The sequence below is a fragment of the Myotis yumanensis genome, unplaced genomic scaffold (genome assembly GCF_028538775.1).
Source record: "Myotis yumanensis isolate MYYU_CA2020_CCGP unplaced genomic scaffold, mMyoYum1.0.hap1 SCAF_8, whole genome shotgun sequence".
Taxonomy (NCBI): domain Eukaryota; kingdom Metazoa; phylum Chordata; class Mammalia; order Chiroptera; family Vespertilionidae; genus Myotis; species Myotis yumanensis.
This window is the reverse complement of record NW_027223759.1, coordinates 2560842-2849199: the sequence shown is the minus strand read 5'-3', so window position 1 is coordinate 2849199 and position 288358 is coordinate 2560842. Positions and strand designations below refer to the sequence as shown.

Here is a 288358-nt window from a genome sequence, read left to right as displayed (position 1 = left end):
AATGAAGCTGGTCAGATGTACTGAAAGGGTTTGGTACCTGTTGCTGCTAGCAAAGGAGGGGCTGATATCCCCTTCTAGCGCCCTCCCTTGAAAAAGGCCTGGTTGCTGCTCTGCCACAAAGGGAACTGGTAGAAAGGCAAGAAAGCAGAGTGCTGTAACTAATAAACAGGGTTCACAAGTAACGCAGGTAGTAACCAGGGCTATTGGGGCAAATTGGAAATTACATTGTGCTTATAGGCCCCAGAGTTCAGGGCAGGTAGAAAAGAACCATGAAAACTGGCAGGGACTGGGTGGCTCTCCTATCATGTTTGGCAGGCCACCCCCTATCATTCCTAACCTTGAAGCTGACTTTCTTGCTGCAAGAACTATCTCTTTCCTTGAGAGGGCTCCAGAGGGCACACGAGGACATTTGGCCGCGCCTCCATGCCATCTACGAGACCGGCCGAACCCCAACTCATTATCAGCACAGACCAGGAGATTGGGTCTATGTCAGAAGGCACCACCGGGAGACCCTCGAGCCATGTTGGAAGGATCCCTACACTGTGGTGCTGATGACCCCCACCGCTGTCAAGGTAGATGGCGTCCCCTGACTCCTCCTACCCGAGATCCTCCCGTGCGTCCACTTAGATCTTATCAGGCACAGATTACAGAAGCGAGCTCACACAGAACAGAACAGACAACACACAGACACTTACCACGGTCAGTAGACTCTCCGGAGTGGGGTCCCTCGTGGGAATTGGGGATCCCGGACACGCCCCCAAATGTTATGCCCAGAGTTCGGGGTCCCCAATAATCCACCACCAGGGAGCCTTTTCCGATGCAAAAGCATAGAGTCTTTTATTCAAGCCTGGGACTTGGTCCCCCCCCCCCCCCCCCCGCCCGCCTCCATTACTGGATGCAAGAGAGAGCCCCGAGTCCCAAGGGAACAAAGAATTTATAGGGCTTGGGGTCGGGGGGGGTGGGGGCACACTCTGACCACTGATTTGGCCGATTCCGGTTGGTAGAGTGAGGGCTGGGGGCTAGTGACGCAAGGGCAGGGTGCAGCTAGTGTCTGATTACACAAAGACAGGGGGGTGGCTAGCATACTCTTGGCCTTGGGCTAGTTTTCCCCTGCTTTCCCATTGGTCGAGATAAGGGCAGGCTGAGTAACTGATACATTCTGCGGCTTTTTCTTGGAAGAGGGGTTAAGGACACAGCTATCAGCCCTGTTCTGTCCTTTCAAGATGTAGATGCCTCTTAAAAATCTGATGAAAACGCATGAACTTTTCAGGCTACTGAGCTGCATTTTAGTGCACTGCGGCAGGAAGTTAGTGGACAATGTGCAAAGGTGGTAGCAACCTAAAATTAATAAATATTTGATATGAACCATGGCACTCTCATGGGGGAAAAAAGTAACAGATTTGCTTTCTTAGGAGCCCGGAGCTTTTCCCAGAAGAGCAGGGCCGGGGGGGGCGGTGGGGACAGCTCTGCTTCTTGCTGGCGGGGCTGCTGGGCTCCTGGCCCTGACTCAGGGGGTGAGTGAGACCCCTGCAGGGGCCGCTCAGGTGAAGAGCACAGAGCCCCGCCTCTGCTCCCCGACCTCCCTCCCCGGCCCCACCCCCCCCACTCCCCGCAAGCCCCCCCAGGTGTCTGCCCTCTGGTCAAAATGAGAAATGGCAAAGGGGTGCAAACCCATCACAGTACTGGGGGGAACGGGTACCCTCTGACGGTGGAGCACTCCCCTTGTGTGCTCACAATATTCTGACATAATTTCTGGGGGACAGAGACCATTGTCTTGCTTTTACCACTGGCATCTGAGGTGGATGTAGTAGGTGCTACATTGCTTGTCAGAAAGTCCACTACTTTTTTATTCTAAGTTCAGGAATTTTCTACTGGCTCACAATATGCTCTTGGTAATAAACTATGAAGCAGTACATCTTCTGAGAGATATTAGTCTGTAATTTTAGAATAGGAAATAACAATAGTAAATAATAAAAAAAATGAGCACAATTTTTATATGAATAAAATATATTAAATTATTTAAAAATAATTCCATGTGCACTATAACATTATGAGAAGTATGATTTTCAACACGTGCTAAAAATGTAGTCAGGAAAATAGTTTCTCAAATTAGAGCTGAAAACCTTTTACTAGTATGACAACTGTGACTTTTCATCCAGGTCTTCCTAATTTAAATTTACATTTTCCTAATTCCCCAGGACTGAAAATAATGTAATACAACAAATAATTTTTTTTTACTTCAAATGCTTGCTTAAATGGAATACAATAATTTTTAATTCTTGAGGAAGTAACGTTTCAGCTTGTAAAACATGAAGTGTAAACGGAGACTTACTTGTTTCAATTATAACTGAAGAGTCCCACATGTACAGATGAATCAGAATGAAGTGCAGTTCATGTTATTGTTTACATACTTTCATTTCTCAACTGTCACCTCTCCGTCCCCTGATTTGTAGATTTATTTCTTTTATGAAGCACTCAGATGCACCGGCTCGCCCTGGCCTGTAACAGAACACGGCTTGGTGACTTGTGACAGACAGGGTTTAACCTCTGACAGCGAGACTCATTGTGGAGCAGGAGCCAATCACAGGTCCTGACGACACTGGTCCCATCCGAGTCGGAATATAAAAAGCCACTTGGAAGACAGCGTGCAAGATTCCCTGGGTGGCCCCTGGTGTCTCCGACTGTCCAGGCATTCCCCTTTGCTTGGCATTACTCAAAAGCAAAGGAGGAAAAGCAGCAGGAAAAGACCGCACAGTTTCTACATCATGCAAAAGCTGCAAGTCTACGTGTCCATTTACCTGTTCATGCTGATCATCGCCGGCCCCGTGGACCTGAGTGAGAACGGCGAGCAGAAAGGCGATGTGGAGAAAGAGGGGCCGTGCCACGCGTGCATCTGGAGGCAGAACACAAAGTCGTCCCGCATAGAAGCCATAAAGATCGAGATCCTCAGCAAACTGCGCCTGGAAACAGCGCCCAACATCAGCAAGGAAGCCATCCGGCAGCTCCTGCCCAGGGCCCCGCCGCTGCAGGAGCTCATCGACCAGGACGACGTGCAGTGGGACGGCGGCAGCGAGGGCTTCCTGGAGGAGGACGACTACCACGCCACCACGGAGAAGGTCATCACCATGCCCACAGCACGTGAGTAGCCGCCCGCACCGGCCCTGCCGGCTGCCCGCCCGGGTGTGTGAGACATGGTCTGTGCTCAGGCTCTTTAACAAGCCGGGGGTTTTATGTAATTAGGAGGGACCACAGCTTTGCGTTGTTTTCTCAGGATTTCATGAGACTCAGATCTGAAAGTGCTCGCCACGCATTCATGGTGCTTAGTGGGATGTGGCAGAGGTACCGTGCCAGGCTGCCACTGTCACCAGCACCAAGGCCACTAGGAGAGGAGCTACAAACCATGTTACAACTCACATACAACCCATGCTTGCATTTGCTTGCTTGAAACACGCATGTCTAGTGATGAGGCTTTTCACTGAGAACAGGGACTGGGGGGGGGGGGGGGGGGGGAGACACGGGTTTGTAGGTCTAAGCCCAGCTGAGCACTTGCCGGCCACCTGGAATGACTCCTGGAATTCAAAACCATTCCCCACAGGGTGTCTGTGTTCTTCGCAAGTTAAGCTATTTAATTTTAAAAGTGATTACACTGGAGAGTATGAGAAAGTATTTCTTAAATGCAGTGTATTAAAACGTGCAGTGACAAAGCAAACACAGCATAATGATGATCAAGAACTAATTATCGGAAAATGCCTAAGAAATAAACGCTTCAGCCGAGTAGGTTATGGCTCACCAAGCCCTGCTTAAAGCTGGACCACAGTGCTATGGCTGCAAGCCTCCGGCCTGCCATTTCCAGGCAGGCACGCTGCCTAAGAACTTCTAAAATATTGTCCAATTCTTCGGGGAGGGAGGACGACTACCTGTAGTATTTACCTTGCTCCTGAAAGAGAATATATGTCATACAATTCCTTCTGCAGTCAGTTCAAAACTACAGTCCTGTTCTCAGTGAAAAGGCTCATCACTAGACATGCGTGTTTCAAGCAAGCAAGGAAGGGAGCCAGGCACCTTCGCGGAAGCAAGACCAGAACGACTGGGTGCTGAGTGTCTGCGGGTCTTGCCTTATGCAGTGCTTTCTGCCCTTTACACCGGGCTCGAGACAGGTTCAAAATAGTGTTCTCCCTGTCCAGTCATCAGGTGATAATGCAGCTAAGGCTTTTCCTTGAAGACTGTTATCAGCTGGTCCCGGAGCAGATCTGCCTTATTTATAAACCATCTCAGGGAAACCAAGAGGAGAGACATTTCCAAGGGCTTCTGCTCACCCCGACAGCCCGGCACCGAAGACGCGCTTCCTAACTTTCCAAACAGCCCCAAGTTAACCTTGAACTAATTACCTGCCTGGGTTCGATCCTTTAAAACGCTATTCCAGAGCCCACATGCAGCCGATGTCCTGTATTTTCTGCTCAGTGCCCAGGCGTGGCTGCGGCTCAGTGTCTTGTCCCCAGGTAATTCAGGCCTGGGGGGAGGGTTCCTCCTCCAGACTGATTGGTATAGCTGCTCAGTAAGTGTAACTGCTCAGATTCCCAAAGAATTCTAAGTGGATGTTCCTCCACGGTATCTCTTGTTCTCTCTAATCATCATCATTTTAAAATCTCATCCGCTGTTCGTTCCTTCTCAGGGTTTCCCCGAGTCCACAGTTCTCTGGAAAGGGAGCAGATTCCTCATAAACAGCTGAAAAAACATCTAAAAAATTCTGAAGAACTAGAGTCATTCTTTTCTTGGGTATTTTTCCGAGTTATGAATGAAATTCTACAGTTTTTCATCTTAAAAGACTAAATATACATTCATTAATCCAATAGAAAAAATACTCACCAGTCAATATGAAAGGGTTTCTTCATTTTTTTAATGAGAAATAATTTCAGTAACTCTTTTCTGATTCATTTTTTTAGCTGATCTTCTGACGCAAGTGGAAGGAAAACCCAAATGCTGCTTCTTTAATTTCAACTCTAAAATACAATTCAATAAAGTGGTCCAGGCCCAGCTGTGGATCTATCTGAGACCCGTCATGACGCCCACGACGGTGTTTGTGCAAATCCTGAGGCTCGTCGAGCCCATGGAAGACGGGACGAGATACACGGGAATCCGATCCCTGAAACTCGACATGAGCCCAGGCGCTGGCATTTGGCAGAGCATCGATGTGAAGACCGTGTTGCAAAACTGGCTCAAACAACCCGAATCCAACTTGGGCATTGAAATCAAAGCTTTAGATGAGAATGGTCGTGATCTTGCGGTGACCTTCCCGGGACCGGGAGAGGATGGGCTGGTAAGTGATGAGGGGAAGCGGCATTCTCACAGCCTCGTTAGGTTTTCATCAGAATGGGAACAAGTCAGAGTGAAAAAGAAAGAGCCACCGATTCCTATGCTCACAAGTCAAGCACAGGTATCCTAGCCCTGTACCCAATAAAAGTGGGTCTCTAATTTCATGCCCTGTGGAAGAGGTTCTTGATACTTTTACTTTGCATCAGGAATTTTTTTTTTAAAAGGTACTTAACTTCTTAGGCAGTTCTTTTGAATTGAGACTGGATATGCTCTACATGATTATATGAATACAAGCATGAAATCTTCATAGTGGATTTGAGTACATATCCAAGAAATTTAAACTCCCCCTCCCCTACCCCAGCGTGCAATGTGTTGAATCTTTCTGCCTTAATAAAGCATTAAAAAAGAAGCTTTATAAGTTATAATTAAAATAAAATGCTTTTTATTTATAGCAATGAACTAAGTACAATATGTTTAGTCTTATACACTATATTAAAGGTCCCTCATAAATGTGTTCGTTATTTTGTAGGCTGTTGGTGCAAATGTATATGGAGATTACTTTGTGACTCATGCTAATAATATTTAATGCTCAAGCTAGTTACCCTGAGCTGCCTAGTTTATTTCTGAGCTGCCTTACCATTCAAGAGTAAATATTCAAGAGTTTACTTAGGGTATGCCAACTAATTTCATATCAGACCATGGAGATGAAAATGCCCTCTATATTATAAAAATTAATAAAAACAACTTTAAAACCTAGTGTAAATTTAGAGCTACTCAGTTTCTGTTTACTTATGCTTGTGTTTACAAAAATGGATTAATGTGACCGTATTTTCACTTCCATCTATTGACATAATTTACAACAAAAGATTATCCTTGCAAGCAATAAATGTTGCCTTTTTAATGTTCTTACTAAGTGGTATTAAGTCAGCTCTACTTTAATGAAAACATATTCTTAAAGAAATTATTCAGTTTTCCAAATGACCTATTTTTCCTTAAATATGCTACATAAAATGTTATTGACTCTCAAAATGATGTTACTGTTTTTATAATCTTAAATAACAATGACTGGTGGGTCTCAATTTTGGTATAGGATAAGAACCATTATTCATTATTTGAGAAAGTGTTCTTTTTAGAAGTAGCATTTTAATGATCAGAGTTGGTGATGTGATAGATGTTAGTTATTATTAAACAGGTGGTTAATATGACATATTCCTTAGAGTTTTTCATGTAGAAAGAAAAAGTCTCAAATGCATGAAAAGATTGGTGTGGGGAAGGGTTAGAAAATGATTGTTTAAATATCTGATTAGAAACATCTTTTAGTGAAAGAATGAAGGAAACGTTACTGGACCTTTTTCTGCATCTGTCCCTCCTTCTCATAGAGTTTCTCTTTCTAACCCACTAAAACCACCTCCTTCACCACTCCCTTCCCTTTCCCATTCCAATCCACACACAGTGCTGGGGGTGACTACTCGATTGTGCTTTCAGACCCACATATTCTATAAATATTTTCAGAGCATCCACTAAATGCACAGGGAACTCTGTATTGCTGTTGAATACTTTTGAGCCATAGGGAAGAATCAATCCTAGTGTAAATTAAAAATCCCCAATTCTGTGCCTTTTAAAAATAAACGTGTCATAAGCAAAAGGATTCGTTTTTCTTCCATAATGACTTCTCGAGAGAGCCAAGTGTCCCAGGACCTACGGATGGTACTGACTGTTCTTTCCCTTTTACCCAGAATCCCTTTCTGGAAGTCAAGGTAACAGACACACCAAAAAGATCCAGAAGAGCTGTTGGCCTTGACTGTGACGAGAACTCAAGGGAGACACGATGCTGCCGTTACCCTCTGACTGTGGATTTCGAAGCTTTCGGATGGGATTGGATCGTTGCCCCCAAAAGATATAAGGCCTATTATTGCTCTGGAGAGTGTGAATTTGTACTTTTACAAAAACAACCTTATACTCATCTGGTACACCAAGCGAGCCCCAGCGGCTCAGTAGGCCCCTGCTGTAATCCGGCAAAGATGGCTTCCATTAATATTCTGTATTTTAATAGCAAAAATCAAATGATATATGGGAAAATTCCATCCATGGTAGTAGATCGCTGTGGGTGCTCATGAAATTGATATTTGGTTCGTACCTTTCTAAAGCATGGAAGGCCTTCCCCTCAGCAATTTTGAAATTGTGAAATCATGTGCCACAGGCTCTACGCCTACAGTATGCGACAGTCACATAAGCACACACCACAGGACATGAACTAAAAGCGAGAATATATGCAATGATTGGCATTTAACCATCGAAATAAATCGCACACTAGAAGTTCTATGATTCTTAGAGTTTTGAACTAGGAGGTAAATTACACTTACGTTCGTATATACAGCATGACACACGCGGGTCGATGCGAGCAGCTCTCCTTGCACCTAGTGAACGAAAGGAGTGCTGAAAAGTTCATTCTCTAGATTTTCATTTAGTAGCCACACAAAGCCCATATGTAGTGTTGGTGAAATGCAGCGCTGTTGTGTCTATCGTTTAAATCATCCTTACACACTTGAGTTTATATTGTCTGCTAGAATACTTGGTAAGATGAAATCCACAGAACTAGGGGTGGGACACAGTATGCAAGCTCCCGTTCCTGTGTTCATCGGTTCAGTCCAGTCGCAATCCACGCCGATGGTGCTAATGCAACAGACTGAACGGCTGATGTTATTAGGTGATCAAGTAAAAACATTGAGCAAGATAAAGAGTTATTCCTTTCTTCAGGCACACTTTCATAGACCTCCAAATGGGAATGCGTTTTCTTTAGTACAAGAAGAATCATTTTTGTAGTATACTTGGAGAAACTGATTTATCTTAAAAGGTAGCCAAAAAGTATTCATGTCTATCAAAATTTCCAAATTACAAAAATTTAAAAATGACAGCCTGCCTTTGCAACACTGCAGTTTTTATGATAAAATAATAAAAATGACAGATTCTATCAATATTGTATAAAAGACTTTGAAACAACTGCATTTATATGTGTATACAATATTTTTTTGTAAATAAGTGTCTCCTTTTTTATTTACTTTGGTATATTTTTACAGTGAGGACATTTCAAATTAAGTATTAAGGCACCAAGACATGTCTCATATGACAGAAAAGCAACTCCTTATACTTCAGAGAAATTAGCAAATAAAATAGTGGTCTTAAAACTCCATTCGCTAATGGTTAGATGGTTATATTACAATCATTTTCTATTTTTTTACATTATAAACATTCACTTATGGATTGATGATGGCTGTATAATGTGAATGTGAAATTTCCATGGTTTACTGTCATTGTACTCAAATCTCAACGTTCCATTATTTTAATACTTATATTACTAAGCATACCAAAATGACTGCATTCTATTACCTGAAATACAGACTAATAAGCTGATGATATCTTAACAAGAACTGTTAACTTTATAATTCAATAATGAATACATTTCTGCATATATTGACTTCTGTTTTGTAAATTAGAATTTTGTTAAATCAAATTCATTGTACTTATGATTAAGTGAAATTATTTCTTACATGTAATGTGTAGAAACAATATAAATTATATTAAAGTGTTTTCACCTTTTCTGCAAGACACAACAGTTTTATGTGATGAGGATTCATTCTAGATTTCTGGTTTTTACTTTATTATCAAAGTCAAATGGTTCAGCACAAAAGTTTGCTTTGGGACTGTTAGGTCTGCTCCTCTGGCTCTCATGAGTGAAATTTCTATTAATTTGGTCCTAGTCAGGTTGCTTGACACACACAAAAGCAAGAACTAGCTTTATCTGTTTCATTTCTCTCTATCGTGACCTGAAAACTATTTATATGTTTTCATAGGTTCAATTTCCAAACGATGGCAGTTGGCAGGGTGCGTGGTCCTAGAGTTACAGTCCTGCTGCAGCCACGGGACACGGGAGGCGGCCTCGCTCCCTCGCACTCAGTGACCCCGGCACATTCCTCCGGGCCCGTGTGGCACCCACTTCCCAGTGGACTGAAGAACAATGATGAGGTGCCTGGCCATCCGAGGGCAGCCGTGCGCCCGTCTTCCCGACCTGAATCCCTCTCCACCCCCGCAGTGTAGTGACGTGGCTGTCAAGCAGTCGCAGGTGGCTAACATGCCATCTAGTGCCATGGTTCCTAAATGCTAATTCGTCATTCACATGAAGGTAATTTTTAACCATCAGTGATGTTACAGCCATTTCCACTCCTTTGGCTAATGTCACACTGGGAAGGGGGTGAGGCCACTGGCAGGTGCACACACTGGGACCTACCTCTTCAGGACCTGAATATTCATGACCCATAATCTAGGTCCGTGGCCGGCAAACCACGGCTCACGAGCCACATGCGGCTCTTTGGCCCCTTGAGTGTGGCTCTTCCATAAAACACCACGTGCGGGCGCCCACGTACAGTGTGATTGAAACTTCGTGGCCCATGCGCAGAAGTCGGTATCTTTTGGAAGAGCAACACTCAAGGGGCCAAAGAGCCGCATGTGGCTCGCGAGCCACGGTTTGCTGAGCTGCACTTTGCCGACCACTGGCTCTAGGTCATAGGCCCATGAATGTGCCTTAGGCTGGAATACAGATAGCTGGAGACCTTGACCTCCGTGGGGGGGTGTGAGGAAGGAGCACCCGCCGTTTCCTAGGAGTCACTCCCAACCCTTAGAGTCACTTCACCTGGGCCCAGGGTCCCATCACCAACTGTCCCGGGGTGGCCCTCTCTCCAAGCTGACAGGACGTGAGAGGAGGCGTCGGGACACTGTCTGTGACGGGCCTGCACACTCTGTTTGCGAGGTCTTGGGGGGGCAGGGCATTCTGCCTGGCTTCCGGGGCTCGGCATTTTCATTTCAGCACCCAAGGGTACACATTTGTATAACATAATCCTAATCCCTGAGGTTTTAAGGAAACATTATGTAAAGCTCAATGCAGTGTATCTGGTTTAATATTCTGAATTTTTTTTGTAATACTTCCCACAAACCTATATGAATTAAAAATAATAAAAATAAAGAAAAAACCTTTCTAAACTCTATAGTTCTTTTGTATTCAAGTTGGTTTTTGCAGTTCTGTATAGAACTTTATTAAAATAAAGAAGGCAATAATTTGACATTGGCAGTAACTAAATTAAAACTCACTTATTCTCTAAATTAAACCCCCCTCCTAAAAATCTAATTTATTTCACTTTAAACCATGATTCACAAACATTAGAATGTCAATGGCCCTTTTAAATCTGTTGAAGCCTAGGAACTCTCACAAGAAAAAACACACAAATTTGAACATAATATCAGGAATTTAGGCCCTTCCTACAGCTCATTCATCAAACCTAGTTTACAAACCCTTAGGAGGGATACTGAATTTTCCTTCTTAAGATAAAAGTTATTATTTATGAACTAATAAAGTGTATTTATAAAGATGTGCTTTCTAATTAATTAGTTTTGTCATTAAATAATGTGAGTATTAGAAAAGGAAAAGGAATATCAAATCACTGGATGCCTTTTTTTATAATATACTAGAGGCCTGGTGCATGGATTCATGCACTGGTGGGGTCCCTCGGCCTGGCCTGCGGGCATTGGGCCAAAACCGGCTTTCCAACATCCCCCGAGGGGTCCTGGATTACAAGAGGGCAGTTCTCGGGTTACACACCCTGGAATCAGGCTCTCTCCTCTCTGGTTCTGGGTGCGTCACCAGAGAATCACAGCGGCCAAGTCACCACAGCTTGGCAGCTCTGGCGTTGAGCATCTGGCCCCTGGTGGTCATTGCACATCATAGCTACTGGATGGTTGGCTGGTCAGCTGGTCACTTAGGCTTTTATATATATGGGTTTTTATTGATTTCAGAGAGGAAAAGAGAGAGAGAGAGAGAGAGAGAGAAACAACTATGATCAGAGAGAATCGTTGATGGGCTGCCTCCTGCACACTCCCCACTGGGGTTTGAGTCCACAACCCCGGCATGTGCCCTGAGCTGGAATCAAGCCTGACCTCCTGGTTCATAGGTCGTGATCAACCACTGAGCCACACCGGCCGGGAAAGTCACTGGATGTCTTAACTTATTTACTAAGACATTCTATGCTTCTCAAGGATCATATAATCACCAACTGGCAACTTTGTGATAGATTAAACTGGACAAATGAGTTCAAATGATAAACACATGCTCTTCTTATGTGTCAAAAACAAAATCAAGAAACAATCATGGTTTCTATAGTCTGGGTGTCAGAATCAGTAGGGTGTGAAGTGATAATATTTCTTCAGTACCAGGTTTGTGCCAGGAACTTTTCCAACATGCTCAGTGTGGGATACATTAGTGTCCCCGATTTACAGATGAAACCTCGGAGTAATCGAGATAATAGGAGGTATGTCAGCGGCAGGGTCTGGATTTGAACTAAGAGCAATAATGATTCATTGTGCTGGTTACAACAGCTCTTCACAAGCCCTAATGGAAGAGTGAAACTCTGCTTTTTCATGTCTGTGTTTTGTAAGATAGCCTTATCTGGACTCAGCACTGGTTTTTGCAAAAGGTTGTGTGGCTGCATTTTAGTGAAGGAGTAAGAGTTGGTGTGAATGAGAAGGTGGATAAAGAGCAAGTGATCAGCACAGTAGATATATACATACATGGGCTCAGAAATGAGTTGGTGTCGGATATGGAAGGCCTTAGAGTCATCTAATTCACAGGTGACAGGACAGAAGCCTAGAGAGGACAGTCTAAGCGCATGCTGTGATTGGCTCAGCAAACAAGATGCTGGAGCAGAAGGGATGCCGGGTCAGCATGTAGGGAATGAGCCCAAAGGCAAAGTGCGGAAGAGCTGAAACCAAAACGCTCTCAGCCGTGAACTATCAGCTGGGAAAGGCAATGCTGGACACTAAGTCAATGCCCACAGGATTATAATAATTTACATGTGTTCACGCAAATCTCCTGTCAGCCTGGACATCTTCCTGGACAAGTGGACTCTAGTGGGAAATGTACGGGAGTGTGTGATTAAACCACTGCCTCACTGGGTAGAGGAATAAAAATCAAAATAATTAAATAGTTTTCAAAGTGCTTTCACATTAATGATGTAATGTTACCTCTATAATGCTGAAAGTTAAGTATTATTACTATACGATGTCATAGAGGAATTGAGGCTAAAAGAAAGTAATCAACTTGCCCAAGGAAACATAGCATTTAATATCTGTATATTAACTATACAAGAAATAGAAATCTACCAACTATACTTCAATTAAAAAGTAGAAATATAAATCAGTGGTACACTTGTTTGATCATTCAATCATGTTAAAAATGTAGCATGATTTTTAAAAATCCATTAAAAATAACAAATAACTTAAAAAAATAAAACAAATACTACTCCCAAATATACTAGTATTTAATAAATTAAAACATATACTAAAATGTGCTATAAAGTCATGACTTGCCTGGCATGTGACATGTGGTGTTGAAATTTCATTTCCATGGTCATTCAGTTCCAGCTTACACACTGCAAAACACATCAAACATTACTAATTTTGGTCATCCTGAGTAAGACGTCAAGCAATGCAGAATGGCACTAAATTTAGTTCATTGACGTCCGGGTGGAATTTTGGGAAATGAACGCATTTTCAGTAGATAGCATGCAGGGTTACTAGCAAGATGATCTTTGTTGCCATTTAAAATGCAAGATAGAGGGAATGTTTACATGTATTTTATTAGATTACATATCAAAACAGCTCAATGAATATCACATCCTGTCAAAACCACAGGATGCCCAAGAATGTAAGATTTTCCACATGGGGCTGCTCATTTTATCTGACAGACATAACTGTCTGTGTCATAGCAGCGGGCATCTCTCTCTAAAAATCTATTCTAAAGGTTGAGTATTTCACTTCAGCTATGGTTAACGTTATGCAAAATGTTCCCGACATAGAAGTACATACTCTGGTAATGAATCAAAGACATGTGACCTTAGCATTAGTTTATTCCAGTGTTGGATTACTGTAAGGCAGGAAAAAATGTCATAGTGTACTGCTACTATTCCTGCTCCATAATAAAGGTGAAGTTTTTAAAAAATATATATTTTGATTGATTTCAGAGAGGAAGGGAGAGGGACAGAGAGATGGAAACATCAATGATGAGAATCATTGACTGGCTGCCTCCTGCATGCCCCCTACTGGGGATCAAGCCTGCAACCCAGGCATTGGCCCTTGACCAGAATTGAACCAGGGACCTTTCAGTCCACAGGCTGACACTCTATCTACTGAGCCAAACCAGCTAGGGCTAAAGGTGATTTTTTTTATTAAACACACATATATTGACTTTCTTTAAAAATTGACTTTGATGAAATTCTTTTACTTTAGAATTAGCTTACAGAGATCTACAACATATTCTCTGATTCAGCTCCCAAGGAGATCTGTTGGAAAGTTCTGAGAGGGCGACAGCGAAAGTTGACTCAATTAAATCTTAAAGGTTCCTTTAACCCTCAAATGTAGAAGCATTAACCTGCTAACTTACCTCTTTGGCTTTTGAACCACTCAAACTCATTCTAATAAGAAAATGTTTTCTCTCTGAGGCTCATGTTCTCTTTTCCTAACATCTCATGAAGGACACTATTCAGAACAGAATGTGATTATGCGGTTTTGGCCATGGCTCCTCCACTAGACTTTCCCATATCCGCTCCCACGGACAGGAGCTCCGACTGGGAAGCCAAGCATCTCGTGGCTCTCTTCCCACAGACCTCAGAGTTCTGGCATGAGCCACAGCCAGGCAAAAATGCAACCTGTCCTTGCAGGCTGCCCCCATCACGACCTCGGATCCTTGTGACACTGGGAGAGGATTCTGAAAGTGATAATGTAGCATCGCACACCAATTAGCTGAGCGCACAGGGTGAGTGTGCGAGAGCAGCCAAGCTGTTGAATGGAAACAATTGGGCAGCCACTGAGGCGACGGCTTGGCCTCCAGCTCCAAGAATGTCTTCCTGAAAAGCTGCTCCTTCTCAGAGACGGGGGGACACGTGACTGATGTGCCGTGCCTGCGTGGAGGGTCTGCAGGAGCCCAGGGCCCTGGGAGCGCGGACCGGCCAGGTGCCAGGACAGAAATCACAGCAGAAAGGAGCAAGGAGGGTGGCCCTTCCACTTGCAGATACACCTGCAGTCAGTACAACTGCCCCAAGGTCTAGACCAGGCCCTGTGGCTGACAGGGAACTTGGGATCCTTAGAGCTGGGATCAGACAGACTTCAAGTGCGTTGCTGGTCCCCATCTATCACAGGGCAAGATCCATCCCTGTGACCAAAACAAGTTGCACAGGTGTGGTCTCCCGGGAGAAACAGCACTGCCCCTGTAGTGCCTGCAGAGGACTCCTTTGCTGATGGAGGTGAGCAGACGGTGAGCAGTGAGCCCAGCTTGCCTGGCCAGGTATTTGACCGATTCCTGGTTCTGGCCACAGAGAGCAGGGCCAATTCAGGATAGGGCCTGTGCCAGAGGCTGAGATATGGTTGTGTATTTGCTGAGACAACATACACTATATTGACTCAATATCTCTGTTGGTCAGGTATATTATTACCTGATAGTGTGTGGGTCCTTGCATATTTTATTCAGTTTGGCAAAGAATAAACCACCCATAGGATCTTGGACAAGAAGCACAAATATTTACTTATAAGAAACACACATTATATAGATACTAGAGGCCCGGTGCACAAAATTCATACACAGTACGGTCCATAGGCCTGGCTGGTGATCAGGGCCGATTGAGGCCTTCCGGCTGCTGGTAAGGCCTTCCTTCGTTCCACGCCACCCCCTGGTGGTCAGCGCACATCATAGGGAGTGATCGAACTCCTGGTCTCCCAGTCGAACTCCTGAGGGGACACTTTGCATATTAGCCTTTTATATATATAGACTATAGGCCTGGTGAACAAACTTTGAGCACTGGGGTGGGGGGAGGGGTCCCTTAGCCCGGCCTGTGTCCTTTTGCAGTCTGGGACCCCTCGCTCCTTACTGCCCATCTGCTCACTGCTCCTTACTGCTCAGCTTGTTGCTCCTTAGTGCTGCTGTGGAGGCGGGAGAGGCTCCTGCCACCACCACTGCGCAAGCCAGTGTGAGCCCCGGCTTCTGGCTGAGCGGCGCTCCCCCTGTGGGAGCGCACTGACTACCAGGGGGCGTCTGGTGGTCAGTGTGTATCATAGCAACTGGTGGTCAGTGTGCATCATAGCAACTGGTCATTCTGCCATTTGGTCGATTTGCATATTAGGCTTTTATTATATAGGACTAGAGGTCCGGAGCACAAAATTCATGCATGGTGGGGGGGGTTGTGTCCCTCAGCCCAGCCTGCACCCTCTCCAATCTGGGACATCCCTCTCACAATCCAGGACTGCTGGCTCCCAACTGCTTGCCTGCCTCCCTGCCTGATTGCCCCTAACCGCTTCTGACTGCCAGCCTGATCACCCCTTAACCACTCCCCTGCCAGCCTGATTGTTGCCTAACTTCTCCCCTGCTGGCCCAATTGCCCCTAACTGCCCTCCCCTGCCAGCCTGGTCCCCCCCAACTGCCCTCCCCTGCAGGCCTGGTCCCTCCCAACTGCCCTCCCCTGCTGGCCTGATCGCCCACAACTGCCCTTCCCTGCTGGCCATTTTGTGTCCACATGGGGGCGGCCATCTTTGACCACATGGGGGTGGCCATCTTGTGTGTTGGAGTGATGGTCAATTTGCATATTACCTCTTTATTATATAGGATTATCTCCATTTTAAAATGAGGAAGTTGAGGTTCAGAGATGTTCATGACTAGTAAGTGACTAAGACAGGTGCTCACATATGATGGGAGAAACAAATACAAATGTAGTGGCATGATTTTTCAGTCATTAGCTCAGATGTGAAAAAACTTTTTTCCCTTTTTATCTCCTTTAATCATCACCCAAGGATATGTTTTAAGACAGGAAGAGAGAGAAAGAGAGAGAGAGTGCACGTGAGGAACAACAATGTGAGAGAAACATCGACCGGTTGCCTCCCATAGGGGCCTCGACTAGGGATTGAACCTGCAACCTAGGTATGTCCCCTGACCAGGAATCAAACCCATAACTTTTTGGTGCATGGGAGATGCAACAACCAACTGAGCCAAGCCACCAGGGTGAAAAATAAAACAATTTTTGCAAACTGGCATCTGCTAAGGGCTGTCATCTGTATCACTATTTCTCCTTTAGAGATGACACCATGGCGTCAGTGGAACTGCTCTAATGATGCTTGCTCCCCTGGATTCCCCAGAACAATGCACAGTGTCCCTGCCTCTCAAGTCTCTATCTCCTTAAATCCAGCTTAGCCTACAAGGTAGGGCACTGAAAACCACTAATGTCTGAAGCTTTTCTCTTCCCATCAAATTCACTCCCAAAATTAGCTCAGAAGGTCTTTATGTGAGAAGATACAAGAACAGGTTTTGACTGACTGAATCTGTTTATGAATTCTTTATATTTCATACCTGAACCCTAGACTCTTGAACTTCAAAGCTAAGTAGTTTCTATTTATCTTTATCTGATTATGATCTAATAGACACTGTTGGAAAACTATGTAATCGTTTAGTAAATCACAGTGTTACTTCTCACTAATAATAAATTAAAGTACATGTTATTCTTTCACCTGCAATTGCGTTACATTTTTATATTAATACCTAGTATTATTAGTAAGGGTGCAGAAAAGGATACTCTATTCATTGCCTGCAGAAGGGCCCTGACTAGCTAGCTGCCTTCCAACATTTAACAAGTTCCTTAAAATTTATATAAAATGATTTTACTTTTAAAATTTTATCCAAAGAAAACATTTGTATAAAATGATGTTGTTTATTAATTTTTAAAATGGCAAGTAACATATAGTTCAACGACAGGGAATGGTTACATTGATTATGATAGATTTAGTAGTAGCATATTCAAATGTAAAGATATATGTGTGTATTGATATATACATAATTTATGTATGCACACACTGGCTCTACATGTTTATTTATTTAGAGTACTTTCCAGCTGTAAATAACAGAAACCCCAATTCACAGGTGGCTTGGACAGGGGGAAACGCATTCTCTCCTGCAGTGCAGGTGTAAGGCAGCTCCAGGAGAGTGCAGCGGCTGCATACTCTCAGTGGACAGTTCCTTCTGCCTCCCCCCGTCACCGAACTGTGTCTGCATGGTTCTCAGGCTGTCTCCCTTTATGATGACAAGATGCTGCCGTAGTTTAAATGGTAGTGTCTATGTGAACGGAAGGGAGCCATACTGTGTGCGTGTGTGTGTGTAACCCCCTTTGCAGAATCAAGGGATATGATTACCTATATTTTCACAGATATCATCAACTTGTACTTTGTAGAGGTTGTACCAATTTATATTTCTATTTCCATTAACGACACATTACCTATTTTCGCACACCCTCATCATTCTTATTTCTAGCCTGATAAGTGAAAAGTGGTATTTTATCATAAATTTTACTGCATTTCTCTTACTTTGAAAGAGGTTATTCATCTTTTCATGTTTAAGGATCTACTGTACTTCCATTTCTATTACCTGTTTGCTTTTATCCTTAGCTCATTTTTTTCTATTAGGTTGTTGGGGGCAGCCAATCAATGTTTCTCTCTCTCTGTTTTTCTCCCTCCCTTTCACTCTCTCTAAAAAAATATCCTCAGGTAAGGATTAACAAAAGAAGGAGGAGGAGGAAGAGAAGAAGGAAGAGGAGGAGGAGGAGGAGGAGGAGGAGGAGGAGGAGGAGGAGGAGAAGGACAACGACAACGCACAAAGATATTTCATGCAAATGGAAATGAAAAATAAAAAGCTGGGGTAGGAAAATTATGTCTGACAAAATAGACTTCACAACAAAGGCTATAGTAAGAGACAAAAGAGGACATTACATAATGATAAAGAACCAATCCAACAAGAGGCTATTACTCTAGTAAGCATTTATGCGCCTAACATGGGAGCACTTAAATATGTAAAGCAAATCTTTATGGGCATGAATAGAGAGATTGACAGTAATGGGATTTTAATACCCCATTGACATCAGTGGATAGATCTTCCAGACAGAAAATCAACTCCTTAAATGACATACTAGATCACATTGACTTAACTGATATTTTCAGAGCATTTCACCCCAAAGCAGCAGAATATACATTCTTTTCAAGCAAATAGGGAGCATTTTCTAGGATAGACCACATGCTAAGACACAAAACAAGTCTCAAGAAGTTGAAGAAGATTGGAATCATATCAAGCATCTTCTCTGACCATTATGGTATGAAACTAGAAACCAACCACAAGAAAAACTGAAACACACAAAGACATGGGGGTTAAATAACATGCTACTAAACAATGAACAGGGTTGACATGATATCAAGGAATAAATAAAAAGATAACTTGAGACAAATGAAACTGAGAACAAAACAACCCAAAATCTCTGGGACACAGTGAGAGCAGCCCTAAGAGGGAAGTTCATAACATGACAGGCTTACCTCAGGACACAGACAACAAACAAAGCCCAAAGTGAGTAGAAGGAAGGAAATAATAAAGATCAGAGCAGAAAGAAACAAAATAAAGTCTAAGAAAACAATACAAAAGATCAGTGGAACCAAGAGCTGGTTCTCTGAAAAGATACACAAGACTGACAAGCCTTTAACCAAACTCATTAAGAAAAAAAGGGGACAGCTTGGTAAATGGGCTGCTGGATAGGCTGCTGGATTTGGGGGAGGAAAGTACAGGAACCTCCTAACTCAGCGGTTCTCAACCTGTGGGTCGCGACCCCTTTGGCGGTCGAACGACCCTTTCACAGGGGTCGTCTAAGACCATCCTGCATATCAGATATTTACATGATGATTCATCCCAGTAGCAACATTACAGTTATGAAGTAGGAACAAAAATAATTTTATGATTGGGTCACAACATGAGGAACTGTATTTAAAGGGCCAGAAGGTTGAGAACCACTGTCCTAACTGAAGGCAAGAGTGTAGTCATTGGTAGCAGTGCCAGCACAGTGCCCCCAAAGCCAGGGGGCCAGCAATCTCTCAGTGGCTACCAGCCCAGGACACTCAGTTACCAGGGAGCCCAATGGAGTCAAAGCGGCTACATGGAGAGGAAAGGGTGCTGCCTGAGACCAAGCAAAACAAGCCACCCCAACAAGAGCCCTGAGGGAGGACAGAACACCTGGCTCCAGATTCATCCAGAAAAGCAGGGCGGTGGGAGGGGGAGAACCTTTCTGGAGTGAGAAATGCTGAACAAGAGTAATAACCCAATTTAAATGATTCCTAATGAGGTCCAATTTATTTATTTATTTTTCTAATTTTGGTAAAAATAACAAAATATACCATCTTAACAATTTACATGTACATATCAGCAATGCTAACATTTCCCCATTGCTGTGCAACACGTCTTTAGAACGTGTCCATCCTGTAACACGGAAACTCGGGGTGGTGAACTCTCTATCACACGCCCCTCGGCCACCAGCACTGCCTGCAGCCCCTGGCCAACCGCATCTCACTTCCTGTTTCTACGAGTTTGGTTACTTCAGATACCTCCTATGAGTGAAATTATTTAGTATTTGTTTGTCTTTAAAAAAACCCTACATTTTAAACTGGAAAACAGGTAACTGATTGACAAGCTGGAGCATTTTCCATCGTGGAGGAGGAAGGTTTAAACCAAGATGAGGTCAGTTAAAGACAGTGAAGTGAGTTACCTCTCTTCAATCCCGGCTTGTGACTATGACAACCCAGTCCCACGCGTGTGGGATTCCACCAGGGATTCGAAGGAAGAGAGAGAATCTCTGAAGCTGGAGCTGGACTCTCGGCTGAAGAGCCACCTGGGTCTCCACTGAGCCAACCGAGCGCCTGAGTCCCCGGTGGTTCCCCGGGGCTCTCAGAGCGGCCTTAGCTCCCACGTTACCAGCTGCAGGCGCTCCTTCTCCCCGGCCTGGAGGCCAGGTTCTGATGGGGCCCCACCCACTAAATTTAGGACCTGAGCTGCCTATGCCTTTCCCCTCCACAAAGTCTCAGTCCTTTGGGAATTCAGAGTTCAAGCAAAGGGACCTCCCCTTTCAAGCTCGGTAGCATTTCTTTCACAAGTTCCTGGCCCTGGCCTCGGGCTGACTCAGAGCCCCACGATAAGGTTTACCCACGCTCTCTGATGCAGGTGTTGGCGGGTCTAAGACCCTGGGCGTCCCAAACGGGTCCTGAATGCCTGCAGCATTTGGGGAGAATGAATATCACTGTGGGACCGCGCCCAGCTACCATTCTGGGGAGCTGCAGCAAAGAATCAGGCCAACTCTTGGGAGGCTGAAGGAAATCAGTCCGATTACTCTGCGGGTAGACGTAAGGGCATCCCATCTCTCAGAATTCAGTCATTTCAGTCACTGAACGTTCTCCCAGTTCAAGGGGCATCAACAGCATCATTACCAAGCAGGTCTGTGGCCTTCTCTGAAATCAAATGAGACCTCAGACCTTGGATGACAATTTATCTGCTGTGTTGTGTTGTAAATTTCAGACAGTTATTATAAATGTTTTCTTCTAGAACTTGCCAAAACTTGTTTCCTAGCCTAGGATAATTCCTGTCATTCATAGAACAGATCGGACTATGCCTGCACTGTGCTAGAGCAGGTGGTGTACTTGGTCTTCTCGGGAGCGACCCAGCAGTTTTAACATCATCGGTTCTTCTTAAAAGGCACATGAGCTCGAGATCTAGGTTAGGCCTCATTGTCTGTGGCACGCCATTAATGGGAGTTGAAAATGAAATGCTGATAATAATAAGAATATATCTGAATCTATTCTAGACCTTTCCAAAGCAAGAACTAAAATAAACTGCCTTTAATCTTCTAACAAACTAGAAAATATGTCATGGTCTTAAATCCAGGATCTTTCAAAACTCCGATGTCTAAAAAAAAAATTTAAAAGATACTGTCCAGAATCTGGAACTCTTGACATAATCAAATTATTTCATCAGATCAAAGGATAAAATACTGGCATGCCATTGTTTATATTTCTGTCTAAAATAATTAATAGCAATATACATTTTTTTTAATTTAAAAAAACCTGTTTAATAAAAGCCTATTTTAACTTTACATGTAAGGCTTATGTACTCAGGAGCAGTTTCATTTAATCAGAAAATGAATCTCCTGGAATCTGAAATCTTATCGGATGCTGGCTCGTTTAAGCCCTGACTCTCCTAAACCCGAACATGCTGCAGAGATCAAGTCAGCTGCACCGAGCGTGGCCCGAGGCCATGGTGATCGGGGAGCACATAGTTGGCAGGCTGCGCCGAGTCTGTCTAAGAGACGCGCCAGGATCTTGCCAGGAGCAAGTAACAAGATGTCTTGATAGTTGCCTCAGTGAGTCTCGCTGCTTTGAGTAATAAAAATAGCCAAGAACTTCAGATCAATGATTTATTAGTAACAGAAACTCAAAACTCAAAAATTTGGAGTTTTCACAGTTAAAAAATTTGCACTGAATTTTTCACTGAAATGCACTGAATTTTTCACTGAAATGGTACGTTCACGTTGAAAAAACAGTTGGGCCATTTTATGTAAAAGGAAACATACTCATCATGTGACCTAGCAATTCCACACCCAGATATTTACCCAAGAGAAATAAATACCTATATCCATTTTTTAAAAGCCTGTATGTGAATGTCCAGTCCCAAGCAGGAAACCTAATGTCCATTGCCTGCTGATGGGTAAACAAATTGTGTCACATCCATATCACGGAGAACTGACTGCACGGTCACTGGTGAGAGCAACGACATGGTGACTTTCCAAGGACGGGGGGTGAGTGGGAAGCTCCAGGCACAAAGGCCCATCTGCTTGCATCCATTTGTCTGACCTCCAGACACAGGTCAGCCTCTGGGAGCAGAAACACCTCAGTCGCTGTCAGGACTGGGGGTGGCAAAGGGACTGAGGACAAAGCGATGGGAGGCGATGTGTGGGGCAGTGGAGGTGTTCTCACCTTGAACACACAAGCAACTGCATATGCTCATGCCAGCACGACACCTTTATACATAAAGAGGGCACATCATCTCTCTATATAAAAGGCTAACATGCAAAGTGTCCCCGCAGGAGTTTGACGGGGAGACCGGGAGTTCGATTGCTCACTATGATGTGTGCTGACCAGGGGGCAGCATGGAATGAAGGAAGGCCCTGGCGGCACGGGGGAAGGGAGGCCCCGGCCGGCAGCCGGAAGGCCCCAATCAGCCCTGATCGCCAGCCAGGCCTAGGGACCCTACCCATGCACGAATTTCATGCTGTCCTGGTCAGAGAAATGATTGGTCCATTGCTCAAATTACTAGAAACAGCAAGATATTTGTAAATTATCTTGCAGCAAACAACTTTCAGGAGGAAAAAATAAGGAAAAAGGAGCATATTGATGCTTCTGGATTCAGGTCCAAGCAGAGAGTACCTTAGAGGGGTGGGTCTGCTCCTTATCCCCGTGGTGCCAAGTAGCAGCGACTGAATGCTTCACATTATTTGAGGGCTTTTCAAGGGGCAGGGGCGGGGAAGAGAACTCGTCCTTTTGTAAATAAAGGAACTACCGGGAAGAAACAGACGGTGGCTGTTGGGAGTGCAGGCCCGGGCGCTGCCTCCGGAGCGAGCACTGTGGAGCCTGTTTAAAGCACGCATGAGTGGGGTGGAGAGAGTCCAGGCAGGTTAGTCCTCGGCCCGCCGTGGAGACCGCCACGCAGTTATCAATCAGTGTGGCAGGGGGCAGCGATGCGCACACGTGACAGGAAGGACCGACACCGAGTCGGCCCTGCGTTTGCCACGCAACCCGGAGCACCTGTCAGGCCCTGATGGTTTCAGTCCCTCCTGACCCAGGATAAATCTTAACAGGTGACAGGCTTTGGGTCAAATTACCAATTCCCTGAGGCATCCAGGCCTCCCGATCCTAAGTATTTTTGGCATGATTTATATGTTCTTTAGCTTCCTTTATAATGTAACTGAGAGCTATGTCCATTCTAGTACGACTCCTGAAATAGGAGGAAATGCTTAGCGTTCTGTTTTCAAGATCTCCTTAACAGAAAACTATAAACGATGGAACATACAAGAAAAATAGCAGTTAATGTTGCAAAAGAAGAAGAGAATATTTGGATAATTCAGACCACTGTCTTTGCATTCAACATGATTGTCCATGAGGGGAGTATAGAAGGAAAATTTAAATTGTGCAAAAAAGATATTAAGAAAATTTCTTAACCATGATCTATACTGAAGACCCATCTTTTGAAATGGGCATTTAAAATTCTGAATTGCATCACCTAAAAGAGCCACGAACATGAGTCCCTTCCTAACACCTCTTCAGAATATAGAAGAAAAGCAGTCCCAGCATTCGTCCTCTTTCCTGAGCATAAATCATTGTTCCCTATGACACTGGAAGTCCAGCCGTGTGCCAAGCCTTGTAAGCATGTTACCATATGGTCAGGCTCAGCAATGCTGTCCCTATTCTTCTTCATTGCTCAAGTTCTCCACTTGACTGGTGATTTGTGGCTGTTTTTCTAAGGTGTTGAAGCTAAGCAAATAGCTTCTGAGTTCCTCTCTTCACACAGAAGCGTAGAGTTTATTCATTTCCAGCAATTCTTCAGTGGCTACTAGATAAAGTTCTACAACAATGATACTAATTTCCATATGGACTCTAGGACTTATCTTGTCACCACTGTCAGATTAAAAATAAATTATATATTCAGAGGTCTCAGACTTCCAGTCAAACAGTGGCTTTATTCTTGCTGCAATGGTGGAAATAGAAGCAGGCAGTTCCACGCTGCTCTCATGAGTTGGCGACGAATGTTTAGCAGTCATGAGTCTAAACCGCTGGGGACAGCTGATGCAGAGGGGTCGGCAAACACGAGTTCGCATGGGACTCAGGGCCCTGGGCACCTGGGCTGCAGCTTGCAGACCTCCCTGCTACACGACGTGCACTACTGAACGCGCAGTGACCTGCAGTGTCCACAAAGCAATGGCTATTCCCGCGCCTTCAAGCCTTTGCTAACATTGTTTCTTCTGCCGAAAATACCCCTCCACCCTGGCCGGGCAAAATCCCCCAACTCCCAGCCCTTCACTTCTCCTCAGGAGATGAGGGCAGCCACGGCCCCGGGTCCCCAGCAGAAGCTGCGGCTGTCTCCCGAGGACCCTCCCCGCCCCTCTCCGCAGCTAGTCCACCACGCAATGCTGTTAGTGCCACTGACACCCCAGAACCCACTACTTCTTTCATTGTCACTGCAGCATATGAGACTAACTCGTTTCTCTGCTTCTACTCTTCTCTGTCTCTGGATACCTATCCAGAAGGTGCCAGCATGCCTCTCATCCGAGGCTGATAATAAAGTCTAGGTTCCCAATCGAGGTACATGCAGAGAGCCAGATGGGAAATCTGAGTAAATCTGAACTTGGCAAATGTATAGGAGAAGTTTGATGGAAAGCGAAAAGCTACAGGAGGAGGTGGACGTAGTTATGGGTAACCGGTTACTGTGAGTAGGTGTGGGTTTAAATAAATACCCAGGACCCAACTGGCTACCAGGCGCCGCCCTCCACGAATGTCCTGATTGCCCTCCCCACGAGGGTGCCAGAGGAAACCATGTTGGGAGAGACGAGAACAAGGACAGACAAGGACAGAGCCTCGGGCTCCGTGTTGGGGGTGGGAAGAGAAACCAGGACACTGGCATTGTCCCAAGGAGGGGAGCCAAGACTGCAGTGAGTGTGTTTATTACAAAACTGGAAGACTTAGGGTAGATTCTAGAAGACCTACCGGCAGATAGCAGAATCCTAGATTTAAAAATACACTTAGGTGACACTGGCAATTGTGTGTGTAACAGGAAGATGAAGGACTATAAAACCCAGGAAGAAGATTGCTGTTAAAGAAACCAGGACAATAATGCAGGTGTGAGGTGATTTTGCACCAGATAACACAGTGAACTATTTTTAAATACAGTGGGGCCTTGACTTACAAGTGTCCCGACTAACGAGTTTTTTGAGATACCAGCTGTCTCTCCACCGATTTTTTGCATTGAGTTGATAGAGTAATTTGAGTTAACGAGCTCGGTCTCGGAACGAATTAAACTTGTAAGTCAAGGCCCCACTGTATTACTGTATTTACTATATGCACATGTAACATGAGAGGTCTTAGAAGCAGAGCTCTCAGGCATATTACCCCATAAACCTGTTTTTCCGAAGGGTAAACAGACTTTATTTATGAATTGACAAATAATAGTAATGCCTATAAAAACCAAACAACACAGAAAAATAAAGTAGCAAGTAAAAACTATCCAGGATATCCCCACAGGGCCATACTATTAACTTCTGGGTGAACATTCTTTTGTAAATATATAGTCTTTCTCTCTCCCTCCCATTCCCATTCCCACCCCCACCCCCACACTTTTACATGCTTCGCAGGGTCAGGGAGCTAATGCAGAGGCCTGTTTCTGAAAATAAAGATTTGCCGGAATATAGCCACGCTCACTTGTCTATACATTGTCCACAGCTACTTTCACGCAACCACAGGAGAGCTGAGCGGTGACAGGGCCTGTATGACTGGCAAACGTAAAAAATGTACTACCTGGACCTGGCCAGTGTGCTCAGTGGTTGAACATCAAACTATGAACCAGGAGGTCAGTGTTTGATTCCTGGTCAGGGCACATACCCGGGTTGCAGGCTTCATCCCCAGTAGTGTGTGTGTGTGTGTGGGGGGGGGGGGGGGGGGGCGGGGGGAGTGGGGGTGCAGGAGGCAGCCGATCAATGATTCTCTCTTATCATTGATGTTTCTATCTCTCTTTCCCTCTTCCTTCCTCTCTGAAAAAAAAAAAAAAAAGTACTACCTGGCCTTTTATAGCAGAGGTTATGCAGTATCATAGTACACATGCTATATTATAAACTTTTTTCATTCAACAATATATTATTAATATATTTACAGATCAATGAATGTAGATCATCATTTTAATGGCTGCATAAAATTTCATTATATACAGGAGCATAGTTTATTTAGTAAATCTCTATTGATGGATATAGAGTTCGAACTCTTCTATATAATAATCAATGCTGCCACAAACATCCTTACAAAGAAATCTTACCACATTTGATTATCACCTTAAGATAAATTCTTAAAGCTAGAATTCTGGGATCAAATGCTCCATAAATATTACATTTGAAACATTTCCAAACTGCTTCCCAGAATGAATTGAGTAATTTTCACTTTTTCAAAACAGAAGAGAAAGTGCATTTTTCTCTACTCATTTGCCAATGCTGAGCATAAGCCTGTGTTTTGAATCATTGAAAATAAGATATACCATTTGTTTCCATTTGTATTGTTTGCTTTATGATTATTGGCCATTTGAACTTCTTTCTTTGTGAAATAATGTACTGCATTACATTATTCTTATACAAAAGTGTATGTCATGTACTTTGCCAATTTTCTGTTGGAGAACTTCATAAACTGATTGTAAGTGTGCTATATTTTAAATCATTCAACAAATATCTACTGACGATAAAAGACAGGAAATACGGTTACATGCCATCTAAAGAAGGAAACGGATATGGCTGCTAAATTCACAGTGACCATCTAGTAAAGAAAGGAGTTATCGTTTTGTTTGATGTATGAAATGTAAGGAGCTTCCTAAAATTCAGTGAATTATTTCAAAAACATGTCCTGGAAAGAGCAACAACATGAACAAGTCAAATCAATTCATTTAAAAATTAATATAATCACAGAAATACTGGCTTGTCTCTAAAGCCTGTACATTAATTAACAACCTCACCAATCAAATTCTTAAAGTTTCCAGAATGTTAATGCTAGTTTTTTTGCAAGCAGAATACCCACCCCCCCATTTTTCTAATGCTTATAAACCTTAAACAATACAGAAAACATAAAGGAGAAAGTAAAATCTAACTGAATCCATCACACCAACATGCTTTTGTGTTTATTTTTACTTCTCCCCACTGATTATTACATAGATCTGAGCAAACGGTAGGGGATGAGGATAATAAAAGAGTGACATAAAGAAAGGGAAAGTTAAGAGAGACTGGAAAAGAAGGAAATCTGTCCAGAGAGCAGAATATAATAAAACCATCACCTCTGCTCCTGGCATTTTTTCTGGGGTTACAAAAACAGGCAGTTAGGAATTGAATTTCATACATAGAGTTACATTTTGAAATTCCACAATGCCTAGCCTGATCATTTGCTACAACTTTGCAAAACAAAAAAACAACAAAAACAAATAAAAAAGCATCTTCATATTTAAATTTATGGATCTTGGAAAAAATACTATTGCACATGAAAACATTTTTTTTAACTCTAAACATTCTTTCATTACCTGTTACAAAAACCTAATAGGTTACCATAAGCTTATAGTGCTGACAAAATGTACAAGGGAAATCAATAATAAAAAACCACTGATGACAGATATTTATATCAAATTCACATAACTATTCCTAATTATAAATATAGATAGACATTCCAGGATTGCCCACAAATGTGTACTCCTATTAATACTTATCGCAGTTACATGTGCACATTGAAAGGAGATCCGCCCTTTCACCTTTTATGTACTACTCAGAAATATTCAGTATCACCAGCTGCCATAGAGGTCACACTGAATTTTGGGTGCTAATTGTGGCAGACTCCTGTACATCACTTAATTTAAAAATAAGGATGTCATTTTAAATCTGCATTCTCATCTAATTCCTCCTGCTTACATGAAAACTAAAACAAAGTTTAGTACGAGGCCATGGCTCTATAGTGACTGGTATAGGCAGCATGTGAAACTTGATAGAGAAGTGAGTTAGCTTGAGCTGTCGCACGGAGCTGCCCCAGAATTCCCACTGACTCGATCAAGAATAGAGCCTTGTGCATGCATGTCCCGGGCTTGGGTTTGGAACATAATGTGGCATGTGGGGTGAGGTCAATGTGGGGTTAGGGGGCAAGAAATATTACTCTTTTAGCAAATGGTGTTGAGTATAAAGTTCATGCTAAGGTACACGATCTTTCCAAGAGCCACTTTAAGTGCTTGTACTTTAGTGCATGCAATAAAATGGCTCTCAAATTCCAGTCGTGGAATTTTGGACCTGCGTTACATTGAATTTCACACGTAAGTAAATTGTTTTTATAACATAATAATATTTATAACTTTTAAAAACTTCGGTGCTTTAACAAAACTTCACTGAGTACAGCTACACAGTACTAAGTCCCCTAAATGCCATTGCTTTCACATCGGGGTGTTGTGGCTCCTTTTTCCTTGAAGTAAACTTTCCTCCAATCCTCTCTTGGTTTCAAAAGCCTTCCAATGCCTAAAGTCTATCCCTCCAAGAGGCCCTCCCTCCACCCCATGCTCCAGGCTGAGTTGTTTTTTCTCTGCCTGCTTTCTGCACTCTCCATGGGCTCTCTCTTCGCCATCTGTCACATTGTACCTGGAGGAGTGGCTAGCAGCTCACACGGCAGCCCCTTGCTAGACCAGCTTACAGGTAGTAGATTGTAACTTACTTGAAGGCAAGAAATGGTTTCATTAACTTAGGCATCCAATGAAGTGCCCACCCACTAAAGGTTCAAAGGTTCATTCAATTCAATTCAATAAACCTTCTCTCAGAACTACTGTGTGCAAGACGTCATGCCAGCGAGCCAGGTATTTGTCATCTACACATTCACACCGTTTGTTCTCCCTTGAACCACTGGGACTAATACCTTGAAAACAACATTTTCCAGAGTCCATTGCCAAAGCGATTCTGGCTAGACCCTGCCATTGGAAGGCACTCACACGAGATGAGAAGGTAGGAATCAGGTGCCATTCTTTTTTTGTTTCTGGAAGCTGCAAAACCTCCCAGGTCTTATAAGGCCACTAGGAGTGTTGGTTCCTCATCTCTGGTTAATAAAATCTTTCCTCTCTACTCTTCTCACTCTTCTAACCATCCCCACTTCCCCGCCAAAAAAAAGCCTGTGTTGACAAACCCAACTTGGTTTCTTTCTGAACTCTAACTGATGTAGCTAGATGCTGGGGATGTAAAGATTTCACAGCCAAATAGGCTTGGTGGGCTACATTTTGTTGTCACATATTCTCTTCCTCCCTCCCTTTTTCTCTTTCTTAAAAATGTAAAGCCAATAAGATAATAATTACCCATATCATAGCTTTCTTATAAAGCTTTAATGTGATTAAGAATAGAAGTGGAGAGATTAAAAATGGCAGCAGTGTAGGAGGATGCTGCACAGACATGCTCCCAGGAAGAAGCTGGAATTACAACTGAAATACGGAAAGGCTTCCTGAATAATCAATGGAAAACTCACAGGAGAGAACCCTGATACCTAAGGACCGAAGGTAAAGACCACATAGAGACTGGTAGGAGGGGCGGAGGTGCAAAAGGGCAGGCTGGGCACCCACATACAGGTAACTGAAGTCCCGGAGAGATATCTCAGCTTGGGGGTGGGGAGGGCACTGAGAACTCTGGGACCTAATCCCAAAGCTGGGATCCCCAGCAGAGAGCACCAAACTGGGGAGGGTACCCACGTAACATCTAGCTGTGAAAAGCAGTGGGGTGCTGTCCGCCAGGGAGTGGCAGCTGAAAGTTCAGGCACCCTCTTGAAGGACCAACACAAAAATTCCCTGTGGAGCCACTCACCTTGTGCTCTGGTAGAGGGAGGGTGAAGTGGACTGGAGCTGTGAGACCAGAACCCAGGACTGGGGACTAGGGGGATAGAGCTCAGAAGGCAGACACCCCAAGTGTCCTGGGCAAAGTCATTCCCTCACACAGTGGAGGACATCTTTCCCACATAGACAGCTGCCTTGCCTAAGGGGAAGACAGTTGACGCATCCTATTAGAAAACACCTTGCCTTGAGGCCACTGAAGAGACTAAAAGTAACAATTAGCCTCCAGGCAGAAGCAACTGCCCCACACTATTGAAAAAACTCTCACCACACCTGAGGATGATTGCCTGGGGCAATTCAAGTCGGAATCCTATCAGTCTGTAGACAGAGGCGTCTCTGGAGGCTTTGAGCCTTTGCCTGATCCAATTAGTCAGAAACAGCCTTTAACACTGTCCTGCATTAGAGACTGAGAGGTGTAGAGGATCTACCTAAAACATAGTCACAAACCCAAACAGACAACCAAAATGAGGAAACAAAGAAACAACCCCCAAATGAAAGAACTAGCGAATTCTCCAGAAGAAGAGAAAAATGAAGCAGAGATAAGAAATTTATCTGAAACAGAGTTCAGAGTAATGATGTTAAAAATGCTCAACAGTATGAAAAAAGAACAGTCTGAGATAAAGAATTACATAACACAAAGAACACATTGAAAGGAATACACAGCATATTAGGGAAAGCTGAGGATTCAATCAGTGAATTAGAAGACAGAGTTGAAAATATCACTCAATTAGAGAATATAAAAAAAATTAAGAAACTGGAGGACAGCTTAAGGGAGCTGTGGGACAATGTGAAACATAACAATATTAGAATAGTAGGTGTGCCAGAAGAGGCAGAAAGGGAGAAAGGAATAGAGAAGGTGTTTGAAGAAATAATGGTAGAAAACTTTCCTAACCTGGTAAAGGAAAAAGTCACACAAATTCAGGAGGCACAGAGAACCCCAAACAAAAAGAACCCAAACAGGCCCACACCCAGACACATCATAATTAAAATGCCAAAAATTAAAGACAAAAAGAGAATCTTAAGGGCTGCAAGAGAAAAGAAAACTGTTGCCTACAAAGAAGTTCCCATAAGGCTGACACCTGATTTCTCATCAGAAATTCTACAGGCCAGAAGGGAATGGCATGAAGTACTCAAGGTAATAGAAAGCAAGGATCTGAGACCAAGATTACTATATCCAGCAAGGCTATCATTCAAAATAGACAGTCAAATAAAGAGCTTCCCAGACAAAAAAGGGGCTAAAGGAGTTCATCACCACCAAGTCAGCATTACAAGAAATGCTAAAGGGATTGCTGTAAGGGATTGCTGAGAAGAAGAAACAGAGAGAGAAACCTAGCCATACGGAATTAAAATGGCTCTAAGTACCTCTCGATAATAACCCTAAATGAAAATGGATTAAATGCTCCAATCAAAAGACATAGGGTAGCTGAAGGGATACAAAAACATGACCCAACTATATGCTGTCTACAAGAGACCCACCTCAAAACAAAACACACAGGATGAAAGTGAAGGGATGGAAAATAGTTTTCCATGCAAATAGAAAAGAAAAAAAAGCTGGAGTAACAATACTCATATCTGACAAAATAGACTTTAAAAGCATCATGCTAAGCGAAATAAGCCAGTTGGAGAAAGATAAATATCATATGATCTCACTCATTTGTGGAATACAATGAACAACATAAACTGATGAACAAAAATAGAGCCAGAGGGGGGAAAATAAACTAGAATATAATAGAATTAATCCTGTTATTTGCAAATGTTTAATATTTCTTACAACTTTTGTGATATCATACTATGTTAGTACAGATTTGGTAATATTACTATACTTAAAATCCTTTTATTCTTGAAATATTAATGTTTATTGCATGTAATATTATTATATGTAAGATCATTTTTCTTGAATAATTGGTGTTTATTGCATGTAACATTATCATATTTAAAATCATTTTTCTTGAGATATTAATGTTTATTGCATGTAACATTATGTTTAAGATCATTTTTCTTGAAATATTAAAAAAGTAAAGCCAATATATATATATATATATATATATTTATTTTCATTTTTATTTTTTTGAAAATAATTTGTAAAGCCATTCTTAGTTCCAGGTGTTCAAGCACAAGGAGGCAGGGGTTGCAGGAGTGGCTGTTGGATGCAGCCTACAGCCATAGTTTGCATATTGCAATGCACTATAGTAAGTATTATAGAAAAGAGGGTGCCTAACTTTGCCTAGAATGGTCATGTCGTGTTGAGAAAGAAGTCAAAAATGAGTAGATGTCCAGTAGACTAATAAGGCATTCCAGAAATAAAGAATGCCCAGTCAGGAGGACCTGAGTGGTTACAGACAGAGATGTCTTGCTGAGCGTAAATATGAATGGTTCAAAACTAGTCATATACGCAACAGCATGAGTGGGTTTAAATCCATGAGGTTAAGTGAAAGAAACCAGACTCGAAAGGCGACATGCTATGCATCTATTCCCATGCCATCGGGGAAAGGCGGAGCTGTGGGGACGAGACTCGGGTCAGAGGTCCCCAAAGGCTGGGATGGGGATGGGGAGAGAGGTCGACAGCAAAGAGACAGCAGGAGGTGATCTTTGGCGGTGATGAAACTTTCTGTGGCTCTTTTAGTCAGATAGTTTACTAGTACTTTGAGGCTAGGGTAGATCTAGCTTAGAAAATATATATTTCTCAGTTATGTCTAGAAATGTTGTCAAGGAATGCTTCCTTCATAACTGCAATTGTTTAATATTCTCCAGTTCTAGTGCTCATTTGCACCTCCACTGGACGATCGTAAAAGCTCTTACGTACTGAGCACCAATATAGTACACCAGATATTGCAAAGAAAGAGGCTAAAGGGACACAAATTCAGATTAGAAACAGTTTCTGCTTCCCTTCTTCCCAACACCAACTAAATTGACCAAGGAAAATGTAAAAATAAGGAAAAGTTAAGCTGTGCTTCAAGGTAAGGGAAGAATGGCTGGCGTTGCTGTTACCATTGCAATGACCTAGTTATTACTCATGGGAAAAAACAAAGAGAAGGCCAGACATGGTAAGCGTGGTCATCTGGGCAGTTTCCTGCAAATCACCTGGGGAAGGGACTGGACATGGGGAAGACGGAGCATGCTCAGTAAAGTCAGGTGACATGAGAAGGTGCTTGCCTATCTGTCCAGCCTGGTCTGAGGTACAAGAACAAAAGGTAGTTGTAATGAATCATCAGTGGTTTGGCGACTGATACCTTGGAAATAACAAAAAGGACGTCCCAAGACGATATCCTGTTCCTAATCTCGCCACAGGTGTCCTGGTTCCTAGAGTGCTAGAAGTCTAGCTACTTAACTCTTACTCTGATTCTGTGGACAAATCAGTATATATTCATAAATTTTTTTTTAAAAAATTCAAATTGATTTTTAGAGAGAGAGGAAAGAAGAGAGAGACAGAGAGAAACATCGATTTGTTGTTCCACTTATTGATGTGTTCATTGATTACTGGATGTGCCCTGACTGGAGATCTAACCCACAACCTTGGCATATCAGGGTGATGCTCTAACCACCAGGGCTCCATACATTTTCCTTAATTGTCTATGTTAAGAACAACTTCTGTTGCGTGCATGCCCAAACTCTACAGCTGAACTAGTTTCAGAGGCTCTCATAAGAGTCCATGTTACTTCAAATGTCCAAGAAAATTAGGTTTTTGTCAAAATTCATGCCTTACCCTGAACATTAATAAACCAAGACTGTCATGGAAGGAGGACTCTGAGAGTTCATGGTCCCAAAATGCACAGCTGCCTGACTGGACACCTACAGCTTCTTAGATACCTGTTCTCTAGAGTGTCAGAAAGGAAAGTCAACCAGCCAGAGGCAGGGCAGATCAAATCAAGTCACATCACCCCAGATAAGTGAGTCTGAGAGAATCACTGCTGGCATGCCCGCCCCACAAAGGCAGTGGGGAAAGCCTCCGGCTGAAAGGAAGGGCACCACACCACAACTCAATCCAGAGAGAATCAAGAGCAGCAAAATGGGAATTGTGTGCTGATATAAAAGACTCTAAAAATCTATTTTTCCCACAGGCAGTTATGTTTCTGACAACAAAGGAATTAAATTCAAAATTGGTGAGTTTAGTTCATTACATTTATTGAGAGTATTTACATTTCTGGACTTGTTTCTATAATCTTACCTTGTGCTATTTGTCCAGCCTTTCCTTTGCTTCTACTACTTTCTTGTCCTTTTTGGCAAAATAGGAGGACTGAGATTTTTATACCAGAAATTGTGCACTCTATTCTTTTAGTGGTTACCCTTGAGATGTATCATGTGTGCATAACAACGTCTAAACTAAGACACTCTTAGCGTTCTGAATTAGGGGAAAGGCTCAGATGCTCAAAGATACAGCGGCTCGAGGAGAGGTCCCTTCTTTTTCACGTAACAGTCTGCAGCGAGCAGCCCAGGTGAGCACGTGGCTCTGCTCCGTGTGACCACTCGGGCCTGCGCTACCTGCACGCCACTGTATTGCCCCCTCAGGATGTGTCCTCTGCAGGGGCGACGGCAGACTGCCGCCACGGTGACATCCAAGCAAAGGGGAAGGGAGAATCCCGTGCAAGCAATTTTCTTCTACGCCACAGAGGCCGAAGCGGCACACAGCACTTCTGTCCAATATCAAGAAGTGAGTAACATGACAATATATTGCTGCAACTCTGACTGGGAAATACAGTCCCTTGCGGGTAATACCAACTACCTAGAAAGAAGGGAGAAGAGTTTTGGGGGGACACTAGAAGTCTGGCCATCAAAACACCTATGTCTACTTTCTTCCCATACATAGAAAAAGACTTGAATGCCTCTCTTTGGAGCATAATTCAAGATCCCATCTAGTCCAGGGTCCAAATTCTCCACATTTCATATGACTGCTCATAGTCCTGGGAGCAATCTATTAATAGTCAAGTTATATAAACCTGAACCCTAGCATATGATGATGGAAGACGTGTTAGATAAAGAAAGGAAGGATAAAAGATAAAGGAAGAATGGAAGATACAGAGCAGTCCTGGACCCACAGACAGGAAGCACACCATGCCACACAGGAATGATAACAAACCCTTTGGCCTGGTATTAAAAGAGGGCTCCTTGTTTACACATGGGTTCTGATATCTTACAAAAGTTCCTTTATCATCTGCAGTCTCTTTGCCTTCTAAGGTTCTTCACTGTCCAGAATCTGTGGTCACGTCTGGTTTTGGAGAGAATGTAGGTATGGTAGAGTGGAAATGGCGGGGGGGAGGTGTACTGTCTTAATAGCCCCTTCTTCACTATAGTAGGCTCGGAAGCCTGAAGGTTGCTCTAAGGTTTAAACAACCAAAACCCTTCATAAGGTCTGACTTACAGACTCGTTGGCAATGTAATTCTCAAAGCCCCTTACTAGGCTTTGGTTCTTTTTATTTCCTATTTGTTTATATGTCAGTTACCACATCAAATATTTTTGTTTTGTTTTTCTGAACAAGGTTTTGAAGCTAGCCTTTCTCTGATTTCCTGGCTCCCTCTCCCCCCCCCCCCCCCCCCTCTCCTTTCAATGACAGCAATATTGAGGCTATCTGAACAATATGTTTAGGTTGGAGGCAGCATTCTTAATTTGCTATTTGTCAAAGGATCTCTTTCTTTGAGGAAGCTTTAGGGAAAGTGTTTGAGTCAGAGTTTACTCCATGCTGTTTCCTCTAATGGGTTTCTGAAAGCATCAGGGAGTGTGTGTTGGCAGCTCTTGCTGCGTTTAGCAAGGTATTATAAGAAAAAGATGAGCTCAGGCAAGAATATGCCAGTTTGCAAGCAGAGAAGGAAGAGGATAGAGAATCCAGAAATTTGAGCCTCACAGGCTGGAAAAGCCAACTACTTCTGTCCCCCAAACAGCATAAGATCTACTGCCTCACTGCTAAGCCCTAGCGTTTGCTACGCCAAATGCCCCGTATTTTAGGTTTCTGCGATGGTTGCCCATCAGTTCCAGGGACTGATTTAGTTAAGGTCAAGCTACTCTAGGAAAGACATCTACAAATACAAGGGTTAGTGCACATTTCTCCCTCGTGCAATGGCCCCAGATACAGTCAGGTTAGCAGTATGGCTCGGCTCTCCCGAGGCGTTCAGGGACCCAGATGATTCCATGTTGCTACACCGTCTCCTACAGTCTGAATGCGTATGGTCAAAGCAAAGTCTCTCCACTGTCCATGTTCCAAACATGAGAAGAGAGAATGAGAAGTCCAAGACAAGCAATTTCCTTTTAAGCAAATCATGTGACAGGTGACACGACTCCAGTTCACATCACATTGGTGATAACTCGATGCATGGCCATACCTCGCTGTATGGGACGCAGGGACGTGTGGTCTCTGGCTGAATGGACATTTGCCTAAGCAGGAGGGGGATCAGGGTTTAGGAAGGACACCATATCTACAAATCCCTGTCCCCCAAAACAAAGACCCTAGAATACTTTAACTATGGTCAGCTTTCTTTCAACTTACAGGCTTTTGCTCAGGATTGTATTTTTGTCTTTTGAAGACCGCCCCCCCCCCCCAAAGATAATATGGTTATTTTTACACAGATGTTTGTGTAAATTTACTTACATGTTTACCAATTTACATACACCTTTTTTGGTATTGTATTAGTTTTCTTTTGCTGCATAACAAATTACAGCAAGCTTAGCAGATTAAGACAACACTCACTCATTAGCAGGCAGTTCCGCAGGTCAGAAGTCTCGTGAAGCACGGAGGGTTCTAGAGCATCACAAGGCTGAGAGCAAGCTGTCAGCTACACTGAGTTCTCATCAGGACGCTCTGGGGAGAATCCTCTTCCAAACTCATTCTTTTGGTTGACAGAAGGCCGTTCCTCGGTTCCCCTTTCCTTGCTGACCATCACCATGGGCCACTCTCAGCTCCTTCCTACGTGGCCTCCTGGTCACAGCCTGGCATGTGCTTTGGAGGCTATGGCGTGTCTCTCTGACTTCCTCTTCTGTAACCAGATGAAAAAATACATCTATTTATATACATAACATGCAGACGTTAGTTTCTCAACTGCTCTTTGAATCAGTCATAACATCTTACTGAGTCAAATAAAATCTCTGATACTTGTTCATTTATATTTGTATGAAGCTGAAAGTTACACTTTAATAGTTGCATCCCATAAAAGCTAGCTTGCCACAGGTTGCCCTATAGTAGAACTGCTAGTCATCAAGGCCCATAGATACATAAGTGCCTACAATCAGCCTTTTGGTGCCTCGCCATTAAATCTGAATAAGTTTACATTTGGAGAAAGCCTCCAATATGAAAATATAGAAAAAAAAATCAAATCAAAAGGAAACTAAGAGAATACTAGGAGCAGAAGAAAAGTTTAAAGAAATGATTTTTAAATCCTTAGAGAAACTTCTAGTTCTTGATAAGATGGAGTAAGCATATTCAACCCCATCCTTGCTCAAGATTACAACAACCAAGCTGTGGGCAAAATACATACAGCAATTATCAGAAGACCCGGAAAGGTGGAGACCATGGGACCTGAGAAATGACCTGTGTGGGTGTGTGGGGTTTTGTTTTTCTTCTTTGTTTGCCTCCTATATACGTACTTGGCACAGACCCTCTAAATAAATAAATAAATAAATAAATAAGTGCGCCCCAATGAAAACCCATTTTCTCCATCCAAAGGACTAGCAAGGAGGCATCTCTGCAGAACAGTACCCCCAACGCCAGGCAAACCTCATGGAAGAAGTAGTGCCCCTTCTCCTCCACCAGTCACTGTGGCTACAGCCCTGCCAACCGTTCCTGCCCTGCACCAAAGAAAAGAGGAAAGAGCAGCTCCTACTCCCTTCCAAACTAGAGAGAGAGAGCGAGAGAGAGAGAGAAGAGAGCTGAAGAAAGGGATTCCTTACATTTGTTTGTGAAATCCTGGGCACACCCCCAAATGGCCCTGTATGAAGTCAATGAGAATCAACACAGGGAAAATTTTGAGAATTTAACTATGGTATAGACATTCCCAGGTTTCAAATTAACCTTTGGGTAGTGCACAAGTGAGGCATGCCAGATTTACACTGCAATTGCTCTGGAAACTAATTTGACATTCAAGCCATAGCCACCAAAAATGGGTCAGGATGCATATTCTGAACCTAAAAATATGACTGGCTGCTAGAAGATAAGACTTAAATAGAAAATATGGTACCGCCCGACCAGTGTGGCTCAGTGGTTGACCTATGAACAAGAAGGTCACGATTCAATTCTGGTCAAGGGCACCTGCCTGGGTTGCTGGCTCTATCCCCAGTGTGGGGTGTGCAGGAGGCAGCCAATCAATGATTTCTCTCATCACTGATGTTTCTATCTCTCTCTCCCTTCCTCTCTGAGATCAATAAAAATATATTTAAGAGAAAATATATTCTCATAGCATAATACTCAAAATATACATAATATTCAACAACCAAAAGTTATATTTCATATCAGGAAAATCATGAATGAGAAAAGACACTTGAATGAGAAAAGACAATCAATAGACACCATGACTGAGATAATATAGCTGTTGGAATGATCAAACAAGGATTTTAAAGAGTTAGCATACAAATGCTCCAAGAAGCAATTAGAAACACTCTTGAGATAAAGGGGTCAAGGACTATATACATATGTGGTTATATATGCATATAAACACAATAAAAAACACAATAAAAAAAAGAGTGGCACATTTTTTAAATGCGGAAGGGAAAAAAAACACCCTGTTATTCAGAATTCTATATCAAGGGAAAAGTACAAATGCAATTAAATAGAAAAAGAACAGTATTACAACAATACTTGGATGCCTAATAGGCATCATTGTCAATAACAGCATTCCATATTTGATACTGTAAGCTCCATTAGGTAAGGATGGTGATCTATCTTATTTACCATTATAAATTCAGTTTCTAGCACATGAAGGCACAACAAATATTTGCTATTTCAATAAATAAATTTGTGCTAGCATGAGTTTTCTTTTATTTAGCCTGCAGTAGGAGTTAATCGTTAGCCTGTAATGACTGATTTTAAAAAAGGCATCTCTATAAGCCCATTATAACTTTACAAAATGTATAGTAAATATCAAGGGAGCAGGTCACACAGAGGTGGGGACAAGGACCATATACTATCCTGATTTTAACACCCTCTGGCTAGTCACATGGTAAGTCTCACTAGAAAGCTGTCTATTATCAATGCATCCCTTTTAAAAATATATATATTTTTATTGATTTCAGAGAAGAAGGGGGAGAGAGAGAGAAACAATGATGAGAGAGATCATTGATCGGCTGCCTCCTGCACACCTCCTACTGGGGATTGAGCCCACACCCTGGCCAGGAATGGAACCATGACCCCCTGGTTCATAAGCCAACGCTCAAACACTGAGCCACACCGGCCGAGCCAATGTATTCCTTTTTTATAACATTGTGAGTCTCTGCCAGAGACTAACAAGCTTAATTAAATGTCCAGGAATCCTGCTAATTTATTCTATCTTCCAGAAGAAGCAGGAAAGAATCTGCTCTTCCAAGCATTAGAATCACTCTTTTGCTTTGCCCTGAGTGGATCATAGCAATCCATGGATCAACAGGTTAGAAATGAATGTGTGTGATGGGAGGGGCAGGGCAGAGAAGCCCTGAGCGCTCTCCTCTCTTTTCCAGGTCCCTCCACTCTGCTCTCCCTGAGTGTATGTACTTCCGGGGGTGGGGCTGCCACACCCTCTATCCACTCTAGTCCTGGATCTGAGGACTCTGGCTCTGAAATTGGTTTCAGATACAAGACAATCCTATATAATAAAAGGCTAATATGCAAATTGTCCCCTTGACCAGGAGTTCGACCGGGAGTTCAACCAGGAATTTGACCAGGGGGCGGCCCCTCCCCTTGGCTGGGCCCACCCCCAATTGGTCCGATTGGGGCGGGCTGGCCGGACCCCACCTATGCACGAATTCGTGCACTGGGCCTCTAGTCTAATAAGAAAAGTGATTTGGATTTTCTGCTTGCAGTTGTCTCACTGCTACCTTCTCCCTCAGGAACCTTGTGAGGATGGGTACATCAGCCATGGCAAGATTTAGAGACCTGGGTCTCTTGAGCTAACACCTAACAGACAGCTACTACTATTTCAATAAATAATAGTAACGATCAAACATCGGTGTGTGCTCAAGACAGAAGTTAATGTAAGCCCAGTCTGGAACTGGTTCTGCCAAGCTGAACTTCGACTGCACAAACATAACTTCATTCATTCTTCCCATCCTTTCAGATGCCTGTAGGCAGAAGTGGCTCAGTTGTCTTTTCCTGTGAAAAAAATATCTACATAAATGTTACATTAACATTCTTTGCATTTTTTGAAGAAGCCATTGAATATAATAAGTAATGACACCACTCACATTTCTGGGTATTTTTTTTTCTCATTTCAAATGAATATAGCATTATCTACTGCCTCCAATAAAAATTATAAATGGATTTTAAGCTAACAAATCATGAAATATTTTCGTTGAGTTACAAGTGAACCAAATGGTCATACTTATTTTAACACCTGGAAAAAGTCAGGCTTTGCACAGCTGGCTGCTAGCTTGTCACACATTCCTGCGTTTACAGTTACCACGCGTGTTCTCAGAGCGCACTGACAAGCAGGTGCAGGTGGCCGCGCTGTTTGTGCGGGGAACAGCTTTACTCAGCAAAACCCAATCACATATCAATAATAGCATTTCCTTTGGAAAATGTCAGTCTTTAAGAACAGAAATTTCTAAATATTTTCTCACAATTATTTAAAGCATGCTTAGGACTGCTAATGGGAAATTTATAAATATCACTCCAATTTTGAAAAAAAATTCAAGTGACATCGGCTCCATTATTTTATTTTATTTCCAAGAAAGAGTTGATCTGCTAAAAAGAGTCTAATTGCTTAGAAAATTTCTATGGTGAAAATAGCCACCGCCTTTTTAACGGACGCATTCTCCTGAACATTGTTTCTGGATGTAAGGCAGCTAGTCTCCCAAAGAAACACATCCTTTGATAAGAGAATCACTTTCAGGTTTTTAGATTATATAAAGAGCTAAATTTCTATATCAAATATCTATACTAATAAAAGGTAATATGCTAATTAGATCAGACGTCTTCTGGACGTCCTTCCGGACAAAGCCGCAGCAGCTCGGGTGGCTGCGAGGCCAAGGGCTCACGGCTCAGGTAGCTGTGAGTCCCGGTGGCTGCGAGGCCTAGGGCTCAGTGAGCCATGAGCCCCAGCGGCTGCGAGGCCCAGGGCTCAGGTCTTGCAGCCTCGGCAGCCGGCAGTGGCAGCAACAGTGGGGTGATGGGGGCAGCACCTTCCCCTGATCGGCCTGGTCGCCTCCCACAGAGGGAAGTCAGACTACAGCTTAGGCCCACTCCCCGCATTAGTAGGACATCCCTTGTGGGCTCCCGGAATGTGAGAGGGGGCAGGTTGGGCTGAGGGACCCCCCTCCAGTGCACGAATTTTTGTGCACCGGGCCTCTAGTTTTATATAATTATTTAGAACTTTAAAAGAAAATATTGATAGAAAACAATATGTACAAAGAACATAACATGTAAATGATAACAAGAATGTTTACACAGCCGCACCCAGGTCAAGAGCATGATGTCATCCTTCCGCTGTGTGTCCTCCTGAACCCACTGCCTTTCCCCTGTCCCTCAGAGGCCATCACTCCCCTGGATTTTGTGTTCTTCGTTTTCTTGCTTTTCCTCAGGGTTGAACTCCATAAGGCCTCATTCCTAATCAATTTATTGTTTACTTGTGAACATTTTAAACTTTATATAAATTAAGCAATTTTGTGAGTGTCCTTTTTTATTTTGTCCTTGGACACTGTATTCCTAAGATTCATTCAAATTATTACATGCAGCTGTAACTCGTGCATTTTCATTGCAGCATTGCACTATGTAAAAGTAACACTATATTTTTATCCATTCGATTGTTGATAGACATTAAGGCTTGTTTGCAGTTTCTCCTATTACCTAGTTTGCTAACGATTTTGCACAACTCACTTGGTGCACATATGCAAGAATTTCTATTGGGGATATAATGACATATATGTGTGTGTGTGTATATATATAAATATAAAATGTCAAAATTATATGTAATATGTAAATTACTATAATATTTATGTCAAATTATTTTCTAATGTGCTTTTTATCAATTTATGCTTTCACCAGTAGTACTCCCAATTGATCCATACTCTTGTCAATATTTGATGTTACCAGGCTTTAAATGTAAGCCAAGCTGGTAGGTGTACAGCAGTATCTAGCTGGGGTTTTAGTTTTCACTTCTCCCGTTAACAATGAGGTTGAGTACCTTTTTGTTTATCAGTCATATTGATAAACTCTTGTGAAGTGCTTGTTCAAGTCTCTTGTCTATTTACTATGGCATTGCTTGTCTTTTCTTAGCTGAGTGGGGAATGGTTCTTTATGTCTTTTGGAGATTAATCCTTTGTGAATTATATGGCACAAAAATATTTTCCATGGCTTGTCTTTTCACTCTTTTTATGTCTTTTGATGAACAGTTCTTAATTTTAATGTAATACTATTTAAGCATCTTTTCTTTGTTAAAAAGTATTTTTCATACTGTTATTAAATATGAAAAAATATTCTTAATACAAAAGCTACAGTATAATACTATACTATAGAAATTAGGGAAATGTTATTCTATTATATAATATACATTTTATTAAATAACAAGTTAATATAAAAATTGTGGCTCAAATGATTGTTTAAATGATTATTCTTCTCTGTTCTTGGTGGCAGCTGACTTACTAACAAACTAATTTGTTTGGCTGATAAATCTGTAGCTACAAATAGCACAGATTTCTGAAAAGTTTTGTATAACTTATCACTTAACTGCAAGAAAACACCAGTGAAGACTGGTTGCAAAGACACACTTGCAGCATGTGAGTGGATAATGGAGCTGAGGTCATCTGTTTATCAACAGGGATCTGTGTGCATAAGCACAGAAGCATCTATGTAATGGAGTGTGGGCGGGGAAAGAGGACATTTTTTACTTTTCACATCTTAACATCACACCACATGCATGGATACCTTTACAGTGAAAATCATGTCTGATATTCTTCAAGCAGAAGTGAAAATTATTATAAAAATGCTAAAATATTGTAACTGTATGTGGAATGAAAACTGCGATTTTACTAGAGGGCAGAAAAGACTAATTTTATGTTTTTATGTAAGGTTTGGGAGTCTTATAACTGCTCTTGAAAATATACTAAGCAAAATAAGTTTAAAGAGGCTAAAGCATTAAGTTGAAAATTCCCCATAATTCTTAAGAATTTTTGGAAGATCTTGAGATTGTGGATCTTGTTATTTCCAAAATGAAGATGACTTCAACATTAGCAGTCATCTGTGAAAATCTCTTAGACCCAAATTTAGAAGAACGAAAATTATAATTTTGGCAAGGAAAGGGAAAGAGCCAAGCAAATAGTAAACAATGATAGTCACTGTGACTTAGATCAAATATATCTGGTTTAAGCTAGTTCTGTGTTAATTGTCTGAGGTACATTAAGTTTTTTAAATATATTTTATTGATTTTTTTACGGGTTTGGCTCAGTGGTACATTAAGTTTTAAGGTATTTACGTTGGGTTCCGTTTTTTTTAAAGACCCTGCCTGCATGGAATGATGCAGCAAAGACATACAATCCGTTTTGACGCTTCTCTTCCTGCTTTGTCACATGATGGTGTTTATGAGAAATTTGGTGTTCTTAAATCACATCCTGATTAAAATGTGCTGGTTGGGTAGATAAACTTTGTATAGGTCAAAGATACCAGAATGTATGTAACAATTAAGGCAATTTAAACATCAGCAATGAACACACAAAAATGCATAACTAAATGGTCTAATTCTGAGCAAAGATGCAGAGATTATTTTTGCTGATAATGTTTGAATGCTAGAAAAGTCATTGAAGGTCATTAATAAAAGAACTTATACAATTCAACTCCAGGTAGCAAACAATCCAACTGAACACTGGGTAAAGGACCTGAATAGATGCTTCTCCAAAGAGGACATACTGATAGGCATGTGAAAAAATGCTCAATGTCACTAATCATCAGAAAGACAAAAATTAAAACCACAATGAGATATCACTCATACCTATCAGAATGGCTACCAACCAATGACAAGTGCTGGCGAGGATGTGGAGAAAAGGGGACACTTGTACACTGCTGGTGGGAATGCAGACTGGGGCAGTTACTGTCAAAAGCAGTATGGAGTTTCCTCAAAAAATTAAAACTGGAACTGCCTTATGACCCAGCGATCCCACTTCTGGGAATATATCCTAAGAATCCCAAAACAATATTTTGAAAGAATATATGCACCCCTATGTTCATAGCAGCACAATTTACAATAGCTAAGATCTGGAAACAGCCCAAGTGCCCATCAGTAGATGAGTGGATAAAAAAGTAGTGGTACATTTACACCAGGGAATACTATGCACAAAAGGAACTCTTACCTTTTGCAACAGCATGGGGGAGCCTGGTGATTATTATGCTAAGTGAAATAAGCCAGTCAGAGAAAGACAAACTCTATGATATCACTTATGTGTATAATCTAATGAACAAAAATAAACTGACAAACAAAATAGAACCAGTGGCATAGATACATGGAACAGACTGACAGTATTGGATTGGAGGGGGGTGGGAAGGACTGGATGAAAGAAGGTGAAGGGATTAGCCAAAGAACATATATGCATAACCCATAGACACAGACAACAGTGTGGTGATGGCCAGAGGGAAGGGGGTGGGGGCTGGTTGGAGATGGGCAAATGGCCGGGGGGGGGGGGGGAGGGTGGGAATGGGGACATCTGTAACAGTGTCAACAATAAAAATAAAGTTAAAAAACTTCAATATTCCAAATGGATTATTCTGAGATATGCCAACAGATGTCTGAAAAAAATAATAATTAAGTGAACTAAATTAGTCACTGATAAAAATGATGCAAACATGTGTTACTTGTAAGAGTTTTTTAAAAATCTGTTGAATATTCAAGCACAAAATGACTTAATGTTTATATATTTGTATGGTTTCTCATATAAACATATCAATAAACCAGAACAGAAATTTGGTCAAACCATGTACACTAATGATTTGCAAAATAAGTTACCATAGATTTAAGTAACTAGTGTGTGTGCATATGCAAATTTATCAGATTGTTACTTAGAATCAACTATATAAGGCTGTGACTTCATTAAGTAATTTTTTTATAAGAAAATAAAATTTGATGAAGTAGATGTACCTCTTAAAGTTTATACCAAGAGAGTTAGGAAGAAGGGACTTGAAGAATGGTTTTTGCTTCTAGAAATACCTGACTTGGATTATATCTCTTTTCTTCCCTTTCTCTTGCCTTCTCCCTAATATTGATCCTCAACTTGGATGTTCTTATACCTACCACAGTGGTCGGCAAACTGCGGCTCACGAGCCACATGCGGCTCTTTGGCCCCTCGAGTGTGGCCATGAAATTTCAATCGCACTGTATGTGCGCATCCGCACATGGTATTTTGTGGAAGAGCCACACTCAAGGGGCTGTAGTTTGCCGACCACTGACCTACCACATCGTCACCTAATCTCTTCTAACCCTCTGACTGTTTTCATTTTGGCAATGCAATTGAGGGATTCATTCATTCATTCAACATCACAAACAATAAACAAAATGGGTCGCCTAGTGGTTAAGACCTGGAACCTGAAGTCACATGACTTGCCTGCATCTTGGTTTTCACAATTATTTATTAGCCTTCAGACCCTGGAAAAGTGATTTATCTTCTGTGTGTGTTTCCTCATCTGTAAAAAGAGGGTACGAATGATGCCTATCTCAGGTTGTTGTGAGGAATGAACAAATCAATACATGTAAAAGTCTTATAACTGTGCCTAACATGAAGTAAAAATCATATAAATGTCAGTTGCTTGTATTATTATTATTGTTGTTGTTGTTTTTAGCATCTATGTGCCAAGCATTCTACTACATTTGTGGATTATATTGGTGAATTAGATAGGCAAGGCCTTTGGAAAGTCCTTTTAGATACAAACTGTCCCAAATTTACTATCTCAGATTCTTTCTCTTTTAATATGTTATTTACTGATTTGAGGAGAGAGATAGAAACATCAACGATGAGAGAGAATCAACAATGAGAGAGAATCATCCTATTGGGGATTGAGCCCGCAGCCGGGGCATGTGACCTGACCTAGAATCAAACTGGAAACCTTTTGGTGCATGGATGATGCTCAACCAACTGAGCCCCACCTGCCATGGCTCTATCTCAGATTCTTAAGTGGAGCCTTGACAAAAAGTCTAGGGATGCTCTCACATTTAACAGAAGACACCAAAAATGTTAAATTTAAAACATCAAGAAAGATACAGTTCCTAGGACTGGCACAGATAACAAACCCACCTGACCACTTATTTCTCATTTCTGTTGCTATCACCACATTTTTGTTCTTTGTTTTGACATTAATTCTAGCTTACACTTTCCCCCTTTCCATCATTCAACCTACAATTTTCAAATCCTAAACTATAAGTAACTCAATTATAGTGAAGACTGATCATTATTATAGTTACACAAGAATCAGCTTGTTAGATCGCCAAAAAATAACACGGGAACACCCTCTGACTGTATATTCAATAAATTGTAAGATGTGACGCTCCCCATCAAAAGATAAAAAGTTCTTAAAAAGATACATGGCTGTATCCTAAGTATGGTGGAAGTATTCTTCTTCAAAATTTTCATAAGAACTACAATGGGATGTTTTTAGATATTAAAAGGTTGCTCTTTCCACTCCTTGTTAACTTTCATTTACCTATTTCTCTTCATTTATAAATATTGCCTTCAGGGAAAAGAATGAATAAAACCTTAAAAGAGCTAAATCCTAGGCTTAGAATTCCAAAATAGACATTCATAGTATGAGCTTTCCTCGAGTCTCCCCCGCCCAAGACTGAGGAACTCACTGCAGGAGAAAATGGTTTTGCTTCAGTTCCACAAGGGCCTATTTGGAAGATCAGAAGCTCCAGCTCTGAGGCTGGATCACTGACCACCTTGGGGGCCAAGGGAAGACATCAGGACTACCCTCAGCCCTTCCGTGCTTCCAGCGAAGGCTGGACTGAAGGTGAGACAGGATGATCTGTAACCTCACAGACGCTCTAACTTGGAGGCCCGAGCAGGGTATCTGGGGAAATACATCAGGACAGTGAAATAAACGTTGGTAACCGATATCCAGTTTACCTACAGGTATACTTCCCTACCCTCCATATTTGGCTTTCATTTAACGAAAAATTGAAGAGTTCAATGTAAAGACAGAACCATAAAAGAACAGCAAAGATATAAACAAGTACATAAGCTGGGGATGGAAGGCTTTCTGAGCCCAGCACCGCAAGTCCACCCAAAGGAAAAAGCATGGATGCGCTTCCCACGGGCTGCGTGGGCTGGAGCGCGCTTCTGAGACGGGTCCCTCTCGCGGGCTTGGGCGCGGCCTCTGCTCTTGGCTGGTTTGGGCCGCAGCCCTGAGCTCCTAACCACCTGCCCTTCCCGCCGGGCTGCCCCGCCAAGGCCGTCCCCACACTCCCTGGGCCCTGAAAACACAGACACACCTCCGAGCACAGCCCGTCAGCATCCTCGCCTCTGGCCTCAGCAGTGGGTTTTTGTCTTGTGTTTTTTTTGTTTGTTTGTTTTTTTAAATGTTGCTCATGAAGCTGCTGGGGTCGTGCACACAGTTACAGGAACCGCGTGCCCTGGATGAGCTAGCAGACGTCCTCCTTTCTGCACTGGGGGTGGGGGTGGGGCTGAGGGTAGGGGGGCGGAAGCTCTGCCACGGGCAGGCAGTATGAGGAGTGAGGACGAAGCCTGAGTCCCCCACAAAGCCGCCCTCAGGGGCTGCTGAGAAAGGCGGCACCGCGTTGTTAAATGGCTGAGACGCGGGCCCTGCTCCAGTCTGGACACCGTCATCCCTGCGCGCGGCCTGGAGCTCCTGCTCCTGTGCGGGAGGCTGGTCCCGTCTGCTCCTCCCGCGGCTCCTGCCTCGGGGGCCTAGTGAGCTGGAGAGAGCCCTCCTCCTCCTCATGGCTGACAGCCCGCTCCTGCCCTTCTGCCCGGAGGAGCTGGGCTTCTGTCCCTGCTGGTGCTTGCACTTCCCAGAACTTCACAGAAATGGAGCCACGTCGTATGCAGCTTGTGTGGAAGGCCTCCTTCGCGTGGCCTGCTATCGAGGTTCAATCCTGTTGTGTCAGTAGATCATTTCTTCTTATTGCTGAATAGAGTTTCATTATATAGACAGACCTCAAAAACACTCCATTATTATTATACTTTGAATTTCATCAATAATATAGTTGTAGACATTTGTGCTTTTTTTCTTGCTATGTCAACAACTACATAATATCTTCATTTTGCTTCTCAGCCTGCAGACACTAAAATATTTCCTACCTAACCCTTAAAGAAAAAGTGTGCTGACCTGAGACTGACAGGAGGGTCTTTAGCTAGGAGCCCCACCCTAAAACTATTGAATCAAATCTGGATTTTAACAGGCTCCCAGGTAATTCATATGCACATCCAAGTCTAAGAAGCACTGGTGCTTCCCCACCCTCACAATTCCAGCAAGAAACAGTACATATTCTGTATGCAAAAGGGTACAAGCTTGTGTGTATGTTTATCGATAAGCGCAATAGAGTCATTCATATCTATGACTTTCAGAAAATTATTATCCAAAATAAACTCATAAAAACCCCACAAAATATATAGATATGTACAGGTTGGAAATTCTAATTCTTATTTTAAAATTATCTTTTTAGATATAAAATATTCCACAATCTTAAGAGTATAAAGTAGTTTTTACAAGTTCCTTGTTGAAGCATTTTCCAAAAGAGCAAATGCAGCACAAATAACTATTCTGTCTTCTATACAAGGAAGTGCCAGTGATTAGTAGAGATTAACAGGTGATCATCTTCATGCATGTGATCAACAAGACCAAAGGTCACCAGGGTTTTAGTTTACCATATGCTGCAAAATTCATGCAGCAAACCCACTTGGCATGAGCTTCCATTATACACACCTTTTAACCCACAAATTAAAGTTAAATATCAAACCATTTACTTGCATTCCTAGTAATATTTGCTCAAAAGGTATCTGGAACTGAAGCTTTTTCTCCTCTCTATGCAAAACTATTTTCAAAAACAGAGAAAACAAATTTATATGTACTAATTTTAAATGTACAGTAAGCAATAACAAACGGCAGTTTATTATTAAACTCAGATAGATGTTCAGTTGGTAATCATCTAACCAACAGCTGTAATCTTTCTGGATTTCCTAGATAACATTTGAAATTAAATGGTATTTATGTAACTACAATTTTAGATAGAGTTTCATGCTTTCACTGATTCAATTCTATCAATTTTAAGTTCCTATTTGAGGCTCTTCATAAAATCCTTCAAAGTAAATCTCGTTTCCTTATTTATTTCATTAATGCTAGCCAGAAAATAGAAATTTGTCCTTTTCAAACAATCTTTTCCAGAATTTCTTGATTCACTTTGTATCTTTTTGCACACGTTAGTTCTAAATATATATCTGAACTCTAAATGACTTCTGTTCATATTAATAGTCCATAACAAGCTATTAAATCTTCCTTACAACAGGCAACAATATGCCAGGACATTTGCTCTGTATTTTGGTACTTTTATGAAAGAACCTACAAACACCCCCAAAATAATTATAAAACTAGCACTTCTTCATTAATGAATATTGTGTTTTCTATTCATATCACAAATTTTAGCAATAGTCAGAAACTGTCATAGAAATTGTTCAAAAACAAAGACTTTTTGGATTTATTTAATCTTACTTGATAATGTATATGCATTATTCTTAGAGAGAGTATTTGGTCCCTTTAAGTCCCTCAGCTAGTCACCTAAGTTAGTCCTATTCTGGAAGATAAAGTTGTTTCCAGGTTATTGTTAAGATCTTAGCAGAATAAAATAATATGAGAGTACATCTTTTTGTTTCTGTTTGGGGTTCTACTAATATTTATTACTTACTCTTCAGAGAGCAAGTTGAATTTGTAAAAAACAAAGCAGATATATCATATTCTATAATATCTAGTTTTTTAAGTATTAATTTAAAAAATAGAAAAAATGTAATTAAAAGAGGGTTACAGTTAAAATGATGTGCTTCTCTGGGAAATACAAAGGGAAAATGAAGTCTATAAAACCCAAATTTGACAAAAATGTTGAAAAGGGCGCGCTAAAATAAAATTCTAGTTAAATAGAAGTGAACAGAAAATTTATGGTTCAGAATGCGATAAGCTCTAATTTTAAAAAGTCACCCAAAGTGCTTCATCTGACAGACAGCCTTTCAGATGTGCAAGGCAAGGATGGAGAGAAGCAAGAGTCATTAATGATGCCCGAGTCAGAACATCAGTTTAGAGGAAAAGCCAATTACAATTGTGGAATCTGCATCTGTTCGTTACAACGTTGTCCGTTTTCCAGAACATGAGACTAGGCAGTTTTCACAAATGACGTAAATGGAAATTGTTTAGAAACAGCTAAGCAATGTGTGCAACATGCAAAAAATGTGATGTTACAGCTGAAAAGGAATCCACTCTTCTTCACATTGCTATTTATATAGACTCCTCGTGGTTCTATTTCTATGGACCTTTTTCTTACTTGGTATAATTAAAAGACTGACTCAACATTCCTTGAATGTTTAAAATTTCTACTACTGTTAGGCTACAAAATATCTTCTACCAAGGTGTATGAAATGGCTTACAGAGAGCCTCAATGATTTTGAAAACTGCATTAAATTTGCCTGGTGAGTGTGTGACAAATGTTTAGATGAGTAATCTTCTTACGGTCATTTCCATTTCAAGGGCTCAGCTTTAGAGGAAATCAATAGACCTCTTAGGACATGTCATATTTGGGGGGTCACTGTCCTTCCCTAAGAGGTTCACAGTGTACAAAAACACACGAAAGGCTCTGTGAGCAAAGTGCAAAAAAATAACCAACCTCATTTGTTCTACAGGGAAGTCCTACCCCACTTTGAACATGTCAACCCCCTTCCCCCAAGAGAACACAGTTTGGGAATGCTTTAATAGATAGAGATATTTAGGCAGCAAAATGTTAAAATGGCCTGGATGTGAAAAACTATTAAGTTAAAAAATAATCTAAAGGAATTTAAGAGAAAAGAAGTTGTCGGGGAGCCCTTCCCCTTGCTACTATCCATTCATTCGACAGATATTGACTGAGCACAAGTAGGGCCCAACATATCACTAGGCACCGGGTATGCGGCTTAGACTTCCTGGAAGTTGCTCCCACTCCACCCTCATATTCTTGCCCTCCCCCCCAAGAATAGGAATCTTTTGGAGAAAGACTTCTGTACACGAATAAATGCCAATTTCAACTCTTATGTAGTGTCAACCTTGTTTCACAAGCACTAACATTAGTAAAGGCACTTAACAATCAAGAAAATAACTAAATGCTGATTATATGAAAGCTCTCTCAAAACTGAAAAGTGAACATGAAGCAGTGAACCTTTGCCCAAGTTAAGCATGACAAAGCAACGTCAGTGAAAATACCTTGTTCTCAACAATGGCCAAAAAAGGGAGGATAATCAAGAAATGCAGATAAGCACATGATGAATAATCTTTACTTTTTAGGAATATAATGATGATTCTGATATTTTAAATAGCTTTATGATTCAATAGATAAAAATGCCATAAACTATACGATTTTTAATTAATAAAATGGTAGCAATACTGCAAAACAACCCCATTTTTATAGGGGATATGTTTAATCAGAATATAAACCAGCCGAGAGGGCTCTCACTCTTCAAATCTGGGATAATTTGAGCACAAAATAAATGATAGTAATGAATTTTTAACGATAGAACGAAAGACTTCATGAGTACCTACCAATAAAAGTAAATAAATAAAGGAGAAAAAGTTTTTTCTTAAAATAGAATTTCAACTAATAAAAGTGGTAGAAATGATAGAATTAGAAAAAAAAATAATTTGTCATGAATACTCCATACTGGAGGAGACTAACAGAGATGTGACAACTGAATGAAATAGGGATCCTGGACCAAAATGAGGACAGTGGAATACTTAACAAAATTTGGAACAACTCTTTTTTCTTTTTCTAGAAAGGGCATTGGTGGGACAACTGGCACAGTTTGAATGTCTAGAGCAGTGGTTTCCAATGTGGGGCACAAGCCCCACAGGGGGGAAATTTGAATTTTAAGGGGGAGTAATTCGAGAATGAGTTATTAACAGTGAATTTTTGACATTTCTTATGGTTCTAGGGGCCTCATATACAGTATATATAGTGACATATTTATGCATTTCAGTTCTCTATTATATGTTTTGCAACTTTATTTGCTATTTTTTCATATCACTTCATATTATTATTATTTTTTAAACAAGTTCTCAGTGATTTCTTCCTCAGTACTTCAACTGTCCTTTCATTCTTTTATTTTTCTCTTTAATGGATGCCATGTTCTCTGGAAGCTTGTTTAGGCCAAGTTAATGGCCTTTTAGGCTTCCTCCCTGTGAATAGTTCTCTTTTTGAATAGTAAGAATGATATGTCACAGGGGGGGCATCAGGATTTTAGGGATGCTTAGGTGGGGCATGGCCAAAAAAGGTTGGGAACCACTGGTCTAGAACATTACTATGCAACAGAACTTTATGCAATGATGTGAGTGGTTTCTACATCTGTGTCTTCCAATACCACAGTCACTGGATGCTGAGTGCTTGAAATGTGACCAGTGTGATGGAGAAACTGAGTCTCTAACTTAATTGTAATTAATTTAAATGTAAACAACCACATTTACATTTGGCTAGTGACTATCATATTGGATGGCACAGGTTTATAGATTAGATAATAGTATTATGTCAATTTTCTGATTTTGATAATTGTATTGAGATAGTGAGACTCCTTATTTTTAGGGTGCACACAGAGAAGTTTTTAGAGGTTCAGGAGCATTTGTGTGTAACCTCAAGACTTTAAAAAGTTTCAGAGAAAAGAAAGAAGAGAAAATGCTAAAGCAAGTATGGTGAAGTGTTAATATCTGGAGGAAAAGGCATACAGAAATCAGTGTACTATTTTTGCAACTCTTGTTTAAGTCTAAGATTATTTCAAATTAAAAAAGAAAAGAATAAAAAAGCTGCATAAAATTAATATTGTTTTCACCAGAACTTATTTGTAAATATAAATTAACGAAATTCCTATTCATTACTATATTTTTAACTTAGTGGGTTTTTTTTGGTTTTTTTTTACTGATTTGAGCGAGAGAAGAAGGGAAAGAGAAAGAGAGAAGGAACACTGATCGGTTGCCTCCGTACATGCCTCTGACAGGGATAGAACCCACAACCTGGGTATGTGCCCTGGCTGGGAACTGAACCAGCCACCTTCTGGTGTACAGGACGATGCTCCAACCAACTGAGACACCCCAGCCCAGAGCTTTTCACTTAATTTTTGCAATGTGAGCATTCAACTATTAATTTAATTTTCATAAAAACTCCTCCATCACTCAAACAAGTATTCACTCCTTGACCAAAAGTGCGTAATATAAGTTATTCTAAACTTTTGCAGTTAGCAGAGAAGAAAAGATAACAGAGCTCATATTTCAGCTTGAGTACTAATATTTAAAGCAGCAAAGGTATTTAAAAGTTGGGGTCACTCAAGAAAACACAGATAACATGTTGGACATCTCCCTGAGAACATGGAACAAGTACAGTCATTCCCACAGAATGAAATGGGAAGTTCTGCGATGAGTGAGATTTAGTGGGTTCGACCTTAGGAAAATAAATTTTAAAATGCCTATACATTCCAGCCATACACGAACAATCAAATGTCAAAAATAAACACTGCAAAAGTTGTTAACTAGAAAACTGGGACAATAAGGAACAAAAAGTATCTAAATTAATTTCAAGTCAGATTTCTCTTTTCTACACACACATTAATCCAGTATAATCAGGTTTCTACTATCACTTCACTAAAATCACATTTTCAGCAAGATCATACGTTTACTTTTCACTAATTTTTTGTCCTTAATGTCTATATAATGTTTGATAATACAGACTATGCCTTCTTAAAACATTCTTTTCTCCTGGCTTTAATCATATATATTTTCTTATTTATTTATTTTTTTTTTGGCAATTAACAGAGTTCATTAAGGGAAATTTACATATGAGGCACATCTCGGGCAGCGGTAAGACAAAATGAATATCCTCTTCACTGGGTGGCAGGTACTGAAGACTCATAAAGAACAGGGGAAGGATGGAAAGGAGGACTAGTACGTGAGTCGTCCCAGGTCAGGGGAAATGCCTTACATGTTTGTCCAGGGCAGGACAAGGGCCGCTTTAGGAACCAGCATGATATGGGATAAAGGAAAGAGGCACTGGCATATGTCAGATGAAAAGTAGATTATGATCAGTCTCTGAGGGAATTTATGAGATGCAATCTCTGTTCTGGCCTGGGTCCACCTCACGGGTCTGTCAGCATCACATCATGGGACAGTCTCTCCTCCACATTTACTAGGAACTGGCAAGAGATAACAAGTCTTGCTCAAAACGGTGAATGGCATTATAGAGTGAAAGCTATACACCAAATCATTTGTATTGATGAACACATTGTTACTCTAGTATTTACAATCATCTTTGGTGTCAAAATAGTACACATTAGCATAAATAACCTAAGTCTCATTGATGCCAGGAGGCTCATAGTGGGGCCAGGGGAAGCCTCAACCCAGTGACAGTATCCAGGTTCTTGTCACCGCACAAGAAAGGATTTGAGAGTGAGACAGAGATTCAGCAAAGCACAGCAGATTTATTAAAGTGACAATACATACTCAAGAAGGAGGGGAGTGCAGGCAAACTCAGGAAGTGAGTCATCCTGAGGGGGTCTGGGTGGAAGTTTTTATCAAACTATGGGCAAGGGGAGGGAATGAGGGTGGTTCATGTTCCCTGATGTTGGGGTGGGAGGTTGTTGGTGCAGCTCATCTCAGTCCCTTCTCTCTGGGTGGTGGGTTTCTCTTAGAGGGCATAGTAGGCTCAAAATCATGATGTCGGTCAACATGGCTGTCCACTCTGGCTGAGACCAATTTTTTGTTTGTCTCAACTATTTCTTATGCCAGGACATTGGGAGGGGGCAGCGAGGGGACAGGTGTCTAGTCACAAGTTGTATCTGCAGTGCTCTGATCCAGTAGGTGAGCAGTGGGAAGCAGGTGTCTGACCACTTCCACAATGTCCTAACCTAGGAAGGGAGGGAAGGTGTAGAGACCAGGGCCTCTATTCCATAAGCTAACTTTTCTGCCTTCTCATGATTATCATTATTATACTCATCTATGTTTAAAAGGCCATAGTCTACCTTCTCAACAGTTGAGATCCTCTTTCCCTCAAGCATATCCTTTCATGCCCCCTACAAAACCCCAGGACTAAGGTTTCCACTGAATCCTGATATTGATGAGCAAGAGGCAACAGAAACTCTGGGTTATGAGACTGGCACCATGACCTTTATACTTGGAGAGAGGCACGAAGAACACACAAACTTGGAGGAGTGTGCTATTACCATCTAGACATCATTAGGTGGGGATGGAAGGACCAATGAAATAGACTCTGAAAGCTTAGAATCTGGATTTAAAGGAGTAGAGGAAAGGTTGGGGTAGGAGAGAGTAGGAAAGAATCAGCTCAAGTATTCTGCTGTTCTTACTGACTCCCACCTCTTGGGTACATAGAAGTAAGAACATTTCTAAACTAAACTAAAATCATACAAGCTTTCTTAAAAAATGGAAAGGCTTTCTGTCCTACCATTCCTGCTGGCTTGGATAACCTTCATCGCCTCCTATTTTCCTAAGCCACCCTTCCCCCATTATCCTATTTCCATTTTGATGATGATGATAATGATGTAGAAAAAGAAGAAGAAGGAGAAGGAGAAGGAGAAGGAAAAGGAGGAGGAGGAGGAGGAGGAGGAGGAGGAGGAGGAGGAGGAGGAGGAGGAGAAGGAGAAGGAGAAGGAGAAGGAGAAGAAGAAGAAGAAGAAGAAGAAGAAGAAGAAGAAGAATTGATTTAAAAATATGAACAATAAAATAACAATAATACATATCTATCAACACTTGAATCTAAAAAAAACAAATAAATGAACAAGCAGAATTTATAGATACTGAGAACATTTTGACAGTTCCCAGATGGAAAGGAGGTTGGAGAGGAATGAAAAAGGTGAAGAGATTAAGAAGTACAAATTAGTAGTAACAGAGTAGTAATGGGGATGTAAAGTATAGCATAAAAATAATTTTAAAATGAAAAAAAAAGAAGTTTGGGTTTCACCTAGTGGGCAATGAGATGTTACTACAAAGAAGAGTAGCATGGTTGCTGGAGGTCTTAATCCAGTATCTAGAAGCGTTCAGGAACCTGGAGAAGGCACTGTGCGTAAATTAAATAAGAATCCAGAGACAAAACATAATTTTGGAAGGCATTATGGGGAGTCAGATAAGACTTAGCTAAAGGAACTAAGTTCTCCTTGTCTCAGGAACCCTTGCTATTTATTAACACAATTTGTCCTAAGGCAAGGGTAGATATACATCAAAGGCCGGGGTTTGTACACAGAAGCATTGTAAGATTGGGGAATTACCCACAGCTGTTCAGGTGTTTGGCCAGTAGGAGGCAATAACATGTAGATTGAAATGCCCTGAGCTGCCTGGCAGCAAGCAATCATTTAATGCATCCTTCTCAGGTTTGGGGAAATGCCCTCAGCCATTTCCAGATGATTCAGCTCTGCAGACATGCTGGAATTGGCTTCCGGCACATGGTCATATGTAAGATGTTGAAAGAGCATTCCATCGGCAGCATAAAGAATGGTACAAGATCACAAACGGACAAAATTATCACAATAGTCTTGACATGTTAAATTTTTTTAAAAATCAAAAAGGGTGAGATGCCAGAAGCCAATTCCAGCATGCCCGGCTTGCGGACTCAATCCCCAGTTGGGGGCGTGCAGGAGGCAGCCAATTGATGATTCTCATCATTGATGTTTCTCTCTCTCTCCCTCTTCCTCTCTGAAATCAATAAAGAAATATATTTTTAAAAAATCAATAAAATATATTTTAAATAATAAAATATATGTATATAAGTAAAATATATTTATTAATTTTTATTTGATAAGGCTTTCCATGTGATTTCAAGTATATTAAATCAGCTAAATTTAAAATATTTTCTTTAAAAAAAGAGAACAAATTCTTTGAATCACTCTGGGCCCTTGGAGTTTTCCAAAAACCATTCATTGGTTAAAGCCTTGAAATTTAACTTGGAAAGGCTATCAAATATATATGATTTAAAGTTTATATACCTTTTATAATTATTTTAAAAGCTATTAATTAAATTTAAATTGGTTTTTGTATTAAAAATTTTGGTTGGGATCATAGAATTAATTCTCTTTTTTAATTAGACTAATAAGCAATATATTTTGAATTCCTAATTTTTTCAGAGAAAACACAAGATTTTATTTTCTCAAAAATAAATTTCTATACTTTAGGCATTTAGTTACCACAACTACATAATTTCTCCCAATTTAATTTGAGCCTTAAACTTTTAGAGCTGGCAAGTCAAATATTTAGCATTTCTCAGATTAATAGCACCTTTATATTTTTAAGAATAAATTTCAAAAAATATAAAAGATATAATCAATTAACAGCTTTAATTCTGTCCTCTAGATTTCATACGAGGCATACTTAGATTAATATTTTAGCATTTTGTCATTTCAAAATATTTAGATATAAGTTTTTATCATTTGATTTAGTAATCTTCAAAGTTTTAAGTTTCGAGCAGCTCTGGAAAACCAGGTTTGCGGCTGGCAAAACAGGTCTGGCCTAGCTTGGTCTATTTTTATGTAAATTGGCCACATTCTTTTCTTAGAGATTGCTGCCAGCAGGAAACCTTGGCCTACCTACTTGACTTCAAAATGACCAAATTTTTTTTCTTTAACAGGTCACTGGACCAGGAAAAACTGTTTTTGGCTGGCAAGGGCCTAGCTGCTTGACTTTAAAACGACCATATTTTTTTTTCTGCTGGGGAAAGGGTGACTAGCCCCTTCCTCCATTAGAGAGGCACAGCTAGCTTTCCCCCTGGGCTATTGGACCTTTATAATTAATATATTATTTATTTATGTTTCAACAATTTTTTGAGATTTAAATCTAATTATAATTATCTTAAGGCATTTTCTTTGGCAAATTTTTGTAACAGAGACAATTTACTGATTTTCTTGGAGGCTTTAATGTTAATTTTTGAACGTAGTCCATGATTATTATTTAAATAAAGTACCTTTTATTATGGAAATACCAATCTTGTTGCTAGAAGCAGCTTGTATTTTTCTTTTTGGTTCCTTTCCCCCATATTTTTGAGGAAAAAACAGTCTTTCAAAAGGATCATTTAATGCATCCTTTTCAAGTTTGAGGAAATGCCCTCTACATCATCTGTAAAGTTAAGTTTAGCTCAAAACATTTTTAAAATCCGAAATCGGACTGTGCGTGCATTTTGTCTTAAGCCAGCTTTCTCTCTCTACGAGTACAGAAATTCCAGATGCACTTCTAAATTTTGTAAAACTTTTATTTATTTTATTTTTTTATCTTTATTTTTATTTATTTATTTTTTATTTATTCATTTTTTAATTTTTTTTATTACTTAAAGTATTACAAAGGGTATTACATATGTGTCCTTTTTTTAGCCCACCTTTGACAATCCCCTGGCCTCCCCTACCTCCCAGTGTCTTATGTCCATTGGTTATGCTTATATGCATGCATACAAGTCCTTCGGTTGATCTCTTATCCTCCTCCCTCCTGCCCCCCAACCCTCTCTGGCCTTCCCGCTGCAGTTTGTCAATCTGTTTGAGGCAGCTCTGCCTCTGTATCTATTATTGTTCATAAGTTTATAATGGTCTTTATTATCCATGAATGAGTGAGATCATGTGGTATTTTTCCTTCATTGACTGGCTTGTTTCACTTAGCATAATGCTCTCCAGTTCCATCCATGCTGTTGCAAATGGTAAGAGTTCCTTCTTTTTTACAGCAGCATAGTATTCCATCATGTAGATGTACCACAGTTTTCTAATCCATTCATCTACTGATGGGCACTTAGGCTGTTTCCAGATCTTAGCTATGGTGAATTGTGCTGCTATGAACATATGGGTGCATATATCCTTTTTGATTGGTGTTTCTGGTTTCTTGGGATATATTCCTAGAAGAGGGATCACAGGGTCAAGTGGGAGTTCCATTTTTAGTTTTTTGAGGAAACTCCATACTGTCTTCCATAGTGGCTGCACCAGTCTGCATTCCCACCAGCAGTGCACGAGTGCTCCTTTTTCTCCACATCCTCTCCAGCACTTGTTGTTTGTTGATTTGTTGATGATAGCCAGTCTGACAGGTGTGAGATGGTACCTCATTGTTGTTTTGATTTGCATCTCTCGGATGATTAGTGACTTTGAGCATGTTTTCATATGTCTCTTGGCTTTCTGAATGTCCTCTTTTGAAAGGTGTCTATTTAGATCCTTTGCCCATTTTTTGATTGGATTGTTTATCTTCCTTTTGTTAAGCTGTATGAGTACCCTATAAATTTTTGGAGATTAGGCCCTTATCAGATATGACATTGGCAAATATGTTTTCCCACGCAGTGGGTTTTCTTATTGTTTTGTTGATGGTTTCTTTTGCTGTGCAGAAGCTTTTTATTTTGATGTAGTCCCATTTGTTCATTTTCTCTTTAGTTTCAAGTGCCCTAGGAGCTGTATCAGTGAAGAAATTGCTTCGGCATATGTCTGAGATTTTATTGCCTTTGGATTCTTCTAGAATTTTTATGATTTCCCGTCGTACATTTAAGTCCTTTATCCATTTTGAGTTTATTTTTGTGTATGGTGTAAGTTGGTGGTCTAGTTTCATTTTCTTGCATATATCTGTCCAATTTCCCCAACACCATTTATTGAAGAGACTATCTTGACTCCACTGTATGTTCTTGCCTCCTTTGTCAAATATTAATTGAGCATATTGGTTTGGGCCGATTTCTGGGCTCTCTATTCTATTCCATTGATCTATATGTCTGTTCTTGTGCCAGTACCAGGCAGTTTTGAGAACAGTGGCGTTGTAATACAGCTTGATATCTGGTATTGAGATCCCACCTACTTTGTTCTTTCTCAGGATTGCTGCAGCTATTCGGGGTCTTTTTTTATTCCAGATGAATTTTTGGAGAGTTCGTTCTAGATCTGTGAAGTATGCCATTGGTATTTTAATGGGAAGTGCGTTGAATTTATAAATTGCTTTGGGTAGTATGGACATTTTAATGATGTTGATTCTACCAATCCATGAACACGGTATGTTCCTCCATCTGTTTATGTCTTCCTCTATCTCTTTTTTCAACGTCCTGTAGTTTTCTGAGTAGAGGTCTTTTACCTCTTTAGTTAAACTTATTCCTAGGTAGCTTAATTTTTTTGGTGCGATGGTAAATGGGATTGTTTTTTTAGTCTCTTTTTCTGAAAGTTCACTATTGGTGTATAGAAATGCCTCAGATTTCTTGGGGTTAATTTTGTATCCTGCTACATTGCCAAATTCGTGTATTAAGTCCAGTAGTTTTTTGATGGAGTCTCTAGGGTTTTGTATGTATAATATCATGTCGTTTGCAAATAAGGACAGTTTTACTTCCTCTTTTCCAATTTGGATGCCTTTTATTTCTTCTTCTTGTCTAATTGCAATGGCTAATACTTCCAGTACTATGTTGAACAGGAGTGGTGAGAGTGGGCATCCCTGTCTTGTTCCTGTCCTTAGGGGAAATGGTGTTAGTTTTTGTCCATTGAGTATGATGTTGGCTGTGGGCCTGTCATATATGGCTTTTATTATGTTGAGGTATGATCCTTCTACTCCCACCTTGCTGAGAGTTTTTATCAAAAAATGGGTGTTGGATTTTGTCAAATGCTTTTTCTGCATCAATTGATATGACCATGTGGTTTTTTTCTTTTAATTTGTTTATGTGATGTATCACGTTTGTTGATTTGCGGATATTGTACCATCCTTGCATCCCTGGGATAAATCCTACTTGGTCATGGTGTATGATCCTTCTGATGTACTGCTGGATCCGATTTGCTAAGATTTTGTTGAGGATTTTGGCATCTATGTTCATGAGGGATATTGGCCTGTAATTCTCTTTCATTGTGTTGTCTTTACCTGGTTTTGGTATTAGGGTGATGCTGGCTTCATAGAATGAGCTTGGAAGTGTTCCTTCCTCTTGAATTTTTTGTAGTAGTCTGAGGAGGATAGGTTTTAGTTCTTCCTTGAATGTTTGGTAAAACTCCCCTGTGAAGCCGTCTGGTCCTGGGCTTTTGCTTGCTGGAAGCTTTTTGATGACTGCTTCAATTTCTTCCATAGTTATTAGTCTATTGAGATTTTTAGATTCTTCCTGATTGAGTGTTGGAATGTTGTATTTTTCTAGGAATTTGTCCATTTCCTCCAGGTTGTCTAGTTTGTTGGAGTAGAGCTGTCCATAGTATTTTTTAACAATCATTTGTATTTCTGTGGGGTCTGTTGTTATTTCGCCTCTATCATTTCTGATTTTGTTTATTTGGGTCCTCTCTCCCTGCTTCTTGGTGAGCCTGGCTAGAGGTTTGTCAATCTTGTTTATTTTTTCAAAGAGCAAGCTCTTGGTTTCATTGATTTTCTGTATTGTTTTTTTGGTCTCTATGTCATTTATTTCTTCTCTAATCTTTATTATCTCCTTCCTTCTGCTCACTCTGGGGTTTTCTTGTTGCTCTCTTTCTAATTCTTTGAGTTGTAGAGTTAGATGATTTACTACCATTTTTTCTTGTTTTTTGAGATAGGCCTGTAGAGCTATAAACTTCCCTCTCAGGACTGCTTTCATTGCATCCCATAGGTTTTGGATTGTTGTGTTTTCATTGTCATTAGTTTCCAGGATGTTTTTAATTTCTTCTTTGATCTCATTGGTAACCCAATCAATATTTAATAACATGCTATTCAGCTTTCAAGTGTTTGAGTATTTTGGGTTGTTTTTATTGTAGTTTATTTCTAATATTATGCTATCATGGTCTGAGATGATGCTTGGTATGATTTCAATCTTCTTGAATTTGGGGAAACTTTGTTTGTGACCCAATATGTGGTCTATTTTTGAATGTGTCTTATGAGCACTTGAGTGGAATGTATATTCCGTGGCTTTGGGGTGAAGTGTTCTGAAGATGTCAATTAAGTCCATCTTATCTAGTGAGTCATTTAGAATTGCTGTTTCTTTGCTGAGTGTTTGTCTAGAGGATTTATCCAGTGATGTCAGTGGTGTATTAAAGTCCCCTACTATGATTGTATTGTTGTCGATCTCTCCTTTGATATCTTCCAGGAGTTTTTTAATGTATTTGGGTGCTCCTGCATTGGGTGCATATATGTTTGCCAGGGTTATATCTTCTTGTTGTATTGATCCCTTTAGTATTATGAAGTGGCCTTCCTTATCTCTTGTTATGGCCTTCACTTTGAGGTCTATTTTGTCCGATATAAGTATTGCTACCCCAACTTTCTTTTCCTTTCCATTTGCCTAGAAGATATTTTTCCATCCCTTCACTTTCAGTCTATGTGAGTCCCTTCTAATGAGGTGGGTCTCTTGTAGACAGCAAATGTATGGGTCATGTTTTTTTATCTGTTCAGCCACTCGATGTCTTTTGGTTGGAGCATTTAGTCCGTTTACATTTAAAGTTATTATTGAAAGGTACTTGTTTGTAGCCATTTCTTTTTTGTGTGTGTGGCTGTTTTCTTTCTGAGCTTTTTATTTCTTCTTTTTACACCAGTCCCTTTAGCATTTATTGCATTGTTGGCTTGGTGGTGATAAACTCCCTTAGCCTTTTTTTGTCTGTGAAGCTTCTTATTTCCCCTTCAATTTTGAATGATAGCCTGGCTGGATAGAGTATTCTTGGATTCAGTCCTTTGCTTTGCATCACTTTCTAAATTTCCATCCATTCTTTTCTGGCCTGATGTGTTTCTGTTGAGAAATCATTTGATAATCTAATGGGAGATCCCTTGTATGTAACTTTCTGTCTCTCTCTTGCAGCATGTAAGATTCTCTCTTTGTCCTGAACATTTGCCATGGTAATTATGATGTGTCTTGGTGTGGGTCTTTTCGGGTTCACCTTGTTTGGGACTCTCTGTGCTTGTGTGACTTTTTTCTTCCCCACCTCAGGGAAGTTTTCTGATATCATTTCTTCGAATAGGTTTTCTAATCCTTGTTCCTCTTTCTGTTGTTCTGGCATCCCTATTATTCGTATGTTGTTTCGCTTCATGTTGTCCCAAAGCTCCCTTAGGCTCTCCTCCTGTCTTTTAATTTTTTTCTCCAATTGCAGTACAGTTTGGGTGTGTTTTGCTTCCTTGTCTTCTAATTCACTAATTCGGCCCTCCGCTTCTCCTAGTCTACTGTTGATACTTTCAATGGTGTTTTTTATTGCAGCTATATCGCTCTTCATTTCTTCTTGGGTCTTACTTAAGTTGTTAATTTTTTCATCTGTTTCTTCTTGCTTCTTGCATAAGTAGTTGACTTTTTCATCTGTTTCTTCTTGCTTCTTGTATATGTTGTTGATTTTTTCCTCCATCTGGTTTATGCACTCTAGGACCCTTATTCTGAATTCTTTTTCTGTCATGTTGCATGCCTCTGTATCACTTAGCTGTTTTTCTGGCGAGTCCTCCTTTTCTTTCCTTTGGGGGTTTCTTTGTCTACCCATGTTTGATCTCACTGACATATCTAGACGTTGAGTCATTCAGTGGCTGCTCCCTAGGTGGCAGTGGCTCCTTGGGCTGTGGTTGCTCCTCGGGCGGTTGCGGTAGCAGCTGCTCCTCAGTTGGCAGCAGCTCCTCTGGTGGGTGCTGTTCACAGCTTTGGTGGCTCTTCTGGCTGGTGGGGGGAGGCTTCACGTACAGCTGCTGTTCCTCAGAGGGTGTGGTGATCAGGACGCTGCTGTTGCTTGGATCTGCTGCGTTGATTTAAGGGCAGATAATACAACACAACAGGGCACAACGTACCAGGCACTGAACACAAATATATTCACGATATTAATAACCCCAAATAAAGGTGACCACCCGAATTAAGAGGATTAGGGGATAAGGAAGAAAGAAGAGAAAAAGATAAAAGGAAAAGAAAAGTAAGAAAAAAAAAGGAGTGCAAAAATGAAATTGGGAAAAAGGAGGGGGAACAAAAAATAAGAAAAAAGAGCGAAAAGAGAGAATGAAGTAGAAGAGGGGAAGAGACTATTTATATGAGGAGAAAACTCCGATAGAACCGCCACTAATCCCAACAAATTCCAGCAACAGATCCCTGGAGATGAATGCAAACTACAAATAACCAATAATATCAAGAGAGGCAAGGGAAAACAGAAGCACAAAATAACCAGGGGGGAGGGGGGAGTGGGAGGGGAAAAACCAGCAGAAAAAAATAAAAAGAAAAAGCAAAACAACCTCACAACCAGTCCTAAAAAAAAAAAAAAACCACACACACACACACACACACACACACACACAAAACAATATACTCAACAATCAAGCAAACAGCAACAAAACAATAGAAAGATAAAAGAAGAGAAAAAAAATTTTGGATAGTGAAGAAAGATAAGGGATAGGTGTATAAGGATTTAGAGCAGTGGAGTGGAAATAGGATATATAAGTAGGGTGAAATTTTGACAGGGGGAAAAAAGAAGGAATCGGGAAAATCTAAAAAAGGAATAGGGTAAGAGAAACAGGACATCAAAAGGGGAAAAGTGAGGAAGAGGGTTTTAGCATAGAGTTAAAATTGAGGTAGGGAAAATTGATGCTAAAGGAACGATGAAAATAGAATGGAGAACACTAATCCCAAAATAAAATAAAGAGAAAATAAAATGGCACTTTAAAAAATGGTAAAATGGTAGCAGTAATAATACTGGTTAAAAATAAAAATGTAGTAATTAAAAGGGTAAAATCAGGTGATGGAAAAAGAAGAAGAAAAAAATTGGTTTCTTAGTTAAAAGGTGAAAAAAGAAAAAAAAAATTTGCAGTAGTGAAGGTCCTTCGGTTCTTCTACTCTTCAGTCTGGCTCGCCTTGGTCTTGCCAGGTATTCAGGAGAGTGTTGAATTTCCCTGCGATACACTGTTCCTCCATGTTGTAAACCACAGTCCTGATTTTAAAGCAGGCCGTATTTGTGTCCCAGACTGCCTTAATTTGTGTTTAGCTAAGAGTCAGTTTGTGGCTCAGCCTCTGGGTGGCAGTGTTTTTGGGTTGGCCTCTGAGGCTATACGGCTTCTCTATCCAGTAGCAAGGGTTTATTTTCTCTATTGCACTTAAAACTGGTTTGGGGAGGTCAACTGCCCAGAGCTGGTTCTTTAATCATTACCCTGCTCTGTGTTATTGCTGGGACTGAAAGTCCCTCTATAGGCCAGACCCTGTTAACTCCCAGGGACTGATCAGATTATTTTCATCCTTCATCTCGTTCAGGGTGGAATCTGGGTGTGGCTGTGCTCCTTGCCTGGGGGCTAGGTGGAGGAGTCCCACCCTCCGGAGAGAATGGCTGCCCCAGTCCTGGGCCCAGGGGTGTCTCAGCACTCAATTCGCTGGCACCTCTCCCAGCCCCCCTTCTCTCCCCAGCCTCTCCCCAGATTCCACTCGTCTGCACCTTCTCCCTCTCTTCAGCACAGGTGAGTGTCTGTATCCGAAATGTCCTATGAACAGGGTTCAGTGAAAATAAACAAACGCCGACCGCGGAAACGGGGAAGGCTGAATTTCTGTAAGCTCTTCTCTTACCGGCACTGTATGGTCTGGTCAGCTCTTCAGGCTGCCCCCTCTAGGCTCAGTCCTACGTAATCACAGAACCCAGATCTCAAATCCCCCGGTGCCAGGAATCCCGCGGATCTCCTTTCCCCAGTCAGGAGCTGTGCCTGTCCCAAGAGACGCGGCTGTCTGCCACGCGGTCTCCCTCTGACCCTCTGGGCTCAGAGGTCTGGCAAACTTTCCTGCCCAGATCCCTGGTTCTTTTACCTTTCCAGGGGAGCTCTGCCCTTCCCGGCTGCAAACCGTCTCACCAGCTGAGTAATTTTGCCAATTCGGGGTGGGTGTTATTAGTTTCAGCTGCTTACTCCATCTGCTCCGGGACAAGACCTGGGACATGTCTGCCTATATCGCCGCCATCTTGTTGAATCTGGCCGTGTTTCTTTTCCCAATTAAAGGCATGCTTAATAGAAAAAGACCTATTTTCTTATCTTCCTCCTTTCTTTATTCTGCTTTCGTATCCTTTGCATGCTCCTCTTGCTTTACTCATTCCTCTTTTTTAAAATTGATTTTTTTTTCTTTCCTTTTTTTAAAAAAATATATTTTATTGATTTTTTACAGAGAGTAAGGGAGAGAGATAGAGAGTTAGAAACATCGATGAGAGAGAAACATCGATCAGCTGCCTCCTGCACATCTCCCACTGGGGATGTGCCCGCAACGAAGGTACATGCCCTTTACCGGAATCGAACCTGGGACCTTTCAGTCCGCAGGCCAACGCTCTATCCACTGAGCCAAACTGGTTTCGGCTCTTTCCTTTTTTTTTCTAAAGAGAGAGAGAGAGAGGAATGGAGAGGAAGAAAGAGAAACATCAATGTGAGAATCATCAATCGGCTGTCTCCTGCACGTTCCCTACTGGGGATTGAGCCCGTGACCCAGGTTTAGTTGTTATTTCTTAAGATTTGGTCCTAGGCTTACATAATCTCTTCTCATTACACACACTATCCCCGGGTGATTTTATCCCACAGTCCTGTCTTGCACATATGGGAATGTGTTGCACATATGGGAATGAATCCAAAAAACCTATCCTAAAACTATTCCTGAAGTCCATACCACTAATGGACTCGTGGGCATATCTAGTTAGATGTCTTTCAGAAACCTCTAACTCTGCATGCCAAACATTAAAATCATCCTCTCTGACCCTTATGCTTCCTGCCTCCCCTGAAACTGCTCTTCCTGCGTTCCCTCCTGAAAAATGGCATCACCATTTGCTCGAGATAGAAGCTGGGACTGGTCTTTGTTCCTCTCCATGACCTCTATTAAAAGGCTCATCAAGCTTTGTACATTCTACCATTTAGAGCAGATTCTCATTATTTGCAGTGGAGATGTCCTACCTGAAGTACAAAGTGAAGGTCACTACTGGCCTGGGCTCTTCCCCCGTCTCTAATGCAGGCATTCTCAGCTCCCAGTCGTTTCTTACACGTAAGAAAAGGAAAGCCCAGGCAGCAGCAAGCCATGGGCACAGGAATAAAGGCCTGTGTCCAGCCGCGATTTGGGGCCATGGTGACCCACACTTGCGACAAACTAGACTCAGTTGAATGGGATTTGAGAGGGTTTTTTACAGAAGTCACATTCCTTCCTTATAAAAGTGTCTATTTAACCACTAAAGTAAGCGATGGGCTACCAGAAATGCACCAGCAGGAAGGGGATCCCACTGAGAGCACATTCTTGAATTGCACTTGAAGTGTGGCCATGGACAAGAACCTCCAAACAGGAAATCCAGAGACCACAGCAGACAAAGGACAAGAGGGTTCCTCCCAGCAAGCCCACCGGGGGAAAGTGGGGCAGGAAGGCGAGGCCACTGTGTGCAGAAGTGGGAATGGATACTCAGGGAGCCTGCTCGCTGTCTACTGCAGTGTCTGAAACCATCATGAACCTAGCAGCTTGCAATATGCACATTTATCTCACAGTTTCTGTGAGCGCTGCAATTTATTTTATGAAGTTAGTGATACCCTGACACCAAACCACAAAGACAGTCCAAAAAAAGCAAACTACAGACCAATATCCCTCATGAATATAGACGCAAAAATTCTTAACAAAGTATTAGCAAATAGAACCCAGCAATACATAAAAAGATTTACTCACAATGACCAATTGAAGCTGATTCCAGGGACACAAGGCTGATTCACTATTTGAAAATCAATGTATTCCTGCATGTTAACAAGATAAAGAAATATCACAATGAATTGATGCATAAAGCATTTGACAAAATTCAATACCCATTTCATTTTAGAAAACTCAGAAAAATAGGAATAGAGGGAACTTCTTCAAGTTGATAGAGTATCTATAAAAACCCATAATTAATTGCAAAATGGAACACTTTGTTCCCTAAAACAGGGAACAAGGAAAGGATGTAACCACTACTCTAACATAGTGCTGGGAGGTACAGCCAGGGCAACCAGGTAGAAAAGGCAAATAAAATGCATAGGGACTGAAAAGAAAGGACCCGGTCCCTATTGGCAGATGACCCGGTTGTCCATATAGAAAATCCCATGCTTGAAATGACAATAGTCCAGGAGTGGAGCACAGATGAGCCGCTGTCATGGCCAAGGGACCGGGTGGAGTGGAAGCACACAGCTGTGAAAGGTGACACGAGGGATCCTCGTGGTGACGGAATTGTCTGTACCCTGACTGTTTCGTCATCAGTGTCCTGGCTGGGATATTGCGCTATGGAGTTTTACTGGGGTAAAGGGTACATGGGCTCTCTGTTTTATTATTTCTTAAAATTACAGGCAAATCTACAATGATCTCAAAATAAACTTTCACTTTTAAAAATTCTCCAAAAATGGCCTAGTTGACATGGCTCAGTGGTTGAGGTCACGGTTATGGAGGTCCTCATTATGGAGGTCATGGTTCAATTCCTGGTCCAGGGCATGTGCTTAGGTTGCAGGCTTAATCCCCAATGTGGGGTGTGCAGGAGGCAGCAGATCAATGATTCTCTCCCATCATTAATGTTTCTCTCTCTCTCTGTCTCTCTCTCTCCCTTTCTCTCTGAAATCAATAAAAATATATTTTAAAAAAAGTCTTCAGCCCGGCTGGCATGGCTCAGTGGTTGAGCGTTGATCTATGAACCAGGATGTCACAGTTTGATTCCAGGTCAGGGCACATGCCCGATTTTTGGGCTCGATCCCCAGTGTGGGGCGTGCAGGAGGCAGCCGATCAATGATTCTCTCTCATCATTGATGTTTCTATCTCTCTCTCCCTTCCTGTCTGAAATCAACAAAAAAGAATAAAATAAAAAAAGTCTTAAAAAATGTAAAGAAAAAAAACTACCAAATAATTCTGCCTGAGAAAACTCTGTACTGCATAAAATAACCATTTCATTGTTTAGCTCATATTCTTTGTGTTGAATAATTAGTTTTGATGAAGACACACAAAAAACAATTTGAATAAAGCTGTAATGCTGAATATAGGCTAACTAATTAAATTTAGTAAAATATGTAACATATTCATTAAAAGCTCTGATAATGTGGAATATTATTGCATGCAAAAAAGGTGCCTATACTTATGATATTTCAGACAGCTTGCATGCAAGAACATTTTTTTCTCTTAAGAACCACCTTACAATGGACTTCTAGATTATTCAATTTCTTCTAGCAATACCTTATGACATTGCTGATCTAGTTAATCTTATGAACAGTCTTATCACTGTGAAGAGAGAAACTACACTGATGTAACCATCTGTTACAGGTGGAAATCGCAAAACTTTCTACAAAAATAATTAGCTAAATACTTTTATATTTCTAGTTTTTTTTTTTAACAAATTCAATGCATACAAATATCATTTACTTACTGTGATCTTGGCCAATTTATTTAATTTTTTGAGTCTTAGTTTCTTCATAAATACAATGGGACACTTCCTATGACAAATGACAAAATAAGAGTACAGAAATAATTAATAATTTCTGAAAATAGTCATTTAGTAAAAATCAGCTCCAATCATAACTGATAGTTCTAGGTGAAGGCATTTTTAAAAATAATGTCACGTAGGTAGAAATTACATCATGCTGCTCTTTAAAATCTCTTGAATCAAAGAAAGGTTCTTTCTTGCCCAGCCAGAGCGGCTCAGTGGTGGAGCGTCAGCCCATGCACCAAGAGGTCACTGTTTCGATTCCTGGTCAGGGCACATGCCCGGGTATCGGGCTCAATCCCCAGTATGGGTCGTGCAGGAGGCAGCTGATCTGTGCTGATGTTCTCTCTCATGGATGTTTCTATCTCTCTCTCCCGCTTAAAAACATCATATCTTTTTAAAAAAAAAGAATTAATATCTCTCTCTCTCTCTCAAAAAAAAGGTTCTTTTTGGGAAAGGGAAGCGACTGTGGGAGTAGTTTCTGCAAAGTAGCACAACTGGATAGAGTCTGAAAGGTATGTGAGAGTCTTTCCCAGTGCAGACCGTGTCATCACACCTGAGAGCGAGACACTGCTGACGGCAAAGAGCATCGACATGGTCATTGTGGGTGAGGCGCCAGGATCGGGGCTCTCCACTCTCCGTAAGCCCACGCGTGTGGAAACGTGCTTGCTTTTTGGGCAAGAGGACTGAGTGATATCATCATCACTTTGGGATGCACACAGTGGCTTCAAACACAGGACACTGTCAGAGTTCACGTTGCACATCACTTCCACTCTGTGTAATGTCGATATGAGATGCTAACGGCAGGGAAAAGGCAAAGTTGTTAAGAACAAGAGGCTTGAGGCCTGGGTTTAATTAAATCCAGTCTCCGCCACTTCCCAGAGATAAGACCTGTCTGTTTACTTCATGTCCCTAAGGCTGAACTACCTCTTCTAGAAAGGGGGACAAGAGTATTATAATATGTATAAAGTTCTTTGCACAATATTTTTCATATATTGAATGCAATAAATATTAGCAATTAATGATAATAATAATCTTAGGTAAAAAACTGCTCTTAGAGCTTAAATATAAAAGTGTTAATTACTGAAGTGGTATCTAAAATATCTTCTTTAACAAGGGAGATGCAAGGATTAAGACATAATTAAACTGCAAAAGGCTACAAGTTGAAATTACTTGCAGGATGTTTTTGCTCAATATGGTCAATTTCCTAAGAAAGCATTATGTACTCTGTGCCATAAATATTTGATAAAAAAAATCATAATTTCCTATTTAGTTCATTGATGATAGTTTTAAGCATAAAACTAAACAAAATTATTATAATAAATAACAATCTTCATATTCATGAATAATTTACATTTTAAATACTTTAACAGTTGTTTATCCTACTTAGAATATTAGTCAATTCATGCAAACAATAAGAAATTTATAAACATATGAATCTGTATTCATAACAGTCAAATAATTTATCTTTAGAAATCAAATTATAATAAACTACATTATGAAACACTTTAAGATTAGAAAATAGATCTCTAAATATTAAAACGTTTGGGCCTGCGAAGGAGAAATTAACTAAGAAATTCCATCATTGTAAGTAACAGCTGCACAGTCAATATTTAATCACGATATTGTGGGACAGTTCAGGAGTGGAAGACGGGATTAACATATTGCTTTAAAACATTCCATTACTTTCTGCATCTGTTTACTGATAATAAAAGACACAGCTGTTCTAAGCGAAACACACTAACAGGTGGAAAGTGCCAATTTGGCATTTTACATAAAAGTTACTCTCTCATTTCCTTTTGGAATACTCTAAAATTATACTCCAAGCATAGCTACCAATAACTTAAAGAACTTTTTATACAAATTTGGATTATTCTAGTCATTGAGAAACAGATATGCTCCTTTCTCCGTGAACTCAAGATTATTTTTAAACAGTGCACATCCTGAACTAATTATAATTACCCCAGATGTTTTCCATAAAAATGGTCACACATTTAAACAGGGTTTCTTCAGCAACTGTTCTATATCAAATTTACTGCAAAGAGCATCAAAAGTATGAAGTAACACTGTCTCAGATTCACTGTGAAAATGACACATGACGATGAAGCTTGAGCTTATCATTTATTTTGACAAATACACAGCTACTCTGTAGCCATATGTGTGTAATCCAAGGCCATCATGAGGAAAGCTAATATTTTTATAATAAACTCTCAATCACTCACCTAAAGCATGTCAAAGGAACCAAAATTTGTCAACACCATAAATAATACCTTTATAGTTTTTGTTTTATTTTAAAGACATAATACACCACAATCAACTGAAAATGCCCTGAATTTAAAAAGCTGACCCTATTTTAGTAATTTAATAAACCTCAATAACTAATTTTTAAATTTTATAAATTAAACAGTGATATGCTAAGACTACTACATATGTCAGTGAAAATATTAGCATATTGTTGGTAAGGGAGAACACTGGAATATTTAATTTAATATATAAAACTTAGATAGGAAAAGTTAAGGGAGAATATCAAAGGAGTCCAAAGCATTCCAGTAACTTTCTTTTCTTTTTCTAAAGTAAAGGCATTTGTCATAGCTTTAGAAAAAAAGGTTCACTAACATGTACATTTAGAGTCCTTGACTACATCTATATTTTGAGATACACACTTAAGAAAAAAACATATAAAGTATGAACATTTTGCTTAAATTATACAAAGCATTCAAATCTTCGCCCAATAGTTCCTTTTCCTTGTGAGCTCAGGTATAGATGATTTTACATTTAAATTAAATACTCTACAGCTTTGCAGTAAAGTGTCCTGAGTCAGGTCCTTTTTTTACAATAGTTTTTCCAGTCCTTTTGGAAATGAATTATGATCAATGAAAATTCTATTAGTTTGATGTTTAAGTTTTTAAAAAATTCTTTATTGGATAAAGTATTACATAAGTCTCCTTTTCCCCCATTGACTTCTCCCCGGTTGCCCCTACCACCGCCTCCCCCAGCACATGCCCTCACCCCCCCCCCCCCCCCACCACCCCATCTATGTCCATTGGTTATGCTCATAGCATGCATACAAGTCCTTTGTTTGATCTCTTACCCCCCCCCCCCCCCGCCTTCCCTCATAGGTTGGACAGTCTATTCGATGCTTCTATGACTCTGATTCTATTTTTGTTCATCAGTTTATGTTATTCATTACATTCCACAAATGAGTGAGATCATGTGATATTTATCTTTCTCTGACTGGTTTATTTCACTTAGCATAATGCTCTCCAGTTCCATCCATGCTGCCTCAAAGAGTAAGAATTCCTTCTTTTTTGCCCTAACCGGTTTGACTCAGTGGATAGAACATCGGCCTGCGGACTGAAAGGTCCCAGGTTCAATTCCAGGCAAGGGCATGTACCTTGGTTGCGGGCACATCCCCAGTAGGGAGTGTGCAGGAGGCAGCTGGTAGATGTTTCTCTCTCATCGATGTTTCTAACTCTCTATCCCTCCCCCTTCCTCTCTGTAAAAAATCAATAAAATTTATTTTTTTTTAAAAAGAATTCCTTCTTTTTTACAGCAGCATAATATTCCATTGTGTAGATGTACCACAGTTTTCTAATCCACTTGTCTGCTGATGGGCACTTAGGCTGTTTCCAAATCTTAGCTATCGTAATTTGTGCTGCTATGAACATAGGGGTGCATATATCCTTTCTGATGGTGTTTCTAGTATCTTGGGATATATTACTAGAAGTAGGATTACTGAATCAAATGGGAGTTCCATTTTTAGTTTTTTGAGGAAACTCTATACTGTTCTCCACAGTGGCTGCACCCGTCTGCATTCCCACCAGCAGTGCACAAGGGTTCCTTTTTCTCCACAACCTCGCCAGCACTTGTTATTTGTTGATTTGTTGATGATAGCCATTCTGACAGGTGTGAGATGGCACCTCATTGTTGTTTTGATTTGCATCTCTCAGATGATTAGTGACTTTGAGTATGTTTTCATATGTCTCTCTGCCTTCTGTGTGTCTTCTTTTGAAAAGGTGTGTATTTAGGTCCTTTGCCCATTTTTTGATTGGATATTGTTTATCTTCCTTCTGTTAAGTTTATGAGTTCCCTATAAATTTTGGAGATTAAACCTTTATCGGAGATAACAATGGCAAATATGTTCTCCCATGCAGTGGGCTTTCTTGTTATTTTGTTGATGGTTTCTTTTGCTGTGCAGAAGATTTTTATTTTGATGTAGTCCCATTTGTTTATTTTCTCCTTAGTTTCCATTGCCCTAGGAGCTGTATCGGTAAAGATATTGCTACAACAAATGTCTGCTATTTTGCTACCTATGGCTTCTTCTAGAATTTTTATGGTTTCCCATCTTACGTTTAAGTCCTTTATCCATTTTGAGTTTATTTTTGTGTATGGTGTAAGTTGGTGGTCTAGTTTCATTTTTTGGTATGTATCTGTCCAATTTTCCCAACACCATTTATTGAAAAGACTGTCTTGACTCCATTGTATGCTCTTTCCTCCTTTGTCAAATATTAATTGAGCATAATGGCTTGGGTTGATCTCTGGGTTCTCTGTTCTGTTCCATTGGTCTATATGTCTGTTCTTGTGCCAGTACCAGGCAGTTTTGAGAACAGTGGCTTTGTAATATAGCTTGATATCTGGTATTGTGATTCCCTCCAACTTTGTTTTTCTTGCTCAAGATTGCTGCAGCTATTCGGGGTCTTTTTTTATTCCAGATTAATTTTTGGAGAGTTTTTCTAGGTCTTTGAAGTATGCCGCTGGTATTTTAATGGGAATTGCATTGAATCTATAGATTGCTGTGGATAGTATGGACATTTTAATGATGTTGATTCTACCAATTCATGAACACGGTATATTCTTCCATTTGTTTATGTATTCCTCTATCTCTTTTTTTCAGCATCCTGTAATTTTCTGAGTACAGGTCCTTTACCTCCTTGGTTAAGTTTATTCCTAGGTATCTTAATTTTTTTGTTGCAATGGTAAATGGGATTGTTTTTTCAGTTTCTTTTTCTGTGAGTTCATTATTGCTATATAAAAAAGCCATAGATTTCTGGGTGTTAATTTTGTATTCTGCTACATTGCTGAATTCATTTATTAGTTCTAATAGTTTTTTGAATGGAGTCTTTAGGGTTTTCTATGTACAATATCATGTCATCTGCAAATAATGACAATTTTTCTCCTTCTTTTCCAATTTGGATGCCTTTTATTTCCTCTTCTTGTCTGATAGCGATGGCTAGCACTTCCAGTACTATGTCGAACAGGAGTGGTTAAAGATGGCATCCCTGTCTTGTCCCTGTTCTTAGGGGAAATGGTTTTAGTTTTTGCCCATTGAGTATGATGTTGGCTATAGGTTTGTCATATAAGGCTTTTATTATGTTGAGGTATGATCCCTCTATTTCCACTTTGCTGAGAGTTTTTATCAGGAAAGGGTGTTGGATTTTGTTAAATGCCTTTTCTGTATCACTTGATATGATTGTGATTTTTGTCTCTCAATTTGTTTATGTGATGAATCACATTTATTGATTTGCGGATATTGTACCAGCCTTGCATCCCTGGAATAAATCCCACTCGGTCATGGTGTATAATCTTTCTAATGTAATGCTGGATCCAATTTGCTATAATTTTGTTGAGGATTTTAGCATCTATGTTCATGAGGGATATTGGCCTGTAATTCTCTTTCTTTGTAGTGTCTTTATCTGGTTTTGGGATTAGGGTAATGCTGGCTTCATAGAATGAGCTTGGAAGTGTGCCTTCCTCTTGAATTTTTGGGAATAGTTTGAGAAGGGTAGATTTTAGTTCTTGTTTGAATGTTTGCTAAAACCCTCCTGTGAAGCCATCTGGCCACGGGCTTTTGTTTACTAGAAGCTTTTTGATGACTGCTTCAATTTCCTCCTTAGTTATTGGCCTGTTGAGATTTTTTGGTTCTCTTGATTGAGTTTTGGAAGGTTATATTTTTCTAGGAATATGTCCATTTCCTCTAGATTGTTCAGTTTGTTGGAGCAGAGTTGTTCATAGTATTTTTTTTTTTTTATAATCTTTTGTATTTCTGTGGGGTCTGTTGTTATTTCGCCTCTTTCATTTCTGATTTTGTTTATTTGGGTCCTCTCTCTTTGCTTCTTGGTGAACCTGGCTAGAGGCTCATCAATCTTGTTTATCCTTTCAAAAAACCAGCTCTTGGTCATCTCTGAAAATGTCCCATGTGCACTTTAGAAGAACGTATATTCTGTAGCTTTGGGGTGAAATGTTTTGAAGATGTCAATTAATTCCAACTGATCTAGTGAGTCATTTAGGATTGCTGTTTCCTTGCTGATTTTTTGTCTAGAGTATTTATCCAGTGATGTCAATGGGGTATTGAAGTCCCCTACTATGATCGTACTGCTGTTGATCTCTCCAAGAAGGTTTTTTATGTATTTGGGTGCTCCTGCATTGGGTGCATATATGTTTACCAGAGTTATATTCTCTTGTTGTATCGACCCCTTTAGTATTATGAAGTGGCCTTCCTTATCTCTAGTTATGGCCTTCACTCTGAGGTCTATTTTGTCATATATAAGTATTGCTACCCCAGCTTTTTTTTCATTTCCATTTGCCTGAAAGATATTTTTCCATTCCTTCACTTTGTCTGTGTGAGTCTCTTGTTATGAAGTGGGTTTCTTGTAGATAGCATATGGGTCATGTTTTCTTATCCATTCGGCCACTTGATGTCTTTTGATTGGAGCATTTAGGCCATTTATGTTTAAAGTTATTATTAATAGGTACTTGTTTGTATCCATTTTTATTTTTTTGTGCCTGTGTTCCTTCTCCCCGGCCCCCTTTTTTTCCCTTCTTTTTACAACAGTCCCTTTAGCATTTCTTGCATTGCTGGCTTAGTAGTGATAAACTCCCTTAGTCTTTTTTTTTGTCTATGAAGCTCCTGATTTCCCCTTCAATTTTGAATGATAGCCTTGCTGGGTAGAGTATTCTCGGATTCTGTCCCTTGCTTTGCATCACTTTGTATACTTCCTTCCATTCCTTTCTGGCCTGATGTGTTTCTGTTGAGAAATCATTTGATAATCTAATGGGAGCTCCCTTGTAGGTAACTTTCTGTCTCTCTCTGGCAGCCTTTAAGTTCTCTCTTTGTCGTTAATGTTTGCTTTTGTAATTACGACATGTCTTGGTGTGGGTCTTTTTGGGTTCATCTTGATTGGGACCCTCTAGCTTGTGTGACTTTTCTTCCCCAAATCAGGGAAGTTTTCTGACATTTCTTCAAATAGGTTTTCTAAACCTTGCTCCTCTTCTTGTCGTCCTGGCACCCCTATTATATGTATGCTGCTTCGCTTCATGTTGTCCTAAAGCTCTCTCAAGCTCTCTTCTTTTGATTTTTTTTCTCCAATTGCAGTTCAGATTGGGTGTGTTTTGCTTTCCTGTCTTCTAATTTGCTAATTTGGTCCTCTGCTTCTCCTAGTCTACTGTTGAAAGCTTCCATATTGTTTTTTATTGTAGCTATATCACTCCTTATTTCCTCCCGATTCTTACATAGGTTGTTGATTTTCTCACCCATCCAGTTTATGAACTGTATGACCCTTCTACTGAATTCTTTTTCTGACATATTGCATGCCTCTGTTTCATTACTTTTCTGACGAGTCCTCCTATTCTTTCCTTTGGGGGTTGTTCTTCTGTCTCCCCATTTTTGCTCTCACCAAAGGATCTAGGTGTCGAGTTGTGTGGGGCCTGTGGCTGCAGTGGTGGGCTTGGTGGTGGGTTGCACGGTTGCAGGGTGGCAGCTGCTTGCAGGGCAGCTACTCCTTGCATGTTCGCGGGGCGATTGCTCCTCGCGTGGTTGCGGGACGTGGCTACTCCTTGGGCAGTTCCGAGGCTGCTGCTCCTCGGAGGGGGGTGTGCAGTCATGGGACAGCTGCTCCTCTGGCAGTCATGGGCAGTGGTTGCTTGCATGGCTGCTGGAGTAGTCATGGTGCCTGGGGCTGCTGCATAAGGCTTGGCTATTTGCATGCATGGTCACGATGCCTGGGGCTAAAGCATCTGGCTGACAGTAGGGGAGCACACTCCTGAACTCACAAGAGCCCTCAGCTGGGGAGGCTGGAGTCCCCGTGTCCTTGGGGTGGCAGCCGAGGCAGCAGGCCTTTGGCTGGAGTGGCTGTAAGATCCCGGGTGGTGTCTGAGAGCATCCTGGGTGGAGGTGAGACTGGGCTCCCAGTTTAGCAGGTCTTCCCTTCAAGATGGCGCAGCCTCTGCAGCAGAGCCGATGCTCCGGGAGAGATTACAGCAGTAGCAGAGGCTGTCCGGCTATGCAAGCTCGGTCTGCCAGCCCCCTAAAGTCCTGCGAGATCTAGCTGAACTTCACTCAGACACACACACACACCACATGTCCACACACTCCCCTTTCGCTCCCTCACTCTCTCCCTCACTCACTCACTCTCTTCCTCATTGCCGTTCTCCTGGTCACTATCTCGGAATTTCCACAGCTTAAGTTTTAAAAAGAAACATAGGGAGCAAATTTGTAGAGTAAATAAGGCCTTCAGTCCTCATAATTTAACTACCAAATGAAACCATTTACCAGAGGAATCTTAATCTTTATCATATTTAATTATTAAGAAAGGGTTTATTACTTGAAATCATGTACATGCTGTGGTGCACCAATTTACAAAAAGTACAATGCACCCTGCTGGGTGATAAAGATAAACAGAGGTAGGCCCTGCCCAGTGGGGCATAGTTGATTGGGTGTCATCCTCCTGAGCACCAAGAGGTTGCTGATCCCATTCCCTGTCAGGGCACACGCCTGGGTAGTGGGCTTGGTCCCGGTGGGGGCCATGCAGGAGGCAGCCAATGGATGTTCTGCTCTCACATCAATCTTTCTCTTTCTCTCTCCCTCTCCCTTTCTCTCTCTCTAAATATCAATATAAATATATTTTTAAAAAGTTAACAGAGGTAATAAAACTACACATAAGAAATGTAATACAAAGTCTACTAAGCATTGAATGAGTGGTAGACACGAGTGCTAGGGTATAGGAGTAGTTTATTGTCCTAAAAAACACAAAAAGTGAGTTTTTGGCCAGCTGAAGGGTGTCCAGGCAGTGGGGTTAATGATTAATGCAGAGTCCTATAAAGCATGAGTGAGTAGAAAGAAATAAAAATACACAGCTCTCGTGGTGATGGAACAGTGCAGGTCCCTCCAACCCTGAGTTCTCTTCCTATCGCCTCTGGGGCAGCGCTCCACTCACAGTGCTTTTTTGTCTTCTCTGTGTCTTTTCACTTTCTCTTTTCTTTAGTATTTAATTTGAATATTTTCTTTATGTTAATGGTTTTTAATCTCATATTTGGTCTTTAATTGTAACCCACTTTAAATCCTTTTTGGAAATAATGTACAAGTCATTTTTCTTTTTCATTCAAAGTCTCCCCCCTTTTACAAGTGTTGTTCTCTTAACTGATTCAGTAATGAGATATTTTTAATATTTAATATTAATACTATGTTACATTTAATTCTAAATTTTAATTGGTATTGTCACTCCATATCTGGTGCCTGAGCTACTATGGCTGCACAACGGGGAACCAAGTGGTCAAGCATCTCTTTCTCCACATGGCCCTTCATCTCACTATCGAATACTTTCATATAGACCGGCAGACACAGGGTAGACTGACTTCTTTTTTATTGATTTCAGAGAGGGAGAGAGAGAGGGAGAGAAAGAGACAGAGACAGAGAGAGAGAGAGAGAGAGAGAGAGAGAGAGAAAGAGAGAACGCGCAATGATGAGAGAGAATCATTGATCGGCTGCCTCCTGCATGCCCCCCACTGGGAATTGAGCCCGAAACCCAGGCATGTGCCCTGATCAGGAATTGAACTATGACCTCCTGGTTCACAGGTCGATGCTGAACAACTGAGCCACACTAGTCAGGCTAGATTGACTTATGAGGTAACTGACTTACCCAGAGAAACTGTTTTAATGTAGACAGAGGAAAGCTGCTACGCTTCTGTGACTTTGCCTTGGGAGGCAGGTAGACTTACTTCTGTTATAACCTAAAGGTCAAGGTAGTCATGAACTAGCCCAGATGGGAGACAGTGAATGGAGAGACTCCACCTCTTGATGCAGGAATGTGTGGACAGGACAGTAACTACTGATCATGCCATTTGGGAGCCAGCTACCTTAGCAACATTGTTGAGAATATATAAACCAAACTTCTTTAAAAAAAAAAGAATTATGTTCTATAAGAAAAACCTGTTTCTTCTTGTCATTCATTTTTATCTAAATTACAGAACATAATTAAAATGCCTGTGAGAAAAGCCAAGTCTAACTTTCCAAAGCGAATGGAGAACCATAAACAGACTCATATTCTAATTAAATTTTAGTATAAGTTTGAGTTAAAAAATGTATTTGTATTCTATCTCAAGAGCCTAGCACTTGGCCAAAGGATTATGTACGTCCTTGTTACCCCAAGTGTGGTTCCTAAACCAGTAGCATAAGCATCACCTGAGAACTTGCTAGAAATGCAAAATATCAGACCCTATCCCAGACCTACTGGATTACCCAGGTACTTTTACAAGATGCCCAGGAGATTCACATGCATGTTAATTTGAGAAGTACTGGCTTAGGCCATACCCATATACTAGTGTACACAGAATATCCTCAAAGTTGTCACCTGGAGAAACCCAGAAAACATGAAGTACTCCTCTTCCAACTTTGGGAACAGAGAAAGATTGCACACTTTACTTTGGTTTTAATTGTAAAAATAGCTAAAACTTGATGGCTCCTATAACATCTTTAACAAGTTAGAAACTGCATGTGTTGAGAGGAAATCTTGTTTTTATCTGGAACATCAAGGATCATCACTATGTATGTGGGAAAATGTTTGCTCTATAAGATTTTTATGTGATTCGGGAAGTTAAGGAGGAAAGACCAATAAAATTGCAAACTTCCAAGTAGATAATAAGTACCTTATATACATTTACCTATTTACATGTAAAAGCACATGGAAAATTTTTTTGCTATCATTATCAGTGAATTACTTATAATACATAGATGCTCCTCGACTTATATTAGGGTTACATCCTGATAAACCCATCACCAATTGAAAATATCCTAAGTCAAATATGCACTTAATACACCTAACTTCCCAAACATCATAGCTCGGCGTTATCTACTTTAAACGTTGTCAGAACACAAACTAAAAACCGCCGGTAACATAGTACACTGTAAAGTATCGGTTGTTTACCAGCATGATCATGTGCCTGAGAGGGAGCCGTGGCTCACTCTTGCTGCCCACATCATGAGAGTATCATACAACCTACCGCCTACCACTAGCCCAGGAAAAGATCAAAAGTCGAAGTTTCTACTGAATGTGTATTGCTTTTGCATCATGGATAGTCGAAAAATCCCAAGTTGAACCATTGTAAGTTAAGCACCTACTGTATTTTTGGGCAGAACAGCAACACTGTCTTGCAAGTTAATTTGCTATACTTAATCAATGTCTTTAGTAAAAGAAAATTTTTAAAAAAGATGCCTTTCTAAATTAAATAAACTTTTGAAAACATACCATTTTCTTCCAAAAATATGATCAATCCGTTCACAATTTCTTTCCTGTTTCTTCTTGTCATTCATTTTTTATGGTCTAAATTACAGAACATAATTAAAATGCCTGTGAGAAAGTTCTTAACAATCAAGTAAGTTCAACATTAAAGATAATTCTAAAATTTTCAGCCATTCCTTTGTCTTAAGCATCTAGACATAAATGCTACCTAAAAAATTATATTTGAATATATAAATCCTTTATAAATATAGACGTTTCATTTAAGGGACAACTAGAAACTTTAGGTTGGTTTCCAAAAGGCCTCAGATACAAGACTAGATTAAAATGTAAACACCAGATTTAATCATCTTTTAAAAAGATAACGAGTGGTTTTCGTAGTCTGTAAGGAACTCAGGACTGGCTGAAATCATACTGACTTCTTAGTACACAAAGGAATGGCAAATGACCTTCCATTCTTCCAGTAATCTGTTAACACCATAAATTAACAAAATAAGGAGATACCTTTTTTCCAGTTTGGTTCTATTATGGCACCATCCCAGAGAATCTAACGTGTACACTGTGAGGCAATGAGGCCCTCAGTAACTGTCAGACTTTGTTACCACAGAGCCTTTCACTCTGTGTGGATCACATGTTGTCTGAATTCTCAAATAGCCTACATACTTGCCCTGATCTAAATTTGGCTAAAGTATTCTGAACCTTATTGTGTACTTTCCTGATTAGAACTTTAATGGTTTTGCCAGCCGGTGTGGCTCAGTGGTTGAGTGTCGACCTATGAACCAGGAGGTCATGGTTCAATTCCTGGTCAGGGTACATGCCTGGGTTGTGGGAGTGATCCCCAGTGTGGGGTGTGCAGGAGGCAGCCAATCAGTGAATCTTTAACATTGATGTTTCTCTCTCTCCCTTTCTGAAACCAATAAAAATATAACACACACACACACACACACACACACTTTAATGGTTTTCACAACCCTTAGGATAAAATCTCCCCAATCCTTAGAGCTTATGAGAACCTCTATGATGAAGGCACTGCCTAGCCCTCTAATCCAGTCTTCATTACTCGGATCTAGTGACACAGAACTCCTTGGGCTCACAATGAGCTGGCACCTGCTGTTCCCTCTGCCTGAAAGACCTCCTTTCCTTTCTCCCAATTTCTCCCACAGATTTCTCCAAGTTGGGAGTGGGTATCCCTGTATGCTCCCACAATATATACACGTCCTCATAATATATCACACCACAAGTTTTCCTCCTCTGGAGGGCCAGGGATATCTGCTCTGTATTGTGTTCAGCACTGAGTGTGACATTCACTAAATGGCACTGACTAGGCAAAGGAATGAGTAGACCACTAAAGTGCAGAGGGCGGGTTTGTTATAGTGACTGCAAGTTCAATTTGCGTAGGGTAGAAGAAATCTACCTTTCCCCTAATTCATTTAAAAGATTTTATGGAAAAAGTGGGCTAGCTCAGGGGCATTTAAATATGGTCGATAAGTAATGTAGTGGTAATTAACTAAAAAGAGGTCATTCCATTCCTGCTAATATTCACAACAAAAAAGGAAGAAACTAAATTACAGAATCTTATGATTGTGTACATGGGGGTCAAATTCAACATCTTCATTTCAGAGATGAAGAATTAAATGTCTAAAAGTATGGTTAGGGTGAGGGCTTAAATTTTAGCTTTTTTTTTTTTTTGTTATAGAGATGGCAGATTTTAGTAAGAATCAATAAGAAAAACTAAACTGGCCTGGAACCCATCCACAGCTACTACCCCAGACCCCCCTGAGAAACAAACGTTGCAGCCCGAAGTTGATCTAACACCCCAAGAGTGGCATCAGGAGTCCTTTATACTTCCATTTCCCCACTTACGTTGACCCTAATGTCTCTTTAGGGCTTATTTTTCATTGCAGGTAGATAACAGTGGTAAAGAACTCGAGTTCTGGCATAAGTCTCAATAGTACCTACAATCCTAAATTTGTTGTGAAGATCAAACAAGATCATGCAAGGTAATGCACAATGTACTCAGCAAACAGGTGGCAAATATCTGCTCTCATTACTGCTAACCTGATTGGCAGAATCCAGACCTGGAAAAAGAAATGTGTTTATTTATTCATCCCAGAGGTTGTTGAAGGACATCTTAAACAATCACACACTGATTCAGCTAGAAAATGAGCCCAAAATTTCACTTAGAGCTGGTACAAATGTAATGATACGAATTTCATCATCCTCTATATCTCTCTGAGCTTCTTTTCTCAATTTACCCAGTAAATTAAAAAATATTTCTCCAAGAAAGGTTTCTCTGAGAAGGGCCCCCAATTTTTAAAGGGGTTAATGAGGAAAAAATAGTATTTAAGTTCTGGAAAACAAGGCAGTGTTGACAGGAGAAAGGCCTGGCTACGGGAAAAATTCCAGGAATCACTACTTGCACCTCTTATATAACTCAAGGGTCTTAGGAATTAAAAAATTCTCCTTGAGAAATATGGGAGGTGGTGTGAGTGTGGAGATACTATATCCTATAGTGTATTTTACTTACTACAACAAACATATTCATTGGAAATCATATTTCAATTTTTTATAAATTATTTTGATGCATTGTGGGACCTGTTTTTTGTTTTGTTTTAAAATATATTTTATTGATTTTTACAGAGAGGAAGGGAGAAGGATAGAGAGCCAGAAACATCGATGAGAAAGAAGCATCAATCAGGTGCCTCCTGCACACCCCCTACTGGGGATGTGCCCGCAACCAAGGTACACACCCTTGACTGGAATCGAACCTGGGACCCTTCAGTCCACAGGCCAACGCTCTATCCGCTCTATCCACTGAGCCAAACCGGTCAGGGCGGGGACCTGTTTTTTGAAAGGACACATGGGGAACGAATAATCTTAACTTAAACATTCTGTTAAAAATGTAGATCTTGCCCTAGCTGGTTTGGCTCATTGGATAGAGCGTTGGCCTGTGAACTGAGAGGTCCTGGTTCAATTCTGGTCAAGGGCACATGCCTGGGTTGTGGGCTCAATCCCCAGTGGGGGGTGTGCAAGAGGCAGTCAATCAGTGATTCTCTCTCATCATTGATATTTCTATCTATCCCTTTCACTTCCTCTCTAAAATCAATTAATATATATATTTTAAAATGTAGAACTTCCCATGCCCTCTGACAAATTTTAACCCCAAAGCCCAATAATGTCCATATAAGAGAGGTAAATGGCAGAATTTTTAAAGTTATCTTTTGTCTTCCTCTTCATTTTCTCATGTTGTTCCACTTACTGTCTCACCAGCCTTTGAGCAAGGACTGACAACTTGTCAGATATGCCAGCTGAGTCTGTAGGGTCTCTCCCTGCAGACTGCCTTAACAAATACTATAGACTAGTGACGAAAACTACAGATATTCTGAGTCCTAGAGGCTAAAAGTTCAAGATCAAGGTACAGTATGGTTGGTTTCTGATGAAGGCCACCTTCTCTCCATATCCTCACATTGGGGGCGGGGTGCTGAGAGGGAGAAAGGAGAACAAGCCAACTCTCTGGTGGCTCTTCTTATAAGGGTAATAATGCCATGGTGATGGCCCCACCCTCAGGACGTCATCTAAACCTAATTACCTCTTCAAACACCATCACATGGGGGTTAGGACTTCCATATATTAACTTTGGAGACACAGTTCATTGAATATATTGGGTAGAAAATTAACCACCCAAGAATACTGTGTGTTTTCAATTTTGTTGCTTACAACCAGTTATTATAAAGGCTGGCTTTTCAAAATAAAATGAATAGTCTATATTAGTTTATTTAAGTTTTCTACAGTTTAAAACAGTTTTCAATATACAAACAAGCCAGTAAATCTTCACTTAAGTGAACCAATGAACACTGTTCAGAGATAGTTCAAACACTGATTCATATTATTTATGACCAAATCAATTTCAACAGTAACTAATTTTCTTAAATATGTTTAATCATGTAGCTTCCGGAAGATGAGTTAAATGATGGAAAAACGGGCGACCATGAACACACCCTTTAATTTCATTTCCAAATTGGTGCTTCATTCTGTAGATGATGTCGTGGATGTCCTCCTTTGATAAGTACATGGGTAATTGTCTAGACAGACGCACCGCTTCTCCCTGTGAAGAGAGAGCCATAAATTTTTACTGTGAGATACCCGGAAGCAGAAATATGTTCTTCCTGGCAGGAAGAAGACAGAAAATTGATTATATATTTTTTATTATTCATTTGCTCAACAATATTTATTAAACACTAATTATGTGCTAGTCATTTTTGTAGGTTATAGGAATACAGCAGAGAACAAGACAAACAAGATCCCGGCTCTTGTGAAATTTACATTCTAGTTCAAAGAAACAGAAAACAGAGAAAAGACAAAGAAAACTGCAGTAATATGAACAGAATTAAACTGAGCAACATGAGAGAAAGTAATTGTGTGGTTAGGAAAAGCTTTCTTGAGGTGAGGTGACATTTAAGCTTCAATTTAAACAAGGAACCAGGATGCACGTATCGTGGGTAAAGAAAAGCATTTAGGCAGAGGGAACAACAGAATCAAGTGACCCGTGTAAGTGCAGCCTCCTACCTACAGAGGAGAGAGGAACAAGACAGGGAGGGAAGCAAGGGGCACCTCATCCTTGAAGACGGGTGAGCAATGTGGGTTTCATCTGAACGCACAGGGAAATAGCCAGAGGGCTTTCAAGCAAGAGCCTGGCATTGCTTTTACAATTCACATCTGGCTGCTGTCTGGAGGAAGCATGGTGTGAGGCAATCTCTGCAGTCCTAGTGACTGTAGTGGACATGGAGGGAGGCATAGAGACTCCTGGCACGAGTTGGAGGTAGTCAAGACTCACTGAGGTACTGGTTATGAGGGTGCAGAATTGAGGACCATGTCCTCATTTTTGATATGGTAATGCTGTTTTCTGAGATAGTGAAGACTGAGAGTTTGGGGATAAAATGGTATTAGTAAAGCTGGCTTCTTTTAAGATTAAAAAAAAAATTGTACTTTGAAGATTTTAAATCCTAACCTTATTCTAACCACACAGCCTCTCCTATTACACTCCCAACCATCCTACTCCTTTATTCCAACTAAACCTATTCTTTGTATTCACTTTGACCTTTAACCTCTACAATCCCTCCTTATTCTCCTGGTCTACTAGCAAGCACCCTTCTGTCATCTTCCCCTACATAAGGTATGACGAGTGAGTAAGAAATAAAGGACACTGTATCTAGCTTCCTGCATTCCCTTAAGACTCCTATTAAAATCTAAAGCAGATTCCCAGTAGAATATAATTAATCTTTATATCTGTCTCACACCTAAAATGGTCTCTTGTTTTATAGTGTGCTCAAATTCCTTCACATACCCTCTTGTTCTTCCACCAGCCATGCTGCTCCTCTCCACGTCTGGATAAATTCTGCCAAGCACTGCTGGACAATGACAAGACTGGCTGGATCCAATACCAATGTTAGCTCTTATGAGCCCTCAATGCCACCTGAAAATCGTATTCTTTTCTAATCAACCTTCTCATAGAGGGCTGACAGCTCTTATTTTCTTACCTTTTCTACTATTCCCAGAACCCCAGTGCCTCTCCAGCCCCTTCACTCGCAGCAGATAACTCTCCTAGTCCTTTACCACATGAATCATACATGACTTCTCTCAATTTACCTCAAAATATTTTACATTCACTTTCCCTCCCCTCTTCTGCTCCTGATTCAGAGGACTGTTTCTCCTTTCTAAAGTTTATATCATGCTGCATCTTCCTTCCTGCCTCTTTTGGAACATCTGTTCTCCAACCTTTCATAGTCAATGTTTTCTACCAATTCAATACAATCATGCTAACACCTCTTCTCTCTCTTTCACCGCCACGTGGCTTGCTGCCCAGTTTCCACCACTGACACACATCTGTCACCCTAGTTTCCACTGTGGCTCTCTTCAGGGTTATCACTTCCATTTAGCAGTCACACCTAATGGTCTTCCAGCAACTACTACCCTATGAAGGATGTAATACTAATATTTACATTTTTTTCTTCCCTTGAGCCCTCCTCTTGGTTCTCCTTTTACTATTCTATCTTTATCTATTTCACCTAATTCAACCTGACCTTAAATGAAGCATTCCTGTGGTTGTGGTTCTGATAGGCGTTCTCTTTTATCCTAGACTATCTTCCTTTAAGAATCACACCCACTATTACCTTAATATAATGGTAGGTATAATAGCAGTAAAAATATTTGTATCTAATCCCAAACACTTTCTTCCATTATTTCTGAAATCTGATTTCTTCCCAAATGGTTCTTCAATGCACAATCATGACCCACAGCTCCTTCACACACACACTCCTTTTCCATCCCTAGAAACTGGCCGTGTTGAATTGCTTGTGTGGGCTGGGAAATCCCACAAGACAAAGCTCCTGAAGGACTCAGAATGGTTTAATACAATCTTCAGAAAAGGTGAAAGTGGACTTCCCTGCTGAGGAAGCCTGGCCCTCAGAATGCAATGGGCAGACCAGGGTAATAGTCTAAAACAAAAACAGCTCCTTTTTTTTTTTAAGGGAGAAAATAAACTTTACTAAAGATAAGGTTCACTTTAAAAATAATACCAGTCAACCTTGAGGGATAAAGACTCAAATAGAGACAATTACTATTGTTTTCCCACCACTATTAAATTTGGACATTTAAAAGTTTATAATCTTCCTCCACCCTCTCTTACAACATATTTTTTATTGTTGATAGTATTGTAGATGTCTCCCATTCCCCACCCTTACCCTCTATTACTTTTGAGTTTATTTTTTAGCCCACTGCTGCACATCTCATTTGTGCTAGAAAACTACAATTTCCATTTACTTAATAATCTACCTCTTTCATTTTCTTTCTCCTCTTTTGCTCTTGAAAATCACATTACAGTTCTTTTTACACAGTATTTGGTATTTTGATGGAGCAATTTTGAATCCCTTCTAAAAAAACAAAAACAACAAAAAGAACTTCACTACAAAAAGTCTCATGCATAAGGCTCTTCCTCAATATGTACTCAAGGAATAATGTTATAGTAAGAATCCACAACAGTTTACTACAACCAGTTTATTTTAAAGGAGTTTTCTTTTTTTTAAATAGTATTTCCCTCTTGCCAACAATAATAAACCTTATAGAAACTTTACTATTTTGAAACCATGTATTATTTTATTAAGGAACAGTTAAGTATCTTAAAACCTTAGCCAACATAATTGAATAATGCATACCTCTAAATAACTTATCACTTTGCGAGGTCTACACTCATAAACTTCTTTTGCATTTTTGTTGACTATAGCATTAAGAATTTCTTTTAAATCCATCACACCATAGAACGGAAGACAGTTAGCCATTCCCTCTATTTCTAAGTAGTTTTCAGCAATGGAAACGCCTAGAAGAAAAAAAGAAGAACACCAAAAAAATACCATATTTATCATTAGTTTGGTTTTGTTTAAATTATATTCCAGAAAATATCTATTAAAAACAAAACCAGTTTGAGTATTTAGTGAACCTTCATAGAATGTAATATAGTCAGGACAAAGTTTTGTTCCTTAGTTGGGAGAACAAATGATAATTTCCCACAGGATTTCACATTCCCAGTAAATCATATGTGTTTGTAGAAACCACATGAGCTTTATATCATTTAATCTCAATGACTGCTGTTCTGTTCCCTGAATTTGTTTAGAAGATTTCTTTCTTTAGAGAGAAAATGGAGTCCCATGATATTTATTAAAATAAATACTGCTCTAAGTGTTTTAACAACTGCTGCTGTTCAAGTTCAAACCTACTGGCTTAATATCTAACTTAAAGACATGGATTATTTCAATGATTATTTTAACTTACAAATTATAAAAATACATAGGAATTTTTTTTCAGCTTTACTGAAATATAACGGACATAACATTATATAAGTGTAAGGTATATAAAGTATTGATTTGATAAACATATGTTGCAAAATGGTTACCACCATAGTGAGTAGCTTATTAATATACTAGAGGCCCGATGCACAAAATTCGTGCAAGAGTAGGCCTTCCTTCCCCCGGCCGTCGGCACCGGCTTCCCTCTGGCACCCAGGACCCAGGCTTACCCTCCGGTCGCCAGCAGTCACCTGGGACCTGGGCTTCCCTTGCAGCCCCGGCTTTGTCCAGAAGTACATCCAGTCTAATTAGCATATTATGCTTTTATTATTATAGATTAGTAATTTGAGGAAATGAAATGCTAATGTTTAGTCAATATATTTTACTAGGACAATGTGTAAAACTGACATGTTATCTATTACTTAAGCTATTCTAAATAATTTAATGATTAAAATAAAACTAAAAACTAGCTATATCATTGAATATAAAACTAGGTAAAATATTCATAATAGCATATATTTATTCCAAAGCATCAAATTTTGCATTAGAATGCATGTTATGGTTTTGGAAAATAGCAGACTTGTTTTCTTTGGCTATATCTGTGTAACAGTATTCTTAATATTGAAGTCCATAGAATGTTACTTTGAAAGAAAGAAAATGAGACAGTCCAAAGTTAGAAAGTGGTACAAATGAGCTGTAAATGGATGGACAAAAACAAAAAAGAGGAGTGGTGTAGCTTGAAGAGTTTCAGACCCTGATATGGCGATGATCCTATCCCTAGCCCGTTCTCAGTCAGACCAGGCCTTGACGTGGACGGCAGATGCAATGCAAGTGGCACACTAAGCAGAGCAGCACCCGAATGCTCTTCCTGGGAAACAACTGACGACTAGAATAAGCACATGTAAGATCAGCCAGGAAGTGATAAAATACGGACTTCAGTGAATGGAGACAAAATGAGAGTTTGAGCAACCAGGGGAACCTAAATGGGACTTGAATCAGGGGTTAGACAGGCAAAGAGGAGGTAGCAGAATATTCTAGTTCACATCTTCTTACATATATATCGATATGGAAATTTACAAAAATATCAGTCAAGAGACTTATTACTAATATGATTTGATTGAAAAGTCTAATGCCAACTATATTTGCTCTGAAAAACTACACATTTCAGAGAATTACTTGTGGACATGGATAAAAAACATTTGGCAACAGATGAGGAAACTGAGCAATATTTTAATCTCTGTGCTTGCAAAATTCAGATATAAAAAACTTAGATATCTGGGACCATGTAACTATAAACTTTCAAGACATTTCCATAAAATTCTGTGAAATGCTTCCCAATTTTCAGAGAAAATACTTCAAATTAATAAGTGGTTTGACAAGTTTTCACTTTCTAAAATATGGAATTCTTATTGATGCAGAACCAAAAACGATGCCATTGACCAAGATGGCGGCGTAGGTAAACACCGGAGACCGCTGCCGCAAACAACCATTTCAAAAATACAACTAAAAGACGGAACGGACATCACCCAGAACCACAGGAAGGCTGGCTGAAGAGAGACTCTACAACTAGAAGGAAAGAGAAGAGCAAATCGAGGCTCAGAGGCGGCGCAGTGTGAAAAATACAAAGGTACCGAGGTGCGCGCGCAAAGCGGGCTGGTGGCTGAGGGTGCGGTTGTCGTTTTCTGTCAGGAGTGAGTCTCAGACTCTGGGCTCCAGATCCGGGCGAGTCTCTAGGGACCCAGACTCAAACGGGAGAAGCGGGATTATCCAGCATCAGTTGGAACCTGAGGGCAGCTTTCTCTCCGAGGTTTGCAGCGGCTGCCGGGGTTCTGAGAAGCAGAGCCTCTGGGAACGGGACTGAGCGTGGCCATAACTGCTCCCTCCGCCCGCCCTGTTGATCCCGCCCCGCCCAAACCCTGCACAGCCATTTGCCGATCGCCTCAGGCAAAGGCTGGATTAGCGCCTCCCCAGAAGGCAGACGTTTTCCATACAGCTGATTCCTATAGCCAGTCAGCCTGGCGGTCAAATCCCCCTAGTGTTAACTACAACAATTAAGGGTTGGCTAGAACAAGACTGCGCACAGAGACCACAAGGGGGTGCACCAAGAAAGCATAAAAGATGCGGAGACAAAAAAACATGACAGAAATGGAGGATATGGAGCTAAGAATCGCAATTTTGAGGGCTTGCCATAAATTTGTGCAGAGCCTCACGAAAACTAATGAGACCCTCGATGCTACGATAAAGAAATTAGAAAGTAAGCATACACGGACTGAAATAAAGAATATTATACCCAATAGCAGACCAGAGGAGCACAAGAATCAAACCAAAGATTCAACAAAAAACATCCAATTGGAAAAGCAAAATGAAAAAAGAATCCGAAAGTGTGAAGATAGTGTAAGGAGCCTCTGGGACAGCTTTAAGCGGACTAATATCAGAATTATTGGAGTGCCAGAAGATGAGAGACAGCAAGATATTGAAAACCTATTTCAAGAAATAATGGCAGAAAACTTCCCCCATCTGGAGAAAGAAATGGACTTACAGGTCCAAGAAGCGCAGAGAACCCCAAACAAAAGGAATCCAAAGAGGACCACACCAAGACACATCATCATTAAAATGCCAAGAGCAAAAGACAAAGAGAAAATCTTAAAAGCAGCAAGAGAAAGAGGCTCAATTACCTACAAGGGAATACCCATACGACTGTCAGCTGATTTCTCAACAGAAACTTTGCAGGCCAGAAGGGAATGGCAAGAAATATTCAAAGTGCTGAATACCAAGAACATACAACCAAGATTACTTTATCCAGCAAAGCTATCATTCAGAATTGAAGGTCAGATAAAGAGCTTCACAGATAAGGAAAAGCTAAAGGAGTTCATCACCGCCAAACCAGTATTATATGAAATGCTGAAAGGTATCCTTTAAGAAGAGGAAGAAGAAGAAAAAGGTAAAGATACAAATTATGAACAACAAACATGCATCTATCAACAAATGAATCTAAGAATCAAGTGAATAAATAACCTGATGTACAGAATGAACTGGTGATTATAATAGAATCAGGGACATAGAAAGGGAATAGACTGACTATTCTTGGGGGAAAAAGGGGTGTGGGAGATGCGGGAAGTGACTGGACAAAAATCATGCACCTATGGATGAACACAGTGGGTGGGGAGTGAGGGTGGAGGGTGGGGTGGGAGCTGGAAGGAGGGGAGTTATGGGGGGAAAAAAGAGGAACAAATGTAATAATCTGAACAATAAAGATTTAATTAAAAAAACAAAACAAAAAAAAAACCAAAAAAAAAAACGATGCCATTAATAAGCAATGTTTTTAGGGTCACATTCAGAATCTTTTCCCTCAAAGTCAGATGTATTCTTCCTATCTTTCATTGCCTGTATCCAAAGATGTTTTGTAAAAACTGGCAAATTGTTGATCCAAAGTTAAGTCCAATACAACAAAACTCTCACTAAAAGAAAAAGAAATGGGCTTTAAGAAACATGGCACAAAAATTAATAAAGAAAAATAACCAAAAAATTAAGAAAGAAAACATGAAGGTTTTTAATTTGATCATTATTGACAAGATATGCTCATGATAATCTGTTAATTCCAAACAAATCAAGTCAGTTTGCAGATGACTGTCTTAGTAATTTTTACACCTTTGATGCCATGCAAAAAGTACTGGCATTCAGTCAGACTTAAAAAATACTATCTACAAGCTAAGAGCTGACAGCATCTGTCAGAAACTCACTGGGTAGCTCAAAAATAAACATGCTCTTGGAATAGATAGAGCAGTTACCCTAATTTAAAAAAAAAAAAAATTGCTGTGATGACATCTTTCAAGAAAAAAATGGCACCAGTCACCGACACCAAAGAGTTAATTAGGAAATTAGATTAAGTCAAGAAAAAATATCTTGTTACACACACACACACCTTGTTTCACACTGCAAATAAATTAAAAATGTGCCAAGGTCCTGAAGAAGAAAGATTTCTAGAAGGACTAAAAGAAATGATTCCAAAGGATGGGAAGAAAAGAGAGTATTTGAACACCTATCAATCCATTGCTATACACTATGCTAACTGATCATTCAAGTACTTTGTTTAGTTGCTCACTACTTCATGATGTAAATATCTCAATTTTAATAGGGAAGCAATATAAGAAATTCATTAAGAGCCAGGCTCTAAAAGATAGATTACATGGGTTCAAATCCTGGTTCTACCTCTGTGAACCGCTAAGCAAACTTCACTTCTCTGTGCTTTGATGTTACCACCTATAAAATGGGGACAGCAATAGAGCCTACTTCATAGGGCTATTAGAATAATAAATTAATACATTTAATATTAAGAATATTCAATAATTACTAGTTGTTATTGATGAGGAAATATCTAGGCTAACTCACTTTCCCATAAACAGTGTTTAAATGGCAGAGTTGGAATTTAGACACTCTACTCCAAATCGAACTATCCAAGACTGAGGCAGTGAGTAGGTAACAAGTTTAGGGTAGGTATCCTTAAAACTGAAAAAGCCAAGTAAAATTAAAGTTCAGAATACCAAAGTATTTTCAGCTTATACGCAATTTCATGGTTTTGTACATTGTTTTCACTTATTTTCTTCTGAGATCTTAGTAAAACATTCCTTTAAAAATCGTCAACACTGTTTTGGTTGAACTTGTTTTTCTACACTTTGGTCACAAGTTTAGGCGTGGGTGGAAGAAGGAACAGTATTATCACTCTTGGTGGTGCTTTTGTGACCCCTGCTGCCAATTTAGGAAGCTCGGGCAGAAGGCGGTGAAGTCCGGACACAATGAAAGAACAGAGAAAGGGCCAGCCAGGAAAAACTGAAGTCTCCCAGCCTGAAGGAGCCCCTTTTCCTCCCGACCAGTGAATTTCCATACCAACAAGTAGTGCTATCACACAGTCCCAGTAAAGCCAGGGGATCCAATCAGCCACTCTCCAAATAGTAAGAGGGCTGGTGTTACACATGTAACTGCAAAGAAAGCTCCAGAATGGTTTAAGAAAAAGCACGAGGCCCGTTTTTTTAGGTTACGCCAGGAGCTACATATTTACCTCTGCTTTACCATCTGTATGAGCATTTAATAACTAGTTAGACAGAGCAGGCATTTGAATACTGTGACAAAGGATGGCAAAAATGAGAACTACTTGATTAGTTATGCAAATGCAAATTCAAGCCAACAGAATGAAAGAGATACCAAACCTGCTTATTTCAGACAGATGTGACATGTCTGAAATATGGCTGTTTTTACGTGACTGACGTACTTTTAGTGAGACAAAAATACACCATGATATCTCTAAATTATGAAACCCAAATGTGTCTCCTGGAACAAGATTTATTTTTCCCAGAGAGGAAATATTAAACCACATCATCGTACCTGGTATCAATTTTATCTTGAAACCATTTGCTGTAAGACGAGGATCGGACAGGTAAGTTGATCCACTGTAGCTTTGGTCCCCTGCTGTCATTTTATATAAAATCTCTAAATAATGAGATCCATTAAAAAGACTGAAAAAGAAATAATGGTCCTTTAACTTATTAAATATGTAAAATAAAATTTAAAATTTTATGGAAAATAGTTAATCTAAGGGACTTTTAAAAAGTGTTATTAGTAACCAAAATACAAAGGCATGAATAACTCTGTAAGGAAGTTTACTTTTTTACATTTCTGTTAATATTTTATAGAAGACCTACCACATATAACGTACAGAAGGAGGAAGAATACACATAAAAGACAGTTCCTATCTTCTACTATGTTATAAATAAAATGTAAAATAAAAAAGTGTGCTCCCTCAATATAATACTAATGAAAACTATACCTATAAATGCCATTTATACCTTTAAACAGACACATAATATATTGCCAAGTTACTCAAGTGGTACAGCCTACATAATTTCCAATTGTTAGTCAATAATAAAAAGATAAGCATATATATCTTTCTTCCAGGAACTTATAAATTCAGTAATTCGGAGCCTGCGAGAGCTTCCTTCAGGCATGGCATGTTTGCCAGCGGTGGCATATGAGTGGTATAGGCTTTAAGCAAAATTCTGAGGTAGCCAAAGATTCTCTAGGGCACAAATTAGCCTTTAGCCTTTCCTGTTGGTTACAGGCTCAATCACAGTGCTCAAACATGTTATTACAATCAAGTGTCTGCTGGGGTTGACGTGTGAGAGGTTACCATTTTCCCATTCAGTCAATGAATACTTGAGTGCCTAGCAAGTGATAGATACTGTCTTAGGTGTGCAGGGCTCTGTTCCATGTTTCTGTATAAGATTTTAAGCTGCTATTTATTCATTACAACCCTGGACCCTTGAAAAAGTAAATGAATAGATGATTTTTTGCTTATCATCTCTGAAAGGCAAAGGACCCCACTGGCTATGACAGCAGATGTCACAGAGTGGAAAACTTTGGCTACATATCAGACGTGCTCTCTCTGGTCTAACCAACATTCAGAAAAACAATCTGAGAGCCAGTGGTGATGATACAGCACAGCAACAAATGGTGCAGGCTCTACAGTTACTGCCTAGATTGGACGCTTGGATCCAACTATTGATTTATTAGCCATGTGAGCCTGGGTAAGTTACTTAACAGTTCTATGTCTCAGTTTCCCCACCTATAAAATATGGATAATGACAGTGCCCATCTCTCATCAGGTATGAAGATCATGAAAGCAAAGGGCGTAGTAAAGCTCTTTCCTAAGTAAGTGCTCAATAAACATTAGCCATTGTCGAGCTCCCACTTTGTCTTACAGCTCTCTAAATTGCTCCCTTCAGAGAGAAGCTACACAACCCTCAGGAGAATTCTAGTGAGAAAACTGAGCCCAACCCCAAATTACCCTGTCCAGAGCTCAGTTTTGAAAAACTTACATTATTAACTGTAATGGGGACGTCACATTTCAGAAAACTCCAGATACACCCTAGCTCTTTTTAAGGAAATAAAGAGAAAAGTATCAGATATTTGAACTGTTTTAATTCAGCTTAAGGCTGCATTAATTCTTTTTCTGATTCTTCTTTTGACAGTCCTAAGCCAATCTATACTATGAGAGATGCTGGGTTTCAGTTAATGTGATAATTGTAGCCTTAATTATAAAAGATAGCTTACAAATGTTCGGCCCCATTTCTTTTTCCTTCTGGTACAGGGTCTTTAACACAGAGGTTTTAATATATTTTATAAGTAATTTTTTACTTATTCTTAGAGGTCTGAAAGAATTATCTGTGGATGTGTCCTAGAGAACAAATTCTAATTATCTTTCCATTTCAGGTTTTTATCTCCTTTGATGTACCTGTGATTCTCTTCTACCTGTGTCACACTAAAAAAGAAATATTAAGTATAAAAAAAGGGAAATATTAATGTGATTAGTTATTCATTTTTACAGAAAATAATGTGCTCATACAGGATGTAAAACAGGAACTCCATTTTAAAATCTATACTAGCCCTAGCTGGTTTGGCTCAGTGGATGGAGCGCTGGCCTGAGGACTGAAGGGTCCCAGGTTCGATTTCAGTCAAGGGCACATGCCTGGGTTGCAGGATCGATCCCTATTGGGGGGCGTGCATGAGGCAGCTGATCAATGATTCTCTTATCATTAATGTTTCTCTCTCTCTCTCTCTTCCTTCCTCTCTTGAAATCAATAAAAATATATTAAAAAATAAAATAGAATCTATAATAGAATTAGTTCCAAAAGAATAACCAATGGATGAAACATTAGATGGAAAGGTTGACAGGGAACTTAAGGTGGGAGATCAGGCTGTCTGACCTGCTGACCCAGGGATAAGTGCTTTGATGGGATTGAATACAAAGCACATGGCACTGTCTATGAGGCCATCTCACCAGAAAGTGGAATCTAAACCCATTCAGTCCTCCTGAGCTAGCTCCCACTGAAACACGGGAGAGGGAAAAACAAGCTGACCACCAGGAAAAACAAGCTGACCACCATCGCATGGGAACAAAGAGACAAATCGAGACGAGACATTCCAATGAGCAAGTGTCGGTATTAATAAAAAGTTAATGGTGTGGTATTCAGATAGTTTTGTGAGCATACCAAAATGTAACGGTTGGACTTTGACTAGATACAAATTAAAAATTTTAAAACTACAGGAAAGACAGTTTGAGACAACAAGGAACAATTCCAAGGAATTATTATTGTGTAAGTTATGACAAAGGCACTGTAATCAGCTAAGAAAATAGCCATTTTTGAGAGAGATATACTGAAAGACATATGGGTGGGAATTGTTCTAAAACACTTAAGCAAAGGAAAGAATATATGCATATATATACAGACACACACGCATACATGGGCAGAATAAATGTGGCAAAATCTTGAAAATTGTTGATAAAGGTATTCATTGTACAGATCTATTTTGGCATATTCTTTAAATGTTTAAGAGCACACAACAAAGAAGAATTATGGCAACTTTACTTCAAAATTACCCTAGGGAAGTCACTAATGTACAGGAGGAGAATTAAGCTTCATATTTATTAACTGCAGGACTATGTAGAATATTTTAAAATTATTTACTTAAAAACAATTACTTCCACTGAAGATCAGAAATGAAGTTTTTAAAAGATTTCTTTAAATAAACACCACTTTTCCCTATTAGGAAACACTTTCAACTTTTTACCTCCAATTTCTAATCTAGTATGGATTAATAAATGTTTTTAGAGTAAGAAATATATTACTTCACCATACCTCTCTGTTAATATAATTGGTTTTTCCAATGGTTCTGCAGGAAGTTTATGATTCTCAAGAAGTCTTTTAAATAGCAGAGCTTCTTCCACTCTATATGGATTTAACAACATTACCTCTGTTTTGGATGTAACTAGCCATCCATCAGGAAACTTGAGATTGTGGATTAAGCAAAGTTCGTCCTTTTCTTCTGGTTCAAATTTCTTGTGTTTCTCTACATTTTTTTTAAAGTTTTCCATAGAAAAGTGAATTTGAACTATTTTAATGGTTTGACTCTTTTTTTTTTCAACGTGGGACTGGAAAAGCTCATCAAGTTTTGGCTGATTAGCTAATGATGTTTTCAACTTGTGCTTCTGTGCCAAACTCCATGAGCTTGTGGGTTTTATCTTCTTTCTGCCATCTTGTAGTGAGGTTTGTGACTCCTGTTCAATGGCTCTCTTGATTTGCCTATTGTATCGTTCCAAGTCTTTAGTAGCCCTCTCTTCATATCTATGAATAGATAAAGAGAACTAATGAGTTCGTAATCAGAAATACATTAACCATCTGAAATAAATCTTATAAAAAAAGAGTGGCCCGATGTACGAATTTGTGCACATTGGAAGGAAATTAGAATATTTTAATATCACTATTTGCCCTTTCTCTATAATAGAAGCCTCAACCAAATTCACCATCAATAATGACAGATCGAAACCATGCATGCGATTGAGGCCAGCGAGAGCTTTATATGTATCGTGCATGCGCGAGTCAACTTGGCCTTTTATAGATAGAGAACAAACGTGCTTAATTAGACCTGCTTTCCGATGTAGCTAACCTTTTTCCAGCCCAGTGAAGCACCCCAACTTCTCGTTCAGGTAATTCTCAGCAACACAGCAGTAAATATCAATACAAAGCAGATTATTGTTATAGATCACGCAGGGAGAACAAAGGGTAAAATATTTAACAGTAGCCGTGTTTGACTATATTCTGTGCAGTGAGAAAACCTGAAGTCATTTTCAAGGTCCACCATTTCTTACTTCTTTTCAGTCAGGTCAAGTTTCTAAGCTTTCTAAATCTCCATTTTCCAGCTAATGAAAAAAAAATAGGATTCCACCGAGTCTCCTATCTACCTACTCCAGGACTTCTGTGAGGATCATGAGATGAGGCAGGGAAAACGCTTCACAGACATTTGGTTACAGTGTAAAATGTTCCCACCTGGTTATAAAGCAAGTCGTGTTCCTGGGCTGAAGAAACTGCAAGGAAGCTAGTTGCTACGTGACGTCATTACCCGGCACCCACAGTCACTGTTTCAAGGCTGGGCTAGGCTGTGGGCCGCATTTTGCACCATGGAACCTTGGCAGTGTTGGCTGCGATTTGGTGGGGTGTCACTCCAGGGTGGTGGCGGGGCCTGTGTTCCACTTGGGGGAAGCCAAGTGTTGCTTCGTGGGTGCCAGGTCCACAGTGCCGTTTCTCTGTAAATGGCCAGTGCACGTCACAGCAGCTCCTGCGTTGAGCATCAGCCCATGGTGGTCAGTGCGGGTCATAGCGACCGGTTGGACACGTAGCATTTTATATGTATAGATAAAGCTGGCATTCCAGGCCTGGTAATTGTGAAGGAGCTATATTGGACTATCCCTCCCATATATAAACAAAATAGATACCACCCATTTAACATCGGTACTGAAGAGCAGTAAAAGCAGGCAGAAACTGTAATGGGTCCAACCCTTGAATAAACAGAACCACATTTATACAGCCTTTACCCAGAGAGCAGTTCCCAGCATTAAGAGGAGTAGGAGTGGCAAGAACTCCCATCAGAAAGCTGCACTGCCATTAGCTTGAGTCACCAGAACACAAAGCTAGCTCCTTGCTTCCAAAACAACTGAAAACTGAGGGAGAAAACCCCATATGTGGGAACCCAGAGGATAACAATCACTAGAAGGCTAAATGAGCTAAACAGGTATTTCAGTGGCTACTTGTTGCAATTAAAGAGAGAGAGAGAGAGAGAGAGAGAGTGTGTGTGTGTGTGTGTGTGTGTGTTTGGAGTTTGAATTCCACAGAATTAGATGGCATAGTAAACACTTTGGGCTTTCAGTTAAAACTGAAGAAAGACCACGTTTTAGAGGTAATAAAAAACAACAACTGTCCTGTAACTGTGGAAGCTGCCCTAGGACTAAAGGCAAAATTTAGTCTCCCTACTGAAGTGTACACAAAGCTTCCATAAGCTCAAGGTTGTCTGTCAATAATTTAAATGCCTGGCAGAACAAAAACCAACACTTTTCAGAAGAAAACAGAATCCAGATTTTCTACAACATATGAGCCATAATGTCCACTATACAATCAGAAGCTATCACTCCACCAATAAAAAAACAGGAAAACATGATTCATGGTCAAGAAAAGAAGTGATCAGTAGAAACCAACCTCAAGATGACTCAGATGTTGGAATTTGCAAAATAAATAAAAACAGGTTTTTATAAGTATTTAAGGTCTTAAAGGAAAAGATTACCATAATGAGAGAATAGAAGGGGGTATCTCAACAGAGAAGGAAAATTATCAAAAGGATAAAATGGAAATGGAAATTCTAGAACTAAGAAACACAATATCTAAAACAAAAAATTTACTGGGTAGGTTTAACAGCAGGTCAGAGATGGCAAAGACAGGGTCAGTAAAACAGAATACAGCTCAACAGAAATTATCCAATCTGAACAACAGAGAAAAGTGATTGAAGGTTGAAAAACACCTTAGTTACTTATGGCATAAACAGCAACCCAAATGTAAGTAACATATAAACAATAAAAGTGAGGGGCGGAAAACATTTGAAGAAATGAAATTATGGCTGACACAACCAATCTGGAGACACACAACATTTTACATATCCAAGGTCAGTAAACCCCAAGCAGGATAAATCCAAAGAAATCCACAGCTAAGTATATTAGAATCCTAACTGCTGAAAACCAAAATAAAGATAAAGCAGTCAAAGGAGAAAAAAGGTATTACATAACTGCTAAAAAGCAAAGGTAATAATAATATCCTGAAAGGAGTTAGATAAAAAAGAGACATTACAAAACAAACAAACACCACCATAAAAATAGACACTTTCAGAAAAAAAAATGTTGAGAATCTATTTTCAGCATCATTGTACTATTGAGGAATGACACCAAATGGATATTCAGAAATAATGAACAGCAGAAATGGTAACTGTGTAGGTAAATAGAAAAAAAAAATCTTTAAAAAAAATTACTGTTGAAAGATAACTTTAAATTTAAAAATATAGTATTTTAAAGTGAGGTTTATGTTGTATGTAGATATAAAATATATGACACCAACTGCAGAAAGGACAAGAGTGGTAAATGGAATTATACTTGCCTAGTTTTTATACAGGGTGAGGCAAAAGTAGGTTTACAGTTGTTCATATGGAAAATAATAATAGTAATACAATAAACTCTCACGTACTCACAACTATAAACCTACTTTTGACCCACTCTGTATTTGTGTGAAATTATATTCTACTAACTCTTAAGTGATAAATTAAGGATGTATAAAATATTCCCCAAAGCAAAAACTAATGCAAAATTAATAAAGGAATTAAAGTTAACTATTAAATTATATTCCTTTAACCTGAAGGCTGCTTCCCCAAAAAAAGAGAAATAGAGGAAAAAAACTGATGAGATGAACAAAATAAGAAAATGGTAGACCTAAACCCAACCCTGTCAGTCATTACATTACATGGACTGAATATTCCAATTAAAAGGCAGGTTGTCAGGCTGAATTTAAAAAGCAAAATAAATTTAAAAAAAATATGTATGTCTACAAGAGTTACACTTTAAATATATAGACACAGACTGTTCAAAAATAAAAGACTTAGGTATTTGCTCTAGTATACTTTTTATTGTTATTTAAGAGTGTACTCCTACTTATTTTAAAAAGTTTGCTGTAAAACGATATGCTGGCAGCAGCCTCATATATCTTGTGTTTATTAAATCTCTTGCATCATTTTCTTTTGTGCTTGATTTAATCTCATGCTTATGTATGAGTACAGTGTTGTAAAATCTACAATAGTGTACAGTAATGTCTTAGGCCTTCACATTCACTCGTCACTCTCTGACGGACTTATTCAGAGCTCCACTCCTGGTAAGTGCCCTATATAGGCGTACTATTTTCATCTTTTATGCCATATTTACTGTCTCTTTTCTACATATCCCCATCTTTAGGCAATGCATGACTATGTATTTTACAATTGAATATAATCTATTAAAAATAAACTATACAGATACACTCAACAAATGTGATGAAAATCACTAAAATATTTTGTTGAGGGGATGATGCTAGGTATAAACGTACATATGATTACATATATATATATATATATATATATATATATATATATATATATATATAAAGTTTAAAAACTGGAAAAAGCAAGCTAGTGTGATGGAAATCAAAACAGGGCTGTGTATGGAGATTGGCTGGTCCAAGTGGCACAAAAGGACTTTCTAGGGTGATGGAAATGTTCTACATTTTGGGGTGGTGACCATGGGTCTACACATACGAAATGCATTAAGCTATATATATGGTTAAGATCTATGCATTTCACAGCAACTATATTTTACTCAATTTAAAAATCCATGTAAGAAAGCACTGAAGGCATAGGCACTAAAAAAACAACAACAAAAAGACAAAATAGTCAATCCCAACTCCAAAGAGTTCCTTATACTTTTGCTATCACATCAACACGGAATAAGCAATTCCCTGAGCACTGCAAAAGAAAATTTACAAACGTTAATATTCCATTTACTAAATAGATACTAGTAAAATTAAATTCAATATAACAAGCAAAATTACAGTGATTAAAATTATAATGGTTTCATAGCTAAACATTTATTTTTTCAGTTACTACTTATTTCTCATTTTAGTCATCAATGAAAAAAGGTACGAAATAATGAACATTTAAAAATTTTACTGGGTTTTGCATAATTGTTAGATCAACTCTTTTCTAAAAAATTGAAGTTTCTATTTCTCCAGGCCTAGGCTGAGGGCAGGCAGTACTGTTTTTTAAAGAGTTCTATGGGTGATCCTAATGCATATACAGAATTGAAAATGACTATTATTATGTTCAGCAAAGTGTAGTGGTAAAGAGCACAACCACCAAGACAGACTGCCTGGTTTGGCTCTGCCACTTAGTAGCTCTGTAAATCTCAGCAAGTTATTTAATTTTTCTGTGTCTCAGTACGGGTAATCTACAGCTGCTTCATAGTAGAGTAATACCTGGCACATTGTAAATGGTGATGTTTGATACTATTATTTTCTATCAAGATACATAATGAAAAGGGAACACAATTTGACTAATGGTTAATAATTATTTAAGCAACTTTGCTAATGTCTTTTTTAAATTCAGTTTTAAATTTGAGTCTAGAAAATGTTATCTCTTGTTTTAAGAAATGTAAGAAACAGGCTGAATTCCATTGTAGGTAATATGCATAAAACATTTTTAAGAAATATGAATAGATCTGTGTCAGAAAATAAAAATGCTATTAGTGGGAGAGCTGTATTAAATGTTAAAGTGAAATTAAGAGACAAGAGACGGTAGTATGTTGTTTAGATGGCACTTAGCACTTGTTTGTTAAATAAAGAAATGCTATCTGGATGAGAATGTAAAAAGACCTTGTTTCTCTGTAAACTAGGCAAAAAATGCCTCTTTTGGTTAGTCACCATGTCACATTCATAATTTTTTACGTTATTTTCTCTCATTTCTACTTAGAATCCGAACTTGTGGATTAGCTATATAAAACACATGATTAATTTACTTTCAATATTACTACAATTAAGTATTTTTAGCTCCTGGACATTCAAATTCAAGATTTCCTGTACGGTGGAAATGAGTTCAAGATGAAGGTCACCATTTGTAATTAATTATAAAGTGCACATATGGTACTAATCTTTTGATTTACTCAAGAAGTCAATTTCATGAGTTTCTTGGGAAATATAAAAAGTTATGTCCAAAGGAATATTAAGTGAATGTTAAGTAAAAACATCTGCTACTTTTGACTTAATGTCATTAAGGGATTATTAACTGGAATGGGAAAATTATAATTCTGATTTGACCAGTAATCAATTAAAATGATGTTTTAGTGACTAAAGATTACATGTAGTTACAAAGTTTATTTACCATTTTCAATAATGCCCCAATTACAATTTATTCTTAGCTATTTTAAGTAGAAGTATGTTCCTACCGACTGCAAGTCAAAGTTCGAGTTAACATCAATTGACTGAGAGCCCAGTGGCAGGTCACATGCCAAAATCTGGTTTCTAATCCACTGAAAGAGAGGCAATCAAGGGGGAGGGGGAGTGGGGGGTGGGGAGGGATACGAGAACCAGAAAGGAAGAACTGAAAGATGAAAGTACTCCTGCTCCAGTCTGTCCTAAGTTCTCAGCAGAAATCCCTGATTCTAGTTCTTTCTCAAGCTCTGCTATGGCTTACAGAACCCCTTCATGATCTGGCCAGCCTTTCTCCATCTTTCCTTATCACACTCCCATAAATTCAACTCCTATCAGAGAGGGCACCCTTCAGTTCCCAAATAACATCATTTTGCTTCTAGTTTCTGTACCTTCTTACATGCTGTTCCTTCTCTCTAGAAAATTCCCTACACCTTTCTGATTAATTTCTATTCAGGGAAGCGTTTCCTGTCCCACAGATGAGATTAAGACCAACTGCTAAGTGTTTTCATAATTCCCTATATTTTTTAAATTTGGGGGGGGGGGGGAGGTCAATGGGGGAAAAAAGGGGACATCTTTAATACTTTAAACAATAAAGATTTAAAAAACTCATCATATTCTATGATTATTATTGTAAAACTGCCTTCCGCCCTAGGCTACACCATTTGGAAGTAGAAAATGTTTACTTATGACTGTCTTTGAAGTGACTAGCTATGGTACATAGGGCCTGGTACACTGAATGCCTTCAACATATATTCCCTCATTTAAGGAAGGACAGAGGGAAGGGAAGGTGGGAGGAAAGGCTTAAGAGCGGGTCAGCCAGAGCAAAAGTTAAATTTTCTAACAAAAAAAGTGATGCCAAAAAAGGTACTCTAGCCAAGTCAAAAGGCATTTTCCACTCTGCTTTTCCATAAATAAGAAGTTAAAAAAATTTTTTGTAACCCAGTGGATTAAAATATTTGAACATTCAGGTCACATGCAAGCTCTGGAAACTTACTTCAGTTTTTCCTCTTCACTCAATGTCTTCCACAGCTCTTCAATCTGTATCGTTGCAGCCTCCAAACTGGTCTGAGGATTTTCTGTGAGAAACTGAACACGATGATCTTGAACAAAGAGGGCGCTTGCTGACATGGGCTTCTTGATGACGCGACGGCTGATTAAATCGTAAGCGGTCAGCTGTCCTGATTTGTGATCCACCACGTTTGACTTTTTGTTACAGGACCCGTCACTGAGATTCTTCTGTTCAGGGCTTGGAGTGCTCCTCTCACTTCCTTCACATGCTGAACTTCCTGGAGGCACTAGGATTTTCACAGGTTCAATGTTTTCTCCCATTGCATTTTTGAGTGCATTTCCCCTGCTCCAGTTATCTGCACAAATTTCCACAGACTTCTCAGGAACTGCTTCTTTCTCATTTCCCCCACTCTCATCGATAGGGCCTTGACTGCCATTTTCTGATTGGGCGTGCGTAACAGAATCTACAAAACAAGTTTCAGTATATTCCTTCTGGGTGTCCTCACTTGATAAATTATCCATTGGGATCTCCAGAAATGTATTTTTAGTGTTATCCGTGTTAGAATTTTCACTAATAAAATGGTCATCATAATGGTCATGAACGTGAATATGATTTAAACAACCGTTAATGTTTTCTCCAGATTCATCAGCATGCACATCATTTTGAAAAGAAATGCTCGCAGTATCAACATTTGGATAATTACTTCCAGATGATTCCGTCTTATTAAAAAGCACATCTGTTTCTGCTTTTTTACTAACAGCCATGTCAGCTGAGGAAACATCTGTTTTACTATTTTCATAAGAATTTGTACTAGGTAGTGATCCGTAACAAGTCGTCATCAGATTTTCAAGAGCAATTAAAACAGATTCCTACAAATACAAATTAACAAATGTTAGGAGAAATTATAGAAAAATTAAATAGACAAGATTTAAAATAATAGTTAAAAATAGGTATAAACAAGCAAATCTCCTTTGTCACACAAAAATGGTTAGGATAGTATAAGTTTGTAAATAACATAAATTCAAAAATTTATCTAAAAAAGTTTACCTTATTCTGTAATAATACTTGACTTTTATCCGGTGTTAAATTTACATCCACGTTAGCTGTAGGAACATCAATTTTCAGAAAGAAAATGGGATACAAACGAGTAGATTCCTTTAGGCACTTCAGATTGTAATAACGTCGGATTAGCTAGAAATATATGTAATGAATAAAAGACAAAAAAACCCATATAAATAAATATTGCCATCCATAAAATACCACCAAAAGAAGAATATTCAACTGAGTGGATGTATCTGCTTATCAGGAAAATCAGTATCTAAATAGTAACACTCATTTAGAGGCCTTGAACCTATGGGAATGAAGTACAAGCATTCATTAAGCAGTACAAACATCCAAGGCAACTGGCTTCATAGTTAAAGATCATCAACCTACGAACCAGGGGGTCACAGTTCAATTCCCAGTCAGGGCACATGTCCAGGTGGCAGGCTCCATCCCTAGTGTGATGTGTGCAAGAAGCAGCCGGTCAATGATTCTCTCTCATCATTGATGTTTCTATCTCTCTCTCCCTCTCCCTCCCTCTCTGAAATCAGCTAAAAAAATAGTAAATAAATAAATATATATATATATATATATATATATATATATATATATGTAGGTAGATCTATGTGTGTGTGTGTGTGTGTGTGTGTGTGTGTGTGTGTGTGTGTGTGTATCTCCACAGTGTCAAAGTCCAGAGTTCAAATCCAAACTCTGTTACTTCCTGGCTATGAAACCAAAAAAAGTGACTAACATTTCAATTTTTTTTCATCAAAAATTAAAAGAAAATAATACATCACATAGTTGTAAAGACTCAAACAGACATCATATGTAAGGTACCTAGAAAAATATTTAATAAATATTATTGTATATCTTTCTCCTTTTCCTTATCCTATATAATAAAACCCTACATGCAAATCGAGTGAACAACTGAACGTCTGGTTGCTATGATGCGCACTGACCACCAGGGGGCAGACGCTCAAAGTGGTGATGGGGAGGTGGGGCCGGCCAGCAGGCAGCGCCAGGCCACTAGCCAAGGCGGGTGCTGGGGGGGGGGGGGGGCGCGACTGCCCTACCCACTGGTCACCTCACAGATTGGCCCTGATCGCCAGCCAGACCTAGGGACTCTACCCTATATATTGGGAACTGTCTCTTAGATTTAAAAATTAAAACCTGGCAAGGTTACTCTAACACTGAAAAAACAGGATGATGCAACGATGACACGCATGGACTCTGGCTTGCACATTTTGTGGTCAGCCCTGATTCTGACACTTATAACTGTGTGACAAAGCCAATTACTTAACTTCTCTCTGCTTCAGTTTTTCCACCCAGAAGATGGGGAAAATGGTACTACTGCCTCAGAAGGATCATGTTATGTACTACTTTTTATAATCAGGGCAAAAAATGTAGCTGTCCATACAACAGCAAGATGCCTTTCACCTGTATGAAAAGTACGGTCACTGGTGCATGCAGCATCCCGGATTGCAAGAGGGATGTCCGACTGCTGGTTTAGGCCTGACGTCCCCTGCCTCCCGTATACGAATTTAGTGCCCTGGAACTCTAATTTCAGAATAAAGTATTAGCAGTAACCCTTGTAACAAGTTGACAAATGACGGAGCTAGTTTTCATTTCTGATAGAAGCAATGCTTTTTTTTCTTAAACAGATTACCTTTAATATGTCTTTTTGGTGTATTGGTCGACTGTTTATAAAGATGAAACTCCTTTCTGGGGTTGAAAGACTTGTGGAAGAGTGGTCTGCATCATGCTTTGGAAGAAATCCACTTAGATAAATCTATAATTGTAATTATAGAATTAATATGCAATGTAACAATAAGTGTGGTTCCATAGGTCTGGCTACATACTATACATTACAAGTTATCAAAACATAAATACATTTTCATCTTATGGTCTAGTAACCATGTCTTGAGCATTAACTTTAAATAAAATATTGGAAGCATGTTAAATTGGTGTTCTCTGCCTCTAACTCTTTCTGTAATTCTATGTTAAGGAAAAATTGGCATTCATAAAAGCTTCATGAATGGGCATATATTTTACTGCTACAGACATAAATACTGCTCTCTCTGCTCAACTTTAAATTCTCCTTTTCCTTATCCTATATAATAAAACCCTAATATGCACATTTAAAATTTTCTTTCCCCATATTGTGACTCTCCTCTGGCTGTTTGTCCTTTTCTTTCAGCCACCTCTTCCTATAAAGAAGTGGCTGTTTCTATATTTATTCAGAGTATGCTATAAAGCCAATCTGACTGGGTTTTATTTCTGAGTTAAAAATCTCTTGCTCTTTGGATTCCAAGATGGCTGCAGAATTCATGGAAGCTACACCAACCTGCTCCCGGCCCAAACTGGATTTACAGCTAAATTATAAAGCAATCAACCTGAATAACCAACTGAAGGCTGGCTAACCTGAAATGTAATAACCAAGACTTTCCAGAAGAAGCCATGCAGAGACTGGTGAGAAGGGCAGAGACCCACTCAGATGTGCTGGTGGCCGTAAAACTCCCTCTCCGAGGAGCGTGCTGACAGGTCCCCACCAAGAGCAACATCAGGAGGAGGGCCCACAGCATCTGGCGGTGAAAATGGGCGGGAATGCGGTCCGTCTGGGAGAGCCCGCTCCACCTTCCCAGGGAAGAGCACTCCCATTGTTACAGCACCGGCCTGGGGAGCGCAGGGACCAGACTCCAATTTCTGCCTCCGACTGCGGGCAAGGCCACACTGCCGTACTTGGTCCTAGAGGGTCGCTGGCTACACCTAGCAGTGACTTTAAGGGGCCCTCATATTTCTGGGGGGAGGGGAAGAAGGGAGGCTCGAAGCTGGGACACTCCAAGTGTTTGACTCTTGAAGGCTATTGTCTGGGACTTGGATGAAGTGCTTAGCTACCTCCTATGGGCTAGATGGGCTTGGTGAAGTTAGGCAAGGCAGGGGCTGGGGGGGAATGGGGCCACCTATAATAGTGTCAACAGTAAAAATAAAGTTTAAAAAATATCTTGCCCTTTGACATTGATTACAGTGTTGTATTTTATCTTATTTTTCATTTAGAGAACTCTTTTACAAACAAACCAATGACTTATTCATTATTTTTATGCATTCTTTCTCTATTTTACAAATATAAAGAGAAGGAAGAAAATGAAGAAAGATCCTAGAAACAATTACCACTGAGAAGAGAGACACTGAGGGAACAGGAGGCAAGGACAATGCTCCCACTTTTACCTTTAAAGATAATATAATCTTTAAGAATACAGTTTAGAGCCAGGCTGACATGATTTAAATTCCAGCTCCACTACTAGCTGTCATCTTGGTCAAGTTATTTAAAATAGAGGCCTATAATCTATCTGAAACAAGCAGAACCAAATGTGTTATTAACCTGTTAAATAATAGTAAAGTTTCAGTTTAGGTTTAGAAAAGTCAGAGAATCTGTGGGGTTGCTATTTTCAGTTACCCAGAAACCATGAGGCTCCTTAACAACATAGCCTGTAGGCCGCCACCTATGTCTATGGCTATTGCTGCCCTTGGAAATAAATGTTTAAGGAAGACACATTACCAATTTTAGAATGCTAAGTGCATTATTGTCACAGTGCCAAATTGTGCCAATCTTAAAAAGTAAATTAGTAAAGCTGGATAATCCATTACAAAATGATACTACTTAATTAACTGTAAAACTTCACAGCACTTAGCAATGGTTGTATAATTAAACAGGTAACATGAGACCCTTCTTAAAGCACCTGCTGAGCATCAGGGACAGCCTATTTAGTCTCTAAAAGACTTACTAAGCTTGTGGATTAAAAAAAAGTCTGCCCCAGATAGGTAATTATGAAGACTCAAATGAAAAAGAAATTGTTAATACTGCTAGTGTTTTCCTTTCATACCATCTTGATCGGCCACTGAATAATCACTCTTACTTCCAAAATACTGAGCTTTTAAAAATGGCTTAGGATAATCTTAAGAACTAACAAACTACATTTAAGTTATATAGAAAGAGAAAAATCAAACAGCAAAGTTTTATAAAATACTATAAAAAGTGAAAATCAAGCTAGTTCATGGAAAAATAATGTCTATACGAGACCAAATCAGTGCAACAAAATAAAACATTAGATAAAGAGCCCTGCTACCTACCCAATCTGTCAAACCCATCTCTTCTCTTCCACCCCAATTCTGTTGAAATAACAGTAACTGGTTTCCTAACACTTGTCCTTCTCCCATTTCAGTAAACTTCTAGAACACCATGGAGTTATGTTCCTAAAGTAATACTTTAAGTACTTTCTTTGGTCAGGAAAATGGGATAAGTCATGTAGAAACTTCCTGCTCCCTCATCCCAACTATAAATAGATGACACAGAGAGATAAAATTAGTTTTTACAATAATTTCAAAAGACCTAACCATTTTTTAAAATGACAAACATAAAGATGTTATGCGTGAAAAACATAACAGGGCGTAATGGCTGAAGTCAAGAGCCCTATGTGCTCTAGGATCAGAAACCAGCTATGTTAGCTGGAAATTAAATTCTGTATGGAAATAAGGAGAGAGAACATGCCCATAAAAACATGGAATTAAAACCAGTCTTTCCAACTTAAATGGGTGGCTGTGATATCCTCCCTCCAACCCAGCCCCCCAAAACGCTTAAAAAGACTGTGTGTGGCTGTTTGCGAGGGTCACAGAAAGAGCACACACAACTCCAAACCAAAAACAAAGCTAAGCCAAATCAGCCAGGAAAAGGTCCCTAAAATCGTGGCAGGATGAAAGGCAGTACCTACTAATTACAACACCTCATTCTGAATGGGGCTGGGAGGGGGGTAGTAGCTGCCAGAGTAGGAGGCGGGAGAGAAAAGGAAAAGAGGGAAAAAATCTGAACAACAAAAACAACAAATGTGCATTCAAGGTGATTTTGCAAATTAAAATTTCAAAGCATCTAAAACAGCAGAGAATGAGAAAATTCTCTCAGGAAAGTAGAAATGATAAAGCAATATGAAAAGGACTTTGACGTTACTATGTGTACCATGCTTTTAAAAGAGTAACAAAAAAAAATCCATTCTATAATAACCCAGAAGATAAAGAAATCAAAACTAATAGCTATAAATTAAGTTTAGAAGAGAATAGAAAAATGAATAAATTCTGAATTCTAAAAATAATATCAACTAGAAGACAGATGTCAAAAAACCCCAAAACAGAACTGGAGGAGCTCCACGAAGCCAAGAAAACCATACAGGGAAACACCTAACAAATGGTCCCACAGCAGTGGTGTAACTGGGGCCACCGCCGATAATTGGAGATTCTTCCCAAGTGGAGTTCTTGTGCAAAGAAAACCGACCTTTAACATTCAGGGAAGAGATACATAAAGATTCTCTACACCCAGGTCCCCAGTGGCCACCTACCAGCCAAGTCCAGGGGGGCATTGATGACTAAGTTTCACAATGTAAAGGTATGTGATGAGGACAAAAATGCAGTGAGGGGGCAACTACTAGCAGTTGGCAAACAAACTTAAGATTGCTTTTGGCCAGAAATGCAAAGGTGCCGAAGAAACTCTGATATAAAACAAGTCTCCTTACAAGCCCCAGAAAGCATGCAAGGGTGATGGGTGGCTGCTAGCAACGTAAGAGAATACCCGTCTCGACAGAAGATGGTATTTAGATTACTCTCACCAGAGACACACTCAAAAAGTTTATCATTCTGATAGCCCATGGGACTGGAGCCACTCAGCAACATGTTTCCCGAATTCTCCCATGCCTCAATGCCAACATACCCACATGAAGGTGCATCACAAGTTTTGGTATCTCTCATAGATTACCAACAGCCCTTATGAAATTCTATCTCAAGAAAAGATTTTTAAAAAAATCAATAGACAAGCATGGATCTGGCAATACATCTCGATATACATCAGAGGAAAAAACTCCCAACTGCAGAACTGGCTCATGAGACAGTCCCATAACACACGGAACCATACCTGGTCAAGGTCTATGTCAGCACTTTTCATACTTCAATGCGCACCTGGAGACCTCGTTCAAATTCAGACTCTAATTCAGTGTGTCTGGAATGAGGACTGATTCTTCGTTTCTAACAATTAGCTCCCAGGTGATGCCAATGCCGCTGGTCTTTAGACCAGCCTATGGCAGTTAGAATTTCTAGAGCACAATACCACAGACATCGAGCAAGGACCTCCTGTCACACGCTTCCCGAGTTACCAGTGTAGGCAATAAAGTCCCATGAAGCCCCAGGAGCCTACGGGAATTTAGACAATACCCTGACCATCCCAAGTCAGCCACCATGCCCAGTCTCAGGTGGCATTTGGGCGTGTCGAAACCAAGTGAGTTCTGAAAAACAGGATCCGTGTCAGATCATGGCCATTCTCCAGGCACTGCAGCTGGCCACTAAGGCTGGCCTGACTCCTTCCTGGGGCAGAGAGAACTCTTAAGGCATTAAGTGAGCACAAGTTCCCATCCAAGACTCTACTAAAAAGATAATAATTAAAAACTCAGCACTCAAACAGAATAAGAGGGGAACCAGTCGTAGAAAAGAGATTCCCACAAATTAAGAAAAGAGAGAAGAGCAGAACCCAGAAGCCAACTGTCTAGTAGAACAGAGAACCTTCAGACTTAGTCAGCAGACACACAAGAACAACAAAAGAGCTCTTCTTAAAGGAAATGAATAAGGACAATCTTCCATAAACCAATTACAATTTAATTTAGTGCTAAGAAAGGGGGGACAAAGGAGGAGGAAGAGGAGGGGGAGGGAGGAGGAAGGGATGGAGGGAGATAAACTGAATTTCCCAAGGCAGTGAGCATGGGTGCAGAGGAAGCCTCAACCCCTAATGGACTGTGATCCCTCCAGACTCCAGGAACAGGATCAGGATCAGGATCTTCATAACTTAACACTGAAGATCCTGACAGCCACAAACACCAAGTTCCCCATTAGACTTGCTATTCAGGGGAAAAGATAGCGAAAGAATGAGAGGCTTGGAAAAAAAGAACCTGATAAGCAAAATGAAACTGACCTCCTAAGAAAAAAGATTATTTAAGGAACAAATAATTAACAGACAAAAAGTTATAATCTTCAGAAAGATTCAAGATTTTGTATCCATAAAACAAGAATAAGTTACTAAGAAGCAACACAACTTTAAAATGCTCTTAGAAATTAAACATAGCACTTTCAGAATAAGAAAAAAAATCAGTAGATGGGGTAAAAGAATCAGAGAGATGTCCAAAAACTTACAGAAAAAAGGAAGATGAAAAACTTGAAAAAAACAAAACAAAAGAAAAAGAAAAATAAGAGGTCCTAATCAACAATAGGGAGCTTTCATTAAAAAAAAAAAAAGTCTTCAGATTCAGGTCTCACACCAACAGCTCAGCATATTAAGCAAATGTATAATAAAAGACACACACCTACACATATCCTCATAAAATTTAAGAAGAAAGATAACGGAAAGAGCCTAAAATTTTCAGGTAGAAAAACACATTGCCTCGCCCTAGAAAGAAAGAATTGTAATATATTAATCTTCAGCAACAATGGACGGTCAAAGATATTCAATGTCATCAAAGCTCTAAAGAAAAATTATTTAATCTAGAATTTTATGTCCACCAGAGTATCAACAAGAGAAAGTGAAAAATAAAGTCACTTAGACATGAAAGTTTACCTCTGCGAAAGATATTTAAAAATGTATATCAGATAAACAACAATGAATTCCAAAAAAGAGGAAGGCATGGGACACCAGAAATAGTTGAAATAGCGAGCACTCCTATGAAAAGAAAGCCCAGGATGAGAATGCCTGAAACAATCAATCCAAACATGAAATGAGTGAGTCTGAGAACAATGAGTGCAAAAAGAATGGAATGAAATGGGTGACCAGTAATAGCTACAAAACTGAAAGATTTTATTGCTGACATAATAAAGTAAGTTTCTTCACTAAAAAAAGAAAGAAAAATTTTGGAAAGCCCAGAAAAATAAAAAATAAGATAGTCCATATAGGAGGCAAAGAAAAACATGACAAATTTCATGTATTTGATGGGGAAAGAAACAAAGAGATGCCATTTAATTGGGACAATGGGAATATTCTCTATGCATGGCATAGGGAGACATAAAACTAGATCCCTACAGAGGGAATGTAATTCTAGCACATACTTGGGTTAGCAATGAAGATTATTTATATAGTGCTGTATACCTCATATATAGTTTCAACTTTTATAATCAATCTTCAAACAAACTATGGAAGACTTAAGAATCTATATTATAAAAGGCCTGTGGCCCTAACACCATAACGACCAAAGACCAGCGCGGGTGGGCGGAGCTGCGAGCGTGGCAAGGTGCGCGGGTAGGCGGCGCTGTGCGATTTTGGGTGCTGGGCTTCTAGTGGTTAGATAAGAAAATTGGTTATTAAACTTGGTAACATAAAAGTAGAGTTGACATGACTGAGAGGAAAGGGCAAGCAGAAATAAGAGTGGGGTGTTAATAACCACATCCAATATAATAGGAACTCCAGAAACACTGACTGAGGGTGACAGATCAAGGAAAGGAAGTTGGAGTCCTAACCGGTTTGGCTAAGTGGATAGAGCGTCGGCCTGCGGACTGAAAGGTCCTAGGTTTGATACCAGTTAAGGGCATGTACCTTGGCTATGGGCACATCCCCGGTAGGAGGTGTGCAGGAGGCAGCTGATGGATGTTTCTCTCTCATCGATGTTTCTAACTCTTTATCCCTCTCCCTTCCTCTCTGTAAAAAATTAATAAAATATATATTTTTTTAAAAAGAACAAAAAAGAAAACGAAGTTGGAGTATATATTTAGAACAAGAAAGGGAAAAAAAAGTAAGAGTTAAAAGTCTTTTTCTTTCATAGTGGAAAATAAATAGATGACATCCTAAATTTAAAAATTAATGTAAGTACAATAGTTAAAGGCTCCTGCCCCCTCAAACCTGCAATTGGGAAATAATGTCAGTCTCCTTGGCGATGAGACTTTGAAAGACCATTTCTGTGTGTACCTGAGCCTCCTCCGAGTGGTACTGAAAGGGCTCCATGTTGCCCATGACAGCAGTCCCCAGAACAGACAGGAGAGCCATCTTATGATCGGATGCTCTCGTTTTCTGCCAAACCACTGCCTGGGGAGAAAAGACACAGATAACTTTTAACCATTTAGATTGACTACATTCACTGCACCACTGGTTTCTATATTTAGCCTCCGTTTATATCTTCAGGATCGTTTAGAAGAGATGCATGGAAAGAACAGATGCATGAAAAGGCTGACAGAGCTCTGGTTCTGAATTTTAGTAGCTGGGTATGTTGCAGCATAAAACTGATTCCACTTCCCTTAACCTCGGTTTCCTCCTCTCTACACGATAACTAAGAATATTTACCTCCCAGAGTTGCTGGGAAATGAAAATATATAATGGAGGCAGACACAAAAGGCAGTGCCTGGCACAACACAGTTTCTTTATGTATTAATTTTCTCCCTCTTCTAAACTTCAGTGTATATACTTCAGCATATATTTAAATTAAATTGTTCCTCTAAATAAGGTATTATTTGATTAAGGATAGACAACCATTCTATAAGGTTTCTGTAAATAGTTGAACTGGAATAATAATTTGGAATAATGCATACTTTTTAAAATTACCTTCATAATTACCTGTTATATACAGAGAAAGTACAAAAAGCTACCTGAATCTCATAAACTCAAAAGCTGAATAATGAGCTTGCATTTTTTCACTGCAAATATGTAGCCGGGTGGTTTAAGAGAAACATGGACCACGATCAGGTGTGATATATTGCAATCTCTTCAGTTAACATCTGGCCCAATTATAGTCAAATCTCTTGAGAAACCGTCAACACAAGTACATTCGTTCATTCAACAAATATTCACTTAGCCCCTCGTCAATCCTGAGGAAAATGTGAAAAGCATCACCTCAACGTGCAAGGGGCAGGCAGAGGAAGGGGAGGGGCCTGCAAAGGTGTAGCCAGGGAGACAGGAAGAGCCACAGGACAGGCCGGTGCACAGAACAAAGAAGTTTCTAAGAAAGAAGACTTGGTCCTATGTGACTAGTGTCAAGAGATCAAGTTAAGAACAGAGATGTGGCGATCAGGAGGGACAGACTAAGGAATCTGGGATGGACTAGCTGTGACACGGTGGCTGAGAGCCCGAGAAGGTGAAGCACAGAAGAACCAGGAATGTGACTGAGTCCCCGGTACCAAGAACACTGTCAGGGCCCAATAAACACCAATTTGTTGAAGGAGTGAGGAAATGGGTACATTTTTTCCTACAGAAAAGTAACTCTAGTGGAGTTGAAAACTAGCTCTTTGTTTTGAAAGATTAAGACTGCTGGTTGCCATACCATATACACATTAGGAATCATGTCTTAGTAACTAAGTAATAATTTTGCTTTAGGAAATCCAAAGCAACCTTTGATTTTCTTTCTTTAAAAAAAAAAAAAGTAACAGTTTTGAGATATAACTCACACCATTACAATTCATTCATTTTATGTGTACAATTCAATGGTTTTTAGTACATTTACAGAGCTGTGCAATTATCAACATAATCTAATTTTAGAACAATTTTATCACTTCAGAAAGAAACCCTGTACCCATTATCAGTCACCCCCATTTCTTCCTACTAAGTAATCACTAAATTACTTTCTGTCTCTATACATTTGCATACTTTGGGTTTTTCATATAAATGGAATCATACAATACACAGCATTTGTGAGTGGCTTCTTTCACTTAGCACAGTGTTTTCCAGGTTTACCCATCAGTACTTCATTCCTTTCAATGGCTCCATGTGGCTCCACTGCATGGACATACATTAGAACGACCTTTCATCAGATGACGGCATTTGTGTGGTTTCCACTTTTTAGCTATTATGAATGATGCTGCTAGGAGAACTCATGTACCAGTTTCTATGTGCCGTGCTTTCATTTCCCCTGGGTACATACCAAGGAGTGGAACTGCTAGGTAAGGCAGTAACTTTATTTTTGGAGGAACGGCCAGACTGAAATCTGCACTGCCTGTGTGTTTGTAAATAGACAAAGAAGTGCTGCTTCTGCTATCAAGGCTGTTATTTTAAGCTAGCCAGGAGCTTGTGCTTTAAGGGACAATATTCAAAATAACAGCAAGTAGGTCAAGTTCTGAATAATCTGCAACTGTATTGGAGTGAAATGACCCCCTGCTCCTGCTCCATACTTTCTATATCACAAGTTACTTTTAACAAAAAGTTGTCAATTGCCAAGGCCGGTTTGGCTCAGTGGATAGAGCGTCGGCCTGCGGACTGAAGGGTCCCAGGTTCGATTCCGGTCAAGGGCATGTACCTGGGTTGCGGGCACATCCCTGGTGGGGGATGTGCAGGAGGCAGCTGATCGATGTTTCTCTCTCATCGATGTTTCTAGTTCTCTGTCCCTCTCCCTTCCTCTTTGTAAAAAATCAATAAAATATATTTTTTTTAAAAAGTTGTCAATAAAAACTTATTCACAAAATAATTTATCTCTTCAAAGCTATGCTAGCTGATACTGACATACACATATAGAAAATATGCTAAAAATGGAATGGAAAAAAAAAAAAAAGAAAAGAAAAGAAAATATGCTAAAAATAAAGTAGTCAAAGTATTTCAAGAAAACTTATGGTTCAAAATTCCTGCTTTAAAGCCTGTGATACTTGTAATGTAAACATCACATTATTTAGTTTGTATTAGAGTGATGCCTCAGGTGAGGCCTAAGATAGAAAGCTTTGTTGAATAATATATAAAGATGCTATTTCACTGCCTGATCTGCTGAATAGCTATACAGAATTATAAAAAGGTTACTTGAGGAAATGGGTTCTAAATAAGCTATGAAACATGAAAATCATTAAATGTGAAAAAAATGTTTAAGTAAACACTCCAGAACAGTAGTTCTGGAGTATTATTTCACAGCAGGCAACTATTGCACCAAAGAGGCTAATTTAGAAGCATTTTCTAAACTAGCCTTACAGTTGGGCTAGCAATAAATGATAAAGAGGTCTCCCAACAAATTCAATCTTCACTATTAGGCAAAATCCATTATTAAAGAAATAAACCAAAAAATGATAATTAAAAATGAAGGATCTAGAAGAAACTAAATTTTTAAATACTACATTTTCTATAGTAAATAGTTTTTAGTTTGCTTTCCTTACCATTTAATTAATCCTATATTATCTTCTAAAACAGATATTCTTCTCACTTCCTGAAGTTTTCATATATTTGCCATTAGGCCGAAAGCTTAACCTGTGCTAAAAATAAACACACAGGCCCCCATATGTTTCCTATTTAGGTCACACAGAGTTGGAGCATCTAGATGTGCCAACTAAGAATCTGACTCTAGTCAGTATGATGACAGTGCAAAAAACACCTCAATCAAAAATATATTATTACATGCACACCATGTAGTTGATTGAAGATATATAAATATATCTTGCCACTGTTCCTACTTAATTACATGTACTATTTGAAGGAAATAAAATTAGATGAGAATACTCAATATTTAATTAGTATACCTCAAATGTGAAGGCAATTTGTGATAATGGGGAAAAGGATGTTGCACATAGATGACACACACTCCTATATAATAAAGAGGTAATATGCAAATCAACCCTCATACCCTCACAAGATGGCTGCCTCTGTCCAGGCCGGCAGGGGGGTTAGTGAGGGACGACCAAACGACTGAACAAGCAGGCTGCGTGGGGTGACCTGGCCGGCGGGGGGACTGTGAGGGGCAACCAGGCTGGTGGGAGGGGGGGCAGTTAGGGGTGACCAGGACAGCAGCGGGGGGCAGTTTGGGGTGACCAGGCCAGCAGGCAGGTGAGTGATTAGGAGCCAGAGGTCCAGGATTGTGAGAGGGGTGTCCGACTGTTGGTTTAGGCCCTCTCCCGGATTGAAGAGGGTGCAGGCTGGGCTGAGGGGACCCCCCTCCCCTGCATGAATTTCATGCACTGGGCCTCTAGTTAACTAATAAAGGCAATGCCAATAAGACTGTCTGAGCAAAGGAGACTCCTTCATTAATATGAAATAAAAAGTATACATATTGGCCTAATTATGTGCTAATTATATGCACAGATGGTCTAAGATGTTTTAACTACTTCCAAGGTCTTATACTAGTAAGTTGATATAACTGATCAGTATATCTGCTCCTGCATATGTATTTGTACTGACTCTGGTTCAGAAAAGGACAGGGGGACAAAATATTATAGGGAAGATCAGTTTCTTCCACACTGGCAATCTGACAATGATTTTAGCTACAGAAGCTTATCACTAAGACAGTGTTAAATGTTTTGATTCAGTATAAAATTATGATTATCCCATCACAACATCAATACTAGTGTTAAGGAATATCACATTCTATTAACATAATAAGTTATGGTTTGATTCTTCTAAGTAGCCTGAGACTTTTTTAAAAAGAATTCTATCTTGATAAAATATATTCAGCATGACTCTGAACTTAAAATCTCTTATTCATACTTTTATTCTGCTTAAATGTTTTTTATTTTATATTAATTTTTTTAATAGAGTATGCATAATTACTTCCCCTGAAAGTTACAAAGAAATTGGTAACTTTACCTTTTTTCTTTTCTTTTTTTTGGCGGGGGGGGCGGGGGAGCTGTGGGGGGGGGGGGCGGGTTGCTTATAAGAGCCAGGCAGACAAGAGATAAAGATGAAAGTAATTTTTTTACTTTACTTTTTCATATTTTTTGGCTTTTGCACCATGTAAAGGTATGACTTATTTTTAAAAAGTAAATAAAAATTTAAAAACATAGTCAATCTTTGCATAACTTTCAAAGGGAGATGGTAGATACTCATTGTTTATGATCCTTAAAACAAGAAAGAGTATTTCCAATTGCTCATCAACTCTTGTCACATCTACATGAGATGTTCTTCTTGTCTAGACCCTCTTCCCTGTGCTCTGCACAACTACCCGGCACACTGAGCCAGCCTCCTCAGTCACACCACTGAACGCCATCCGACCCATCCTCCAACTGCCATGAGAATTACCTCATTTTGTTAGAAACTCCTTACTGTATTCCCTTTTAGCCATTTGCAAGAAATCCAAATTCCCATGTAAGGCAGACAAGGGCCGTTAGAATGTGGGCCCAGGCAACTTTCCCAGCCTTCCCTCCCACTTCCCCACACCATTTTGAGCTTTCTCTGACCTCTGATGACTCCTCAACCTTACATGTCCTTTGAATGCCTATGCCTCGTCTTTCTCAAGAACTCATTTGAAGGCCTTTCTGAACCTGACCAGAGTCTAATAACTGCCCCCAGATTACCCGTACTTCTTACTATTGTTTACAGGAGGTCTTCAGATCAGCTTTTCTAAACAACTCTTTAAACCTGGAACCCCGAGGTAATCATCACTCCCTCCCACATTTAATTTTATGGAAAGGGTTATTTGCAAATCAAGCTGCTATTGCTTTACAACAATATTTGATTTCAGCTTTTCCTCTTTTTTCTCACTGAATAGGGAACCTTATCTATTACATTTTGTTTTTCCTAAGACTTTGCTTCTCCAAACTTGCCTTTACTTCTCATTCTAAATGAAGCTACCTCAACCATCTCCTTTGCAATGCAACTCCATCCTCCACAGGGTTCTCTAGTTGTTGTCTTTTCAGATAAAGACCAATAATGGATAGAAAATCCAGATCAATGAGTAATCAGAGGACTTGAATAACACTACAGACCTAATAGACAAATGCCAATCACTCCTCCCCACAGCAGCAAAATACACATTCATTCCAAGCTCCTATTTCCCCAGGATAAGTCATGGTATGTCACAAAACAAATTTAAGTTTAAAACATACCAAGCATTTTTTCTGGCCACAATAGAATAAAACAAAAAATCAATAGCAGAAGAAAACTGGAAAATTCACAATATGTGGAAATTAAATAACACATTCTTTAAGATAAGTAAAAATGAAAACATACCAAAACTCTTGAGATGCAGAAAAAGCAGTAAAAACAGTGAAGTTCATTGTCTACCTTAGAAAAAGATGTCAAATAAACAACCTAACTATTCACCTTAAGGAACTAGAAAAAGAACATCAACCTAAGCCCAAAGCTACCAAAAGAAAGAAAATGACAATGATTATTACAGAGTAGAAATAAATACAATAGAAAACAGACAGGAAAAAAGTCCACAAAACTAAGAGTTGGTTTATTGAAAAGAAACAAAATTGACAAACCCTTAAACTAAAACAAGACTCAAATAAAATTAGAAATGAAAGAAGAGACATTACAGCTAATGCCACACATATAAAAAGAATCACGAGCCTACATGAATACTTATATACCAACAAACTGGATAGCCTAGAAGCAAAGGCTCAATTTCTAGAAACACAGAACCTAACTAGTATCATTGCTTATAGCCTCCTATAATTCTTTCCTGTAACCACTGCCAAACTAATGGCCAGAGGGTAACACATTGATCCAGCGGTTCTCAACCTGTGGGTCGCGACCCCTTTGGGGGTTGAACGGCCCTTTCACAGGGGTCACCTAAGACCATCCTGCATATCAGATATTTACATTATGATTCATAACAGTAGCAAAATTACAGTTATGAAGTAGCAATGAAAATAATTTTATGGTTGGGGGTCACAACATGAGGAACTGTATTTAAAGGGCTAGAAGGTTGAGAACCACTGGATTAAGTCATTTCCCTACTCCCAATTTTCCATTTAAAAAAAAAAAAAAGACAGCCACGCATTCAAGACCCTTTATAACCTAGCCTCAAATGATCTTTCAAGATTTATCTTCCTCTATTCCTTTATATAAAACTAGAGGTCCACTGCACGAATTTGTGCATGGGTGGGGTCCCTCAGCCTGGCCGGCAATCGGGACTGATTGGGGCCAGCTGGCCAGGGGGTGGGACCACGGGAGGTTGGCTGTGGGAGCGCACTGACCACCAAGGGGCAGCTCCTGCACTGAGCATCTGCCCCCTGGTGGTCAGTGCGCGTCATGGCAACTGGTTGTTCGGTTGACCGGTCGTAACAGTTGCTTAGGCTTTTATATAGATAGAAGATACCTACTCACCTAAATTGATTTATTCACTGATTCTAAATGGGCTCAGCATTGTTAATGTTCACAATATTTCTCTACTTAGAATGATCTTGATCCATTTATCTGTATTACCAAATTCTACTGTAGTAGAGTGCCCCTATGGTGCACCCACCTTGGGGGAGGAGGTCCTAGGTGAGATCACTTTTACATGTTGCTTCTACTATACTGAATCAATAACACCTGTCATGTGGCCCAAGTCAGCCTCCCTCTTCTGTAACTTTCTAGGAGTCCCCCAAAGGGGCGAATGAGCCAGCAGGAACTGCAGCACCTGGAGACGTGTTGGAAATGTAGACTCGCAAGCCCTCCCTGACCTACTGAATCAGAATCTGCATTTTTAAGAAGATTCTCAGGTAATCTGCATCCATGATAAAGTTTGTTTAAAGCACTGGTAGGAGACCAGGAGGGAAAATGGACTACAGAAACACAGTGTGAATACTTGGAAGCACTAAGATTTGTGATCATGATCTAAAGTGGTACTAGTCAGGAGATGTGTGTTCTTCCAGCTCCATCCAGCTGTACAGGCTTAGGCACCAAGAAGAGAAAGAGATGGATTTAACCAGGATTTGATTAGTCAAACAAGTACAGTTTAGTGAGAGAGGAGCAAGAATATCGAAGGAGCTTCCAAGGAATGCTAATTATGGACAACATTCTGTAGCAGGGAAAGGAGAGAACTGAGGGTAACAGGGACAAGAAACAGTTAAAAGGCAGCGGAGTCAAGGATCAGAGGTCCAATAGTGTAAGGACTGGCAGGGTTAGCTGGAGAGACGGAGGTGGCAGACAGAGGTAAACTACTTAACACTGAAATTAATGGATGTTCGTTTTGGACGATGGCTAGGCCTACAGTGTAGCTGCAGGAATTAGTGGCTGAGGCAGGGTGGAGAATAAAATTTACTGGAGAAGAGGAGTAAAAGACCTGAGGCTCTAGAAAAGACTACCTATGGGGCTATTGAATTCACTATAGTGATAATAATCTAAGAGTCTAAAGAGCAAGATTCAAAGCTGAATGATATGTCAAGGGGGGGAAAAAAGGAGACATATGTAATACTCTTTGTAATACTTTAAGAAATAAAAATTATTAAAATATTAAAAAAAAAAAAAGCTGAATGATATTTTAGTCATTTAGTCATCATTTAGATATTTAGTCATCATTTGAAAATGCTGCCAGGGATACAAGGTTCTCAGAAAAGCCAGATTTCAAGTAGAGCAACGTGAACGAAGAAAAGGCTAAGGACACAGGAGATTTTACTTGACTTACCATGAAATGGGGCACTACAGATGGCCAGGTGTGAGAGGCAGAGTTAGGAAAAGCAGTGATTTGTATGAGTAAGAGTCCAGGGTGATAAGGGATGATTTGAGAGACCCAGGCTTCTTGTGTTAACTGACGTCAACAGGAATAAAAACATGATGATATTAGGGCTGACAGTCCCAAAGCAGGTAACAGTTGCAAGATTCTGACTTTTAAGGTCTTGCCATGATTATGAGTTCTGGGAATCCCAGCTGACAACTGCAGATGGAGGCAGAGAAGAGAGAGAAGTGGTCTTATTCTGAGAGCGGAGGCCCTCAGAACACATCCACCAGGAAGTCTTCCCTGATTGTTCTAGCCCAAAGCAAAGGTTCCATCCTCTCAATGTCTATAGTATTGATCGATATCATTCAACAACCACTCAACAAGTTTTCATTATTTCCATCTATTAAATGTTCAGACACTTTTGCAATATTTTCTGACTTACACTGGAGGCTCTTTCCGAATGCAGGCCATCACATAACTGCTCCAGAGCACCTACTCAAAGCTCTGAATCTAGCAGCTGTGAAGAAGCCAAAGGAGAATGAATGATGCATTAAATTAACGGGGGGGGAGAGGGGGGGAGAGTTGGGCAAAGGGGAGCAGGAATGGGGACATCTGTAATAGTGTCAACAATAAAAATAAAGTTATAAAAACAAATAAATTAAAATCGCTCAGCTTCTCAAAAAATAAATAAATAAAATATATCTAAAGAGACATCTGTTCATTAACTAAAAAAGAAACAAAAACAAAACCCACCCAAACTTTCAACATTGGAACTGAAGGAATAATTTCTTCAAAAGGAAGCATTAAAGCACAGCCCTCACCTGAAATTTCTCTTTACCTACTCTGCCTCCACAGCCCTGGCCGGGATGGGGAGAAGGGTGTGCCCCTGTAGCACTGATCCATTGTGGGCAGAGGACTTTTCCTGGATTCCTCCTAGCACAGCTGACACAAAACTGGGACATTAAAACATGTTGGAGTAAAAGACTGAAAGATGCAAAGAAGGATAAAATGGTAAAGATGCAAAAAAAATCTTTGAATGTAAGGGACAGATTATAAATAACCACTTACTTATCTTTAATTTATAATCCAATAAACTAGCTCCTTTCTCATTCTTGGTCACCCCCACGCCCAAATCTTTGACCACCACCCCAGAAGAGCAGCCTCCTAGGAAACCCAAAAGCTTTGTCTAGTGGGAGCCACCAACTCTCCATGGCCAGTTTCCTGGGTTTCTGTTCCTGACTAAGGCCTTGCCTCCTCCCAGATTGACGGACACTAGAGAGTCAACTCTTCAAAGCTATCACCATTCTTCCAAACCTCAAAAATACATAAACTGATCCAAATAAACTTTAGCACTCATCACATGGAGGTGGGGGATGTGGGAAGTCATTCCTTCAATTACTTCTCCTTTGTACCAGTTAAAACCTTTTTATATCAATGAGATCCAATTTAGCTTTTGCAATATCAGTGGGCTTCTAATTATGAAGACAAATATTGAATTCCAAACAATTTTAAAAACTACAAACAATATTTTGGGCAAAAGAAATATTCACAGAATAACACCAAGCATGAAGTATGAAAGTATCTCTTATCTGAACTCATGCATTTAACATTATGTTCTGAACTAGTGATATATAGACTTACTCATGTACATATGAAACAGCTAAGAATAGTAAATTGGTCTCAGATATCACACTGAGAAAAACTTCTAATTATGGAAAATTACTTTATAAATGAAAATATATGCTGCGGGGCTTTACAGGAACTCAGTTACTACAACTAAAGCTGAAAATTGTGGTGCTCGTCCTAAGGAATGGTTCTAGCATTTCTCCAAGTTATAAACTCACTGAGTCCACTTGTAAATTACTTGAATAAACTCACTGAATCCACTTGTGAATTATTTCCCTTTAGCTGTCTTATTATTCAATACGCTTTCAAGGAACATGATGATGAAAGAAGAAAACACTTCTTTCTAACATAACCATACTGGCAAGAACATTGACATTATCAGTATTCAAAGAATGTCTTGGCAGGTTAAACCTTCATAAAAAGAAGAAACACTATCTAATCCAAGATGTCAAAATAGCAATAGTACTTCTCATATTATGTGTAATGTGATTGTTTGCTTCTACAGCAAAAATTTTTTTCAAAAAAGAAAAAGATGCCGACATGGTAATGTTTAAATTTTAAGCAAAGGCACAAACATTCTTCAGAAAAGCACATAAAATAGGGTAAGAGTAAGCATGTTTAAAAGGAAAAAGCCTGAGATCAGAACTGTACTCCATGTTCAAAAAGATTTAAGAAAATGTGGCGTCGAAACCGGTTTGGCTCAGTGGATAGAGCGTCGGCTTGCGGACTGAAGGGTCCCAGGTTCGATTCCGGTCAAAGGCATGTACCTGGGTTGCGGGCACATCCCCAGTAGGAGATGTGCAGGAGGCAGCTGATCGATGTTCCTCTCTCATCGATGTTTCTGACTCTCTATCTCTCTCCCTTCCTCTCTGTAAAAAATCAATAAAATATATATTTTTAAAAAAAAGAAAGAAAAAGAAAAGAAAATGTGGCAATGCTGTTTTTGGAAGTTTAACAATATAGTTTAAAATTCGAGGCACAACAGCACTATTAAGAAACAAAAAGTAGAAAAACAATTTGTACTAAGAGAAAAAGGCTTGCAGATAGACTGCTTATTGTGGCTTAGTCCGTGGTTCCTTTGTGTAATGGAGCTAATGCCTAGGTTCACGGGAAGACTTTTGATAGTTGGACATCCCGTCACTGCATCACACTCTCAGCACACTCTCCAGGACCTGACATCACTGAAGGCCATCGAGGGACTCGTGTTTGCTCAATATAAGTTCAGGTATGTTGCCCTCCAATAACAATAAGATGCAGTATATTATAAAGTCCTACTTTTCATTCTTAAAATACCTATACAGATGATCTTATAGTAGCTGAGAAAATATAAACTTATCCAAAGCTTATAAGGTGTGTGCATATATATACATATATATGAATATATATATTTGACTTTACTCATTTCCATTACATGAGGCAATAATCTTTTTCTTTGTTTTCTCTTACTTAACTTTCTTCTTTAGTTGTACTCACTTCTATATATAGTTCCTATCTTAATATTTTACCTTTTCCATCAGTTTTCTCTTCCTGATCACTATTTCTTCTGTCTTTGATCTTTTCTTAATTGGTTACATTCAACTTTTAATTAGTAAACATCCTTTGGATCAAGAGGTCCTCGTGTTATTTATATTAGCAGGACGAGCCTCCACCCATTGACATCCTGAGGAATCACAGCATGGTAGAGCTGGAAGAGATCTCACGGTATCATTTGGTTGAGCTCTATGCCAGCAGCAACAGGTGGCTGACTTATTCTTAATGTTTTTCTTTCTTTTTAATTTTTTTAATGACCAAAGGCTTTTATCATAAATATTCTACCATAGCTTGGTTTAATACAAAACCTTAACAAGTAAAAACATGTGGAGTAGAAAGAAAACTGGGTGAAAACAGTTCTGACCTAAGCACTATTACTTACTAGAAAATAAAATTTTTCTTTGATCACTGAAAAAGAAAAAAAAATCCTTTGATCACTCTGAGCTTCAAGTTCCCTATGCAAACAGAAATAATGCTGTCTGACTCACAAAGTTTTGTAAGTGGTCTGAAACCTGGAAAAGAACTATATAAATACTAGAGGCCCGATGCACGAAATGTGTGCAAGAGTAGGCCTTTGCAGCCGCCGCGGCAGCTGCCTAGATCTCTCCCTGGCTGCCTGGATCCCTCCCTCACAGCCCCGGTGGCTGCCTGGATCCCTCGCAGCAGGGCAGCTTCCTCAATCCCGAGGCTGCAGCCCCTGCTTTGTCTGGAAGGTCATCCGGAAGGACGTCCGATCTAACTGGCATATTACGCTTTCATTATTATAGATAAAGTACTATCACAATGGGAAGCAACAGAGGGTAAAGACCTGCACTCCGTAGGCATGTTCGTTTCAAATCCCATCACAGTTTACTAGCCATGCAACACGGAGTGAAGTACCGGACCTCCCCGAGTTCACTTCAGAGGACAATTGCAAAACTGGTATGTCTATCTCACTTGATTGTTTATGGGAGTTTAACGTACCTACACAGGTCCTGGCATTATGTGCGTTCTCAATAAATGTTAATTCCTTACTCCCCATCAGGATTCCACACTTCTGCTCTGTGGTTCTACTCTCCTTCCATGAACTATTTCAAGGTACATATGTGAAGTTTTATGAAAAACAAAATAATCAGAAATTATGTAAGCCTTTCTTTCCCCTAAGATTCATAAAGCAACAAGAGTTCCTATTCAGCCCTGCTTTGAAAAATGGGAGAAAATAAGGTAGAGTTTCTTTTAAATAATAAACTCTTCCAAAGAAGGAAGGGATTAGAATAGATGATGAAAAATGTCACTAAATTGTGAACTCCTTAAAGGAAAAGAACAAGTCTTTATTTATCTTCATATTTAGGAAGCACAGAAACATTGCTTGCGTGGAAGAGTCTGTAGGTGGGATCTCTGATCTTAGAAATTAAGAAATGAAAGGTTCCATCAGATTTTATATAGATATTAAGTAACAAAATTAAGACTCTTTATTTACTGAGATTAAATTAAACAAATGAGGAAGAATTTTAAGAAGACTCTTTACATGTTTGATTTAGATAAAATACATTGTTCCTTTAATATATCATATACCAAAAAGATCTTACAGAAATACAATAATGCATACCTTGTTATGTATAAAAAGAATCCTTAAGTCAGGTTTAAGTATTCCATAGCTTATGAGGAGATCTAGGACCTTTTTTATTTCATCTTTACATTTTTTAGTAGTTGAGTAAAATTGCTTTCTTACAGGTAGGTTCTTAAACAATCTTAAGGCAGTTACAGTTGTACCTGTTGGCAGATAAATGAAGAGCATATTTAGAAGTGGAAGGAACTTCAGATCTTTAAATCCATATACAATCAGTAATCAATCCGTTCTATCACTGAAGGCCAGTCCTCCTCCAACTTTGGCCCAAAGAAGATCAACTCTGCTATTCTGATTCTATGTTGCACTCTTCTATTGTAACAGGACTGACCTGCTAGGTGTGCTCTCTTCTATGTGGTAAAAGCAAGAATAATCTTATTTCTACCACTGCAAAGAAACATGGGCTTACTAGAATGTAGTATCTTAAGAATTCTGCTGGTATTCAAAACACCTCGGGATGGTGCTTATTCTACACTTAAAGTATAATATAGAGGTAGCTACACAGCATATATGATAACCTTAATTATTCCACTAAAAATTCTTATCTGAAATATGTAATTGCCTGGTTTGATTTACCCTCATCTTCTGAACAACAAATATTCAAAACAGGATATTTTTTAAAATTATGCATTTATTTAACTAAAAGTTGAATACAGGTATAAACATTTATACTGCTTAAATATCGGGTTATTAATTAGCTCTTGTTTTTAAAAAAATGAAATTAGGACCATTTTTCCTCCAAATTCTTCAGCATAACAGTTGTTTTAAAAGTTCTTATCTGCAAATTCAAATATCTGGGTCATCTGTGGGTTTGCTTATATCAACTATTTTTTCTCTTGATTACGGAGGATTCCATTTTCCTATCTTTGTGTCTCTCAATATTTTTATTTTCCCCAGACACTGTGCATAAAAGGACAATAGGTAATGAAGGTGGTAATACTTTCCCCCAGAGAAGGCACTTCATTTCCTCTGTCAAGCAGCTAGAGTAAAGAACGGATCTCTTCAATACAATCAGGAGTTTATCTGTGTTGGAGCCGAGTTGCCCCTTCAGTTAGTTCCGGTTCACTTCCAGTTTCTAATGTCTTGAGGATGGAAATATGTCTCTTCCTCTAGCAAGGCTCTGACACCTAAGCACAGCAAGACTTAAGATTTTTCTTTCTCTCTCTAGCTTAACCCCAACTTTCTTCATCACTTGTTACTCAGTAAAAGTCCTGATGAAATTTAGGCATGAGGTGAACAAGCTCCATATTAGAGGATCCCGTCTTCCAATCTGTCATGTAAACTCACATGTGGCTATTAAATGTTCAGCTGGTTTCTCAGAGGACCACAGTAGGTCTGCTCTTTTGCCTGCTAGGCCTCCTGTCTCAGTTAATGTTCCCAGGGATGCCAGTGGCCACTAGTTTTTTCTTGTCTAGGAAAGGGTCATCTTTCTCTTGAACTTGAAAATTTGTTTAAACTTCTTTGTGACACAGTTCTTCAATGGTTTTTAAATAATACAAATTTTAAAAATTATGTGCTTTTCTCTTCTTTGCTACATAGAAAGCAATGGTCTCTTGAAATCTTCTATATCCATCTTGCTGAAAAGTTATACTGCCATCCCTTCTGACCTACCATTTTCAAATTCAAATGTTCTTTTCTGAAAATTCTGTTAACTTTACTCTTGGCAGCTGGTGGCTACTTTGTATCGTCATTATTTATTTACTCATCTGTGTTCTCCACTAGTGAGTTCCTGTGACAAATATAAGGGGATATACTGTAGCTGTGAATAGATGGTGTGAAGGAAGAAGGCAGGGAGAAATCAGTAGGGCAAAATGTTTATGAAAGGAAAAAAATATGCTGATTTTTAAAATATGTTACATATCAGAGACCACAATATACCTAATACATATGTTAATCTGATAAATAATTGCTTTAGCAGCTAAAAATATTCTCTCAGAGTAAATTGAAAATTACCAATAAGCCAAGAATTATGTATTGGAATAAAACTTAATGATGGAAAACTTTGCTGATTCCAAATGAAATATATAGCCTTAAAAAAAAGTACCAAGTAATATTGGCCAATAGGGAGGAGGCCCTAGTATACTATCATATTTTACAAGAGAACTGTTCAGCGCTCTAACTTTAGCACATTCTACAAACACCAGGATGAAACTGCAGCCTGTGATATGCTCCCTGTTATATTTTTACATGATGCCTATGTTATGCCACTTATATAGGCAGTGATTTATGTTCCTAATGTAAAGAGGTATGATTGTTGCATATGTCAATTTCCTTAAACTACTTAATAAAATTCCATTCTCAAAATTAAAAAAATCTTTCAATATATGCACAATCACACACAGCAGGAATTTACAAAAAACATGATGCTCTACTCTCATAACAGGGTAGGGAAAGGAAATATCCTGATCAGAATACTTTAAATACACTATTTTTGACATGTGAGAAATTCCTAAGGCAGAAGAAGTATTAAAAGGTGTTAAAAGAACTTTTCTAGGAGGGTAAATAAATTTAGAAGCTTAATACTGATTATCTAAAGAGAATAGAAGTGATGACAAAAAAGATATGACTAAAACAAATAATTTAGTCAGAGTACTTGGTAAAAAGAATTTAAAAGCTGAAGATTTAATTTTACATTTCTTATTAATTTTTTAAATGTCTTATAAGGTAAGGGTAATCATAAATGACATACTGTTAAACACATAATTTTAAATGGCTAAATTAATCCATAAAACAAATACCTACACCAGAACTGCAATCTCCAGTAAATTATTTTTAAACATTTTAAAATATGTTTCTTAAAGGGGTAACGAATTTTCCAATGCTTAAAAAAGATTCAATTGTAATTTGTTCCTGCATCTACAGTTAGGCTATCTACAGGTGCCATCCTATTAGATGATATGAGGAGTAACTGCTAAGTAAGGCTGTTACACCACAGCAGAAATTAATCTATGAGAACCCTAAATGCACAGTTATTAATTAAGATGGCTGAACTGTAGTTTTATCTTACACAGAAAATATTTAAATGGAAGCTGAATGACAGCTGGTGAAATGTGAGTCCGTGATTCAATCACTCAAAAACTATCAGCACTAAGGCAATATAAATGTAAAATGCTTTTGAAAGTGTTTGTGGATTTCAATAAGCTTGATTTTTGTGCTGTTTTCCTAGCCAATAAACTGTAATTTGGAGAAAAAAGTGATCTGTGAAAGGCAATCACTACTAGTTTAGCAACTACTGACTTCCCAAGTATGTTGTTTCTTAAGGTGAAAGAAATATTGCAAAAGAACATCAGGTTCATTAATTGCCTGTAGAAATTCCTTAATATGCATACCTGAGCTCACTAAAAGTAGAAGATGTAGGTCAGCAAGAAAAGAAAAATCAGTCAGAAAACAGGCAAAGATCCGAAGGTTTCCATATTTAAGAACTGTTACTTCATAGTTCTCATGGAGATGAATATAGGAAAGCATGAGAAATGTGAGTGATGCAAAGTCACTGGCCATCCAGATTAGACTGGCTACTAGTAAGATAAAAATAAATACATTTAAGTTTTATAAGGTGACTAAATTACTTTAAAGTACTCTACTGGACAGCCACTCAAATAACTCCTAATGGTTTCCTAATTTGAACTTCTAAGAACTGGGGTCAGAGCATTTCTGGAGAGGAACCATATTTTAAAAGGCCTTCTCTTTGTCCTAATCTAAATACACCAGAAAAATGTTAGTGTGTTTTCTTAAGAGTTTCTATTTACTCCATGTATATACAAAAATGTTAATTTTTAATTGGCAAAACTAACAGTAACTAATTGGAGATTTATTAAAAAAAAAGAAAGAATGAGAGAATCTGGCATCAGTGTTAAGGTACAAGAAAATAAATTTCAATGAAGAAAGACATTTGAAAAAATAAATCCAATAATTTAACGTTAAAACTGGAGGGAAGAGCCCTAGCTGGTTTGGCTCAGTGGATAGAGCATCAGCTGAAGACTGGAGGGTCCTGGATTCGATTCTGATCAAGGGCACATGCCTGGGTTGTGGGCTCTATCCCCAGAAGCGGGCGTGCAAGAGGCAGACAATCAATGATTCTCTCTCATCATTGATGTTTCTATCTCTCTCTCCCTCTCCCTCTCTGAAATAAACAAACAAAAAACCTAGAAGGAAGAAATCGTAAAAAAAAAAAAAAGACTGATAAATTATAGGGAGGGACCACAAAATTAAAAGTGAATTTACATACAAATTGGAGAAGAAGGGCAAACAACAACAAAAACACAAGTCCCTCTTCAGATCTAACAATTCTTTTGGACATGACCCTAAAGAGGTCATACCTTTAACGTTCTCTCAACTTAACATCCTATTAGAAGTTAGCAGTATGAAAAAGATTAAAGGAAATATGTGAAACACAAGCCTAAAGAGATTATTTTCCCCTTAGAAGTAAATAGTAGAGGTACTTAGAAACACAAGATGTCAATTAAAAAACAATGAAATTATGTAAGTGTATAAAACACTAAAAAAATGAAACTAGACCACCAAATTACACCATACACAAAAATAAACTCAAAATGGATAAAGGACTTAAACGTAAGATGGGAAACCATAAAAATCTTAGAGGAATCCACACACAAGCAGCAAAATTTCAGACATATGCCGAAGCAATATCTTTACTGATATAGCTCCTAGGGCAATGGAAACTAAAGAGAAAATAAACAAATGAGACTACATCAAAATAAAAAGCTTCTGCACAGCAAAAGAAACCATCAACAAAACAACAAGAAAGCTCACTGCATGGGAGAACCTATTTGTCAATGTTATCTCCGATAAGGGTTTAATCTCCAAAATTTATAGGAACTCCTACAACTTAACAGAAGGAAGATAAACAACCCAATCAAAAAATGGGCAACGGACCTAAATAGATACTTTTCGAAAGAGGACATTCAGAAAGCCAAGAGACACATGAAAACATGCTCAAAGTCACTAATCATCCCAGAGATGCAAATCAAAACGACAATGTGGTACCATCTCACACCTGTCAGAATGGCTATCATCAACAAATCAACAAACGACAAGTGCTGGCGAGGATGGGGAGAAAAAGGAACCCTCGTGCACTGCTGGTGGGAATGCAGACTGGTGCAGCCACTGTGGAGAACAGTATGGAGTTTCCTCAAAAAAACTAAAAATGGAGCTCCCATTTGACCCAGTGATCCCACTTCTAGGAATAAATATATCCCAAGAAACCAGAAACACCAATCAGAAAGGATATATGCACCCCTATGTTCATAGCAGCACAATTCACCATAGCTAAGATCTGGAAACAGCCCAAGTGCCCATCAGCAGATGAATGGAATAGAAAACTGTGGTACATCTACACAATGGAATACTACGCTGCTATAAAAAGGAAGGAACACCTACCATTTGCAACAGCATGGATGGAGCTGGAGAGCATTATGCTAAGTGAAATAAGTCAGTTGGAGAAAGATAAATATCACATGATCTCACTCATTTGTGGAATATAATGAACAACATAAACTGATGAACAAAAGCAGATCCAGAGACAGAGAAGCATCAATCAGACCGTCAAACCCCACATGGAAGGCAGGGGAGGGTGGGGGGAAGGAGGAGAGATCAACCAAAGGACTTGCATGCATGCATATAAGCATAACCAATGGACACAGACACTAGGGGGGGGTGAGGGCATAAGCGGGAGGTGGGGGGTGGGGACAATGGGGGGATAAGGACACATATGTAATACCTTAATCATTAGAGAAAATAAAAAACCCAAAAAACAAAAAAACTAAATGACCAATAGCAACAATTAATATATTTACTTGATTTAAATGATACAAAAAGGGAGGCAGTGGGTGAGGTATTAGATGAAACATTAGTAATGAGTTGATAATTGAATCTGTGAGGGGAACACTGTTCTATCCACTGTGCACATTTTTTAAGATCTCTGTAAATAAATATATTTTAAATTATTGGTTTAATCATACCTTGAGGGTATGGTTTATTAGTTTGATTACTAAATCAATGTTTTAGGCATTTCAATAAAATATTATCCTTCATGTATAAAAGAGTCAACAGTAATCCAGCAAGAATAAAATAGCGCTCTGACAGTTTTTACAGAGGAGTAACTCATCCATGTTGTTGTCCAAGTCTTTCACATAGATCCTCTTGAGACCAATTCCAAGTATTTAGGAGGCTGGTGGCTAAAGCACAGGCTGAATGTTCACTTGGAAGTTAACTAGCTATTATCAGGACCAAACCCAAAGCAATCAATATATTTACATTTTAGGAGCAAGCATTTTTACTAACTAAACTATTAAGACAGAAAAGGCAAAGCATGTTACAAAGCTACTCTCTTACCTTGACCAAGATGTGAAGGTTTTTGAGAAATTATGTGGCCACTGCCATCTAAAACATACTGGGTGCTAAAATTATCAGCAGCTGTCCTAGTTGTAATTAAAACCTGGAATAAAAAAACAATCTAATAAAATTATGATTTTTGCAGAGGGCTCATTCTCAAGCCATATTTAAAATAATTATCATATATTCACTTAAGATTGAAAAGTTTTACTTAATAAATTCTTATAACCACTTCTTTTATAATATTCCTTAGAGTTGCACTACTAAGCAATAGGTCAGTTTATAAATTTTTATGTTTAATTATTCATTTTTTAATATTTTGCTCTACATAAAACAGTCATATATAAATCGGAATACCTGAAATGGCTATTTTTATTATATGTATTACTATGTGACTTACGCCTGTAAAATGAAATACTTCAAATGCATTAAGGAAATTTGTTTTTTAACAGACCACTCACATAAATTTGTTGGTAAATAATCCTTTTGTACAGTGATCATTTCCTGCACTTCTGTATTTCAAGTTAATGGTTCAAAAGAATAAAGACAGATCAACACACATATGTATGGCCAATTTTTTCTTAAACCCAAGCTTTGAACTCACTTTTTAAATGTAAAATTTTTATTAATTGAAAAATTTATCATTAAAACATCTAAGTATAAAAAAGGATTTAATTCAGTATGAAACATTTCCTAAGATGTTACAGTCATAGAAATATAAACTTAAGAAGGTCTGCACTCTCCCTCAGCTTTCTGTGTACCTATCTTGTGAGATTAGTAGGCGAGTATAACAACAGTGAACCATATCCCTGCCAGAAAATGCTATAGGTGGGGAGTGGGGATGCTGGCAAGTAAAGCAGGTGGATTCAGAAAAGGGTAGCCTCCTCACGCTTCTGGTGAACAATGCCAACCTAAAATTGGAAGCAATCTTTCTTGGCCATCCTTAGACTGAGTACAAAACTAGAGGCCCAGTGCACAGAATTTGTGCATGGGTAGGGTCCCTAGGCCTGGCCAGCAATCAGGGCTAATCGGGGCCTTCCTTCATTCCAAGCTGCCCCCTAGTGGTCAGCACACGTCATAGCGAGCAATCGAACTCCTGAGGGGACAATTTGCATAATAGGCTTTTATTTATATATATATATATACACACACACACACACACACACACACACACACACAGATAAATCTATATAATTAAGGAAAAAGCCACGAAGATCCAGGTCCGCTGCTAGAAGTCAACTAGGTCCAGCTGAGTCTACATCTGATGGTTGTCACCCTGCACTAGCCATGCACTGACTTACTGTAGGCTACATGGCTCTGTGGCACATGTGGGTATCCTGCAAGCAATTGCAAAGTCACAACGAAAACAGAACAACTTCTCTAGTGTCAGTACTAGTTCAGTCTACTAGACTGTCTCCGAGGGTGACATCTATAAAATCCTTATTAGGAGAATTGCTTCAAAGCTGCTACTTCTGTGATAACGCTTCTCTAATAATCTAAAACAATTATTTTACTTCTTCCAAAAATATATTCCATGGTTCAAAAGTTGTATAATTTAAAATTTTTCCTGATAACTAATCTTAATTTTCCTGCTATGTCACAACTCCACTGTGCCCAAAAGTGGTTTCTTCTAGTAAAGTCTGTCAAAATAAAGAAGACAGACTGCTAGAGATTTTCTTTGTCTCTAATTACTCTATGATTGTCCCTTTAAAAACAATTCTACATTTAACCAACCACTTCTCCAAGATGCCAAGGTCAACTGAATTCTATTTCTATTCTCCAAAGAGCTAGCCACCTGGCCTAAAGTTGGTGTCACTGAGCATAGGCAGCCCTGGAACTCTGAGTTCTAGCACTAACTCTGCCAGTGGCTTGCTCGATGGTCCTGAATAAATTACACTATCATCTTTAAGGGGAGGGTGATGATAAGATGAAGATGATGCTAATACTTTATAAGGTTACACGGGTTTTCGCTTCATCTACGTCAAAGTACTTCACAGATACTAGCTTGTTCATCTTCAAAACATTAATGAATAGTAAATATACTCCAGCCTCGATGAATAAATTGAAGTACTGAAAGGTAAAATAGGACCTAAGAGGTCATAAATGTAACATTTATGCTAAAGTAAAAAAACAGAACACAATATTATTTCCAACATTAACATTTAAAAAACTAGAATGTTCAGGGTACTATGAGAAATTATTTAGATAGGAAATACTCTGCAGTTCACTACTGAAGACAGTGAAGGATAAAACGCATAAGCATGTTTCACAAATTCATGAAATACAGTGTGTTCTTCAGAGGAAGGAATTGTATTTCAAGAGTTCATTTCATCATATGACCCTGTGTCCTGGGCAAGAGCCCTTTTCTTGGACCAGGCACAGGTTCAGAATGTGTTAGCAGTCCAGTAGCTAGCATTTGAACCCTCAGTAACTCCACCTCAGAAGCATCTCGAATATTACAAATTATTACTGGTGCCTCTTACTGGAGATACTGAGGAACTGTGGCAGTGAATGAATCTAGTGTTAATTAAAAAAATTTATTCAAATAATTTTAAAAGAAGTTTATTATAAAAGGAAAAGTTTTAGAAGTTCTTAGAGGACTTTAGCGGTTTATTACTTACCAGTTATTAAAAACTAATTCTGGTTCAGTTACTGAGTTTCAAGAAATTATAGTACTATTACAAAGCTAAAGTTACAAAAGAGCATTTACAGTTTAGATAAGCACAATTTTTCTCAATGTTTTAGATAAAATGTAAATTAAAAACTTAGAATATATCCTGGTAATTCATGCAAAGAAATCCTCCGTTGACAAAAATTCATTTAAGGTAATTATGTCATAAATTGTGTTTTTATTTTTTACTAACTTTTGGAAGAATGCCACACAGGAACATAGGTCTGAAAACTAAAGCAAATGGTCCTCGTGATTCAACTGAAATGCAGGCTTTGCCTGGATGACCGACATGCCTTCCTCCTACTGTGCGGGTGCCCGCCTGCCTTGCAGAGCTGGACACTGATAGAAGCACGCTGACGTCAGAACCCTCTCCCAGAGACTGCACTGTGGGAGGAAAGCAACAGGCAGATCTTGCCACTGACTTTTTCATTTTCAACAGGGTTCTCTTACCTGTGAGGAGGTTGTTTTTCGGAAGCAGAATCTTCAAAAATTCCTGTACCTATTCTAACTACAGCTCTCCCACCGCGCTCTAAAGGACATAGAAGGCACCTATTCTATGGAGCCGGAGGCAGGAATCGTCAGCATGACAGCAGGGGCTTCCTCTCACCTTTTACAGCTGAGTGGGCCCGCTAAAAGGGAGTCTCAACCTCCATCTTCAACACAGAACAAATTAGCTCCATTCTGTCCCCGTAAGCCATGGAAGGTTAATGTAACATAAAACTGTACCAAGTCTACAGATCCCGTATTAGCTCATCACAAAATTATGTTTGGTGAACTTGATAGATCAGAATAATACCCAGAACACTGTAACTTCTTTAAGAAATGTTGGCTGAATAAATCAATAAACAGGAGTATTATGCAGAGCATGGCTGGCAATTCTAATTCTTCTGAGGGAAAACCAAAAGGAAAAAACATGAATTTATGCAACAAAATAAAGGCTTTGGTGAAAATTAGAAGGAATTTTCCTAGGAATGGCTATAAAATTTTAGAAAGGATTTCCCCAAAATATTGAGGAGTTTACATAAACTTTGAAAGTTGATGTGAAGTGCTGCTTGCCAACAAGGGTTCAGAGTTTGTTCGGATTTTAAGAAAACAAATCTGTTCTGTAGTCTTCCTAAAACTGAGATATAATTTAGCCTCCATTTAAAATCCAGTTTAAAAAAAAAAACTTGTATGAGTTTCTTAAACATTTCTTTGGAGGGGAAAAAGATCATTTTTAATATAATGCCTGTAAAATATCTACTTATACAGAAATAAAATATTTTTATATTTTATTATGTTTCAGGAACAATATATACAGTCTTCATAAAAATTGTATGAACAGGTCAAAATAGGATTTTCACTCTCTAGCCCATTCTATTCTGTGTGCTTAGTAATTAGGACCAGGAATTTAACATTGAGAAATGACAAATATACCAAAATTACTACTCTACAAACAATAATGTATTTCAAGAGAAGTTATGCTTGATGATATCATTTAAAGAAAATCATTCTCAGTTAATTTGTGCCAGTCATCGATACATTAATGGTTATGTAATCAGTAATCCATTTGAAAATACCAATAGGATACTCTGTAGATATAAAGAGAATGTTTTACTCCTTTGGACTGTTTAATTCTATGATTGAAAGTCATTTTATTATTGACAAAGTAAAAAACTACCCATTCTTTTAACATGCATAAAGAATATAGGATTAGATGTATTTTAAATTTCTCCAGCCAATTTTGCTGCAAGTATACTTTTTTCTTTCTATAACTAAAATTAACATATTACTTTTATTTTTTATTCTTACCCGAGGATATGTTTATTGATTTTAGAGAGAGAGAGAAGAAGGGTGAGGGGAGGGGGAAGGGAGGGGGAGAGAGAGAGAGAGAAACATTGATGTAAAGGGAGAAACATCAATCGGTTGCCTCCCGTACATGCTCCAACCAGGAATTGAACTCACAACCTAGGTATGATTTCCTGACCGGGAATGGAACCAACAATCTTTTTGGTGTACAGGACAATGCTCCAACCAACTGAGCCACCGGGCCAGGGCTAAAATTATTAACATCTCTAAAATAATCTAACAAAAAATAATTTCAATAACTGGAGTTTTGGGAAATAGCTGTTTAATATTGTGCAAAACATTATCCTAATTACATACAGGATGGGGCAAAAGAAAGTATATAGTTGTTCATATGGAAAATAGCAGTAATTAATAAATAATAATACAAGAATAAACTCTCTTTCACATACAACTGTAAACCTACTTTTGCCCCACCCTGTATTATCAATCTAATGAGCCTGAGATCACTTACAACTGCATGACTTTAAAATTATCTGCATTAGTTAGTTTCGCAGATAAAATAACAAAGTCTACAATTTCTGCAATAATATAATAATATAGTAACTGCAATCTCTATCCAAAATTTTTCAAAATAAACTGGAGCCTCAAAATAAATAAGCAACTTCTATAAATGAAACTTCAATTCTGAGTGGTGAAGAATAGTCATTAAATTTAAGAAGTGATTTCAGCCCCCCCACTCCCAAAAGGCAATCATTAAGTCTTCCTGAATAACTTCATTTATTTTTTAATGCAATTGACCTTAACAAGCATCTATTGCTTTCTGTATTTCTGTTTGAAATACAAACTATTCAGAACCTTCCCATGTAAGTTTCAACTTGATTTCTCCTTGACAACCTATCTTTTGAGCTTACCACTGCAGGCCTGGGATATTTATTATTTAAATACTAAAGGCCCGAAATTCATGTGTGTGTGTGTGTGTGTGTGTGTGTGTGTGTGTGGCGGGGGCTCAGCCTGGCCTGCACCCTCTTGCAATCTGGGACCGCTGGCTCCTAACCACTGGCCTGCCTGCCGGCCTGCCTGATCACTCCTAACCACTCTGCCTGCCTGCCTGATCGCCCCTAACTGTTCGGCCTGCCTGCCTGATTGCCCCTAACCACCTCTGCCTCAGCCCTGCGACCGTGGCTTTGTCCAGAAGGACGTCTGGTCTATCTGATCTAATTAGCATATTACCCTTTTATTAGTATAGATGAGATACTTTTACACTTATAAATGCCTTTTTAACCACCTTAATAAGAAAGGCAGCATGACCTACTGTGGAATACTCAGAACTGGGAAGCATGATTTTGGAACTAAATTATTGGTTTCATCATTAACACATTATGTATCCCTACAGAGGCTATAATTTCCATGTTCCATTTACTTCTCTAGGCACAGTTCCTCTGAAGTAAACTTCTTCACACAGCACGCTGCATTCAGACAATGAAATCAGCTGACTGGTTATTAGACTGTTCTGAAGTTGGGGTGAGAACTGGCATTTGGTCTTCACAAGACCTCTTTCCTTGTCAGTATTACGAGATGGAGTCATGAACCCTCACTGTGGGGTGGCTGACACAGGAAGCAGACGGAGACGGAGACTAGTGAGAAGGACACTTATCAGGAGTGCTCCCAGGATGACCTTCTGTGGGGGCAGGGCAGAAAGAGAAGTGGGCTGTGCACAGTCACAGGCCTTGGGGGGCCCTCGGGGCACTCTGGAGCAGACAGCATGGCTGGTGGAGCTGTGAGTTGAAATAGGGCCTTTACAACCGCTTGTCAACCAATCACTGATGCAGGTGCCCTGCATGGTTTAGGTAACTCTCTTCAGCTGAGGCAAGGGCAGCCTCAGAGGGAGACTGCTGTGAGCACGCAGTCAGCAATGCTCTCGGGAGCGGGGAGAGTCAGTGCTCAGCCTGACAGGGGGATCTGGCAGTGACTAGCCCAGGGGTGGGCAAACTTTTTGACTCGAGGGCCACAATGGGTTCTTAAACTGGACCGGAGGGCCGGAACAAAAGCATGGATGGAGTGTTTGTGTGAACTAATATAAATTCAAAGTAAACATCATTACATAAAAGGGTACGGTCTTTTTTTTTTAGTTTTATTCATTTCAAACGGGCCGGATCCGGCCCGCGGGCCGTAGTTTGCCCACGGCTGGACTAGGGTCTATTACTACTACCACCAAAGTTCTGTATTTCCTTTGGCTTTCAGGCACAACAACAACAACAACAAAATCTGTGGCAAAAATAATACATATTGTAAGATTCCACTTAGATCAAGTTCAAAAATAGGTAGAAGAACTATGTTGATATAAGTCAGAATAGCGATTGCTTTGAGGAGTACAGCCTGGGAGGGGCATTAAAGGACCTTCAGGAGTGCTAACAATGGTCTAGATCTGCAGTTCACATATGTAAAAATTCACTGTGATGTGTGTGCATGTGTGCAAGTTTATAATGGTCTATTATTATGATACTTTGACAATTCTTTTACTCCTTTTGTAATTCTGATAAGCAAATTTATTTAAGTATTTATATTCAAGGCATTCAAATGCCTCAAAAACTGAAACAAAAGATAAAATGATAAACAGATATCAAGTAGGTTCAAGTAATCAAATAAAGAACAAAACAGAGAGTGCTACTGGATAAGAGCTTGCAAAACAGCCATCTAAAATCAGAACTGCAGTGTCGATGTGGATAAATCATATGGCCTATGTGTAAGTATAGTGCTGCCACCTAGCAGACAAAGCTAATAGTGACTGATTTCCGTTCTCAAAGGTTATATACATCTCAAAAAATAATGAAACACTAAATTATGTACTTTTCAACAATACTCTGCCAAAATAAAGCTTAAAGACTACCTGCCAAATTTGGACAACAGCTAAAAAAAAAATCAAATACTTATGTTATCACTTTATAATCATTAAGTAAAATTATATGACTTCTAAAATAACCACTGAGAACTTAACCAATAGTAGTAGTACCGGGAGCTTCAGAAGTTCTCTGGTACAAATCCCACCCCACTTTATAAGGTTTTCTGCAAGATCCTAGGGCTCTAGGTTCCCATATACACTCTGTGGGGAAAATGATGGGCAATGCCCAATTGTAAGTTACTCTTCCCTACTCTTTGGAGTCTCAGTGAACTTAAAGTAAGTGCTGAGAACAATCACAGAAGCACGGGCTGTGCTGGTTTGGGAAAGAAGTTTTAAGCAGCGTGCACTTAAGGAATGACAAGGTCTTCCCTCCGTTAGTGATGTTTGAACACCTGCCTTCTAAGCAAGGGCTCATAGTCCTCTATGCTGAGGAGCAATGCCAGCCACTCCAAACTCCACCTCAGTGCTTCCCAACCTTGTTTTGGCCACGCCCCTCCTAAGCATTTCTAAAATGGTGATGCCCCAACCGCCCGCCCGCCCCCCCCCCCCATATAATTCTTATTATTTAAAAAGTGAACTCCTATTCATGTGGAGAAAGCCTATAAGGCCATTAACTTGGTTTAAACAAGCTTTCAAAGAACATGGCACCATGAAAGAGAAAAATAAAAGAACGAAAGGACAGTTGAAGTACTGAGAAAGAAATCACGAAGGAATTGTTAAAAAAATAATAATAATATGAAGTGATATGAAAAAAATGGCATAAAATAAAGTTTTAAAAATAAAGTTTTAAAACATATAATAGAGAACTGAAATGCATATATATGTCACAATTGTCACAATATATATTTATATGAATCCCCTAGAACCATAGGAAATGCCAAAAATTCACTGTTAACTCCTTCTTGAATTGCCCTCCTTAAAATTCAAATTGCCCCCCGCCCCCCCCCCCCCCCCCCCCGCATGTGCCCCACATTGGGAACCACTGCTCCACCTCCACCACCCACAATTTTCTTTCTTAGGCATCACATTACAGAGAAAAAAGAATAAATGAATACCTAACTGGGGCCCTTTACTTACACACACACATGCACACGCACACGCACACACATAAATAATGCTGGCTTAGTTTTGTCTCACTTCTAATATTCTGTAATTATAAAATCACAAAAATAGTATAAATTACCTTACCTCAGCTACACAACAAATTGATCCCAAGGCTTCACCACGAAAACCGTAAGTTGTCAAATTTTCAAGATCTTCATGACTATTTATTTTTGAGGTGTAGTACTTCATTGCCATTACAGGTGCATCAGTGGCCTTGATACCTTCACCATTGTCTCTCACTTCAATTTTATCAAATCCATAATTCTCCTACACAAAGTTAAAAAATACTTTTAGTATCTAAAGACATTAAACTGTTACAACATTTAGAAACAGAAACACAAGTGAAATAACATTGTCATTTATGTACCTCTTATGGAAACTTAATCTTAAGGAAGAGTTTAATTCCTTAAGTCTACTAACTCCTAGTTATGGTACAATGGGCAAGTCCCTCATTTTCCCAGGACTCAGATTCAACTGTAAAATTAGAAAAATCAGTCTGATCTTTAAGGTTCCCTTGAATTGCCTCAGTATCATAGGTATTTATGTTTAAATTTATGTTTAAACTTGACTAAAGAAAGTTCTTCTAAATTACAAATACCTTTGTACATGTAATCTCTCAAAGTAACACCATAACCATCAAAAACAACACCCACCAAGAGTCTAGCAATTATCATTATTCAACCTGATTTTTAATACTTTATCCCTTTAACTACTTGTTCAATAAGAAGTTTAAATATTTACATTACAACTTTAAATTTCTTTCTGCATAGTTACCTAACAGGAAACTGCTGAGAAAATACACCTAATTTGGCAATCTCAGTGAGTTTTTAATTTGAAAAATCAAGGGAAAAAACCCTCAATTCATAGCTTAGCACTCTTAGCTAATACTAAAAATATGTATACATAACAAAAAAATCTAAATTCCTAAAGTGATCACAGTTTCTATGAATGCTACATTCTAAATTTGGTACTAAACTCCTATGATAAACTTGACTTCACAAAGTTTTATGTGTATGGCCATAGATGCAAATTTTAAAGGGAAAAAAAATCTTCCTACATTTATAAAGACTCTGGTATTTAAAATGGTATCATATCTTCTTAATAGTCTAAAATTATTTAATATTTTTATGCCAGTACTTTTTAGATAAAATATATATAAAAGGTATTGGGGGGAGACATCCAAATTTAGTTCCTCAGCTCTTACCAATTTAAAATTAAATTATCCTGGGAATAGCTGGTCTGTTTTTTATAGAAAATCATTAACTACAGAAATGCAAATCTTTAAATATAAATAAGAACTCTAGTCATCTGAGAAAAAGAACGCAAAGATCCACTTAAATGTTTCAAAAAATATTATCTGCTTAACTAATTAGGAAAACATTCCTAGCCAGTATAATTACTATTGCATGAAACCATAATAAAACAGGCCTTATTTCCTATAGCAACACTGTTATTTAAAAACTCTACAAAGCAAACAAAAAGAAGCTGATAAATCTCAAGGGATTAAAATACATAGCCAGTTAAAAATGTTTACTTTTGTAAGAGGACTTCTGTTGGCTTTATAACATGACGTTTAAAAAAAATTCTTTATTGTTTAAAATATTAAATATAGTATTACATATGTCTCCTTTTCCCCCATTGACCTCCCTCCCCCTTGCATAACATGATTTTTAAAAATTGTTTTTCAAAACAGCATAGAGACCAGTGGTTTTGCCTGGGGAGAAGACACTTGACTCACCCTATTGTCTGTGCCCCTCGGAGTGGAGTTTCTGAGGTCCATTAAGAGACTGAAAATAGCAATTAGCCTCCAGGCAGAAGCAATTGCCCCACCCTGTTGGAAAAACTCTCACCACACCTGAGGATGATTGCCTAAGGGTTAATCAAGACTGAATCCAGTCAGTCTGCATGCAGAGGTGGTCTCTGGAGGCTTTGAGTCTTTGCCTAATATAATTAGTCAGAAGCAGTGTTTGACACTGTTCTGCACTAGAGACTGAGAGGTGTAGCAGATCTACCTAATACATAGTCACAAACCCAAATAGGCAGCCAAAATGAGGAGACAAAGAAACAACCCCCAAATGAAAGGACAAGAAAATTCTCCAGAAGAGATAAATGAAATAGAGATAAAAAAATTTACCTGAAATAGAGTTCAGAATAGTGATGGCAAAGACATTTTCCTTCCAGAGAACTTTAAGAACAAAATGTTTGTCTGCCTAAGATTCTTAAGTGAAATACATTTGATATAATTATCTAGTACTATTTAATTACTATCAGTTGTAATAGAATCAGACTAAAGTGAATATAGAAAATGTCCAAGAAAAATAAATTGTCTTTCTTTGGGTTTAATAATTTTTTTCATGTTTATAAAGCTTATATTTAAAAACAGGTTCCATATGTTATAGAATAGCCATTCTCAGCATCAACTAGAAATCTGTTAGAAATGCAAATTTTTTGGTCCCACCGAGAATCTGAAATTCTGGGGCCCAGTAGCTGTTTTAACAAACTCCTTAAATTATGATGATGCACCCAAACACTATGAGAGTCACTGGCATATAGGAAAGATCTTGAACGGGTTTGAGTCAGAAAGATCTGAATTCCAATCTCAGCTCCCCTATTTACAAATTACATGCCTTTGGGCAAGTTCTCAGAACCTTATTATTTGTATAATGGGTATAGTAGTAGTTAATACACAGAGTTTTTATAAGAATTTTATAAGATACGAGAGGCCCAGTGCACAAATTCATGCACGGGTGGGGTCTGGCTGGCCCCTCCTAATGGGGGCCCATCAGGCCAGGCTGGCAGAGGGGAGGGGCCGCAGGCAATTGTCCAGCCAGCCTTGTCCCCGATCGGGGGTGTTGGGGGCTGATTGGGGACCGGGTCAGGCTGGTTGGCTGCTGCAGTGCATGTCATAGCCACCAGCCGTTCTGGTCATTCGGCCGGTCCAGTCGCTGGGCTTTTATATATATAGATAATTATATACACGTAAAGGGTAGGTTTCTTTTCCAACTAAAATATTAGTATTAGTATTACTTCTAATACTGTAATACTTGAAATAATGTAAATATCTGATAATTAGGAAACTACAAAAATGTATTCATTCGCTCAAACAAAATTTTATTCACCATCTATACACTATTTATATACCATTTACTCACCTTTTATGGAGCAGAACTGGCTAGGTACAGGGACACAAAAAAAATGAAAAAAAAAAAAATATATAGTCCTTACCTCTGAGCTAGTAATTTATAACAGGGGAGGTAGACATGCAAAATAACTATAATAAATCATGAGTGTCATGTCATGTTAACTCAAATTATTTTTTTTTTAAATTTTTTTTAAAAAATATATTTTATTGATTTTTTTACAGAGAGGAAGGGAGAGAGATAGAGAGTTAGAAACATCGATGAGAGAGAAACATCGATTAGCTGCCTCCTGCACATCTCCCACTGGGGATGTTCCCGCAACCCAAGGTACATGCCCTTGACCGGAATCGAACCCGGGACCCCTCAGTCCGCAGGCCAACGCTCTATCCACTGAGCCAAACCGGTTTCGGCAACTCAAATTATTTAATATATAGCACTTAAATTAAAAAAAGTGAAAACCATGAAGCAACAAAGAAAATAGTTTGAAATAAGATTAGGTAAAAAATAAAATGCAAATAAGAATATATAAATAAGTATAGTATATGTCAATAACCTAGAATAAATTATTAGTAGGAAATACAGACAAATTAAATTCATGTAATGGAGTCCTAAATATGAAGTTTTTGTGTGTTTTTTATAATTTCCTTTAGTGTTACTCATGTCGATTTAAATCACAATTTATTTTTGAGAATTTATTCTTAAACAAGACAAAGGATACATCCTATGAATAATTTACTGAAAAGGTAACAGCTGTAAGGAGAAAATATCTGTCCATCCCGGTTTTGCTTTAAAGGTCTTTGGCTTCTCAGGGACACTCACCAGCTTGACATCTATGCTTGTGGCCCCTGCATCCAAGGAGTTTTCAATGAGCTCTTTTACAACACTGACCACTGACGTGATTATCTGGGAGCTTGAAAGGAGGCGAACCGTTGCTGTAGGTAACTGTTTCATTCTAGCTTTTAGTAGAGTACCTAGAAGATAAAAATGAAAGTTGTAAGAATAAAAACTTAAGCATTCCCATCAGAACTAACAGCAACATCAATAATAATAGCATTTATGGAGACTCACTGAATGCCAGGCTCTACTGCAAGCACACAGTATTAAATAACTTATGTCTTAACACTCTTTGACATAGATGCCATTACCACCTCCGTTTTATAAGACTAAGGCACAGAGAATGAGTTGGTGAATCCCGTTATGGTAATAACTGAAGAAGGGTAAGCACAATTGTGGCCTGTGATCTGCCCGGCTGTGAATGGCCGGGGGTTGCCGTCACTTTGGGATGCACTGAAACATTAGTCATCGTATGTTTTGATGAGTTACAGTGTCTTTTTAAATGACTGAGCTCTTTTGGAGTTCGGATCTCCTGAACCCAAAATTACTGTGGGGAAGCATGGGTGGTTGGACAGTCTGTAAGGAGGATTCCCTGGAAGGTCAGAGGCCTCTGGGGGACCTTGCCGAAGGCAGCAGACTCTGCCTTGACTTTTCCACACAAGTCCCAGGCGTTTACCAGAATCTTTACGTTTAGACTTCAAACGTCCTGGTTTGAAAGACACTGAGACGCAGGTGTTTTCTCAAGGATGCTCACCCTGCTGACTGTATCTAGAGGTCAGTTTTAGTTCAGGCTGTTGTGACAATAAAAGCCTAAGGAGGCAGGCAATCGGGGCTTTTTTGGCTCCTTATGCCAACTAGCCCGCGGCCTCTCTTTCAGATATGTGTCAGAGTACTCATTCATCCTTCCTTCAGGGTCTGCCGGTCAGCCCCGACAAATTACTATTGATCCGAACTAGTCAGATTCCAGACATATCAGGTAACTACCCTTTACACGACTCTGCTGAAAACATTCAAGTCGTGGGCTCTCCAAAGCCAACGTAAGATAAAGCTCCCATCTCCCAGCTCCTGACGGCTGCCTTCCCTCATTCCGGGACACGCTCTGTTTTCACTGGCCTCCCTTGCCTCACCTGTATCTCCTCACACACTTTGTCCTGAACCCAAGGCCGGGCCTTCTCTCCTAGTACCTTCAGAATACCATCCCCTAGATGACCTGCAGGCATCCTACACCGAACGCCTCCCAAACGGATCTCAGAATCTTCCTCATTAACCTTCTATATACACAAACCCCCTTTTATATAACCTATTCTATACATAAAACCCCACTTAGTCCTCACAACCACCATACGTATATTATCATCCTTCTATCTCAGATTAGGTTTCAAAGCGCAGTAACGTGTCTAAGGTCACACGAATAGCAAGTGACAGACGCACACCTGCACATGTCTGCCTCCGAAGGCCATGCTCCTCTCACAAGACAAAACTAGAAACCTTGCCGTCACCCTAGAAGTGCTCCTTACTCTCGACACCTTGCCACCAAGTCCTCTCTCCTAAGGCTTAAACATTTCTCAAAGGAGTCCTCTCCTTTCTAGACCTACAGCTGCAGCTCCTGCCTCTGCTCGGCCCCTCAAAATTGCACCCTTGTACTTTGCAATAACCACCCAGCACACATTTTGCCTCGAGTCTCAATCACCTGTAGGGTTTCCTGCCTATAATTTAAATTTCATCATGTTGCTTCCCTACTTGAAAGGTTATAAAGATTCCCAACCACTAACCAGGTACAGTGCAAACTCCCTGCAGCTAGACCTCTATCTCATGCCAGCCCGCTGTTCTCCAGGCGCTCGGGGCAGCCGGGCTGGACAGCTCCACTCCTCCTGGGTCACCTGCTTGGCTCCCAAGGCCTCACCGCTTCCGGCTGTGGTTCAGGGCGCCGCCGCCAGCCGCCAGGGCCCACCGACCCTCGGAGCTTCCTTCCTCTCCATCCCCCAGCGCCTCTCGCTCACGCCCGCCCCACACTCCGGCCCCTGCTTCTCCGTCCTCCATGGCGCAGGGGTCTCGAGGGCAGAGGTTTTGTGTTCATCGCCATCCCTTCGCAGAAGCTCTGCAACACGGCGAGCCTGACAGGGCGCGTGCCGCCAGTGGCACCTTTGGAAACGTGGAGAGTGGGTATCCAGCGTGCAGGTCCCAGCCGGGATGGGGGGGGGGGGGGGCAGGACTCCGCCTGCAGGTGTGCGGGGTGCGGGGGTGCAGGTGTGCGGAGGGGGACGCACGCCCTGACCGTCAGGGAGAGCAGCGCTGGCCCGACACGAAGCAGAAGTCAGAGACCAACACAGTGAAAAGGTTTATTTAACGGACATAGGAAGTCTAACACAACTGTCCACAGAGCCAACAGAAATGCACACACTAGAGGCCCAGTGCAGGAAATTCATGCACAGGTAGGGTCCCTAGCAGCTGCCAGAAGGGCCCCGCCCCCTGGTCGAACTCCCGGACAAGGGGACAATCTGCATATTAGGCCTTTATTATATAGGATATATCTATATCTATATCTATGCATAGAGTCACCATTCCCGAACACCACTTTCCACGTGTTGCTGACAGCGACCTCGGCGATGCGCATCCCAAGCTTTGTGCGCGGCCAAGTCATGTAACGCGGTTTCAAATCATGGCTCCCAAGACTCTCGATTCTCCCCTCGGTTCTCAGAGGAAACCAACGCTTCGCACCCCCATCTCCTCCGCATGGGGCGCAGGAGCCGCCGGCGCGGGAAAAGCCGGCACCGAGGGTGCGCGCCCCGCTCGCCCGCCGGGCGCCACGCACCGCGCCGCCAGCTGCCAGGCCGCCGGGCCGGCCAACGACGCCGCGGGCCTGGGGAACCGGCGGCCACGGAGGCCCGCACACGACTCGGCCGGGGCAGACCCAGGCCGCCACTCCCCCGGCGGAGCCCGGACGGCCCGGGACCCGCGCGGCCCACGTGCGCGCGCCCGCGGCCCGGCTCGTCCGCTTCCCGCCCGGCCTGGGGGAGGGGCGCTCGCGCGCGGGCCAGGACGAGCCGAGGGGAGGGGCCCGAGCCCACAAGACCACACGAACGAGTGCCCGGGAGCCACACGACACTACCTTCTCGCTCGCGCGACGTGGGCCACGACCAGCCACCAGCCGCCGTCCGGCCCGCAGCCCACGCCCGGCCTCGCGCACGCCGGATTCGCCCTCGGCGCGCGCGCGCAGGGAGGGGGCGGGCGCAAGCGCAGGCGCGTGACCCTAGTCCCGCCCCCAAGCGTGGGATTGGCACCGCGCGCAGCCAATCCGCGGGCAGCGCTTCCGGCGCCGACAGCTTCCGCGAGCTGAGCCGGGCCTCGCTGCTCGGGAGCCGACCGCTGGCGTTTGGCTGCGGGGACACGCGACGCCGCGGAGCCTGTCCTTCTCCGCGCCGGCCGCCGGGCGTGTGACGGAGGGTGAGTGGGAGCGGACGGCGGCCGCGGGCGGGCTGCTGCGGGCGGCGGGGAGGCAGCCCAGGGGGGCCTCCGGGAGCCGTGGGCGCCGGCCGCCTCCGCGCGCCCTTTGTGGCTGGCGGAGCGGCCCGAGCGAGGCTCGCACCCGCGACGTGTCGTCGGGCCTCGGCCGTGACTGACGTGCAGCTCCGAGAGGAAAGGGGCGGAGGGGGTGCGGCGGCGGCGGCGATCGTGGAGTCGGTCTTCGGGGCCTCGGGCGGGCGGGGGCTGCGGGGCGCTGAGTGCCGGGTGGGGTCCCTCCCCCGGGGCTCACCCCCGGGGCTCACCCCCGGGGCTCGGGCGGGCGGGGCGCTGGGTGCCGGGCGGAGGGCGCTCACCGGGGCCTCGGCCGGGGGGCTGCGGGGCGCTGGGTGCCGGGCGGGCGGGGTCCCTCCCCGGGGGCTCGGGAGGGCGGGGCGCTGGGTGCCGGGCGGGCGGGGTCCCTCCCCGGGGGCTCGGGCGGGCGGGGCGCTGGGTGGCGGGCGGGGGCCTGCGGGGCGCTGGGTGGCGGGCGGGGTCCCTCCCCGGGGGCTCGGGCGGGCGGGGCGCTGGGTGCCGGGCGGAGGGCGCTCACCGGGGCCTCGGGCGGGGGGCTGCGGGGCGCTGGGTGGCGGGCGGGGGGCTCTCCCCGCCGCACCACGGCGCCCTCGGGGCCGCGCGGGGAGGCTTTCTCCGCGTGAAGCCCGCGTCCCCGCAGCCCCCCGGGAAGGCTCCGAGCCCGGGCAGGGCCGCCCCCCGCCCCCCGCCCCGGCAGCGCAGGCGGCATTTGGGGCGTCTTTGGAGCACCCCGCCCCCCCCACGGGCAGTGGGAACGGCGTCCGAGCGGGGTCTGTCCCCGCAGAGAGACCGTGCGGTGCCGGGGTGTAGGGACAGGACTTGCAGGTGCCAACTCGACGCTTCGCTGCGTGTCGGCGTCACCAGCTGTCGTCGCGGGAGCCTGGCTGCCCCGCGTTCTCCCATAGGGTCTGTCTCTCTGGGGGGGAGCGGGGGACGTGGGCCCCGGAGACACTTGCGGGTGTTGTGAGAAAGCCCCCTCTCGATGCCGGCTCTGTCCTGGAAAGGGTTTAGGTCTTCAGATCCGCCGGTTCAGTGTGGGCCGAACCGACTCCCCTCCCCTCCGGTCGCATGGTCGGTCGGTCGTCCCGGGGCGACGGGCCTTCTGCAGGGCAGTTTTATTCTGTCTAAGCGAGTCTGAGGCCCAAGCAAACATCATGGTTAAAACAACTGGGAACTGCGATCCGCTCACCCTTCGGGGTTCATCTTGAACGCAAAAGGGAAAAGGAAAAACCTAAAAAAAAGAAAGGAAGAAGCTGATTGCCTTTGAGTGACAGTATTGACAGGAGGCTGTTGCTTGGACCTGAGCCCTGGACCGGGCAGCTTGCCCACCGGCTCTGTCCTCCCCGGGGCCCTGCTCCGAGTGACTTGAACTCTGACGCCCTTTGTGGGCACGGCGTGACGTCAGATAGGAGTCTGACGTCAGATACGAGTCTGACATCAGGAGTCTAACGGCAGCAGACTGGCTGGGTCAGCGTTGCTTCTTTGTATTAATTGATTGTGTTGATCAGTGGAGCTCCTGAGTGTTCACTTTGCTCTCACGGCATAAGAAAACGTAGGTTCTCTCTCAGTTTGAGTTTTCCTGCCCGTTATCTCATTTAGTAAAGCCAACATGCTAGAAGACACGTTGTCATTAGGAAAGGGGTTGTAACTTTATTTTTTCCACAAGAACTATAAAAACAAGTCTTGTTTGTCTTGCCATCAAGTCAGATGGTAAGAATTCTTGACTGCCTTTGTCAGCGTCTGCAAGTAGCATCTTCGAGAGGGTGTGTTTGTTCTGTGTCAGAACAACTAGGAAAAAGAATAATCCTGGTTACCAACACTCACTTGATCGCGTCAGAATTGGGGTTATTTAGGTTCCAGCTGTGTCGGTGCTGATCCCTGTCACGGCTTTCCTACAGGGCAAACATGAACGTGGGCGTGGCCCACAGCGAGGTGAACCCCAACACCCGGGTCATGAGCAGCCGGGGGATATGGCTGACGTACGCCCTGGGCGTGGGCTTGCTTCACATCGTCTTGCTCAGCATTCCCTTCTTCAGCGTTCCCGTGGCCTGGACCTTGACAAACGTTATACACAACCTGGTAAGGACTCACCGCATCCTGAGCATGAGAAGCTTAAGGCTTAATGGGCGGGGACGGGGAGGCGGGGGTGGGGCGTTACTGTTTAATGGGGAGCGTTTTAACTTTGGGAGAGGCAGCATTCTGGAGATGGATGGTGAAGCTGTTTGCTTATCAATGTGAATGTACTTTATACCACCCCACAGTACACTTAGAAAATGACTAATATGGTACATTTTATGTTACCTGTACTTAAACACAATTTTTTAAAAAGCTTAAAAGTTTTCTTATAAAGAAGAAGAACACATGACTTAGTTTTTTTAAACAGTTTTACGATATATAATTCACATAATATAAGTCACCCATTTAAAGTGTACAGCTCAGTGATTTTAGTGTCTGGAATGGGAATATATTTTTCTATTATACTTTATATTTAAACATTGGGCCCTTTTCTAAGTAAGACTTTTTTCCTTCTATTGGTTTTCTAGAATCTAGAAAATAGTAGGTCATTTTAGGAAAAATTTCAAAGACACTGTAATTCAGGCTACTACATTATAGTGATTGACCAGAATACTTCAGAAGAAGTAATACATTTTTGGCTAATTGGAGTCTAATGAATATTTTTTTGTTTCAATCCTTATTAAGTCTTTCTAAATTTTATAAGTATACTTTCCTACTTCTGTATAGACATTTTGAGCTTAATCATATTTTATGTGATTCAGGACCTTATGGTGCCTTAGCTTCTTCAAGTTGATTACCACACTTCTGTATTATATGATAGCTCTCAAAAGTATCAGAGGTTTGATCAACTCTGCTGACCATATTATGTAGCCTTGGAAATTAAGACAGAAAAATGTGAAATAGATTTTTAAAAATTAATATTCCTTATTTTACTTCTGAAGAGTGTTTAAAGTTGACGAGAGGAGGACAAGGGTGATGTGGTAAAAACATGCTGATGTGCATTTATTTGGTCCATTTTCAGTGACAGATTTTGGTAGGGCAAACACCATTTTGAAATAGTAACTTCTCTGAAATATTTGTCGTTAATCAGATCCCTCCTATTGGAATTCTTTTCCTTTGGCGGTCATGGTATTGCTTTTTCCTATATATTTCTGATCTTTTCTCTTTCCTCTTGCACTTCCTGCTTTCTTTCCCCAGGGTTCTTTTCTTCATCTCTTCTTATGCTATATATTCTAAGTTACCTCATCCTTCCATATTTCCAATTTCTACTTTTAGAAGAATGATCATCTTTCACCTTAAACCAAACAAGTATAAATTGAGCCCATTCCTGATCGGTTTCTTACTACCCCCAATCTAGTCCTGTGACTTTGATCCTAATCTAAAGGCACCACTGTCTTACAAGCCAGACAGCTGGATGACAAAGGAAAAGAGACTAATATAATATATCATCCAAACTGAGGCTGTGTGGAGGGTAAAGGGACTGTAGTATGAACTGCTCCGATGGAACAGGTGTAAGTCAGGGCCGCCCTTGCAAACTAGCAGATGTGGTCACCCCGGTCTTCAGGTAACCCCCTTTCCTATATGTTCCTATTCATTCAGCCAAACCCCTGTCCATTCTGTCTTACTGCCTCTCAACTTAATCCCCACTGGCATTGCTGTAAATCATGCACTTATTTTTCTGTCAGTCACTCCAAAAGATCAGCCGTTTCAAACAGTGTGCGGGAAGAATTTTTAAACATGCAATATCTGCTTATTTAGTCAGGGGCACTGATCTCTTTTCCCTTATTGTCAAATAAAAAAGACAACAGCCAACACAACAATAGTCTGATGTGAATGAATCAAAATTATACTTTTTTTTGTCAGGTGGGCAAAACATGTATTTTTTGGTGTGCTGCAGAATTTTAGTAATTAGCTTATGTGTGCCATGATATGAAAAAGGCTGAAAATCGCTGCAATAGATAAATGGTCTCCTTGGTGCTCCTCTTTCTTCCATTCCAGCTTGATAGTTTGAAATGGCATGTTTGCTCAAGTCACACTGTTTAAATCCTTCAGTGATCCCCTGTTACATTCATAGTAAAATGCCAAGTCCCTTGTGGGATACAACACCTTTTGGTAACTGGAGAGGCAAGAAAGGGAACTCAGTTTATTACAGCCCATCTCCAGACACAAGCTACGTAGTAACGATGATGAAAATGGTCTTGCTCTCGCCTTTCTGCCTTGATGTAAGCTCTTCTATTTAATGGCCCTGCCTTCTTCCTGCTCTTCCTGATTCCTCCTTGTTCTGGAAAACTCTACTCAAGTATCACCTCCTCCAGGAACCTGCAAAACACCACGCTGCTTTCTTGTATTTGTGATAGTTTTACAATTAGCAGTTTATCTTTATTTTTTATTTCTATATCCCCAATACCTATTTCAGTGTTTGCTGAATTAGTCTGTGTTGTCCTGTAGTTTTTCCTTCTCCTATGACATATGTATTAAATGTACTTCAGAAGTCCTCTTACTCCCTCATGTTTTCAGTTGGGTTGACTGAGATTGAGGCACAGTATGTATATGGCAGTGGAAAAGGATAGGAAATTGACAACATGTAGGGAACAAACTGCTGACATAGTTCACCACACTAAAAACCTACCTAACCAGACATAGCTGTAGCAATTATGTGACTCCAAATTTGAGTTTCTTTTGAAGGTAGCCTACATTAAAACAATTAAAAATGTGAACTACATGCTGAATGCTTTTAAATACAGGAAAGTAGACCTAAGTGGTATCCCTGGTTAGAAAAAATACAGTCTTTGCCCTTCTGAAACCATGCAGTGGACCCCTTAGTGACTGTTTTTCTTCGGTGTTACAGTTCACCTTAGAGGTATTAATACTTTGCCAAATTTTTTGCCTAGCTTTTAAAATGAATGAGAATTCTTTTTGAGTCAGTAAATATTTATTAAGGGCTAACTGTGAGCTACATTTTTTCCTAATTCTTTTCTTTTTAAATATATTTTTATTGATTTCAGAGAGAGGAAGGGAGAGGTAGATGAAACATCAATGATGAGAATCATTGATCAGCTGCCTCCTGCACGCCCCCCACTGGGGATCGAGCCCACAACCCTGACCAGAATCAAACCTGGGATCCTTCAGTCTGCAGGCCAATGCTCTATCCACTGAGCCAAACTGGTTAGAGCCCTAATTCTTTTGATATGGGTATAAATTGCTAAAATTTCATAGAAAAACTATTAAAAATAAAAATAGTAGAGTAGACCTAACGGGTTTGGCTCAGTGGATAGAGCATCGGCCTGCTGACTGAAGGATCCCGGATTCCATTCCGGTCAAGGGCATGTACCTTGGTTGCAGGCACATCCCCAGTAGCGGGTTTGCAGGAGGCAGCTGATCAATGTTTCTCTCTCATGGATGTTTCTAACTCTATCCCTCTCCCTTCCTCTCTGTAAAAATCAATAAAATATATTTAAAATAATAATAATGATGATAAGAGTAGAAGATATATGGCCAGATAAGGTTTTATTCTTTTTCATTGAAAATGATACATACAATAAACTGAATATTACGTATATCCTAAATACTGATGAGAAAACCAGGATTGTTCGTCTCTTGATAATTCGAACACATTATGTGGTCTAGAGTAGACAACAACATACTCCTAAGAATCTGAAGCCATACAATTTCTGTCTCATATTTTCCTTTAAAGCCCACGTAAAAATGTTTTCCTTACGCTAACAGAATAAACATCCCTTGGCTTAATGTCATCTTGGCGTCATATCTAGTACTTTGTATGCCAGCCCTTGTTCCGGATGTATTCAGGCTAATGGGAAAACAAACATTATGTAAACAACTCCAGTACAATATATGTATTGTGCTATAATAAAAGTATTACCAATAAAATTCAACCACGCAGACAAGAGGTTATTACTGTTGTGGAGGGCTGCACAAAAGAGTAGTCATTTGAGCTGAACCTTCAAGGATGAGGCAGTTGACAAGGTAGCATCGGGCTGTTGCCTCAGCAACAAGGAACCTTCTCCCTTGCATCTCCCGAGTGCCCTGATTGTACAGTTGTTGCCCTGCATTCTAGTTGTTTGTACATCTTTTTCCCTTAACCATCTCTCAGAAGATTGACGTTTTTCAGGCTGTGTGTCTGTTCAATTTATATATGCATGCATGTCCTGTGGTGCGTACATTTAACTTATTAATGTATGTTGAGTTAAATCCAGTTGAACATGATCATTACTATATAGCTTAGCTGTTATTGCAGCTAAACAACTTTTGAATTGCCTAATGGAATAGGAAGTAGACTAAGCTTTGAAAACAAGGGCTCTCTTAACCTGTACTAATGTAAAATTTCAGATCACTAATTTTTCTGTGTGTTTTTTCCATATATTTGTTAAAAGTAGGAGTAGAAAAGACATCACATTATGACTTGGGAAAAACTGTCATGATAATATTTAGACTTTATTGTTACCAGTTCCTCAGATAGGATCCTGCAATGATGCGCTACCTAGCAATCTAAATGGGTATCATAATCACAAGGAAAAAAATCTAGTATACATTGTTTTTTTCTAATTAATCACAAAATTAGATATTTCAACATATTACTGAACACATTGGCTTTTAGTAATATTTTATTTTTTAAAACTTCAAAAGATACACTTTTGAGGCATAGTTGTGACTTTAAAAAAAGCAAGTTGAGTTGAACATTATGCCTACATCAAACCATCTCCGTTTCTTTGGAAGAGAGCTATTGGGACAAAGACAGTTCTAATGTTAAATATTTTCAAAACTATTTTTTCTGATACAGAGATTTTGTTTATGACTATTATTTACTAATTTGTCTTTTTATTTTATAAATATTATCAGACTTACTAATATGCCACAATAAACTTTTCCTGCCCATTGGGGAAAATGTCACCCTATTTCCTCACAGGAAAGGTCGTAGAAGAAAATCTAAATGTAATGATATAAAGTTACCCTGATATACTTTTTGTTTATTTTCAACTTAAAAAAAGATGAAAGCAGGTTACTTTTGGTTGACTTTTCACTGGTTTTCACCAAATGATATTTATCTGCCTCTGGAAGTCTTATTGTACTCTGAGGAAACAATCATGTGAAAGGTTAAAACTTGAGCTGTAAGTTAATCTTATACTTTGTCACAAATGGTCTGGAACTATCTTAATGCTAACTGACAAATACCGCTTCCGTATGTGTTGTTGATGAGACACTCCCGTGTTTGTTTTCCAGGGGATGTATGTATTTTTGCATGCTGTAAAAGGAACACCTTTTGAAACTCCTGACCAAGGTAGAGCAAGGCTCCTAACTCACTGGGAACAACTGGACTATGGAGTACAGTTTACATCTTCACGGAAGTTTTTCACAATTTCTCCAATAATTCTGTAAGTGGTGGAAATTTTTAGGAATGAGGAGGATTAGACGAGAGGCAGCTATTGTTTTATTGGATTAAACTTGAATTAGAAATAATATTTTGTTAAAATCTTCTGTCAATAGCCCTAACCAGTTTGGCTCAGTGGATAGAGCATCGGCCTGCGGACTAGAGTCCCAGGTTCGATTCTGGTCAAGGGCATGTATCTTGGTTTCGGGCACATCCCCATTAGGGAGTGTGCAGGAGGCATCTGATCAATGTTTCTAACTCTCTATCCCTCTCCCTACCTCTCTGTAAAAAATCAATAAAATATATTTTTAAAAAAACAAACAAACTTCTGTGAATAAATAGCTACCTCAGATAAAATATAAATTGCAGGCAAAATCTTTAACAAACTGTAACAAAGCAGTTTTCACTTCAGTCAGTAGCATATGGAAACAACAGAACACGCCCATCAGTATGCCTAGGCATTCTAGGATATACAGGTCAAATGTGTTGCAGTTCATGTTCATAAGTTGCTTGTAAGAAAACTAAACACATAGTCTTATTTATAGTCCACTACAGATTGATCTCTCTAAACAAGGGCTTGGACAGTTTCAGACATACTTCATTGACCACCTGCCCTGTTTGGATGTTCAAACTCCTTGGGAAAGAAAGCATGGTTTTAAGCAGTGATTTTCAACCTTTTTCATCTCATGGAACACATTTATTACTAAAATTGTGTGGCACGCCAAAATGTATATTTTTTTGCTGATCTGACCAAAAAAAAGTATACTTTCGATTCCTTCACACCAGGTGGCTATTGTTGGCTGTTAACATTTTTTTATTTGAGAATCTAGGAAAAGAGATCATTGCCCCTGACTGAATAGTGAGGTACTGCATGTTTTAAACATTCTGGTAGCACACCAGTTGAAAATCACTGGTCTAGAAGATAGAGAGTTTAGACCTGGGTTGAATCCTGGATCACTTGGCCAGTTTAATTTGCTCATAAATAAAATTCTAGCCTGTGGCATCCTAATATATAAAAATCCAGGGGCCGTCACGACTGACCGAACAGCAGGCTGCGTGAGGTGACAAGGCCTGCAGGGGGGTTAGTGAGGGGTGACCAAACTACTGAACAGCAGGCTGCGGGGGGCAACCAGGCCGGCAGGGGGTGCAGTTGGGGGCGACGAGGCCGGTGGGGAGGGGCAGTTGGAGGCGACCAGGCAGGCAGGTGAGCAGTTAGGAGCCAGCGGCCCTGGATTGTGAGAGGGATGTCCAACTGCCGGTTTAGGCCCGATCCCCGGGAACCAGCAGTCGGACATCCCCCGAGGGGTCCCAGATTGGAGAGGGTGCAGGCTGGGCTGAGGGGACCCCCATCCCCCGTGCACGAATTTCGTGTACTGGGCCTCTAGTCTACTATAAGAACTAAATGATATAACATCTGTAAAGCATTTAACCTTATATCTGGCATCTAATTAAATTCCTTACATAACTGAAAAGACAGCATTAAAACCATCTATATAGCATTGATACTATTTGGTGACAATAAGACATTTTCTTATTTGATCATTATTTGTCAGGTGGTGAGATGTGAATTGTTAGCCCAAATTTTTAAAAGAAACAGTCAGATGCATTGCCTTGCTCCAAATCTTGCAGGTAGTTGGAGTCAAAAGCCCAGATGAAACCCTCAACTTCTGGCTTCTAATACAGGTCTCTTTCCAGAATATTCTTTGGCAAATACACACTATCACACTGATTCCCACTTGGTTTTGCATCTCCTTGGAAGATTGTCTAGTTTTTTTGTATAGTAAAGTAATTTTTATATAGTCTACACACACAATTTTTGTTCATTAAAACAGCAGTCGCCAACCTTTCAGACCACCAGTGGTCCGCGGACCACCGGTTGGCGACCGTTGCATTAAACGACATAAAGGGGACATATGCTATGGTATGATAAGTCAAAAGCATTCTGAGAAGATTTATTATTTCTGACATGTCGGATTATAGATTAAACCCATAATGATGGGAAATTAAATAAGCTTACTAAATGCAAGTGGTATCCTATTTTGTTCATTGAATGGAGGAAGCAGTGCTAAAGTATATGAAAACAGGAAGAAAGGATTTAAAAGTAAAGATTAAGGAATATGGATTATTCTCAAGAATTTTCTGACTATATAGTTTGTAAAAGTAAGTTTAAGACACTAGAATTTCTTAATTTAGATCTGAAAATGATGTGCACAGCTCTGATATTTTTAGTCATTTGAAAATAGCTTTTGTTTTTTAACCATATTTAAACAGTTATCTCCCTTACGAGAAGCTAACAACAGTACTTAGGAGAAAAGCTGTAAGAATACTTTCCTGTGTGCTCTAAAAATACGAAACACCCATATGCAAACTAACTTCTTAGTTATGATATTTTATTCTCTAAATCTTGTCTATATTAGGGTACTGTTGTTAGGGGCCAGATGATGTGTCTGTGCTCTGATGTAGTGCTTGGGTAAAACTAGGTTTTCTGACTCGATGATTTATGGCCTTACAGTTGGGTTAGGCTTGTTAAATTCTCAGGTGTTGGGTGTCTTTGAATATGTATGTGTATGTTCAGTTATAGCAAAACAACTGGAATTTTACAACAGTGTCTTTCAAGTTTCCAGTTAAACTGGTTGTAGACTTGTTTATCTACAGTATGGGAAATGACACCATTAAAAAGGGCAACCAAGTATTTGCTTTTGTTCAAAGACACTAATTGTACTGATGCACTAACCCCATTTTTCTCAACTTCACAATAGTGGTTCTTAACTTTTTGGTCGGTCACAGAACCCTTAGAGCAGTGGTTCTCAACCTTCTGGCCCTTTAAATACAGTTCTTCATGTTGTGACCCAACCATAAAATTATTTTCGTTGCTACTTCATAACTGTAATGTTGCTACTGTTATGAATCATAATGTAAATATCTGATAGGCAGGATGGTCTTAGGCGACCCCTGTGAACAGGTCGTTGGACCGCCAAAGGGGTCGCGACCCACAGGTTGAGAACCGCTGCCTTAGAGAATATGATGTATCTTTGGATCTGAATCTTCTCTTCAGAAACACACAAATATAAAACTCCACCTGAAATTTCAGGGAGCACATGAACCCTCGTTTGAAAGCCTGCCGTAAAGGATGCTAAGTAGCAAACAGATTTTATTAAATGCATTGAACAGAATTGCCGAAGTGAAAATGTGCACATATGCCTTCATTATAAGTAATTTTATTTTTAGACGTTCAATATATTAACTTTTATTTCTACAGATATTTTCTGGCAAGTTTCTATACCAAGTATGACCCAACTCACTTCATGCTGAACACAGCTTCTCTCCTGAGTGTGCTGATTCCCAAAGTGCCACAGCTACATGGTGTTCGGATTTTTGGAATTAACAAGTATTGAAAAGCTTTGAAACTGAAGAAAAGCGTTTACAGCTGCTGAGTTGCCTGTAAGGAAGGAGTGGTCAGTAAACTGCACTGCTCCCATGAGAGTGTGAAATGAGAGGTATTTACGTTGGAGAGCCTAGTGCTGGTTCTTCATATGCTGTGTGAAGTGCAGATTCTTACGGGAGGATGCCTGTGCTTAATGCAGCTGGTACCTTTCTCAAGAGAGGCTTTAGAGGGAGGCTGGGCAGGCCCAGCTTGTAAGTTAAATGGCTATAAAATGAGGGTGTAGTAGATACTAAGACCAGCTTAGTTTATAATGAATGGGCATTACGTTAGGAGGAGAAACTTTCCAATCATTCCACTATGGTCAGTTTAAGCCAACTTACATGTAAACCAAAATCATCTCTTTACAAGTCTAATATAGATTGTTTTTATTGCCATATATATTCCTCTTGTGCCGTATAAGAGGATATAAGCCAATTCCTACCTTGTACTTTTTTTTCTCTCATTTTGCTGGCTCAACATTGTGTGTTGATGGATGAGATCATTTTCACATTGATTAAGTTACTGAGTTCATGAAGGTCCATGTTCAAGACTGACTGGCGATAGAAGATAGTTAGGCATCTTACAAACAGCCTGAGTCAGCCTTCTAATTTTGAGACAAAATGGGGTTTGCTTCCTTTGCAGACCCAAAGCTGCTAAACCAATTAAATAAAATAATTTATTTCACAGTTAAACTATATTGTAACTTAAAAGTCTCTGCTTATTTGATTGAGCAATCTAATTATTTAATCCATTCTGTAGAAAGGACATACAAAATGGACAGTTACATAGCCAACTTGTGGTTTGGCAGCACCTGCTTCTCCAGCACTAGGACCAAAGTAATTAGTGGAGTCTTTTCCAGCAGGTCTGCAGTTAAAGATGATACCGTCTTTCCTTCGTCCTCCTGCTCTCAGTCCTCATACTGTCCCCAATATTTGGACTTTCAGTACTTGGAGTCTTCACGTAGGTAACCCAATATGGTAACTATTTCCAGAGCAGCAGCCATACTGAATTCTTGAGACTAGAGAAGCTCCCTATATTTGCTGACATTAATTGCAAGAAGTAATTGTATACAACTTTGAGAAGTAAATATTTCCAAAAAACAGATCTGATAGGGGAAACAAAATTGAATGAAAAGTTATAGACCAACTTAAAATCAGTTTGTTTCAGTAAACTGACTTTTGGGGATAATTGTTTTATATTTCAAAAGTATTGACTTTAGAAATCAGCTGTATGATAATGCCTCTGTATGTTTGTCTTTTCATGTGTATTCTTTTTTCCGTATATTTTTAAATACTTCAATAAAAATTTTCTTTGGTGTAGGATTATTGCAAAATCTCCAAATACAGTCATCAGTGTTATACTGTTATTTTTCAAGGTGTATTTTCAGCAACTGAATTTGTAAAAAAAAAAAAGTTTAAAATAGTACTTTGTTTTTCTTAATTTTTAAACTTTATCTCTGAAGGCTTACTATTTTTGCACATACTTCAGAGATAGAAATCTGGCTGTAATCCAGGCCTTCTGCTATTTTTCCCACTTTCACCATGTTTTAAAAATATTTATTCAATAGATATTTGCTGTAGGTATTATTTCAGGTATTGTGGATACAGTTTGTAAACAAGACAAACCAAGTTCTTTCCCTTATGTGCTTATAGTCTAGCTGGAGAATAGATAATAAATGAATAAATAAATACATATCATTTAATGTAATAATAATGCCATGGGGCAAAAAATTAAGCAAGTAAATGGCAGTCACTAAAACCTCAAGTTTTCAACATTTAGTGCTGTTAAATGATGGTTTTCCTTTCATGGTCAAAGTCATAATAACAGAAACAGTGGTGGGGTGGTTGCCAGAGGCCAGAGGAGGTGGGGAGAAAAGGGTCCCATAGTAATAGGGAATTAGTGTTTAATGGATACAGATTTAGGGAAGATGTAAAAGTTTTGGAGATGGACGGTTGTGATGGTTGCACGACAGTACGAATGTACTTAATACTGTTGAACTGCACACATAAAAATGGTTAAAATCATCTTAGGGTAAATTTATGAAATAAGCATAATGACTCAGCAAACAAAGAGCAAAATATCTTCCAAAGATGAGACCTGCTTGACAGTATTACCATGAATGAAAGAATGTTTCATATCAAAAGATATTTCTTAGCAAAGGAAAAGAGAGGCAAATGACTATTTTTTAGCACAACCCAAGCTATGAAGACGCATTGGAAAGCACCAAACCCATTTCTGTTGCTTTCATTCCCTATTTACTAAACAGTCCTCCAATTATAGTTTGAACCTGGTTTTCATTGTGATTTGGTCAAGGTGAAGACCAGCCAGGTCAACTATCCTAACTCATTGTTGCATTCCTCATAAATTAATATAGTAGTATAATAGTTTTTACATAGTTTATTAGCAAATTGAATGTGTGATCTGGTACCCCATAAACCATATTCGTAAACCAATTTAAAGCTATATAAGAATCAGATGTTGAAACCCAGCAATCACACCAACGCCTGCTAGGTTATGGATACATCTGGAAGCTACACCACTTTAGTACACTTTCTCAACACACACTTTCCCTAATGCTGTATTGCAATTGCCTGTTATTAGACTCAGTTCTTTGAAGATAGGGAATGGATAGTTTATCTCTTAACAACTAATAAGTTCTGGCCCAAAGGGAAGAACCCCCAAAATATGTGTTAAAATCCAATTTAGTAAGATATAAGTAGGGAATGAGAATTGTAAAGATTCTTCTGTATATAATTTTCCTCTATACAAATGGAAAGTTAGACAATAGCAGGGACAAATGAGCATGTTTAGATCTATTTGGAACTCTCAATTCGAGCTGAAGTTTCAGTGGTTAGGCCATCTTTTCGTTGAGAATGCCCATAAGTGGCACTCAAACGATATGATGTGATCGGATGAAAGCCTAGATGCCCCCGTCCAGAGTACCACCCCGTTCCTCCAGTAACTTCTCCCCTAGTGCGATAACGAGCATGGAAGAAGGACACCTTTACTTGCCAAATACAGTACGTGCATTGGGTATAAGTTTCTAACATGCACTCAATCCAAGGAGGAATAAAATTCCTTCCGAATGTGCCCTAGAGTTCTGCTGTTCACATGCAACATTCAGACTCCACGTCAGCCCGGAGTGCCTGGACAAGGAACCCACCAAGGACACGAACACAACCACGGATGACGCTGGGCAGCACAGGGGGGCATTGGGCACCTGCTGAGCCCACCAGTTCACATGGCAAGAGAAACCACCATGTCAGGCGAGATTTCAGTGCATAACAAAGCCACCTCCGACCTGCCATGACCAGTCGGGACGACTAATTCTTCTCTCTCTTTAGGTCTTAATTTTTCTCTTTTTGTCTCTCTTGGGTCAACAATGCAGCCCAGAGAAAATAGGAGTTTTCGGGTAGTTAAGAAAACAGACCAGAGCCTGACTCTAACTGCACCTGGTAGCTGGACGCCCACATCCTGTGAACCCGCTTTTCCCGTAAATGAAGACGGGAGCCCCGCACGGGTTGCTGGGAGGGCCTTCGCTGTTCATTATGACGACTCCGCACAGGATTAAAAATGTTGGAAACGTAAGTTTCACCGGAAAAGCTGTCCCTAACATTCTAATTATGAGTTTACATGTCTGTCTATCACGAGACCCTCACTGACTCCCGCCTGGTCTCTTCATCTTACTAACCGGAGCTTCACCTGCCCACCTGGCATCGCAGGGTCCCCCTTAGTGAACCCCGAAGCCACGCAGGAAGACGGCCTCGGGGACAGACCTGCTCCAACCAATGGTGGCAAGTCCACCTGTCAACAGAAGCAAAAAAAGGGGGGGAGCAAGAACACGAGGAAGACTACGCTGCAGGTCCGTGCACGATGCATCCTAACGGTCGGGCATGAAGACTTGAAAGGCGTGAATTTTTACAACAACCCCCTTTGGTTTTCACCGCAGAACCAGCCAGCCCTTTCCACGGGGAGAAGCGGAGTCTGGCGGAGAGGCTGCCGTCCTCTGGGAACCCGGCGCCCCGGCCCACGGCCCTGAGAATGTGGGGTGTCGCCGGCCGCACCGGTAGGCGGGTGGCAGCCCCTCGGGAACGGGAGGACGAACCACCTGCCCAGGCTGCTCCCACCCGGATATCCGCGTCCAGCCAGACGGCGAGCGTCCCTAGCAACCCGGCGCCCGGGAGCAGACGGACTCCCCGCGCGTCTCCTCGGGGCGGTGACGCCACTGGGACGCCGGCCCGACCGATGGCGTCACGTCCGGCGCCGGGCCGGGCTCCAGCCTCGGCGGGCGGAGCGCCCTCCCCGGAGGGAGCAGAGGCGCCCGCGGCCCGCGCTCAGGGTGAGTGGCTCCTCCCGGCGCCCGCGCGTCCCCGGCCTCGGGCTCCCCCCGCGCAGCTGGCGGCCCCCGCCGTTCAGCGCGAGTTCGTGGGTTCCAGCGGGAGGGGAGCGGGGCCGGGGGCGGGAGGGGAGCAGCGTCCATGACGGGGCGCGCGGACGGCTGCCCCCTGCACGCCCCGCGGTCGGAATCAGCCCGCAGCCCCGCCAAGCCCGGGCCGGGGACTGACCGTGACCTCCCGGTTCCCGGTGCGGCCCCGCCTGAGCCGGGCGGGCACCCCCGGCCTCCGTGCGCGCAGCTGGCCGCGCCCTGGCGTCCCCGGGAGCCCGCGGGCCCAGCCCCTCGCCTGCCTCCAGGGGTGGCACGTCTGGTTCCGGGGTGTCTGTCTGAGCCGAACCCCCTGTTCTCTGTGCACGGACGGATCGCATCTAACTCTGCCCAGGCCGCCGTGCGAGCGCCACACCTGTGCGCCCTCTGCTCCGCGCGGCCCCCTGTGTGTAGGGAAAGGTCCGCTCACACGCCCAGCACGTTCTGCCGTGGTTTTGTCTGTTTTGTTAATCCTCGCCTGACGATATTTACCATTGACGTTTAGAGAGAGAAGTAGAGAGAGGGAGAGAGAGAGAAACATCACACGGATTGGCTGCCTCCTGCCCCCGCCCAGACCGGGGCCGGGATCCGGCCCGCAACTGAGGGAGGTGCCCTTGACCAGAATCCAACCCGGGCCCTTCAGTCCCCCAGGCGGTGCTCTAACCACGGGGCAACCGGCCAGGGCAGCCCCCAGAGAGTTTCAGGTGATCTGGGAACATGAAACTAGGTACGTGGCAGAGTGGCACCGCCAGGGGGCGTTGGTGATGGACTGCTGCTGTGTTGGGAAACAGGATTTTGGGGGACATCTCTGTTGTGATAAACCTCTGGCAAAAAGGTATATTTAATTCGAAAAATTGTAACTAGTGGATAAAAGAGGTAGGCGGTTGCAGTCTCTTTAGTCGAGCTGTGGTTCATGTGAGAGATGGTTCATGTAAGATGACTATGAGAACACTTGTTTGTAAACTAGCTGACTAAAGCTTATTTTGTGTGTCTGCTGTTTTTGCAGATGATTACATTTTATTTTGAAAGATGTTTCCAGGAAATAGGATGCATTTATTTTTACTGATCCATTTTGCCTTTATCGTTTGATTTTTAAAAAAAAAAACCACCACATTTTGTTTTAATGTTAGCGGTCACAGAAGTAAATAGCACTTTCCGGAGGACTATTCCATGCAACGGTTACACTGTAATATTAGCTGTTTTATAAAGAATAAAGAGGGGTTTCGTAAGAACAGCATGAGAGTAACAGTAATCCCAAAAAATGTTACATCTCACTTCCCTATTTTCCCCCTTAAAAAGTATTACATTCATTCGCACTGTTATTTATATTAGAGTATATAAATTATATAACAAGTTGCTTTAAATTTTTCTGCTGACTTTTATAAGACTTAACTATAATTTTATAAAACTACACATTAAAATACAAACCAAGCTTTCAGAATTTTTGCTTAACTGAGTGGTCGAGTGGCTAATGCCAATTCCGAATGATTCTTAGTTTGTTCCTTTCATTCTTTTCCAGGAACTATCAATAGAGCAAGCATGCTAATATTGAATAAGGCAGCAGGAGTTTTTTCTAAACCAGCAAAAAGGAAAATTTATGAGTATTTAAGAAGTTCCCGTTTTCATCCTGGGAAAGTATTTCTGCACAAAGTCGTGTTGGGAATTGAGACCAGTTGTGACGATACGGCAGCTGCTGTGGTGGATGAAGCTGGGAATGTCTTGGGAGAAGCGATACATTCCCAGACTGAAGTTCACTTAAAGTAAGTAGACACTATCTTGGTAGATGTCCACTTTTTTTGGAAAGTGTAAAATGAAATAGTTCTTTTCTGTTTATCTTGTATAAGAGTTAAATTCCAGGAGCTAATTGCTTCTCTTGTACAAAAGCTTCTAAGAACTGTTCTTGTTAACCTTCCGCCCTCAGCCTGGCCCTTAAGGCTCTCCTCAGTAAGGCTCGGACCCAGCTGACCCCATTGCCAAAAAGACACCGAGCTTGTTCCCAGCTCCAACGTTTATCCATGATTTCCCCTCTTTTGTTCACCTGTAAGTTTCCTGTTCTCCACGGAAGGCCTGGGAGAGCCTGTGTGAATCACTGGAAAGAACAAATCCTATTCCTGTTTCTAGACACAACTCATGTTGGCACAATAACAACATGCTCTTGTGTTAAAGCACGGCAGGTGCAAGGTCTGTAAACCCGGGTGTCCCCCCAGGCAGGGTACAGAAATGAAGGGGCTGGAGAGAAGGTGGAGGGAGTCACTACCTGCAGGGAGTCACTACTCAGTGACTGCCGTGCGGGACCGTCGACCCTGTGCTGCTGGATCAGACTCCTCGAGAGAAACGTGACTGTAATATCTCCAGGTTTTTAAAATTAGTAGCTAACTCAAAATGTGTTGAAATCTGTACAGATCAAAAACACCTTGAAGTCACTAATTTAACAACATCTGAGTAGTGAAAAAGGTTGATACTTTGAGATCACAGACCTGTATTTGAATCATGAATTAGGCATTTGGTATTGGCTGACTTTAGGCACGTTCTTTATCCTCTTTTATCACCCATAAAGTGGGAAAGATAACTGCCTTATAGGATTGGGGGAAGTTTAATAGGAATAATATAGAAGGTTAGAGGCCTGGTGCACAAAATTCATGCATGGGGGTGGGGGTGTCCCTCAGCCCAGCCTGTACCCTCTCCAATCTGGGATCCCTCTCACAATTCGGGACCGCTGGCTCCTAACCACTCACCTGACTGCCTGGCTGATCGCCACTAACCACTTCTGCCTGCCAGCCTGATTGCCCCCTAACTGCTCCCCTGCTAGCCTGATCGACACCTAACTGCCCTCCCCAACTGGGAATCCACATCTTGTACAGCCTCGGTCTGCAGCAAGAGAAGGCAGCATGTAAAACATACACCAAATATGTGTCAATTAACTGCCCATGTTATCAGCAAGGCAGCCAGTCAACAGTAGACCCTTAGTAGTAAAGTGTTGGAGAAGTCAAAGTTATCCATGGCTTTTCTACGGCACGGGGGTTGGCACCCCTGAGCCCTGCATTATTCAAGGGCCGACTGTATTAAATAGTCATTGCACGCTCCTACTGAGGATTTTTATTTTTTTTATTTTTATTGTTTTCAGAGAGGACAGGAGAGGGAGACAGATGGAAACATCAATAATGAGAGAGAATCATTGATTGGCTGCCTCCTGCACGCCCCCTACTGGGGATCGAGCCTGCAACCCTGGCATGTGCCCTTGACCGGAATCGAACCCAGGACCCTTCAGTCTGCAGGCTGATGCTCTATCCACTGAGCCAAACCGGCCAGGGCAGGGTTTTTATTTCTGTTTATATACCCAGCAGATCTTCAACATCACATATTTAAAGGTGCTGTGTTCTTTCTGAGATTTGGGGTGCGTGTTGCAGATCTCGTATTCGATGGCTGTGCTTCTCTGCCACATGCTGGCACGTGTTTTGCTGGCAACTTCACCTCCTACTTCTTTGCTCTTGACGTTCAGAGTGCTCATCCACTGCTTGTCCCACATGGACCCAAAATCAAAACTCCCAACCTCATTTCAGATTGCAGGCTGTCGACTGTCCTGCCGTGGCTGCCAGTGCAGAGGGTCTAAAAATAAACCCATCTCCTTCACTAAACTGGCTTCATGTTTCCGTCAGTCTTTCCCTTCTCCCCGTCATTCCAGCTCCCGGTCTGACTCACCTCCGATGCCTTGGCCTCCCTCCCCCAAGACCCACTTAGTGATTACAGTGGCCCAGGCCTCTGTCCCTTTCTCTCCATCCCCACGGTCACCCAGTTTAAGGTGTAATCGCCTTACCCTTCTGCGGTAACTGTAAGCATCTTCTAAAATCTTCCTACCTGCAGAGAGAGCCGTTTTTCCAAAGTCCAGTTTCATCTTGTCCTTCCCTTGCCCTAGCGTTCTTCCTCAGCGTGCTTCTCGCGATTATTTTGGCGATTTCCTTCAGCGACAAACAAATTCTGTGCAGAGACACCACACCCCGAATCACTGCAATTTGGGTTCCAGCGGCTGCATCGTAAGACACATTTGAAAATATGTGACTAGCCCTGACCGGTTTGGCTCAGTGGATAGAGCGTCAGCCTGCTGACTCAAGGGTCCAGGGTTCAATTCCGGTCAAGGGCATGTACCTTGGTTGCGGGCACATCTCCAGTGGGGAGTGTGCAGATGCGGCTGATCGATGTTTCTAACTCTCTATCCCTCTCCCTTCCTCTCTGTACAAAATCAATGAAATATATTTTATAAAAAAGAAAATATGTGACTAACATTATGAGCTCTCTAATGATTGATTTGAAAACATGCCTTCAGCTCTCATATACAATTTTTCTTCCCCCGTTTTTACAATCTTAAAAATTACAAAAAGCTTTTTTGAAAATCTCTTTCAGAACCGGTGGGATCGTTCCGCCAGTAGCTCAGCAGCTTCACAGAGAAAATATCCAGCGAATAGTGCAAGAAGCGCTGTCTGCCAGTCGAGTCCCTCCGAGCGAACTGTCCGCCATCGCCACCACCACCATGCCCGGCCTGGCCCTGAGCCTGGGCGTGGGCCTGTCCTTCAGCCTGCAGCTGGTCGGCCAGCTGAGGAAGCCCTTCATTCCCATCCACCACATGGAAGCTCACGCGCTCACCATCAGGCTGACAAACGAAGTGGAATTTCCCTTTCTCGTTCTCTTGATTTCTGGAGGCCACTGTCTGTTGGCCTTGGTCAGAGGCGTCGCGGATTTCCTGCTTCTCGGGAAGTCTCTGGACATAGCGCCGGGGGACATGCTTGACAAGGTAACTCAGATTAATCTCTACCTTATTTTTTGTCAAGGCGTCCGTTTCAGTTGAGGAGTGATGGCTGCACTAGTACCATCCATCTAAATATTTCTGAATGCTGTCCCATTAGACCGAAAAAATATGTGTGGGGCAAGACAAACAGAAAAAGTAGTGCCTAGTTTACAAAAGACTCTTTCTGCCCCATTTCAAATAAAATGTAGGAGGTTTACAGCAGCCCATAAAGGCTCACATAGTTCGCAAATGCAGGTTTTTTTAGTTTTTTTAATTCTTTATTGCTTAGAGTATTACATATAGTATTATATATGTCTCCTTTTTCCCCCATTGACCTCTCCCCGGCCAACCCCATCCCCCAGCGCATGCCCTCACCCTTCTAGTGTCTGTGTCCATTGGTTATGCTTATGTGCATGCATACAAGTCCTGTGGTTGATCTCTTACCCCCTCCACCCCTCCTCCCGCCTTCCCTCTGAAGTTTGATGGTCTGTTTGATGCTTCTCTGTCTCTGGATCTATTTTTGTTCATTGGTTTATGTTGTTCATTATATTCCACAAATGAGTGAGATCATGTGATACTTATCTTTCTCTGACTGGCTTATTTCACTTAGCATAATGCTCGCCAGGTCCCTCCATGCTGTTGCAAATGGTAAGAGTTCTTTCTTTGTTACAGCAGTGTAGTATTCTATTGTGTAGATGTATCACAGTTTTCTAATCCACTCCTCTGCTGATGGGCACTTAAGCTGTTTCCAGATCTTAGCTATGGTGAATTGTGCTGCTATGAACATAGGGGTGCATATATCCTTTCTGATTGGTGTTTCTGGTTTCTTGGGATATATTTATTCCTAGAAGTGGGATCACTGGGTCAAATGGGAGTTCCATTTTTAGTTTTTTGAGGAAACTCCATACTGTTCTCCACAGTGGCTGCACCAGTCTGCATTCCCACCAGCAGTGCACGAGGGTTCCTTTTTCTCCACAACCTCGCCAGCACTTGTCGTTTGTTGATTTGTTGATGATAGCCATTCTGACAGGTGTGAGATGGTACCTCATTGCCTGCAATTATGTTTTTCATCAAATAGGACGATATATGTGAAAGAAGGTGTTTTGCGAAGTGTCAAGTACTCTAAAAACGTGAAATGTGAGGATATAGGAAGATAAGGACATTAGAGACGCACAGAGTTCTGTGGTTAAATGTCACCATTACCAGCACTACCACCACGCAGATTGCTGCTTCCTCTGTGGTAGGACCCTACAGAGACCCTGCTGCCAGCCGCTGGCACGGTAGGAAGCAGCAGGGCAGATTCTTATGGACGAAGCGGCCATTCTTAACTTCCAACCTGTTTCCCATCCCCAATGGAAGAGCAACAGTGGACGGGGAGGCAGTGCCGGCCGCTGTCGGTAGGGTTGTCAGAAAGGCAGGCCTGGCCATCTCCCTGACCAGCTGTCGCCCATGTTTGTAAAGGCAGAGCATGTCTTATTCGTCCAGGTTTGGTGTGTTTTTCATTTCCTTTGCATCTTGGTTTCAAAGCGTGCAATTTTCTGGCTCATTGTAAGATGTTGTGTCTGTTTCTGACAGGTGGCAAGAAGGCTGTCTTTAACAAAACACCCGGAGTGCGCCGCCATGAGTGGCGGGAAGGCCATCGAGCATCTGGCGAAACAAGGAAATAGACTGCGTTTTGACCTCACACCTCCCATGCATCGTGCTAAAAACTGTGATTTTTCCTTCACTGGACTTCAACATGCTGTCGATAAGATAATAACACAAAAGGAAAAAGAGGAAGGTATATTTCTAATAAGTAAAGGTGGACAGCCCTAGCAGGTTTGGCCCAGTGGATAGAGCGTCGGCCTGGGGACCGAAGGGTCCTGGGTTCGATTCCGGTCAAGGCATGTACCTTGGTTGCAGGGGCCCAGGCCCTGGTCAGGGCTCATGTGGGTGGCAACCAATTGATGTGCATCGATGTTTCTCTCTGTCTCTCCCTCTCCCTCTCACTCTCTCTGAAAATCAATGGAAAAATATCCTCGAGTGAGGGTTAACAAAAAAAAAAAGTAACGAAAGATGGACAGGGGAGTAATCCCAGACTGTGCTCTGTCTGCAGGCGTGGAGCAGGGGCAGGTCCTGGCCTCCGCTGCCGACATCGCGGCCGCCGTGCAGCACACCACCGCCTGCCACCTCGCCAAGCGCACGCACCGCGCCCTGCTGTTCTGCCAGCAGCGAGGCCTGCTGCCACCGAGCAACGCCGCCCTGGTGAGCCCCCCGCCCTGGTGAGCCCCCCGCCCTGGTGCGCCCCCCTCCCTGGTGAGCCCCCCTCCCTGGTGAGCCCCCCTCCCTGGTGCGCCCCCCTCCCTGGTGAGCCCCCCTCCCTGGTGAGCCCCCCGCCCTGGTGAGCCCCCCTCCCTGGTGAGCCCCCCGCCCTGGTGAGCCCCCCGCCCTGGTGAGCCCCCCGCCCTGGTGAGCCTGTCCCCCTGGAGTAGCGGCGCCCTCTATGCTGAGGCTGATCTGGGGGGGAGGGCGGGGCGGCCCAGCCGCCTGAGCACCTGAGGGACGGGCTCTGGGCCACAGCCAGCGCTGCCGTGGGCCATGTGCGGAGTGAAGACCACGTCCCTTCCCTGTGCAGGACAGGCGGCAGCGTCAGGGGCTGTGTGCGCAGCCGTGTGCCCAGGAAGCCCCGGGCCGTCTGCTCGTGCATTTCAAAGGCTCCACGATTAGAAGAAACGGCAGGAGCCGGTGGCATGGTTTTTAGGAAAACAGGCTGATTTCCTTAACACTTGTGCTCCTTTGATGAACTCCCTCGCGTGTGTTTACAGCCTTGGTAAACCTCGGGTAACTGTGTCTTAAAGTGCAGTTTTCTGAAAATTAGGAAGTGAGACGATATTTAGATGGCGGTAGATGCACAGACTGGAATACCAAAGGCGATCGTTCTTAAAGGATTGTTTAAGAAAAAAGTGCTTATAAGCAAAAACTCCAGGGTCTAAGGCCGTGGTCGGCACACCGCGGCTCGCGAGCCACATGCGGCTCTTTGGCCCCTTGAGTGTGGCTCTTCCACAAAATACCACGTGCGGGCGCGCATGTACAGTGCGATTGAAACTTCGTGGCCCATGCGCAGAAGTCTGTTTTCGGCCTGGGCGAGTCTATTTTGAAGAAGTGCTGTTGATATTTGGCTCTGTTGACTAATGAGTTTGCCGACCACTGGTAAGGTATTGTACTCTGGCTGTCCTTAGAAAAAGGTCAGAGGGAAAGAACACAAAAACGAGAGGAGCGATTACACGCTGATGTGAAGTGTTCTGTGGTATTTCTCTTCAAATCTTTATTCTGCAGGTGTTTCACCTGCCCGTCGCCATCTGTCAGACGTGGTGTTTGATTGCATGCTGCTGCCGTTGCCAGGTTAGCTGCCAACCTGGCTGACGTCCGTATGTGACACCTGTTCCTCTTGGTCTTCTCGGTTCCTCCAGGTTGTGTCTGGAGGAGTTGCCAGCAACTTCTACATCCGAAAAGCTCTGGAACTTGTAACAGACGCCACCCAGTGCGCTCTGCTGTGTCCTCCCCCCCGACTGTGCACGGACAACGGCGTGATGGTCGCGTGGTAAGCCCTGGGACACGCGTGCCTCCCTCAGCACGAGGTCGATATGAACCGCCCTTTCATTGTGCTCCACCTTCTTCCTTTACCTCGGGGCTGCTCACGCTGTGCCATGATCCTGGTCTAGGAACGGGATTGAGAGACTGCGCGCCGGCGTGGGCATTTTGTACGACACAGAAGGCGTCCGCTACGAACCGAAGTAGGTGGCACCCTTCCTATCTTTACGCAAAGCTGCATTATCAGAGTCAAAGCCGGGATGTTGCTTTTATATGTGAGGTTTTCATTGATCTTCTGGTTACATTCGTTTCTTTCATGAACCTATCAGGTAGATACCTTACAAGAACTATGTTTGCTACAATTTCAAATTACAAAAAATCTGACAAATCATAGGTTAGAAACAGGTGATGGGTAAGGGGATGGATTCCTTCCTTTGGAAACAGTGGAAACCAGGTCCCTGGCCTGCCTTTTGCAATGTCACACCCATCTCGGAACCAGCGAGGATGCTGGGAAACGGAGGGAAATGTGCACCAGGCATCCTGGCGGGGACTGGGCTGCAAGTGTGCTCTTCCCCGTGCAGCTGAGACACGGCCCAGGCAGCTGCTCTCTGCACGCCTTCCTCTGTCTCCCGGGTCAGAGCTCCAGCGAGGAGTGCGGTTTCTCCGTCTGTCACCAAGTTCTGGGCTCAGTTAATCCTGGACTCGTAAATCCGAGAAGGATGGTTATGTTCCCTGACCTAACAGTTCTGTGTCTACATTGTTTCATCTGATGCTTTAAACTTCTCCATGTTGGAGTCCTTCACTGTCGCTGCATGAACCAGACTCTTAGGGCTGGTTATAAATGAGCAGAGTTAGCTGGTGGTGGCAGAACCGCCCCCTGGCCCCGCCCCGTGTAGATGGCCCAGCCTCTGGTGGAATCCACCGTCTGATGCAGTGGTGCCTCCCCTGGGCAGTGTGGAGGCTGGGGACGGTGGCTTTCTCCAGGTTGGGTAACAGAGTGAAATAGAAATCAGAAGCCAGAATTATGAACTAAGGAAGAACAAAGAAAGAGGGTCGGATCTCGGCCTCTCCTGCCAGTAGCGACCGAGGAAGGCAGACAAGGAGCAAGCCAGGTGGTGACGCCTCAGAGAGGAAGCAGTGGGAACCTGGGGGATGGGTAGGGTAGGAAGGGGTGCAGGTTTGCCTTCAGCAACAGGTGAACTATTTCGCCTTCTTAGCTTTATAGAGAATCATAAGACTTTTTTTGTTATTTTTCTACTTCATTTTAAGTTTTTATTTATTTACAGTATTTGAGATGTGTAGAATTATTTCTTTCAAAACATCTCAATCCCCAAAGTCATTGGGTTGTATATATTAAATATGTGTAGCTTTTTAGAAATGTCAAATATACCTCAAAGTGGTTTTAGAAAGTCTCCAAGTTTAGATTTATTAATGGAACTGGCCTTTCTTCACCCATTATTCTGGTTTGAGATCCTATTTGTATTTATTTAAGAACTACCACCACCTGGGATTAATTATAAATTAGATATGTAAGTTGTTAGAATTCTAAGCGCACAGTCTGTAGAACTAGGGACAGAGGAGGAAGCCAATGTTTGCAGTAACGTGATTTGTCTGATTCTGATGCAGATGTCCTCTGGGGGTGGATATATCCAAAGAAGTTGGAGAAGCCGCCATAAAAGTTCCACAATTAAAAATGAAGATCTGAGCCCGGCCGGCGTGGTTCAATGGTTGGGGTCGACCTATGAGCCAGGAGGTCCTGGTTCAATTCCCGGTCAGGGCACAGGCCTGGATTGCAGGCTCGATGCTCAGCAGGGGGCGTGCAGGAGGCAACCAATGATTGACATTTCTCTCTCTCCCCCTTCCTCTCTGAAATCAATAAAAATATATTTTTTTAAAAAATGAAGATTTGATTTGTGCTTTTCAAAAATCCCTAAAGGTAATATTTCAACATGTCGGTTTGGATTTTTTGGGTATCAAATTGTAGGAGATACGTAATATTGCTCATCAAGACTTTCTTCTGTTATTCCTTCTCTTGCATTTGATGTTTAGCACCTGCTCTTTTGAGAGATTAGCAGTGTTATTGTCGTATAAGAGAACATATGTTTTTAAATCAGAAACCACAGGAGAGCACCTGGGCAGGCAGGATGCGCTGATGCTGGCAGGTAGAGAACCAGCCCTGCAGGGAGCAAGGCGGTGGCTCTGCTGAGTTCTGGTCCGTGTGTGCAGGCCTGGGTCTCCCCCTTTCTCATGTCAGAGCAGGGGGAGCTTTTTTAGGGGAACGGGGGGGAGTGGGGGGGAGGAGGGGGGCTTCTGCTGAAACATTAGCCTGACTTTCCCAATGAGAGAAGGGTTTTAGAAAGGGAGCCAGGCCAAAATCGTGTCAATCACAGAATTCTAAATCAAGACAAAAGGCAACTTTGGTGAGCGGAATGTCTGTTAAGTATAAACATACCTGTCATACAGGTATGTTCTCTGGAGCAAACAGAATGTGCCTACGTTTCTGAAAACCCATCCGAGATTTTAACAAGTGGCGTGCAAGTAACTTCTCGTTGTGCATTGTACTCTAAAGTATTACGGTGACCCCTCTTTTTCCCAATTGACCCCCCCCCCCCCACCGGCCCCTCCCAGGCCTTCACCACCCTATTGCACTGCACTTTTCAGTTGACCACATATATTTATATCCATCATTTGAGAAATTTTATTCAGTTGATGAAAGCGTATGTGACGAAAAGGGTTTGGTTTTGTTTGGGGTTGATTTCCTTGAATCTGGAACTTTGTACTGCAGGTGTCCTAACGGTCTGTCCCCTTCCCCCTGCCTGGATTACAGTGACGTTAACTGTAAGGACATTGCTATCGAGTGTTCGATGTCCTTTGGGAGATCTCACCAGGCGCTTTTATATGATGTCATCCATGCGGGACAAGGTATTAACTGTCTAGGCCAGTGGTTCTCAACCTTCTGGCCCTTTAAATACAGTTCCTCCTGTTGTGACCCAACCATAAGATTATTTTCGTTGCTACTTCCTAACTGTAATGTTGGTACTGCTATGAATCGTCATGTAAATATCTGATATGCAGGATGGTCTTAGGCGACCCCTGTGAAAGGGTCGTTCGACCGCCAAAGAGGTCGCGACCCACAGGTTGAGAACCGCTGGGCCAGTAGGTGACTTGCTGTACGGAGAGACTGGGAGGTAAGGATACAATCTACGATGACAAGACTCCTTACTTGGTCCTGCCCTAAAGGCACTTCCCTTCGGGGAATTCCATGAGTAACTCTCCTGCCCCCGCCTCCACGTGGTCCTGATCCACAGGGGAGCCCCTCTCCGTGACACCCCGCAGGAGGCCCTCAGCCAGCGTGGCGGTGGTCGAGGCGGCCGCCACATTTCTCAGCCACACGTTGGTACCCGATGGTCGTGAGCTGAGGCTTCTCTTTTTAAATAAATGTTTAAAGGCATACATTTCGGGTGTGAGAAGCCTCATGCGTTTGTGGTATTGATCCTTCGATGCTCCAGGCATTACCGTGAGCGTGACCCTGTGGGCAGCGTCCCAGTGTAAACGTCTTTACAGCACGTGACACAGGTACCCACGATGCCGCCTGCCAGCGGCTCTGCTCTGGTGTCAGTGCAGGCCTTCCCTTCCGGAAACTTCTACTCATCTATTGAGACCAGAATCTGGCCTGGTTTAACCCGGGAGACAGGCTGAGGGCGCTCTGCTAAGGGTCGACATCAAGAACCCCCATTAGAAAAGATGACGCAACTATGTTACGTGCATTTTACCACAATTACAAATAAAACACTTCGCCCTGGCTGGGGTGGCTCAGTGGATAGAGCGTCGGCCTGCAGACTGAAGGGTCCCAACTTTGATTCCGGTCAAGGGCACAGGCCTGGGTTGCGGGCTCCATCCCCAGTGTGGGGCGTGCAGGAGGCAGCCGATAATTCTCATCATGGATGTTTCTCTCTCTCCCTTCCTCTCTGAAATCAATAAAAATATAACAACAAAATAAAAATTAAAATGTTTTAAAAAGTTGCTCAGGAATCCGTTCACACTGAAATGCGTTTATTAACCTTCTGCAAGCTCAACGTTATCTTTCTGAACGTGTTTCCCAAGTTCGCTCAGCAATACTATTCTTGGTCTTGACACTTGGATGACATCTGAGGACGTTGCAGATGCAAAGGAAAAAATGTTATGAGACACAGCGGACTTTTTGGAGGTTTTGAAGAGTCCCATGAAGTTAGTTACAGGAGGCAATAAGGTCAAGGAATCTCGGGGTTGAATTTTTGGTCTTAGCTTTCTTCGGTGCTCTCTCCCTAAGAAGTAAGAGCCACAGTTAAAGGTCTGAGCCTCGGGATATCGCCACAGTCTCCTTCCCTTAGTTCTGCATCATTCCGCTTCCTTCCCATTCCAAACACACGAAGAGATAGCTCAGCAGCGTCCAGGCTTTCATGTCACCGGGGGCAGCCACACAGATGGTGGCCGACTTTTTACTGTGCCAAGTTGGCACTAATGAAGGACCAAATGTCAACTGTTTTAAATATGCTTTTGTGAAAGAAGGGACAGTTTAACACCAAAAGACAGTGTCAAAGGCGTTCTCTCAAAGGGATGGCCTTCCCCTTGAATGACATTAACTTTGTCCACAAACTCTCTCCATTGTCCACATCTTTCCTTAGGTTGCCACACACCTGCAAAAGCGTCATCAGCCTGTGACTGGCACCCAGGCTGTTTGGAAATCAATACTTAAGTAAAGAAAGAATGAGCCTGACTAAGGAGCTGTGCCCGCACCAGACATCCTTTCACCCACGATAGTCAGAGATACAGCCTCCCCTCCGTCCACATCTCGCTTCCCTCAGTTGGAGTCAGTGAGGCTCGTTCTCCTCCTCTTGTTCTCTCTCCCACTTCTCTCCCTTCCCACTCGTGACGGGAGCACACGGACCTCTGAGTGACCCGCCCTTGCTTTTCCCTGTGGGGCAGTGACTACACAAAGCAAGACGGAATCTGGCCCTCCACCAAGCACACTCGAGCAAGCACTAAGCTAGATGTGAAATCAACAAGTCATTTTTCCTGGCCTCTGTCTACGGGGCCCGGATGGGGAGCATTATCAGGTCTGGACTTGGGTCTCCAGGGCATCCCCCCACTGTGTGTGACACTGTACGGAGGATAAGGGAAAGGTGGGCTGTGCCCTAGGGATTCACGAGACAAGGTGTACACGGCACAGAACAATAGCAAGGGCGTGGCTGAGTCATACTTACTAGGTACTAGTACGTGCTGTTTCCGTAACGACCTAGCACCGTGCGTGGCTTGTGAGAAAGGGCGAAGGAGGAGAGCAGTTTCTGCCGACTGGTGTTGGGGAGGAAGGCCGTAAAGTGTCAGCCCGGCGGCGTGGCTCAGTGCCTGAGCGTTGACCTATGAGCCAGGGCACATGCCCGGGTTTTGCGCTGGATCCCCAGTGTGGGGTGTGGAGGCAGCCAGTCAGATTCTCTCTCATCACTGGTGTTTCTATCTCTCTCTCCCTTTCTCTCTGAAATCAATAAAAACATATTTTTTTTTAAAAGAAATGTGTCACATTGGCTTATACATGGGAAGATATGTTAGGTGTACAGCATTCCAAACACAAACGCTTGCAGGTCACCTTTTCAGTGGCCCCGCCTTTTTGAATTTTTATACATGGAACAAAGGATTACAGAGTGCCAGGGCCGGAAGGCACCCCGGAGAGAAAAGAAAAATCAATTACCTTTTCTGGAGAGAAGATTTATGCACGGCCCTCCATTTTTCTCCAGACTGAAAGGGAAAACATTTTCATCAAACTAGAAACATATAGAGAGGCTACGTAGCATGGTCCACATCTAGTGGTCTAACTTACTCAGGTCACCGGTAGTGTTTTATATTCATTGACTCACTCAGCACACTGGAAACACTGAATCTGCTTGAAGGGATCGAGGAAAGCTTGGAGGGGACCACTTGGGCCGGGTTTTGAAGAAAATAGGTCTTCAGGGGGATGCGGTGGGGCGTGCCCCGGGCGGGGGGGGGGGGGGGGGGGTTGGTGAGGGATCACAGTGCTGAGAACAGCACAGCGTGGCGGCCAGAGGCACTGCATAGTCTGGTGCGCTTAGAAGTAAAGGTATCTGGGACGTGATAGGAGACGAGGTTGGAGAATAACGATCAGGCCATTGTGTGTATTAAGAATGAGAACATGTAGCCGGGCTGGTCGCTCAGTGGTTGAGCATCGCCCCATGCACTAAAGGGTCACTGATTTGACTCCCAGTCAGGGCACATGGCCAGGTTTGAGCTCCATCCCCAGCAGGGGGCGCGCAGGAGGCAGCTGATTGATGTTTCTCTCTCATCAATGTTTCCCTGTCTCTCTACCTCTCCCTTCCTCTCTAACCAATCAATAAAATGTGTTTTAAAAAGAATGATAAAATGTCAACTTTAAAGTAATGGGGTACCAGTGAAGTGTTTTAAGTCAAATAATAACGTGTACCTGAGTTAATGTGTGTGTGTGGGGGGTGGGGGGGGGGTGGGGAGGGGGGTTGTGGCTTAAAAATAAGTATTATTTTAATCACCATCCTGTACAGATAATCTGTAAATGTGGTATTGCAAAAACGTTCCTGGTAATAAAATGCAAGTCTTGATTAAAGTTAAGAGATAAAAGTGTCACGAATGCATTCCTGATTACTCTGATGAGGAACATTTGCTGTTTCCTCCTTTAATGAGGCAACTTCATGGCTACTGGGTGGTAATGAAACCAGCTAGTGTTAGTCTCCTCTATTTTCATGGCGGGTCCGTTAACCATGTCTCCCTCCACACTTCAAAATGGACGCATCCAAAGGCTCCTCTACTATCCCGTTCTTGGTGTGGACGGGGGCACGGGAACAGAGAAGAGGTAGACACTCAAATCAAACAAACAAAAAAGCTGTTATGATCCAACCACGACCGATCTATCTCTGTTCCCAGCAGTGCTATCAAGGAACATTCTGTGGAAGGACATGTTTATCATCCCAACGTTCCCAGGCTTGTCTCAGTGATCTTTTCACGCCTTTCCCATTGTGTTATGTAAACCACACTCCTTTTCAGGGCTGTTACGAGAAATAAAGCAGATAGTCCATGTGAACGCTCTAAGGCAGTGGTTCTCAACCTCCTGGCCCTTTAAATACAGTTCCGCATGTTGTGACCCAACCATAAAATTATTTTCGTTGCTACTTCATAACTGTAATGTTGCTACTGTGATGAATCGTCATGTAAATATCTGATATGCAGGATGGTCTTAGGCGACCCATGAGAAAGGGTCGTTCTACCGCCAAAGGGGTCACGACCCACAGGTTGAGAACCGCTGCCCTAAGGAGCGTGCATAGCACTATTGGTGATGGGTTAACTGTTGTTTGCTCAGCGGTTTCACCATTCTGACCAGTTTACCGACTTTTTATAATCCTGAGAGTTGAGTGTTTACAATAGGGGGTGCCATTCCCCTCAGTCCTCTTAGATTTGTGTAGTTACTACAATTCCCCAGCAGATGGCAGACAAGTGTCCTGAGGGAGGGTTTTCATTTTTGGGTTTTTTTAAAGTAATTCCCAAAAAGTTGCCTTATGGACTGGCTGAGGGAGGGACTATTAAATAGTAGTTCCGTCATTTATCCTAAATTATTTTCAACCAGCAAACATTACTTCCTAACGCTGTCAATGATAGCCATTGCCATTTCGATGTCCCTGGCTGTTTAGGTGTGATTAGGGAACGGGCTTTCGGTGTCCGTTTTCCACAGCATCGCAGTTACCGTGACGCTGAGGAGGCCCTCGGTTTTCTCCATTCTTAAACCTGATATTTAGAGCCAAGCTGGATCCCCTCTCCTCTGTGATTGCAAAGTTCCTAACACACCCTGCCAGGATCGATGCCTGCATGTGAGCAGCGCTGCTTGCACAGGAGGCTTGTAATTCCGCTCACTCCCAGGAGGAACCGTGCCTGGTGTCAGGCGCCTCTCCTCTCTCTTTCAGAAACGCAAGTTCGCCATGAAACTCCCACACGGGTGCGAAACCCTCGGAATAAGTGCCGGGCAGCCTTCGGCGCGACTCCGACCACCGGGCCCGGTGTGACCTCGCTTTGGGTCATTCCGAAGTCCCACTGGAGGCCAAGTTCCCGGCGCTGGTCCTCAGAACTCTCAAGTGTACCCCAGTCCACCCCAAAATGGCTCCCTGCATCAGACCTGGAGGCAACCAGGCTCCCCAAAACTTTTCTGAAATGCGAATTACCCTGGCCAGGCAGGAGCCCCAAGATGCGGCTGCATTCGTGTCTGCACTCGCTGCTGCTCGGGGAGAAGTGAAACAGGCTTTGGCGATGGACGTTCACAATGAACTTGTCCTTGGGTGTCTGAGGCACAGATTCCTAGCACGCGGAGTGCCCTGCTCTGACCTTCCTTACACGTCGGTAAAAGCTCCTCTGTCAGTCACCTCACTCCTGCCCCTTCCCGGATGCGCACCATACCTTAAGGAAGGGAGTCCCACTTTTTGCTGCATTCTAAATTCCTTCAAGAACGCCGGGTTAATACTGGCATCTCTGCTGATGCTGTTTATTATTCGAAGGAACTGATTCGGCTTATTCCTGCATTCGCTCAGCAGGATGCGGAAAGCAATCGCGTTGTAGGTCAGGTAGCCGAGGGCGCAGGAGCAGGCTGTGCGCACCTGCAGGAGGAAGACACAGTCCTTCAGCAGTGAGCTCTGCTCTTAAAGGGTCCACGCCAGCGCCCAGTAGATACTCATAGGACAGTCCCTGGAGCTAACGCCAGCAAATGCGCGTGCCAACCGATGGCAGCAACAGCCATGCTTTTATTTATTTGTTTTTATTTACTTATTTACTTTTATTGATTTCAGAGAGGAAGGGAGAGGGAGAGGGAGATAGAAACATCCATGATGAGAGAGAATCATGGATCAGCTGCCTCCTGCACGCCCCACACTGGGGATCAAGCCCACAACCCAGGCATGTGCCCTTGACCGGAATTGAAACAGGGACCCTTCAGTCCACAGGCTGACGCTCTATCCACTAAGCCAAACCAGCTAGGGCTGACAGCCAGGTTTTTATTATTTTTTAAAATAATTATTTCTTGTTGAAAGTATTACATATGTCCCCTTTTTTTTCTCCCATTGACCCCCTCCAGACCCCACCCCCACCCCCAACCCCCGGCCCACCGGCCCGGCCCTCACTGCCCCATTATCTGTATCCATAGTCACAGCCAGGCTTGAGAGGGGTGTCAACTGCCATTGGTTTCTAGTTGTTCTCAGTCCTGCCTGCATTTTAGAATCACCAGGAGGTTTTTGTTTTAAGCCCATCAACCGAATGGGGCTCGAGGGTGGAACCTGGCCTGTATGTTATTAAAGTGCCACAGAGGATTCTAACGTGCAGCCAGAGGCAGGGCCCTGGGGGCTGAACGAAGGCAGTAGCCTTCAGTCTTGCTGGTGCATCGCTGTCACCTGGATAGCTACGAACATGACTCAGCCTGGGGTCCACCCCCAAAACCGATTTTATTATCTTGGGGTACAGCCTAGACATTACGATTTTTCAAAACTGCTTAGGTGACTGTCATAGGAAACCAGGTAAGAGCCTACAGCATAAAAGTAGGTTAAAATTAATGCACTTGGGCCCTGGCCAGTTTGGCTTAGTGGTTGGAGCATCAGCCTGTGGACTGGAGGGTCACGGGTTTGATTCCGGTCAAGGGCACATACTTCGGTCGCAGGCTCGATCCCACTTGTGGAGGCAACCAACCGATGTGTGTCTCTCACATTGATGTTTCTCTCTCTCAGTCTCTCCCTCTCCCTTCCACTCTCTCTAAAAAAAATCAATAGGAAAGAATATCCTCTAGTGAAGATTAACAACTAATAATAATAATAATAATGTGCTCGGGAAAGCAACTACATTTTCCTTTGGCAAAAACAAGCAAGAACAAGCATCAGGCTACAGGACACAGGAAAAGTCCTTTCTTTCCTGGAAGGAAGTAGTCCCCTCTGCCTGTGACCTTGAGATAATGAGGCTATGATTAATTATTAATCATAATGAATAAATATGATTAATTAACGTGTACTGCTGGGCAGTTCTTAGGAAAATCTGTTAGTGGTGGCATAAGAAATGTCATGGAGTAAACATGAACCCGGCCCTTGCTGGGTACCAGAAGCTGACACACTGGGCTTGCCATTGGCATCTGACTGCCCAGGCATCTTCCACGCCTGGACAGCGGTTCTCAGTACGTGGTCCCAGGGTCGCTTCGGCTCCTGGGAACTTGTTAGAAATAAATGCACATCCTGGGGCCTGCACGGAGGCATTGGATGGGAAACTCTGGGAATGGAGCCCAGCCATATGGCGTAACAGGTTCCCCTGGGTGCCCCCGTGCACCCCAATGTTGGAGAAACACTGCAGGGGAACACTCAGAGGCAAACCACCACTGGCCAGCCTCGCCTTCCTCACACACCCACCCTCATCTCGACCCCTGCTTGGCAGATGAGGAAAACTGTCCAATGGATTCCACTTTCATTCATTCCGGAGAATCACAGAGACGACAGTGAAGTCATGAAATGGTGTGGGATAGTGTATAAAGATTCTAATTACAAGTTCGATATCATCAGTGTACTCATTGGTGGATTGAATCTTAACTATCAAAGATAAAACAAGTTTTCCCATGTTGTAGGGACGGGAATTACGGGTGGCGGGTATAGTTCTAGAGAAACCATCTCAGGCTGTGTTAGGAACATGAACTGTTCTGTAACTCCGTCAACCTGTGGGGAAATCAGCCCACAGAGATGAGAGGGAGGCAAATTATAGTCTCAGAACATTCAGTTTTAGAATTACTTGGTGTTTGTTTGTTTTTAAATATATTTTTACTGATATCAGAGAGGAAGGGAGAGAAAGATAGAAGCATCAATGATGAGAGCGAATCATCAATCAGCTGCCTCCTGCACGCCCCACACTGGGGATGGAGCCCGCAATCCGGGCATGTGCCCTGACCCGGAATCGAACTGGGACCTTCTGGTTCATAGGCTGATGCTCAACCCCTGAGCCATGCCGGCTGGGCTAACATTACTTTTGATTTTACCTCTTCTTTTCCGGAGTACAGATGGTAGCAGAGCCGCTGGACTGTCCCTAATGAGGCGAACGCCGCTGGAATCCCAGCTCTGGAGTGAGCCAGGCTGGCTATTAAGTTCCCTACAAATTAAATGAGAAAAAGGCTTTGTGCTACGGATAAGCTGTGCTCTTGGTTACCTGCACATAATATTAAAAACATCTGAGTCATAAGACATGTCTGCTGATGAAGAAGTGCTGAGAAAAAGTATTTATATTTAGAATAAATTTTCCCCAAATTATGGTCTGGGTTCCTGTCACAAACAGTGCAAGTGAAGCAGGTTACGTGAGAGAGGGGACGCCTGAAAGTCCGAGGTTTTCTTCCCAGGACAGCACGTCGAGGTTCCTCTGCTGCCTTCACGTGGCCCATTTCAGCTAAAGAGCAAATACCTTATTTATTTATTTATTTATTTATTTATTCATTTACTAGAGGCCCAGCGCGAGAAATTGTGAGAGGAGGTGCCCCGCCTCCCGCCTCCCCTAACCCCGGGGCGCCGGGCCCGAGAGGTGCTCCAGCACCTCCTGCTGAGCGGTCCTTACAGCGTGAGGGCATGACGTTCATTTGCAAATGAGCTTTTTATTATTAAGATTTCTGGTAGTAGTTCCTCCATCAGGCTGTTATTCTGCTACTGTTCCATGTCATGTTGAGAGTGATATATGAAGTCAATGACTACTTATTGATCATCTGGGGAGTTGGATCTGGACTCGATACAGTCAGGTGGTTAGCATGGTGTTGAGACCGCTCTTGGGCCCCCTTGTCTTGCTGTACCACAAATCAGTGTAGGGAACTCTTCACTGTTAGCAAAACATGTGTCATTGGTCAAAAGGAAGCCAGACGCAGGGGCATCGGCACAAATCTGTCACTACTGTCAGTCAGTGTGTGCATGCTTTTATTGGTAGCTCAGAGTTGAATTCTCACTTTTTATTCTGGAAAAAAGAAGGAAGGGTTTGAAAACGTAGTTAAATTAAAAAAGGCCGTGTTCAGAGTTTCTGCTCCTCGTTGGGGTGCAGAATAGACGGGCATGTTCCCCTGTGGGCCCAGGCTTCCAGCTGCGTGACAGAGTGTCGGGCTGATTTCTTTACTTGTGCTCAGGTTACAGAAACGTGTTTGCGCAACTAGCTTTAGGCGGCTACAATTAGATGCTAGTCATTTCTTACCTGTCAAGACAATCGTGGTGGACTGAAGGGAATACAGACTATCAATCAGAATAGTAACTCCTCTTGAAGACAAAGTGATATGGTCCACATCTATGATGACTTTAGCTAATATAATAATCTACAAACAAAAAAGAAGCAAAGAATCATTGAGCATCTTCTACTCAGCCTCGCTGATTAAGCTTTTATTGATGCATTGATTTATTGATTTGGTACATCTCAGGGAGGTAAGAGGAGTAATTTGGCATGATTGACTAGAAGAGAAGCAAAAAAAAGAGGGGGGGGGGGGGAAGGGAGAGAAAAGGGAGAGAAGCAAGAGGCAGGAGTAGGAGTTAGAGTCCTTGGCCCTATCTGGTCATTTTAGTGACCATGGGAGGCCATAGTATTCTTTCTACAACGTTTGTAACTTTTATATCCTTGAAGTAGGGTTCATATGAAAAGCTTCTCACCCCAGCCGGTTTGGCTCAGTAGATAGAGCGTCAGCCCGGGAACTGAAGGGTCCTGGGTTCGATTCTGGTCAAGGGCATGCACGTTGGTTGCAGGCTAGATCCCTGGCTCCAGTTGGGACTTGTGCAGGAGGCAACCAACCAATGTGTCTCTCACACATTGATGTTTGTGTGTGTGTGTGTGTGTCTCCCCTCTCTCTAAAAAAAAATTCAATGGGAAAATATCCTTGGGTGAGGATTAACAAAAATAAAAATAAATAAATAAATAAATAACTTTAAAAAAAGAGAAAGAAAATACTTCTCCTAAAACTCATAGGGGGAAAAAGAAGAGGGAGAATAAGACAGAAGAACCCAGATATGTCTAGCTGTCACGGGTTGAAGCATGAGCGTGGTCAGCTAACGAATCTGCAGTAGAACTCTTGTGTTGAATGCCATGTTGCGCTATTTCCTTATCACACGCAGGTGACGAAAATACCTCTACCTGCCTATCCACCCAACAGCATTTTATAAACATCAGGTGGTATATAAAGGCAACACTTCCATTCTAACTTGTAAAGTTCCATATAAATGAAGAAATCCTCACAGGTAATGTGTTTTGTTTTTCTAATGATGTGAAAGGGGCTGGTGTGAAAACGACTGTGAATTTTACAAACCAGGAACCATTTTTCCAGGTCCAAACTTTTTTCTAATGTTTAAGTTTTCACTAACACGACGCCCATGGAAACGCCAACTCCAATGTCACACCTGAAATGCTGCCATCGCCTTCTCGGTTTCAATGGTTGATTCAAGAAAAGGTTCAAAGATGGACAGGGTCATTATTCCATTTTCCAAAATTAAATATTGTTGAAAGACATCATTGAAGGCAAAAAGGGTTAACGCATAGCCTGCTCTTAAGCGGATGTCCTAGAAACAGGAGAGACCTGCGTCATCTTTAGCCACTTCACTTACCATGTTATCCTGGTCAGAGGGTTTCATTCTCGCCTGTTAAAATATATTGCATTCTTACCTCTAGGAGTAAAATAGGACATTGATGTATTGGCGAGAATAGATAATAGTTACTCCGGAATGTTATTGAACAGAAAAAATAGAGGGTTAGGTTGTGGTACCAGGTAGAAGAAAAGAGGAAAAATTCATTTTTAAAGGGAATGTTAGATTACTGGTTATGCAACCGATTATCTAAATGGTAACAGGAAACTCTGTAATTTTATTTTCCCTCGACTATTTTGTTTTAACATTTTATTTCCAACACTTCAAAGTGGAGTTAATAAATCAAAACTTCCCTTGTACAACAGGCTATCTATCGCATGTTATGCATTGTGGGACGATTATCATCTCTTAAAATAGGCTCATTTGTAAAATTCTTTTGTATTGTATTCTAAAAGAGAAAATTTAAATAAAAGTGATTTACTTCTTAAAATCACATTTTAACATTTTAAGGCTAGGAAAAGAGCAAATAATAATTTTCCTTTACAGACCGTCTGCTTGCCAAGGATGAACAAGTATGGTAGGTTTTCCAGATAGGCCCAAAAGATAGAATCTTATGACTAAGCCTTATTTTTTTATATATATATATAATTTTTATTTCTTAAATTATTACAAAGAGTATTACATAGGTCTCCTTTTTTTCCCCCCCTTGACATTCCCCCGGCCCCTACCCACCGCCCCCTCCCCCGCCCCGTGTCTTGTGTCCATTGGTTAATCTTATATACTAAGCCTTATTTTTAACATTTTATTTGAACAGTATTAGAGAGAGAACAATTAATCTTATTGAGTTTTCTTCTGCCACTATGAGTTATCATATAAAAATGCCATATGTACATACTGAAAAATATTTACAGATAAGATTAGATGATCCCTGACATTTGATTTAAAAATAACACAGGGATGGTGAATAGGTAGATAGAGGAAACAAGATTGACCATGAGTTGTTTGAAATTTTTCATAATAAAAATTATAGACACACGTAGGCAAGAAGAAAGGTATTAGGTTCAGTCAAAGAATAGGGTCCAGTCCAGCCGACGTGGCTCAGTGGTTGGCATTGACCTATGAACCAGGTCACGGTTCGATTCCCAGTCAGGGCACATGCACGGGTTGCAGGCTCGAGCCCCCGTGTGGGCTGTGCAGGAGGCAGCTGATCAGTGATTCTCTCTCATCATTGATGTTTCTCTCTCTCTCCCTCTCCCTTCCTCTCTGAAATCAATAAAAAAATATATATTTTTTTAAAAAGGATAGGGTCCAGAGAGTGAAGCAGGTGGTTGGGAGGGAAGGGGAACAGAAGTGAAATGGGCAGGAGGAGAAAAGGGAGCAGAGAGCTGTCCCTGAGGAAGAGGGTGTGAGACGGACAGGTGGCAGGAAGAGTAGAGAGGGAGAAAGGCGGCTTGGAGAGGCAGACATGAATGCAGACTCCTCACCCTGTTATTCTCCAGGTCATTAAAGTCAACTGCATCTTTTGTGCACCACAGTGAAGTCCAATTACGTACTGAAAAAACTAATGCAGTGGCAGCTCTTCTTTCACCTTCCCAGATCTCTCAGAACGGAGAGAGGCGTGGTCAGCAATGTTCTTCTCTCACCGCCAAATGTACTGTAGGTCACAGAGGACCCGGAGTTTTTCTAGGGTGAGTGCTATTCACAGTGTGGCCCACGGGCCAGCGATAGTCCACGAAATGGTTGCAACAGAATTCCAGAAACTGAGAATAAGCATTTAAAAGACATGGGTCTTTCTTACAGTTAAATACCAGTGGAAGAAGGAGGGAATTAAAAAAATAATCACCATCAGGTCAATGCCACCGTAATCCTGTTGATCCGCGCATGCTAAAATCAATGAGCAAAATACAAGGCAAAATAGAACATTCGCATGGCCTCGGTGTGTCTCATCTCAAGATATGTCTTACATATAAAGGGGAAAACAGTAACTTCACAGACACCGCTCTGACCAAGTACCCCAAGTTCGCACTGCCAGTCAAAAGACACATCAGTGTCGTGTACCTGCTGGGAAGGTGAGTGAAGAAAACCGTGTCATTGCTACGGTGTCCTTGCCAAAATGCATCGCCTCAGTTTCATCATAAGAAAACATCAGAGGAGTCAAATTGAGGGGCAGGCCACGAAACAACGGGCCTGCACTTATCAAGATTGTCAAGATCAGGCAAGACGTGGAACCCTGAAATCCCAAGGCCTGCGCTTCACAGATGGCAGGAGACTAAAAAGACACGACGACGAGATGCGATGTGGAATCCCTGACTGGGTTCTGGGCCTGAAAGAGCACTTTGTGAGGAAATAGGCAACATTGAAATCAGGCCTGCAGATCGGTTCATAGTAACGTGTCAATGTTCATGTCCTGGTTGACATCAGGGAAACGGGATGAAGGGTATCCCAGGACACTCAGTATGGTTTTTGCAAATTTTTGGAAAGTCTAAAATTATTGCAAAATTTAAAGTTGTTTTTATATATAGTTAACAGGTCAGTGGGGAAAAGCTATTCCTTCATCACAAGTAGACTGAGAAGCACCATTCTAGAATATTGCAGAAGCAGCAGACCACAGAGGGTTGAAAGTTCATAAAATTGGGTCAAAGATTTGATGCATTCCGGGTAGAAGAGATCGGGTGATTTTTTTGTTTTGTTTTTGTTTTGGCTTGACCCAACACATAAAACTGCTACATTTCAAAAATGAAGTGTGCTAACTGTGAGAAATGTGGGACAGGATCACTCGACCAATACAAACTAAGGGCCTCCCAGAGAGATTTCCCATTTCTGAAGTAAGGCGCTTGAACACCGCCATGAAGACGACTTGGTAGTAATTTGAGGAGGTTGTCTCAAAACCTTCTTCTAAATGACCGCTGATATTTGTAAGGGGGTTACCTTATCCGGGCATGATGACCGCTGATATTTTGTAAGGGGATGACCTTATCCGGGCATGACGACCGCTGATATTTGTAAGGGGGTTACCTTATCCGGGCATGACGACCGCTGATATTTGTAAGGGGATGACCTTATCCTGGGCATGATGACCGCTGATATTTGTAAGGGGGTTACCTTATCCGGGCATGACGACCGCTGGTATTTGTAAGGGGATGACCTTATCCGGGCATGATGACCGCTGATATTTGTAAGGGGATGACCTTATCCTGGGCATGATGACCGCTGATATTTGTAAGGGGGTTACCTTATCCTGGGCGTGCAAAAGAAAGAGGACATCCGCATACTTGAACCCTTCATTTTCTTGCAATTCCTTCTGCAGCAATTTATTCCTCAGGACAATGCAGGCCAAGGAAAAGGCCACCTCCACCTGGACACGTGGATTTCAGAGGTTATTTTTCACTCACGACTGATCCACTGGCATTTTTTATCAGGCAGACATTGATACGGGATGTACTCATCCGAAGATACTGTAAAACCCATGGATCCCAGCTCTCTCACTGGCATTTACAACTTCTGGAGGGATGTCCCTTACGGGTTTCAAACAGCGGGGAAAAGGTCCTGTCACTGTGTGCTGGGCACAGGTGTATCCCTTCTTTATCTAAATTAAAAAAAATTTCTGGACATGATTCTCTCTCATCATTGATGCTTCTATCTCTCCCTCCCTTCCCCTTCCTCTCTGAAATCAATAAAAACATATTTTTAAAAATGAATTTCCTGGCAGGGGTTAAGCTGTTTTGAACTGCTTATCAGATACCGGCCTGTGCGTTGTAAGCCTTTCTGGACCGCCTGTGAGTTAAGCGGAGCCCACAGAGGAGCGCTGAGGGTTGGCCTCCATTTATGGGGTCATGATTTGAAGTCCTTTAGAGGATGTAGAGGAACCTGGGTACTGCGAGGATGCAGTGGTTACGCTTTTAGGAACTACACTCTGCATTCCTATGAAAAATGTTATGGGTTTGAAAAGCACAACTGTTGCAGAAGTATTTTGTTTACTATAGAATTTTATTTGCGGGAAAGTATTGAAGTGTATCTCTGTTCTGTTTTAACAAGTTTAAGAGCTCATTGAGAATCGATACTGAATTATAGGTAGGTGCCACTGATGTGAAAACGCTTTTGCCATGAAAACGCATGATTAAAAATAAAAAATGTACTTTACGTGGCATTTTCCATAGTCTTACGAAATGTATTGGTACTTTGAAAGTCGGTGTAGTTTTCACTATAATTCAAGCCAAAAACATCGCTAGCATGAGCTCCTTCCTTCTTTTCCCTAATCCAACTCCCATCTATAATAATAAAAGTATAATATGGTAATTAGACCAGACAGCTGAACGACCTTCTGGACGACCTTCTGGACAAAGCCGGGGCTGGGAGGGACGAGCCCCTTGCACGAATTTCGTGCATCGGGCCTCTAGTACAAACATAATCTCTTTCATAGCCAGAAAAGCCACATAACTTAAAACATCTTTTCAGGTAGCAAACACGTTCCTTAAAAGAAATAATGTGATGTTTACTTACATATTTTCCTCTTTGGTCATTTCTATTTTCTCATTTCCAATAGAGCCCATACCAAGTTTTGAAGAGAAAATGTGTTCTTGGTTGCTACCATTTCCTGCCTGGCCAACTATCGATGTCCTGGATTTGCAGAGCTTTAGGAAGGGGTTGGAGTAGATGTGCACGTCATCTCACTAAAGGCGCTCTGCTAGCGGCCAGTGGGGGAGTGGACGGCTCCTCCGCAGCTCGTAGTGCTAGTGCTACTTGGCAACGTTTACTTTGAGGAACAGAAGGCGGGGCTGTTTCGTGGGCGTAGCAACCACAGGATTCACTTAGAGTTAAGAAACTTTGCTACCTACAGCCCACATCCCTGGGACCCCCACCCAGTCTTTAGCAACCAGTGTCTGAGGACACAGGGATGAAAGGCTGGGAATCATCCCTGAGGAGGACACAGATGTTCCTGTTTTGAAGAAATATTTTAATAAAATGGACGATCTTTGTAGCAACTTTTTTTGTGTGAAACCTCTCGAGTTTTGTTTAGAAGTTTCATATCTGTATTGTACTCGTGAACTTGCAAATGATACCATTTAATCTTAAAATGTCCCGTTTATGTTACTTTTTACCGCGTGGGAAAGAGCCCCGACAGCCTCGCGCACCTTGATGCTCAGGGACGGGTGGCTCCTCAGCAGGTGGATCAGCACCGGGAAGGCGTTTTCCTCCACCATGAACTGCTGGCTGATGGGGTTGCTCGTGTGGGCGACACCTGGAAGACGCCACATCATGAGATGTTTTTCCATCTTGGCAAGGGCGGTGTGCTTGGCTGATGGAGCGCCCTGCACCACACGATTCGTCAGCTCTGCCCCCTCGGCCTGGGGGTGCGCGGAGCTGCGGCTGCGGGCTCTGGGCCCATTGGAAACAGAACCTCTAACGGTCCAGACGCGGGATCTCTGGGACCAGTGGGAGCGCACAGCTCTTCTCAGAGAAGGTGTGTGTGCTCGAGAGGAAACGGGATTCTCTCTGGGCCAGAGACGCACTCATGAGCTCCAAGCCAAGAGCCGGACACACCGAGTCACCCGGGAAAGGCGACTCTCACGGACACAGCGCGTGGCTCGTGCCGAGTTCCAAAGCCCCTTCCAACTCAGGCCACTGGGCACAGACTCCAGGGGTGCTGTCCCCCTCAGGGATCTAAACTTGTTGAAAAGCAAATAAACACAAGTGGATGTGTCCTCTTGTAAAAGAATATGATTAGTAAATGACAAAAGGGAATGCTATAGCGACACCGATTTAACCTGAATTAAGTTTTTAGAAGGCAAAGTGAAGTGGAAAATCTACTATTAGAAGTGGATACAATTTTCTAAGTCACAAAACAACAAAATTATAAATATTAGACTATCAAGGAACAATAATGGCTGCCATTTATTGAAGAATTATTACGTGCAAGGTACTTAAGCTTATGATGCTACAGTTTGATTTTATAAAAATGACTAGGGGAATATTCTGGTTGAAATCTCTAACCAGAGTGCAAGAACAGAACCTATGGAAGAAATTGAGCTTCACCCCTTGTCCTCAGTCAGGTCTTGGAGAATTAGAAGCGCAATATCTACATTAAACATGGCGGCGGGCTCTGGCAGTGGGCCGAGAGGAAGGGAAGCATCTCGATGGTCTGAACACCGAGCAGGGGTCACGCACCGATGCACATGGACCCCACGGCCCGGATGACGCTCAGGAGCGTGCCCTCCGCCAGCTTGCTGATCCTCAGCAGGCGCACCAGCGGCGCGATGCCGTTCCCCTCGCAGATCTGGTTCTGGTGCAGCCGGCTGTCCTTGCTCAGGGCGATGACTGCTTCGCCTCCTGGAAAAGAAAAGCAGGCAGCCCGGCCGGGGTGGCTCAGTGGTCGAGCATTGACCTATGAACCTGGAGGTCATGGTTTGATTCCTGGTCAGGGCACAGGCCGGGGTTGCAGGCTCGATCCCCAGTGTGGGGCGTGCAGGAGGCAGCCTATCCATGATTCTCTCTCATCACTGATATCTCTCTCTCTCCCTCTCCCTTCCTCTCTGAAATGAATACAAATATATTTAAAAAATACAAATGAATACAAATATATTTAAAATAGCCCAGCCAATGTAAGTCAGTGGTTGAGCACCGACATATGAACCAGGAGGTCACGGGTTTGATTCCCTGTCAGGGTACAGGCCCGGGTTGCAGGAGGCAGCCAACCAATGATTCTCTCTCATCATTGATGTTTCTCTCTCTCTCTCTCCTCCTTTCCTCTCTGAAATAAATAAAATCGATAAAAACATATTTAAAAAAATAAAATAAAATGAGAAAGCAGGCAGCACGCCGGAGCCCAGGGCTCACGGGTCAGAGCTGCGCCTGGAAGGCAACTCACCGACGTACTGCATCTTCGCCGACGGCGACAGGAGCATGTTGATGATGAAGTTGTACCCGATCTGCTCGGCCATGTACTTCTGCTGCTTCAGCGTTTGTCCCGCCAGGGCCCAGAGTGCCACGGCCCCTTGTTCCTTCACGCTGATTTCAAAGGCCTATTTAAGAGAAAATCCGTTCATTCAGTGAGCACGTGTTTACTACTGTAGGAATAGCCTGCTTTTATATATATATATATATATTTAAAATATATATATACTTTTATTGATTTCAGAGAGGAAGGCAGAGGGAGAGATAGAAACATCAATGAGAGTCATTGCATGGCCCCTTAGTGTGGATGGAGCCCACAACCCGGGCATGTGCCTTGACCAGGAATCGAACCATGACCTCCTGGTTCATAGGTCAATGCTCAATCACTGAGCTGTTTTAATATATTTTTTATTGATTTCAGAGAGGAAGGGAGAGGGAGAAAGAAACACCAATGATGAGAGAGAATCATGGATAGGCTGCCTCCTGCACGCCCCCACTGGGGATCAAGCCTGCAGCCCGGACATGTGCCCTGACTGGACATCGAACCGTGACCTCCTAGTTCATAGGTCGATGTCCAACCATTGAGCCAGGCCGGCAGGGCTGGAATACCCCTTTTTAGAAAAGGTTTATTCTAGAAGGGGTTTCAGTTTTCTTTGCGCTGAGCTAAAGTCAATAGTGAATACTGTGGCTACGGAAAAGGACACTGGGCCCCCCGTTCCTACCTTGAGGAGCTTGAGGAGGTATTTACTCAGGGAGTTTTCCAGAAACGCTCTCTGGATGGACGGGTTGTAGCTGGCCAGGGCCTCCACGGCCATGGCGCCCTTCACCTGCACGCTCAGCTGCTTCCCTTTGAACAGGGCCACCAGCGGCGGGATGACTCCCTCGGCCGCCAGCGAGTTCTGCACTTCCTTGTTGTCGCGGGCCACCTCCGCTATGGTGGCGGAGGCCACGGCCTTCAGCAAGTCTGCGGGGGAATTCAAGAGCCAGTCAGGTACGTCTCTTAAAAAGCAAGACTATGAAGACACAGCAGATTCGCTTCTCCTGTTGTAAAGTCAAATGTGGACAGTGTATACGGCCCGCCGGCGTGGCTTAGTGGTTGAGTGCCGACCTCTGAACCAGGAGGTCAGGGTTCGCTTCCCGGTCAGGGCACAGGCCCGGGTTGCAGGCTCCATCCCCAGTGGGGGGTGTGCAGGAGGTAGCCAATCCATGATTCTCTCTCATCATTGGTGTTTCTCTCTCTCTCTCTCTCTCTCTCTCCCTTCCTCTCTGAAATCAATAAAAATATATTAAAAATAACAATAATAATAATGCACAAATAGAGGCTCACCCGAGCTGGAGCTCAGGAAATTGATCAGATACTGGATGCCCTTGTGGTCCCTCACGGCTCGCTGGTTGCTCTCGTTGCCCATGCACAGGACCCGGATGCAGTTCATGACGTTCACCAGCACGTTCTCGATGTCCAGCTTCAGGAGGCTTATCAGCGTTGGGATCCCATTCTGAAGGAGAACAGCTCGCTTAATCCCAACGGCCTTCATCTGAGCGGCAGGCAGCCTTCACTGAGAGCCACATGTCTACAACCCGCTGCAGATGCGCCCCGTAAACACAGACGTCTACTGACATGGCACCCGGTGTGGCAGGGACCACAGTGCTGAGAGTAGTGTGGGCTATACTGTGAAGGTGAGTATTCTACAAACATATTATAGCTTCCTTCAGACCCAAATCAATCGAGGCTGCCAGTTCGCTGTAACAGTGAATAACATATCGAAAAAGTAGAGCAACTGCCGAAGACCCGTTGAATACAGAGCCCGTTTGGAAATCCCTGCCGCTGCAGGTGTGCTCATTACTGGCGATCGTATCTGCGCAACATAGATTGTTGTTTTTAAATGTGAACAGCATTTCCTAATTTTAAATGGAGGAAAGAAATCATGCAAGAGTACTGAAGAAGCCCTCGCCGGTTTGGCTCAGCGGATAGAGCGTCAGCCTGTGAACTGAAAGGTCTCAGGTTCGATTCCGGTTAAGGGCACAGGCCCGGGTTGTGGGCTCGATCCCCAGTGGGGGACTTGCAGGAGGCAGCCGATCCATGATTCTCTCTCATTATGGATGTTTCTATCTCTCTCTCCCTTTTCCTTCCTCTCTGAAATCAATAAATATATATATATTTTTAAAAAGAGTATTCAAGAAGATCAGACACAGGAAGGCAACCTCACTTCCAATAAAGCGAGGCAGCCTCTGCGATGTGAGCCATGATGCATGAGTAGGAGGTGTCCACGGGCGGAGAGCACCCCCACCACTGGCCACAGTCAGTGCGGGCAGAGGACAGGTGTCCACAGTGAGGGGCTCTGCCTTGAGGGGACCGGAGAAGGAACTCAGCTCTCTGTCCGGGACAACGGGGATGGGTGTGCGGTGCAGCAGGCCCTGTTCTAGCTGCTTCTCCATGAGGGAATGACTGGCCGTCAGAATGATGCTCCCCGACGGGCACTCACGTGTTTGGCGATGACCTCCTTGTTCTCGAGCTGCGCGATGTCGTACAGGATGACGGCGCAGCGCGAGTGCAGCTCGGGCTCCTCGGACACCAGCAGGTTGATGAGGACCGGGATGCCCCCGGCCTCCACGATGGCGTGCACCACGTTCGCGTGCGTGGAGATGTTGCTCAGCAGCCCCGCCGTCTTGCACAGTAGCTTCATCTTGGAGCCTTTTAACAGGTTGATTAAGGCGGGAATGGTGCCTGCAGCAGAGATTAGAAAAAGCATGGATTATTTTGTGACCACTTGTAGTCCATGGATCATAATAAGATTTAAATAATGCTTATGGCCCTGGCCGGGTTGGCTCAGTGGTTGAGCCTTGACTGGTGGACTGCAGGGTCCCGGGTGTGATTCCAGTCAAAGGCATATGCCTGGGTTTCGGGCTCAATCCCCAGTGTGGGGTGGGCAGGAGGCAACCGATCAATGATTCTCTCTCATCATTGATGCTTCTCTCTCTCTCTCTCCCTCTCCCTTCCTCTCTGAGATCAATAAAAACATATTTTAAAATAAATAAATAAATAAATAAGTTAATGGACATTGACATGTAAACAATTAGCAAATAACTCTATAACATACCGATACAGTTATTCCTGAAAACGACATGCATGCACTTTTCTCTCGTGTCTATAATGTAGAGGGCTCTCACTGTTCACACATTTAATGCTCACACAGCATGGGAACATACATTTCTTATTGGTAAACCTAAGCCAGTGATGGCGAACCTATGACACGCGTGTCAGAGGTGACACGCGAACTCATTTTTTTGGTTGATTTTTCTTTGTTAAATGGCATTTAAATATATAAAATAAATATCAAAAATATAAATCTTTGTTTTACTATGGTTGCAAAGATCAAAAAATTTCTATATGTGACACGGCACCAGAGTTAAGTGAGGGTTTTTCAAAATGCTGACACGCTGAGCTCAAAAGGTTCGCCATCACTGCCCTAAGCCATCTTTGAAACACTGAATTCTGGCATAAGATCATGGAGCTTTGAGCTGCTGTACAGGGGAGTATGTGTTGTTGATTGCACCCAGTGTGTGAGGCAGTGTCTGTGCAGGTGTGTGAGCACTGTATTATGTTTCACCCGTATTGTGACAAGCACCTGAAAAACAAAACTGAAGTAAAAGCAAGCTTAGCCTGAGTAAGGAGAACTGGCCCAGGAATCATGGGGCCTGGTGGAGACAGGAACTCGGGCTTTAGCTGGCGGCTTGTTATATCAGCTCTCTATGAAAGGAAACAGCACAGCCGCCCGCCCGGCATGACTCAGGGGTTGAGCATCGACCCATGAACCAGGAGGTCACTGTTTGATTCCCGGTCAGGGCACATGCCCGGGTTGTGGGCTCCATCCCCAGTGCGGGGCGTGCAGGAGGCAGCCGATCCATGATTCTCTCTCATCGTTGATGTTTCTATCTCTCTGTCTCTGAAATCAAAAGAAATATATATTTTTTAAAAAGAAAACAGCACATTACACCCCAAACACAAAATGCTGGCGAATATAATAGGCACAATTCGGGCTTTATTTATTTGCCTGAAATGTAATCTCCCCCGTGACTTGTTTATCTGTGGTTCACTTTTACACATGGAACGTTGGCACGCGTTTTTAGGAGCACATTTAGGGACTCCCCAGAGTAACTTTCTCACCCCCTCATTCGACAAATGTTTCTGAGCACCTCATGTACGTTCAATATTCACGTGAGAGTACTGGCCACCATTGGACAGCGCCGGCAGAACGGTCCCATCAATTTAGAAAGTTCTGTCGGACAGTGCTGTTCTCCAAACAGCCCCAGGAGGCGGGGCCCGTTTATTATCGAGGAAACGAGGCTCAGGGAGGGCAGGCAGCTACCCTACGAGGCTCAGGGAGGGCAGGCAGCTACCCTACGAGGCTCAGGGAGGGCAGGCAGCTACCCTACGTCTGCACTCAGAGCTGCCTGCCAGCCCAGGGCTGCCGCGGAGCCCGCAGAGGCGACTTCTCATTTAAAAGGCGTACCAGCCGAAACCGGTTTGGCTCAGTGGATAGAGCGTCAGCCTGCGGACTGAAGGGTCCCAGGTTCGATTCCGGTCAAGGGCATGTACCTGGGTTTCGGGCACATCCCCAGGGGGAGATGTGCAGGAGGCAGCTGATCGATGTTTCTCTCTCATCGATGTTTCTGACTCTCTATCCCTCTCCCTTCCTCTCTGTAAAAAAATCAATAAAATACATTTAAAAAATAAATAAATAAATAAATAAATAAAAATAAAAGGCGAACCATGTCAATACGGAACACAGATAATTTCTAAGCAAGAGCAGCAAATCCAAGCAGCAGTGTGGTAACTTCCTATCAACGCTAAACTTGCACGTTTTTAGAGAATGGGGATTTCTGTCGTTATTTGATCCTGTGCAGGGCCCACGGGAAAAAGGAAAATGGATCTTAAAGGGATCCACTGAATGGAATAGAGCCCCCGGCAAGACACGGCAGAAGCCAAAGCCGGTTCATCCACTGTCCTCACCTGCGTCCAGGATGCACCGCCAGTACTCCTCCTTGGCCAGGCAGATCACCTCCAAGGACATGACCGCCATCATCTTCCGCTTATAGCTCTCGCCCTGCAGCATTTCTGGCGGGAGCCACAGGAAACACGTGTTAGCGCTTTACAACAAGAAGGGCATGGGTGACTCTGCTTCTGCCGAGGCCGAGTGCAGCCCGGAATCGAGATCCCCCCATCACCATCATCGCCTCCATTCAAGTCCCTCTGCTGTGGCCTTCCGTGAGGCGCCGAACACATCACGTACCCCACGCTCTTTGAGGGAGAGGGACACAGAAACATCAACGAGGAGAGAGAATCATGGATCGGCTGCCTCCTGCACGCCCCACACTGGGGATGGAGCCCACAACCCGGGCCTGTGCCCTGACTGGGAATCGAACCGTGACCTCCTGGTTTAGAGGTCAACGCTCAACCACTGAGCCACACTGGCTGAGCAATAATTTTCTTATTTTATTTCACCTTCAGCTTAGTTTTCTTTGGACCTATTGGGAATCCCGCATCCCCTGCTTGGCCTGGGCACCGTTTCCATTCTGGACAGGCCTTCACTGTCATGTTTGACATCCCATGGGCTCTTCTCTTGGCTCAGCTCCAGGTCTCCTGCTTGTCGGGCAGCAGGCCCTGCTGAGCACCCTGGGGTCCTTGCTGGGGAGCCTGTGGAGGGGCCCGGCCGACGAGCACCCGAGTCCTGAGCCCAGGGAGGGTTTGGGGTGTGGGCCCGGGGTGCTCCGTGTTCCCACTGTGGGCCTGGCTTGGTCTCTCCCACCAGCCACAGCCTCAGGCTTGCCTACTAGTAAATATTTTATGTCTGCTGCATCCTTTCCTATTTCCTCTTGCATGCATGTTTGCTGCTGCTGGTGTTATTTTCATTTAACCTCCATGTGATTTTAGTGGGAAGGAGCAAAATTAGATGGGTCCATTCACTTGGCTTACTAAGCCTCACCTTTATAGTATTTCTGGATAGATTGAGTACAAATTTGGACAAAAATCACAAAACATTTATCAAATGGTGAGGGGAAATGTTACTGAACCTGTCTCTAAAATTAGGAATGAGGAATACATGGGAGGGAATCTTTTCCACTCAAACTTCAATTTCTTCCCTCTTTCCTTTACTTTTTTAATTTGCTTTTTTGATGGAGAAGAAGATGGTTGGACTTTGGGAGAAAATTGGCACATAAAAATAAATGTAATTGTGTAAAATGTAGTCTATTTGGGTTATTTATCTTTAATTAGAAATAAAGCTACTCTCACACACACAAAAATTCAGTTTGGTGCTATTTCTATTTCTGGTTTTAACCTAACATTTTTTATTTCATGATTTTTTATTTATGTATGCATGTATTTATATACTTAGGTGTTTATTTATTTTAATCCTCACCCAAGGATATTTTCCCTTGATTTTTAGAGAGAGTGGAAGAGAGAAGGAAAGACAGACAGAAACATTGATGTGAGAGAAACACATCAATTGTTTGCCTCCTGCACGTGCCCTGACCAGGGCCCGGGCTGGGGAGGAGCCTACAACCGAGGTACATGCCCTTGACCAGAGACAATCCCAGGACCCTTTGGTCCACAGGCTGATGCTCTATCCACTGAGCCAAACTGGCTAGGGCTTTCATGGTTTTTACATATTTAAAGTACAATGCATGTATTCCTGCATTTTATTTGCCCCATCTCAGAGTATCACTAATTAACCTGAATAATAGTCAGAACATCTATATATATAAAAGGCTAATATGCAAATTGTCCGCTCAGCAGTTCAACAGGAAGAGCGGGAGTTTGATCGTTCACTATGATGTACACTGACCACCAGGGGGTGGCGCGGAACATAGCAGGTGACCAGTGGTGGCGGCGGGGTGCTGAGGGAGCGAAGGAAGGAGGAGGCGGGGAGGCCAGGCCTAGGGACCCTACCCTGCACGGATTTCGTGCACCAGGCCTCTAGTTTTTTCATAAAGAGATTGTGTGTTCTCTACTCACCTACCAGAGTTTTCCAAACGGGGAGCTCGGGGAGGTGCAGCTCTATGATGTGCTTGAGCACCTCGGTGTGGAAGGTCAGCACGGAGAGGTGGATGATGTTGTTGCCCTTGGTGTCCGTCTTCCTCCAGTTGGCCCCCAGAGAGAACAGGTATTTGATGGTGTCCAGGGCTCCTGACGTGGCCGCGAGGAGCAGCGGCGTGCACTGGTTCCTGGAACCCAGGGGACATGGGATGTGACATCGTGACTGAGCACACACAGGAAGCCACGTCTCCTCTCTGTCACCCTCGCCAGATGGCGGTGGAGGAGGTCCGGCTCATTCCCCCAGCCTCTCTCCGGCCCGCGGGCGGGGCGAGCCGGCAGCACGGGGTGCACGTCTGCAAAGGCTCGAGGACTTACTCGGCCGTTGCCTCGGCTTCCAGCAGGCTCGGGTCCTTCCTGCAGAGGATCATGATGATGCAGATGTTGTCGTAGAAGGCGGCGAAGTGGATGGGCATCCAGCCCCGCTTCTCGGGCAGCGTGTAGTCGGCCTTGAAGCAGAGGAGGCAGGTGGTGGACTCCAGGGAGCAGGCCTGCGCGGCCAGGTGCAGCGGCGTCGGACCTGGGACGGACGGGCACTGCCTTCAGGAGTCCGCGCCCCAGCAGGCCCGGGAACAGGCCGAGCTGGTGCCCGGCCACAGAGCTCAGCCGCGGGCGGGACACAAGCTTCGAGAGAAGCACTGAGCACGTGACTGTAGGCAATTCTACACTGACTCACTTCACTCGGGCTGCCAGGCCGTTAGAAAGTAATACTTCCTTGAAAGTTAGCAATAAGCAACATTGAAAATATGAAGTAGTTGAAAAATTAAGTCAATGTGGTCAGTAGTTTCTGTGATAAAATAAGCTATTTCTTGTTATTTTTCATTTGCTTCCACAGGCCTCTCTGCCCCTAAGTCCAGTGGGTGTTTTTCAATTCTCATCTCACCTCTCAGGGTAAATGGACCACATCTTCCTCTCTAACTGGGCTCCTTTCCCCGGCTCCTGTGGCATCACCCCTCCCCTCTCCTCCCCCGCCGGCTGGTCCTGTGGGGCCTCCCCTGGGATGTGCCCATTGTCCTGACCTCGGATGGTTACGGTCACTAGGTGGCAGCACATCTAAGTACCATGAACTGGGCTTTGTCTGTTTAAGGTATAAAGCCGACTTTGGAATCTGATTTTCTAAAAGTAGGCAGAGGTGACTACAAATTTCACAGTTAAAAAACGGAACAAACAAACTGCTTGGAGTATGAATCACTAACCAGGGGGAGAAAAAGCTCACATTTCAAAGTGTCTATGAAACACCATCCTGTGACATTCTCCTGAGACGGAGCACTGTGGAGACTACAGGCCCTAAGACAAGTTTTAACATATGCAATAACGTTCTAAAATGCACCAAGCACTTCTGTCTTACCATTTCTTTCTTTTTTTCCGTCCGTTTTTGATGACTCTGTTTTAAAAGGAAACACACATGGGAATAGGATGATTAATATAGAGCAGTTTCCTAAATTAGCCAAAATAGACTCATATGGAGAAGGACAGAAAGACGGTGCTCGGACACAGGTGATGTGAGACCGGACTGGGTATAGCCTTGGGCCAAGCACCTGGGCATACTGTGGGCATCTGACATCTCGCTGCCCCTCCAGTGGTGGGTCAGACGCACCGTTGAAGCAGTTTTGTGCTGGTTAAGTAGTAGCAGACATTGCCAGCATTGCTCAACATGCTTCAATGTCTGCCCAGCCCGGCCAGTGTGGCTCAGTGGTTGAGCACCGACCTCTGAACCAGGAGGTCACAGTTCCATTCCCAGTCAAGGGCACAGGCCCGGGTTGCAGGCTCGATCCCCAGTGTGGGGCGTGCGGGAGGCAGCCAATCCATGATTCTCTCTTATCATCGATGTTACTATCTCTCTCTCTCCCTCTCCCTCCCTCTCTGAAATCATTAAAAATATATTTAAAAAGAACACTACCCAATTCTCAGCCAGTGGAAATTTAAGTAGTAACAGGATGAATGAGAGACTCTAATTTGCCAACTTTTTCTTTCACACCTAAAGGACTTAAAATATAACACATCTTTGAATAATAACTACCCGTTGCATTTAAATGTGACTGAATGTGTGCTCTTTTTTTTTTAATGAAGATTGAATATTTTAAGTGAGCAATAGAGGCATCTTAGCATCCAAGCACTTTAATTATAGTGACAGAGCACAGAACGTATCGGTAGTCAACAGGCTGAGGGCAGAGCGCTCTCCTTGGTGAGTGCAGATGGGACACAGCTTGCCGAGGCTGGCTGAAAGGGCGACCTGGGCAGCAACAATGCACCAGCCACTCCCAGGGCTTCCCCCACGGCTCCCTCGGCCACCTGCAGTTTCAACTTCCGTCATTTCCACTTCGGTTCAATATACTCCAAAGAATATGCAAGTATGGGGGTGTAGCTAGTAACCGGGGAAATTACTCTTCGAAGTTTACACAGGGGTAGCCTCCAAGGGGTCACTGATCCTAAAGCTATTATTCTAGAGGATGTCTGCTGTAATCGTAAGGCAAGTTCAGGTGGTGGGAGACACCGTCCGGGCGGGCGGAGAGCCCTGGCACAAGCAGTGGAGGTTCCGCCCGATCCCCGTTGCCCTCCTGCCCTCTGACCCCGGTAGGGAGCCGCTGTCCTTATGCCAGCGGTTTTCAAATGCTGCCCCGCACGCCTACATCCAGGCATTCCCTCAGCGAGGATTTCCCGAGCGCCCACCATGCCAGGCTTCCTTCTGGGCCCCGGGGCACCATGACCAACAAGTGAACCAAATTATTGCCCATTTACAGAGCTTACATTCAAGTCAGGGAGACAGGGCAGACCAATCACAGCAGGTAAGAGAGCAACACGTGATCCTCAGGCAACAAAAGGGGATCCCCTGGGAGAAACGGGTCAGGAACCTCAACTCCACTCTGGGCACCAATACCACATAGTAGTCTTGCTCTAAAATCCACACGCATTCTCTCTCTCTCTCTCTCTCTCTCTCTCTCTCTCTCTCTTTTAATATGTTATTGATTTTGAGAGTGAGAGGAAGGGAGAGGGAGGGAGAGAGAGAGAAACATCAATGATGAGAGAGAAACATCGATCGGCTGCCTCCTGCACGCCCCACACTGGGGAAGGAGCCTGCAACCCGGGCATGTGCCCTTGACTGGGAATCGAACCGTGACCTCCTGGTTCCTAGGTTAACACTCAACCACTGAGCCACGCCGTCTGGGCTCGACATGCACTCTTAATGCTGAATAAGGAGTAAGAAAAAGAGAGCCCGCTCAGCCCTTTTGTACGATTAACACGTGGCGGCACCTTGGCTGAACATGATGAAGCGCCGCTGGTTGACGTTGAAGTTGGCTTTGCACAGCTGGCAGATGATGGGCACGCGGTTGTGCAGGGCGGCGTGGTGGAAGATGGCGTAGCCCGCCTCGTCCGACACGTTGATCGTGGAGCTGGAGGTCTTGCGGCTGAACGTGTGGAAGACCGCGGACAGCCCTTTCTCCACCGCAGACTTCATGCCGAAGGGGATGCTCTGAGGACCATCAGCGAGGCCAGAGTTAGTTCCAGGACTACAAGGCAGCGAGCTATGTTCACCCTCACATACCTGTGCCCAGCGTCAGTGGAATTTCCACCAGGATCCTTGAGGAAAGTGCCTCATGGGCACCGATTAAAGTTGTTAGAGCTCTTAGAGAAATATCAAGAACCCGAAACCTTATTTTTGGGAAGTCCGCCTACACACTCCTCCCCCCCTTTTTTTTAGGGAGAGATTAGAGGTCTTTCTTCTTTAGAGGCGAGCAAAATGCGGTGGACAAACATCTTTCTGAAATACTTCAAAAGCAAAGGGAGAGCATTGGGTTCCTTCTCTCTGATTTAAGAATATCATTCTAATGCAGAAGTCTTGAAACTCAAAATCTACAGCAATAGAAACCTTAGAACAATAAAGATTATGAATACTAAAAAAAGAAAGAAAGAAATACAGTTAGAGTTCTCTGCTCTAGGTCTTAAAATGAAGAGGTAAAAATGTCACACTTTTTAAAAAATATATATTTTTATTGATTTCAGAGAGGAAGGGAGAGGGAGAGAAACATCAATGATGAGAGAGAATTATTGATCGGCTGCCTCCTGCATACCCCACACTGGGGATTGAGGCCACAACCCGGGCCAGTGCCCTGACCAGGAATCAAACCCTGACCTCCTGGTTCATAGGTTAACGCTCAACCACTGAGCCACACCAGCCAGACTGTCACACTTTTCTTTGAGACATTCCAACTACTTAATATTTTAGAGTTAAACTAGCAGGCTATTAAATTTTTTAATGTATAGACATTAAAACAAATAAGTGGTTAGTAAATGCCGGTGTATTCTTTGAAACTGGTGAGCTCACCACCTAAGACACCAGCTGAGATGCTAGGCATCGAGGCTGGAGCAGGTGCAGAGATCTGGGTCAGGACGCTGCGTTTGCGCTTGGGTTCAGTTCCCAGGGAAGCAGGCTCCACCAGGTGGGAGCGCTGTGATGTGGGGAAGCTCCTTAGCTGGCTGCACCTTGGATTTCTCGTTTGTAAAATAGGAATGGTGACCAGACCACGGGTACCTTGAAAGGGTGTGTTGAAAGGATTTATAATAGTGCCTGGCACACACAATTAGCACTTAATAAATATTAGCCACCTATATTATAAAAGGCCGGTGGCTGTAACGCCGTAACGACCACATGACTGATCACCAGGAGGTGCATTGATGGGTCTCGCAGCGCTGCGGGGCTGAGTCTCGCGTGATTTCTCGCGCTGGGCCTCTAGTTACTAATATTAACCACAATCCAGTTCATGAACAGGCTGCTTGATAATCATGCCAGAAATGTGCAATCCAGAGCTTTCCAGGCGGTAACATGTGGGATTCTCATTTCATACGGGAAACTTTACTTAACCTGTGATTTGACCCTGAGATGAAAATTTGAGACATACACTTGACTGTGAGATATAACTTCTTACACAAAATTATGTGGTCATTACGGACATACCTTGCACTTCATAGCTTTCTTGAAACCAAATTTCTTCTTAAATTGTTCGTGTAATTGAGTGTCTGTGAGCGGGAGTCTCTTGGGTCGCAGGTTGTTCACTATTTCGTTGATGGCTCCCCACCACTGCGTCTTATACAGTTGCTGATAGAACGTCTCCAGTTCAAAACTGATCACATAGTAGCTATTTTTTTAAAAAAAAAGTTAAAAAGGTAAGTTTTTCTGACTTTGATTTGCTACTTTTTTTATATGCTGGTAAAACTTTACGTTTTATAACAATTAAATACAAAACTGTAGTTGAAAGTGTACTTGATAAGCATTTAATAACATGGTTATCAATGGCTGTTAATCAAGTCTTTCTATAACAAGCATCTTCTCCATATTGGCCCTTCTGATGGACTCTGCTACTCGGGCCAGTGACCAGGGACATTGCTAAGTCACTGGAAGCTTCTGGCTTGAAGAGGTCTGGGTTTACCTTTTAACCATCTCTTACCTTCCTTTTACCAATGCATATATTAACTCTTTTAATGTAATTATGCCTCCATGTACTTTCTCAAGAGTCTGCCTTGAGCCCGGCTGGTGTGGCTCAGTGGTGGAGCATCTGCCCATGAACCAGGAGGTCAAGGTAAGACAGGCCCGGGTTGCGGGCTCGATCCCCAGTGTGGGGTGTGCAGGAGGCAGCCGATCCATGACTCTCTCTCATCATTGGTGTCTCTCTCTCTCTTCCTCTCCCTTCCTCTCTGAAACCAGCAAAACTATATTTTAAAAAAGAACCTGCCTTGGGTGTGCCCTGGAACGGTGGTGTACCCCTGCAGCAGGGACATGGAAACCCCACCCTCAGGGCCTGAGACGCAGGTAGACAAGAGCCCAGGCCGCTCAGTCTGGAGGGGAGTCACAAACCCTGGGCGCCCCTGCTGCGGGCTCGTTCCATGGGGAAGGGAGAGGCGGTCTTTCTCCCGTCCGCCACCCCTGTTCCCGTGGGGGGTGTCTCGGGCCGACTCCACCTCCGCCAGTGGGAGCCTCTCCTGCCACCTGGGTTCTGCTTCAGATGCAACTAGTCGGAGCTGTGGACACAGAGGTCCTGACGGCAGCCCCTCCCATGGCTCCTCGCTTGCTGCTTGGGGGCCACCAGTCCCCCTGGGGGTGCTGGGAAGCCCGCTCCATTCACACATTTTCAGGGAAGTGAGTCGGAGACTGACTACACTCGGGCATTCCTTGCCTAGAAGCTGGGGGGCGGGGGAGGGAGGGTCACAGGCCCCAGGGGTCAGTGATTCCCCTGCCTTGACCTGTCCTCCAACCGCTTGTCTGAGTCTAGAGGGCTCTGCACGGATGCAGGCATGTCTGAGGACCAGGACCATGCATCTGAGGTTGCCATCCTTCCTGAACACCGTCATCCCTAACAGAGGAAACCAGGACGCGAGGCTGTCAGCTACAGGCTGTTCCCTCCCACACCTCGCAAGCACAGGGCCAGGGCTGGGGGCAGGCCCTGCCCCTTCTCCAGGGGCCCCTGCTTGTGGAGGGGCCACTCCATCACTAGGGGTTCGCCTCACTCACTGGATTCGAGGGGCGGGGAGCCTGGGTCCCGCTCAGAAGGCTCTCACATCAGTGCCCATACACTCTAGGGCAGTGACGGCGGACCTATGACACGCGTGTCAGAGGTGACATGCGAACTCATTCTTTTGGTTGATTTTTCTTTGTTAAATGGCATTTAAATATATAAAATAAATATCAAAAATATAAGTCTTTGTTTTACTATGGTTGCAAAGATCAAAAAATTTCTGTATGTGACACGGCACCAGAGTTAAGTTAGGGTTTTTCAAAATGCTGACACGCCGAGCTCAAAAGGTTCGCCATCACTGCCTAGGATGTAAGGAGCTGTGCAGACCAAACGACGTTCACTACAGTGACCATCTCTAAGGATCGCTACACAGTGCTCCTCAGAGCGGGAATACATACAACTTCCAATACTCTGTGGGTCCGTGTGTCACGCATGGGGGCTGTTCTTGTTCTAAGGCCTCCAGCATCGGGTCGTAAGCTAAGCCTTGGAATCTGATTTGTGTCTGTTTTCTGCTCACTTTCAACAACGGTGGCTGCTGGGAGGAACTACTGAGCGTCCTCACCTCTTTCCATTCAATTCCATGACCGGGATGGAGTAATATTCTTTGTATCCGGAATCTTCTGCAAATGTGCTAGCGGCACATTCCTGTATTTTTTCCAAATTGTCCTAAAATATGAGTTATGTTAGTAAAAAAATTTTTAAAAATCTTCCAACAAATCTCAACAATTGTGATGTCTTTTAGATGAAATTTTATGCATGCAAATGACAATTTTAAAAAACAATATCCCCTCAGACCCTAATAATAACTGTATGTACCAGATCCCTACTCTGGGAATGAGAAAAAATGTAAAAGAAAAGACGCAGGAAAGGTTGAAGAGCAATGACAATAGAAATGTGTAATATTTAGACTACATTCCAGAGGAAGAATTATTATTCCCAAACTCTAGTGCAGCGGTCGCCACCCGGGGTCCCTGGGCCACTCGTGGTCCGGGAGGTCGGAAGGTTGGCGACCGCTGCTCCGGAGGCCCACTGCTCCAACATGCACCTCTGAGCAAAATAGAAGGCCATGCAGTGCGTGGCCAGGGATTCCGACTCACTGTTTGGTCAAGTGTCCTGGGCTAATACTGCCCGGGAGAGGCCCGACCATCTGTGAGGATGAGAGCTGTACTTTGCTACTTCCCATTTTCTCTCTGACACCTAACGTGGTACCTTAGGCGCAGTTGGCGCCTAATTCATACGCGTCACCCACTGTCTGGGAAAATGAGTGAGAGGGAAACATAATCATTTCGAGGGCTGCTGAGGGCCCGCTCCAACAGAGACTGAGCAGAGACTAGGACAAGAGAGCCTTGAAACGACAAACCATCTCAGGAACAAGAATCGTTCACACCTGAAAAACTTCCAACGCATTCTCGATCATAGGCGTGGTGATGTCGAATTCAATCCCTCCGTGAACATGGAAGTACTGATGCTTTGCGTACTGAAAGCTCTGGCATTTAAAATCTGGTCCGTAAATAAACGGAGGCAGTTCTCGCTCGGTCTTGACCTTGTCATCTCCAAAAAAGGAAAACAAACTTTGATTTAAAAAGTGGAAAGGGCAAGTAAACAACCATCTTTTGGAAATCTAGGTTCTCATTTACGTCAACAAAGTGAAAAAACCCACACAAAGTGAAAAACTTGGCCATGAAATTCTATGCAATTATTTATGCTCTTGGTGTATATTTTAAACATTAAAATATATTTATGTCATACATTTTGGGGCATTTTCCGTAGTTTCATGGTACAGACATTCTAAAAGGAGAGTCAGAACATTATTCTACTTACTGATTTCTATGTGTGAGCTCAATACTGATATCGTACCTCCAATCATCAGAAAAGATTTGAAACTTTGTGCCTTAGGGAATCTTTGGTTAAATGAACAAAAAATAAGTGGCTATCTCTTACATGACAAAAATAACCAGCCCACTTCTCTGGAAAGTAATAAAACCACACATAAAACATTTATTTTAAAAAATGATTTTCTAAAATCTCAGCGAGGGTTAGGTTTGTTCAATATTTTGACCTGCTAGCAGAACATGGTTTCATCCATGGAAAGTACATAATGTCATTTGGGGAATGTCAAAGGGACACACAGAAAACCACAAAGATGAGCATAGCAACCTGATCTCGCCACCTGGAACGAACCGTGAACATGAACTGTGCGCGCATTTGCTGTTACTCGTCTAGGTGCTAGGATGTTGCAGCTAGAGCTACGCCCCCTGTGAGTGCGGCCTCTCGGCTCCTCACCCTCACCGCCCCTCACCCCGACCCCCCCCCGACCCCCCCCCCCCCCACAAGCGCTGCCAGGAACCCGTCTTCACACAGTTCACAGATACGATCCTCTTCACCGCTGGAAGGCTCATGACACACCTTTTCACTCAGTGATTTGCAAGTTTCTACTGAAACGTTGCCACCTGCATAGAAAGCCGACGGGCTCGGGCACCGAGGAAAATACCTAAACGGTGCTTTCCCTTGGGTGGGAGGAACAGCTTGCACCTCATTCCTGTCAGACTCCACGGAAGCATGCGCCTATTTCGGCTCTCTCGTCTCTTCCATTGGCCTCTGTGCTAATTACAGAGCCATATAGTAACGTTTCAAAATATGTTTTCCGACCTAGAACCGGGAGGTCACGGTTCAATTCCCGGTCAGGGCACATGCCCGGGTTGCGGGCTCTATCCTCAATGTAGGGTGTGCAGGAGGCAGCCGACTGATGGTTCCCATCACTGATGTTTCTCTCTCCCTCCCTCTCCCTTTCCCTTCCTGTCTGAAATCAATAAAAATCTATATATTTTTTTAAAAAAATGTTTTCATCTCTTTTTCTTCAATGTCAGACCATCCATGATCCTTCAGTACTCCATATTAATTTCAGAATCAATTTCTAAACTTTCGTGAAAAACATGACAGATTTTTTTGTTTGTTTTTAATCCTCATCTGAGGATATTTTTTCCATTGATTTTTAGAGAGAGTGGAAGGGAGGGGGAGAGACAGAGAGAAATACCGATGTGAGAGAGACACATCAATTGATTGCCTCCCACACCCTCCGGCCAGGACCAGGAGCCCACAACCAAGGTACATGCCCGTGATCGGAATGGAACCCGGGACCCTTCAGTCTGCGGATGGCGCTCTATCCCCTGCGCCAAACCAGCCAGGGCATGACAGGGTTTTGAGTGGAAGTGCACTGACTTTCTAGAGTGATTTGGGTGAGACATGATCTATCCTCAGTGTGGTCCCATCGTAAACATGGCACATTTCCCAGTTTCTCAGAACTTGCTTTAAGTCCCCCAATAGCTCTTGTAATTGGTGTGAATATATACCAAGTCTGTGTACAAAGACCAAGTCTATTTCATTACCTTGGAGGCATTATATCTTTTTTTCTTTCTAACAGGCCACAGCCAGGTTACATGCCTGGACTCACACACTAAAACACAATTCAGTGTAAATAGGAAGTGGTCATGTGTCTGTCGTTAACGTGTGACTTGGGGTGCTGCTCACCGGAGAAGGGCTGCAGCAGACTGCTCAGATAGGGGACTTTCATCTTCTTCTTCAAACTCAGGAGAAACGGGGTCAGGAAACATATTAACTTCAGGTATCCGATCCCTCTTCTGATTTCTTTTTTCTTCTCAAAGTGTTTTTGAATCACCTTCTGTTGAAGGTACAGCCTCTGCTGTAGCCGCTGGTAGGTACAGATGTCGAGACAGTCCTGGGTGCACTTGATCGCATTGGTGAGCCAGTAGGCTGTGTCGAACACAAACACGTTCTCGCACTGCTGAATCTGCGTGGTGCTGAAGGTCAACTTCAGCAGAATGTTCTCGGCGTATTTCATGAATACCGCGGTTTCTTCAGGGGAGTTGGGGTTGTATGTTGGGTCTTCATTCATGTCCTCGTCATAGATTCCGTCAAAGTCTGGGTCCTTTGTAATGTCAATCAAACCTTCACAGGGAAAGAGAAACAGTTTAGAGAGTGACAGGTCGAACACAGGGCTTCATGATCAAAGTCCTAACATGACAGGGGAGGGATCATGAAATGCCAATCAAAACTGTTACAGTGAAAAGCAGGCAGGCGATGGTAACTAAGCAGGGTAAAGAAAGATGGACGGCCCTGACCGGTTTGGCTCAGTGGATAGCGCGTCAGCCTGCAGACTGAAAGGTCCCAGGTTTGATTCTAGTCAGGGGCATGTACCTGGGTTGCGGGCACATCCCCAGTAGGAGGTGTGCAGGAGGCAGCTGATGGATGTTTCTAACTCTCTATCCCTCTTCCTTCCTCTCTGTAAAAATCAATAAAATATATTAAAAAGAAAAAGAAAGATGGACAGGTGTAGAATTAAAAATAATAGATTTAATAAAACAATATATTTCCATTCTCTTTATTTATTTATTTATTTATATTAATTTTTTTTAAAAAAATGTATTTTATTGATTTTTTACAGAAAGGAAGGGAGAGAGATACAGAATTAGAAACATCGATGAGAGAGAAACACTGATCAGCTGCCTCCTGCACATCTCCCACCGAGGATATGCCAGCAACCAAGGTACATGCCCTTGACCGGAATCGAACCCAGCCGACGCTCTATCCACTGAGCCAAACTGGTTTTGGCTACTTATTTATTTTTAAAAAATATATTTTTTTATTGATTTCAGAGAGAGGAAGGAAGAGGGGAGAGAGATAGACACATCAATGATGAGAGAGAATCATTGATCAGTTGCCTCCTGCACACCCCCTACTGGGGATCGAGCCTACAACCCAAGCATGTGCCCTGACTGGGAATCGAACCTCCTGGTTCACAGATGACCTCCTGGTTCATAGGTCAATGCTCAACCACTGAGCCATGCTGGTCAGGCGATTTCCATTCTCTCCAAAGGAAAAGAAACACAATACCATGGAAACAATAGTGTAAATCCCGTCTTTAAATCAGGGAAAATATGGAAGAACAGGAAAATGTGACCTCCCTTTACCCAGGAGTCCACTTCTGCCTTAGGCTAACAGTGCAATTTGCTTTTCAAATCTATATTACATGTTTCTTGGTTTTGCTGATAACAGAAGAGAAACATATACAATCCTTAAGGAACTTGCCTGCTAACCATGATAAATAGAATAAGAATCAAAACTTGATTTTATTCTGTTATATATGACAAATCTCCTATGTTACATTTTCTCCTGATTTATCATGAAATTAAGGACTTTCTTGTCAGTTATAATATCGTTTTAAGTTGCATTTATGAAGGGATTAAGAAGTACAAATTGGTAGCTACAAAATAGTCACAGGGATATAAAGTACAGCACAGGGAATCTATATATATAAAAGCCTAAGTGACCGTTACCACCGAACGACTGGAACGACCAGTCCATCAGTCGCTGTGATGCACACTGACCACCAGGGGGCAGATATTCAACACAGGAGCTGCCCCTTGGTGGTCAGTGGGCTCCCACAGTCAACCTCCCACGGCCCCTCCCCCCAGAGAGCCAACCTCCCGTGGCCCCTCTCCCTGGCCAGCCGGGCCCCAATCGCCCTGATCAGAACCCCCTGTGGTCCCTCCCCATGGCCAACCAGCCCTGATTGGCCCCGATCGGGACTAGGCGAGATGCCCTAATCGGCCCAATCGCCAGCCAGGCCAAGGAACCCCACCCATGCACGAATTCGTGCACCGGGCCTCTAGCATAGACAATAATATTGTAGTAACTGTGTATGGTGCCAGGTGGGCACTGGAAATATCAGGGGGACCACGTTGTAAAGTACATGATTGTCTAACCACTGTGCTGTACATCTGCAACTAAAACAAGGTAATATTGAATGCAAACTGTAATTAAAAAATAAAATAAAGAGAGAATATTGCCATTTGTAATGTTACCCTTAATCTAGGCTTGGAAAAGCAGCTTAGAACCACAATGTATATTTGGTTAATGAAAGCCACTGGACACAGTGCCACACATTCCCCCTTCCCCTCCCCATTCCACTCGGCCTGCTGCAAAGAAACCAGGGGAAAATTTTTTAAAGATTCAATAAAAACAATGAACAAGCTAAAGGGGATGCTCCAGGGTTCAGTGGCATCTGTCATTTATACACAGGCATTTAGAGAATTATGGCCATTGGAAGGGAGGCATTTAAAAATTTGGTAAATCAAGAATAAATACCCATGAAACCAAATGCTATTAAAACACCGCAGCTTCTATTGCTCATGCACATTATTTATGCTTAACTTCAATTCTTTTTTAAAAAATATTTTTTCATTGATTTCAGAGAGGCAGGGAGAGGAAGAGAGAGAGAAACATCAATGATGATAGGGAAACATTGATTGGCTGCCTCCTGCATGCCCCCTACTGGGGAGCCAGCCCACAACCTGGGCATGTACCCTTGACCGGAATCGAACCCGGGACTCTTGAGTCCACAGACCAATGCTCCATCCACTGAGCCAAACCAGCTAGGGCAGTGATGGCGAACCTATGACACGCGTGTCAGAGGTGACACGCGAACTCATTTTTTTGGTTGATTTTTCTTTGTTAAATGGCATTTAAATATATAAAATAAATATCAAAAATATACATCTTTGTTTTACTATGGTTACAAAGATCAAAAAATTTCTATATGTGACCCGGCACCAGAGTTAAGTTAGGGTTTTTCAAAATGCTGACACGCCGAGCTCAAAAGGTTCGCCATCACTGAGCTAGGGTCTTAACTTCAATTCTTATGTCATTTGTAAAATGCGCTAAATTCCCTTACCCGCTGAACTAAACTCTGCAAAGATATCTTTATTTGTCTGCGCCTTGCCCTCCGGGTCGATGTCCAGGATGGTTCGCCACAGTTCGGAGAAGCGGGTCCGCTTTTCCTTGGGCATGTAGATCCCGTGCCACAGCGCTTTCAGCATGTAGTCGACATTGATCAGAATCTGCCCGATTCTGGTATCAAAATAAGCCGGGGGTAATTGACAAGAGGAGCTCTGGTCATAATTAGCCTCTAAACTGATGCCAGGGATTTGATTTAAGCAGTAAATTCCAACGGCCAACTCCCTGATGATCTGGTGGACCTCCCTGTAGTCCAGGAGGGCGGTGGGGTCCACGGGCATGAGCAGGATGGTCGTGTTGAAGCCCACGTTGTTCAGGTGGCTCATGATCCCGCTCGGGGACTCTATTTGGAGGTGGAAGTCCTCCTTGCCCGACAGCCAGCTCACCAGTGCAATGGTCAGCAACTCCTGCACTTCACTCCGATCATATTTCTCAAAAAAGGCAGAAGCATTTCTCTGGACGGCTAAATTCTGCAGGTAGGTTTCCTCATCCTGAACTTGATCAAACCTCTGTAATCCTTTCTTGGGCAATCTTAACATTTCTAATTAATCCTAGTGTGTCCTTTTGGGAAGTTTTCTGTAATGAGTCAAAAGGGAAAAAAACAAGCAATTAAATAAAGCTGGATTGCTCAAGAAAGACATCTGTTCCTTTTGTCCCTATTGGGTTAATTGTTTAGAAGCAGGATAAGAAGAAGCTAGGACAATCCCTTGGCCAGTGGAATAAAGGAAACGGTGAAAAATTATTAAACACGGCCAAACAATCTCAGCAATTTACAGCCAGCTAATGAGTCATAAGGTTTTACCTCCCCTAACCAAGGACACTGAGAGTCCGTGGCTTACACATTCCAGGCTGCCCTGGGGCAGGCGGGCCTCAGTCCCGGTCCCTCTTGGCTGAGGGTCTTTGAAAAGAAAACTAACCAGAAAATTACCCTGACCCCTCTATACGCTCACTCTGAGGAATCAACATAGTGAGGGACACACCTGGAAAGCTAATGGGTATTCTGTTGAGACCCTCCCCTGAGGGTCCCCTAGGGTTCCCACCTGCTAAAGAAAGAAAGAGCCTCATGCCGATGCCCTGGCCTCTCTCCCTAGGCGTGTACCTCTGTGCCCTCAGAATCACCTGGACTTGTGCAATCTTTCCTACGTGAACCAAGAACCCACACTCCCTGCTGGCATGAAGCGGGCCCACCCGGTAACAGTTTCATGGTTAACCATTACATTTTCAATCTTTTTAAAAACATTTTTAAAAGTTAAAGTATAGTTAACCTGCAATAGTATATTAGTTTCAAGCATACAGCATAGCGATTCTACATGGATATACCATAGGATGGGATCACCATGATATGACTAGTAACCTGTCACTATACAAAGTTATTCGGATACTGCTGGCCAGCGTGGATCAGTGGTTGAGTATCAACCCATGAACCAGGAGATCTCAGTTTGATTCTGGTCAAGAGCACATGCCCGGGTTGTGGGCTCGATCCCCAGTAGGGGGCATGCAGGAGGCAGCTGATCAGTGATTCTCTCTCATCATGGATGTTTCTCTCTCTCTCTCTCCCTCTCCCTTCCTCTCTGAAATAAAAATGTATTTTTAAAAAACCCACAAGTTATTATGATACTATTGACTATGCTGTACAATATATCCATGTGACTTGTATTTTATAACTGGAAGTTTGTACCTCTTATTCCCCCTTCACCTTTTCCACCTATTCTCCCACCCCCCTCCTCTGACAACCATCCATTCGTTCTCTGTACCTATGAATCTGCTTCTGTTTTATGTATTTGTTTGTTTATATTCTACACATAAGTGAAATCATATTTTCATTTCTCTGTGTGACTTATCTCACTTAGCATAATACCCTTGAGGTCCATCTAGGTTGTCGTAAGTGGCAAGATTACATTCTTGTTTATTGCTAAGTAATATCCCACATATATATCACAAGTTCTTTATCCATTCATTTGTTGTTGGACACAGGTTGTTTGCATTTCTTATCTACAGTAAATAATGCTGCAGTGAATATGGGGTGAGTATATATCTTTTTAATATATTTTTTATTGATTTCAGAGAGGAAGGGAGAGGGAGAGAGAGAAACATCAATGATGAGAGGGAATCATTGACCGGCTGCCTCCTGCACGACCCCTACTGGGGATCGAGCCTGGAACCCGGGCATGTTCCCCCAACCAGAATCGAACCCAGAACCCTTCAGTCCACAGGCCGATTACCTATCCACTAAGCCAAACTAGCTAGGGCAGTATATCTTTTTAAGTTAGTGTTCTCATTATCTTCAGATAAACGCCAGAAGAGGAATTGCTGGGTCATATGGTAGATCTATTATATTTTTCAATTTGAATCTAATCACAGCATAAGGAAGTTGAAAATTGAATTAAAACAATTGAAATTGTAAAACCTTTAACATTAATCATGTTCTGCTTTTCTAAAGTCAAAAGAGACTAATACGTCAAAAAGAAATGTGTCTATATATGAGAAGCTAATGTTCCATACCTATTTTTTTGTTGGAGAGGCTTTTGGGCATATATTTATTTTATTTATTTTTTTAAGTAAGAAAATAAAAACCTGCTTAAAAGAAAAGGAAAGACAAGAAGTGCTTGCTTAACTTCACATTTCTGCGCAACTCCCTACCTCTCTGTTCCTGGGATGATGATCATGACAACCGTTATTTATTGAACACCTACTATTCGCTTAACTCTTTGCACCGTTATTTTATGTCATTTACTCGCCCCTCCTTTGCACAGTGGTTCTCCCAGCGCTGCAATCAGCTGGGACCGAGTCAGTGGGGGGTGGGGGGCAGAGAATGTGCTTTTCTGAGAAGTTAGGGGGTGCTGCTGCTGGCAGGACACTGGGGAACCCCACTCTGAGAACCAGGCTCAGGCTCCCCACTGCACAGGCACAGCAACAGGGACAGGGAGGTTCCCGACGCGCCTGGGGCTCCCACCTTCACAGTCAGGACCGCCCAGGCCTGTCCCCGAGCAAGTCCAGGACCCGCGTGGGCAGGGCCCGGGGAGGCCAGGAGGAAGGGCAGCCGACTCTGAATGACGGTTGTCTGGTCCACGCGGGCCCCGGGGACCCCTGGGCAGAGCCCTGCCGTCAGGAGCCCCCTCACCCAGGGCCTGGGGAGGCCTGCGCGCCCCCTGTGGCCGCCCTGCCCTGGGAGCCCTCTGCCTGGCCCTCCGCGGGGCAGAGCTCTTGGCCTCCAGGACCTCCACCTGTACCCCCCACCCTGCACCGCCCCCGTACCCCCTCCAGCGCTGTGCACCTGCCCCACCCTCACCCCCCTCTTTAAACTCAGCCCTCCTCACCTCCGGTTACCAGGCCTCTATTATCTTGTACTTTCACGATTCATCTCTACAGAGAAAACCAGCCAACCAACCAGCCAACCAACCAACCAGCCAACCAATCAACCAACCAGCCAACCAACCAGCCAGCCAACCAACCAGCCAACCAATCAACCAACCAGCCAACCAACCAGCCAACCAATCAACCAACCAGCCAACCAACCAGCCAGCCAACCAACCAGCCAGCCAACCAACCAACCAGCCAACCAATCAACCAACCAGCCAACCAATCAACCAATCAGCCAACCAACCAGCCAGCCAACCAACCAACCAGCCAGCCAACCAACCAACCAGCCAACCAACCAGCCAGCCAACCAACCAACCAGCCAACCAATCAACCAACCAGCCAACCAATCAACCAATCAGCCAACCAACCAGCCAGCCAACCAACCAACCAGCCAACCAACCAGCCAGCCAGCCAACCAACCAGCCAGCCAACCAACCAACCAGCCAACCAATCAACCAACCAGCCAACCAACCAACCAGCCAACCAACCAGCCAGCCAACCAACCAACCAGCCAACCAATCAACCAACCAGCCAGCCAACCAACCAACCAGCCAACCAATCAACCAACTAGCCAACCAACCAACCAGCCAGCCAACCAACCAACCAATCAACCAACCAGCCAGCCAACCAACCAACCAGCCAACCAATCAACCAACTAGCCAACCAACCAACCAGCCAGCCAACCAACCAACCAGCCAACCAATCAACCAACCAGCCAACCAATCAACCAATCAGCCAACCAACCAGCCAGCCAACCAACCAACCAGCCAACCAACCAGCCAGCCAGCCAACCAACCAGCCAGCCAACCAACCAACCAGCCAACCAATCAACCAACCAGCCAACCAACCAACCAGCCAACCAACCAGCCAGCCAACCAACCAACCAGCCAACCAATCAACCAACCAGCCAGCCAACCAACCAACCAGCCAACCAATCAACCAACTAGCCAACCAACCAACCAGCCAGCCAACCAACCAACCAATCAACCAACCAGCCAGCCAACCAACCAACCAGCCAACCAATCAACCAACTAGCCAACCAACCAACCAGCCAGCCAACCAACCAACCAGCCAACCAATCAACCAACCAGCCAACCAATCAACCAATCAGCCAACCAACCAGCCAGCCAACCAACCAACCAGCCAACCAACCAGCCAGCCAGCCAACCAACCAGCCAGCCAACCAACCAACCAGCCAACCAATCAACCAACCAGCCAACCAACCAACCAGCCAACCAACCAGCCAGCCAACCAACCAACCAGCCAACCAATCAACCAACCAGCCAACCAACCAACCAGCCAACCAATCAACCAATCAGCCAACCAACCAGCCAGCCAACCAACCAACCAGCCAACCAACCAGCCAGCCAACCAACCAACCAGCCAACCAATCAACCAACCAGCCAACCAACCAACCAGCCAACCAACCAGCCAGCCAGCCAACCAACCAACCAGCCAGCCAACCAATCAGCCAACCGCCAATCAGCCCGCCAACCAATCAGCCAACCAGCCAACCAGCCAACCAGCCCGCCAACCAACCAGCCAGAAACCGGCGGAGGCCACGCCCAGGCTCTCAGAGGGCCCCAGGTGAGCCCGCATCACCATTCTCTCCCTCCTGGGGATGGAACTCCTATTGTGAGCCAGGCGCTGGCTGGGACCTGGAGACCCGGAACACAGACACAAAGCCGCAGGGCGCTGCCAGGGACGGTGCCCACGCAGGTGAGTTTCATCTGTGACAGATGAGAGACGAGTGGGCACAGGAGGGAGAGTAGGCACAGGAGGGGGAGCCGGCCCGGACCGGGGCTGGGAGAGGCGGCCCTGAGGAACACCTTTCAGCGGAGCCTGGGGGTGAAAGGGCTGTTCAGGCGAAGACCAGGGAAGGACAGGGATGGAAAGCATGTGCTGAATCACTGACGTGGGAAGAAATTTTTGAGAAACTGAATAGAACCTTGCACAGAGAACAAGAGAGAACTGGGCACAAAGCAAGGCCACAGCGGTAGGTGAGGGCCAGATCATGCGGGCTGCCAGGTTAAGGATTTTGAACTTTATTCCAAAAGTGTAGGCTGGGGTGGCAGTAGAGGCTGGGGACGGGCTAGCACGGAGGCGGTGGAGATGGGGGCTGTGGGTGGACTTGAGGAAGAATGAGGGGCCTGTGGATAGAACGTTGAAAAGAAGGTGAGGTTGTTTAGAGCAACAGGGGGTCAGGGCAAGATTTCAGAGTTCGGTTGTGGACATATTGACCTTGATGTACCTGTGACATAACCAGGTGAGATGTCAGCTCTGCCTTACGCAGGTCTGGGCTAACTATGGCAGCGTGGGTTAGATGTATACATTCGGGAGGTTTGGGGTCGTTGAAACCAGGGGAATGGCTGAAATCGCCAGGGGAGAGGATAGAGTTGAGAACCCAGGATGGAGACCCAAAGAACCCAGTATTTAAAGGTCAGGCAGCGAGGGTGGAGTCAGCAGACAAGAGCAAGCGGCCAGGAGGGCAGCAGGAACGCCAGGATTGGCCGCAGAAGCCGAGAGAAGTGTTTAGGAACCGGGGACTGGCCAGCCTCGCTGCCAGGGCAAGGGAGATGCGAACGGAAACTGTTCCACTGAACTTGGCAACATGGAGGTGTTTGGGGACTGTGTGGGGGCAGGATTTCTTACTCCAATTATATCAGGTGTTAGCGATTTTAAAAAATTGCATATATTGATTTTTAGAGAGAAATGTTGGTTGTTTGTTCTACTTATTTATGCATTCATTGGGTGATTCCTTATGGGCCCTGACCAGGGATCAAACCCTGGCATATCAGGATGATGCTTTAACTGAGTTATCATATGTTCGTGATTTTAAAGACCAAAAATTCAACCTAGTAAATTTAAAAACCTAATTTGTATCACGGAGGGATTCGTGAGTTGGCAGTATCCAATTTAGTGAACAGAAGGAAGCTCTGCGGAGGTTTTGCCGGTAGAAGGAACGTTAAAAGAATGGATCATTTCAAGCAAGGTCAGCTTCCCGTAGGGAAAGGCAGGGGTCGTATCAGGCAGCCTCCCTCCCTAGTGCTGACCAGGAAATTCCAGACGGATGGGCTTACAAACCCCACTCCTGGAGAGGCGGCGCTGAAACGGGGTTCGCTAAGTCGTGGTGGAACTGAACACCAGTGACTTCATGTTGGCTCTGCTGTTTCCTCTGAACGGCTGCTATGGAGGTAAATAAATGTGATTGTTGTTCCAGGGCAAGGGATGTCAAAAACCATTGCCTTCGTGGTGAGATTTGTGTTTGCAATTATGAAGCGTGAACACAACTGTCAATTCCTCTAGAAGTGTTTTGTTCAGGTACACAGATGGTTTGTTCCAAGTGTCTCCAATCTTGGGATTGCTCCTGTAAGCGTTAACACAGCACGTTTTCCCAGAGTTTATGGGATTAATTACCAAGAAGGCTGTAAACAACCAGGCCCTCTGGGGACTAAAGAAAAACAACACACCAACAGGCAAAAACAATCATGCAGAGAGACCTGCTGGAGCAGATGACCTGCAGACTCCCGAGAGGTTCAGCCGATGGAATCCTTAACCCAGTAAAGCTCACGCCTGACACGTGAGAGCACTATTTAAATGACAGCTGATTCAGGACTGAACAGTATTATTATAACAACTATCAGACCCCCTCTAGGCTGCTTGGGCCAACCTTAGTCTACCCCTCCCAATAGGGAGCAATGTCAGATCAGTGCTCAGGGTCACAGACACTTGAAGTTGTCTGCCTTTGGGTGGAAAGCTATTCAGGTTAATACCTAAATCTGGTTTGAACACTGCATTCACCAGGGAATCAAGTCAGGGCATGTGAAAGTCCTTGACAGAATTGTTTGTTGCACACATATCCTAGTATTTCTTTCTATGATTAAAAGAATCAAATTATGCCCATTCCAGAAAGTGTGTCAGCCCTAATCGGGGACGGATCCCCAACAGTGACCTTGGGATGGTGGTCACAGCTGAGAAATGTGGGTGGATGTCTCGTTGGAGTGCAGTGAGTCAGTGAAAAGGTGGAGAGGGCGAGTGTGGGTGGGAGACGAGAGATGGTAAGAAAGAAAGAGGAGGACCAGGGCTGTGCATTTCAAATGGCTGTGGGCTGGAATATTCTAGACAATGAGAGGAAGGATCCAACAGTGAAGAGGCTAAAAGTGTTGGCGAGGAGCATGCAGTTCCTGAAGGGCAGGAGGGCTGGGATGCAGAGAAGTGGTGGAGGCCCCGCCTTTTGACAGTGGATTGACATTTCCCTTCCTAAAGGCGAGAAGGGAGAAAACGAGAGGGGTGCCTGCAGGCGAGTCGGAGTCCTGGGGTTGGGGGGCGGAGGCAGCTTTTGGCCTGATGACGGAGCTGTGAAGAGCCAGGTAGGGATTTGTGGGACAGGAGAATGTTTGAGAGTCCTCCGGGGTCTGAGTGGGAAAACGAGTTGCCTAAAGAGATGTAACAGAAGTACCGAGTATTGCTCAGGAGTGTGAACCTCATGCAACGTTTGGCTTCTCTAAACCTTCGTTCTCTCGAATGTCAAACAGGGTCCCTGTACCCCATGTAAACCACGACCCTGACAACAGTGAACGGAGTCATGTTTGACTGCAGCCCCCATGAAGAGTCAGTAAAAGCTGCCTTGTTCAGTGTTGCTGGTGGGACATTTCCAGGAAGAGTTCAAAGCAATGGCGATATCGCAGTTTAAAACATCACAGCTGTTCTTTCAAGCACGATCCTTCTTTCTGCAGTCTGTCAATATGGTAAGCTGCTTGGTTATGGTAAGCTGCACAGTGAATTCTAAAATTACCATATTATACAATAACAGAGCAGGTTTTATTGTGTATCATCATTTAGTGAATGTTATTACATTGTGGAATATTATGTTCCAGTCTCCTCAATAGAAAGGTTTTCTAAGGAAGTGACTTGGAGCCTTGCACATTTATCAGATGCCTTTTCGCTACTCTTTTCCAGTTTTGCAATTCTGGACCCAAACTGCATGGCCCGCTTCGGCAGCAGAGCAGAGGCTGTGAGACCAAGTTTCATGGCTGCAAGACGCAAAAGCAGTTTCTCGCCGATTCCTCGGGGTAAAGTCAAGTTTGCCTTTTCCCAAACTGGTAGGGAATTTAGAAAGGAGACCACATTTTCATCCAGGAAAGGAAATCTAGAATAGATAGATAAATACAAACTCTATTAAAAAATAAAATCAATCTGTTTGATTACTTCTTTTGCATTTTATTCAATATATTAAAATTTACAGTATAAAATTAATTTTTGAGGGCACTACTTTTCTCATTTCTCTAACACACACCTTCAAAAGGAAAACATTTTATAGCTTTGGTATTGTGGCATTATCTCTTTATAATGAAAATTTGAAGATGATTAGAATGATGACATAGTGGTCACAATTTCACATGGGTCAGAACTGGCAACAGTAGAATGACAATGGTACAAAGGCAACCAGAGCTCCGGGAAAGCAGGAAGAGAGTGGAATAGACAAGAAGCGACGGCCCAGAGTGGCTGTTGTGATGCTCCACACCCCACGAGCTCGCTTGGACGCCTGCTCTGCAGGCTGAATCCTTGTAGTCAACGGCCACTTAGTCAATTAACCACCAGAAGGAATGTCTTCTTTTCATAACCAAGTGACACATCGTCCCTCGCTGCTGTGTTGGCTATGAACCCCAGACGTCATTGTTGCTACGGGTATGACTTGAACAGTCTCCAAAGGAAAACAAGGGACAGAAGATCTCCCTTTACAGCCTGTTACCTTTACAAAACTACACGAGCCTCCGGTTACCTTGCCTCTTTTCCATGGTCGCCAATCACTCTGTCATCACGGCCAAGGTTCCTAGAAGAGATGCGAGCCAGTTCCATCTCAATCTCCCGGTTCAGTCCTTCCAGGCCGTGCATCTGAAAGCGGGCACGATGGCGGGAGTAGCCTGCCAGCTGCTCGTCCGCACCGATCCCGGTCAGCACGACCTGTGACGGAGAAAGAAACTGCAATGAGCTGCCATCACCACGCAGTACGGAGAGTAAGACAGACGCAGAGCTGAAAGTCACTACCGCAAAGATCACGTTTTCAGAGAGAAACCACTAGACGAAGTCATAAGAAAGTAAAATATGCCCAAATTTTAAGAAGTCATATACATTGCATTGTAGTTTAAATGCAACTAAAATATGCTTTATTTTTATACCCTAAATGCCAAAGCTGCCAGGGCAAGCAAGAGCAGGGCTGAGAAACTGGGGAGGAGACGCGGCCGCACCTTTGCCTGGCTCCGATACGGCCTCACGTCCTCCGGGGCCACCAGGCAGCCAGCTCCCCGGGCAGCAAACCAGACGGCACAGCCGATGCTGTCGTCCAGCACCGTGTCTGAGGGCTGGACCAGGTGGCGTATGCGAGCTCTTCTCAGCTCCTGCAGTTCTTCCAGAGAAACGTTAATTTCGACCAGATTCCAGGCCCGGGCCGGGCTGGCGGCTTGCAGCTCCTTCAGGCCCGCTCGGCCCGTGGCTCGGTCGGGGGCACCGGCCCCCATTTCAGGACCAGCAGCAGCATCTGGAGTCGATCCCTCAGACGGCATTTCGCAGTATCCCTGTTTCCTCCCTTTGCTGTTGGAACTGGCCGGGGCGGCCTTCTCTTTCGTCATGAAAGCCACGTTCAGCAGGTCAATGGGCTCATCTAAAGGAACATGACGGTCAGCAAGGGCTGCAATGACCATGGAGTCAACACCCCCGGAGAACAGGACTGCAACCTTTGCTTTCCGGTCGCGAGTTTCCAACACTGCGCCCGGTGGCCGGGCTCCCTCCCGAGGCAAACACAGGACGCGCCTCCTGACCGCGCTGCTCAGCACGGCGATGAACCGCCCCACCACCTCCTGCGTGTGCCCGTCCGCCAGAAGGGCCCGCAGCGTCTCTCCTGCGGGAGGGCTGCCGGCAATGCCGGCTCGGTGGGCAGCAGCTGGAGCCGGGGGCAGCAGCACGTTTAGAGGAGCAACAGGTTCTTTCAGACACAGTCTGGCTTCGTTTGCTGCCACGGATACAAACGCTGGCAGGCTCGCTGAAATCCGAGCCAGGCTATCGTCACAGTTTTTGGTAACATTCTCCTTAGAAATGGATCTCCAAGGATACAATTTTAAAACCACAGATTTGCAGACGGAAGTAGATTTGAGATCAATTCTGAAAATTCCAGATGCTGGAACTTCTCGCCATTGATTGGCCACTTCCGATGTGTGGGAGCCAACTGAAGAGAGGCAGAAACCCATGCCCAAGTTACTAAAATGCCACAGCAAGCTCCGGCGACCAAAGAAATCCCTGCCAAACCACAGATGATGATTAGATGCTTGGTAATAGATAAAAGACCAAGGACCCTGAACTTCCGAGAAGAGTGACAAGATGTCCGACTCATTCTGACAAGAGGAAAGACAGTTGAACATGATCTGAGTGTCATTCTCCTCGGCTCCCACCTGCACTCCGCTGAAGACTTCTCCGTTCCACAGGAACACGTCGCCCCGCTCCCCTTCCAGCGGCTGGGCAGTCAACGCCCCTCTTAGGTGAAGGACGTGCCCCGAAAATAAACACTGGTAGTTGGCATTTGACTTCAACAACTGTCTACTGCTATCGGGTCCCCGTCGTTGAAGGTTACACAGCAAGTCCTCTTTCAAATCTTTGCTGAAATGTTCACTCGAAAAGCTGACAGAACAACAAATGCCACACATGGTTACGTGAAATCAGGTGGACTATTTCTTGGTTTTGGTCTTCTCTGAGTTTTCTATTTCTTGGTATTCTTTTTTCAGCTCATCCAATATATCTGTGGGGGGAATGGAGAAGAATATTAAGTAAAATAAGTAAACCTAGTAATTCACAGGATGACAATTACCAAGATCAAACCATTTGAGTATAATGCAGTGTGTTAGTGCAAATTAATAATTTACAACAGGCTTCTCAGGATGAATGTTAACCTCTTAGGAAACTAGTTTCTGTACATTAAATGCTTTTTTTGGCCCAGGCACTGGGCTATGCATAGACCATCTCATTTACATAGACCATCTCATTTAAATGCCACCGGACTTTGGAGGCTCAAAGTAATTCATGCAAAGTCACAAAGGTTTTGGAAAGTGATAGAATAGTTTCATATCTATATCATCTCCAACTCTAAAGCACATATTACTAATCAGTGCTAACACATCTTTGTATTTTTACTTGATTTTATCTTTACCATAAACTCATCTTTGGAAGGCTAACTTGAAGACACCAAACCACTGCACTGATTTTATTAACAGGTGTAGCATCGCCCAATCTTTAGATAAATACTTCCACATTCAGATAAATACTTCCTATATTGCAGATAGTATGTTTTAGGCACTACCATGAAATCATACAGAAAGCCTATATTCTGTGCATTTCCATATGATATACCAAAAAAACTTACTTTTGCTTTCAGAAAGCAATTCTGTTCGGTCGGCAAGAAAGAATATGTTGCTGTTCTGTTGCTGCCTATAAACTTTCTGCAAAACACAATTTAGGCTAATATTAAGATTTGATCTAAAAAGCAGATGTCAAAACTCTGAACCCTATCATTACTTATTTGTGAATTTCAGTAACATGATCAGAACAGTACCTTAGCATAAAGATAAACAAAGTTACTTATTATCCTGCCATTGCTACCATTAACTTGGAGGTGAAATTCTTTTTTCTCTGCATATTCCATAATACCATTTTTCTTTAACAAAAACGGGCTCCTATAACTACAGATTTATAACTTGCTTTAGCAATGAATATATTGAGAACTTTTTTCTTATTAATATGTGTTCTTTTACAAAATCACTGTATGGGTAAAACATTACAGTTTATTTGGTGAGTCCTCAAGTTTTAGGTATTTAAGGTGTTACCAACTTTAACTATTATAAGTCAATGTTGCCATGAATGTCTTTGTAACTAACTCTCTGTGCACTTCATGATTTTTTCCTAAGTATCACTTCCTAGAAATGGAACTGCAGGGTCAACCTGTTACACACCTTTAAAGCTTTGACACATTCTGCCAATTTGCTACAAAGTCTGTATCAATTGTGCCTTAACCTCTAATATTCCACAAGTGACAATACCAGAAATGTTTAACCTGTCAATTATCAAATAATCTGTAAAATGCTTTAAAAGGTTCAAAATCATTTATTCCTAAACTTCAAAATGTAGTTTTTTGACAGTATAAGCACACATGAAGCAGCAGTTGCTTGTTTGTGCCTACATGAATGGAAATGGCATAAAATAACAATGTTAGGTATTTGGAATATTTATGTAAGAAAATGTGGGAGTGAGAGGGGAAGCAATTTATCCTTTTTGTTTTTCAACAATTATCTACTTTCACTTAAAGGAACAGTTTCCTCTCTTCTCAATATATTTAAAGTTCACTTATTTTAAAAAATCATATTTAAGTACAAAATAAATATCATTAGTTATTACAACTCCAAAATATCATAGTATAATTAGGTTCAAAGGTAATGTGAATTTCATATGATGGGGAAAGATACTATCAATTATGATCAATATATAGCTATCTATATATTTACCTATATTTTCTCTTGAACTACAAAAGTTAAAATAAATATATATTTATATAGATATCTATGTACTAGTATTATCTACATATGCATATATACAAAATCTCGGACACTTCATTTTTGTAATTTAAGATGCTAAAATATTATAAATCTTATATAAAATTCTTGTAACTTTAAACAATAAAGAATTTAAATTTAAAAAAATAATTCTTATAACTTCAGTATATAGGTAATAAGATACAATCAAACCCTCCCACATACTATTCAGTATTCAGAATCACTTTAATAACTCACCCTGTTCTTCTTCAGGTTAGAAAGTTCATCCACGACAATCTTTTGTTCTTTAATCTATTGAGATAAAGAAAAACTTCTTAAATCAAAGTCCGCTCCCTGGGGGCTCCTGAGAAGTAGCCGTGGGACAGGGGCTAAGTGTGCCGACTGTCCAGAGGCCAGCCTGTGAGCAGTGTTCTCAGCGGCCGTGTGGGAGGTGCGGGTGCGGGAAGTTGCCGAGGACACAGCATTGCTCTCGCCCAGTGCTATCCAGCCCACTGAGCAAAGACGCGGGGTTCGGTATTGGTAATCGGCACACGCAAGGCCAGCTTGTACACTTTACTTAAAATAGACAATATGCACCCGTTTTCAAACGATTTCTTTTATGTTTTAGCTTTTTAAAGTGAATAGCAAATGGAAAGAGGAGAGGGCTACTCTCACCACTCAAATACCAATGCTTTTCTTTTTTGTATATATTTTACTGATTTTTTACAGAGAGGAAGGGAGAAGAATAGAGAATTAGAAACATCGATGAAAAACATCGATCAGCTGCCTCCTGCACACCCCCCACTGGGGATGTGCCTGCAACCTAGGTACATGCCCTTGACTGGAATCGAACCTGGGTCCCTTCAGTCCGAAGGCCGACACTCTATCCACTGAGCCAAACCCGTTAGGGCAATACCAACGCTTTTCATGATTTATGCACGAAATGGTGCAGCCGGGCATTCAGAACAAGCAGCAAGACCTCTCACCTTCCGCTCTGCTTTAAGACTAGCACAGCGCTGGCAGCTGAAGGCAGCCTCATTTTTCATTAATAAAGTGGAAAGGAAGGTTTTTCTAACTCTTTTCAGTAACGGTAGCTACTTTGTGAACATGATTGGAGTCGCCAGTGCCTCTAAACCAGTGGTTCTCAACCTTCTGGCCCTTTAAATACAGTTCCTCATGTTGTGACCCAACCATAAAATTATTTTCGTTGCTACTTCCTAACTGTCATGTTGCTACTGTTATGAATCTTCACGTAAATATCTGATATGCAGGATGGTCTTAGGTGACCCCTGTGAAAGGGTCGTTCGACCGCCAAAGGGGTCTCGACCACAGGTTGAGAACCACTGCTCTAAACCCGCTTTACAACCTTTGCCCGACCTCACATCCCTCAGGGGTCCGTCACACTCCAGTGTAAGTGGCTTGCCACGGAGTCCTCAGAGTGGCCTGTGTGCGGTTTGGAAATTCACCCCTCCCAGGAGTGTGTTCCCTCCTGTCTCCCCAGTTCACAGTCAGTACAGTAACTGACTATATTGACTCGAATTCCAAGATCCCATTTGTACAACCTTGAAACCTGTGTTTGAACAAAGCTTTCCCATTCACTTCAGAAATGGCAGGTATACACCTATTTCACTTCACGTCAAACAAGGAAACTGACACCGGGACCAGAGACCTGCCCGAGACAGAACTATTAGTTCAGGACAGAACCAAGGATCCAGGGCATCCCATCCCCGAATGGCCACAACCATCCCAACTCCGATACATCTTTAAAGGTTCTGGCTGCCAATGGCAGGTAAGGTATTATATTGGCTCCCCTCTCCCCACTTTTGGGAGGAAGAGTGACAATCAGCTATGTGTTTTAGTATCACTGCTCTGGCTCCAGTGGAGAACAGACTGGAAGGAGGTAACGCGGATGAGAGACCAGTTAGGAGCCCCGTAGGGCTCGGGATGGCGGGTAGATGAGATGGCTGATAAAGGCCAGTCATACCAAGCATGTCAAACTCGTGGCCTGCGGGGCCGCATGCGGCCCACAACGAATACTTTTGTGGCCCAGCCAATATAACAGTAGGTAAGAAACATTAATAAAAATGTCATAACTTAATTTTTACAATATCCTGTTACATAATAACGAACTACAACACTCGCTAATCACTGATTACTACAATCGTGTTGCATTCATTTCCCTTACGTGCCTTACGCGCAGGCGCGCCATTTAGCAGCCAATGGCCACGCCATTAGTCTTGGACTGACTTGTTTGGTGTGCGCAACAGGAAATATTTCGCTTTTGGAGAACAAGAGAAATAGGTTTATTTGTGTTACGCTTATTAATTGGTGCAGTTATTCAGTGTCTGGTAAGTTAATGTTCAAGAAAAAATATTGATTTTTATTAAAATGTTCTATTATTTTATGTTAACGACTCACTTACTTCAGCCCTTTGTATTCAGCATGTCTCCATCGAAATAAACCTACGCTGCTATGAAAGCTATGAAAATGGAAGCTTTTGTGTTTCTGTGGCCACAGACACTTAACGCTTTTTATCTGGTCCGTTAGCCTGAGTGTGACGTGCTTGGTGTAGGAGATGGGCGATGAAGGGACCTGTGACACGGGCTCCAGCCGGAGACGGGTGGGCTTCGTGGTGGACGGCAAGGGTGGCTCCCGAGTTCCTGGACGGATGGAGGTGCCCTTTTCCCGCATGGAGAATACCCGCAGCCCGGCTGGGGTGGGCCGTATTTCTAGAAGTTTCCTCCCAACCAAATCTCCGCCCGCTGCCAGTTGGGTCGGTTCAGCACGTTTCAGGGTCTCCCTCCAGAGTAGCCGTCCAGCGCTGAGAATATAAGGGGCAAGGCTGCCCTCCCGCGGGGCCGTGGTGGGCGTGGCCGGGTGGTGGGCGTGACCCGGTTGTGGGCGTGGCTCAGTGGCTGCGCAAGGACCTACGAACCAGGAGGTCACGGCTCCCTTCCCGCTCGGGGCACAGGCCCGGTGCGGCTCGATCCCCAGTGAGGGGCGTGCGGGAGGCAGCCCATCCATGAATCTCTCTCATCATGGATGTTTCTCTCTCTCTCCCCCGCTCCCTTCCTCTGAGATAATTTCCTTTTAAAGGAGCAAGGCAGCCGGGCCAGCCGAGACCGGCCACGCTGCACGGTGGACCTGCGCGGGCCCCGGCGCCCGCCCCCGCCCGGCCTGCCCGCCCGTCACACTCACCCTGCTGCTCAGGTCCCCTCTGCCGGGGGCAGCCCGGCCCGCGCCGTCCTCGGGGCGCGCCTCCCGCGCGGGCATCTCCATGGAGCACACCACACGCGGCGAGCGCAGCGACGCGTCCGCCCGCCCGCAGCCCCGGCCCCGCCCACCTCCGCTCTGGTCCCGGGAGCCCCGCCCACGGCGCCTGCGCAGTTCGGGTCTGGCCTGGGCGCGGGGCCGCGCGTGCGCACCGCTGATCCCGGCGCGCGAGCCGGAGCCGGGCCGTGAGGTGTGAGCGGCCCCTGGCGGCGCCGAGGAGAAGCGCTCTGCTGACGTCACCGCGCGCCCCGGGACCGTGAGTTACCTGCGCCCCCAGAGGCGGAGCTCCAGAAGAGGGGAGCCCCCAGGTGCAGCCCCGGAAGAGGGGCGCAGTGGAGACCTAGCTTCTCAGTCACTTCAGAGAGAGGCCGTCGGGGCCGGAGCCGCACGGACGTGGCCATGTTTTTGCTGGTTTGGTCTCGGGGTGAAAACTTTGCCGCCCCCCCCACCCCTGCCCCCCCAGATGGATGCCCAGTTGAGCAGGAACCTCAGACACACGGGTAGCTTCTCAGGCCGCGTGCGCCCCGCACAGGATGCGCACCCGCGCTCCTGGGAAAGGCCACCCCAACCCGCGGCGGCAAGCGCTGCCCGGCCGGGCGTCGGCCTTTATTCTCTTGCAGCGCCTGTTATTTTTAATTTCTTTGGATTTCGGTGTCGGGGTCGTGTTGGCTTCATGCCATCAGTTGGGATGTGCTTCTTCCTTCCTATGTTTTCGAAAAGCTTGTGAATTAGTAGTGTTTCTTCTGTGAACATGACAGGATTTCAGGGGTGTCTTTGTTGGGTGATTTGGGAAACGAAGCCTGTTGTGTCCATCCGTCCAGCCGTGGGGCTGCTCGGCGTGTCGTTCTCCGTGGTCCCTGCCAGGTCCTGTGGGGGGTGGGCCCTGTCCCTGGTCTGCAGGAGGGAGGCCTGCACTCGGACCTCGTGCCCGGCTCAGGTCTGCAGGAGGGAGGCCTGCACTCGGACCCCCTGCCCTGTCCCTGGTCTGCAGGAAGGAGGCCTGCACTCGGACCCCCTGCCCCGGCTCAGGTCTGCAGGAGGGAGGCCTGCACTCGGACCCCCTGCCCCGGCTCAGGTCTGCAGGAGGGAGGCCTGCTCGGACCTCGTGCCCTGCCCCGGCTCAGGTCTGCAGGAGGGAGGCCTGCACTCGGACCCCCTGCCCCGGCTCAGGTCTGCAGGAGGGAGGCCTGCACTCGGACCCCCTGCCCCGGCTCAGGTCTGCAGGAGGGAGGCCTGCTCGGACCTCGTGCCCTGCCCCGGCTCAGGTCTGCAGGAGGGAGGCCTGCACTCGGACCCCCTGCCCCGGCTCAGGTCTGCAGGAGGGAGGCCTGCTCGGACCTCGTGCCCTGCCCCGGCTCAGGTCTGCAGGAGGGAGGCCTGCACTCGGACCCCCTGCCCCGGCTCAGGTCTGCAGGAGGGAGGCCTGCACTCGGACCTCGTGCCCGGCTCAGGTCTGCAGGAGGGAGGCCTGCACTCAGACCCCCTGCCCTGTCCCCAGTCTGCAGGAGGGAGGCCTGCACTCGGACCCCCTGCCCTGGCTCAGGTCTGCAGGAGGGAGGCCTGCTCGGACCTCGTGCCCGGCTCAGGTCTGGGTACAGCGCCAGGGGCTCCCCTGTGTGTGGCTCCCAGAGGTGCTGTCCCCTCGCACTAGTGCACGTTTAACTTTAAAAACCAGGGGCTGATTTGGCCGCGTTTCCCTGCCAGCTTCCCTGGCATCTGGGGAGCCCGTCCCGGGAGGCAGTGTTGGAGTCCTGACTTGCATCCAGGGCTCCTGACTTCCCTCCCATTTTGACTTAGTTTGTTGCCCCGTGAACTGGGATCTCCCACGAGTGCAGGAGAAGTTGTGATTCCGTAGGTCATCCATTTGTTCTTGTTGTTGTCACTGGGGGAATGGCCAGCTATTGGGCTTTCTATCACTTAAATGGGAGCTTGAAGTCTAATCATATCATTGCTTTTTTAAATTCTATTTTTTTTAATTTATTGATTTTTTACAGAGAGGAAGGGAGAGGGATAGAGAGTTAGAAACATCGATGAGAGAGAAACATCGATCAGCTGCCTCCTGCACACCCCCCACTGGGGATGTGCCTGCAACCAAGGTACATGCCCTTGACCGGAATTGAACCTGGGACCTTTCAGTCCGCAGGCCGACGCTCTATCCACTGAGCCAAACTGGTTAGGGAGAATTCTATTTATTTTTTAATAACATTTTTATATATTGTTAAAGCTGTGGTACTTTTCATATGTTTTTATCCATTTCAGAGAGTAAGAGACAGGGAGAAAGAGACAGAAACATCAATGATGAGAGAGAATTATTGATTGGTTGCCTCTAGCGCGCCCCCTTCTGGGGATGGAACCTCAAACCCCGCCATGTACCCTGACCAGGAATTGAACCTCAACCTCCTGGTTCATTGGTTGATGCTCAACCACTAAGACACATTGGCGGGGCTCTATTTATTTTTTCTGTTATTGATTTATTAAAAAAAATTTTTTTTTTACAAATTTACAGTATTTATTGAAAAAATTTGCATAAAGTGGACCCAGGCGGTTCAAACCCATGTTGTTCCAGGGCCAGCTGTATAATTAGCTAGTTTATCTTTCTTCAGTTTTTTAGATGGGCGTAAAATTGAGTACTCCAACCTTTGCCGTGGATCATCAGACTCTACAACCAGGTTGGCAGCAGGAGCCCGTGCGATGACCAACTCTGATCCACTGTAGGTACCTGGAGTGCAGTGTTGAAAGGATCCTGAGGCCGAGCCCAGGTTGAGTGGTAGAGTAATGTCTGTTGTACGAGGGACAAGAAGAAAAGAAAGGGCAATGCCAAGTCTGCATTAGAGCCTCGGTACCCACGCTAAGAGGTAGTGAGCCACCTCCCCCCCCACCCCTCGTCCTGAGCATTCTGTCTGTTCAGTTTGCCTATTTCGTTGTATCTATTATTATTTGTCTGTGTGCCTACCTTTCACAATTGGGAGTCTTTTCTTCATTGTATTCTGAGAGTCTGACACATAGTAGGTGCTCATTACATATTTGTTGAGTGACTTGCTCTCCCTAACTGGTCTCCACATGTGGAATCCACAGTTCCTCTTCTCTAGAGTCAATCATTTGCCTTGCTGAGATCCAGCGTGTAGAATTTCCTTGATTCTCCTGGTCTATCCCTTCTAGGAATTAAAAAAAAATAAGCAAAGGTTTAGGTAAATATTTATAGCCTGCACTGTTTTTAGAGAAATGATGATCTAGTATAAGTACTTTCCTCCAGTTTGATTTTCTTACCTAATATTATATCTTGGAGATCATTGCACAGTCGCAGGCAGCAATATTCTTTATTTCTCTCAAAGTTGCACATCATGTGCTGTCCCACAGTTTATTCAGGTATCCTTCTATTTCAGGTTGTTTCCATTCTTTTGCTTTTATAAGTAGTGCTGCACACACCATTACTTATTATTCCTGTACTTGACTTCTTACCTTTAATCCTTCTTTCTAGGTTTAATACAACACTTATTTATTTCTTTTGCCTTTAATATGGTTGTGTCTTGTGGTACTCCGCACCCAAAATTCCACTCATTTCTTCTTGGTGAGTTTGACGTGGAAGCCAGGGGCTCCTATTCAGTTCACAGCCCCCTTAGTGTCTACACAATTTCTTCAGGGTCCTCAAAAGCCACAACAAGCAAACAAACAAACGAACCCCCAGAGCAGCCAATAAAACCACCAGACAGTTCTTTTCAGTAAGTGGTCAGGTCCTAACAACTTAAGAAGTATTTGTGTTTTAACAATTCAGTAGCCATTTGAACAGATAAATTGAAGTAGAACGTAACATTTTCATTGTATTCTTAAATGACCACCATTACTTATTGGATGCGTACACCCATTGGGCACCGCATAACTTCTCAAACCCTGGCACCACCACCCTCATTTCCTGTTCTTCATTAATTTCCATGAGGTACTGTTTTTCACCCCAAACCCAGCTTTGCAAATATATGACATCATCAAAATAAATATAGTGCTATCAAATGTTGAAACTGCTAATAACTTGAACAGCCAGTTTAAGCCATGTTCAACGCATGTCATGGAGCACTGTTCCCTTTGAAAATGCAAAGAGCCCCACGGTGCCCCCATGAGTCCCCTCTGACACCCCAGGCACTTGAGTGTGCCTGTGGGAATCCAAGCCCTGCCATCTTGCTGCTGTCATCACCCTAGACCAGTGGTCGGCAAACTGCGGCTCGCGTGCCACATGCGGCTCTTTGGCATCTTGAGTGTGGCTCTTCCACAAAATACCAACTTCTGTGCATGGGCCACGAAGTTTCAATCGCACTGTATGTGCACGCCCGCACGTGGTATTTTGTGGAAGAGCCACACTCAAGGGACCAAAGAGCCACATGTGGCTCTCGAGCCGCAGTTTGCCGACCACTGCCCTAGACAATTACATAATCTGTGACCTAGAATACCTTCCCTTCCAGGTTAGCTTTCTTCACATTGAACAATCACAGCATACTTTCACTGATATAGTCCCACTTTATTTCCCATTTCCTGTTACCATGCTTCTACCATTTTGTTTTCCCAATGACCCACTCACCTACCACCTTCTTACTTCCTTGTCTCTATAATCACTGCCTCCTCCATTGGAAAACAGTAGTTTCCTCATCTTTATTAGCACTTCTCTGCACTTCTAAACTCCACATTTAAAAACCTCTAGGAAATCTTATGAGTACATTGTTTCTCACCACCAGCAGATGTCACTGAATGCAGAGTTGAGAAGCAGTGTGTAGTCACACGGGAGATGTAAAAACCTAAAAAGCATGGATAATAGTACAATATAATTTGAAAGCGTAGCATTTTTAGCATTTATTAACTTTGTTTTAAAAATAATTTTTTAAATTATGAATTTATATACCATCCTTTTGAATAATGGTCATGGTTAACAACCTGCTTATAAAATTCCTGGAAATGTCACTATCAGCCAGGGAGCTGGCTCCAGCCACCGTGCTTCCTATGGCTAAATTTTCAGTTAGAGAATCAAAGGGTCAAAGGGCATGAGGCATTTTGGGCTCATGTTTATTTTGTTAGGTTGTAGCTATGTCATAAATTTTCTTTGTCATTGTTATTGCTTTTGCCTTGATTTTTATTTCGATCTTTGATTGCCCATTGGAGTTTGAAGTCAGCCACGGTGGGAGTATGTACACCACTGAAACTGACAACTGAGACAAATTGGGCTTCTTTCACTCCACGTCGTTGATAAGCATCATTAGCACACTCCTTCCATGAAGTAAAAAGCTACATGGAAGGAGGGGGGCAGGAGAGACAGCCGTAGTGATTGGTTGCCTCCTGGGTCGATCCTGCAACAGAGGTCTGTGCCCTTGACTGGAATCGAACCTGGGACCCTTTAGTCCGTGGGCGGACGCTCTATCCATTGAGCCAAACTGGCTAGGGCTGTTTCTGTTTTGTTTGTTCATTTATTTTGTTTTTTAAATTCCACATATAAGTGAAATCATATGGCATTTGTATGTCTATGACATTTCATTTAGCATAATACCTTCTTGGGCCACCCATGTTGTTGCAAATGGTAAGATTTCATCCTTTTTTATGGCCTAGTAATATTCCACTGTATATACACCACATCTTCTTTATCCACTGGTCTACTGATGGGTACTTGGGTTGCTTCCCTAGTTCAGCTATTGTAAATAACACCACAGTGAATATAGGAGTGCATATATCTTTTCGAATCAGTGTTTTGGATTTATTTGGATATATACCCAGAGTGGGATTGCTGGATCAGAAGGTAGTTCTATTTTTAATTTTTTGAGGAAACTTCATACTGTTTTCCATCGTGGCTGCACAAATTTGCAATCTCACCAAAGGTGCACAAGGGTTATCTTTTTTCACATCCTTGCCAAAACTTGCTGTTTGTTGATTTGTGGATGATAGCCATTCTGACAGGTCTGTAACTCAGTTCTTGTAACAACGCTATGAAGGCACTTAGTATTGCCCCACTTCACAGATGAGGACACAGTGGGGTTGGTTACTTTGCCCAACAGTGTGTAGTCGGTACATGGCAATGGTGCAATATGGACAGAGGCAGCCTGGATCCGGCCTAGACTCCTGATCTGTAGTCCAGGGTTTATTGCCTGTTGTCTTTGGGTGTCAACTAAAAACAAGTAATAAAACTACACGAGGAAGGCCTGGCTGGGAGGAACTCGGAAGCAGTTAAATTATTTCTGCATCTTTCTCTCTTTATTCCTTTTTACTTCTGACTCCACCAGATGAAGAAGGAAACAGTTTTCACATGGTTTTGGGGAAGGTTGCTAAGTGTTCAGACGGGATAATTGGTACTAGACAAGTATCCTTACAAGTGAATATATTTAAAATGACAATAGACATTTTATAGTAAACCAGAGGCCTGGTGCACAAATTCGTGCACTGGTGGGATCCAGCTGGCCCGCCCAATGGGCACCATCGGGGGTGGGCCAGCTGGGGCGAGGGGCCGAGGGCGTTCTGGTTGTTCGGCCGTTTAGTCAATTTGCATATTACTTTTTTTATTGTATAAGATATTTAAATACACAGCTTTAATTTGTTATTTTTAAAAATGAAACTGTTAGGAAAATAAACTTACAGTATTTAATATTTAACAAAATTTAGGTTATATGACTACCACTACATAATTTTTAGAATGAACAAGGAATGAATTATGTTGTTTTCTGAGGCACAAGGGAAAAAACACAATATGTGAGAGTCTGATTTGACATCTTTCATTTCACATTCCATTTACTTGAAATGATCAAAGAGGACCAATTGTGAAATATATTTGAGAATGTCAGACTTCATCAATTTTCCCCAAATTGACTCTAAATATTTTGATATTTTAAGTATTTTCTCTTGAATCACCTATTGTGCCCTGACCGGGAATTGAATAGTGACCTCCAGGTTCATAGGTCCATGCTCAACCACTAAGCCACACCAGCTGGGCTAAAGTGCAATTACTTCAAATTCACCAAGGATATTTATAAAATCTGCCTATAGTAAATGAACTAAAATTTACTATTTAGCAACAGATGAGTCTTTAAAAGCCTTATCCTATATAATAAAAGGCTAATATGCAAATTGTCCTGGGAGTTCGACCAGAGGGTGGGGCTGGCCTGCCAACTGCCCGAGGCCTCTCTCCCCAGCTGGCCTTGCCCCTGATCACCCCGATCTGGGTGGGCCACCTGGACCCCACCCGTACACAAATTTGTGCGCTGGGCCTCTACTAACCGTATAATAATATCAGTAGATGTTGAAATCTGGCCCTTTAAGAAAAGAATATACAGGGTGGGACAAAAGTGGGTTTATAGTTGTGAGTATGCAAAACACAGAGTTTATATTTGTATTATTATTAATTATTGTAGTATTTTTCACATAAACAACTGTAAGCGTACTTTTGCCCCACCCTGTAATAGTACATTTCAGATAGTACGTTACAGTTTTAAGCTTTAATTAAATTATAACCAAAGTAAATAAGAATGTTTTGAGAGAGAAAAAGTTTGGTAATGGCTTTTATATAAATTCCATAAATTCAAAATTAATGTTTTTAATTAACAGGTATTTGCATTTTAGGGAATTTTTAACAGCTTTTTCACTTTGATCAAGTGTTCCATTTAGAGTTTGAAAGTTAAGACAATATCCTCCTACAGATGTTGTACTATTTAAGTCACGAACATGAGAAAGATGTGCTGAAAGGAACTTTGTTTTTCATGTGGAACTGGATGGAAGCCCCTCAGACATGAAGGTGATAACCTAAGCCTTCTAATGACTGTTTCCTGGCCCAATGCCAGGCACCCAGGAGGCACCCAAATATTTGTTGAATTCAGCTGGAATTCGTTCCGCAGCCTTTGGAAACCAGTTTTGTTCATTGAACTGTCCTGTGATGGAAGGTCAGTAAGCGAATCGCCTGGGTCCTGCTGTCACCTCTGAACCAGTCCTGTGCGACCTGGGCAAATGTTTAACGAGTCCTCGGCCGGTCCGAGCTGCGACCAGGAGTCCTGGGCACGGGCTCCCCGGGACGCGGGACCCGCCTTTTTGAATGTGCATGAATGCTCTGTCTATCGGTGCTGGGGAGCTCAGGGCCCGCCATGGGAGCCAGCCAGCAGGCAGCCTTACAGAGGCCCTGCGACACTGGAGCCACGCTGTTCAGCAGAACTAGGAGCAGCAAATGGGGGCCGTGTATTTAATATAAAATCTTAGTAGCCACATTAAAAAAGTAAACAGAAACAAGGTAAAATTATTATTATTTTCCTGCAGAAGCTTTATGGCTGCACGTGGCCCAGTGCCTGGGAGAGGCTCCAGGTGCTTAAGGGACGCCCAGTGGTTTCGGGGAGACCCCAGGGGGGCACAGAGGGGCCCCCAAAGGCCTCCGGGCCCCAGGCTCCTGGCGGTGCCGGAGGGGAGCCTTTGGGAGAGACACTCGCCCGCCCCGCGGGGGCTGGGGGGCCGCCACCTGCGGAGGGGCCAGGTGTGGCCCATCTTCCCAGGAGCCGCCCGCCTCACCCGGAAGTGGTTCCCAGGGGTCACGGCCCGCTTCACCCGGAAGTGGTTCCCAGGGGTCACGGCGGAGGTCAGGGCGGCAGCAGGGCCTGCGGCTCCCCACGGGCCTGGGCCACCTCCTCCCCAGGCCCGGCCTCCTGGGGTCCGAGGTCACCCCTCCCCGGGGGGGGCCCAGCTCGTCCCGGAGAGAAGCGGCCCCCGCGCTGGGTTTGCGCCTCCAGAGCCTCGGCGCCCTCGGCCTCCCCCGCCCTCCGCCCGCCAGGGCCGCCCGTCAGGTGGACAGAGACGCCGGAGACAGGTGGGCGGGGCGGCCGCGGGGCAGGAGGCCAGGCGGTGACCGCAGCCTCCACCGGGGTGCGGGGTGCGGGGTGCGGGGTGGGGGGGGGATGATTCTGAGGAATTGGGAGCTCGTGGTTGTTCGGAAACAAGGAGTTAAGGTGGGAACCCGTGTGTTGGCCGGTCCCGGGGGAGGCTCTGAAGGTGGGACTGGAGGAGACAGTGGGGGGGGGGGGGGGGGGCGTCGAGGCTGGAAGGAGGGGCGCCCTGGGTCTGTTCCTTCCAACACTGTTGAAGAGGAGGCAGGGCGGGGACTGCCGAGGGCACTGCTGAAATCAATTTAAGGATGTATTTTCCTTAGCTCAGTATATCCAATCATTATCGTCTCATCATGTCAGCCATACAAACGTCATTCAGGATATATGGCACATTCTAGTTAGACTCTCTCCGAAGCCCACATCTCCATTCAGACTCGGCACATTGCAGGGGCTCAGTTGGCACAGGTATGGAGTGGCTGTCCGTGTCGGTTAGTGCCATTCTAGGCCTCCTGCCTTAATGAAATAACTCTAAAGCGTGTCTGCCACTATGTGTGAAGTCTAACACCACGGCCAAGTAAACTTTAAGACGATTCTCAACCTGCCCAGCCAGTGTGGCTCAGTGGTTGAGCATCGATCTATGAACCAGGAGGTCATGGCTCAGTTCCCGCTCAGGGCACAGGCCTGGGTTGTGGGCTCGATCCCCAGTAGGGGGCGTGCAGGAGGCACCCGATCGATGTTTCTGTCTCTCTATCCCTATCCCTTCCCCCTCCCCCCCAAATCAATAAAAGATATTTTTTTAAAAGATGGTTCTCAAGCACATCAGTGGGACATCAAGAAAGTTTGTCTTTCTTGATGTGTGAAATGGGTGAATTGGAAAAGATGTTCTATGAGAGCTCTTCCATTTCTAACGCTATTGCTGTGGTTGTGTCAAAGGGCCTTGCACGGAGGGGCCATTAGCATTGTTGTATGTGGCGTGTCGGTAAAATATGAGTGCCTTGTCTCATTCCATAAAAGCTGAGGCAGAAACTATTTGTGGGAAGAAGGAAAAGAGAGAGAGAGAGAAGATGAATGGAGGGAGGGAGGGTGGGAGGAATGGAGGAAGGGAGGGAGGGAAGATGGGGGGAAGAAGGAGAAAGGAGGGAGGAAGGAAGAGGATAACCGGAGAAGAGTCACAGCTCAGAAACGTCGTCTCCATTAGGCCTGTTGGCAGTTATTCCTGGTATCAGTGAACTTTCAAACAGAAGGCTCTGCTGGTGGGTGCAGTGCTGTCTAAGCTACAAAGTACATTTGAAAGGCAGATCGTGTCCCGAGAACCCCTTAGACTGTGGACTTATTTACTGGTGGCCTAGGCCTGACGACCTTGGGCTTTGTGTCCGAGCCCTGCACCCTGTAAAGTTCACTTCCCCTCGAGAGTGACCAAGCACAGCATCGGCGATGTGCTCCCTGGATCTTCACGGGCAGCGATATGTAAAAGGTGTGGTGTTAGTGCGAATATATTTCAACGTGTGAAGTTTATTTTAAGTGAAATCCGTCAGTGGCGTGAGCGGTGCTCTCGGTTGAAGCCCTCTTTCTTAGAACAAAGAGTAGGCGAGTCCCCTTGTAGACAACTTTCAAGTTTTTAGGTTGAGTTGGGAGTTAAGCCTTCAGAGCGTAGAGAAGAGAAGGGCCTACCTGCTACGATCAATGGTAGGGCCTTTCAGGGCAGTGTTCATGGCAGTTGAACTAAATGCAGGCCCTGGTCATAGCCGGTTGCAGCTGTTGGCCTGTGAGTCACGCAGCCAAGTGGACCTATTGCCCCAGCACCTGCTGCGAGGCCCTGACACAGAGATGACTTCATCCACCTTTGGTGCCTGCCATTGCGTCCATAAGCCGACAGCCCTCCACCTGTAGCTCTGGTCCGGGTCTCTGCTGAGTCCCAGGCCCACGTTCATTAAGACCTCACTTAGTTGACTCACTGGCGTTTCACGCTCACTGTGTCCCTGACTGAACTCCTGTTTCGCACTGACGCCGCTCCTCCTCCGGGTTCTTTATCTCAGTAAATGGTACCGCCATCCACCCAGTCACTCAGGTTTGAAACCTTGACTCATAAGTTCCCGGACCTCCCACCGCCCCTCCTCCCACAGCCCGTCAATCACCCCGCCTTCTGAGTCTCCTTAGATGGACATCTGGACTCTCTGCACCTTTCTCCGTCTCTGCTCACACCACTTTAGTCCATCCTGTTTCCCCTGACAGCCGTGAGAGCCTGTTTCCCCCAAACCCACTTAGGGCTCTCTGCACGCCAAGCCCTAGGGGACTTCAACATACAGGATCAGACCCCTTCAGCACCTGCTTAACATATCGGCGCTCTTAATGTAAATTCTAAGCTCTTGTCCAGCCAGCGTGGCTCAGTGGTTGAGTGTCGACCTATGAACCAGGAGGTCGCAGTTCCATTCCCAGTCAGGGCACAGGCCCAGGTTACGGGATCCATCCCCAGTCGGGGATGTGCAGGAGGCAGCCGATCAATGATTCTCTCTCATCACTGAAGTTTCTCTTTCTCTCTCTCTCCCTCTCCTTTACTCTCTGAAATCAATCGAATATATTTTTTAAAAATTCTAAGCTCTCTTACCTGGCCCTGCACTTGTGCCCTGTCCCCTTCTCCGACCAGTTCCAGTCTCTTTGGCCTTCCTTCTGTTCCTGGGACACCCGGCTCCTTCCGCCCCAGTCCCTTCCAGCATGCCGTGTAGCCTGCCCCACAAAGACGCTTAATTCCAATTAGCTGAGCAAGTGTCCCCTTCACTCTCCCTTCATCCTACAAGCCTTTTTTGCACCGAAGAGGTTCAGTCCCTCTCTGCATTGTTGTAGCTCTCTGTAGGCCATCCTGCTCCTCATCACATTTGTAATCTTTACACAATGTTTATCTTTCCACATGGGCTTGGACTGTGTTTCTCAAGTATTGCAGTATCACCAGCAGCTCTCACAGGCGCGGGTAGATAGCAGGCCTAACAACAAATAGTCCTTGAAATACTGAAGGAATAGATAGGTTTACCTCAGTCTTTGATTTAATTAGCAGGTGGGCTGTTGCTATTTGTATCGGGGCCTATCGATTTTAAAAGACTTTATTATATTCCTGAATAATAGGAATAACTCATAAGAGCATTTTAAAGTTATTCACTCTTTCCTACATGAACATCAAATACCTAACAAAGATGTTATTGAAAAAAAGTGGAATAAAAGAGTGGATGTATGTATTACATATGCTAAATATGTTAGAGTTGACAGAAGAATCAGAAAATGGTAGAGTTACTCAACCAGAGTTATTTCAGAGCTGAGAGGCACCTTGAAAACCACCCAGTTCACTTGGTTTTTAACCTCAATTATATAATACAGTCACTTGGATCAATTAAATCAGAATCCCTGGGGGATGTATATTCCAGAAACTTCTGAAGCGATTCTAATGTGTATTCATGGGAGAGAACTACTACTGACCTGGCCCAATCCAGCCTTTTTCTATAAAAGTGAAATTGAAGCTCAGAATTCTTAAATGACTTGTTCAAGGTCACATGGCAAATTTCTGTATTAGTGGTCTATTTAGCGGAACATGCTTTCTTATATTAATAGCTAGAAAAATAGAAATTGATAAGGAAGGATGCTATTAAGCCCCTGAAAATCAGTTTTCTTTGTCCAGGGTTCCTAATTTCTGATTGGCAATTGAGCCTGAATATCCCATTAGATCAGCTGGTAAAATATTACCCAGAACCTTAGATGAGTGTTTCCTTGACTGTTCAGATCACAAGAATCACCCAGGATGCTAGCTAAGCATTCCAGTTCCTCAGCCCCTATCTTGAATCCTCCGATGCAGCAGATCTGGAGTGGGCCCAGGAATCGGAATGTGTTAGAAGCTCTCCAGTGATCTTATCCTCAGTGGTGTTTGGGAATCATTGGCTTAGATGATGTCATAGTTTCCATTCCCAGAGACGCCACTTAAAGAGGCCATAAAGGGCTAACTTCAGCCGGGCGACTGGGGTTTACTCCCAAGGAAGGAGGTCAGTATCAAAGACCATGATGCAGAAGTAAGTCAAGGTGTGCTGATAAGGAGAGGAGAGCAAGGGTCTTGAGAGCCAAGGGCCCACAGAGGGCTCAGCCTGAGTGAGTTGGCAGAAAGCAGGTGTGCAGGCGATGGTGTCTCCAAGTGGCAGCCGTGGGAGGTCACCTCACGGAGGGTGGAACCCAGAGGTAGAGATAAGATCAGGGCGCGCATTCCGGTGTGCGCTGCCTCCATTCCTGCAGCAGTGGAGGCTTCCCTGGCATCGCTTTGTAAGGACTCATTGAGGCCTGCTCTGAGCACAGCCCACAAATGTGAGATGTGGTACCAGCGTGCGACAGACAGAAGGATACTCCATTTGGGCAAACAGGAAACTGCAGCAGATACGAGAGGTTTAAATTAGGTGCTAGGTGGTGTAGGATAGACTGCCAGGGCTGTGAACACCTTTAACCAGAATGGTCGTGACAAGGCTGCTATAGTCAGAGAATGCTTTGTGGAGGGGCTGGGTAATGGGATGTAGGAGTCACCGAATCCTGGGCAGTGGTCCTGGATAATGGTGCACAATGATGAGAGCTCAGATGGTGGAGCCAGACACACGGGCCAAATCCTGGCTCAGTGCTAACTAATGTGTGAGCCTCAATTTTCTCAATTGTAAAATGGGAATCATAGTAGCTACTTCATTGGTTTATTATAAAGATTAAATGACTTAATGTACCAAAGTGCTTGAAAACCAGGCAGCCTGACCCCAAACCGTGAGCTCTAAACCCTCAAGCCTAGAACTGATTGTCAGCATTGTGGTGGTCTTGTCTTACAATAGCATGTGAAACAGAGTGGATCAGGGAATCACTACCTGACAGGAGACTGGCTGAGGTTGTTACAGGAATCTGGGCATAAATGATAAGGACCTGCATTGGGTAGTGGCTTAAACAGCAGAGATAAAAGGGACTAAATGGGGCAAAAGAACCAAATCCAAAAGACGTTGCCTGGTACAAATCCAGAGGGGAGTTGGATGTTGGGGCTGAAGTATAGACAATGGAATACAAGATAACAGGGTTGTGAGTCCAGGTGCTCAGAAATCCGGTGATGCATTGAAAATAATACAGGAGTCCCATCCTATCCTATATAATAAAAGCCTAATATGCTAAGTGTCCGACCATTCATTCGACCGTTCGATCAGTTGCTATGATGCACACTGACCGCCAGGGGGTAGATGCTCCGACAGGTAGGTTAGCTTGCTGCTGGGATCCGGCCGATCAGGACTGGGCAAGAAGGGCTGGACATACCCTGGAGCCCTCCCACAATCCCTCCCTGGCCCCAATCATGCACCAATGGGGTCCCTCAGCCTGGCCTGTGCCCTGTCGCAATTTGGGACCCCTCGAGGGATGTTGGAGAGCAGGTTTCGGCATGATCCCCGCAGGCCAGGCCGAGGGACCCCACAAGCTCAATTTTTGAAATGTTAGGTTTTCCATGTCAAAGAGAAATCTAAGGGCAGATCACCTTGGGACAATCAAAATATGGTCAATAAGAAGCTAAGACCGATAGACCTGCTTTTGTCTCACATTGCTGTTGTGTCACTGTAGGTAGAGTTGAGTATTGCCACTCTCATCAGATTCTTGACATACTTCCAGGGTCTGGCTGACCAGTTAATCTTAGGTGTCATCGTTTCTAGTACTTCCACATTCCGGGTTCTGCTTTGATGTATTTTCTTGTTTTATAACTCCCCTGGTCTGGTGTGCACTGCTAAGTGTCACAAAGGTTGGCAATCTTGCTGCTAAGTAGTCAAGTCACTCTTTCCAAAGTTGTCATCCATTTATCAGCAATAATACCTTAATTAATGTTATAAATACTTCATCCAAACGTTTCTGAGATTGAGTGTGATGATTATTACCATCTAATTGTTTTAACAGAGTTCAAGTTGCTCCTGATTGAATGTGGACCATGAAAACCCGGCCCTTCCCTTTTTCCTGGGACTGACAGTTACCTCGGTTCAGAGTACACTGTTTTATAACTACCTTTGAAGTTCCCGGTCCTAGAAGTTGACTAGGGAAGCAGTCCTATCTCCATAAGAGCCCATCATGACTAGTGATTAGAGTAGCTTTAAAAATAGATAGTTTCTTGAGGTGAAAGGATGAGGTCAGTTTCTCGGCCTTGGTGCTGTTGATATTTGGGGCTGGATAATTCTTTTTTTAAAAAATATATTTCATTGATTTTTTACAGAGAAGAAGGGAGATGGATAGAGAGTTAGAAACATCGATGAGAGAGAAACATCAATCAGCTGCCTCCTGCACACCTGCTACTGGGGAGGTGCCTGCAACCGAGGTACATGCCCGTGGCCAGAATCGAACATGGGACCCTTCAGTCCAGTCTGCAGGCCGACGCTTTATCCACTGAGCCCAACCGGTCAGGCGGGGCCGGATAATTCTTTAGGGGCTGCCCTGCGCCGTGCAGGGCGTTTGTCAGCAGCCCTGGCCTCTCTCCACTAAATGCCAGTAGCACCTCCACACCCAAATGATGGCAACAAAGGGCGCCAGGCATTGCTGTGTCCTGAGCTAAAACTCACGTTCTTGCCCCGGCTGGTGTGGCTCAGTGGATAGAGCGTCGGCCTGGGGACTGAAGGGTCCCAGGTTCGATTTCGGTCAAGGGCATGTACCTTGGTTGCAGGCACATCCCCAGTAGGGGGTGTGAAGGAGGCAGCTGATCGGTGCTTCTCTCTCATCGATGTTTTTAACTCTATCCCTCTCCCTTCCTCTCTGTGGAAAATCAATAAAATTATTTTTAAAAAAACTCACCTTCTTCCATTTAGTTATTTACATTGCTAATCTTGAATGTGAGGGTGAGCTTCCTGCTGAGGAAAAAGAAAGACAGTATTTTGTTTTCTACTTGCTGTCTAAGAAAAAGTCTAGATTCAAATCCAGAAGTTGCTTTTATGTTTTTCTTTTAAAAATCTGTAAATTTTGTCAAATGTTTTACATCATGAGAACCAGAGTCAGAGAGCTCCCTGTTGTCTCAGATCTGAGTGTGTTGGGAAATGCTATTTTAGTCCGTTTATTTTCACTGTTTTTTCCATTTCCATCTCTTCCTCCTGCCCGCAGCCCTTGATGTTGTCTAACAATCTGTGTTCCATGGAGCATTTTGATTCCTTTTCAAGTTAAGAAAGATAAATAAACAGCAGGAGTAACTTGGGCGAAGCGCTGCTGAAATCAGAGCTCTCCCAGCGAACGGGAAAGAGCGTCCAGTGACCACACGCTGTTTTCATGATTCTCCCAGTTTGTGTTGGAGACCAAGGCAGTGTTGCTGCCCAGCCCGCAAGTGCTTCTCGGCCCCGTGGGGTAGACCGTTCTCGCCTGGGACATTCCTGTGCAGCATGAAAATATGAGACAGAGGCAGTCCTTCCTGCAGAGCCTCACACATTGTTCATTCGCGCCACAAACAGTAGCTGCTACTCCGTGTCAGGCTAGGCGCTGGGAGTACAGGTGTGAGCTAGACAGGCAGGGAGCCGTCTGCCTCAAGCAGCTTGTGATGCAGGTAGGAAGGTAGACAGGTGAACAGACAGTGATCTGAAATGATAGGTACTGTGATGTGGAAAGTGCTATGGGAGCAGGGAGCACAACCAGATGGGGGTGGGGTGGGGTGGGCAGGAGAGGCCAGGGAGAAGGCAAAGGAAGTCTCCAGATGAGACTGGAAAGACGACAAGTTAACTAGGCAGAGGGAGAAAGAGGGGTATAAAAGAGGGGAAATAAAGGAACTTACTCGTAACCAGCACAGACAACTCCAGTGCAGTCTCTCAGTTTCTGGAGCTGCCTTCACGTTGCACCACCTGTATCCCAAGCATCACAGTCAGATGAACAACAAGTGCTTCGTCACCAAGGTGGACACGTGGAGAATGGCCTGTCCCAACCTGGGCCAGGCGCATCTTCTTCTCAGCCGTCGGAGGGCCCTGCCCAGCCTCAGGTGCTCCCAGGGACTCCTCCAGCCCAGCATGAGGCCCAGGGCACCTGGTCGAGCTCTGGGAGCACAGGAAAAGGCTCAGCCAGGCCTGTAACCCAGGGCTCTCCCTCTGTTTAAATAAGTGATGCCTGTTTACTGTAGTTCTTAAAAAATGTGTTCTCATTCACCATCCTCTCCTGGACCACTCGGCTTATTTGTGTTTTCTGTCAGGTGTTTAAAACCACCTGATATTTAAAACCACTGGTGTTTAAAACCACTGCCAAAAAGAGAATGTTTGGCAGACTTGATCCATAAAAATGCAAAATTTCTAGATGGTAAAAGACTCCAAAAACAAAGTTAAGCTCCAAATGACACTTGGAAAATATTTAAAACATATAAAAGACAAAAGGTTAAAATGCCCCAAATCACACGTATTAACAGTGAAAGAAAGAAAGAAAGAAAAAAGAAGAAAGAAAAAAAAATTATAGAAAAGGAACAGGAAATTCATTTAAAAATACAAATGGGAACTATGGGAACAAATAAACTTATGGGAAGTATGAATTAAAACACCAATATGCCACTCTTTGCCCATTACATTTATGACGAGTTAGAACAGTAAAATACCAGCTCTCAAAAATGTGTAGCCCAGAGCCAGGCCACCCCGGGGCCAGTCCTTTCCTGCATGTTCCCATCTCTCTCTCCTTCTCCCTCCTCTCCCTGTAAACTCACGTCCCGTCTCTTGGGGGCAGTGCTAAGTCCCCTCAGACAAGCTCCCCAGCCCTCACCACTTGAGAAGCAACTTCCACATCAGATTTCCGCAGCGTTGGCACCTCACACTCAGCTTTCCCCCCAAATCTTTATTGTTGAAAGTATTGCATAGGTCCTCCTTTTCCCCCATTAACCCCTTCCAGTCCTCCCATCCGCCCTCCCCCACCCCCAGGCCCTCACCACCCATGGTCGGAGTCCGCAGGTTTTGCATATTATGTACACTAGTTCATTGGTTGATCTCTTCCCACTCCCCCTTCCCTGACTTCCCTTGGAGGTTACACAGTCTCAGCTGTTGAGGCTCTGAGAGAGAGTCCGCCTTGCTCTCTAGTCAGGTCGGAGGGCTATTTTGAATGTGTTTCCTCCACATAACATACATATTTGTGAAGTCACCTGATGCACAATAGTATAATCTCTCCATCACCTAGCAACCGCAGCACGCAAAAACAAACAAGCAATTGAAAATGTGGTTAACACTTCAGATGGCTATATAAATACTTTCTAATGTTGATGAAAAATAGACCGAGTCCTGCCACATAGCTAAGATGAGAATTTGGGATTCCACTCAGATACTCCCTCATTTAGCCTGAATAAATGTCAAATGTGGACTCGATGTGGAATGTTTTAGTTACCCCATGTGTGGCATTGTGTGCCACTTTCAGTGTGGTCTGGTGTGATGGCAATAGCTCACGGGCAGCTATTTACTTTAATAGGGAAAATATCTGAGCCTGGGAAAGCAGACCCGAGGAGGACGCATTTCCATCCAGTTTCCCTTTGTGGTTAGAAAAGAGCTCTTGATTAAATTATCTGTCTATAAAACACTGATCTTTTCTGTCCCTGAAGATGCCCAGCTCTTTTCTGCCTCGGACCCTGTTACTTGCTGCTCCTGGGACACGGAACCCTCCCTCGCTGCCTAATCGCCTGGCAGCATCTTCTCCTTCAGCTTCACTGTCATTTCCTGATCCATCATCTGCGCTTTGCACCCAACACTCACCATCCTTCTTTTGGTAACTGGGTAACTCAGCTTTTCTCTCGAGTTCCACCCTTACTCACTTTCAAGCTTGTGTTTGGGGTGATGAACCCCATGTCCAGGATTGGCTTGAGCCAGTGAGCATTCCCAATGCCCTGGCCATGAGACGGGGTCAGGGGTGGCCCTGTGATCAAGGGAGGGCCAGGGAGATTCAGAGACATTCGCCAGGGTTTCTGAGAAAGAGACTGAGAGCTTGTGGACCAGGAGCCCTTTCTCTTTCCCTAGATCAGTGGTCAGCAAACTGCAGCTCGCGAGCCACATGCGGCTCTTTGGCCCCTTGAGTGTGGCTCTTCCACAAAATACCACGTGTGGGTGCGCACGTACAGTGCAATTGAAACTTCGTGGCCCATGCGCAGAAGTCGGTATTTTGTGGAAGAGCCACACTCAAGATGCCAAAGAGCCGCATGTGGCTCGAGAGCCGCAGTTTGCTGACCACTGATCTAGATTGTTGGGTGGCAGTTGTGTTCATACGTGGGAGGATCTTCATGTACGTGTGTGTTTGTGTTTGTGTGTGTGGGGGGGGTGCAGTGGGGGTGAGGGGTAAGGAGTGGAGGGCAGCAACTGTGCGGGGTGTTGGATGCCTTCATCAGGGAGGAAAGCAGAGCTGGGAGGGTGCGTGCAGATGTGGGGCTGCCAGACCCAGCCCTGCAGGAAGCTACACCTATTCCCAGACAAGTCAATAAATTCTCTTTATTGTTTAAGAGAACAACAGTGTCTGTTGTTGTTATTTATTACATAAGGAGCTCTAATCTGTACAGCTTTTCAGGGGGAGTTTTCCGGACAAACCCTTCTAGATGCTCCCCTCTGCCCATGACTACTTACCATGGACCCTGTGTACCTCCTCGTGTTACCAAGCCCGTCAGGGAGTTCTGGGCTCACTTGCTCACTTGCTTATCGTGTGTCTCGGCTGCTAGGCTGTAGTCTCCAGGGCCGGGAGTAGGGTATCTGGTTCTAGTTCGCCCCCAGCACCTGGCACAGGGTCTGACAATGCAAATGGCAGTTATTGGCTGTGTGGATTAGGAACTTGTTGTAGACCCCAGAATGCTTTCCCCCCCAGTTCCCTGCTCCAGCTCCCTTTTTCGAAAAAGCAGAAAAAGAGGTAGATTACAGTTATTACTGCCTGTGCCCATCAGGATGCATTCTAACAGGCCTTTTCCAAGCAAAACGGACTCCTTTTCCTGGAAGTTGGTTTCAGTGGAATCTTGTTATTTTACTTCACCGCAGTTAGCCTTCCAACAGCTTCAGAGTGTGGCCTCAGACAAAGAACTCTTCCACCATCTGCTTTGCATTTGGAAAGAGGCCTCCAGAAGACACACGTCGGAAAACATGCACAAGCTTTAAAAGAGGAGCCTAAAGCTGTTTTCCCCAAAAAACGGCGACTCAAAAGGTTAGAAGTTAATTATTTAGTACTTTTCGGCAACAAAAACAACAAAACAGAACAACAAACAGCCCCATCGTGTTGTGAGTTGCAGATAAGGGCCCGAAGGAAATGAGATAGGAATGTGGTAAACATAAGTTAGATGCTCGGAGAGAAGCCGGGAAGCATCTCGGGGAAGAAACTACAGGCGTCCAGTCCTGGCGAGGATTTTGAGTTGTTGCTGTACCTGTGATTACAGTGAAGAGCAAAGGATCTGTTTTCTGTTTTTCCTCCACATTCTAAAATATAAACTATTCTCAAATGGGAAGATACTTTTTTTGAGTGGCTATTTTCATAGAGTAGCTTTCAATTTTGGGGAGACCAACACAATGATTTTACTAAGTTTTCTAATCAGAATCTCTGTCTCTGGATATTTAACTTAACAACGCTCATTCACTCAATTAAACAAATGTGTATTGCCCGGCTGGCCCAGTGGTTGAGCATCAACCTATGAACGTGGAGGTCATGGTTTGATTCCTGGTCAGGGCACATGCCCCAGTTGTGGGCTCAATCCCCAGTGGGAGGTGTGCAGGAGGCAGCCGATCCATGATTCTCTCTCATCATTGATGTTTCTGTCTCTCCCTCTCCCTTCCTCTCTGAAATCAATGAAAATCTATTTTAGGGCGGTGGAGGGCAAAGGGGGCAGGTCACATGCCTTAATCAATACCTTAATCAATAAAGAAAAAAAAATGCTGCAAGGTCATGCCTGCTCTGTGGCCAGAGAAAGTGGCCAGTGAAGTGAGACAGAAAAAAGGAAATATCATTTTAAGATGGGAAAGTATATACAACCTATCCACTTCAAAATAAATAAATAAATAAAGATGTACTTGAAACTAACGGTCTGAAGCTTGGAAATGACGCAGGGAGTGTTTCTCCCCACAGCTCTGCACCGAGGGCAGCATGGCCAGCGCTGGGGAGCCCGAGTCTGTGTGCGCACAGACGGCTCTCTGGATGGCAGCTCGGAGTTAATCTCCAGTTTCCTGCGTTCCCCCGCCTCTGGACTTGCTGCTTCCTTCAGGTCTCCAGGCTCCCCCTCTGGGTCTGTTGCCTTGAGGACCCCATGCATCTGAACACGGAGCTGGTGGAGGGGATCACGGAGGCACCAGCTGCTTACCTGCCTGCTGCTCCTGCCTGGTGAGTGTGGCCCTGTCTGAGCCCGGGGAGGCCTGTGCAAACATCAGCTTCCAGGCCTGTCCAGCACTCACAGGGCTGGGACCTGGGAACTGGTTCTGACATCATGTATGGGGGACCCAGGTGCCAAGGAAAGCTTCCTGAGGGAGCGTGGGCTCTGGTCCTGCCCTCGCGGGCCACGGCTTCTGGGGGCGCCCACTTCCCAGACTGGAGAACAGGGAACCAGGCAGCTCTGGCCACCTCCCAGGCGTCTGCGAGGCAGATGGTCGCGAACACATTAAATGCTTCACTATTGTTACAATCAAGAAAAGGCCCTTTGCAAGAGGTGCCTCTATTCTGCCAGGGCAACCGAGCTTGCGAAGTACAAGGGCGAAAACACACAGAGCTCTCTCCAGCGCAGGCCACATGGGACATGTTCGAACGCGCTCGCTGCCCCCGCGGGGCCTGGATCTAAAGCCAGTGATAGAAACCAGTCTGAGAATGGCACAGGGAATTCTATGCCTGCACCCCCTCCCCAGTCCCAAACCAGTGCAATGAGGCCTAGAATGCTTTTAACAAAGGAAAAGCTTTGCATTCCAGAACTAAAGATGTCTTACCTTCAAAGCAACTTCACACGAGTCACACACTCCTTAAACGGACCCACTAGTGACACTGACTGCGGCGTAACTGGGGTCCCCACTGGAGAGTGGCTTGGAGAGGGTGTGGTGTGCAGGAAGCCAGTGCAGGCCCACAGCCCGGGCGGCGGGCAGGGCTGCTGTCAAGTGGGCTGGAAGGTGCAGACCAGACACCTTTGGGAACCATGTACACAAGACGTGCACCTTCAGATGTGTCCGTCCATCGCTGTGCAGCAGCTTTGAGATATGGTGGCGGAAGGGGCTTGACTTGGGGTGGTGGGCACACGCCGCAACATCCAGATGACGGATCATAGAAGTGTGCCCTGGCAGCCTATACAGTCTTACTAACCAGTGTCACCCCAATACATTTAATAAAGAAAAAATCTTTTCTAGGCCCAGCTACTGATTTGATAGCTTATTTTATTTCTAAGCGGGTGGCAGTCTCATCTTTCTCACATTTGCTTTACCTGCCTCTTTTGGTGAAAGTGAAACCATTCTTGAGACTTTGCTCGAGTAGATAAACATTTGTTAAGTTTCTTATGTTACAATTGGCTCATATGTAAGACAGGGGAGAGGGGAAGGGAGGGTAGGAACCTAATTTCTTTCTTTTTTTAAATTTTATTTTCTTGTTTAAAGTATTACAAATAGTAGTACATATGTCTTCTTTTTTTCCCCGTTGACCTTCCCCCAGCCTCCCGTACCCGCCGGCACATGCCCTTACCCCACCCCCCAGTGTCTTGTGTCCATTGGTTATGCTTATATGCATGCATACAAGTCCTTCAATTGATCTCTTACCCCACCCCCAACACTCCCCAGCCTTCCCGCTGTAATTTTTTTTTTAATACATTTTTTTTTATTGATTTTTTACAGAGAGGAAGGGAGAGAGATAGAGAGTTAGAAACATCGATGAGAGAGAAACATTGATCAGCAGCCTCCTGCACATCTCCTACTGGGGATGTGCCCGCAACCCAGGTACATGCCCTTGACCGGAATCGAACCTGGGACCTTTCAGTCCACAGGCCGACGCTCTATCCACTGAGCCAAACCGGTTTCGGCTTCCGCTGTAATTTGACAGTCTCTTCGATGCTTCTCTGCCTCTGTATCTATTTTTGTTCAAAGTTTATAATGGTCTTTATTATCCATAAATGAGTGAGATCATGTGGTATTTTTTCGTTCATTAACTGGCTTTTTTCACTTAGCATAATGCTCTCCAGTTCCATCCATGCTGCTGCAATGGTAAGAATTCCTTCTTTTTTACAGCAGCATAGTATTCCATTGTGTAGATGTACCACAGTTTTCTAATCCATTCATCTGTTGATGGGCACTTAGGCTGTTTCCAAATCTTAGCTATGGTGAATTGAGCTGCTATGAACACAGGGGTGCATATATCCTTTCTGATTGGTGTTTCTGGCTTCTTGGGATATATTCCTAGATGTGGGATCACAGGGTCAAATGGGAGTTCCATTTTTAAATTTTTGAGGAAACTCCATACTGTTCTCCACAGTGGCTGCACCAGTCTGCATTCCTACCAGCAGTGCACGAGGGTTCCTTTTTTCTCCGAATCCTCTTCAGCACTTGTCGTTTGTTGATTTGTTGATGATAGTCATTCTGACAAGTGTGAGATGGTACCTTATTGTTGTTTTGATTTGCATCTCTGAGATGATTAGTGACTTTGAGCATGTTTTCATGTGTCTCTTGGCTTTCTGAATGTTCTCTTTCGAAAAGTATCTATTTAGGTCCTTTGCCCATTTTTTGATTGGATTGTTTATCTTCCTTTTGTTAAGTTGTATGAGTTCTCTGTAAATGTTGGAGATTAAATCCTTATTGGAGATAACATTGGCAAATATGTTCTCCCATGCAGTGGGCTTTCTTGTTGTTTTGTTGATGGCTTCTTTTGCTGTGCAGAAGCTTTTTATTTTGATGTAGTCCCATTTGTTTAGTTTCTCCTTAGTTTCCATTGTCCTAGAAGCTGTGTCTGTAAAGATATTGCTATGACATATATCTGCAATTTTGCTGCCTATGGAGTCTTGCAGCGTTTTTATGGTTTCCCATCTTACATTCAAGTCCTTTAGCCATTTTGAGTTTGTTTTTGTGTATGGTGTAAGTTGGTGATCTAGTTTCATTTTTTAACCTAATTTCTAATTCGACCTAGAATGCGATTTGTCAGCCGGTTGATTTAACTGAGTCTTATTCAGATTTTGATTTTCTGACTCCCTAGTAAAGCATAACATTTTTTGTTGAGTTATTCTTTCAAGATAGCTATTCTTCCCTGGGGAGAAAAAAACCGTATTAAAAAAATTGACTGTCAATTCTGCCGTTTGCCTTTTAGAAATCACGTATGTTCTGATCAAGGTCACGGGTATTTTGGGATTGGAGATAGCACACAATCTTGACATTTTGGGGGTCAACCTTACAAAACAGCAAAAAGCATATTAGGAAAGAATGACAGGAAGTGGAGCTCTGGCCGCTAGAAAGCAGAGGGGATAGGCCTGCCAGCCCCAGCCTCAGCCTCAGCCCCAGCCTCAGCCTCGCCCTCACAGGCCACGGGGCAGGCGGCCTGGGGACTTTCATTATCTGACACTCCAGGCGGGGCCCAGACAGCAGCCTCAGCCCTGACTCACGGCAGCCCCCCACTGCGAGAAACACAACACTCCGGGCTGGAAACACCTCGGTGCTGAAGTTCAGGATTAAAGAAAGAACCTTTCGCCTGTTTGATCTTTCTTAACTAACTTGATAGTCAGCACATGGATATCGGAAAACAATTTTCCAGTTTAGCTCTCTGTTAGGAAGAAAGAAGGAGGGAGGGGAAAGAAGAAACCTGTTCGCTACATGTTTTGGGATGTTTTTTGGGAAATTGCTCTCCCAGGGTTTATGCAGGAGATGAATATATCATATAGGACGGATGAACACTCATTCTTCTCCCTAGACCGGCGGTTCTCAACTTGTGGGTCACGACCCCTTTGGGGGTCAAACAACCCTTTCACAGGGGTCGCCTAAGACCATCGGAAAACACATATATAATTACATATTGTTTTTGTGATTAATCACTATGCTTTAATTATGTTCAATTTGTAACAATGAAATTGGGGGTCACCACAACATGAGGAACTGTATTAAAGGGTCGCAGCATTAGGAAGGTTGAGAACCACTCCCCTAGACAGAGGCCAAAGAATCATGTAATCTCTGTTCAGTTTCAATCATTTAGTGAGGGTTCCAGCATTAACATGTGAGTCAGGGCAACATGTCAGCCAGCTGTGGCATCTGCAGGCATGTGCGAACCTTGCCATCACACCTCTCCCACACCCGCTCGCTTCTGTTCCCCTGCCAGAGTGGGCCCGTGAGCACACCTGGGCCCGTCAGCTCCCTCTCTCTCTCTCTCTCTCTCTCTCTCTCTCTATATATATATATATACACACATATATATATATTATTTATTTCAGAGAAACATCAATGATGAGAGTCATTGATTGGCTGCCTCCTGGATGCCCCACACAACCTGGGCATGGGCCCTGACCAGGAATTGAACTGTGACCTCCTGGTTCAGAGGTCGATGCTCAACTACTGAGCCACACTGGCTGGGCCTGGCTTAACTCTTATTAGTGAGAGAGGAAAAACATGCAGCTAGGATTTCACTTTTTTCAAAAATATATTTTATTGATTTTTTACAGAGAAGAAGGGAGAGAGATAGAGAGTCAGAAACATCGATGAGAGAGAAACATCGATCAGCTGCCTCCTGCACATCTCCTACTGGGGATGTGCCCGCAACCCAGGTACATGCCCTTGACCGGAATCGAACCTGGGACCTTCCAGTCCACAGGCCAACGCTCTATCCACTGAGCCAAACCGGTTTTGGCGGATTTCACTTTTTTACTGACGCCAGGTATTTGCCCGAGTGTGCTTGACACTGTAGCTAGAAAGGCCTCTTATGTCAGATGACCGGGCCTGCAGTTCCGCAGAGAAAGCAACCAAACACACTGTAGGGGAGCTGTGAGCAGTTTCCACGTCGCCATGGAAACCTCCCAACTCTACGGCTTCACGATTGCCTCTCTCCTGCTGGGAAAGGGTCATGTAGACTTCCTCTCCCTCCCCCAGTTGGGTTATCACCAGCATTCGTTCGTATCATGTGTTTTCACGTGTGTCGTTACCTTTCCTCCCACGGTGCTGCTGGTTCTCACGGGGTCACAGAGCAGCGAGGCCAGAGCGGGTCTGTCCGGGGGCCGAGGATGGGCCCCTGAGTCCGTCCCCAGCCCGTCCGCCACTTGCTGAACGAACAGCGCTGACTAGTGAATCTGAAAGCAGTGGGCTTGCTGTGCACGGTCAGTCTGCACTGCGGTTGCCTATATTGCACTTCCTCAGGCCCTGCCACAGAGACAGTGCAGGGCCACTGCCCTGGGGGGGTTGGTTGGCTGAGTGAAAAGGTAGCCTTTAGGGTTGCGTAATTATAGCCACTGAGCATCCAATGAGACCAGTAGGGATAGTAAGTGTTCATTTGAAATGTTAGTTCTCTAGGTTATTCATCGAGTTCCTCTGTAGTTTAATATCCACTAATAGATTAGGTCCTTGAACTTGACTTAATTATGTTGTCTAAAAGGGGAGCAAATGTAATGCCATATGGGAAAGGGGCCGGGTTCGTAATCAGAAATAGTTCTCCCTTTGTGATATTTAATGGGATTTAACCTTTAGGTATCATCGAGCTCTTACAAACGTTAACCTAAAAACATTCAAACCTGTGAATAATTTTTGTGAGTTTATTTGAGCCAAACTGTAGACAATTGCCAGGCAGTAGCATCTCAATGAGTTGGCATAATGCTCTGGAGAATGGTGGTCTTTCATCTATTTCTATACATTGCAATCAAAGGAGATGTAGGTGGGTTACAGGAAATTCATTGGTGATAAGAGAGGCGGGAGAAAGCAAAGGGGGGGACCTCTGGGATTGGATAAAGAGTAAAATGATAGACACACATTTCGTTTACTTAGGTGGGTGCAGGATAGTTAACAGTCAACAATTAACATGATAACAATAACAATGAAGGAATTTGTGGTCTCTGTCCTGGCGCCCAGGGCATTTGGTTGTGCCCTGAGGGGTCCGGAAAAAAGGGACTTTACAAGTTACCCTGACATTTCAAGGCTGTTATCTTAGATGCAAAAAGACAATAAGCTCAGTTCAGGGAAAGACTGACCTTGTCAGGGAAGAGACCGGCCTAGGACGTGACTACCCACCATGATTGCTTTTAAAGTTTTCATTTCAGACCATCCTTGTGGTGACTTTAGGTCTTTGAGCCACGCAGGCCTCCCCTGAGCTGGTCAGGTTAGCATGTGGCTCCTCTGGTCCACAAGAATGACCAGTGATGTCTCCTAAGGAAATGGAAGCAGATAATGTTCCGAGAAGAAGGCCTTGGTCGAGACCGGTGCGTGCTTCCCCCAATGCAGTGTCCATCTGCACCTGCACATCTTCTGCTTCCAGTGTGACTCCTGTCTCCAGCGCTGCAAGGAGAAGGTGCGTCGGAGGCCCTGGAAGACGGCCAAGTCACGTGCGTTGAAGCAGTGGATGGATGGGGTTTTAGGATAAAGAAGATTCTGCTTGAAGGGGCTCATTTGTCCTTAGACTTAAGTTTGTATCATGTGAGTGGACCCTGGAATTTGTACTGAAGATAAGATACAGAGAAAGCCAGTTTTAACTGGTTTGATTAAACTGAGCCCAGAGCAAGGCCTCCCCGCGGGCAGGAGGGGCGGAAAAGCAGCTCAGCCGGGGACTGTTCAAACCAGTAGAGCATGCTCGGGGAGCAGGACGCGGCCTGTGGGAAGCCAGGTCCAAAGCAGTGGCTCCCACAGCGCCAGGGTGTCCTGGTGCTTTTCAGAGACCAACTCGTTCTGGCAAAGCTTTACAGAGGCGCACCCTCACGCTGCGGAGGTTTTTATGCGTATCAGAAATCGGAAATAATGATTTTTCGTGTCTGGTTGCCGACTGCCAGCTTAAAAACGAGTTCCAACCACTTAACATTCGACTTATGACATAGAGTGCTGTTCAGTCCTTACATGGATGCCTGAAATGATGAGAGCAGTGAAGATGAATGTTTCTCAGGAATCTGTGGACACTTAAGGGTCTGAGGACCTTATTCTCAAGTCTTTGTATTTTGAAGGGCCTGTGTGTGTGCGTGTGTGTGTGTGTGTGTGTGTGTGTGTTTTCAATTCAATGGTGATATTTGAAATTATTGTTTACCTTTACATGAATAAAAGTCTTATTTTTACTCTGGTAATTCGTAACCAAAAGATACTCCCAAGCCCTCACATCTTAGATCAGTGCGTTTTAAACCAGGGACTTGACACCACATTCTTGGTGACCTGTTCTTTACTTGAGCACGAAAAATCCTGTAATCTTGGGCAAGTGGATTAGCTTTGAGCCCTCATGTCCTGATATATAAAACAGGATTTTTGATGCTTCCTTTAGAAGGTCGTTATTGACAAATGTGGACAAGGTTTATAAAGCACTTGGGCCTTACTAGGTGCTCAGTAAATGTTAGTTCTCTTCTCTCTCTGAGCTCTTTTTTTCATTTCCGGGTGTAACAGGTACAAAACAGACATGGGGATTCTAATTGCAGATCGTTAGCTTTGCTTCCTCACATAAAGAAGGTAGAATGTTTTTAACAAGTTGTCGGTCAGCACACCCAGGGAGAGCTCAGCAGGCACCGGCCCCTGTGGGAGTGATATGTTTTAGATTTTTTCTACCAAACTTAGTTTTCTATGGCAGGTAAGGTTGCTGCATCTGGACAGAGTTACTCTATAAATAAGGAAGTATCTACTTAATATTAATGTCCCCTATTCACTTCTTGTTTCCGGTGGCAGGGACAGCAATCATGGCTGCAGAAGAGGAACAAATACCTACTGTGTACTCCAGACAAGGCCACAGTCACATCCCTCACCCTCCTATGAGCACTTCTGCATTCTTGAGTGGGAGGAAGGGTGGAGATGCTGCCAGCAGCTGGGCATGTGCCTGCAACCCGGGCACAGGAATCCAGCCGTGACCTCCTGGTTCATAGTTCGACGCTCAACCACAGCGGAGCGGAGACGTTTCCATCTGAGGAGGACGTGCAGGCCTAATACTTCAGTGTTCGTTACAGAACCCTCCCGTGTCACGGATGGACCGCGACTGTAAGTGATGCCCTGGGAGGGAACCTGCGTCTCACGTGTTCAGGTCTCAGCATGTGCACACACAGGCGAATGGGCAGGAAGATGGGGACTATTGTCTACGCACCTGATACTCATTCACACACGCCTGCGTCCAGCTCCAACCCGAGCAGTTCATGTCTACTCCCAACCCCGCCTCTGGCCTTTCTCTTCTGTCTCTGTTGTGTGAATTACCTGGGAGACATGCCTTGGTAATCTTTATTCCTTTTTGCTGTCAGACCTCTGATGTTTATCCTTTGTTCTCTTTGCTCATTAGCTGTGAATGGCAGGCTGCAGCCGCCTGGCCTGCGGGGGAATGTGGTCCTGCCCACTTCCCACATGGTCCACTGGGCTGTGTGGACACGAGTGCCAGCCTTACAGGATGAGGGCGAAGCGGGGGCGGGCAGGGAATGAGGCTGACATCCCAGTGGCGCAGCGGGCAGTGTTTGGAAATTGCGAAATAGAATTGTTGCCTGTCTTTTTATCCATGTAGACTTGTTTTCCAGGGCTTTTAAAGGCAAGTTTGTTGTGTTTTCCCAATAAGCATTGTTTTTGCATTGCCGACCAGATGTCGCCAGACTTTCTGTCAGTTTCTCCTGTGTTTTTAGTGTCTATTATTTATTTCCAACCACAGTGCTATCTTCAAGCAGAAGGCCACATTTCATAGCTTTATCTTTGCGGAACCTAGCCGGGGTTGTTTTTATAACTGTTCTAGACTTGAGTGAATTCAGCATAAGCAAATTAACGGTTAATTTCTTTAATTCACATGGATACTGGGCAACCCATTAAAAATCAGAAATGATGACTTTTTAATTGTCATTTTAATTAACTTTCTATCACTTTATTCAGAAAATACAATGTTTTTATTTGTTTGTTTTTTGGTTCATCCTCACCTGAGGATATTTATCCATTGATTTTTAGAGAGAGTGGGAGAGACGCAGAGAGAGAGAGACATCGATTGGTTGCCTCCTGGGTCAAGCCTGCAAGCAAGGTACATGCCCTTGCTTGGAATGGAACCAGGGACCCTTCAGTCGCAGGCCAGTGCTCTATCCACTGAACCACACCGCCCAGGGCAATATGTAGTGTTTTAATTAGACCACAAATAAACTTAAGCAGTACAACTTTATGGAAGGAAAGACGAAACAACCTGGCACGTGGAACCCCCCGGCAGTGCTGTGCGGACGGGTGACATCTACCACGAGCACACTGACGCCTTCTGGAAAGCCAGGCCTACGTGATCCAGGGAGTTCCTTGATGCCCGAATTGGTATATTTGTCTTCTGTCCTATTAGATAAAGAGAGGTTTCCTTTGTGCTGCCCGGATCCCACGCCAGGTAGCTGCCTAGCGAAGGCGTTTCCAGAATGCGCTCCGGATTACCGCCAGGAGGGAGCGGAGTAGCCTGGGCTCAGGTGCTTTCCACCAGCTGCTCGGCTTCCTTCCTCCCACGCCTCCCTCTGCTGCCAGCGACCAGGGAAGAGTTGGCGCTGGGCGACTGCTGCTGTGGAGCCTGCTCATTCCCATTCTTCTCCTCGTGCGGCTCATGAGGTCTTGAAAGGAGTGAGCAGACAGCCCCGTCACATCGGGAAACATTCACACCTACTTTCTTGGCCCTCGGCCTCCTAGTCCGCACACATTTTCCCTCCCTGTGTCCCAGGGCATGTTCCTTGCGTAGCCTCATCCAAAGCTACTGCAGTCACGTGCTGCCGAGCAAGGGGGCTGCATGCTGAGGAGCGTGTTGTTCAGCGAGCTCAGACTTACGCAAACATCATAGGGTCTAGCCTATGGCTCCCAGGCTGCAAGCCTGTGCAGCGTGTTACTGTCCAAAACAACATGAGATTAAATCAAGCACAAGAGAGATGATGCAACTGAGAGACGCGGCAAGCACGGGCCGCAGGAGGCTGCTGCCAGCATACAACACCGTCTCTCAGCAAACTCCTTGCATTTATTTATTTATTTACTTATTTATTTAAATGTGTTTTTTTTTGTTTTTTTTTTTTATTGATTTCAGAGAGAGGAAGGGAGAGGGAAGGATAGAAACTTCAACAATGGGAGAGAATCATGGATCAGCTGCCTCCTGCATGCTCCCTACTGGGGATCAAGTCCACAACCTGGGCATGTGCCCTGATCAAACCCGGGACCCTTTGGTCTGCAGGCCAACACTCTATCCACTGAGCCACACCAGCTAGGGCTATTTTTATTGATTTCAGAGAGGAAGGTAGAGGGAGAGAGAGACAGAAGCATCAATGATGAGGATCATGGATTGGCTGCCTCCTGCACACGCCCCACTGGGGATGGAGCCTGCAACCCCTGCCTGGGAATTGAATCTCGACCTTCTGGTTAATAGGTTGATATTCCACTGAGTCACACTGGCCAGGCAGAAAACTTTTTTAATAAATAGAAAGAGGACACCCTAAAATAAGGAGAAAAGGTTGGTATAGTAAATATATAAACCAGTGACATATTCATTTATTATCATTAAGTATTATGTTAGTGAACATGCTATACTTTTATAAGACCAGCAGCACAGTAGGTGTAATTCCACCAGCATCACCAAAACACGTGAGTAACACATTGTGCTAAGATTTCCCAACAGCTTCGACGCCACTAGGCGGTGGGTATGTTTGGCTTCACTATAATAACCTTACGGGCCCACGGCTGTACATGCGGCCCTTTGTTGCCATAAATGTGATCGTGCAGCCCACGACGGCATTTCCTTCTCTAAGGACGAGGCCGAGAAAAAAGAATTCTCTTCTGTACGTGAGTGAGGGCACAGCCTCATCAGGGCTGCCTGAGTGAAATAGGCAGCCCCGTGCCCTGACAACCAGACACTGCCCCAGACCACAGTCACTCGGGAGTGACCAAGGGAGAAGCGAGGCTGGTAAGTACTAGTACCTGTGGCTTCAGTTATAAAGCTCTAGGTTGGACTGCTGTTCAGCGACTTGGTCGAAGTGAAGACTAGTGGTCAGTGTTGTGTGGGAGTGTTTCCCCCAACCTGAGTGGAGGAGTATTGACAGCAACTGTGAGAATCCTACGATGTTCCTAGGCTCCCCCTATTCCTGTGGCTGGGAGACCCTCCCTTTCCCACCATCCTGCAGAATACTTTCTTCACTTGCCAGGGTCCTGAAATTAAAATAGTAGATATCATAGTTTTAACTAAAATTTAAGTAATACAGGAATGATAGCAAGATAAGCTTTGTCAGCTATTGACACATGAAGGTGAGTCTGTCCCCTATTCCCCAGAGCAGGCTATGCTGGGGGTGGGAGGCCGGCTTGGTAGGAAGAAGGTAGATGGAAGTACCTGGGGGCACGTGTGGTGAGGAAGAAACACCTAGGGAAGGCCAGACACAGGGAGGGGGTACACCTAGGGAAGGCCAGACACAGGGAGGGGGTACACCTAGGGAAGGCCAGGCACAGGGAGGGGTACACCTAGGGAAGGCCAGGCACAGGGAGGGGTACACCTAGGGAAGGCCAGGCACAGGGAGGGGTACACCTAGGGAAGGCCAGGCACAGGAAGGGGGTACACCTAGGGAAGGCCAGACACAGGAAGGGGGTACACCTAGGGAAGGCCAGACACAGGAAGGGGGTACACCTAGGGAAGGCCAGGCACAGGGAGGGGTACACCTAGGGAAGGCCAGGCACAGGAAGGGGGTACACCTAGGGAAGGCCAGACACAGGAAGGGGGTACACCTAGGGAAGGCCAGGCACAGGGAGGGGTACACCTAGGGAAGGCCAGGCACAGGGGAGAGAGGCTCTGGGACCAGTTCAGTCCACTCCACACCTGCCTGGCTAGGCAGCAGCTCACCGTGGCCTCAGCTGGCTTTGCTCCTAGTCCTTGAAAGAGCAGGTAGGTGTCTGAACACGCTCAAACGCTAACCAACAATTACGATGTGGCACTCGAGAGCCACGCCTGTTACACATTGTTTAATAACATGATATTACTCTGCACAGTTCCATGTATTCAGAGCTTTCAAAGGCACCTGTATTTTCAGGTCACTTAAGCATGTCCCATGGTACCACCTTCTTATCCGATGAGGATGTATTACTGCTGATGAGCATATTTTGCTGTGTATAAGCAATGTCTAAATGTAGTGACGTTTTCTTAATTTCTATATTTCTGAGCAAATTTAATGTTCTGTTTGGGCACTACTTTATACTGTGTTTGATAACACTCATGATTGAAATGGGCAATTAGTTCAATCAAACAAATGATCAAATGAGTAAAATTTTATTTAAATTTGTTTTATTGTTTCTTAAAAACAAATATAAACAAAATTAACCAAAACCAAAACAAACCCCCAAATACTAAGTCTACCAGTTAACTCTGTCCAAAATGCGGAGGCATTGGAAAGCCAATGATGGGCAACACCAGCGTGAGTTTTTGTGAATCTCACAAGGGTTGAAGAGACTTGATTATGATTGGCTTGACTTTCAGAATTAGTTCTAAAATACCTATTTTTAAAAATTTTACCCCAATGGAATTTTACTTGTACAGTTATAAGAGCTAAAATGTCATACATTTGTCCAAACCCATAGAATGACAAATGTCCGAGTGGGAATGGCTACTTGTAATGAGGGAGACTGCGCATCTATGAAAACAAAGAGTGTGGGAAACCTCTGCACGTTTGGCTCAGTTTTGCTGTGAACCATCAACTGTGCTAAAAAATAAAGTCTATTTTTAAAAAAAGAAGCCTGGATTTAAAAATGTGACCTTTCACAAGTGGTAGTGTATGAAAGATTAACATCTGATTAAGTTGAAATAAAAGAAAAAATATATGATTGCAATTGACTAAGAAAAACATAGGTAGATTTGGCTAAACTCTGTAGGATCAAAGTTGAATTTATTAATTTAGTAGGCTCTCTGGCATTTGTATTGAAATCAAGTGTACTTTGCATACCAAATCACTAAAGCCAGGTGAGAGGGAGAGAGAGAGAGAGGGAAGCATGAGAGACTTCGTTGAAAAGTTTGTAAGGAGGAAATTCTGAAAAGAGGAGTTGGCTGAAGGCGACCACCCCTAATTGTTCCTTGACCTTTCCAAACAAGACTGTGGACCTGCGGACCCTCGGGTGTTTACCAGAATCCTTATGCTTAATCTTTGGGTGTCCTTGCTTAAAGGACACTGCAGACACATGTGTACCCCGCCCCTCCCCCCCCCAAGATTACTTCCCCTGCTGATTGTATCTAAAAGATAAACTTTATCCCAAACTGCTGTTACAATCAAAGCCTGAAGAGGCAGCCGAACAGGCTGTTTGGTTTCTCTAGCCAGGCAGTCCCTTAGCCCTCTCTTTCACAGAAACGTGTGTCAGAGTCATCATTCATCTGTCGCTCAGGTTCTGCTGGTCAGCCCCGGCAGGGAAAGAGGGAGAGAGGTGCACATGTGAATGCATAGATAGGCACATACACACATTTTAGCTCCAGCTTTTGACTGTTCCCCATACCTGTTAGCTGGGAGGGAGGGGTGGACAGAAGACAAAAGAGCCGCTGCTTCTATTTCAGACACAGAAGACTCTCCTCTCCTTGCCACCAACTGTCTTGTCAAGAGGATTGCCAGCTTCACTCCAGAATATGAGCCGTTTATTTTAATGTATTGAATTTATGGGGGTGATATTGATTAATAAAACATACAGGGTTCAAGTGTACACACAGTTCTACAACACCCTCTGCACACTGCATCATACACTCACCACCCAGAGTCAGTCTCCTTCTGCCACCCACCATGGATCCCCATTGCCCTCTTCCACCTCCTCCCACCCCCTTTCCCTCTGATAATCACCATACTGTTGTGTCTGTTTTTTTCTTCTTTTAAAAAAAATATTTTTATTGATTTCAGAGAAGAAGGGAGATGGAGAGATAGAAACATCAATGGTGAGGGAGAATCATTGATCGGCTGCCTCCCGCACGCCCCACACTGGGGATTGAGCCTGCAACCAGGGCCTGTGCCCTGAAGGGAATTGAACCTTGACCTCCTGGTTCATAGGTCACACTCAACTGCTGAGCCACGCTGACTGGGCTTTTTTTTTTTCTTTCTTAATCCCTTCATCTTTTTCACCCAACTCTTTAACCTCCCTCCTCTCTGACAGATGTCAGTCTGTTCTCTGTATCTATGAATCTGTTTCTATTTTATTTGTTAGTTTGTTTTGTTCATTAAATCCACGGTATTTGTCTTTCTCTGACTGGCTCATTTCACTTAGCATAATACTGTCCACATCCATCCACGCTGTGCAAAAGGTCAGGTTTCCTCCTCTGTGTAAATGTTCCACAGCTTTTTTGTCCACTCATGTACCGGCGGGCGCTTGGGCTGCTTCCAAATCTTGGCTATTGTATATAACACTGCAATGAACATAGGGGTGCATATGGGGTATTTCTCCCAAAAATGTATTCACACTTAACTGCTGATAACTCAATTGATGTTTCTTTCTTTCCAGATTTAACCCATTGGAATTAATCATTCAAAGTATGTATACATTTTTTGGGACACCCTATATATTCTTTTGAATTACAGTTTTGGATTTCTTCAGATATGTTCCCAGAAGTGGAATCACTGGGTCAAATGGCAGTTCCATTTTTAATTAAAAAAAAATATTTTTATTGATTTCAGAGAGGAAGGGAGAGAGAGACAGAAACATCAATGATGAGAGATAATCATCTATTGGCTGCCTCCTGCATGCCCCACACTGGGGACCAAGCTTGCAACCCAGGCATGCGCCCTGATCGGGAATCAAACCCCAACCTCCTGGTTCACAGGTTGACTCAACCGCAAAGCCACGCCGGCCAGGCCCATTTTTAATTTTTTGAGGAAACTCCATACTGTTTTCCCAGTGGCTGCACCAATCAGTAATCCCACCAACAGTACATGAGGATTCCCTTTTCTCCACATTCTCACCAACACTTGTCATTTGTTGATTTATTGATGACAGCCATCTTGACAGGCGTGAGGTGATATCTCATTGTGATTTTAATTTGCATTTCTCTGATGATTACTGAATATCTTTTCATATGTCTATTGGCCATCTTTGGAGAAGTGTCTATTCAGGTCCTTTGCCAATTTTTTAATTGGATTGCTTATTTTCTTGGTGTTGAGTTGTATAAATTCTTTATAAATTTTGGAAATTAACTCCTTATCATATGTATCATTGATGACTATGTTCTCCCATTCAGTGGACTGTCTTTTCATTTTGGTGATGGTTTCCTTTGCTGTGAAGAAACTTTAGTTTGGTGTAGTCCCATTTGTTTACTTTTTGTTTCCCTTGCCCAGGAGATACATCAGAAAAAAATATTGCTAAGAGCAATGTCTGAAATTTTACTGGTGTTTTCTTCTAGGAGTTTTATGGTATCAAGTCACACATTTAAGTCTGTAATCCATTTGGAGTTTATTCTCGTATATGGTGTAAGAAGGTGGTCTAGTTTCATTTTTTGCACCCATCTGTCCAGTTTTTCCAGGACCATGTATTGAATAGTCTATCTTTACCCCATTCTTTGTTCTTGCCTCCTTTGTCAAATACTAATTGGCCATAAAGGCATGGGTTTATTTCTGGCCTCTATTCTGTTCAGTGATTTATATGCCTATTTTTATGCCAGAATCATGCTGTTTTGAGGACTGTGGCCTTGTAGGACAGTTTGATATCTGGAGCGTGATATCTCCAGCTTAGTTCTAAATAAAACTATGTTTCTAAAAGGGTTCCTCCTGGAAAGATGCCTAATTTTATTAAAAATAATTTCGCAGATCATTTTGTAACTCTGCTCAGGGAATTATGGTAACATGTTTAATCTGTTATCTCTGTTTTGAACTACTTAAAATATTAAAACTATATAGCTATGCGAGAGGCCATTATGCATCCGCTTATTTTTCTTTGTAATTTATTTTACTAGTAGTATGTAGCCCATACAGAAATAGTCTAAGACTATTTCATTTGCTGGGGAAAACTGAGACACAGGACACATTTCTTGGTCTTGATTCCTTGGCACAGAATGTCCATCCTCATCATTATTGCATAGATAAGCATACTTTCAGAAACCTGATCATGCACGAATTGGGGAAATCCCAAAATTACCTATTTAGAGATTGTCCCAGAGAATACAAATCAGTCTTTTCCTCTAACACCAATTGTCCAGTGTTCTCACACTCTGGATAAGTAATTAAATTCATCATTCTCACCCTTGAGAAAATGTTGAGACCTCTCAGTTTTACTGAACTCGCCCAGCTGAGCAAAGGTATTGGAATGTGATAAACATTTGGGTTAAATGCGCTCTCCTGCCTGGAGAGGGCTTTTGTTATTGTTATTTAGCTTTTAATCAGCAGCTTCATCCTGGTTGCTTTGACCTGAAGGCTGGGTAACCTTATAATTACTGCCCCTCCCTGTGCGGGAGCCGGGAGTTCGGAGTTCATTGTCGGATTCATTTTAGGCTGGATATGTAATAACCAGGCTTGGGAAGGGTGCGATGAATCATTGGTTACCGATAGTGTCATTTTTAATAAATAATAATTTATCATGATTAAATGGGGTTAGGGTGTTTTTGTTTCTATAGTTAAAAACACATAGTAAAGAAAGAAAAAGAAAATAAACATGAATAAATATGTTACTCAGACAACATTTAAAATATAATTTTGTGTGGAGTTAAAAATGGCAAAATGCTTCACCATTAATACTTTTGCCCCCCCCCCATAACAAAATAAATCCGTTATTTTTGATATTGTTGGTATTATAGAGAAGTATTAATATTTGGTGGCATTACATCTATAAATACAATCTTAGCCTTAAATAAAACTATAAGCAAAATGTGGCATCCATAGGGGCTTGGGGTAAAGTACAGATATTTTTGCATTTAATCTTGGTAAGTTTCATCCTTTATGTTCTGCTCCGTTAGAAAGACAGGGGAAAAGGAGCAATCATTGGAGAATGAAGCATCCATCTTTTTCCCCCTGAAATTATAACAAAACAAAAATATTTCCGTTCAGCAAAACGCATTTTAATCAATGAATAATGAGCAACCTACCAAAATATGTAAGTTGTATGTAAATTAGATATACAGATAGTCTGGATTTTGGAAGAATTTGTACTTTGGGGGAATTTGGTAATTCTGAGATATAAGATGAGAGAGAAAGAAAAGAGAGGTTGACTTCACGGTTTGTCCACCACACAGTTTTCTAGTCTTTTTACAACTGTTGTGAAATAAAGATCGACCTTTAGTTCTTCTTCAATGTCCAGTGAAAGTCCCTTCCAACTTTCCAGTTTCCTGTTAAGCACAGACCTGGATAGCAGTATCACACGCTTCTCCGTAAAGGGTCTGGTTACCAGTGGCCGGCAAACTGCAGCTTGTGAGCCACGTGCGGCTCTTTGGCCCCTTGAGTGTGGCTCTTCCACAAAATACCAACTTCTGCGCATGGACCACGAAGTTTCAATTGCACTCTACACGCGCGCCCGCACGTGGTATTTTGTGGAAGAGCCACACTCAAGGGGCCAAAGAGCCGCGCGTGGCTCGCGAGCTGCAGTTTGCCGACCACTGGTAGGCAAAACCCCCGAGTGTCCTGTCAGCTCCTGCCACCTTAGGTTTCCTCTTAGCTCATCCCGGCCCCTCTTGTCCGCCGTGGAGACAGGTTTGCAGGGCGGTGAGCCTGGTCCTTTGTGCTGTGGTGACCAGTGTCCTCAGAGGGAGGCCTGCAAACGGCGGGAGGGCCAGTAGCAGGGGTGCCGGGGTGCTGGAGGGTGCCCTCCGAGTGCGCCCGGCTTCTCAGGGGCTAGAGCTGAAGAATTGCAGCGACTCCGATTCTCAGGGTGCTTCCTCTGGTGTGGTGTCCCCTGGTGGATCCGAGCCGCCTGAATGCCAGGGTTAGCTTTGTGCCTGGGCCTGGAGGCGGCCCAGCGATCGGGAGTCTCTGGATAATGGCAGAAGACATCTCAGCGTTCTCAGACGGACGCTGGCTCCAAGGAACTGAGTCAAGGCCTGTGGCCCTGGAGCGGAGTAGTGAGTCCAAGGGCCTACACGACCCCAGTTTACCCCGTAGCCCTTCCAGTGTAAATATTTCATGAACTCTGAAAACAGCAAAAGGCCAGAGAAAGGCTTTAAAAATTTTCTATTATAGCGAAGCCCTCTGGGACTGGGTAAAAATAAGAATTACAAATGAGTGCTATGGATATGTTTTTAGTCCTTAAAATATGTTAAGGTGTGGGAAAGTCTGAGGAGTTTGCCATGACTGGAAATGCTTTTAAGTATTTGGATAAAAGGTGCTTGGGTAAATAAAAAGAATAAGTCATTTAATACTAATAATAGTAATTTGGCACTTTAATATAAGGACTTCAATGCACATGAGATACATTAAACACATGGACAGGAGCTGACGTATAAAGGTTCACAGAGCAGTTCACCAGCATAATTTGAATTTCAATCTGTGACTTATTCTCAATCCGGGTAGCACCTATGGTTACACACCTGTACGGTGCTCATTTATTAATTAGCCAACATTTTTTTTGAGTGATGACTACGTACCACGCACTGCAATAGGTGCGGGTCTCCGAAGATGAATACTACCGAGTTCTGCCTACAGAAGCTCGTGGCCATGTCACGTCCACTCGGTCATCCTGTGGCGGCCCACATGGTGATCCTGGAAGGCTCAGGAGCCTCTTGGGTTTTACTCTGGCTCCAGCCTGGGACTGCGTGTGAAATCTACCTGAGAAATATGTTTTAGAACTGGACTCACTTAGGCTGTGTGTTCATCATACACTGAAAATACAAGAGGGCATGGACCTTAGGGTGGGAACATGGCTTTTGTGATGTGAATGTGTAGAAATGCCCTTTTGGACGTTTTTAAATGTTAAATTATTAACAAATGAACTATGCCATCATCTCTCTTTTCAATGTTCTCTTCTTTTCATTGAAATAATAGATGCTTCTTCCGCTCTTGGGCCAGTTGGTTCTAAGCCATTGATTCCTGCCGCCTGGTATGCGCCCCGGGTTGGCTTCCTTTCGTAAACTTGTTTTGTGTTGATTTCTGACTTTGAAGATCAGAGATTCTTAGAAACTCCTTTCCCCCTTTTCTGTGCGGTGAGTCACTTCCTTGTCTTCCAGGCGGATTTCTAAATGTGAGGCTGGAGGAGACCTTAGGAACGGGTGCTCCTCCATCGCCATGTCCCCTCAGACCCAGTTTATTCCTAGGGATGAATGAAGCCTCTTTAGCTCCCTCCATAAACTCTGGATAGAATGAGAGAAGCAGCTGCGAACCACATTCCCAAGGTAGTAATGCTTATTGCTCATCAACTGCTCCTGTCATGTGTTGGTACTATGCTATAGCCATAGCCCAATAAAAATGGTTTTTAGAAAGATATTTGGAACAGATTGGTGGCTGCCAGAGGCATGGGGTGGGGGGAGGAGGGGGGAGGGGAGAGGCCCAGGGGGAGTGAAATGGGTGAAAGGAGTCAAAAGGTTCAAAATTCCGATTAGAGAATAAATCAGTCCTGGAATGTACGTACAGTATGGTGACTAGAGTTAATAATACTGCATTGTGTATTTGACAGTTGCTAAGAGACTATATCTTAAGAGTTTTCATCACAAGAGCAAAACATTCTGTAACTATATGTGGTGATAGATGTCAACTGGACTTATTGTGGTAATCATTTCACAATCTATACAAATATCAAATCATTATGTTGTACACGTGAAACTAATATAATGCTGTGCCAATTATATCTCAATAAAAATACATTAAATTCAGAGCAAAGTAGTGTGTCCCCCCCAAAAAAAGATATGAAGGTATTTAGGTTGCGTTGCCACCATTCCCTATTAGCAGAGATAATGAAGGGAAGATTGTATCATAACACATGTCTCTGGAATGTGTTCTGGACTTGTATTTTAATGCGGGCGTGTCATGCTGAAAATGTATAATAATTCAAATACAATAATGAATTTTACCATGAAGCTCATAAAATGTGGAAGTGCCCTTTTCTTTGTAATCTCTGGGGCTTTCGCTCATCTCCGGGCTCTCCCTCGTGTTGGGGACGGCCGGCATCTCCCCTCGGCTAAAGAAATCCCATTCTCTCTGTTCACTGATGTTCCTGTCCGTCTCTCCCTCTCCCTTCCTCTTGGAAATCAGTAAATATATATATATATTTTTAAAAAAGATATACCAGCCAAAGCAGAGGTGACTTCCCCCACTCCCACTTGCTCTTGGTTTTCTCCTCCCATGTTCGCCAGGAAGGTAACTACAATTTTCATTCTCAGCGGCGGCGGTAATTAAAGTCTTTCCCCTCGGGTGTGTTAGACTGTGAATAGACTTGAGGAAACAGTTAAGCAGGAAGATAATGAGGATGTGGAAAGAAATTGTGTACTGCTACCAATAATGACCATTTAGTCATATTCTGTAACCAAAAATTTACTCTATTTGAATATTCTTCACGTTTCACAGAAAATTGTGCAACTACATTTCTTTTGCTCACGATTGGATTACTTCCAATGAAATTATCCAGCCAATTAACAGACTTTTCTCTGCACGGTGCCTGTCTAGACATGGCTTACTATTTCCAGTGAGAAGGCCAATCCCGCGGACAATGTCTTTTGTGTTCACTAAGCAAACTGAACTCTTCCCCTTGACCTTTGCTCCTCTGCGTGTGTCCTTTGAGCTCAGGAAGGACAGCAATCCCCATCGTGTGTTTCTTGTGTTCCCAACATCCTTTTAGTTGAAGATAAGGGTCAGCCGGCCACCTTGGGATCCGTGAGTTTTGACGGGTGCTGCTCAGGTGAAGGGCCTGGCACGGCCGCATGGTCTGTGTTTGTTTATAAAGAATGCTCATGGATTAAAGAAACGATGCTGGCCTGAAAGAGCCCTTCGCCCTGCTTTAAGTTCTCTAAGCATCTTTATTTAGGCAACGTCCAACTACTATTTCTTTTAAGAAGGAAAGATAAAAACTTCATACGATGTCAAATAGCTTAATGTCATACAGTAAATAGGAAATGATGAAGCTGACTTTTGGTGGTTTTAACATTTTCATTAATTGTGCTTTCAATCTAAAAATAGCTATTGCGTGTCTTCCATGTGCCCAGGTTGTCCCGATGTGAAGACTGTATTTCTATAACCATTATTCTTAGAGACTACTGACTACAGTCCATATTGGAGTCATCTTTATTGAGGATCCAAAGTGGGAGGGGACTAGGATTTCTCAGTAGCCCTCAGTGTCTTTCTTGGCTGTGAGATCCACAAGTCAGTTGGGTTCAAGAGGGTCTGGGGAAAAGTCCGCCCCTCACCACTTTCCTTGTCAGGGACTAATACCTGAACCCCGAGTTTGCCGTAGTGGATGTAAGCCTCATGGGGGCTCTGTTTACTTCTGTATTTCAGGACCTTGGATAGTGCCTGCACCTAGTAGGGCTGCAGGAATACGTGTTGACTGGCAGCAAAGACGTGCCTCTCCCAGCTCTGCTAGAACCCCTGGAAGGCAGCCCTCTCCCCCGTCCCCACCACAGTGCAAGCACCAGTCCTCTCCTCTCTTCTCCCAACCTCTTCAGTTGTGTCAAGGTTCATGGGGTAAGAACCACTCCTTATACACAAATCGGTAAGCCATGCTTTGCGTTTTTCCTCAGTCTGTACCTCTTGTTTCATTGTTATGTCAATTAATTTATGCTTCTTTTTTTAACATTGATAATATAACAATACCTGAGACCCAATTGCATAATATTAACTCCTAAAAAATCTTATTCTGACCAGAGTAACACAATTTCATATGACTTGTTGGTTAAAAATAAAAGTTGATTGTTCGATGCTTATACTTCGTTGCTGTTTATGTTCAGTTTTACTACTAAAGATTTGGAGAATCCCAAAAGAAAGTAGTCACCTCATATTGAACTTTCAGTCATCCACAAAAGATGCTTTGAGAAACTGCAGTGGTTCCCAGGGTGCATGGAGTCTCTTGCTGGGCTGTGGGGTGAGGTTTAGTCACTTGCAACCTGAAGATGAGGTCCTACCTGCAGGGGCAGTTCACCATACAGAACCAGCCTCTCGGGCATACAGTACTGCAGGTGACCCGGAACAGCACAGGGTCAGAGCATATGCAGCGCACACACAGCACATGCAGCGCGCACAGAGCATATGCAGGGCACACAGAGCATATGCAGTGCACACAGAGCATATGCAGTGCTCACACAGCATATGCAGAGCACACAGAGCATATGCAGGGCACACAGAGCATATGCAGTGCACACAGAGCATATGTAGCCCACACACAGCATATGCAGCGCACACAGAGCATATGCAGCGCACAGAGAGCATATGCAGCACACACACAGCATATGCAGCGCACATACAGCATATGCAGCGCACACACAGAGCATATGTAGCGCACACACAGCATATGCAGCGCACACAGAGCATATGCAGCGCACAGAGAGCATATGCAGTGCACACACAGAGCATATGCAGCGCACACACAGCATATGCAGCGCACACACAGCATATGCAGCGCACACACAGAGCATATGCAGCGCACACACAGCATATGCAGCGCACACACAGCATATGCAGAGCACACAGAGCATATGCAGGGCACACAGAGCATATGCAGCGCACACAGAGCATATGCAGCGCACACAGAGCATATGCAACGCACACAGAGCATATGCAGGGCACACAGAGCATATGCAGCGCACACACAGCATATGCAGCGCACACACAGAGCATATGCAGCGCACACACAGCATATGCAGGGCACACAGAGCATATGCAGCGCACACACAGCATATGCAGAGCACACAGAGCATATGCAGCACACACACAGCATATGCAGAGCACACAGAGCATATGCAGCACACACACAGCATATGCAGCGCACACACAGCATATGCAGCGCACACAGAGCATATGCAGCGCACACACAGCATATGCAGCGCACACAGAGCATATGCAGGGCACACAGAGCATATGCAGCACACACACAGCATATGCAGCGCACACACAGCATATGCAGCGCACACAGAGCATATGCAGCGCACACAGAGCATATGCAGCGCACACACAGCATATGCAGCGCACACACAGCATATGCAGCGCACACAGAGCATATGCAGCGCACACACAGCATATGCAGCGCACACACAGCATATGCAGCGCACACAGAGCATATGCAGCGCACACACAGCATATGCAGCGCACACACAGCATATGCAGCGCACACACAGCATTTGCAGAGCACACAGAGCATATGCAGCGCACACACAGCATATGCAGCGCACACAGAGCATATGCAGCACACACACAGCATATGCAGCGCACACAGAGCATATGCAGGGCACACAGAGCATATGCAGCGCACAGAGAGCATATGCAGCGCACACACAGCATATGCAGCGCACACACAGCATATGCAGCGCACACACAGCATATGCAGCGCACACACAGAGCATATGCAGCGCACACACAGCATATGCAGCGCACACACAGCATATGCAGCGCACACACAGCATTTGCAGAGCACACAGAGCATATGCAGCGCACACACAGCATATGAAGTGCACATACAGCATATGCAGCGCACACAGAGCATATGCAGGGCACACAGAGCATATGCAGCGCACACACAGCATATGCAGCGCACACACAGCATATGCAGCGCACACACAGCATATGCAGCGCACACAGAGCATATGCAGCGCACACAGAGCATATGCAGCGCACACACAGCATATGCAGCGCACACACAGCATATGCAGCGCACACACAGCATATGCAGCGCACACACAGCATATGCAGCGCACACAGAGCATATGCAGCGCACACAGAGCATATGCAGCGCACACACAGCATATGCAGCGCACACAGAGCATATGCAGCGCACACACAGCATATGCAGCGCACACACAGCATATGCAACGCACACACAGCATTTGCAGAGCACACAGAGCATATGCAGCGCACACACAGCATATGCAGCGCACACAGAGCATATGCAGCACACACACAGCATATGCAGCGCACACAGAGCATATGCAGGGCACACAGAGCATATGCAGCGCACAGAGAGCATATGCAGCGCACACACAGCATATGCAGCGCACACACAGCATATGCAGCGCACACACAGCATATGCAGCGCACACACAGAGCATATGCAGCGCACACACAGCATATGCAGCGCACACACAGCATATGCAGCGCACACACAGCATTTGCAGAGCACACAGAGCATATGCAGCGCACACACAGCATATGAAGTGCACATACAGCATATGCAGCGCACACAGAGCATATGCAGGGCACACAGAGCATATGTAGCGCACACACAGCATATGCAGCGCACACACAGCATATGCAGCGCACACACAGCATATGCAGCGCACACACAGCATATGCAGCGCACACAGAGCATATGCAGCGCACACAGAGCATATGCAGCGCACACACAGAGCATATGCAGCGCACACACAGCATATGCAGCGCACACACAGCATATGCAGCGCACACAGAGCATATGCAGCGCACACAGAGCATATGCAACGCACACAGAGCATATGCAGGGCACACAGAGCATATGCAGCGCACACACAGCATATGCAGCGCACACACAGCATATGCAGCGCACACAGAGCATATGCAGCGCACACAGAGCATATGCAGCGCACACAGAGCATATGCAGGGCACACAGAGCATATGCAGCGCACACACAGCATATGCAGCGCACACACAGAGCATATGCAGCGCACACACAGCATATGCAGGGCACACAGAGCATATGCAGCGCACACACAGAGCATATGTAGCGCACACAGAGCATATGCAGCACACACAGAGCATATGCAGTGCACACAGAGCATATGCAGCGCACACACAGCATATGCAGAGCATACAGAGCATATGCAGTGCACAGATGTGGACAACTTTGTGCTCACAATCCATCCTCCTGGCTCTGAAGTACAGCTGACCCGGGAACAATGCAGGTGTGAACTGCTCAGGTCCACTGATGTCCCAATTTTTTTTCCAGTAAATACTGTAAAGGTATTTTCTCTTCCTTATGATTGTCTTAATAATATTTTCTTTTCTCTAGCATACTTTGTTGTTGGAATAGAGTATATAATACATATAGCATACAAAACATGTTAAGTGACTTTATGTTATTAGCAAGGCTTCGGATCAACATTAGGCTATTAGGAGCTAAGTTTTTGTGAAGTCAAAAGTTATACATGGCCCAGCCTTGGTGGCTCCGTGGTTGAGCATCGACCTATGAACCAGGGCATATGCTAGGGTTGTGGGTTCGATCCCTAGTCGAGGGCATGCAGGAGGTAGCCTCATCGTTGATGTTTCTATCTTTCTCTCCTCCCTTCCTCTCCGAAATCAATAATATACATATATTATTAATATATCAAATATATATATGTGTGCACTGCATATGCTCTGTGTGTGCACTGCATATGCTGTATGTGCACTTCATATGCTGTGTGTGCGCTGCATATGCTCTGTGTGCTCTGCAAATGCTGTGTGTGCGTTGCATATGCTCTGTGTGCTCTGCAAATGCTGTATGTGTGCTGCATATGCTGTGTGTGCGCTGCATATGCTCTGTGTGCTCTGCAAATGCTGTGTGTGCGTTGCATATGCTCTGTGTGCGCTGCATATGCTCTGTGTGCCCTGCATATGCTCTGTGTGCTCTGCATATGCTGTGTGTGCGCTGCATATGCTGTGTGTGTGCTGCATATGCTCTGTGTGCGCTGCATATGCTCTGTGTGCCCTGCATATGCTGTGTGTGCCCTGCATATGCTCTGTGTGCTCTGCATATGCTGTGTGTGCGCTGCATATGCTGTGTGTGCGCTGCATATGCTCTGTGTGTGCTGCATATGCTCTGTGTGCTCTGCATATGCTGTGTGTGCGCTGCATATGCTGTGTGTGCGCTGCATATGCTGTGTGTGCGCTGCATATGCTCTGTGTGCGCTGCATATGCTCTGTGTGTGCTGGGTGGATGACAACTTGGAGACTCACTCGCCCACAGTAGATCTGGGAAGAGAGCATAGGTTTTGTTTGCAATTCTCTGCTGCTGTCCTCATTCTCAAGAGAGAACAGAGTCACCGAAGCAGGGCAGGTGCCGCCTTGTACGGTAATGATTGCTGAGGCTATTTCTAGCCAGATATGTGAGAATACATGCGGGGTTATTACTGCTCAAGGGTTTAGTGTCTTAGCTCTCAGGGGTAGAAAATCGGTAAAATGCTCTCCCAGAGATCTCAGCCTCAGTTTCCTCGTCTGTAAAATGGGCACAAGAATCATGCTCACTTCGCGGGGTTTACTGTGAGGAGTAAAGGGATTCTTGTATGTCGAGGACTTATAGGTCCATCAGGCACATAGTAAATGCTCTGGAAGTGTTGGCTCTTATTTTAAAACGTGGTTATAACTCCATCATATTTGCTAAACTCAAGGGATACTGTTTATACCACGCTTTTAATTTGCAGAGAGGCACACTCCTTTCCAGGGAACAGAACTCTCTGTAACATTCCCTCTGTCCGCACCGTGTGCTCCGTGACACCAGATCGGGACACACCAGGCTCCTGGCTGAGAATTAAGTGAGAGGCACGTGAATCGGATGGCTTGAAAAGATGTTCCAAGTGAGTGTGGCAAAGCCACGTAACCCTTATATCTATTTTGATCTTTCTAGGACTACAGTTAGGAAGTTCTCTTTTCCTTGAATAGTACTGACAACCTTTCTGTCTCTCTCCTTTCCTCTTTTCCGTCCTATCTCCCTCCCCCCTCCCCTCCCCTCCATTGAGGGATTTTCATGCTCAGTTGACAAGCTGACCAAGATAGTCTTCATTTCAGAAGCACAGATTCTGGGATGATCTTCTCTTACATCTTTACAAACATCCAGCACTCAGTAAATAAGTTCTACAAAAAGAAAGAGTAAACAGATACAAGAGGAAAAAAATCAAATTTGAAAATCTTCAGACTTTATATAATCTACTCGCTAGGAAATGGTAAGGGTGCCACCCATCCTGCATGCTGCGGGGTGTCCCAGGCCCACCAGGAAAGGCTCACATCCTGTAACCCTTACTTCATATCTGAATCCACGCTTAACTCTTTCTGGAGTGCGAGCCAAGCTGTTGGTTGCTTACGACTCATTCCATTACCGCCTCCTGTTTGCCTAGCATGTGCTCTAAAAAGTATGGAAAGCCTGCCCAGGAATAAATGAAGGCATTTGTCGTGGTTGCCTTTTATAGCAGAAAACATTGCAAAGCAAATGCCCTTCCGTTTTAATGTATTGTCTATTATTCTTAAAGGTACAGATGAGGTGAGTGTTTTGGTTTGATAGCCTGGTTTACTCTTATCTATGTCTGTTTTTAATAAAATATAAATGCAGATCTATGTGGAGGCTTAGTTATAATGGGAAATGGACAAATTATGACTTTTCTCCTTTTAATGTAATTGTTAATACTCATTAATAATTACTGGCAACAGCCCTGGGCTGTTTGGCTCGGTTAGAGTGTCAGCCCACGGACAGAAGGGCTGTGGGTTCGATCCCCATGTTGTTGGTTGAGCCAGAGTTGACATAGATGGCGGGACTTTTAGGGGCGGTTGCATAACCGAATTGTCTTTCTTCGGCACATGTTTGACAGAGAGCGGGAAGTGTTTTGAACTGGAACTATCAAAACAGCCGGGAGTTAGTCTGAGCTTTTTCTGAATGAAGACAAAAGCTAGTTATTGACCAAAAGGCATGGTCAGGGCACTTCTGAGGCATTTATATACTGTACCATGGGGCCTCTATACTGTTATGGTTTGCAAAGCCGTTTGGAACACGCGGTATTGGTGAGCCAACCAGTCCCTGAACTGTGTGAGCAGGAGAAATCCGAAGAGCTGCCATGCACTTTTATTCTAAAAAATGTCAACAGTTTGAAAGAGAAAATGTGCCGGATTTTCCCTGGGGCCAGATGGCACAAGGAAACAAAGATAAATATCAATTTAATGTAATTCCTGAGGTTCTGGTCAGAATTATTTCCTAAATATTGAATCACCAGCTCAGCTTAAGCTCACAGTCGGCAGGTGAATACAGTAATTTGTTGTGCTGACCGTCTGTTTGAGCTCGTCACCTGCTGGGAAAATGAGGTTCTTGTTTTCAGGAGACAAATGTGACGCCTGACACATGTGGACCTTCCCTGAGCCACTTGATCCTTAGGTTCAACTCGAGCTCAGATGGTCCGCCCGTGCAGGACTGACACACAGCTCCTCATGCTGCATCCGTCCGCGTTTCCTCGGGGGGCAGCAGATTGCACGCAGAGGAAAACAAATTAGGCCTGTGTGAAGTAATTGGTACTGAGAAGACACAGCTAACCTCATGTGATGATACCCTTTCCCTCATAAGCCAATAATTGCAGCCTAGGTGTTTTTCATTTGCAGCTTTAAATTAGCCAAGACATTCGTGTTTTCCAGTGTGCCTTCTTCGGGAGGCAGTATGATTTTTTTCAAAGGGTGGGTCACTTACTGCGAAGAAGAACACAGAGTGGGTTGTTCAAGAAGTGCAGGCCTCGTGACCACAAGGGATGGGGGCCGAGCTGGCCCCGGCGCAGGGATTGGCCATGGCTGTCAGAGGGAAGGGGGGCACGGGAGAGGGAGACTCAGTCAGTGTGGATGGGGGACAGGTGACCCTAAGAAAGCAACCCTTGAAGAAGCTAAAAGCAGCCCACGCTGGGCTCCCCAAATCGCATGAAACCTAAAAGTGCAAGGACATATTCTTTGGGATTCATGCTGTGAAAATGCTTTTGCCAATCAGTCTGGTGCATCTTTTCTGTATTGTTGGCATCTCTATGGGTATGTGCTGAAGATCAATCTTCACACGTAAACGAGATGTTCCTCAGGAAGCAAAACTTCAAGTATCCGCTGTTATTCTGACCACAGGGACTAAGTGATTCAAAGGCGATGAAGTGCAGAAGCGCCAACATCGTTACCAAACCAAGGGCCCTACGGGGTGATGCTGTTTTCCAGATGACGAATATTTGGATCCAGGAGATAAAGGAATCTAAACAGCACACGGACCCATGTCGCCTTAATGAACACTTCACATTTCCTCAGAGGTATAGCAATGGAGTCGATTCAAGTGCAAAATCAAAGATAGGAAACCATTACCACTTTCCTCTCAAATAAAATAATACCCACATCTATGGCAGGAAGATTTACTGAAACTTTTTGAACTATAATTGCAGCCCCGATGGTTAGGGATCGCCGTCAGCCCCGTTCAAAGGTTGAAGGGCATGAACTGACACAGAAAGCCTTCTTGTGGTCGAAGGAATTGAAACTACAGGAAGTTTAATTTTTTTGTTTTGTTTCTGGATATAAAGTAATACATGCTCATCCATAGAAAACTACTGAGAGGAGAATGTAAAAATCTGGAAGCAAACTACAGTTATGAAAAGCAGACAGTTTCGATGAATTTGATCTCAGAATCCACAGAGCCCTTCATTTACCAACAAGGGAGCAGACTTGTTAGAGGAAAGCAAGTTGCCTGAGGACCCCCAGCTGCTGATGGCAAAGGAGGCACTCTGTCCCCGGATTTACAGCCCAAAGCTCGCTCTCATGAACCTTGCTGACCACCCTCCCTCCCTGCTCTTTCGTTCACTTTTACCTTCAGCCCCTTCCGTCCTCCTTAACCCAGTCCTCTTTCCAATCCCATAGTATCCTTCATCACCAACTCCCATCACTCAGGACCTTCCCTACTTCCAGAGGGACTATGTGTGTGTGTGTGTGTGTGAGAGAGAGAGAGAGAGTGAGAGTGAGAGTGAGAGAGAGAGAGAGAGAGAGAGAGAGAGAATAATAGGTGGTGGACTGGGATTGGTTTATGTTCCAGCAAAAGTTTTTGATGTAGCCCTGGCTGGTTCAACCCCTGGTGCCTGTTGGGGTGTGTGCGGGAAGGCAACCAGTCCATGTTCCATGTGTCTCTCTCACATTGATGTTTCTCTCTCTCTCTCTCTCTCTCTCTCTCTCTCTCTCTCTCTCTCTCCCCACTTCTCCCTCCCTGTCACTCTCTCTCCGAAGATCAATGGGAAAAAATATCCTAGGTGGGCCCGCTGCCAGGTCCAGCTTGAACACAGCACCCTCTCAGGGCACTCCCTAGGTATAAGAGGGACATAATGACGTTAAATAGGTTGGTGAAAGCTCACTTTAAAATTTTTAGGTATGAAAAGGGGAGACTAGGTCAAAATAAAATATTTGGGGTTTGGGGGATTATTTTTCGACTACTCACTGCTGAATTTTTAAATCAGTATTAAAAGTTGGGGCTTTATACAAATGCTTTGTCATCTCAGAAATAGTCCAAAGGAATTTCTTGGCATTGTTCAGGGCAATAAGATCATTTTAAAAGGAGGCATGACCAGAGCAGCTTTGACCTGATTAAGGGGATTATTTTAAGTTACTTGTGAAGCAGCATCGATACTCATTGATTATTAGGTAGAAGATTTTTCCTCTGGTGCCAGAAGAAATGCACTTTTGAGGATAATCTTCACATTTAGCAAATTTTCTACCTGGAAGAGCAGTGCTATGTGCACCTTAGTCTGCAATGTGCTTAGATGCCTTCTTCTCTAATAACTATATAAAGTTTTGATCATACTTCAAGTACTTTTTTTTAATCCTCAACTGAGGATATTTCCCCCCATTGATCTTTAGAGAGAGAGTGGGAGGGAGAAGTGGGGGAGGGGAGAGAGAGAGAGAAACATCAATGTGAGAGAGACACATGGAACATGGACTGGTTGCCTCCCGCACACACCCCAACAGGGACCAGGGATTGAACCAGCCAGGGCTGTGCCGTGGGACAGATCTCGGGGTGCGTCCCGGCTCTGCCCTCTGCGGCCGAGTGCCCCCGGTGAGCACTTCACCCCCAAGCCTAGCTCCCGTGTGTGCACAGTGGGGGTAGAAGCCTAGCTCCCGTGTGTGCACAGTGGGGGTAGAAGCCTAGCTCCTGTGTGTGCACAGTGGGGATAGAAGCCGAAGCAGTTCGCAGGGTGTCACAGGGTTAGATGACACAATACCTGACACGCACCTTGCGGAGTGTCTGCCACTTGTCTGGACTCCAAGTTGATGGCCTCTGTCATGCGCGTGGCTCCGTGCAGGCAGCAGGGCAGCGGCCGGTCTGACAGACTCCTCGGAGGGCCTTGCTGATTGATTTTAACTATTAGATGCCAAGGCCATCGCTCTCGTCAGCATGTTCTAATCGCCTGGCGAGGCGGGCTGTGCCAGGAGTGGGGAGGGTCTTGGTTGTTTTAGAGCCTTCCTGTTACATGCTGGGCCGTGGGGCCAAAATTCAAGAACCGAAGGTGAGGCATCGCGTCTCACCAGGCCTGGGGGCCTGTAGACACCATTGTCTTCTCGGGGCAGCGCTCGTAGCTGCCACGCTGTGACAATCAGGCATTTACAAGACTTGAAAGGAGCAAGCCAGCCGCGTGGAAGGAGTCTCTACTCACATAGACCAGCAAGGTGGGCGAGCAGGTAAAGGGTCACACCACTGAGAGGCCGGGGTGGGAGGGGGCTGGAAAGCAGGGCCTCTCGCTCGGGCCACGTGGGCCACGTCCCACAGAGAACACGAAGGAGCCCGAGGCCGTTGCTGAGAGCCCGGCATGTAGATTTCGTGTGTAAGCACGTGGCGGGCTGAGTGGGAGTCAGCCCCCAGCTGGGCTTAGGTGCAGGTGCAGCGCGCAGGGGCTGGGACAGACGACGGAGGGTGGGGATCCTGTCGCTCAGGAGCCCTTGGCTCAGCTGGTGCGGCCCTCGTGCTGTCTCCCAGGAGGGCTTGCAAGCAGATGGTGCCATGGAGAGGGCGCCAAGAAGGCCATTCAAGTGACCGAAGGCCCAGGGAGTCTGTCCCTGTTGGCAGAGCCTGGCTCAGGCCAACAAGGGCCAGAGACGGGGAGGGCGATGCGATGCTAGGCACGGCCTGCTGGCCACTGAGAGGGCAGGAGAGCCGACGTCATGCTGCAGCACGAGGGACTGAGGGGAGACAGCGGGAGAGCTGCCTGTGGCAACAGGCAGGATACCGAAACATGGAATTTGGATGTATTTTCTGGCCAAACATGGAGAAACCGAACCAGTTATTTCAGTTTCAAGCTTTTTAAGTTTCCATAGAGTCTGATGGGCAAGATACCTCTTTGCAAATTCTTGCTTTTTGAGGAGACTCTTCTAGGACCTCATTTGGCCTACAGTTATCCCAGTGGCCACTCTCCCCCCAATGGCCACCTTCCCACAGAGGGACATATTTTGAAATGGAGGTAAACCTCCCATAACATAAAATTCACCATCTTTTTTTTTTTTTTTAATTAAATCTTTATTGTTCAGATTATTACATTTGTTCCTCTTTTTTCCCCCAATAACTCCCCTCCTTCCAGCTCCCACCCCACCCTCCACCCTCACTCCCCACCCACTGTGTTCATCCATAGGTGCATGATTTTTGTCCAGTCACTTCCCGCATCTCCTACACCCCTTTTCCCCTCAAGAATAGTCATTCTATTCCCTTTCTATGTCCCTGATTCTATTATAATCACCAGTTCATTCTGTACATCAGGTTATTTATTCACTTGATTCTTAGATTCATTTGTTGATAGATGCATGTTTGTTGTTCATAATTTGTATCTTTACCTTTTTCTTCTTCTTCCTCTTCTTAAAGGATACCTTTCAGCATTTCATATAATACTGGTTTGGCGGTGATGAACTCCTTTAGCTTTTCCTTATCTGTGAAGCTCTTTATCTGACCTTCAAATCTGAATGATAGCTTTGCTGGATAAAGTAATCTTGGTTGTAGGTTCTTGGTATTCAGCACTTTGAATATTTCTTGCCATTCCCTTCTGGCCTGCAAAGTTTCTGTTGAGAAATCAGCTGACAGTCGTATGGGTATTCCCTTGTAGGTAATTGAGCCTCTTTCTCTTGCTGCTTTTAAGATTTTCTCTTTGTCTTTTGCTCTTGGCATCTTAATGATGATGTGTCTTGGTGTGGTCCTCTTTGGATTCCTTTTGTTTGGGGTTCTCTGCGCTTCTTGGACCTGTAAGTCCATTTCTTTCTCCAGATGGGGGAAGTTTTCTGCCATTATTTCTTGAAATAGGTTTTCAATATCTTGCTGTCTCTCATCTTCTGGCACTCCAATAATTCTGATATTAGACCGCTTAAAGCTGTCCCAGAGGCTCCTTACACTATCTTCACACTTTCGGATTCTTTTTTCATTTTGCTTTTCCAATTGGGTGTTTTTTGTGGAATCTTTGGTTTGATTATTGTGCTCCTCTGGTCTGCTATTGGGTATAATATTCTTTATTTCAGTCCGTGTATGCTTACTTTCTAATTTCTTTATCGTAGCATCGAGGGTCTCATTAGTTTTCGTGAGGCTCTGCACAAATTTATGGCAAGCCCTCAAAATTGCGATTCTTAGCTCCATATCCTCCATTTCTGTCATGTTTTTTTGTCTCCGCATCTTTTATGCTTTCTTGGTGCACCCCTTTGTGGTCTCGGTGCACAGTCTTGTTCTAGCCAAGCCTTAATTGTTGTAGTTAACACTAGAGGGATTTGACCTCCAGGCCGACTGGCTATAGGAATCAGCTGTATGGAAAACGTCTGCCTTCTGGGGAGGCGCTAATCCAGCCTTTGCCTGAGGCGATCGGCAAATGGCTGTGTGCAGGGCCTGGGCGGGGCGGGATCAACAGGGCGGGCAGAGGGAGCAGTTATGGCCGCGCTCAGTCCCGTTCCCAGAGGCTCTGCTTCTCAGAACCCCGGCAGCCGCTGCAAACCTCAGAGAGAAAGCTGCCCTCAGGTTCCAACTGATGCCGGATAATCCCGCTTCTCCCGTTTGAGTCTGGGTCCCTAGAGACTCGCCCGGATCCGGAGCCCAGAGTCTGAGACTCACTCCCGACAGAAAACGACAACCGCGCCCTCAGCCACCAGCCCGCTTTGCGCGCGCACCTCGGTACCTTTGTATTTTCCACACTGCGCCGCCTCTGAGCCTCGATTTGCTGTTCTCTTTCCTTCTAGTTGTAGAGTCTCTCTTCAGCCAGCCTTCCTGTGGTTCTGGGTGATGTCCGTTCCGTCTTTTAGTTGTATTTTTGAAATGGTTGTTTGCGGCAGCGGTCTCCGGTGTTTACCTACGCCGCCATCTTCTGAAGCTCATCAAAATTCACCATCTTAACGATTTTAAAGCACACGTTTCCGGGGCTTTCAGCACATTTACAGTGTGCTGCAGCTACCGGCACCATCTAGCTCCGGAACATACTCATCACCCAGAGGGGAACCTGCACCCTGAGGCAGGCACCACCCATTTCACCTCCCTCCCCGACCCCTACTAGTCATATGCTTTCTGTCTCCATGGATTTGCCATGGGAATGTTTTTCTTTAGGAATCTTTTACATTCTGCACTTAATTCCCCAATTAGAAACCGTAGACTACTGATTCATCTGTGTGTGTGTGTGTGTGTGTGTGTTTGAGAAAGAGAGAGAGAGGAGAGAGGGCAAGAAAGAAGTCAGAGTCAGCCTTCATGAGAAATCTATTTGAAATATCCAAAGTGGAAACGGGAAAATAGAGGCCTGCAATTTGAACTAGGTGTCAACTTAAACTTCTCAAGGGCCCAGTCAGTCATAGGTTATAGAAATGTCAGACCGTTGTTGAAATATGCCCGTAACACTGAGAAAGGCTTGTGAATGGCAACATGACTTCATAGATCCCAAATCACGCCATAAAGTTTCACATTTTCACACCCGACAGCAGCCCCGGCCGGGACCAGCTCTTCCTGGAATGGGTGATGCCAGCCCTGTTGCTTTTACTTGGAGCGGCGTCCTGGTGGCCATGCCGGTCTGCCTTTGTCCCAGTGAGCACGTCCGCTAACACGGAGGAAGCGCAGGATGCCCTGACCGGTAAGTGAAAAAGCAACTTGAAATAAAATAATACAACCCCTTTTATTAGCCAAGCATAAATACTTACCAATTTCAAATTAGAACATACAGTTTATTCTGGTTGGACTTTTTACAGAGTTAGCTAACCTCGTCACAAACTTAAAGACCTTGGAAACGAACTGGGAAATGGTGTTTAGGGTGCCTATTTGTAAAATGGCTTAAAAATTGTACGGCCTTCTTGGTCATGATTTCATGACAGGGAAGGTGTGTTTTCTGACTTCTGGGAAAATACCTAAAGGTTTTGAAAGAAATCTGGATTTCCAATCCGTCAAATGACTCCTAGGAGGAGTAGCCAGGAGGGTTTGTGGTTTAAGCGGTGCTTTGTGATTGCAAATGTCAAGGCCAGGAGATGACCGTCACTTTGCATTTGCACATATTTTGAGGGTTTTTATTACATCTCACTTTTCATTCCTTTATATTTAATGCGCCCCAGCTACTCTATCTGGACTGTTCCCAGTAACACTTAGGGTTCCCCTGCCAAGGCTCACACACCTCGCTGGTTTTGATGCTGTGGATCTTGCTGGTTTTCTTCCCAAAGTCCCTGTGTCTTTCCTACAGACATCACCGTGGTCCCTGTCTGATCTCTTCTCCATCCTCTTAGTGTTGGCTTCTGGGGACTCCTCCCTGACAGTGGAAAACAATCTCTGATCACGTTCTGAAGTATACACTGACTAGGCTGCTACTCCCACAGACACTTCTCAAGCAGTGGTGACCAGAGGTACATTAAAATAATATTTATTTGTATTGATTTCTGAGAGGGAGGGAGATGGGGGAGAGAGAGAGAAACATCCGCGATGAGAGAGAATCATTGATCTGCGGCCTCCTGCAGGCCCTCTCCTCGGGGTTGAGCCTGAAACCCCCTGAGATGGAATCCAACCATGACCTGGTTCATAGGTTGATGCTCAACCACTGAGCCACACCGGCCTGGCCAGAGGTAAATAAAAAAAATATTTTTTTCCCTTTACTGATTTTTAGAGAGAGGGAGAGGGATAGAGAGAGAGAAACATCATCCATCGGCTGCCTCCTGCACGCCCCCCACTGGGGATCGAGCCCACAACCCCAGGCATGTGCCCTGACTGGGAATCGAACCTTGACCTCCTGGTTCATAGGTCAACGCTCAACCACTGAGCCACACCAGCTGGGCCAGACGTAAACTTTTTTTTTTTATATATATATATATTTTATTGATTTTTTACAGAGAGGAAGGGAGAGAGATAGAGAGCCAGAAACATCGATGAGAGAGAAACATCGATTAGCTGCCTCCTGCACATCTCCCACTGGGGATGTGCCTGCAGCCCAGGTACATGCCCTTGACCGGAATCGAACCTGGGACCTTTCAGTCCGCAGGCCGACGCTCTATCCACTGAGCCAAACCAGTTTCGGCCAGACGTAAACTTTTAAAAAACCAACGGACCCTCCGTTAAGGCACCTGGGAGTTGGCAGCACAGGGCTCCTTGGTGGCCCGGGAAGCTCAGGAAAGCGCCGGGAGGCCTGTTGGCGAGAGGCCTGTGCAAACACCATTATCCGGGGGGTTTGCTGTGGAACCACCCGTCACAAGATCACCTCCAGGGAGAGGTGCCGGCCTGGAGGGCTCACTCCTGTCTCCCCCCGCCCAGGAGCTGCCTTGGTTTTCCTCCGGGGCGTGTGGATACCGTGGCCCTCTGGTCCCAACCTCAGAAGACAGCCCCTCACCCCCTGG

General features: G+C 43.4%; 7 protein-coding genes across 17 annotated transcripts; 3 read left to right on the top strand and 4 right to left on the bottom strand.

Annotated features, from left to right (window-relative positions):
- The first annotated feature begins 2672 nt into the window (after positions 1-2672).
- Positions 2673-7430, top strand: LOC139015484 (growth/differentiation factor 8-like). Its single transcript, XM_070423263.1, has 3 exons — positions 2673-3138; positions 4944-5317; positions 7050-7430. Exons 1-3 carry the CDS (start codon positions 2766-2768, stop codon positions 7428-7430), a joined length of 1128 nt encoding a protein of 375 aa, XP_070279364.1. The 5' UTR covers positions 2673-2765.
- A 76553-nt stretch (positions 7431-83983) lies between these two features.
- PMS1 (PMS1 homolog 1, mismatch repair system component) lies at positions 83984-149849 on the bottom strand. 10 transcript variants are annotated; one of them, XM_070421678.1, is made up of 14 exons: positions 149763-149849; positions 146639-146790; positions 142764-142946; positions 134218-134320; positions 127849-128012; positions 114752-114868; positions 107441-107563; positions 105781-105924; positions 104719-105602; positions 97539-98024; positions 94228-94358; positions 88222-88382; positions 87842-87939; positions 85031-85115 (listed from the first exon to the last, which is right to left on the bottom strand). In XM_070421678.1, exons 2-13 carry the CDS (start codon positions 146768-146770, stop codon positions 87847-87849), a joined length of 2721 nt encoding a protein of 906 aa, XP_070277779.1. In that variant the 5' UTR covers positions 146771-146790; positions 149763-149849; the 3' UTR covers positions 85031-85115; positions 87842-87846. The 10 variants fall into 10 exon arrangements, with proteins under 10 accessions (XP_070277784.1, XP_070277778.1, XP_070277780.1 ...); XM_070421677.1 differs by lacking the exon at positions 87842-87939 and having other exon boundaries at positions 84463-85115; XM_070421679.1 differs by lacking the exons at positions 87842-87939; positions 114752-114868 and having other exon boundaries at positions 84463-85115.
- Positions 149850-149990: 141 nt separating this feature from the next.
- ORMDL1 (ORMDL sphingolipid biosynthesis regulator 1) lies at positions 149991-162335 on the top strand. Its single transcript, XM_070421676.1, has 4 exons — positions 149991-150097; positions 152089-152269; positions 157445-157596; positions 160852-162335. Exons 2-4 carry the CDS (start codon positions 152096-152098, stop codon positions 160985-160987), a joined length of 462 nt encoding a protein of 153 aa, XP_070277777.1. The 5' UTR covers positions 149991-150097; positions 152089-152095; the 3' UTR covers positions 160988-162335.
- A 92-nt stretch (positions 162336-162427) lies between these two features.
- Positions 162428-175656, top strand: OSGEPL1 (O-sialoglycoprotein endopeptidase like 1). Of its 2 annotated transcripts, XM_070421674.1 has the most exons (10): positions 162428-164600; positions 164739-164878; positions 164966-165355; positions 166959-167199; positions 169838-170225; positions 171795-171999; positions 172315-172463; positions 173669-173799; positions 173921-173992; positions 175416-175656. In XM_070421674.1, the coding sequence occupies exons 1-10, from the start codon at positions 164590-164592 to the stop codon at positions 175492-175494; spliced, it is 1806 nt and encodes a 601-aa protein (XP_070277775.1). In that variant the 5' UTR covers positions 162428-164589; the 3' UTR covers positions 175495-175656. The 2 variants fall into 2 exon arrangements, with proteins under 2 accessions (XP_070277775.1, XP_070277776.1); XM_070421675.1 differs by lacking the exons at positions 162428-164600; positions 164739-164878; positions 164966-165355 and adding an exon at positions 166147-166166.
- Positions 175657-177845: 2189 nt separating this feature from the next.
- On the bottom strand, positions 177846-215247 carry ANKAR (ankyrin and armadillo repeat containing). Its single transcript, XM_070423262.1, has 22 exons — positions 214647-215247; positions 211424-211861; positions 209283-209446; positions 208458-208561; positions 206341-206521; positions 204639-204858; positions 201705-201906; positions 201309-201517; positions 199305-199409; positions 196777-197018; positions 195621-195789; positions 195016-195257; positions 194268-194421; positions 193568-193729; positions 192535-192641; positions 190635-190757; positions 187220-187378; positions 186033-186150; positions 184849-184958; positions 182253-182449; positions 179515-179561; positions 177846-178093 (listed from the first exon to the last, which is right to left on the bottom strand). Exons 1-22 carry the CDS (start codon positions 215245-215247, stop codon positions 177846-177848), a joined length of 4302 nt encoding a protein of 1433 aa, XP_070279363.1.
- A 7620-nt stretch (positions 215248-222867) lies between these two features.
- Positions 222868-225765, bottom strand: ASNSD1 (asparagine synthetase domain containing 1). Its single transcript, XM_070421672.1, has 3 exons — positions 224317-225765; positions 223851-224032; positions 222868-223217 (listed from the first exon to the last, which is right to left on the bottom strand). The coding sequence occupies exons 1-3, from the start codon at positions 225763-225765 to the stop codon at positions 222935-222937; spliced, it is 1914 nt and encodes a 637-aa protein (XP_070277773.1). The 3' UTR covers positions 222868-222934.
- A 6-nt stretch (positions 225766-225771) lies between these two features.
- On the bottom strand, positions 225772-230967 carry ASDURF (ASNSD1 upstream open reading frame). Its single transcript, XM_070421673.1, has 4 exons — positions 230839-230967; positions 227899-227952; positions 226479-226554; positions 225772-225857 (listed from the first exon to the last, which is right to left on the bottom strand). Exons 1-4 carry the CDS (start codon positions 230917-230919, stop codon positions 225787-225789), a joined length of 282 nt encoding a protein of 93 aa, XP_070277774.1. The 5' UTR covers positions 230920-230967; the 3' UTR covers positions 225772-225786.
- Positions 230968-288358: the final 57391 nt, after the last annotated feature.

Excerpts from the sequence above, each read along its gene's own strand:
- LOC139015484 (XM_070423263.1), top strand. The coding sequence starts at position 2,766 with ATGCAAAAGCTGCAAGTCTACGTGTCCATTTACCTGTTCATGCTGATC. Across the intron at positions 3,139-4,943 it reads CATCACCATGCCCACAGCAC|CTGATCTTCTGACGCAAGTG; the intron begins GTGAGTAGCCGC and ends TCATTTTTTTAG. Across the intron at positions 5,318-7,049 it reads GACCGGGAGAGGATGGGCTG|AATCCCTTTCTGGAAGTCAA; the intron begins GTAAGTGATGAG and ends CCTTTTACCCAG.
- ORMDL1 (XM_070421676.1), top strand. The coding sequence starts at position 152,096 with ATGAACGTGGGCGTGGCCCACAGCGAGGTGAACCCCAACACCCGGGTC. Across the intron at positions 152,270-157,444 it reads CAAACGTTATACACAACCTG|GGGATGTATGTATTTTTGCA; the intron begins GTAAGGACTCAC and ends TTTGTTTTCCAG. Across the intron at positions 157,597-160,851 it reads ACAATTTCTCCAATAATTCT|ATATTTTCTGGCAAGTTTCT; the intron begins GTAAGTGGTGGA and ends TTATTTCTACAG.
- ASNSD1 (XM_070421672.1), bottom strand. The coding sequence starts at position 225,765 with ATGTGTGGCATTTGTTGTTCTGTCAGCTTTTCGAGTGAACATTTCAGC. Across the intron at positions 224,033-224,316 it reads CGTATCGGAGCCAGGCAAAG|GTCGTGCTGACCGGGATCGG; the intron begins GTGCGGCCGCGT and ends TCTCCGTCACAG. Across the intron at positions 223,218-223,850 it reads GACCATGGAAAAGAGGCAAG|ATTTCCTTTCCTGGATGAAA; the intron begins GTAACCGGAGGC and ends TATCTATTCTAG.
- ANKAR (XM_070423262.1), bottom strand. The coding sequence starts at position 215,247 with ATGTTAAGATTGCCCAAGAAAGGATTACAGAGGTTTGATCAAGTTCAG. Across the intron at positions 209,447-211,423 it reads TCTGCTGCAGCCCTTCTCCG|ATGACAAGGTCAAGACCGAG; the intron begins GTGAGCAGCACC and ends CCTTTTTTGGAG. Across the intron at positions 195,790-196,776 it reads AGGAGGTCATCGCCAAACAC|AATGGGATCCCAACGCTGAT; the intron begins GTGAGTGCCCGT and ends GTTCTCCTTCAG.
- ASDURF (XM_070421673.1), bottom strand. The coding sequence starts at position 230,919 with ATGGAGATGCCCGCGCGGGAGGCGCGCCCCGAGGACGGCGCGGGCCGG. Across the intron at positions 226,555-227,898 it reads CTAACCTGAAGAAGAACAGG|AAAGTTTATAGGCAGCAACA; the intron begins GTGAGTTATTAA and ends TGTGTTTTGCAG. Across the intron at positions 225,858-226,478 it reads ATTGCTTTCTGAAAGCAAAA|ATATATTGGATGAGCTGAAA; the intron begins GTAAGTTTTTTT and ends TTCCCCCCACAG.
- PMS1 (XM_070421677.1), bottom strand. The coding sequence starts at position 146,770 with ATGAAACAGTTACCTACAGCAACGGTTCGCCTCCTTTCAAGCTCCCAG. Across the intron at positions 114,869-127,848 it reads TTCTTTTTATACATAACAAG|GCAGTGGTTTGGCAGAAAAC; the intron begins GTATGCATTATT and ends TTTTCTCCCCAG. Across the intron at positions 98,025-104,718 it reads AGTGAAGAGGAAAAACTGAA|ATATGAAGAGAGGGCTACTA; the intron begins GTAAGTTTCCAG and ends ATCTATTCATAG.
- OSGEPL1 (XM_070421674.1), top strand. Across the intron at positions 164,879-164,965 it reads CGAGGAAGACTACGCTGCAG|AACCAGCCAGCCCTTTCCAC; the intron begins GTCCGTGCACGA and ends TTTTCACCGCAG. Across the intron at positions 170,226-171,794 it reads CGGGGGACATGCTTGACAAG|GTGGCAAGAAGGCTGTCTTT; the intron begins GTAACTCAGATT and ends TGTTTCTGACAG.